The 288,358-nt window shown below is 34.8% G+C and overlaps 2 long non-coding RNA genes across 5 annotated transcripts; one reads left to right on the plus strand and one right to left on the minus strand.

Annotated features, from left to right (window-relative positions):
- The first annotated feature begins 111,429 nt into the window (after positions 1-111,429).
- Positions 111,430-224,973, plus strand: LOC129059363 (uncharacterized). 4 transcript variants are annotated; one of them, XR_010139931.1, is made up of 11 exons: positions 111,430-113,952; positions 159,766-159,974; positions 163,964-164,088; positions 166,317-166,369; positions 167,495-167,648; positions 176,773-176,897; positions 184,708-184,749; positions 186,505-186,608; positions 214,853-214,971; positions 221,436-221,558; positions 224,743-224,973. It is a non-coding gene; the product is annotated as an uncharacterized LOC129059363 (long non-coding RNA). The 4 variants fall into 4 exon arrangements; XR_008525195.2 differs by lacking the exons at positions 167,495-167,648; positions 214,853-214,971; positions 221,436-221,558; positions 224,743-224,973 and adding an exon at positions 191,525-193,212; XR_008525193.2 differs by lacking the exons at positions 186,505-186,608; positions 214,853-214,971; positions 221,436-221,558; positions 224,743-224,973 and adding an exon at positions 186,656-187,075.
- On the minus strand, positions 198,620-227,026 carry LOC129059364 (uncharacterized). The gene is made up of 4 exons (XR_008525196.2): positions 226,656-227,026; positions 208,996-209,028; positions 208,087-208,214; positions 198,620-206,199 (listed from the first exon to the last, which is right to left on the minus strand). It is a non-coding gene; the product is annotated as an uncharacterized LOC129059364 (long non-coding RNA).
- Positions 227,027-288,358: the final 61,332 nt, after the last annotated feature.

The following is a 288,358-nucleotide window of genomic DNA, read 5'->3' on the forward strand; positions in this document are numbered from 1 at the left end:
TTTTTTTCTCATAGTTAGTCTGGACAAAGGTTTGTCAATTTTGTTTCTTTTCAAGAAACCAACTTAATATTTTATTGATCTTTTGTATTGTTTTCCTCATTTCAGTTTCATTCCTTTCTGCTCTGATCTTTATTATTTCTTTCATTCTACTAATTTTGGTTTGGTTTGAGCTAGCTTTTATAGTTCCTTAAAGTGCATTGTTAGATTGCTAATTTGAATTTTTTCTTTTTTTATGATGTAGGCACTCATAGCTATAACTTCCCTCTAAATACTGCATTTGTTGTATCCAACAGGTTTTGGTGTTTTGTATTATCATTTGTTTCAAGACATTTTTCAATTTTCTTCTTAATTTCTTCATTGACCACTGGTAATTCAGGAGCATATTGTTTAATTTCCATGGTCTGATTTATCATTTCAACAAATTCAGAAAAAATTGACAAAATTTAAAAAAAGTTTATGATAAAAATCAGCAAATTTAAAATAGAAGGAAAGCATCCTTAGTCCATTAAAATGCACACAGATATCCAAAATTTTTCAGTGAATCATTTTCAAAACCAGTATCACATGTTATGTTGTTAAATAATGAATTGCTAAGTTGAATCAATACCATCATTCCGTTATATTGCTATATTTTTCAAAGTTGTGAAACTGATATCATTTAATTACCATTTTAATAAAATTTATTTAAGAGACCATTTATAATTTCTTAATACTATTTAAAGAGTATATTATTTTTGTAGGGCTACTATAACAAATTACTATAAACTGTGTGGTTTACAGCAACAGAAATTTAGAAGTCTGTAATCAAGATATTAGTATGTCCATGCTTTCTCTGAAGACTCTAGGGAAGGTTTCTTTATTGCTTCTCTCTAGCTTTTGGTGTTTTTTTTTTTAATTTTTTTTTTCTTTTTGGCAAATCTCGTCATCTCCTGGCTTGTAGATACATCACTCCAATTCTGATTCTGCTTACATGTGTTCCCCTTGTGTATTTCTCTGTGTCTTCACATGGCCTTCTTCTAAGGACACCACTCATACGCTAATGCAGTCTGACCTCATTTTAACTAATTATATCTGCCAAGACCCCATATCCCGCTACGTTCATTTTGAGGTTCCAAATGGACATGAATTTTGGAAGGATGATTTGCTACTTAGTACAAAGTCCTTTCATTGAAATTCAGGACTATGTTTTTCTATGGCATTGTTTTTCTTCAAAAATATAGACAGAATTTATTTGTAATGAAATGAACATAACAGTGAATGGTTTTATAAAAGAAGATTCAACAGTAATGTCATATGTTACTTTAAAATATTCACTTTTAAATATTCCCAACTATAGCTAAAATTTGTGATATGCTAATAGTAGGTAGCATACTATTAACTTTTAGTATTACAGAAAAAGTATTTATTTCCGTAATTGTAGCATAATTATTTCTCTGTTTTATTACAGGTTTATGAAGTATTTTCAAGTTCTATGTATTCCTATGGTCCTTGATCCTAAAGTCCCCTATACAATAATTCATGAATTTTAATTAAAATCCAATATTACTAGGTAACTGTATTGTAGAATTACTCTTAATCTGGTTGTCTTTAGCCAAGGTCATAAGTGGTCATATTTAAAATTATATTGAATCCTATTTTTTATCTAAGTTTCTGCAAGCTCCTTTGTACATGAAAATATGCAGTATTTTAACCTAAACTTTGTCATTAATTTTTACACTTAATGTCCTTTGTCCAACTCATTGTTTTAGAAACTTCATTTTTCCTAATACAATTCTTCGACATACTCATCTTGAAATAAGCCTTATATTCATTTTCGTTTTCAAAAAATAGTTACTCTGTATTATATATGAATTATGTTGCCTGTTATGCATCTATTTATTAAGGCAGAATGCATTTAGGAAATGTATAAAAATAAAAAAATATATTCTTTAAAGCAAAATGATGTTGCCCTTGGATAAGTTACAGTTCATTATGTAGTTCACAGCACCTATGTTCCCCAAGAGATACCATCAAAGGTCAGAACTTCTCAGTGGAAACAAAAGTAAACCACTTAGATGCTTATTTTATTTTTGTTGTTGATATTTAAAAAATGATAGTGTAGGTGGAAAGCAGTGGCTTACCTCTGTAACCCTAGCACTTTGGGAGGCTGAGGTGGATGAATGGCTTTAGCTCATGAGTTAGAGACCAGCTTGGGCAACATGGTGAAACCCCATCTCTACAAAAGCAAAACAAAACAACAACAACAACAACAACAAATAGAAGAACATGATGGCTTGCACCTGAAGTCTCAGCTACATGGGAGGCTGAGGTGAGAGGATCGCTTGAGCCTAGGAGACAGCGATTACAATGAGCCATGATCACTCCACTGCACTCCAGCCTGGCAGCCTGGGCTACAGAGTGAGACCCTGTCTCAAGAAAAGAAAAAAAAAAAAAAAGTAAAGAAAAGAAAAAAGAGATGACATAATAAATGAGACACCAAATGTGTTTATTTTTCATTGGAATTTAATCAAATGAGTGGTAATTATATGCTCAAATTCACTGGTAAATAATGAAAAAAAGGCTGAACAGTGAAAGCTCTATTTCGCAAGAAGCTAACTGACATAATGGAGACATGGTCAAGTACACAACAGCAATTATGAAAACTTTGACAACAATGTAGCATGCAACAGTAATTGGAGGCATTTTGCTATCTATTATTTGCTATTCATTAATGAGAAATGTATATTTGATTTATAAATTTATCATTGGATTATGCATACATGCATTCCTCTATCTCATTAAAAATTACTTTTATAATTGTATTATTTTGTTTATTGAATTGACTTCCAAGAAATATTTGGTAACCCTGAATGCACTTTACATATTTTATTTTTATAATGAACAATTTTGCAAAAAACACAATTAATTGGGAATATATTCTAAAGAACATTTTTGGTATGGTTATTAATTTTTTATTCCTAAAACTCTAGGCAAATTTATGTTTCATAGCACAACTTACACTAAAATTTTTATTTCCATAAAACTAGAAGATATTGGATAGTCGTGTGCTCCTTGATATTGCTTCTGTGATTCAAAAATGATTCTGCTCTCTTTCTCATCTATCTATCTATCTATCTATCTATCTATCTATCTACCTATGCTTTTACTAAATAAGTATCCAGAAGTCTTCAGAAACATATGATAAACCCCAAGTTTATAAAATTTGAAGTTTATGAGAAGATTATCTATTGTTTTTAGCTGAAAACTTACAATTGAAACTCTTGGAATGTGAATACATTCCAAAGAGGTTTTTTTTTTCTTTTTTTTTTTTTTTAATTTTATGTAGGACTTTCTGTACTATGTTAAGTAGCAGTTGGGAACATGGGCACCCTTATCTTGTTCTAGTTCTTAGAGAGAAAGATTTTAATTTTTCCCTGTTCAGTATAATGTTGGCTGTGGGCTTGCAATATTTGACCTTCTTTTTATGCCAAATTTGTGAGTTTTAATTATGAAGGGGTGCTGAATTTTATCAAATGCTTTCTCTGCATCTATTGAGATAATCATATGGTTTTGGTCTTTTATTCTCTTTATGTGATGTATTACATTTGTTAATATGCATATGTTGAACTATCCTCACATCTCTGGTATAGAGCCCACTTGATTATGGTATATTATCTCTTTGACGTGCTGTTGGATTCAGTTTGTTATGTTCATCAGGGATATTGGCCTGTAGTTTTCTTTTTTGTTGTGTCCTTGACCAGTTTTGGTACCTGGGGTGATACTAGACATGTATAATTAATTAGGGAGTATCCATCTTCCTTGAATTTTTGGAAGAGTTTCAGGAGGACTGGTATTAGTTATTAGTTTTTCTATTTTTTTTTCTTTTTTGTACTAAAATAACTAGTACAAAGTGGAATTCATCTGTGAATCCATCTGGTCCTTGGCTTTTTTATTGTTGGGAGATTTATTATTACTGATTCCATCTCAGTATTCATTATTGGCCTGTGCAGGTTTTCTATTTTTTCCAGGTTCAGGCTTGGTAGATTGTATGTTTCCAGGAATTCACCAGTTTCCTCCAGGCTTTCCACTGTGTAAGCATAGAGTTGTTCATAATAGTCTCTGATGATCTTTTATATTTCTGTGGCATCAGTTTCAACGTCTCCTTTTTCAATTCCCATTTTGTTTATTGAATCTTTTCTCTTTTGTTCTTGGTTAGTCTAGCTAGTGTGTAATCATTTTTTTTCATCTTTTTGAAGAATCAATTTATAGTTTTATCAAACCTTTGCATTGTTTATTTTGGTCTCCTACATTTCTTACATTTAATTCTGCCTTGATCTTTTTTTTAAATTTTTTTCTGATAACTTTGGGTTTAGTTTGTTCTTGTTTTTCTAGTTCCTTGAAGTATGAAGTTGTTAATTTATGATCTTTCTACTTTTCTGATATAGATATTTAGTGCTATAAATTACTTCTTAGCATTACTTTTCCTGTATCCCAAAGGTTTTGGAATGGTGTTTCAATATTATTCATTTTAAAAGTTTTTTAAATTTTTATTTTAAATCCTTTGTTGACACAAAGATTGTCAAGGAGTGTTATTTAATTTCCATGTATTTGTACACTTTCAGAACTGTACTGATACTTTCATGAGTTATTTCTTTAAAGAGGTTTTCTAAACTTTTTGAGTTTTCTTCCTGCTCTGCAGTATTTATAATTTATAAGTTTCAGAACTGTACAAATAGTTTGCCTTGGTATTGACTTCTAGTTTTCATCCATGGTGGCCTGTGAAGATACTGGATATGATTTTGATTTTTAAAAAATGTATTTATATGTGTTTTGTGGCCTAACATATTGTTTATCTTGAAGAATGTTTCATGTGCTGATGAGAAAATGTATATTTTGCAGTTGTTGGGCAGAACATTCTGTGAAGATTTGTTAGGTGTATTTGGTCTAAAGTATAATTTAAGTCAAACGTTTATTGATTTTATGTCTTGGTCATCTGTCTAGTGCTATGAGTGGGGTGTTGAAGTCTCTTACTATTATCGTACTGCTATCTCTTTCTTTAGGTATGGTAATATTTGTATTATGAATCTAGGTGCTTCAATGTTGCATTTCTATATATTTACAATTGTTATGTTCTCTGATTTAATTGATTTCTTCATCAATTAATATATGTATAATGTCTTATATGCACAATAATCTTTCTTCTTTTTAATTTTTTTTTTTTTTTACTTACAGTCTATCTGATAAATGGATAGCTTCTCCTATTTGGGTTATTATTTTTATTCATTCTGCTAGTCTGTCTTTTAAGTAGAGGATTTAATCAATTTATATTCAAGGTTAATGTTGATATTTGAAGTTTTATTCCTGTCATAATAAAAAGTACTTTCTAGTTGTTTTATCAATTCTTTATTTTTTTTCTCTTTCTGTTTGTATGTGGAACTTGGTGGAATTCTGTCTTGTTGCCTTTTGATTCCTTTTTCTTCTGCATTTGTGTGATTTTTTTTAAGACTTGAGAGTTTTATACTTGCATGTGTTTTTATTTTGGTAAATATCAGCCTTTCATTTCCACATTTAGAAGTCCTTTAAGCATTTCTTATAGTTTTGGTCTCGAGGTGATGAATTCCCTCAGTGTTTCCTTGTCTAAGAAAGACTTTATTTCTCTTTCATTTAAGAAATAATAAAATATAGCTGAAAATAAAATTTTAGGTTGAAAGGTTTTTTTTTTATTTCAGCATTTTGAAAATCTCATCCCATTCTTTTCTTGCATATAAGGTTTCTACTAAGAGGTCCACAATAGTTTGATGGGGCATCCTTTATAGATGACTAGATGCTTTTCTCTTTTTGATTTTAAAATTCTCTCCTTAACTTCGACTTCGAATAGTATGATGACAATATGTTGTGGTGAATCTCTGTTTTCAATGCGGTTTTTTGGGAGATCAATGGGCCTTCTGTAGCTGGATGTCTAAATCTGCTGCTAGACATGACTAGAGGAATACTTTCATCAGTTATTTCTTTAAGGAGGTTTTCTAAACTTTTTGAGTTTTCTTCCCACTCAGCAATATTTATGATTTATAAGACTGATTGCTTTATGTAGTCCCATACATCTTGAAGGCCTTTTTTATTCTTTTTCATTATTTTTTCTTCATTTTTTTTTTTGCCTGACTATATTGCTTCAAAATATCTGTCTTCAAGTTCTGAGATTTTTTTTCTTTTACTTGGTATAGTCTAATGCTGAAGTTTTCAAACGTATTTTGTCATTCCTTCAATGAATTTGTCACTTCCAGGATTTCTGCTTGTTTTGTTTTTTGTTTTTAAGTTATCTATCTCCTTAATAAATATCTCATTCATATCTTAAATTGACTTTCCGATTTCTTTGTACTTGTTGTCAGATTTCTTTTGCATCTTATTAAGCTTCTTTAAAATCAATATTTTGAATTCTTTATCTGGGATTTTGAAGATTTCTTTTTTATTAGGATGTATTGCTGGATAATGATTGTGATCTTTTGAAGATGTCATAATAACTTGTTTTTAATGCTTTCTGTATCTTCACACTGATTTCTGTGCATCTAAAGTAACAGTCACTTCTTACTTTTGAATTACTTTTTCATGTGGGGAACTTTTTTTGAAGATGTGAATATGATGTATGTTGGGTATAGTCATTTGGCTTTTCTGCTCTGTGTGTGCAGTGGAAAAGATTCTGCACGATTTCTTTGGCTATAAATACCATTGGTGTGATCTCTCTCTGTAATGCTGGTTATAGTATCAATGAATGAGGCAGGTGAACAGGCTCATGGTATCTTGAGAAGTTGGGGTGGTGTGGCCAATGGGGTTAGCCGTGGTTGTGAGAAGCTTTTCTTGTTCCCAAGCAGTATGCTTTTGTGTCATTAATTGTTGTAATAGACTGCAGGCAAAATTCTAGGCCAGTAGGTTGTGCTTACAGGTAAGATCCAGTGTAGTGGTAGCAATAAGTTTAATGTCCAACATCTGTTAATCAGGAGAAGCGCTCCAGTGTCCCTGGTGGTGGATTGGGCTACGAAATCCCACAGGCCTGGGTCTTGCTCTCCATCTTTGAAGGTAGGTGAAGCTGAGCAGAGGAAGACCAAGGAAGCCTGCATTCAGGCCTCCCAATGGTGAGTTCAAGCAGCAATTCTCATAAAGGGGGCAGGGAAGTCCTCAGACCTCTAAACAAGCTGCCCAGATGAAGGGTGACTGCTTCTGCACTGAGGTCTCAGAGCAAGAAGAGATTGCCTGAGCACCATGCCTTGGCCAGAATGAGTGAAAACTGCCTTCTGTGCATAATCCAGATCCACCAGAGCTCACTCTCTCACCCTAATTATGATAGGCAGTGAAGGTTATTCAGTTAGTCAGTGCAATTTGCCTCTAATCTGAAAAGGTCAATGCTAAACCTCCCTGTCAACTCTTCTCCTGCTCCAGTCCCTGAGGATAGAGGGAAAGTGCCTGATTCCAGCGTCAGCAGCTTGAACCCACACTACACTCATATCTCAGTTCTGGCTGCGGGAATCCCACCCTTTCTTAAGCCCCATTTTTTCACCCCCTGACCCCAGTCTCTCTAGCACCCAAAACTGCTGCTGCTGCTAGCTCCCAGGACTCCATACACCTTGAGAAGAGCTTTGATTATGAATGGAATTCTACTTTAAGCACCTAGTTATGGGGGAGTGCATGGGACACTTCCTGGAGCAGTTCCTTTTCACTCTCTGCTGGCCATTCTCCAAGTTAGAGCCATGCCTTGGGAGGGTTAAGGTACTCTCTCATGCCTTGGATTGCACACTTCTCCAGTGAGGAGTGAATGTCAGAGTGACACTCATTCAACTTTTCTCATTCATATTGCAGATTCACACCCAGTTTTCAGTCAGTTCTGGATACATGGGCAGCCCACCTTTTTTCTCCCAGATTCTAAAATTCCTTTTTATTTTTTTCTTTTGGACTTCCTTGTTTTTTCTTTTTCTTTGGTAAGTATTTAAAGTGTGATTGTCGACAGCTCTAATTTGGTTGTAAGTTAATGAGAAGCCCTGGAAAAGTCTTTAGTCTGACATCTTGGAAACAAAGGCATTTCTTAACACAGTACTCTATGTAAACTACAGATTAATTTCAATTGTCAAGAAGAGAAGCATATTGATAAAATGTCAAAATAATATTTGAATTCTATGCCAAATTATTTAAGGAGAAAAACAAATCTTAAATTTTAATTAAATTAAAATGTCTTTATGTTTTAAAAAATCTTCAATACACAACAGAAAAACTCAATAATTGGGAACTTCCATTCAGGGAAGATGGAATAGATGTTCTTTGTCCTATTCCTCTGGCTGGGTACAAGTAAAAACCATGACTATAGATATAAATCCAACATAAAATGGCTTTGGAATGCCAAGTAAGAAGGCAGACTGGCTAGGAACTGCAGGACACTGAGAAAGACATGGTAGTGAATTAGTTGAGGTTATCTTTTGTCTCATATATCCCAGACTTGGAGCTGAAGAGGCCAACAATCTGGACATGCCAACGAATGTATACAATAAAAGATCTAACAAAAGCATTTACTCTCTAGATAAAGAACAAGAAAATGCTCATGAAGCAGAACAGAGAACACTGGCACTGACTGCTCTACTTCAAATACCACAGAAAACCTGTGTTTGCACCCACAGCCACTGCATCAAACTCCATGTGGGGAGCCTTGACTACTGTCTTGGCCAGCTCTAAAGAGATGCTCCAACCCTCCAACCTCAACCTCTTCCCTGGTCATGTCAGAGAAGGCCAGTCAGGAAGTGAAGCTTTTTATCCCTGTGTTGCATAAGAAGGTTACCTTGACACAATACGCCAGGAGAGATTGCATGGGGAACTGGACTTCCCCTCCACCTTGCAGTAAACAGACACCTGACCCTTGTTAGAAGGGTAGTTTCAGAGGCAGCTGAAGATTAAGGATTTAACCAATACTCACTGTTAATGAGAAGTGCCCCTCTCCAGGTGTGTCCCATGGGGAGCAGAAATAGTGCACTACTACCCTACCCTGCCTAGGAGTTATTAGTGAAGGCATCTTGGGGATCCAGAATTGCTACCTCTGCCTAGCAGTAATAAGGACTCAGTGAGTGTCAATGAAGGCTTTCTGAGGAACTTAGGCTTTTGCCTGCACTTGGCCAATTGCCTGTCTGTGATAGTGTACTTTAGTTTTGTAAGATGTTATCTTTGGGGAAAACTAAGAAAAGGATCTGCAGGATCTGTATTATTTCTATAACTATATGTGAATCCGAATTTATCTCAAAATAAAATTTATTTTTAAAAAGTTAATTTTTAGAACTATTTGCTTTTTTAACAATTTTGTCTTTTTGTGTCATTTTGCAGGAAAACAGAACTACATTATTTTATTAATGTATCTCGTAAACAAGAGGCCAATTGCCAGAGTGTACAATGCCTAATCCCTTTTCCAAATCCCTAGGAAAAAAAGGGGATTGTCACAATCTGCATTAAGGTTTAGTTTGGGCTTTGACACATCCTGATGGTGGTGGTTGTGATTGATTATAGAGATTGTGTCTACATAGAGATAAAATTCAACACTAGGCCACAGGACCCCAAATATTTGAGTTGAAGGCCCTAGAATGAAAAAGAGAATCCTAGCACAAAATTTCAGAACTAAAAATAAGGAAATCAAGTGAAGAATTACAAAAGAAAAAAACTGAAGTGGGAAGTTGGGGAAAAACATCCTGACAAACAGGGTCGTAATAGTGGCTTTTGAAGAGATACCTCTGACCTCTAAAGTGAATGAGTGGTGGTCTACTACAGGACTCTGACTGGATTGAGAAGTAATAAAAATTTGTAATATGATCTCATAGGAAATTATTCATTGATAATCATGGATTATTCTGAAAGAGGACTAGTAACTATAATATTGGTACCTATCTCATAAGATTTTTTGAGAATTAAATTAAACAATTTGCTAAGATTTCATTTGCTTGGTATTGATCCAGTAACATTAACTATTTTTATTGATAGCCAAATATTTTTCACTTACACACATAAATTTTTTTTTTATTTCTCTTTTTTTTTTTTTAATTTTTGAGACGGAGTTATGCTCTGTCTCCCAGGCTGGAGTGCGGTTGCACAATCTCAGCTCACTGCAACCTCCACCTCCCAGGCTCAAGCAATTCTCCTGTCTCAGCCTCCCTGAGTAGCTAGGACTACAGGCACATGCCACCATGCCCAGATAATTTTTGTATTTTTAGCAGAGATGGGGTTTTGCCATATTAGTCAGGTTGGTCTCGAACTCCTGACCTCAGGTGATCCACCTGCCTCAGCCTCCCAAAGGGCTGGATTTACAGGCTTGAGCCACCACACTCGGCCCTGATTTCACTTAATAGTTTCCACAAGGTCCTCTATAATTTTGGCATCACACTTGAGAGAGTCAAGAAATTTTTTTCTATTCTCTAAAAACAGACAGCTTTTATTGCCATACCACCAAGAGTAGTTGTAATTTTTGGTTATCATTGTTGCTATAGAACATAGCTTACTCAACTCACTATTCTCTGTTTTTCTCTTCTTAAAATATTGTTTTTATTTTTTCTACATAAATCTCCAATTTTCCCAGAAAAAAATATTAAAAACACAAGCCTTTGTCATAAGGCAAGTGACTTATCTGTGCTATATACTAGGATTTTTTTTCTTTAAATTACTTCTGTATTGTTTCTTGTTTTGCTCCAAAAGTACCTTGCCTTATGCCTATTGCTTGTATCTTTATGCTAAGTCTTGAAATCTAGTAACGTAAATTTCCCAATGTTCTTTTCAAAGACTTCCTTTGTTTTTATGAGTTTTTTAAATCCTTCCAGATAACTTTTACAATCAGCTTGCCAATTTTTCACATGCAGACAAACTTCTGGAATTTAATCTGTATTGCATTTAATACAATAATCAATTTGGGAATAGTGTCATCTTAAAAATGAATTAACCTAAACATGAATGTGAACATATCTTCATTATTTAGGTAATCATAAATTTTTTAGTAACATTTTCAAATTTTTAGTGTAAAAATTTTACGTATCTTTTCTATATTTTTCTAGATATTTGAAGTTTTAATACCACTTAAAATGTGTTATAAATCTAATTTTATTGTACATTTTTATACTGTCTGGAAGTTTAAATGATTTGTTATATTGCCCTGGCATCCAGAGGCACTGGTAAATTCACTTATTACTTTTAATAATATATTTATAGTTTAACTTCAATTTGTTGCACAATGATGGCTTAAAACTAGGCTAAATTCAAATTTTTTAAACATTTTTAAAATATCAAAATATGAGATATAACTTTTCCTATGTAAATGTGATCAGTCTCTTAGTTGCCTTTCTTGCTGAAGTCTTACTTCAGAATCTGGTCTTTTGATGGCTTTAGAAACATTTTTTTTTAAAAACTAATTTTCTCCAGACCTCTGGAACTTAGTGTTTTTAGCTGCAGGGCAAATTTTCACCTTTAGTCTATAATTTTTATGGGAAATTATGTCTTAGTTTTCTCTTAAGAACTTGAAAAGTAAACTAAAACTTTTCCATTGATTGGTGCTACACTTGTATAAGAGATGGGAATTATCTGGAATGTTATGAAGAGCACTTTGGATATCTGGGGGCATTCCTAAAATGTTGAAAACTAAAAAACTTGAAATGGTGACTTTCAAAAATTTTACCATTTTTTCTAAATATTTGTTTCAGAAGATAATTTTTTTAAAAATTTTGTTGAGTTTATTGATTGATGCTTTTAAAATAATTTAGGCTCTCCAAATCTTAAGATGATTTATTTATAAAGTGATTCAGAAACCAGTAACAATCTTAAGATTACATGATATTCAAATCATTCCACAAGCTTCACTTTTCAAATAAGGCTTAGTTATAGGGAAAAGAAAGGTTTGTAATCATGAACTGAATATTTTTCTCACCACTGAGTTTGGGAAGAGAGTAGGAAATTTAGGCAAAGTCATCCATACATTTATTTCTCAATATTTATAGCGTGATTTTAATATGCCAATTGCTATGCTAAGTCGTGCACAATGATGAAAAAGAGAATCTGAGCAAACGCAAAGACTAAAGCCCAAGCTGTAAATAGGCTAATATGGAATTTCTTCTGAGTAACATAAGATATTGAGCACTAAGCTCTGATTTTTTTTACCTTGCTCAAATTCCTATCTAAGGGTAGCCCCTTAGATCTAGGGAGTCATGCTCTACAAACCATAAGTTCTCATCAGCTGGGTTTTATTTGACCCTATATATTGTGATTTACTTTCCAATCTCACTCTGGCATGACATTATAAGAAGAAAAAATCAAAATATTTAAACCCAATATACATTTCCTTGCCATACCTTGAATTTGCCCTGCAAAATCTCTTGTGGGAAAAATCCACATTCTATAGAGAATGCCCTTTCATCTTTGTTTTCCTTCCTTCCTTTCCAGATTCAGAAGATAATCAACTAAGAGCCAGGCACCCTTTTAGGTCCAATAAGAAACATTTTACAACCTGCTCTCTCTCTGAAGTCTGCTTTCTGAGAGCTTCCTCTGCACAATAAAACTTGGTCTCCACAAACCTTTATCCTAACCTAAACATTCCTTTCCATTAATCCCGCATCTTCAGATAAGCTCAACCAATTGTCAACCAGAAAATATTTAAATTTACCTATAGCCCAGAAGCCCCCCACTTTGAGTTGTCCCACCTTTCTGAGCCAAACCAATGTATTTCTTTAATGTATTTGATTTTTGTTTCATGCCTCCCTAAAATATATAAAACCAAGCTGTATCCCCACCACCTTGGGCACATGTTCTCAGAACCTTCTGAGGGCTGTGTTACGGGCCATGGTCAGTCATATTTGGCTCAAAATAAATCTCTTCAAATATTTTACAGAGTTTGACTCTTTTCGTAGACAGTGTAGAATGGTAGGCATGAGTGAAATGTTGGGAAGCGGGACTGGAGTCCAGGCTTCCACAGGTCATGCTGTGAGCATATGGATGGGTTTTTCCTAAAAGGCCACTTCTTCTAAAGAGAACTATGATATTTTCCCTGAATGGTGAATTCAGGGTAGAGGATCATACATTCCTGTTGATAGCAGAAAAAAAGAAAGCCTCTTATTACCCACTAGTTTTGAAATCATTGCAAAAGCTTTAAGATTTGGAAGTATAATGGTTGGTGTAACATTGAAAGAAACCCTGGCTCTGCATAATGGTGCTACGTTTCTCCCCCAACCCCTGTTCACATGAGCATCCTCTTTTCAAGGTGTTGTTGGGGGAAGAGAGTGCCACAAATTGCCATTCCCAGACTAAGTTACAGAAGGAGTAATCTTCCAAGATCTTGAAAAACATAATCAGTTTTCTCAAGGAACTTTGGAGAATACACTGCATTGAAAAATGATGGTATAATGCACAGTACATTTTAAATATTCAGTGGAGGGTATCACTGACAATAACCTTCAAGTTTTTATCATTAATTTTAAATTGTCTATTAGAAAAGAAATGCATCCTCAGCATATGAAGGACATTGCTATTTTATTTACATATATTTCAAGGTAATTTGAAAAAGTCCACTCTCGCTCTCTTGCTCTCTGTGTGTCCAGTTAAGAGAAATGGCATGGTGGATAGAATTGTATGGAGAGAGAATACAAATTAAAAGTGGTGAAATATCTTATACTAATCACAACAAGAATTCCTATTAATTTTGCATGTCAACTATTAGAAATTGTAAACCACTCTTGGAATAGAGGTTAAGATAAAGCTTTCGGAGACCTTTCTATTTAGAAAACTTGGTAAAGTTAACTTAATTCTAGTAAGTTTTAAGCTAACCTAGACTGCATTAAAGAGGTCTTAATAATGAAGCGTAAGATTATTTCTTTTTTTGACATGATACAGTTTTTGTAATTTGCAAATAAGAGTAAAATTGATAAATATAGAAATTGGTTTAGTAGGAGAGCTGTCTAAACTTGATATTTTCCCATTAAGATAATGTTTTTAGAGTACATCTATGTTTATGCCTTTAGTTTAGCTTTAGTTTAGGGGTTGGCGAACTAAAGCCCACACACCATATCTGACCTTCACAAGTTTTTGTACAGCCTGATTTTCACACTTTTAAATGGATGAAAAAATTTAAAAAAAAGAATGATGTCTTATGAAATATGAAAATTATAAGAAGTTCAAAAGTCAATGTCCATAATTAAGTTTTATTGAAATCAGCCAGGCTCATTTATTTATGCATTGTCTGTGGCTACTTTCATGCTATAATGGCAGAGTTTAGTAGTTGTAGGAGTAGAGGACGGGGCATATTTTCATGTGCCTTAAACCCAGCCTCTTAATATAGATGTTTTAATTCTTTACTAGACTCTCCTTACTACACACCTACTTACTGCAAATATTCTAGAATGAAAATTCCCTAGGAAATGGAGTCCTCATTGAAGCTGCTCTCTGTTTTCTTCTCTTTGCTTTGTCTCATCTCCCAAACAGTCATCTCTGCTTCAAGATTCTACTGGCCGTATCTCTGCTGCCTGCCCTCTGCTTCCTCCCCACTCCAGCCCAGCAGTATTACCAAATTGCATATAATTATTATTATTAGTCCATTTTGAATTGTGTTAATAAAAATTGTAGAACTTTGTTCTATCTGTTTTAAATAAGGACCTGCATAACATACTTGATTTTACTGCTTGAATCACAAAACATAAAATATTTTTTACCTGATCATTTACTCTCCCCCCAACAAAAAATTGCCAATACTGGCTTTATTTCATGGTACTTTAATTACTGGTTTTATTGTATGACTATGTTATCAGTTATTTATTCATTTCTCTATTGATGGACAGTTTTTATTTTCCAAATGCTTTGCTTTTTAAAATAAGACAGTAACAAATACCTTTATTAGGTTTCTTTGTATGCAGGCACATACCATTTACATTTTACATGTGAAATAAAAATAAAAAGTGTTATGGAAGACATTAGAGTAGGAGCACTCAACAATATTTTTTTTGCCAGATGATGTCTAAATTATTTTTTCCATCGTATGTGATATCTTACTGAAAAAGTAAGTCACATCTTAAATTCTGTTAGGTCCACGGTGCTTCTTTCACCTTTGGAATGCTTTTTCTGACTTGCACAAGTCTTTAAATTTAAAAATGTGTGTGTGTGTACATATATGGAAAAGATATATATACACTTATATATGTAGAATATATATACTTTTATGTGCATTATATGTAGAGAGAAAATATATATACATATATTTAGTTTATATATATTTATTAAAAACCAATTTTTTAACTTTTTCTAGTAGTCTCATTATTATTCAGAAAATGTACAATTTTAATGTGATTATACTACTTAATTCTACTTACAAAATGTATCAGAAAACAATTTTCAAAATATTTTCTTTTCTTGTTTGTCTTCGAAATGTATACAGTAGATAAACTGAAATGTGTATAGTTGTTAACTATATGTATGCAGTTATTAAAATTAAACTTTGGAAGAAAAGCGTATTAAATATTATAAATTAAGATATTATATTTAAAACACAGCATTTGTCATTTATATGTCTAAATATAGTATTGATGTAAGAAACTTTATTTTTTACATTATCTTGATTTTTACTTGAGCTTAAGAAAAAATGTGTAAGTATATAAGCGCAGGCCACTTAAAAAAATGATAGGCATAAATTACTTTGGAAATGGGAAAGTATAGTCAGAAAACCACTCCCCACAAAAACAAAGAAACCAAAAAATGTTCAGAAGGAAATTCAGGCTCAAAGAAACTGAAACACACACACACACACACACACACACACACACACACACTCATAATCTTTATTGAGGTAATTTTGAATTCCTGAGATTAATATCCCTACTCATTGTCATTCCAAATTTAGAAGTGAATGCCTGGCATAAATGTTGAAATAAAATGTTGTGATTTGTTTTTAAATTCTGAATGGTAAGTGTGACAGCAATTTTAAAAACTGACGTAAGATAGCCAGAATTTTTCCAAAGAAAGCATCAGAACTTTTCTATTAAGTCAAAAGTTGTAACCTCACTATCTATAATATCTTGATATTTTAAATACGATGATTCTATTTTATTAATTATAGTGAAATGCAAATGAATGAATTAAAACTAATTTTACAATTTTACAGTCTGCCACAGAATAATGTTAATAATTCAGTATCTAGGATATAAATCAGCCAATGTTTTTAGCAAACAAAAGGCCAGATACTAAATGTTTTAGGCTTTGCAGCCCAAGTGGCGAAGCTGAAGATGTACAGATCTCTGAGCTGAGCATGGTGGCACATGACTGTAGTCCCAGCTACTCAGGAAGCCCAGGCAGGAGGACTGCTTCAGTACAGGAGTTTGAAAGCCTAGGCAACATAGCAAAAACATGTCTATACTGAAATATAGAATAAACTTTTAGAAAAGATCCTATTGCCACTATATAGCTCTTCCATTATCACTTGAAAGTAGCCAGATAGAAAACACAAGAAAGAATATTTGGCAGTATTTGAATAAAACTTTCTTTGTGGCCATGATCTTTGGATTGTTTTCTTCTTTTGATTATTTTTAACCATTAAAAATGTGAAAATATCCTTTGTTCATGTGTTGTATACACAAAAAACAGGTGGCAGGTTGGATTTGGGCTGTAAGTTGTGTTTTGCTAACCTGTGATTGGTGACTCCAACCAGTGAATAATCTCAAAATGGGGATAAAATTTAGAGATATAAGAATAAGTATTGATTATTTCAAAATCTGTTGATGATCCAGCTGAGGCTATTGCTTTCTTCCATGTTCACCCAAGTCACTTGGCTCTTTTTGAAAGTTTCCTAAATAGGGGCACTGAGTACTGACTTTCTGACAACTATTTGGAAATGGTCTTCCTCTCATCACCATAAGGGAAGAGAATGCACAGCAATCTCCATCAAATTTCTATCCCGAAGAAACAAGCTGTTAGGATTTTCAGAAAGAGCAGTCATGTTTCAAAAGTTATTCAATCTGAAATCTCTAGCTTCCCATAGGAAACTATAACTGAACAAGATTATCCTCTTCTTCTTTACCTCGTTGATGGGTTGAACAGTGTCCCCAAAAAAGATATGTTGACAATCTAATTCCTGGAACCTGTGAATGTTAAATTATTTTGAAAAAGGGTCTTTGCAGATGAATTGAGTTAAAGATCTTCAGATAGAGAGCTCATCCTGGATTATACATTGAGCCCTAAATTCAATGACAAGTGTTCTTACAAGAGAATACACAGTTTCTGACAGACAAAAGAGGAGAAGAATGTGGGAAGATAGTGTCCGAGATTGGAGACAGGCAGCCACAAGTCAAAGAACGCTAACAACCACCAGAGGCTTGAAGCGCTAAGAACAAATCTTTCTTGAATTTGTTGAGATGATCATCTATTTCCCCTTTATGTTATTTATGTGTTGAATTGCATTGATTGACATTTAAAATTGAAAAATCTCCTAAAAATTATTATAAGTGAAATAAACCAGGCTCAGTAGACTATAAAATGTATCATTACATTTATATATGTTTCAAAAACAGGCAAAACTAATGTAAGCTACTAAAAGTTCAAGTGTGATAACTAGCTTTGGAGAGAAAGAGATAGGTAGTGATTTAGATTTACAGAATTAAGAAGAGGCTTTTAATTATCAGTCATAATTTGTATTCTCATGATCTGTTTCTTCCTGTATGCTATACTTCCAAAAAAGAAAAATAATTAACATATTTCAGTAAATATGGATTAATCAGTATCATCTAAAGAAGAGTCAATTAATACTCACAGAAAATCCATATGTGTTACACTTTATGATAATTCATATATGCTATTATTTCCCTTATTCATTCTCAAACTGAACATTAATGATAGGGAATAAATGATCTAAAATTATTTAACTTTGGGTGTTTAGAACTTGTTCAATATTAATAAAATTATTTCCAACAATGAAAATGGACGATTTTCAAGGATTTCTCTAGTTCTACTTTTAAAGATATGTGGAGAATTTTGAATAAACTAATCAAATTAATCAGTAAAGTGTTTATCCGTTCAATTAGTAAAGGCTATTAAACATTAAAAAAGTGATAAAATTAATTACAGTTGTTAAACTAATATGTTGTTATGTAAAGTTTATCATGGCTTCTTCACTTTCTAGCTGTGTGACTTTCAGAATGTTGTATAATCTATCCGAACCTGTTTCTTCATTTTTAAAACTAGCAAAAATTGTAATAAATATCTCATTCTGTCATTGCAGCAACTCAATAAAATAATCCATTAAAAAACAAAAACAAAGCACAGCAGACAGCCAGCATCACTGTGTGTGTCAAATAGATGAGAAATAAATGGAGCATTTATTTTTAGTTGTGCATTCTCCATCCAGATGTCAATATTATGAATATAACTATGTTAATTTTATAAGGAAAAGTCTATAAACAGATATCTCAAATCAAAATTTCTCTCAAACAGTAGCTTGATTGGCTTCATCTCACAGAATTTGAGGACATGAAGACAATGTGGATGCAGAAAAACCAAAATAATTGTCACTGATTTTTGGTCTTATTTTTATACGATTCTAATTCTTTTTAATTTCTGAAAGTCTTTTCTTTCTGTTAATAAAATAACACCATCAACAAATACATAAGATGCAATTTTAATAATCATGACTACTTTTGTAAATAGGCATTAACCTAATACAGTACAAGACTGGCTTAAAATCTCGATTTGAACATTAGGTGAAATTAATATTTCTCATTGTAACATGTTAAAACCTATCCTTCTGAATGCACATGAGGAAAATAAAACACTAGAGCTTTGCAGTACTGGTCAATATAATAAAAAAACTACAAAGACATTTCTCTCAAAGAACTAGAATCCTCATTTAATATTTTTAAGTGTTTCATAAGCAAGGTGTCCAAAATATTTGTCTTAATTTGTCAAAGTAAACTCTTGGTAGATGTGAATTAATTAGATGCATACAGCATAATTAGTTCAGTAGCTGGAACCAAACAACTCTTGTCAATTTCCAGGAATGGACATGATCCCATTATAACCACAATCAGGATTTCTGGTACTTTTTCTAATAAATTTGTTTCACTTATTTAAAATCATGATTTTTTTTACTTCATTTCTAAGCCAAGCTCTATAAACAATAATTTATCAGTTTGGGAGATTATATAATTATTATCACATTTTAATTAATAATTTATAAAATATTTTTAACTTTGTTGGTACAATTAGTCTAATTAAGAGTAGCTGGACGTAATTTTGAAGTTACTGAATTGCCCTAATTAATCTAAGAACAATATATTAAAATAAATTTTCCTCTGATTAATTGCGGTAACAAAGGCAGTAAGAAAAGAACACAGATCAGAAGTTTTATTTTTAAAGCTGAAAAAAAATACAATCCAGTTGCAACTGAAATACAGAGATTTTCCCAGTGAATTTCTTATTGACTGATATTCCCCAACTTTTAACATTTCATGACATTTCACATACACACACATACACATGCATGCACACCCACTATATCATAGATTGGCCTTTTTGGAAATATTTGAGAGCAAGTTGTTAATACTTCTCTGTTTTTCCTCAAGACAAAAGACATTCTCCTGTATAACCTCCATATAACCTTCCAATTGAGGAAATAAATAATGATATATACTACCAGCCAATCCTCAGACTCCCTCATTGGTTACTTTTCACTGCTCCCAACAAGGCACTTTTTCTTCTGATTCAAGATTTCATCCACAAGCACAGCTCGCATTTAGTTGTCTTATTTTATCCTCCTCAGTTTTCCCCCATTTTACTGTTTTTCATTATTTTATAGTTTTACATTACGTATTAACTCTATCAGCCTGACTCTATTCAATGTTTCCTCATGACCAGAGTCCTGGCTAGGCCATGCTTTCTGTGCAATACACCACCAAAGTGATGCTATGTTCTCAGTCTATCTCATCTGTGGGTGCTGTTGACCTGTTACATCAGAGGTGTTATTAAACTTGAATACCTGGACACGTTGGTATCCTACAGGTTTTTTCACAAAAAGATCACCATTTCCCCTTTTGAAATTGAAAATAATTATTTTGGAGCTATTTTACAATTAAACCAATATTCTGCTCCTCCCTTTCGCATCAAACCTCTACCCATTGACATCAGCCAGAAGCCTCCACTGATGACTCCCATCTAAATCAATTACTATGATAGTTGACAAACAGAGGCATTCTATTTCTATCATTGTTTCTACATTATAAATTGGCACCCTGAGATATTAAAGGACCTCTCTTCTGATTTGTTACGGGCCAAATTGTGTTTTTCAAAAATGCATATGTTGAAGACTAAACCCTTAGTACCTCTGAAGGTGACTATATTTGAAAATAAGATTTTTAAAGAGGTAATTAATTTAACATGAAGTCACTATAGTAGGCCCTTATCCCCCTTATCCAGTATGATTTATGGTTTTATTAGAAGAGGAAATTGATGCACAATTATTATGCAGAGAAAAGACAATGTGAAGACAGGAGAAAGACTTCCATCTGGAAGCCAAGATGGGAGGCCTCAGAAGGAACCAAGTGGCTAACACTTTGATTTGAACTTCTAGGTTCCAGAGTGCTGAGAAAATAAATTTCTGTTGTTTAAGCCATACAGCTCAACAACAGTGGTACTTTATTATAGCAGCCCTAGCTAGGGCTATTTATTTAAGTCTGGAATCATAGATTTTTATTTTATTCATGGAATTTTATCCATTACTATAATTATTTACACTGATGCTTAAATCGTATCAGATTTAGCCATGGAGACACCCTTTAAAGGGGCTTCACTGCACTTTCACAAGTCTTGATTGTTCTTTGAACACTTCCTTATTTTCTGGCATAATAAGATGTTCCTGATTCATCGCTATTCCAATCCCAGAATTAGACATTTCTGCAATAATTCATTGTTGATTTTAATGAAGGATGGTGAGTAGAAATTAAGATTTGGATATTCAGTATACTCTTTGTATCTAGGCCTCTTAGCTGACATAGCCATGAAATATATATATGTTACACATTTTCACACATGCAATCATAATTATTTCCAAATCTATGAACGTAGGCTATAAAAAGTGAGTTTGTATCAATACCCCTATTGCCTCCAAAATATTTACTTATTTGCTCAATGTTCTTATTTGTTGCATATAACCAATCTCCCAACATCTTTGTTTCCTTTATCCTATACTTCCATTTCACTTCTTCAATCCCCAAGCTTCTTGCAACTTTGAATGTAAGCAGGCTGCCTCCATCTTCTTGACTATAATGAAAGCAAAAAGTAGGACATATAAAAGGAAGGATAGGAAAGAAAGACAGAGAAAGAAGAGAAGAAATAGAGGCAACAATTGCTTGAAGTTTATATTGTTTAAAAGAAATGAACTTCATTGAGATGACAGCAACATGTATGAGTAGAATATTTACTATTCTTGCTGTAGAAAATAGAAAAAGTGGCCTGGCTAATGCCAGGTTGAAATCCCTCCATGACCATGCAAGTGAAGTGCTGGATTCCTCCTGCTACCACTACCAGCAGCAGTACCCTGACCTCAACCAATTATTACCACTTTATAAATTTTATTGAGGAATAATTAAAGGACAATAAACTGCACTCATTTAAATTGTTCAATTCATTGGGTTTGACAGATATATTCATCCTTGAAATCACTGCCACAATTATTGGAAATCCTATTCAGCAGTGAATCAACTCTACTCTCTGTAGGTCACATCTCATTTAACATCTTCTATGGTTATTCTCCAAAGGCCAATAAACATGACAAACTCAGAATCCTCACTGCAAACTCTATGCCTTTCCTTTTCCTTCCATTTCCTGTATGCAATAACTACCTCAAATTTCTGTTATTACAACTTTGCCTAGATCCCACTGTCTTTTGTACTTTCAGGGTTTCTGTCTGCCCCTGATATTAAAAGGCTTCTTTGAAACCCTTCCTCGGTATATTTCCTAGTTGGAACCAGCAGTTGGGGTGCCTTCAACAATCTTGCTGAAGAACATAGTATATGTTTATTGTAACTATTTTATTTCTAACCTTCAGAAATTAGAATGGGTAAGCCTTCACAGAATTCTGGGATATATTATTTCTCTGGAGAAGAGAAATAGTTTGGGAATGTGCACACTAACACACACACACAGATGTATATTATTAGGATATACTGTAAAAATATATGAAGCCATTTCATCAGTCATTATTTTTATTTCATCCACTAGAAATTACATTTTTTAAAAAAATCATACTTCATTTTCTTTGCAAAAATTTTACTCCCCTCCAAGAAAGATTAAATCTTATCTGTAATACCTAATGAGGGAAGTTGCCTGCAGGATTTGGGTATATTAGAAAAAAATAAATGACCTATCTATATTCCTGAAAACAAAAATACAACAAACTTTCTTTTTATCTGCTATCCAGAACCTACTTTAAAACCTAAATCAATCTGTTTAGCCACAAGCCTACAAAATCATTTTAATTCATTCTTTGAAGAATGAGCAGTATTGATGCTAAAGAGGCTTGAATGGAATGATTTTGCCTCTGCTGATTTCTACATAATCAGCAAGAGCTGTCCTTCTTAAGCCCAATGTCTTGGACACTTACCTACTCTAACAGTTATTAAACAAATATTTATTCAGTGCATTCTATGTTAATGATAAGACAAGAATAAAATTGTAATGTTGATCTCAAGCCGATTGTAGTTTAATGGGTGAATTTAAAATATAGTCCCAGTATTCATGGGAAATAAACAATGGAAAATAACCAATGCTAAATGCTGCAGGAGAAACAACTAATATTAAAGAGTTAGTCATGTTCTTAGAGGCAATTTGCATTGCCCTTCTTTGTTTTTTACTTACCACGCTTTCTCTTTTACCCCATCCCTGGCTTCCAGTCTCCCACTGGATTAAATATTTTCTCTATTCTATTGATTCCTTATCTTCTTTGGCATTTACATTGTGGGGAGAGCTGTTAGTTCTCCAATAACCATTCTTTTTCTCTTAGAGGGTATAGTGATATACCCTCTAATTTTTAGAATGATAAATAGTCACCTGTACCACAGTGTAAGTCAATGTCGCTGAGCCATGTGACTAAAATCTTGAGAGATAGATTTAAGACAAAGTATCCTGTGTCCAATTTATTGTAAGACAAATGGCTAGTGGCCTATGCTCCTCAACTCCATTTTTTTTTCTTTCCTAGTTGTAATGGATGTGCTATAAGTAGATATTTGGAACTGGAGTCAATGCTTTAAATCATGAGAGGAATTTGGAATGCTACACACGGGGTAGGACAAAAGAGAGGAAGGTTAGATCCCTAGGGAAGAAAAGAGAAGAATCATTATGCGATGGTTAATCTTATGTGTCAACTTGACTGAACTAAGGGTTGCCCAGGTAGCTGCCAAACTTTTATTCCTGAGTGTGGCTGTGAGGATGCTTTGGAAAGATTAGTATTCAAAGTGATAGACTGAGTAATGATATTAATAATTACCCTCACCAAGGCCAGTGGGCATCATCCAATCCGTTGTGGGCCTAAACAGAACCAAAGCTCAGAGAAAGAGACTTTTCTTTCTTTGCTGTTGATGAGATATTTATCTTCTCTTACTGTCAAACATTCATGCCCCTGCTTCTCAGGGCTCAGACTTGGACTGGGATTTACATCATTGGAACTCCTGGTTCTTAGGCTTATAGCTTTGGACTGGAGCTGCACCCTCAGCACCCAGCTTGCAGATGGCAGCTCATGGGACTTCTCAGTTTCCATAATTAAGTGGGCCATTTTCTTTTAATTCATCTTTTTACATATCTATTTATGTATCCTATTTCTCTGTTTAGGTTCTGTTTCTTGGAGAACCCTGACTAAGACACATCACAATAGTTCTGTGGACTTTCATGCGAGATAAATATATATTTTCCCTATTTAAACCATTGACATTTTGATTTGGTCATCCCCTGTCAAATCTAATCATTGTGACACACTTCTGAGAACATACAAACCTTAACCTCAGAAGATAGGAACCTCATCACAAATTTACTTCTTTCTACATGTTCTATTTTTTTTTAATTTTTGTTTTAGATGAGTACAAAAATGTGTATTATTTTACATTCTTACCTGTAGAGAAAGAAGTTCATTATTCTATTTGCTTACCATTGTTTTTGGTTTCTACTTTCTTTCTTCTGAATTTATCCATTCATCCTCCATCCAGGACATTATCCAGAGTCCTTCAGGGATAGTCTGTTAAAGATAAATTTACTAAACACCTTTTGACCATTTTATTCATTATTCAAATTGTGGGACGCAAAGTAATTTGTCTGAAGATAAATTCATTAAATCAAAGTTTATTTTTCTTTATTTCTTTGTAGAAGATGCTCATTGTTTTCTTGATCCAAGTACTGATGACAGTAATTCTGAAGTCAGTATGAATTTTATTGCTGTGTAGGTATTTTATGTCTTGACTCTGCCAGCTTTGGGGATTTTCCTTCTCTCTTGAAAAACAATCGTAATATTTTATAATTTGTAGGGTTTTTTTCAGCTTGGCTGGTGCTTATTGAAGTCTTTCAATCTGAGGATTGTGTCTTCCTTTCATTATGGAAAATTCTTAGCTTTCATGTCTTCAGTAATTGTAACACTATCTTATTCTTTATTCTCTACTGCTGAAACACTGCCAGAGAAAGGTTAGTGCCTCTCTATCTATTCTTCTTCTCTTTTTTTTTTCTATTTACTTTCAATTTTATTCTGATGTCTTGTGTGTTGGGAAAATTTCTCTCTCTAATTTTTCACATAATTAATATTTGTTTAGTTATATGCATTCTACTAACCAACCCACATATTATTTTTTAGTTTAGAATTATATATTTTATTTCCGAACCCTCCAATAAATTCTTCTTTTAATTGCCAATTATTTTCTTTGTAAATGTAACACCCTATTTTAATCTCTGAACAAATTTATTTTAAATATCTCTTTTTCCTTGAGCCTAACAATTTGTTGCCTTAGATGGTCCTAGCACACACCTCAGTGATTTGGTAGTTATTGACCGAAAGCTTATTTCTGCAGTTGAGAATACATGCTAGACTGTGGGCTATTAAGGCTTGTGATTTCCACCTGGTGAACAGGAATAAGTACTTCTGGGACTCGTATTCACCTCTGTGAGAGTAAGAGATGGGAAAGATATATGATAGGATTCAATCTCAAAAGCTATTGTTTGGTCTTAATTTCTCACAGCTTTTTCAGTCACCCAGGACACTGTTCTGGCCATGAAATTCCATGAAGAAAAGAAGAATATTTGTAATGTTTATCGACTTTTGGATTCCAAATTCAAACAGTCATTCTCCCAGTCAAATATATCTTTCATACATTTTTATAGGCGTACTGTTGGGAAGCTTTCAAAACACTTTCACTGAAACTTCACAGAGATTCATAGATTGTATTTTGTGGAAAGTTGATTCTATTTAGAAGACGGACTGGTTAACTTATGCCACAAATTGATTACTTTCCTTTTGATAATGCAGCTGTTGGACAAAATTTATTTTTGTCTCCAGAACATTCCATATTCAAAAGGTTAGGCAAACTTTAAAAAATGTGCTAACCACCTAACAAATAACTCAAAAATAATATCAAACTCTTACAACAATTGGTAAATTAATATTCCAAAAAATACATTCTCACATCACAAATATGAGTAAATTTCAAAACACAGATAACTAAATATCATCTTGTAGCATCAACAGTTATTCTTGGTTTGGAAAAAAACTATAAATCCAAGTTTTTTTAAAATCAACACAAACACTGGCCTTTACTTCTCTGAAATGTTTTCCTGATAAAGTATAATTAATGCCACATATTTCACAATAATATTACCATTTATAATAGTTGTTTCTTCTTTATGGTAACACATAGACTTGAACTTCCTCTATAATCATCCATGCTCCTTTTTTTTCTTCCCCCCAGATGGAGTCTTGCTCTGTCACCCAGGCTGGAGTGCAGTGGCACGATCTCGACTCAATGCAGTTTCCCCCTCCTGGGTTCAAGCAATTCTCCTGCCTTAGCCTCCCGAGTAGCTGGGATTACAGGTGCCTGCCACCATGCCCAGCTATTTTTGGTATTTTAGTAGAGACGGGGTTTCATCATGTTGGCCGGGCTGGTCTCATGCTGCTCCTTGCATGAATTTCCATCCTTTTCTGGTAAGATGGAAATAATTCTTTTTTAAATGTTAAATATAAATTCAAATACAGTAGAGTGTGCAGATTGTTAGTATATATAGTTTGATGAGATTTGACATGTATATATAAATCAATGCATCCAGGAACCCAGTAAAAAAATATTATATATCCTTTACCCTGAAAATTTCTCTCATACTCCTGTTTTTGTATTGGCCACACCTCAACACAGATAGTCACTATTCTTATTGCTACCAACATAAATAAATAATTTTTATTTGTCATAGAATTTCATATTACTGGAATCCTAAAGAGCGTGTACTTCTTTGTGTCTGATTTCTTTTGCTCAACATAATGACTTGAGATTAAGCTATACTTTGCACACAGCATTAGCTGATTCTGTTTCATTGCTGAGTGGAATACCACAATTTTCCACTCATTCACACACTGAACATTTTTTTCTCCCCGATATTGGCCATTACAGAGATAGCTGCTCTGAAATTCATACAGAAGCCTTTGTGTAGACATATTTTTCTTCCTTTTGGGTAAATATGTAGGAGGAGAATTTATGGATCAAATGGCAAGTGTATGTGATTTTATTAAAAGCTTCCAAATTGTTTCCCAAAACAATTGTATCACTTAGAACTCCCATCAACTTAATGACATTAAGCATCATTTTATGTGCTTATGACCCATTTGAACTCTGCTTTTGTGAAGATTTTATTTTTTGGTATTTGATATGGTTTGGATCTGTGTCCCTGCCCAAGTCTCATATCAAATTATAATCCCTAATGTTGGAGGTGGGGCTGATGGAAGGTAATTGAATCATGGAGGTGAATTTCTCCCTTTTGTGTTGTTCTCATGAAAGAATTCTCACAAGATCTGGTTGTTTTAAAGTGTGTGGCACCTCCCACTCCCCCCAGCTCTTGGTCCTGCTTTGGCCATGTAAGATGTGCCTGTTTTTCCTTCCCCTTCCGCCCATAATTGAAAGTTCCCTGGGGCTTCCCTAGAAGCTGAGAGGATTCCAGCATCATGTTTCCTGTATAGCCTGCGGAACTGTGAATGAATTAAACCTCTGTTCTTTATAAATTTCCCCGTATCAGTTATTTCTTTATAGCAATACAAGAACAGACTAATACAGAAAATTGGTGCTGAGTAGTAGAGCATTGTTATAAAGAAATCTGAAAAATGTGGAAGCAACTTTGGAGCTGGATAACAGACAGAGGGTGGAGGAGTTTAAAGGGTTCAGAAGAAGACAGGAAGATGAGAGGAAGTTTGGAACTTTACAGAGATTGGTTAAATGGTTGTGATCAAAATTCTGGTAATGATATAGACAGTGAAGGCCAGGCTGAGGAGGTCTCAGATGGGGATGAGGGACTTATTGAGAACTGGAGCAAAGGTCACTTTTTTAAAGCTTTAGCAAAGAGCTTTGTTGGATTGTGCCCCTGGCCTAGTGATCTGTGGAACTTTGAACTTGAGAGAGATGATTTCAGGTATCTAGTAGAAGAAATTTGTAAGTAAGAAAGCACTCAAGAAGTGACCTGACTCCTTCTAACAACCTATGTTAATATGTATGGAAATTTGTAGCTTGGCCATGTGGTAGAAAATAAAATTCCATTTTCAGGGGAGTAATTCAAGCCAGTTGCAGAAATTTGAATAACTAAAAGGAAGGCAAATGCTGATAGCAAAGACAATGGGGAAAAGTCCTCAAAGTCATTCCAGAAACCTCCATGGCAGTCCCTCCCTTCAGAGGCCCAGAGGCCTACAAGGGAAGAATGGTTTCATGGGCTGGGACCAGGGCCCCACCATCCTGAAGAGTCTCAGGACACTGCTCCTTACATTCCAGTCATGGCTAAAAGGGGGACAGATATAGCTTGGGGTGCTGCTTCAGAGTGTGCTAGCCATAAGCCTTGACAGTTTCTATGTGATATTAAGCTTATAGGTGCACAGAATGCAAGAATTGAGGTTTGGGAGCCTCCACCTAGATTTCAGATTATTTGTGGAAAAGCTTGAATGTCCAGGCAGAAGCCTGCTACAGAGGAGTAGCCCTCATGGACAAACTCTACTAGGATGGTGTGGAGGGGAAATGTGGGGTTGGAGCCCTCACACAGAGTTCCCACTGGAAAACTGCCTAGTGGAGCAGTGAGAAGAGGGCCACCAGACACTGGGATGGGTAGACCTACCAATAGTTTGCACCCTGTGCCTGGAAAAGCCACAGGCACTCAATGTCAGCCCATGAGAGAAGCTGTGGGGGCTGAACCCTGCAAAATCACGGGGTGTAGCTACCCAATGCTTTGGGAACCCACCCTTTGCATCAGTGCCCTTGATGTCAGACATGCAGTCAAAGGAGATTATTTTAGAGCTTTAAGATTTAATAACTGCCCTGCTGGGTTTCAGACTTGAATGGGACATGTAGTCCCTTTCTTTTGGTGGATTTCTCCCTTTTGTAAGGGGAACTTTTACCCAATGCCTATAACTCCATTTTTTCCTGGGAGTAATTAACTGGTGTTTCATTTTACAGACTCACAGGGAAAAGAGACTAAGACTAGTCTTGTGTTAGATGGGACTTTGGACTTTGGACTTTTGAGTTAATGTTGGAATGAGTTAAGATTTTGGGAGACTGTTGGGAAGGCATAATTTTATTTTGCACTGTGAGAAGAACATGAGATTTGGGAAGGGCCAAGGGTGGAATGATATAGTTTAGATCTGTGTCCATGCCTAAATCTCATGTCAAATTATAATCCCCAATTTTGGAGATGAAGCCTGGTGGGAGGAGATTGGATCCAATCATGGCAGCAACTTTTCCCCCTTGGTGCTGTTCTTATAATAGAATTCACAAGAAATACAGTTGTTAGAAAGCATGTGGCACCTTCCCCACTTGGTTCTGCTCCAGTCATGTACATGCCTGCATCCCCTTGGCCTTCCATCATGACTGAAAGTTTCCTGAGGCCTCCCCAGAAGCAAGGCAGATGCCAGGATCATGTTTCCTGTACAGCCTGCAGAACTGAGAGCCAATTAAACCTTTTTTCTTCATAAATTATCCAGTCTCAGATATTTCTTTATAGCAATGTGTGAACAGATTAATACAGTATTCTTATTAAGGTAAATGTTTTATAATTCTGGAAAAAAGAATTTTGGTCAGACATATGTATTGTGATATTTTCTCTCAATCTGTGGCTCTGTGGCTTATCTTTTTTATATTTATTTTGTTCCCTATCTTTTTAAGGTATTTTGTTTGTCCTTTCTTTGCCTACCCTAAAGTCTCAAAGATTACCTCCATTTTTATTCTTCTAAATTGTTTTACAACTTTAACTATTAAATGTAGATCTTATGATCTATTACCAATTAGTTTTTCTCTGTGGTATGTGGAAGAGTTCATAATATCTTTACTTTTGATATGGATTTCCAATGTTTCAGCATTATATGCTATAAAAAGGTGTCATTTAATCATTGAGTTACTTTGATTCCTCTATAAATGCAATCTCCACATGGCCTTGGTTATTATAGCTTTAGAGTAAGCTTTAAAATCAGATTAATATGAATTCCCAATATTATTATTTATTTCAGATTGTTTTGGTTCAAAATTCACTTGTTTCTTTTAGTAGCTTTTAAATTTTTTTTTTTTTAGTATTGGTTAATATAGTATTTTTAGTATTGGTTAATATCTTTCATAAATAAACAGTTTTACTTCCTGCTTTACGATCATTATGACTTGTTTTCTAGAAATAGTCATTGATTAGGGTCTCTAGCAGAATGTTCACTACAAATCATGAGTGGACATTTCTGCATTTAAACTGCTATTATTTTAGAGAGATGTTTGCATCAAGGTTAATGTGGAATATTAGTCTTTAATGTCCTTTTCTTGTAACATCTTTGTGAGATTTTTGTATTAGTGATATGTTTGCTTCATAAAATAATCTGAAAATTGTCTTTTTTTTAATATTCTAAAAGAGTTCCTGTTAAATTGGCATTTTTTAATTAAATGTTTGGTTGAATTAACCAATGAAATAAACTTTGCTTTGAGTATTTTTGCTTAATTTCCTAATACTTGATTATTTTGAGATATCATTTCTATTTTAATTCCACTGTTGACAGAAGGTTTTTGATAATACATTCAATTTCTTTAGTAATTATATGGCTATCTATATATCCTAATTAAATTAGCCCTAGCTTTTTAAAGCTGTATCTTTTAAGGAATTAGATTATATTATCTAAGTTGTTAAATTCATTGTCATTAACTTGTACATAATGTTCCCTGATTATGATGGCAATGACCTCAAGCTGCAAATTGATGTCCCTATATAATCCCTAATATTGATCACTTGTTATCTTTTTTATTGGTTAGCAAAACTAAAGATTTTCCGTTTTCTTGATCTTTTTAGGGCCTATATTTTTACTTTTTTTACCCTATCTTTTTAGAGACCTATATTTTTACTTCTTTGTTTATCCAAAATACTATTTGTGTTTTTCAATTTAACTGACTTGTGTTCTTTTTTATACAGTATTTTTTCTATATTTGTTGTGTTTACTTTCTTTTATTTTCTAACCTCTATATTTATTTTTAATTTGCAGATAATATTGTATGTATTTATCATGAAAAACCTGATATTTTAAGATACACAATGATAAAAGACAAACTTCAGCCAAATTAAATTTAAAGGAGTGTAATTGAGGAATGAAGGATTCAAGAATTGGGCAGTTTCCTGAGCCAGAATAAGCTCGGAGACTCCAGCGTAGCCACATGGTGGAAGAAGATTTACGGACAGAAAAAAGAAAGTGACGTACAGAAAATGGAAGTGAGGTACAGAAACAACTGGATTGGTTACAGCTCAGTGTTTGCCTTATTTGAACATGGTTCAAACAGTCAGCTACATTTAATGGCCAAAACTCAGTCATTGGCACAGGTGTGGGCTACAGTCTGTGTCTCCACTTGTTATATTTCATGATGTACAGAGAAACCTTTAGGTCGAACTTAAAATATTTAAAAAGGAAGCTTTACGTTAAACCTGATTTAACAACATACATTGTGAAATGTTTAGCTAATTAACAAATGCATTACTTCACAGTTATATTTGTGGGCTCCTCGTATGTTTTAAGAATACAATATATCATCATTAACTGTAGTCATCCTGCTGTACAATAAATCTCTAGAATTTACTCTACCTATCTAACTGTATTTATGGATCTTTTAACTAACTTCTCCCCATTTCTGCCTAGCCCACCATTCCTCCTAACTACCTCAGTCTCTGGTAACACTAACTTCCTTCAGTATACTCTGAGAAAACTAATTTTTAAAATCTCTCCTAATAAAGTATTTGAAGATATGGTCTCTAAGAACTGCTTTAGCTACATTCCACAAATTTAGATATGTTATGTGTTCGTTTGTATGCAGTCAATATATTTTCTTTTTATCTTTGTGGTTTCTTTTTATACTCGTGGTTTATTTAGAGATGTTTGTCTTCATTTTCTAATAATTATTTTGAAATATCTTTTCTATTTCTTTCTTTTTTTTTTTTTTTTGAGACAGATTATTGCTGTCACCTAGGCTGTAGTGCAGTGGCATGATCTCAGCTAACTTCAACCTCCACCTCCCAGGTTCAAGTGATTCTCCTGTCTCAGCCTCCTGAGCAGCTGGGATTACAGACGTGAGCCACCAAGCCCAGATAATTTTTTTTTTTTTTTTTGTATTTTTAGTAGAGATGAGGTTTCACCATGCTGGCCAGGCTGATCTCGAACTCCCAACCTCAAGCGATCTGCTCACCTTGGCCTTCCAAAGTGCTGGGGTTACAGGCTTGAGCCACCGTGCCTGGCCCCTATTTCTATTTTAATTCCACTGTTTACAGAAAACATATACTGTAAGTTTTTTTTTTTTCAAATTTATTAAGTCTGTTTTATGGCCCAGCACATGGTAAACACTGAGAATAAGGGATTGTCACATTTTCCTAAATTCTGCGGCACTTGAAACATACAATTCCAGCAATGGGCAGGAATGAAATTTCTGGGAAATTACTTCAGCCTTATAGTAGTCACTTTCCCCTTGACTCCTTGAAGAATTGCTCATGCATGCACAATTCTGTGATCTGCCATACATTTCAGGGGAATTTACATATACCTGATAGGGATTCTCTTTCTGGGGCTCCCTCATTTCTGGATTATCCATCTACAATTTATCTCTAAATTAGCACCCCAAAACTCCATCCTTTGACTTCTTATGCCAAAAAGACCAAATTTCTCTTTGATTTCTACCTACTTTGTACTACAAAATTGTAAAGTTCTCCCAGAGCAAAAATTTTATAAACATAAATCTCACCTGGTGTGATTCCTTTGTGTCAAGAATCCAGTTTCATTTTTTCTGCTTTTAATCTGCTATTCATTCTAATAAAAAGTCTCTGCAAGGCTTTCAATCCGTTATTCATTATAATTTGTCTGGAGTTTACAACAGTTATTTGCAGTAGGATTAATGTAATAAATGTTACTCTGCTATTATAAAAAGCAGAACTTCAACACTGAAAGTATCTTCTACCTGGCTAAAATAATAATAGATTACAAGTTTCGAGTGAGTATACAGCTTTCATTCTCATTACTTTACACATATAAACAAAATCCTTAGAAGAGCTCAAAAGTTAGCTTTAATATGATCTCTATTTTGTGGATGAAAAAACAGGGAACTTTTTTTAACCAAAACCACATAACTATGAAGTAAAGAAACTTGTTTTGCAACTTAGTAAAACTTCTTCATAGCCCACACTTGTGACCAGTTCTCCATAAGGCTGCTTATAAATTGAATATCTCTCTACCAACTTTTTTCCCAAATAATGTATCCCTAATGCTTTTTTTACACTTACTTGTCAGTAGAATGCATTCTTTTTTCTTACATGGAGAAAACTCCTATTTGTCCTGTAAGACATTGCCATAATGCTGCTGCCTCTGACATTCTCTCCTCTGCCATTGTGCCCTGATTGCTTCTATTTTTCCTTGTATGTTTGTTCTCAATGCTTTTATCAGAGCATCCACACACTCTACCGTAACAATTTGATGAATTTATTGCACATTTACTAAGTGGAACCAGGGCTCTGGAGACAAAGTAATGAGTAAAGTATTTCCTGCCTTCTTAGAGTTTGAAGTCTAAAGAGAGAATTTCAATTAATAGTAGAAATGGTTGGTCCTGCCAACACAATGATTTCAAACTTCTACACTCTAGAACTATAATACAATATGAAGTTTCTGTTGTTTTAACCCAGTTTGTAGCACTTTTTAAATGAGAGCCCTAGGAAACTAATACAGAGTTTAGAGGTAAGCAAGAGTCAAATTATATAGGACCAGTTGTCTTCCGTGTTTGTTTGTTTTTGCTCAAAACCATGAATTCATTGAATTCTCCAGGGTTGTTTTTTTCTTTTCGTTTCTTTCCTTTCTGCTCTCTTTTTCACTTTTATTCAGTCCAAGATGCACTTAAACCAAACTGAAGATGTTTTGACATTCCCAGTCCTTTCAGGTTTTCATTTATAGCACTACTAGAGTCCTAGACTAGGTTTTCTTTTTTTTTTTTCTTTTTTCTTCTTTTTACTTATTGGTATTTTCCCCTGGTCCTCAGCAAGATTAAAAAGTATGTAATAAACATATGGAAATGGTGGTAAAACTGGAAAAAATCTTGTCAACAAGATCATATGAATTGAATATCCCATGGATACTTATTGATAGAAAATCAATTCAAAGTCTCTAGGCAAAGTGAAATGGAGCAGCTCTTCTGACAGATGACTAAAACAAAGAACTTGCTAGTTAGAAGCAATGGTTTCATTGGGAAAATTCATAAATAACCCAACCTCATTCATGGGACATCAATGATAGTTTTTTAGGTAACATATGTCTAACACAACTTCTCCAAATTAGTTTTTTTGTTGTTGTTCTTTTTCTTTCCAAATCAGTTTTTAAAAAATTTTATTATTATAGCAGGATGGTTCCCAGAACCTAAAACTTATATGTATGGCAGGTATTAGTAATAAGTTACAATGTCTGATTAGAGATTTTAAAAGCTTGACTTATTTTTGTCAATGTGGGGTCCTATTGTAGAATAAGAAAATAATTTATTTCATGACACTCAAAGAAAGAAGTCTAGATTTTAGGGTTTAATTAGAAAATTCAAGCTCAAATGAATTCAGTTTCCACATGTTCACCTTCTCTTATCTTAAATATGAGGGTGAGTTATTTCCTGCATGAAGCTATAAAATATAGCATTCTGATGCATAATCTTTTAAAAGTATAATAAGATGTTTCACAGATGACTAGAATATCACAATGTAGGGTCAACCATCCCCTTTTAAAAGTGAAGCTTTTGCTTTTACTCAAAATCTCTGTCAATGGTGGGCCCCCTCATGCCCCAAAAGGAAGGTCTGTGTTAATTAAAATTGGATATTGTATATCTCTGAATGGTCTTAATCACTTCAATTAAACTATAATAAGCAAAGTCCCAGAATAATAATTTGGAAATGAGATTATATCATCTAGATCCTCAAGGGGATCATAGATGGAGTTAAAGATCAGTTTTCTGTAGGTCAACAACCAGTATGGGTCATAGAAAATTAAGAGTATTTTTTATATTATCAAGATGCTGTTATTAGCATCCTGAAATCTAGAGCATATACCACCTCCTGCTTTGTTATAAAAAGACATTCTGACAAATTTATATTTTAAAAGGTGAGAGGGAAAAAAAACAGAAAACCTGTTTTCATTGCAATATTTTACAATTCTTCCATAATTCAGGATCTTGTTAATACAGTGTAAGTTAAAGGTACATTTACCATGAAGCTAATAAGGAAAAACTTCAGCAACCATTACTTTTATAAATCCTTTGTAAGGTGTTGGATAGGCCCTTGCAATGTGTTCATATGTCCCTCTGCTTTTGCAAAATTTTCAAATATACACTATTTTCTTTGCTGTAGATTAAGACTACTATCTCTTTCTTGCTTTGACCTCCCAACTTTTCACACTTTGCCTTAGTTGGTGTTTGAGTGGCTTCAGGAGACTTCAGGGATCAGGCTTAAAGGGATGTTGGGTTAGAGGTATATTTAGTTTGGGATTAGAGTATACAGTCACTTACATGTATAGTTTATTGCTAACTGTCTTGTCACCAGAATTTCTGTCAGAACTCTTTATAGCATCACTGTGTCCATTTACAGAACTCTTTTACTGAAGGTGGCCTAGGCAGGCTCCACAGTCCTCAGTTCTTGTCCTCTTGGGAGAAAGAATTCAGCCAAGAGACAGAAGTAGATTTAAGACAGAAACAAGAGTTTATTGAAGAAAAGAAAAGCACACTTGGAAAGAACCTAGCAGCCAGCTCAAAAGATTTCATCCCACCTGATTATTGGCTCAGGGCTCTTATAGAGTTACTATTTCCTAGTTATTCCTGGTTTCCTTCCCCTGTCCTTTCCCTTGAGTGGGCTCTTGGCTAATCTCTGCATTAACAATGACTTGCCAGTATCTGGGAGGGGTCACATGTGCCATTTGGTGGCTGAAGTTATGCACATGCCCTATTGGGGCAATTTTCCCTTACTGGTCTAGCACCCCAGAGGAAAGTCATATATGAGTCAAACTCCACCATTTTGTCCCTTACTGTGCATGCCTGGACAAGACCCCGGAGGAAAGTCAAATTCTGCCATTTTGCCCCTTACTTTGCAAGCCTGGATATGTCCTCAGAGGATGGTCAAATTCCTCCATTTTAAGTTCTTATCAGGAAATTTTTGTCCACAAGCTCAAGATGTCTCCTGTTGTTAGGAAATTTCTCCCTTCCCATCACCAGCATCCTTACATTTGCTTAAGACTCACCTGACCATCACCAGACATTCTTTGAGGCCCTATCCTGCCCCTCTCAGATCTGCCTATCTACTTACTCTAACAGCACCACAACACAAGGGTGCTGGTGTGTATAGTCAAGGAGCTTGAATTCACAGAGCTAGCAGCTTGCCTGTGGAAAATAATTAGCGGGAGGTTCAGTTCTTATCAATACTTGGTCACAATGGAAGTTTTCTCTTGTTAGAAAAAAATGCCTGATAAATGAAAAATGCCAGTTATATAATTTGCTTTATATATTCTTTTTTAAATATTTGTTAGAAAGTGCCCCCTAATTGAATTTACTAACTACAGAAAGTATACGTGTAAAGCAACATGTTTTATAAATTCCAAATATTAAACAAAAATGCAATTTTCTTTCAGCCAGTTGTAAAGAGATATAATTACCTCTATATTATTTCTATAAAAAAAATAAAATCAAAATTATTGTTCTTTGCAGAAGCAAGCAGAGTAACTATCCAGAGATGTGAGAGGAAAATAAGTATTATAGACGTGTATTTAAAAATGAATGAAAACAAACACTATGTAATTTTTCTATATATTTTAATGTTAATGTTATATGGCTGCATTTAAAATTATTAATTTGCCCAGGCACGGTGGCTCATGCCTGTAATCCCAGCACTTTGGAAGGCCAAGGTGGGTGGATCACTTGAGGCCAGGAGTTTGAGACCAGCCTAGCCAACATGGTGAAACCCTGTTTCTACTAAAAATATAAAAAATTAGCTGGGTGTGGTGGCAGCCTCCTGTAATCCCAGCTACTCAGGAGGCAGAGGCAGGAGAATCGCTTGAACCTGGGAGGCAGAGATTGCAGTGAGCCGAGATCACGCCATTGCACTCCATGCTGGGCAAGAAGAGTAAAACACTGTCTCAGTAAATAAATAAATAAATAAATAAATAAATAAATAAATAAATAAAATTATTAATTTGTATTCACAAACTAACCTTTATTTTACAATTCTATACTACTTTCTTAAAGAAGGTCTCCAAATTTGTACAAGTTTCAGTCTTTACAATACCTAGAATATTAGACACTTCACATAGACTAATAACATTATAAAAGTATCAGGGCCAATAGGAGAGACTGGCTTCTAATTTTACCTTAGCCCCAATACATAGGTTTCTGTCCTAGAATGTTCCCCCTCTTTATTCACATTTTGATCAAACAGCGATTTTGTAATTTCTACCTGGACATTTTGGTGTTTGCTTTACTTTTCATCTCTAACACAACTACTTCTATAAAAAAACAAAAAGACTAGGAGAAAAATATTCAGATTTTACAGGGATCTATATTTATTAAGCGTCTCACACATCCCTATTCTATTACTTCACACTATTAGCCTCAGCTTTTGTACACTCTATTGGATTACGTCGGTCACTACTAACACATAACTAAAATAGATGCCAAATAGTTGAAAAAGTGCTGCCGAATACTAAAAACATTATTGAAAAAAAATTTGAAAAACCTAGAATATTTTTTCTCAAAATGAGCCAGTAAACAAATTCACCTTTCAGTAAAAATGAGTGTTGGAACTGTTCCCACTTGAGTGACATTAGCATTATCTTTGATTGTGGTGATAATTAGATCTGTGCTCTATCCTGAGGTCCTACATCTGGTAAATTATTTTCTTGACTGAGCTAGATTCCAGTCAGCAAGGACAACAGAAGGCACTCCGTGCCTGAGGGCGTCTCATCTGGCCACTTCTCTTTGACCTGTGAACTCCTACAGAGTAGTGTCTTGTACTTCCCCGACACTACATGACTGAATTTTGTATCCATTTGTGACCTTTACTCAGCCATCAAATATGAATAAGGGATAGACAAGGGCTCTCATATCCATAGTGGAACCAGTTCATCACACAGGTGGTTGAGTCATTTATAGAAGCGTTCTTTAAAGTGTCTTTGTGACTGTCTCTTTACTTGAGATGGAAAAGGGATACATCTAAATATGTTTATGAATAGTAAATAATATTGGAAGAAAAACATTTTCTATATCTATAGACATAAATTGTATCAAGAAATAGAGGGAATTTCTGTGGCTTCTCTATATTTCTAAAAGTTTGCCAATATTACAGTGAAATCCCAGAATAATTGGTTATTTGTCCTTTCTGAGGTTAGAATCTACTTATTTATTTACATTTATGTACATATCTACCTCCACTCATGATGTAATGCTGAAAGTGCTGCCTGAGTCAAGCTTTAGTTTCTAGAATTCTTCAACAATTGTATGACCAACAATAATTAGGTCATACACTATGGTTGACTCAGTGACATCTGATCAAGAGACCCACATAACAGAAAACGATGCCACTAAATGTGCCCACTACGGAGTAAGAAATAAAAAAAACTAATATATTTGATTAAACCTAATTCCTTGATATAATGAACACTAAAATGATTCTTTTCAGAAACTATTCAAGTCTTTGAAAATGCAGAGACTTTACCGTGGTAGCCGAAATTCCTTCTTCATGGTAAGCCCCTCTTCCATAGTCAATCTATGATTGGATTCAGGAATAAGTTGTGAATAAAAGAAACAGAAATCATATCTAACCAATAGGTTTCCTAAACCCTGAAGCATTTGGGAGCATTCCTATGATAAACAACCTGAGTGAAATGCTAACTAGAAAGAATTAAAATGCTCATTTTGCTAAAAACCCAAGTTCAAAGTTGAGATAAATAATTGAGACTCACTGAGAAAAAAAAATCGATTGGAAAAGATAAAAATGAAGCATAGGGTTTTAGAAGAGTAACTATCTATATAATTCTTCCATCCAAATTATTGGAAGCCCTTTGTTAGTAATACTTTGATTAATTCAATATGTATTTTTGAAAATCTACTATGGGCATGTACTGTATTAGGTAAAGTTGAACTACGGTTATAAAATAATTAGCATACATTGTATCAAATGTATTTATTTAGATCAAGAACCCCTTGCTCACATGAAGGATACAAATATAACTTCAGATTAGCCATCTGGAAGCCAAAGATTTAAAACATAAAATAAAAAGTCTAGCAAGGGTCTGAAAAAACAGATAATATATGTTATCTATTAGAATAGGAGGATAGACTAAAATTCAATATGTATTTCTTCTCTAGTCATCTAACTGATACCAAAGTGCTATCTGGTTGCTGGAAAACTTGTTCATTATTGTGCAAACAACTCTGAGAATGAATATTCAAACCTTGTGTGCATAGCTTCATTCTGTAAGGCAATAGCCCAATTTTTGACAATTAAGAAAGGTCATAATAATAATAATAATAATAATAAAAGAAAAAAAAAGAAAGGTCACAGTTTCGATAATCAGATATGTTGGGAAAACAAAAACAAAAGAATAAAAGAATCTAACACAATTAACAACACCTTCTGTACTTCATGGTCCCCAGACAACAGATTTCAAACAAGGAAGTATTACGTTTGTGTCTTTTGTGTGCATCATAGCAAGAAAAAAGTTTGGTTGATATGTGCTTTACTTGAAATCACCAGTTGACTGGTGGGGCAGGTTGCAAAGTAAGCAAGTACACAAAGAGTTTCAATCCATCTTCTGTTAAGTTCTTTGGTGTCATTATACTATTGATGTGAGAATCATAAGCAGTTTACACTTAAATGCCACCGTCCAAACTGATAATAATGTAAGTCTACTCCACCTGGAAATGGTCTTTTATTGTCTTAGAAAATATGAGCAAAAGAAGCACCATTTTGGCTAAAATCTGGGCCAAGATTCCCTAGACCAGGTATATCATTATATAATGCCTGTGATATCTCAGAGCCTAAGTTTGGTCTAGACATGTCCTAATAGTATGGAGGAAACTTAAGCCTTGCAAGCCAATTGAATGGAGAACTAGGCACCCCACAACCACCAACAATGCACATGTATATTTAAAAAAAAAGGTCTTTACCAAAGAGGGAGTCAAGAAGATAAATACCCTTTGATCAACTCAATCACGGCTCCACCAAATAGTGGTATCTCTACAGCTGCTGTAATTATGATAATCTTGTCTTTGTTGTTCAAAGCATGTCCCAAGATTCGAATAAATCTTTAATAAGAAGCTGCTTAACCAAGATGTCTGATGAGACCTACAAAATAAAGTTATGTATTCAACAACCTACTATGTTGAATACATAACTTACATGATTTCTATAGATCACCACTAGGGTAAGCAGTTGTCTTCTCTGGGCTATTTCTTTATAGAAGTATAAAAAGACCCTGCTCCATATATAGAAAGTTGGAAAAAGTCACCTAACCTAAGGCTTCAATGTTCTGGTGAATATACATCAATAACAACTAGGATCATGTCATTATTGTGTTACTCTCATCTCTTCAGCCAACATAATCAATTCATAGAGTCTTAAGTTCCTCATGCTCATTAATAGAAAGAAAATGCAGCCTCACTAACCACTCATTGTATATAAAAATGTACAGGTATCTATAACAATAATTGATAGCTCTCTGTGTATAATATAATGCAGGTCAGGAAAAATCACACAAAATTTGATGACACCGATAACATCATAGACCTAAGAGGAAAAAACAGATATATCCTGCCTGATTACCCTCCACAGAACCTCCCTACATGGACTATTTAACATGTTTGAATATCCAGCAGTTTACTTATTTTAATATAATGTGGTTTTCATTAACAGTATAAATCAGCATCCAATTTTCTTCTAAAAATTAAATATTCAAGGAGACATTCTGAAAGACAAATAAAATTTGCATAGCAAGATGCTAAAAATCTAAACCTAGGTAAGCAGCAAATTAAAAGACTTAAACATGCTTGCCAGAGTAGATTAGTTCAGTTAAACATAGCTTGTCACATATCCACCCTGGAATTATCAGGTTGTACTGCAGCAAAGCATGAGAAGCAGTATATCAAAAATAGGGGAACTAAAATAGCTATTCTGTGACCTCGGGAAAAGCCAGATAATCCGCTCCCATTTAAGAACCCCAAGAGACAAAGGGGTAAAGTGTTCTAAAATCAGACTGAAAAAGATTTAAATATCAGATCTGGTTATATTGGTTACAAAGTCCACTTTATCCCTTGTGATCTTCTTTGGGTAAAAGCAAGTAGAATAAAGTTATATTACTGGAGTTTTTATTAAAATTTTTAAAAGGTGAAAATTCCAAGACATATAGTAGAGTTTTTCAATCCAAGATGCTATTGATAAGATACATTTTAATCTCCAAATTGCTAGAAAGCAAAATCAGTGCGCCTCTTAGTGCACTCCCTTTTAACCACATCTATGCCAACATCTGTTGGGGTTTTGTTTTTTTTAACTTTTTAATAACAGCCATTCTTGCAGGGGTAGGGTGGTATTTCATTTTGGTTTTAATTTGCATTTCCCTGATCATCAGAGATGTTGAGCATTTTTTATATGCTGGTTGGTCATTTATATATCTTCTCTTCAGAAATATCTACTTGTGTTATTTGCCCACTTTTTGAAGAGCCTATTTAGTTTTTTCTTTCTGATTTGAGTTACTTGTAGATTCTTGATATTGCTCCTTTGTCAGACACATAGTTTGCAAATATTTTCTCCCAGTCTGTGGGCTGTCTGTTTACTCTGATGATTCTTTTGCTGAACAGAAGCTTTTTAGTTTAACTATGTCCCATTTATTTATTTTTGTTTTAGTTGCATTTGCTTTTGAGGTCTTAGTCATGAATTCTTTGCCAAGGCCAAGTCAATGTTCAGAACAGTAATTCCTAGGTTATCTTCTAGAATTTTCATGGTTTCAGGCTTTAGGCCTAAATCTTTGATCAATCTTAAGTTGATTTTTGTTTAAGGTGACCTATCTGTGGTTAGCCAGTTTTCCCAGGATCATTTATTAAGTAGGATGTCCTTCCCCAATTTATGTTTTTGTATACTTTGTTGAAAACCAGTTGGTTTTATGTATTTAGCTTTATTTCTGGGTTCTCTATGCTGTTTCATTTGTTCGTGTCTACTTTTATTTACACCACTTTTTTTTTTTGAGACAGCATCTCACACTGCTCACTGCTGCCCCAGGCTGGAGTGCAACGGTGCAATCTCAGCTCACTGCAGCCTGGACCTCTCAAGCTCAAGTGTTCCTCACACCCCAGCCTACTTCGTAGCTGAGACTACAAGTGCATGCGATGACACCTCGCAAATTCTGGAATATTTTATAGGACTGGGTTTTGCCATGCTGCCCAAGCTAGTCTTGAACTCCTAAGCACAAGAAATCCTCTCACTTCTGCCTCCCAAATTGCTAGAATTATAGGTGTGAGCCACCGTCTCTGGCCAGGATTGCTTTCCTAATTCTGTGAAAAATGATGTTGGTATTTTGACAGGAATTGGAGTTTGGGGTATGTAGGATACACACTTTTTAAAAAATATGTATGCTCATAAGTGGGATAGCTAGATTATATGATAGTTCTATTGTTAATATTTGGAGGAACTTCAATATTGACTTCCATAGAGGTTGCACCATGTTGCATTCCCACTAACAGTGTACAAGCATTCCAATTTCTTCATATCCTTACAACATTAGTTATCCTCTCTTTTATAATAGTCATCCTAACAGATGTGAAATGATATCTCATTGTGATTTTTTTACTTTGCATTTCCCGAATGATTAGTAATGTGAAACATTTTTTCATATTCCTGTTGGTCATTTGTATGTCTTTTCTAGAGAAATGTTAGTTCAAATACTTCACCCATTTTTAATCAGTTTATTATGTGTGTTTTGTTTCATTTTGTTTGCTTTTGTTTTTTGCTCTTGAGTTGTAGGAGTTACTCATATATTTTGTTTATTAACCCATTATCACATATATAATTTGCAAATATTTTCTCTCATCTTGTAGGTAACCTTTTCACTCTGTTCATTGTTTCTTTTGCTATGCAAAAGATTTTAGTTTTATATAGACCCACTTAACTATTTTTGCCTTTGTTGCTTGTGCTTTCAGTCCATATTCAAGAAATCATTGCCAAGACCAGTGTCATGAAGCTTTTCCTTTATGTTTTCTTCTAGGAGTTTTACAGTTTCCAGTATTTTGTATCTTTAAGTTTTTAATCCATTTTGAATTCATTTTTGTACATGCTGTAATGAAAGTTTTCACGTAAATATCAATTGATGATACATATGTAGGTGCTGGGTGTTCTATTCTGTTGCATTGGTCTGTATGTCTCTATGAATGCCAGTATCATACTATTTCAATTAGTGTAGGTTTACAGTACATTTTGAAGTCAGGAAGTGTGATGTGTCCAGCTTTGTTCTTCTTTCTCAAGATTACTTTGTTTATTCAGGATATTTTGTGGTTTCATAAAATTTTAACCAGGAACTGGAAAAGATATCTGCACTTATATGTGCTTTGCAACATTATTCACAACAGCCAAAATGTGGAAACAACTTAGATGCCCATTGCCAAATAAATGAATAAAGAACATGTGGTACACAGATACAATGGAATATTATTCAGCCTTAAGAAAGAGGAAAATACTGTCAAATATTACAACATGGATGAATCGGGAGAACATTATGCTAAGGAAATAAGCCAGTCACAGAAAGACAAATGCTGTGTTTTTCCACTTATATCGGGTATCAAAAGTAATCAAATATATAAAACCAGAATAGAATGGTGTTTGCCAGGGAGTGGGCAATGGGAAGTTGCTGTTTAATAGGTATTAAATTTCAGTTATGCAAAATAAATAAGTTATAGAGATCTTTTGCACAAGTTTTCCTCTAGTTAACAATACTGTGCACTTAAAATTTGATTAAGAGGGTATATAATATGTTTAATGTTCCACAAGGAATTTAAGGAAGGAAGGAAGGGAGGGAGGGAGGGAGGGAGGAGGCAGGGAAGAAGGAAGGAGGGAGGGAGGGAGGGAAGGAAGGAAGGAAGGAAAGAAGGAAGAAAGGAAGGAAGGAAGGAAGGGATACATTCACTTCTTACACCCTTCCAAGAAACCTATGTAATAAGGTAAGAAATAACGAACAATATTTATTATGTGAAAGAGAGAGATTATTTTTATTCATTTATGCTTTCACTCTAGAAATGTAAAGATCTAAATTTATCCAAAAATAATAACATTTATGTGTCAGATGGTTTATATGAATTATCATTTGGTTAAAAAAGTAATACTATAAAGCAGTTATGCTTTTTAGCTCAATTTTATAGATGAATAAATAGAGGCACAGTTTATCCAACATCACATAGCTAGAAAGTGAGAAATCAGGGGTTTGGACACAAATAGTGTATTTGCCTAGTCTATGCCTTTAACAACTATACCATATAAGTTAGAACATATACCACTTACTTCAGTAAGGTGGATAGGAATAAAATTAATTTAAATAATTAGAGCATTTCCATGCATCTACAAGAGCTAACTTAAAATTAAATAGAACTATCTCATTTGGATATCAAAATGTTGACTATATTATTTATTTGAATGTGCAAGACACGTATGGATAAAATATAAAATTTTGTTGAAGATCATAAGTGCTTAAATCAATAGGCAGTTACTATTTCCAGATTTAAAAATATTTAAAAATGGCGATTGTAATAAATGAAGTGCAACAAACTTCAAAATCTGAGGGCCTTAAAACAGAGTTTTTCTCCTAAATTAAAAAAAAAAAATTGATGAGATGAGCCCAAACAAAGGATGTAGCAAACAAGAATGAAGAGTAGAGCTGAACTTATGGATATGTGCGCATACCAAACTCAAGTAGTCCACAGAGTTAGATTCTGCCTCAAGAAGGAAATTGTGAAATAATGCCAAAACAGGTTCCTGAATAAATAACAACTGAGTTATATATAAACAGTATAACATTAAAAAGTAGGCAAAAAGGGACACAGCATTCAATAAAAAATATTAATTGCAAATATTCAGAGAACAAAAGTAGTTCATTTTATGTACAAATTAGGTTTTCACTAATAATCGAAATAGAAAACAAAATAATAAAACAAAAAAGTATATGACTATCTTTTACTATCTCTTACTTGATAAAATACAGTACTAATACATTTTTTAATTCCGACATTTTTCCTTTCTGTGTTGGGTAAAACAAAAGTTTGAAGGGGGTAGGAAAATTAGTAACCCTTCAGAATTTTGGAGACCCTGTACAAAATAATTCTTTTTTAATCAAATGAAAACAGTACAATAATATAAATGATTTTTTAAAAAAGTTTAGCTTTCTATCTCTGTGTAAAAGAAGATGCTTTATAGTATTTATTCATCGTCACGGGTGTCTCTAAGTGAATTCCTAAGCAAAAATTAATGAATGTTAATTTTTCTGTCAGAGAGAGATCATACTGATAATTTCACATAACCAAAAACTGACTAATGTTTTTAAAGCTGAAAATAATATAATTATATAGTTCTCTATTGAAGACTATTTAAAACTTATTTTGCATTTCAATCAATTACATAGTTGAAGGAAATTTTTCATTGTTCTTTCACAACAAATTTTTAACTCAAAAAGGAAATTTTACTGTTTGAAAAAATATCAAGAATGACTTACATGAATGGGCCTCTGTATTAGAGCCTGTCGCATCTTACCCTGCTCAGATCTCAATATATTTTCTGCTTAATTTTTCTAAAATATATTATTTAGTTATATACTGTGGTTGTCTCAATTCTTGAAAATTTCCATTCTGTTATAATCAAAGAAGAGTGCAATTGTCCCACTGATTCACTTTTAATTTAAATCAAATATAAAATATCCTAGGAAATTTAAAAAAAAGTATGTTCAACAGTATATTCATTCTTTACATTTTCCTCTCCTGTATATATTTCCTAAGATGAAGTGTTGTTTTAAGGTTTGTTTTACTTTTACTTCTCTTTTTTAGGACAAAAGAAGCTTAGTTAGAAGGATTTATCTTCTCCAAATTTAGACAGTAGTAGCCCACTTGCATTGATATCAAAACCATTATACATTTTAATGCCATGGTAACTCTGCTTAGAATCATAGAATCATGTGCTTGTATAGGTAGTAAGATAACTTGCAAATTTTTCAGTTGTAAGATGGGGAAAGCTCATTGTCTAAACTCCACATAGAAACTCTCAGAGATTCAACGTAAGTCTGGATCTCTATCTAGTAACAACACTCCATAAAGTTTAGATAAATTACATAATATTGGAAAGAGTTTCAATAATTAAGCTAAACTATGTTACAATAGGTTTTGAAAATTACAATTTATTTTACTATGTTTATAGATTGAAATGTTTCAATTTTTCACTTTTCACAAAATATAGATGTTTAAACCGATTTGGGTTTCTATTAAAAAATATCATAAACTGGATAGCAAAAATTTATTTCTCACAGTTCTGGATTCTGGAAATATGAGATCAGAGTGTCAGAGTGGTCAGTTTCTGGTAAGAACTTTTTTGGGGTCTCAGACTGCCAACTTCTCACTGTAACTTCACATGGCAGAAGGGAGTAGCCAGCTCTCTGTCTTTTATAAGGGCACTGACTCCCCTTCTCCACCCTCATGACCTAATCCAATCCTGAAGGCCCTTTTTCCTAGTATCCTCACATTGGGGAGTAGGATTTCAGCATATGAATTTAAGACAAGCACAAACATTCAATCTATAGCAATAGGCAAAATTACTGATGATATCTAATACCTCCTGGATGCTTAATTTGTATAAGATGTTTTTCAAAACTCATTTTCCTTCCTCTCCAAAGCCCTAACAAATTGAACCACTATTATGTCCATTTTATACAAGAGAAATCAAGAACTCCTCAGAGATGGTGCAGCTGGTTAGAAGAAAGAATTAGAAGAAAGACAAGGTGGTTGCAGTGTAGACACCATTCTCTTAGTGTGATACAGTGCTAAACCTCCTAGGATAACAGTGAAATGATTTATAGAAGGCCCAGGCAAATTGCACTTACATATTCTTTTTTTCTCTAATTTAATGATGTAAATTAAACAAGATTATCCAGCATTTGTTAATATAGTTGTATTCTGTTACTTAGCTCATGTCATGAAATCACATATTTATTAAAATATTAATTGAATCTAGCTAAATGCATTTTAAATATAAGTAGTTTCCAGAGAAACATTTCACTTTTTCTGTTCAGATGCTCCCTTCAGAATTAGACAATGTGTATTTCCTGAGATAAGGAAAGCTTTGTAATTCTCCACCGCAGTAATTTTCTCCTGGGCCGCAACTATGTCCAGTCTAAGAAGAGTAGTTAAAGCAAATTAGTCATTCTAAGTGTGACTTACTTTCCTTCCAGCATTTGAAAGGTATGTAGAATCACCTAGAAAGAGGGTAATTAGGAGAATTTCCAAATTCTCTATCTACCATATTCCTAAGTGACTCATATTTCTTCTTCTTCATTTTTCTATTAATATTTCATTTTATTTTTTCATGTATGAATATAGAAATTCTCTCTGCTTAAATGATTTCAGATGTTTGCTCAGAGCTAAATAATGTATATGTATTGTTGTCTATTTTCTTGAAAATTTGACACCTACAGCAAAAGTTATTCTTGCAATGCACATTATATCAAACAATTTAAAGAAAAATTGATATGATGAATCAATTATAATAAATGGCTTCACACTTTGTATAATTATTTCAGATTAATAAATTATAAGTTGGGTACATTGGTTTTCAGTTGAGCAAGAATATTCTTTTCTTTTTCAGTCAGGCAACTAATGTATCATAACTGAATAATATAATAACATAAACGTTTCAATTTCCAAACAGAGGAAAGGGGAATGTAAAATTTGCCTGAAAGTCAAATGGTCATTCAGATTCCAAGCAAATTTCGAATAATACACATTGTATCAGTGTTGGAAATAATGCCATATCTCTTTCTCTCTGAGGAATAGAGTGGATACAAACAGAGCTACCATAATTTTGCCACAATTTTTTTTATCCTTCCATTTTGATTCTTTAGCTCTTTCCTGTGGAAAACCAGTGATCAATGGGGTCATTCTATTACATCACATCAAGTGGAACAGTTGCTTTACTTCCAATAGTGATGGCTAATATATTTGACTTCATGGATCCCATGTTCAATAAAATAATGTATCTGAAATAACATTAAATGTAGGAAGTGATATTAACATAACTTTTTAAAAACAAATAACAATGTGTGCTGTTATTCATGCTTAGAAGCATGAATCACTTCCTTGGTAATAATACCAAGAATTACCATGGACTTTATCTCCTACCAATGTACTGTCTTCCTCCCAAGTCTCTTTCTGGATAAAATTTTTTATATTTTTAAAGGAGGCCTCATAGTGACTGAGAGGAAGGCAGGCTCCATAGCAATTAGAACAGTAATGCTGTCATTTCCTAGCAACTTGCTTAATAAACTAAGCAAGTTACTGGACTTTCTTAAGCTTCCATTTTTTACGTATTAAATGAAGAAAATATACCTATTACATAGGATTACAAATATTATTAAAATAAATAGCACTGGCAATATGACACATAATAAACATTCAGTAAATGCTAACAATCTTCATTGGTGTTTCTGTTTCTGTTGCCTAAGAGATTATTTTTCACTGATCACTGATGATGTTCAGCCCTGATCACTGATGATGTTCAGCCATTCTTCAAGTAGGCTTAATCTTTATAAACTAAACATGGTCTTTCACTGTCTTTAGTCATGCCTTCTAAGCAATGTTTTCTTTTCTGCCTAGACTTTTAGTTATGAATGATTCTTATTCAGATGCCCCACATTTTTTTAATTAAATGCCCCCTCACTAGGTCCATTTATTTAGATTCCATATTTCTTTTATACATGAATATCAAGAATGTACTGTATTCTGAAATAAACTCTGAAATATAATAATTGTAATAATGTATAATTTAATATTGTTACCCATTGAGTAATACAAGTGGAAATATACATGATTATGAAAGCTTTCTTATACTAAGTCTCCTTTGAGGAATCTGAAATGAATGAAAGAATGTTGGTTTCAATTAGAAACCCCTGCAGAAACGCTGGAAATCTTTCCTCAATTACAGTCATTTCTACATTCACATTGAACTGAACAATAAGAGTAGCTCCTTGTGGATTTCTAAGACTTGCTGGTCACATCATTTTTGCAAAAGTGTTGATGATGTGAAATATTAGTAACAACTACAGTCCCTAAAACTTAACCAAATATTTGGGGACCTTAGTTCATTTTTTTATTGCAAATAGTCTGAAATTTCCAACAAAAATTCTGTCTAAAATATCTGATGATCAGCTTCAATAAACTTCTTAAATGAAACTATGCACAATTGGATAGTAAAGCAAGTTGAATAAAACCTTATTGTGGGGGATTCTGAGGCAATGATATGTATCAAAAATATCTTCTTATATCAGGAAAAATATGATTTAATATTTGCATCAAAACTACTTTTCATCTAACTTATAGATGCCTTATTTTGTTAGATATGATTGGATCTTCTTTAATTTTTTTAATATTAAGAAAGGAATTAGTAATAAACACTTATTCTTATTTATATCTATCTATCTATCTATCACCTGCAGAGCATGTAAGGTTAATTGCAAAGTCCCTGTCTAATCAGAAGTTGATCTAGTGACTAATATGTTGCATCGAACTGGCAAGTAGAGCATAGAGGAAGTTAATATAGACAACCGATAGGAAGAATAGATTGTTTTACCTCTTGAATCTTCTAAAGATGAGAAAGATCTTTGCCCCCAATTTACAACCAAACCAAGTCAGAGCTTTCCACAACAAGGTCAGCCAATATTGAGAGAACATGGCTTGTCATCAACATATTGTGTATCTCTTCCAAACTGGTCTGTGCATTCACCTTCCTGCACCTCCATTACATTACATTGACATCTTCCTTTTCTATTTCATTTTCTTGCCCTCTCTACTTCCACTCACTTAGTTAATGTTTCCTTAATTATTGAAATTGTGAACACATATAGCCTAGCCACAGGAAGAGATAAAAACATACTTTATTCCAGTGAATGGAAATAAGTGGAATGGAAAATAGCAATATAGTATATCACAAAATATGCAGATTTTGCACTATTCACAGAAAAGAGATAATTATTTGTCCAGTTTAAATGAAGTTGTAGCTACTCAGGCTTTTTTATTACTGAATTTAATTTTTAACTAGTAAAGTATAAAAAGATATAAAATACTTCTTTTAGCTGAAATTCAATTAAGTCTCATTTCAATCAAAGAGAGCTCTACACATTTTTGAATGAATAACAGTTTAATGTTTTTAATCTGAAGTATCCTCTGTTATTTGAAAATTTTTATTGTTAGGAAACATGCAAGAATTCCTAAAGTAGTGTAAGACATTTTTAATTTAATTCAGCTTTTCTAATATAATGCAATATGTTCTTATCAAAATTGTCTCACAGTTCGGATCCCTGATTAGGAATATAATGAAAGCCAGAGAGCTTTAAACAAGAATTTGCTTTCTTTCAGAGGGCATAGGATACATAAAGAAATTGCCTCACATTCAAATTGAAAAAGAGGAAGTTAAATTATCTCTGTTCACTGATGACATAATCTTATACCTAGAAAACCCCAAGACTCCTCCAAAAGATTTTCAGATTTGCTAAACGACTTCAGTAAACTTTCAAGATACAAAATCAACATACAATAATCATAGCATTTCTATATAGCAATAACAATCAAGCGGAAAAAATCAAATCAAGAACTCAATCCCATTTGCAAAGGTCAACAATTTTTTTTTTTCAAGATGAAGTCTCACTCTGTCACCCAGTCTGCAGTGCAGTGGCGTGATCTCAGCTAACTGCTACCTCCACCTCCCTGGTTCAAGCAATTCCCCTGCCTCTGCCTCCAGAGTAGCTGGGATTACAGGCACATGACACCACGCCTGGCTAAATTTTGTATTTTTAGTAGAGATGGGGATTTCACCATGTTGGCAAGACTGGTCTCAAACTCCTGACCTCAGGCAATCCACCCACCTTGGCCTCCCAAAGTGCTGGGATTACAGGCGTGAGCCACCGCGCCCGGCAAAATTTTTTTTTTAATACCTAGGAATACATTTAACTCAGAAACTGCAATATCTCTACAAGGAGAACTGCAAAACACTGATTAAGGAAATCATAGGTGAAACAAACAAATGAAAAAACACCCAATGCTCATGGATCAGAACTACTATTGTTAAAATGACCATGCAACCCAAAGCAATCTACAAATTCAATGCAATTCCTATCAAAATAACAATGCTATGTTTTACAAAAACTGAAGAAACAATCCTAAAATTCATATGGAATAAAATAGAGCCCAAATAGCCAAAGCAATCCTGAGCAAAATAAACAAAGCTGGAGGTATCACATTACCTGACTTCAAATTATACTACAAAGCTACAATAACCAAAATGGAATGGTACTGGCTTAAAAATAAACACATAGAACAACAGAACAGAATAAAGAACCCAGAAATAAAGTTACATATGTAAATCAAATACATCTTTGACAAAGTTGACAAAAATATAGACTGAGAATGGACACTGTATTCAATAAATGGTGCTGGGAAGATTGGAGAGTCATGTGCAGAGGAATGAAATCAGATTCCTATCTCTCACCATACATGCGAATTAACTCAAGATGGATTAAACATTTAAATGTGAGAGCTGAAACTATAAAAACCTACAAGTAAATCTAGGAAAAACTCTCCTGGATGTTGGCCTAGCCAAAAAAAATTATTACTAAGTTTATGACTAAATTGACTAAGTCCTCAAAAGGAAATGCAACAAAAACAAAAATAAACAAATGAGACCTAATTAAATGAAAAAGATTCTATGCAGCAAAAGAATCAACAAACAGAAAACCTATGGAATGAGAGAAAATATTTTCAAATTATTCATCCAAGAGGGAATCAATATCCAGAATATGAAAGGAACTAAAATAACTAATCAGAAAACAAAACAAACAATTTCATTAAAAAAGTCAAAATACATGAATAAACATTTCCCGAAAGAAGATGTACAAATGGCCAACTGATACATGGAAAGAATGCTCAGCATCACTAATCATCAGAGAAATGCAAATTAAAACCACACTGAGATACTATCTCACATCAGTCAGAATGGCAATTATTAAAAAGCCAGAAAAAAAAGATGTCAGTGAGGATGAGGATAGAAGAGAATGTTTACACACTGTTGGCAGGAATGTAAATTAATATAACATCTATGGAAAAATGTATGGAGATTTCTCAAACAACTAAATAGAATTGCCCTGTGATTCAGCAATTCCACTACTGGGTATGTACACAAGGAAAAAACAAACATTTTTTCAAAAAGACATCTGTACTCATATATTCATCACAGCACTATTCACCATAGCAAAGTCATGAAATCAACTTAAGTGTCCATCGATGGATGATTGGTTCTAAAAAATATGATATATATAGACAATGGAATACTACTTAGCCATAAAAAAAGAAACATCATTTGCAGCAACACGGATAGAAATGGAGGCCATCATCCTAAATGAAATGACTCAGAAATGACAAAGTCAAAAATCACATGTTACGACTTATAAGTGGGAGCTAAACAATGGGTATACACAGAGTGGAATAATAGACATAGGAGACATGGGATACTCCAAAAGGTGAGAAGATAGGAGGGGGGTAAAGGATGAATACTACCTGTTGGGTGCAATGCACTCTATTTGGTTGATGAGTACACTAAAAGCCCAGACGTCAACACTATACAATATATCCATGTAACACAACTGCCCTTGTACCCTAAAATCTATAAAAATAAAAATTTTAAAAAAGAAACTGCCTGAAAGGCAAAACAAATATTCTTGTCATTCTTGTCAGAAATGGGAAAAGTAGCTGACTTGGAAATATTTCTATCATTAGAAAAAAATACAAGACTTTATGAAAATTATTTATCCTTCTTTTTGTGATGGCTCTTGAGATACAACACCATTCAAATTCCCTATATGACATTTACTACCTCTAGCATATTGCTATGTGATGTAATTACTATAAATTTGCTGACCGTAAAATGGATAAAATAAATAATGTATTGCTTTAAAAGTTGTAAAACTCAGTGAGATAGTAAGTCTTTAGTACAGAGGTTAGTACGTAATACACAATCAATGAAAAGTAGTCCATTATTATGAAGGATATAGAGTTTTTTTTTTTTATTTTTGAGATGGACATTAAGGAAGAAATGACCTTTTCCTATATAAATATGGCTTATGTTTTCCAAAATTTGAGCAGGGTCCCATACAAAAACTAACTTGCCAAACAATATTAATCAGCATAAATACAAGAAGAAAAGTGGGGGTGGGGGAGAAGGAGAGAGACATATATAGAGAGAAAGAGAGAACATGGAGACCAAAATAAAATTTAGTAAGCCAGTTATGAGCCAGTAATGATAAATGGCCAACAAAAGATCTTGGCTTAGAGATAAATTTATGGTTATTTTAGTGGAAAGACACTTTGTTTGCCAAATAATTATAAATTTATTTTCCCCTTGGATTACAAAATTTGTTAATTTTCTGCTTAAAAGAATCAGAATATTAATATGAAATGCATGCTTTGAGGATTAACTACCAAAGTCGCTACTCATTATTGAAATTAATCAACTGCTATGGGACTATGAAGATTTCTGTTATCAGAAAACATTAGCTTTAAAGGATAAACTGTTAAGTTTATGATGACTATTATTTATTAAAGAGTACTTACAGTATTGTGAAAGTTTGCTTTTAAGCAAAGCATTTTAACAAGATAGTTACTTCATTACCATAAATATCAAGTCTTTGGTCAATTTTTTAAAACTATTGACCTTCTGGTTAATATATATATTTGCAAATTCCATAAATATTCAAAACAACTCCCAGGCTTTCCATTTGCCAATATTCATTGACTGTATTAGTCATTATAAAACTTATTTCTTGTCTTAGCTTAGAAAATTTTATTCCGGGAACAACACCTGTTTGATGATAATTGTTTTTATGCATAAAGAAGTTACCCATTGAAATTTCATTTTTACTTAAGCAAAGATCATTCTATGACATTATGGATTCATGTAAGAAGAACTATTAGCTTTAACTAATGTGACACACTACCTCACAGGATGGATACTTACATATTATAGATACATTTAATTTTAAACATACTTAAAATTATTATTCTTGGCAATTAAATGTGTATCTTATAAACAAGTTAAACTATTGCATGTATTGTATACATATAAAAATTTATGAATGTCTCTAATGTTCTACATTAAGATTAAAATATAGTTTTATTTATTTAAAATTTGTGAGCAAAAGTGATGAAATATTTCTTGACATTTTTTGTTTACTTGTACCTTTGGATTTAAATGGCAAGACACTTAAAGTTTATGTTTTTATTTTGTTGGTTTTCATTGCATGTTTTCTCCAGTGGTTTTTGGAATAACCAATGGCAGAGTTGAAGGGAAATAAGAAATAGAAAAGGAAACAAAAATAAAACAAACAAAAGAAACCTTTCATCATATATGAAACAATATAAATGTTACAGTTTTCAAACACAAATTCTGTTAAGAGAATCTGGACCTAGGTGAGAATGCTATTTGAAGGCTAAACACGTTCCACTTTAGACCTGGAGCATGCTATATATTTCCTCCAAAGTAAGTTTTACTGAGAAAGACATAACCATCAATCTTTGAATAAAATAATACAATTTAGAGGCATTAATTGGGCACATGAAGGAGAATTAGTTTAAGAGGAGGAGACAAGTTAGAAACTCTAGAGCAGATGTAGAATTAGAGAGGAGGGAAATAGAGACACGCAGCACAATTCTAATGTTTATTATCTGTGGTTCTCAAATTTTAACATGCATCAAATTATGCTCATACCTGTAGAATTTATTGAAACACAGATTTCTGAGCCCCAAACACAACATTGCTGATTTAGCAGGTGCAAGGTGGGGCTCACAAATGTGCATTTTCTAGTTAATGAAGATATGGCTGGTTCAGGGCCACAACTGAAGAAATACAGGTCCCTATAACCTAACTTACCAGCACAGGAGTAACTGGACCATTAAAGAAACAGAGGAAAAGGAGACAGAAAATTTTGCTGTGAGCCATATAGACATGAAAGTGAAAGCTAGGGGGAAATCCAAGTGGGGAGGCAGGTTGACATAGCCCAGACTCTGAACCCTGTATTCCCTCACCAGGCAGAAACACACACACACACACGCACATGTGCGCGCACTACAACATACACACTAGGCAACACACACACACACACGCTACAATTATTTAGAAAATAAAGTGAAAAGTCATTTTCAAAGGAAGATTAGAAAGAATCCCACAGTGGTCCTAGTCAGAAAAACAGCCAAAAATATAAAAAGAAGCTTAAATAGAAAAAGAACCAAAAAATAAAAATCAAAATGCAGTTTAAGAAAAATATGACATTTGTAAACAGCTTTTCGTGTCCTGAAATATATTACAAACAATATAAACTCTTAATTTTGCAATGTCAAAGATATATGTACAAGAAGAAATGAGAAGTTTCAAAACAGAGAGGAAAATGTTATCAGGCCAAGATGATGAAAAAATAAGATGAAGGAATAATTGGAAAAGGAAGAAAATGTTATGAACATAGAGATAATTGAATATTTAAAATTAATAAGTAAAATAAATGATATGAAATTATAGTTAAGTAAGTGCTAATTAGGCCTAATGAAAATACATACAGAAGAAACAGAAAGTATAAGAATAACAGATATATATAGAAGAGAAACATATAAGACTCAAAGTAGACAACACTTGGTTACTAATAAACATAAAAATGAAAAAAAAAACCTCAAATATATTTAAAAACCTTTCTGACATTAAAGAAACAAAAACATGCTAAAAAATGATGCCATGCACAGATAATATTTTGAAAGGATTAAAGACCCAAATGTGAAAACAAAACCTTAAAATTATTGGAAAAAAATTTGAGAATATACTTAGAAACTTGGGTACAGAGAAAGATTTTTAAAGTAGGCCCCAAAGGTGTAAATCATAATGAAAAGAGTATATAGATTTAGCAATACAAAATTAAAACTTCTGAACATGGAAGAATGTTTGTGTTGTATGAGAGTTTGAATCAGGTTGAAGCCCTCTCAACAAGGAAAAGGCTAAGATATATACATATATTTGTTTTTGGTTTCTGAAGCAAAAAATATTTTCCCCTTGGTTTCAGTGTTGCTATAATATTTGAATAATATTTTAAAATACTTTACATATTATTTTTATATTGTTGAGAAACTTTTAAATAAAACCATCCCTGGATATTTACCAAAATTGTTATTCAGCTTTACTTGTATTAAGTTAAGATCAAGTAAAATTATATTCAATATTTTTACAATGACAAATAGTATGATTCATTTAATATAAAAATTATACTCATACACTGTATAAATATACAACATTGTGCTTCTATAAGGCTTGCATTATTACAGTATTATTCTGCCATTAAAATTATATTTTCTAGATGATTAAAATAAAATGTTTGAATGCACACTAAAGTCTCAACTATAATATAAAATCGATGATATACATATGAAAATATTAGAATAAATTAGCTAAAATATACATGGTCATTATCTGTTTGGTTGAGTTATAAGTAATAGTATTTTCTCTAATGTCTAAACTATTATAGGCCTAATGACGGTGTCATCTTATATTTTCTATGAATGTGTTATACCAAAAACTTTATAAAGGTGAGTTTTACAAATGGGAAACCATGCTGTGAATCATGTGAACCTGCTCTCCAGGAGACAAATGAATAGATTGTAGAAAGTGGTCTATAGGTCGCCACCAGTCAAGAATACTCTAGTGAGCCTAATGTATTTAACACCTAGCTGTGCTCTGAGTAGTGTTCAAACAGATTCTGTCCTTTGTATGCCAGATATTAAAAAATGTATATTTTGGTGGGAAACAGCTAGTTGAGGTTAAGAACCAAAACTGAAATCAACAACTTACCTTCAGTGTGGTGGTTAATATTGAGTGTCAACTTGATTGGATTGAAAGATACAAAGTATTGTTCCTGAGTGTGTCTGTGAAAGTGTTGCCAAAGGAGATTAAAATTTGAGTCAGTGGACTGGAAAAGGCAGACCCACCTTCAATCTGGGTGGCCACAATCTAATCAGCTGCCAGCATGGCCAGAATAAAATCTCCCAGAAGAACATGAAAAGATTAAACTCATTTAGTCTTCTTGCCTACATCTTTCTCCCAAGCTGAATACTTCCTGTTCTTGAACATCAGACTCCAGGTTTTCTTCAGCTTTGGTACTTGGACTGACTTCCTTGACCCTCAGCTTGCAGACGGCACATTGTGTGACCTCACTTTGTGATCGTGTCAGTCAATACTCCTTAATAAACTCCCCTTTATATAGACATCTATCCTATTAGTTCTGTCCTTCTAGAGAACCCTAATACATTCAGCAATACTACATTTTTAATTTGTAGTGTATTAGTTTATTGAAGTTCTTTTTTTCTAGTTATGAAATGGTAATGATGGGAATATTTGCTTCATGAGGTTGCTGTGATAATTAAATGAGATCACACAGGTAAATGTCTTTGGTATAAAATAAGCACTCAATATATGCTGTACATTTTTTTAATAAATCCGATAGTAATTGTAAAAAAAAAAAAGAAAGAAAGAAAATAAAAACTGAAGAGCAACATTTTGCCCCCCAGGAGCCATGAGCACAGCAAGACTTGGGTTAGAGGGCGTTATCTATAGAAGAAAAAACAGTGGAAAAGACATCATTTGGGTGGGCTCCACAACGGTGAACTTACAAAGAGAAGCTTATCCTTCTGGAAAAATAAAAGGCAATGTCACCATCTGCCTGATGTCTACCATGTACCGATCTAAATTCTATATCCATGATAATTTGCTGTGCATCTTTAGACAGGTTCCTATGTTTTCCAGCATGTTCCATGTACCCATATTAGCTCCTATAAATTAAGGTAATTAACCACATATCTGTGTTCAAAATATAGCCCACTGTGCCTTCTCACAGTTATTGAGATATCATTTACTGTCGAACATTTCTCTGTATTTTACTTCAATATTTTTCAGTCTTGTTCCTGGTACTTTTGCACTAAAGCACCTGGAATGGTTTTAAAAATTAAGATTCGTGGCTTGGGTAACCCTTCTGTAAACTACTGAAAACTTTCGAGGATAAACCTCAGAATCTGATGCCTCTAATTTTCTATTCACAGAAAACAAAATACTAAGTCATAATAGGCTTTATATTTTTTTCTTTAACCCTTAATCAGTAATTTTCAAACAGTCACTTGGGGTTATTTGATTCTGTTTATAAGAAATTTCAATTTTAATAATGATATTGGGTAAAACTGATGGAGAGCTATATGTATCATACTTGGAAGAAATGCCTTAATATTATGATTTTATACATTAAGCACCCGATAATACACCAACCTGAATGGTTATTTAAAAGCTTTGCATGCATACATCTTTTACGTTCTTTTAAACTAAAATATAAGCTTCTGGAATGCTGGGTTACAGTTTCAAGCAGTTTTTGTATTATTTGTAGAGATCAGTAAAATACAATTCATACAAAGAATTACATGTAAGTTGTAACTGATAAATGTTTTCAAAGTTGCTAGCTGGCCTAGAGAATAGGAAACTGCTCTGTTCCCAAGATTCTTATCTGATACATTTCTGAACATACAGTGGGTGTAATACAACTTCTCCAGGTTGAATATCCCAGTCTAAAACCTGCAGCAAACAATATATATAATAAATAAGGATTTATGCATGTACTCTACAGATGTGAAGTTAACATCGAGTATGTAAAAACAGACAAATAGAAAGCAAAAATTGTGTAGGTTGGAATTGTGTAGGTAGAAAAACACATGGCTACTAATAATTATTCTGTGGGTGACTTTGATGATATTATCTTGCATAATAAATAATACAGTTATTTGCTATTCTTAGATGGTTTCAAATGTTCTTCCACCTGCCTCAGAAGCTTGATACTGTGCATTTAGTGATTCATTAATGCACGTCTGTATATATCAAACAGAAAGTTGCACCTCATATGCATAAAACACAGTCTGAACACATTGAAGAGAATTTTAACAAATTGGAAGGGCTTTTTGTCACACATTTTAAGTTTTGCTAAAAGAAAAATGACTCATCTTACATTATTTCCCTGATATTTATTTTGTTTTACTTATTTAAAACAAAATCACTCAAAGCATGCTAGGACTGTTCATATGTAATACATTTTATGGATTTGTCTGAAATTAAAATACCACATTTTATTGGAATGACAACCGAGTGACAAGTGCTAAGTGTCTTTAGGGGGAAATTGTCTAATAAAAACATTTTGAAATTTCCTAGTGAATCGATCATTATTTCTAACACTAAAATTTTTATAGGAATGAAAGATGAATGAGATGGTGATAAAGGCAAATAGTTTTTATGATTTTACGGGATTTTGCCTTGTTTTGTACGATGTTTGACAAATAGCGACATCTGTCTAAAATCTGTCAATATGATGGATGGGAAGCATAAATCACATTATCTTATGTCAACATTCCTCTCAGAACAATATTTTAACACAAATTCACTATTATGTCATGAGTGTGACCCTTGGGAATAAAGAAAGAACAAATAACATTCAGCTGAATCTTATATACATAGTTATTTTTGACCTCTTCTGACTTAGGAAACCAAAACTTTCCAAATAAAAAATTCAGATATAAAATATATTCCATATGGTTTGGCAGCTGTTAATAGGATATTGGAATAAAATTGTTACACATATGTGCTATATCTGCAATGGCATTTCTAGTGAAATCATACTTTGAAGGTAATGCAGTTAAAACATTCGATGCCTGAATTTGGATTTGTTAACTAAAATTTACTTGTATGCATTTATAAAAACTTCATGCAATTGTAGTATTTTCTTGAACTTGGCTTTAAAACTGATTATTTCTACAACTTTCTAAAATATTTCCAGAAATTACAAGCTTCCTGACCACTATGAAGTATCACTTCAGATAATCAAATGTATATTTATTTACATTCTAAGACTGAGTCTTACCTATGGTTGTGAAGATACTAAATGTGTCCTATATATGTTTGGTTAAAACATTTCTGCAATCTTCATATGTAGTCTCTTCTGCATGAAATGGCAACCAGGATTTTTATTTGATTAATTGTTTTAAGGTTTTAACACTTATGATTGAACCTTGGTAAGTTATCCAGAATTTTTATTATTGTATCTGAACTTCTCTTCCTCATTCTCTGAACTTACTTACATTTGAACGTGTTTGCTTAATCCTAAATGATTCTGTTAGCTGAAGAAACATAGTTCCCTCATGCTCCTTCTGAACCAGGTCCACATGAGATCCTAACATGGTCCCCTCAGAATCTCCAATTGCTACATAGTTGATCCTGAAAGTCACTAAATGACCTACTAGAACATTTGTAGAGATTCAGAATATCTAAGATAAATCATTATGCCATTTTGCCATTACGCTGTTTTTTTAAATATTCACTTTTCTTTTTAAAAAAATATGTACAAATGTATGGGATATGTGTAAAATTGTGTTACATAAATATCATGTGTAGTGATCAAGTCAGATTATTTAGGCTGTCCATCACCTAAGTGCAATATATATTTTTAAACTATTGGTACTCTACTCTGCTATCAAACTTTTATTCCTTCCCTCTAACTGTATGTTTGTACCCTTTATCCCACTTCTTTTCATCCACCACCGTCCTGCAGTTTTCCTTCCCAGCCTGTTATCTATTTTTCTGCTCTCTATGTTCTTGTGATCAAATATTTTAGCTCCCACATAAAATTGAGATCATGCAATATTTGTCTTTCTGTTCCTGGCTTATTTCACTTAAGGTAATTACCTCCAGTTCCATTCATGTTACTGCAAATAATACTATTTTATTTTTTTATTGGCTGAGTAGCATTGCATTATGTATACATACCAAATTTTCCTTTGCCATTCATTAATTGATGAGCACTTATGTTAATTTCATATCTTTGCTATTGTGAATAGTGCAGCAATAAACATGCGAGTACAGGTAGCATTTCGATATATTGCTGTACATTCCTTTGAGTAAATACTCAGGAGTGGGATTGCTGGATTGAATGGCAATTCTATTTTTAACGTTTTGAGAACTTAATTAGTGGCTGGCTACTTTTAAGCCACCTATGACCATTTAATAACTTACACTTTATTAAAAATTATTTCTTGTTTCTAAAGAGGTGTCCCTTTTTAGATTAACATTTAAACTTACATTAAGATTAACATTTCTTTAGGTGAATTTAAAGTTGAACTGAAATTCTATTCTGAATAACCAGCTATCACCATATTTGGTTGACTTTTCACTTCTACTCCGGGATTTTCTTACTATTTTTGCTACATTCATGAGTTCTTACAGCCATCCATAAGTATCCTGTCTAATTTCAGCATTTTTAGCTAAAGTTCTCTTTATGAAGTTGTTCTAGTTAATTCATTATGCGAGAAGTATAAGCCATTAGCTTTGCTTTTTTAATTTTATCTTTCCCTTATGGTACTGTTTCTATAGTGTGTAAAGAAATTTCTGTCTCCTATACTTTTTGTTGTGAGTGAATGTTTTCTTCTAAATAAATATAATTATTAAAAAAAAAAAAAAAAGAGAAATCTCTATACTGTTTTCCATAGTGGCTGTACTAGTTTACATTCCAATCAAATGTGCCTAACAGTTCCCAATCCCAGCATCCTTGCCTACATTTGTTATTTTTATTTATTTATTTTTTGTCTTTTTAAGCCATTCTGACTGGGGTATAAGATGATATTTTATCGTGGTTTTCATTTGTATTTCTCTGATGCTTAGTGATGTTGAGCATTTTTTCTATGCTTGGCTTTTTGTCTTTTTTTTATGGATTTTTAAAATTTTTTATTTTTAATTTTTGTGGGTACATAGTGGGTGTATATATTTTTAAGGTACACTAAATACCTTTTTTCCTGTATTTCTAGTGTTTTGGACATTTTGTTTAATATACTTTGAGTTGACTGTTGTATATAGTCAATGATAGGGTCCAGGCATTCTTCTACATGTGACTATCTGATTTTCCTAGCACCATTTATTGAAGGTGTCCTTTCTCCAGTGCAAGCTCTTGTCAGTTTTGACAAAAATCAGTTGGCTGTAAATAAATGGGTTCATTTCTTGGTTCTCCATTCTGTTCCTTTCGTCTTGGTGTCTATCACTATACCAATACCATGCTCTTTTGTTTACTGTAGTCTTGTAGTAAAGACCACAAGTCAGGTAATGTGATGCCTCAAGCTTTGTTCTGTGAAGAATAATGTTGGTATTTTGTTTGTTTATTTTGTTTGTTTTTGAGAAGAGTCTCACTCTATCACCCAGGCTGGAGTAGACTGGTGTGATGTTGGCTCACTCCAACCTCCAGCTCCCAGGTTCAAGTGATTCTCTGGCCTCAGCCCCCTGAGTAACTGGTATTACAGGCATTCACCATCATGCCTGCTATTTTTTTGTATTTTTAGTAGAGATGGGGTTTCACCATGTTGGCCAGGCTGGTCTTGAACTCCTGAACTCAAATGATCCACCCACTTTGGCCTCCCAAAGTGCTGAGATTACAGGCCAGAGCCAGGGCACCTGGCTATGATGCTGGTATTTTTCATGGAATTCCATTGAATCTGTAATTCCTTTGGGCAGTATGATCATTTTAATAATATTAATTTTTCTGATCCATGAGCATGGGATTTTTTTTCATTTGTTCATGTTATATTTAATTTCTTTCATCAGTGTTTTGTAGCCTTCCTTGTAGATCTTTTGTTGTTGTTGTTGTTGTTTGTTCTTGAGATGCAGTCTTGCACTGTCATTCAAGCTGGAGTGCAGAGGCGAGATCTCAGCTCACTGCAACCTCAGCCTCCAGGGTTCAAGTGATTCTCCTGCTTCTGCCTCCTGAGTAGCTGGGATTACAGGCAGAAGCCACCACACCCCACCATAATTTTTTTATGTTTTTAGCAGAGATGGAGTTTCACTGTGTTGGCCAGGCTGGTCTCAAACTCCTGACTTCAGGAGATCTGCCCTTCTTGACCTCCCAAAGTGCTGGGATTACAGGCATGAGCCACAGCACCCAGCCAAGATTATTTACCTCTTTGGTTAAATTTATTCCTTGTTATTTTATTTATTTTTAGCTACTGTAAATGCAATTGCCTTCTTGATTTCTTTCTTGTCTAGATCATTAGTCATACATAGAAACACTATTAATTTTGTATGTTGCTTTTGTATCCTACAACTTAATTCATTAGAGATTTTTGGTGGAGTCCTTAGCTTTTTCTAGATATAAAACCATACCATCAGCAAAGTGAGACAATTTCACTTCCTCTTTTCCAATCTGAATGCCTTTTACTTCTTTTTCTTGACTGATTGCTCTGGCTAGGACTTCCAGTACTATGTTGAATAGGAGTGGTGAAAATGGGTATGCTTGAGTTGTTCCAGTTCTTAGAGAAAAGACTTTCCACTTTTCCCCATTTAGTATAACGTTAGCTGTGGGTTTATCATAAAAGGCCTTTATTATTTTGAGGCATGTTTCTTGTATTTCTAATTTGTTGAGTTTTTATCATGAAAGGATATTGAATTCTATCAAATTCTTTCTCTGAGTCTTTTTGGAGGATCATACGATTTTTGTTCTTCATTCAGTTGATGGTGGTATAAATCCCACTAGATTGTGGTGTATTATCTTTTTGATGTGCTGCTGGATTTGGTTTTCTAGGACTTTGTTGAAGATTTTTACGTCTATATTCGTCAGAGATATTGGCCAGAAGGTTTCTTCTTTTGTTGTGTCCTTATCCAGTTTTTGTATTGGAGTGATGCCGTATGCCATACTCTCTAATTGACAATTGCTTTAAATCATTTTGCATGATAAAGTGATTAAGTTCAGGCTTCCGAACAGTGAGAACAAGGGAATTATTTAATCTCTCTGCACTGCAAATTCCTTGTCTTCAAAGTAGGAGAATAAAAAGACCCACTTCGTAAAGTGTTCATAGGGACTAGATAAGAGTAGCCACATTAAAGTGTTGGTAGTAACCAGGCTGATGCCTTGAATGTTTGGAAGCTTAATAAATCTTTTTGAATAAGTGAACAAAGAGAAAAGTGGTGTATCTACACTGCTATTTTATGATGTCACCTTCATATTCATTACCAGTTTTTAGTTGATGAAAAGACTGAACTCAGTTTTTTCACTACTTTGAATATATTGCTTGAATTTTCTCCCTTTACAAAACAAATAAAAACTACTTAAACAACTAAGTTGAACTCAAACTATATTTTATTTTTTGTCTAATGGGGTTTCTTCCTATTGCTTCTAAGTCTCTTCCAGTTATCCTGAAGCAGAGATTAGACATGGCATGCTGCTCTAATTGCTGTTTTGTTTAAAGGAAATTAGCCTCAACTCTCAGGCACAAAATGAAGTGATATTCTGATAGATAGTTTTAACCACAATATGATAAATAGAACCACCACAAACACTAATTTAAGCACTGAAGTATTATTATTGTTAATTTCTTTGTCTTTTGCTTTTGTTTGTTCACTACTAAATCATCTGGTTTAAATTGCATTTGCCAAAAAGGAAACTAAAAGCTCGCTCCATTTAGCACTGTGCGGTTTTGATGGCATTCTGCCTAACCATTTATGCAAAGAAGATAACTTGGTAGTCAGTAGATATGGTCACACCAAATAATTTATAGACACTCGACACTGTTTTATGTCACAGCACTTTTCTATGTATTTAACCTTGATAATTATTCAAGCTGTATACTGAAGCTAGCTACTCATGTAAGTCCACTTCAAGAAAATGATAATTTGATTACATTTAGTGATCTGGTAACTAACCTAGAAATAAAGTATAGTTTAGGTTCAACTTAGTTGTTTAAACTTTATTTCACTTTTTTCTTTCAACCCTGATAGGTATTTCTATTCTCTGTCACAGTATTCAACTCTAAACTGTAACATAAGAAAGGTTATCAAAATTATGTAAAGATTAGTTTATGTAATGTAAATCTTGATTTGAGAATAGCTCCAATAGTTCTCATATCTTTGCCTAAGAATGACAAGTGACTCAGATTAACTACCAGGCCAATCTGGATTTCCCAAAACAAAATATATTTCAGGTCAGGTAGGACAAGCCTCTATGATGGATTGGCTATTACTCTGAGATGAATGCAGTTACGGTTTCAAGTGAGTCTAGATGTTCCCTTACTGTCCTCATTGCAATTCCCAATAAGGTGACAACCACTTACTGAACCATAAAGGTGACAATAACCTTAGATAAAAAAAGAAAAATTGTAAGATATTAGGAGGATGATAATAAAATGGAGAAAATTGAATAATCTTGTTTAACCAATTTATTCCAAAGATAAATAAGAGTTAGCAAAAATTTGAATTTAATTTATAGAAATATGAGATCAACATCTTCTTTCAAAATAGTCTTCTTAGGCTTTGCAAGTATATAACGAGTGATATACACGAATATGGAAATGCAATCCAGTAATAACTATGAGGAATATCAAAGGTGGATGGCCGCTTTTCACTATGTACAAAGCAATTCGAAAAGAAAACTGTATTTAAGTAAAGGAAATGTTAACATCATTATTTATGTCCTCATCCCAATTTCTTTTTGACCTCACCCCCTTCCTACGATTAGGAACATGCATTAAAGGAAAGTTATGATAAGAATTATATTATTTATGCAGGAATGAAATGAGGAAAAAGATAAACCTATCAACATGTTTTAAAAATAACTCAATTGTGAAGGGTAATATGACAAGCAGCCACATTGTGAGCTACTTGATATAGTGGATAGGTTTATCCAACGTCTCTATCCCCTCCCTGGGCATAATTTCCAAGACAGTGATTGTTATAAAGAACTACCTGTGTCAACAACCACTGAATAAACAGTATGGGAAGCTTACTCACTATTATGGGAACCATCACCTGAGCCAGAAGCTTGAACCAAGATATTGCAACATACTAAATACATATCAGTACGTTTTAATGCCAATTTTTACTATAGAACTACAATACATTCCTCAACCAGGTAGAGAGTTTAAAAAGATGTTGAGCTAACGTTGAGCTAACGCAACATTAAAATGCAAGTCCTTTTCTTTACTTGTTTCTTAGTGGCAAGAGAAAAATCAATTACCAGTGTGACATTATTGCCAATCTTCTGATGTTTAAAAAGCCATCATTAATTTTCTGGTGATAGTCATCTTATCCCATGGTGTGTCAGTGACAGTACCTCTGAGAGGTGACAGCGTGCTGGCAGTCCTCACAGCCATCGTTCGCTCTCCGCGCCTCCTCTGCCTGGGCTCCCACTTTGGTGGCACTTGAGGAGCCCTTCAGCCCACCACTGCACTGTGGGACCCCTTTCTGGGCTGGCCAAGGCCGAAGCCGGCTCCCTCAGCTTGCGGGGAGGTGTGGAGGGAGAGGCGCGGGCAGGAAGGGGTGCTGCGCGCGGTGCTTGCGGGCCAGCACGAGTTCCGGGTGGGTGTGGGCTTGGCGGGCCCTGCACTCGGAGCAGCCGGCCGGCCCTGCCGGCCCGGGCAATGAGGGGCTTAGCACCCGAGCCAGCGGCTGCAGAGGGCGTGCTGGGTCCCTCAGCAGTGCCGGCCCACCGGCGCTGCACTCGATATTTCCCCGGGCCTTAGCTGCCTCCGGGGCAGGGCTCAGGACCTGCAGCCCGCCATGCCTGAGCCTCATCCCCGCCCCCCAACGCCGCCCCCGCGCCGCGTGGGCTCCTGTGCGACCCGAGCCTCCCCTACGAGCGCCGCCCCCTGCTCCACTGCGCCCAGTCCCATCGACCACCCAAGGGCTGAGGAGTGCGGGCGCAGGGCGGGGACTGGGGACTGGCAGGCAGCTCCACCTGCAGCCCCGGTGCGGGATCCACTGGGTGAAGCCAGCTGGGCTCCTGAGTCTGGTGGGGACGTGGAGAACCTTTGTGTCTAGCTCAGGGATTGTAAACGCACCAATCAGCGCCCTGTCAAAACAGACCACTGGGCTCCACCAATCAGCAGGATGTGGGGGGGTGGGGGGAACGTAAGAGAATAAAAGCAGCCTGCCCCAGCCAGCCCTGGCAACCTGCTGGGGTCCCCTTCCACAGTGTGGAAGCTTTGTTCTTTCGGTATTTGCAATAAATCTTGCTGCTGCTCACTCTTTGGGTCCACACTGCCTTTATGAGCTGTAACACTCACCGTGAAGGTCTGCAGCTTCACTCCTGAAGCCAGCGAGACCACGAGCCCACCGGGAGGAAGGAACAACTCCAGACACACCGCTTTAAGAGTTGTAGCATTCACCGGGAAGGTCTGCAGCTTCACTCCCGAGTCAGGGAAACCACGAACCCACCAGAAGGAAGAAACTCCGAACACATCTGAACATCAGAAGGAACAAATTCCGGACAAGCCGCCTTTAAGAACTGTAACACTCATCGCGAGGGTCCGCGAGGGTCCGCGGCTTCCTTCTTGAAGTCAGTGAGACCAAGAACCCACCAATTCGGGACACGCCTCCAGCATAAAACCTTAGGCAGCAATGCATGATGGAATTCATTGCTGCAGGTTGCAGTACCCTGAGTGGCATTTTCATTGTCCTAAAATTCAAAGAACAAAAATCTCAGGATAATGCGTTATTTCCATTATTCATTTAAGATTGAGGTAAGGATAGAAAGATTTTGAAAGAAAAATCTGTCAGGTCTTTCCTTTAAACATGGGGGGTTTCTTGGATAAGAGCTAGTAACAATGTGAAGATAATTAATCAAGATCAGGTATATGTGGACGGCTCATTGCTGACTTTCATGGCATATCTGGATTTAGAATAAAGATAAGCCCTATTAGAGAGAGAGGCATTTAAGGAGATGGCATTTCTTATAATTATGTGTAAGAGTAAAAATAGGATGTCAGGCAAAGCATAAGTAAAGTATTCCTTTCAGCATAAAAGCTCGTTATAAGAAATTACAAATAAATCACATCAGGACAGAAAATTCCTCTGATCCGTATGACTTGAAGCCATTTTATCACCTTCTGAGTGGCAGGATCATGGTTACTCATCAATTTTTCCTTGTGGAGCTTACATTAACAATTTATTAAACATAGGCAAATTGATAGCCTTAAATTGTTGAGGGAAGAGTAACAACACTGTCATCCTTAAGGCACTGATGAAAACCAACTGCACCTAAAACAGGGAACGAAAAACACTCTGCTCCTGGGGATGGAGCAGGCAAAAGTACCTGACCCTGAACTCTACAAGAGGAAGAGCAAGGGCACTGAATAGCCCCCATCACCTCAGACAAGGCCATGACCAGTTATCCATGACTAAGGATAAATCAGAAGAGCAGGAACATTCTCCATCACCACTGCGAGGCTAGAGAACATTTCCAGTCACCCACCACTAGGCCAGGCTAGCAACTGATGGAGTAACAACTAAAATAAAAAAGCAGACTCTCAGAGGCACAGCACAAAGGGGAGCTTAAAATTGAGAGGATACAATAGAAATTGAAAGAAAATAAAAATAAATAAAGAAAAACACTCTGACAAACCAGCCTCTACCTTAAATACAGTGTTAATAAAGAACTTCAAAATTGTGGAGAATTTAGCTTAACCATATCAACCATAAATCTCAAACCCAGACCAACACTTAATTTGATTAACTCGCCTCATCTCCCATATTATAAGCCAAGCAGAGGGCACACCCATTCCTTGGCATGAAACTATTTACTTTAATTGCACCTGTAAAATTGCCCTCACTTTTGGCACATAAGGTACAGGCAAACACATCAGTGGGTTTCTATTCTCATTCATGGCAGAACAGAGAAACCCAGCAGCATTTCAGGCACCTCCCTACATACTAAAGGATTGTGAGCAAGCGATATTTTGAACTGGAACATTGATCTTTGGCTTTTGTATAAATCTCTGGAACTAACTCTAAACACAATTTCACGAAAGATAAGGAATTACTGTTATGTATCTTTTTCGCTAAGTTGAAAAATAAATCACTAGGTGATTCATATCATTCACAAAATAAGTTATTAAACATTGCTCAAAGGAAGACTAATCTGTTTGACTTATATTCATGTTTTTCATTTTACTTGAAGTGATTTTATTGTACATGCAGGATTTGAAGCCACAGTTCCTGCATGTGGCATTTGCAAGCTATTTCTTTGTCTATATAACTGCAAATATTTAAGTTATTTTTAGATGTAAAGGGTAATCCAGAGACAATATTCCACAACAGTAATCTTTAAATTTTTCTTAATAACAGTATTGAGCATGCTAAAGAGAAAGTACAGTAGCATCAGCTAATGAAAGGTAGATAATAATAATCAAGTATAAAGTCAGGCTTGAGGACACTGAAACTCTAGCAAATATCATAAGATGTAGATTACATAAATTCTAAACTGTAAAAAATCATAAGTGAAAACCAAAAATATTCAAACCATGTTCAGAAAGTAAAGAGGTATTTTTCAACTAGAAGTATCATAGAAATCTTCATGGAAGAAATGGTATTAGTCAGGAATATTAAGATGGATACAATTTGTATAATTAGGGAAGAAGAACTTCTCACTTGAAGGGAATGACATGGATAATCTAGTAAAGAAGGAAGGAAAAGCATAATTGTAAAATGTCAGTTTGGTTGGGAATAATAATAGGGAATAATCGCTGTGGTTTTTGTGGAAGACAGTGTAACCACTATTTTTCCAAGGAGCAATCTAATGAGACAGACAAAAGTTGGAAGTTCTAGAATTGGTAAGGTAGGTACTAAAATTATGTGTTTGAGAGAACTTCACCGAATTGACTCATTATTCTCTGGAAAACAAGACGCAATAATTTTTTTTACATAGAATTATAAAGGCTGATAGATTTTTACATTTGAAGACAGTGCAAGAGTTATGAAGCAACTGTTTTGGGGGATGCCAGCCATCATTTTGAGTTTAAGAAAGGGTTTTTTGAGAGCTAACAAGGGCCCAAATATTGCCAAAATACACTTGTCATTGAATCTTGGGAAACTTTGCTTTTTCTTCCCTCAATGTCTAGTTTCCTAATACATGAATGAAATACATCAGTAGGATTTTACCCAAAACAAATAATTAACTCCACAGAAGTAAAAGTCCTCTGAAAGACAGTTAAGATGAAACAGATGCTGAGAATCTACGAAATGTGATAAGGGTAAACAAAGAAGAGTGGATGAGAGAGAGGAGAGTTTTAAGCTGGAGGATTGTAGTTATAATTTCAGAGTTAAAACCCTTAGAGCTAGAGTAATTTTACACAATGCTGAGATCCAAAGATAAGTCTAACTATAAGGATTGTATTTTCAGTACCGTAAAGATTAAAGATACTATAATTCAGGTGTACAAGGGCCTGGGGTTAAAGAATTGAGAAAATCATCAACATAGTAATTAAAATATTTAAATAACATCAAAGATAGGAATTAAAATCCCTAAAATATTGGCAGAGTGAAATGGGAACTTTTCATCCAAGTGGCAGTAATAATTGAATACAATGGAAGGAGATGAGTAGATAACATCAGTCTAGTTCTAAACATTGCTATAGAAGTGGTTGGTGTCAACTTCAAACAAAAAGGTGGTGAAATATTGAAAGGGCCAATCATGATTTTTTGGAATCAGTAGAGAGCATTGAATTTGTCAACTCCTAACCTTCATCTTAAGAAACAGTGATAGGGCAGGAAAAATGCCTTAACTATAGACTATAGAATCAGTAAGACAGAAATTAAATGATGAGACAATCATTAAAGCATGCTTGTTACTATCTAGTAGTTAAAGACACAGTGAAGAATTCTGCCAAGTATAGAGTGTCTACATTGAAAGGTTTTGGCTCGCTTATGACAAATACTTTGAAGGAAAGTTTAAGTGAAAAGGTACAGAATATTATAATAAAAAATTTCATAAAACAGTGAAAGAGGCTTCTTGAGCAAGATAAAGGAATAATTTGGGAGAAAATGAGCAAATCCCATTTTCATTATGATCAGATTACTGTATTTGCAGATAATAACAGCTTGGACATCATATCTCATATATTTACCTTTGTAGTGCTGGCTTCATTGAATAATATCTGCATATGAATTTTGCAGTACTTTTGCCACCAACTATCACCTAGCCCTAGTGGATTCAACAAACTCTTTGAGGAGGTTCAAATAATTACATAACAAGATTCAGAGAGTAGATAACTGACTTTTTTTCTACTTTGAGCATAAAGTGAGGCATCCAACATTCTCATTTTATAATCATGGCTGTTTTCTGGGAATGGTGATTTCTTAAATGGAATTACCAGGTAGAGCGTTGAAAGATTATACTGTACTACATAAAGAAAGAATATTTTTGGGGGGGAAAAGGTGAATTGCATTATTTTTAAAAATTGATTGAAAAGAACTTTGTTAAAAGAAATAATAGTAATAATATTTATTGTTTATAGTACATGTAGAAGTTGAATAAGATCACAATGGGCAGAAAAAGGGGAATTATAAGTATTCTGTTATAAGAAATCTTAATTTCTTGTGGAATTTACCTTTAAAGTCTTTGTAAATACATTTGTATAGACTGCAGTCCATATAAAGTATAGAAAGATAGTGTTAATAGAAAACTTGTAGTTAAAAATTGTAAACCAGCAAATTTTACCTTTCCATTGCATGACAAGTGCAATAGAAGAGCTCCTGACTTCAGAAAATTCAAATGAATCTAAATTCTAATGTGCAATTACCTTTCAAAACATATCTATAGTAACATTTTATATGATTAAATATTACTATACATAAAATGGTTGAACCTCTAGTATAAATATGTTTTATACGATTGTTATGGTTATTTCTTACATTGAATTTATAGAGGTTTATTTTTCTACTATTCATGAAGTTTTATTAACATACAGCTATGTCAAGGTAGTGGGAATAAATAATCTAAAAGTTCTTATCTGAAAGAAATTTTTCATCAAATTGTAGCCTTTTAACCTAGAGATAGCTGTTTAAGATCATGTTTTATAAGATACTAACAATAAAAGTCATCTATCTGTAGTATTAATTAATCAGTGCTATTTGTTATAATAAATTGTACATAAAGTATGAGGAAAAATCTGGAAAATTAAATGCTAATGTGTTCCTAGATAAAATTTATGACATATATAATTATAGAAAAGTAAACATCAAATATAAAGTGTCATCACTGTTTTAATTACTATAAATATGTTTGTAATCACATGAATTTCTGAAATATTACGGAGAGGGAAAGGTTTATAAAAATGCACTTGAAGAAACACATAAAATGTCATAATTTTTTGAAATTACTTAAAATTCAATAAAACATTTTTATTCCCTTAAAGACATACATAAAGTTATAATGCAGTATGTGTCAGTATAAAATAGTAGAACATAACAAAACAATACAGTTTATAGCCTTAAAATGAAAAATTTGTATTGATTCCCTGGCATAATCATAATTGCCTTTATAAATTGACTGAATCTTAGGGAGAACAGAGATGTTGCTTATGAAAAGCCAATTAATGTTTATATGCACATTATATGTAGACACAATATATACACATATGGATTGAACTGTAGAAGTTGTTCTATTATTAAATGCAAATCTATTGGTTATACAGATTATGTTGCAGTGTAAAATCTACTGGAGCATTGCAACGATTGAATCAGGTGAAGACCTGGCCTTAGAACTAATCTTTGAAGTCAAAGATTTTCTTGACTACTGGGAAAGCTAGAAACTTCCCAAATCATAAGCAATGAGTTATTCTTTTTCATAATTCTTGAAGAAAATTAACAGCACTCCAAACTTTATGTAAAGTGTTCTATTATCACTAACAGAGCATAACACATAGCTATATTTAGCATATAGAGTTGAACAAATTTCTTCCTTCAACTGTATATTTACAATCACTGATAAATAAGTAACTACAATTTTTTAAAAAATGAATGCCCATTATCACATTTGTTTTTAACCAAGAAAACATTTTTCCCCTCAAGATTCAGTTATCTATACCAGAATTTGTAGCTTTTATTTTAAATACCGCTCTTCATAAACAGGAAATATTTCACAGAGAAATTAAAAATCACATTTTTTTTTCTTTTTTTCACCACTTTTTTTTGTGTTAGAGAACAGATTGGAAAACAATTGTTCTTTTAAGCAGTATATGTAATAGAAAGCTGAGAGAACCGATGGAGGTGAAGTAGGCATTTTAACATGATACTTGTGCTAAATTATTGTAGTAATAAGAAGAAATAAAAATAAATAAATGCATTACTAAATAAAATAAAGGCCACTAGTCAGATGTGGTAAATATTAATTTGATTGACTGTGATACTGAGATAGGAAAAGATAGAACTGTCAAGTAAAACTCAGAAGAATCAGAGATCTCACCCAGTGTAAATTTGCCTCAAAATTTTAGAAGCAGTTCATTGTGCTAGTTCAGCCATAACTCTGTTGTATTTAGCATACTGAAATTCTTTATATATTGAAATACATGTAGGGCAAGGACATATGAAGCAGAAGGTGTAACATCGTTTTTGTTGGTTACATCATTATTTTTCTTAGAAAATAATACACTTTTAGAATAATTAATAATTGTATAACATAATCATTAATAATATGGTTTTTAGCATCACACTTTAGTGATTTCAGTTATCTGCTAAGTGCTCTTTAAACAGCAAATATACTTTAATTATATTTTGCATAGGTTTGTACACCCTTTTTAAAAAATTATTTTATTACAAATGTGATATGTTAGTTTCTTTGATTTGAGATGTAGATCTTGTACAAACATCTACCAGTTAAGTTCCTTTGCACTGTGTCTGATATTTTGTATTTTCTAGAGACATATAATAAAATTTTTGTTCCTGGTTTCTTGTGAAGCTTTAGATGTACATCTAATTGTATTTGGCCTTCTATTGCTTACACTTCTCTTTGTTCTTCATTCTCACTTCTGAAATTCACTATATATATATATACACACACATATATATATACACACATATATATATATAGGGAGAGAGAGGGAAAGACCCAAATTAGTTTTATATATATATATATATGTATAAACTTTTTATATCCTGATTCAAAGTTGGCCTTATTTTACTAATTTGGGTCACTGCTTCCATTTCTGTCAGTTTGAAATCACCTTTTCTTTTCCAGGTAAAGTTTCACTAAGCAGACACTGGCTTATTATGTCAACACTTTTTCATGTCAGTCTTTGCTCATGGACCCACCCTATTAAATGTCCTCAAAATTTATTTTATACTTTAAAGAAATATATTGGCTGTATTCTACCAAGAATATAGTTCACTTTTATATCTGTGTTACTTTATCCAAAATTAAATAAATATGAAGTTGATTTATAAAATAAAATACATAAAACAAGTAATATATTAGAGGTAATATTATAAACTGAAACAACCATTTTTTCTCTTCATTTGTTTATTCAACAAGTATTTAATATTTGATTGCTTCTTAACATTGTGCTAGTTATGGGAAAAAATGAATCAGAAATGAAATGTGCCCCCTAGGATTTTGGTCTAATAGTTGAGATTAAATATGTTCAAAAATATAAAATATAAAAGGCCCACATGATATGGGAGAATAATATATATTACCTATCAGAACAGATTAACAAAAAAACAGAGATAAGTATAGTTTTTCATACCTAGTAGTTTGAGTGCATTGCTGAATTCCCTAGGTAGATTTTCAACAGGCAGTCAAATGTCTCCCCCTTAAAAAACTTCTTTTACACAAATTGTCAAAATATGCAGGTTTTTCAAGGTCTAAAGAGGTTGAAGTTATTATTTGGTACGACAATAGTCTTCGGGGTTTAAAAAGTTAACTTATAATTTGTAACCAGTCAAATTACTATTTTGTAAAAATATCATATATTAGTCATGATTTAGTGACAAGACCAGGGGTATTTTAAGGAACTTGTAAAAGAAGGCAAGAAGTCATGGCAGTAACAGTAAGTGATGAATAGAGTTAAGAATGTAGGGACAGTGGGTCTAATCATATATCTGACTTTGTCATATTGCTTTCTCTGTTGACAATTTTTTTGCAGACTCTTTTTCCTGTCAAGCTTCCTTACGTGTTATTCTTCTCAGATTTTTCCCTTAACATTGCCCTTTATTGATGATGCTTTCCGCCTTTAAGGGTACTAGCCTACACCCATACTATAGAGTCAGAATCTAAAATAACCCCTAAGATTCCAGTTTCCTGGTGTACCCTTTCCCTTGAGTGGGGCCAGAGCTTTGAAATAATGAAATATCATTCTCTCATGATTATATTATGTAGACAAAGTGATTTTGAAGATATATTTAAGATTCCTCATTAGTTGACTTTGAGTTTATCAAAATAAAAAAGTCTCTACTGCTGGCTTTGAAGAAACAAACTTTTCTGATGTAGAGCGAGTCATGTACTACAAAACGGTGAATGATCTCTGGCAACAGAGAACAGGCCCAGTTGACAACTAGCAAGATAATGGGTATCTCAATCCTACAACTTCAATGAACTAAATTCTACCAAAAAGTGAAATTGGAAGAGATCTCTGAGACTCAAATGAAATTGTAATCCTGGCCAGCACCTTAATGTTAGCCTGGTGAAACCCAGACAGAAAACTCAGTTAGGCCCTGCACAGACTTCTGATCTGTAGAACCATGAGATAATAAATGAGTGTTCTCTTAAGCTGCCAAATTTTTGTTAATTTGTTATTCCACATAAAAATGTAATGCATGTGTCTTTAACTACAACAAAACCTGATGAATACAAGCATACAAACTAGATATGTCTTCAGAGCTCCAGACCATATTCAATGTTTTCATATCATCTTTACATAGTTGGCCCAACGATGGCTGCAAACCAACAGATCCCAAACTGGACACATTATCTCATCCCCAGCCGGACTCTGCTCCTTGTTCCTCTATTCAAGCCAGAAATATGAAAGACATGGGAGTCATTCGTAATTCCAGTCTGTCTCCCTCATTATCTCTACCTAATCAGGCACTGAACTCTGTGCAGTTCCCTGCTTTAATATGTCTTAAATTCAACCACATAGTTCCATCCTACCACCATATCTTGTTTAGGCCGATATCTGATTTCAACGATAGCTACACAGACTCCTATATGCTTTTCCTCACCCCTTATTGGCCCCCGTCTGATACATTCTGCAAACTGCAGCTAGTGTAATCTTTGTATGATATAAGAATGAGTTCCTATTTGCTCTGTGATGCATCCCTTGTTCCCTCAGGAAAAAAATACAAATACAGTCATACACCACAAACAGCATTTTGGTCAACAGTGAACATCATATACAAAAGTGGTCCTGTAAGATTATAATGGAGCTGCCCCATATTCCATTCTTTCTGACTCCTTTAAACATGTAACATTTTGTTTTCTCTCTAACATACTTGTCTTATTTCGTAACAAAGCAAAGTATTTCTTGAATGGCATTGTCATTAACTCATTTTATTATAAGAGTTTCTATTTTATTATAAGAATAACTCTATTTTATTAAAAGCATTTCCATAAAATAACATTGCACTGAACAATGTCTAAAAACACTAACCATGCTGATTCCAATTTGCAGGGCTACATTTGGTCTTTCATTTTCTTTGAGTTTTTCTGTTTCCTGAGTACTAACTGAGGACCCCATTTTCCCTTTGAATATAGACTACTATCTCAGCCTGACTCTTTAAGGCAGAACCTAAAGATCCAAACTGCTCAACACTCGGTACTAACCACACCTTCCAGAATCAAGCTAATCTCCTAAAAAAAGCTTGCTCTCAGGTGGTTGTATTCTGGAAAACTACCTGCTAGGCTATTTCATCATAGTGCATCAATTATAATATAGTACCACTATGATCTTCTATATTTCTCAACGATGTTGGGTTTATGAATGTAAATGCCAGCTAATTTTATTTAATTAATGGAAAAATGTGTAAATAAATGAATAGAGTGGTCTAAAACAAATCTAAGAAGTTATCAAAATTGGTAGACAGTGGCCTTAACAGGGACTGTGGGAATTCGGCTTCAGTTCAAATTCTGCTAGCTACTAAAACTCTAATACGTAAAATTTCTTAATCTGTAACATGACAGCACTGGGGTCAATAATTTATATGTATAATTAAGTTTTATTATTTACCCTTAATACGCTAGGCCTAACAGTAAGTATGAGAGTAAAGAATTTTGACAATGGAGCTCTCCTGACAATCCACAATTCAAAGTATTTAATGAGCCACCTACTCCTCTGGTTACCCAAGTTTACAGGCATACATTAGTTACTCCATGTTAAAGATGACATCTGTTGAAAAGTACCAAATCCTCATAACAGGAAAAATTTGTTCAATCTAATAGCTTTAGTTATTAGATTCATTACATTAGCTAGAAATTGCAGAATGCTTATGTGTTCTAGGACATAATTCCTTCCCTTTGGACTGGAAAAAATAATTCAAAGGATTATTCCACCACAGACAATTGTCCCTCAGAATAGAAAGTAGCATAACATGATACGCACCAGTGATCAGGAAGAGATAGTATATTTCCCCCCATAATATTAACTCCAGTCAGTTTTTTCACAATCACAGTCAACAGTCATTGATTGTTTGCCATTTCTATGGCCAATGCTGTGAAAGGTGCTTAAGCCAGGAGGCACCTGCACACAGTGGTGAGCAACGGATAGCAATGAGAGGTTGCCTTGGGGTAGTATGAAAAAAAAGGAGGATATATTTTCATACCAAAAAACTCCTACCAAAAATGATTAATTCTCACTTCTAAGAAATTTTATTTGGTGCTAAGCTCTGTAAATCATGGATTCCTCCCAAGAAAAGTTTTCATCATTCAGTTAAATCACAGTTGAGAAATTTGCTTGGAATTTATCATTTAGATCACAGCTGAAAAAGTGAATAGATTTAAATCCTTTGAATCTGAGTGGAACTGCATATGCAAGAGTTCTTTTCTTGGCATCTCGCTTGCATTGAGTGTGCAGAAATGATTTGTTATCATTGTGCTCACCGTCAGATATCTGCAGACACTGGTCCCTAACCAGAGGCTGCAGTAAATACACACCAAATGGGTACTTACATAAAAAGTAATCACTAGGATGAAGCTGGCATCAACAGATATTTTTAACTGTAAATGTTAACTGTATACAAACAATATTGCTCTAGCTTACGATTAACATTTTTATAATATGTGTTTTCAGTTATATAAATTAAAAATTCCCAAGACTGCTTTCTTTTCTACCGTGTGATATTAAATTGTTACATTTTGAATAATTTACATCCTTATGACTCTAATGGTCTTTTAACCAAACGGCACATATTCACGAAATAACTTATGTCTCCCTTGTACCAGAGTGTGTCCAGTCTCATACTATCCATATAAATACTGTTAAATAAAACCATTCTTTCTAAAAAAGTCATGAAGTATTCTGCATTTAATCAACAAGAATGTCTTTAAAATGAAAAAAGTGTTACTTCATTGCTGCTTATTATTGCCACAGTGTGAATGAACATTGTTGGAAACAGGTATTTTGGCTTTTCTGCATGTATGACTTAGAATTATCATCTTTGTGATAGAATTTATGTTTAGTTAAAAATCATTTCAATACACATCAACAGCTGTCTAAACAATTAATCTATTACTGCATAAATGATAAAGCTGACTGTATAATTATCATAGCATTAAAATACAGGATAGTGTTTTTGTAATCTTCAACAGGGAAGGATAAAGCCACAAATGAAGATTGATATATTTAACTATATGAAAATGAGTAACTAGGCCAGATGCGGTGACTCACACTTGTAATTCCAGGACTTTGGGAGGTTGAGGTGGGCCAATCTCCCGAGGTCAGGAGTTCAAGACCAGCCTGGCCAACATGGTGAAACCCTGTCTCTACAAAAAATACAAAAATGAGCTGGGCATGGTGGTGGGCACCTCTAGTCACAGCTATTTGGGACTGAGGCAGGAGAATCTCTTGAACTTGGGAGGCAGAGGTTGCAGTGAGCTAGGATCATGGCACTGCACTCCAGCCTGGGCGACAGAGCAAGACTCTGTAAGAAAGAAAGAAAGAAAGAAAGAAAGAAAGAAAGAAAGAAAGAAAGAAAGAAAGAAAGAAAGAAAGAAAGAAAGAAAGAAAGAAAGAAAGAAAGAAAGAAAGAAAGAAAGAAAGAAAGAAAGAAAGAAAGAAAGGGAAAGAAAGAAAGGAAGGAAGGAAGGAAGGAAGGAAGAAAGAAAGAAGGGAAGAAAGGAAGAAAGGAAGAAAGGAAGAAAGGAAGAAGGAAGGAAGGAAGGAAAGAAGGAAAGACAGAAAGAGAGAAAGAGAAAAAGAAAAAAGAGAAAGAAAGAAGGAAGGAAGGAAGGAGGGAAGGGAGGGAAGGAAAAGAAAATGAGAAACTAGATTCTCAAAATAAAACAATATTATGACATAAAAGAAAAGGTCTATTTAACTTTTTTTGAGTCTTTTATTAGTTTATCAGAGATGTACATATGTAGGGAAGTACAAGTGATATTTTTATACATGTATACAATGAGTAATGATTAAATCAGGGTAATTGGGATATCCATCATCTCAAACGTTGGTCTTTTCTTTGTATTGTGAACATTACGATTCTCTTCTATTTTGAAATATACAATAAATAATTGTTTATTATTTTTATTATTATACTTTAAGTTCCAGTGTACATGTGCACAACGTGCAGGTTTGTTACATATGTATACATGTGCCATGTTGGTGTGCTGCACCCATTAACTCATCATTTACATTAGGTATATCTCCTAATGCTATCCCTCCCCCAACTCCCCATCCCACGACAGGCCCCAGTGTGTGGTGTTCACCACCTTGTGTCCAAGTGTTCTCATTGTTCAATTCCCACTTATGAGTGAGAAAATGTGGTGTTTGGTTTTCCATCCTTGTGATAGTTTGCTCAGAATGATGGTTTCCAGCTTCATCCATGTCCCTACAAAGGACATGAACTCATCCTTTTTTACAGCTGCATAGTATTCCATGGTGTATATATGCCACATTTTCTTAATCCAGTCTATCACTCATTGACATTTGGGTTGGTTCCAAGTCTTTGCTATTGTGAATAGTGCCACAATAAACATATGTGTGCAAATGTCTTTATAGCAGCATGATTTATAATGCTTTGGGTATATATCCAGCAATGGGATGGCTGGGTCAAATGGTGTTTCTAGTTCTAGATCCTTGAGGAATCGCCACACTGTCTTCCACAATGGTTGAACTAATTTACAGTCCCACCAACAGTGTAAAAGTGTTCCTATTTCTCCACATCCTCTCCAGCACCTGTTGTTTCCTGACTTTTTAATGATCACCATTCTAACTGGTGTGAGATGGTATCTCATTGTGGTTTTGATTTGCATTTCTCTGATGGCCAGTGATGATGAGCATTTTTTCATGTGTCTATTGGCTGCATAAATGTCTTCTTTTGAGAAGCGTCTGTTCATATCCTTCGCCCACTTTTTGATGGGGTTGTTTGATTTTTTCTTGTAAATTTGTTTAAGTTCTTTGTAGATTCTGGATATTAGCCCTTTGTCAGATGGGGAGATTGCAAAAATTTTCTCCCATTCTGTAGGCTGCCTGTTCACTCTGATGGTAGTTTCTTTTGCTCTGCAGAAGCTCCTTAGTTTAATTAGATCCCATTTCTCAATCTTGGCTTTTGTTGCCACTGCTTTTGGTGTTTTAGACATGGAAGTCCTTGCCCATGCCTGTATCCTGAATGGTATTGCCTAGGTTTTCTTCTAGGGTTTTTATGGTTTTAGGTCTGACATTTAAGTCTTTAACGCATCTTGAATTAATTTTTATATAAGGTATAAGGAAGGGATCCAGTTTCAGCTTTCTACTATGGCTAGCCAGTTTTCCCAGCACCATTTATTAAATAGGGAATCCTTTCCCCATTTCTTGTTTTTGTCAGGTTTGGCAAAGATCAGATGGTTGTAGATGTATGGTATTATTTCTGAGGGCTCTGTTCTGTACCATTGGTCTATATCTCTGGTTTGGTACCAAAACCATGCTGTTTTGGTTACTGTAGCTTTGTAGTATAGTTTGAAGTCACGTAGTGTTATGCCTCCAACTTTGTTCTTTTGGCTTAGGATTGACTTGGCAATACAGGCTCTTTTTTGGTTCCATGTGAAATTTAAAGTAGTTTTTTCCAATTCTGTGAAGAAAGTCACTGGTAGCTTGATGGGGATGGCATTGAATCTATAAATTACCTTGATCAGTATGGCCATTTTTATGATATTGATTCTTCCTATCCATGGGCATGGAATGTTCTCACATTTGTTTGCATCCTCTTTTATTTTGGTGAGCAGTGGTTTTTAACTCTCCTTGAAGAGGTCCTTCACATCCCTTGTAAGTTGGATTCCTAGGTATTTTATTCTCTTTGAAGCAATTGTGAATGGGAGTTTTACTCATGATTTGGCTCTCTGTTTTTCTGTTGTTGGTGTATAAGAATGCTTGTGATTTTTGTACATTGATTTTGTATCCTGAGATTTGCTGAAGTTGCTTAACAGCTTAAGGAGATTTGGGGCTGAGATGATGGGGTTTTCTAAATATGCAGTCATGTCATCTGCAAACAGGGACAATTTGAGTTCCTCTTTTCCTAATTGAATACCCTTTATTTCTTTCTCCTGCCTGATTGCCCTGGCCAGAACTTCCAACACTATGTTGAATATGAGTGGTGAGAGATGGCATCCCTGTCGTCTTGTGCCAGTTTTCAAAGGGAATGCTTCCAGTTTTTGCCCATTCAATATGATATTGGCTGTGGGTTTGTCACAAATAGCTCTTATTATTTTGAGATATGTCCCGTCAATACCTGATTTATTGAGAGTTTTTAGCATGAAGAGATGTTGAATTTTGTCTAAGGCCTTTTCTGCATTGCTTGAGATAATCATGTGGTTTTTGTCTTTGATTCTGTTTATATGCTAGATTACGTTTATTGATTTGCATATGTTGAACCAGCCTTGCATCCCAGGGATGGAGCCACTTGATCATGTTGGATAAGCTTTTTGATGTGCTGCTGGATTCAGTTTGCCAGTATTTTATTGAGGATTTTTGCATCAATGTTCATCAGGCATATTGGTCTAAAATTCTCTTTTTTTGTTATGTCTCTGCCAGGCTTTGGTATCAGGATGATGCTGGCCTCATAAAATGAGTTAGGGAGGATTCCTTCTTTTTCTATTGATTGGAATAGTTTCAGAAGAAATGGTACCAGCTCCTCTTTGTACCTCTGGTAGAATTCAGCTGTGAATCCATCTGGTCCTGGACTTTTTTTGGTTAGTAGGCTCTTAATTATTGCCTCAATTTCAGAGCCTGTTATTGGTCTATTTAGGGATTCAACTTCTTCCTGGTTTAGTCTTTGGAGTGTGTATGTGTCCAGGAATTTATCCATTTCTTCTAGATTTTCTAGTTTATTTGTGTAGAGTTGTTTATAGTATTCTCTAACGGTAGTTTGTATTTCTGTGGGATCGGTGGTGATAACCACTTTATCATTTTTTATTGCATCTATTTGATTCTTCTCTATTTTCTTCTTCATTAGTCTTGCTAGCAGTCTATCAATTTTGTTGATCTTTTCAGAAAACAAGCTCCTGGATTCATTGACTTTGTGAAGGGATTTTTGTGTCTCTATCTCCTTCAGTTCTGCTCTGACCTTAGTTATTTCTTGCCTTCTGCTAACTTTTAAGTGTGTTTGCTCTTGCTTCTCTAGTTCTTTTAATTGTGATGTTAGGGTATCAATTTTAGATCTTTCCTGCTTTCACTTGTGGGCATTTAGTGCTATAAATTTCCCTCTACACACTGCTTTGAATGTGTCCCAGAGATTCTGGTATGTTGTGGTTTTGTTCTCATTGGTTTCAAAGAACATCTTTATTTCTGCCTTCATTTCATTATGTACCCAGTAATCATTCAGGAGCAGGTTGTTCAGTTTCCATGTAGTTGAGAGGTTTTGGGTTTCTTAATCCTGAGTTCTAGTTTGATTGCACTGTGGTCTGAGAGACAGTTTGTTATAATTTCTGTCCTTTTAGATTTGCTGAGGAGTGCTTTATTTTCAACTATGTGGTCAGTTTTGCAATAAGCGCGATGTGGTGCTGAGAAGAATGTATATTCTGTTGATTTGGGGTGGAGAGTTCTATAGATGTCTATTAGGTCCACCTGGTGCAGAGCTGAGTTCAATTCCTGGATATCCTTGTTAACTTTCTTTCTCGTGGATCTGCCTAATGTTGACAGTGGGGTGTTAAAGTCTCTCAGTATTATTGTGTGGGAGTCTAAGTCTCTTTGCAGATCTCTAAGGACTTGCTTTATGAATATAGGTGCTCCTGTATTGGGTGCATATATATTTAGGGTAGTCAGCTCTTCTTGTTGAATTGATCCCTTTACCGTTATATAATGGCCTTCTTTATCTCTTCTGATCTTTGTTGGTTTAAAGTCTGTTTTATCAGAGACTAGGATTGCAACCCCTGCTTTTTTTGTTTTCCATTTGCTTGGTAGATCTTCTTTCATCCCTGTATTTTGAGCCTATGTGTGTCTCTGTATGTGAGATGGGTTTCCTGAATACAGCACACTGATGGGTCTTGATTCTTCATCCAATTTGCCAGTCTGTGCCTTTTAATTGGAGCATTTAGCCCATTTACATTTAAAGTTAATATTGTTATGTGTGAATTTGATCCTGTCATTATGAAGTTAGCTGGTTATTTTGCTCATTAGTTGAGGCAGTTTCTTCCTAGTAGCGATGGTCTTTACAATGTGGGATGTTTTTGCAGTGGCTGGTACTGGTTGTTCCTTTCCATGTTTAGTGCTTCCTTCAGGAGCTCTTGTAAGGCAGGCCTAGGGGTGACAAAATCTGTCAGCATCTGCTTGTTTGTAAAGGATTTCATTTCTCCTTCACTTATGAAGCTTAGTTTTGCTGGATATGAAATTCTGGGTTGAAAATTCTTTTCTTTAAGAATGTTGAATATTGGCCCCCACTCTCTTCTGGCTTGTAGAGTTTCTGCTGAGAGATCTGTTGTTAGTGTGATGGGCTTCCCTTTGTGGGTAACCCAACCTTTATCTCTGGCTGCCCTTAACATTTTTTCCTTCATTTCAACTTTGGTGAATCTGACAATTATGTGTCTTGGAGTTGCTCTTCTCCAGGAGTATCTTTGTGACGTTCTCTATATTTCCTGAATTTGAATGTTAGCCTGCCTTGGTAGGTTGGGGAAGTTCTCCTGGATTATATCCTGAAGAGTGTTTTCCAACTTGGTTCCATTCTCCCCATCATTTTCAGGTACACCAATCAGATGTAGAGTTGGTCTTTTCACATAGTCTCATATTTCTTAGAGGCTTTGTTCATTTCTTTTTACTCTTTTTCTCTAAACTTCTCTTCTCACTTCATTTCATTCATTTGATCTTCAATCACTAATACCCTTTCTTCCAGTTGATCGAATCAGCTACTGAAGCTTCTGCATGCATTAAGTAGTTCTTGTGCCATGGTTTTCAGCTCCATCAGGTCATTTAAGGTCTTCTCTATGCCGTTTATTCTAGTTAACCATTCATCCAATCTTTTTTCAAAGTTTTTAGCTTCTTTGTGATTGGTTCGAAGATCCTCCTTTATCTTGGAGAAGTTTGTTATTACTGATCTTCTGAAGCTTTCTTCTCTCAACTCGTCAAAGTCCTTCTCCGTCCAGCTTTGTTCCATTGTTGGCAAGGAGCTGCATTCCTTTGAAGGAGAAGAGGCACTCTGATTTTTAGAATTTTCAGTTTTTCTGGTCTGGTTTCTCCCCATCTTTGTGGTTTTATCTACCTTTGGTCTTTGATGATGGTGACTTACAGATGGGGTTTTCGTGTGGATGTCCTTTCTGCTTGTTAGTTTACCTTCTAACAGTCAGGACCCTCAGCTGCAGGTCTGTTGGAGTTTGCTGGAGGTCCACTCTAGACCCTGTTTGCCTGGGTATCACCAGCGGAGGCTGCAGAACTGCAAATATTGCAGAACAGCATATGTTGCTCCCTGATCATTCCTCTGGAAGCTTCGTCTCAGAGGGGCACCTGGCCTTATGAGGTGTCAGTCGGCCCCTACTGGAAGGTGCCTCCCAGTTAGGCTACTCAGAATTCAGGGACCCACTTGAGGAGGCAGTCTCTTGGTTCTCAGATCTCAAACTCCGTGCTGGGAGAATCACTACTCTCTTCAAAGCTGTCAGACAGGGACGTTTAAGTCTGCAGAAGTTTCTGCCGCCTTTTGTTCAGCTATGTCCTGCCCCCAGAGGTGGAGTCTACAGAGGCAGGCAGGCCACCTTGAGCTGTGGTGGGCTCCACCCAGTTCGAGCTTCTAGGCTGCTTTGTTTACCTACTCAAGCCTCGCAATGGTGAGCGTCCCTCCCTCAGCCTCGCTGCCACCTTGCAATTTGATCTCAGACTGCTGTGCTAGCAGTGAGCAAGGCTCCATGAGCATAGGACCCTCTGAGCCAGGTGTGGGATATAATCTCCTGGTGTGCCATTTGCGAAGACCATTGGAAAAGCAGAGTATTAGGGTGGGAGTAGCCCGATTTTCCAGGCACTGTCTCTCATGGCTTTCCTTGGCTAGGAAAGGGAATTCCCCGACCCCTTGCACTTCTCAGGTGAGGCCATGCCTCGCTCTGCTTCAGCTCACGGTCCGTGGGCTGTACCCACTGTCCTGCACCCACTGTCTGACAAGTCCCAGTGAGATGAACCCAGTACCTCAGTTGGAAATGCAGAAATCACCCGTCTTCTGTGTGGCTCCCGCTGGGAGCTGTAGACTGGAGCTGTTCCTATTCGGCCATCTTGGAATCTCCCTGAACTTGATGTTTGTGCAAACTATTAGTACTGGAATGCCCAAGTTATGTGTAAGTGTATCCGCACCCAGAGGTAAAACTACACTGTCATCTTTGTCTTCTTGTGATGCAGTATTTCTTCTCAGGGGAGAAGCCAGAAGTCTTCTCCTGGCTCTACATATTCTTGGAAGTCTCTAATCACCAGCAGTAGCACGTTCTTCCCCGCAGGGAGCTTGGAGCATGAGAGGCTGGAGACCTCACTGAGGATGCAGGACAAAGGTTCTGCCCATCCTCGTCATCTCCTGCCGTGGCCACGATAAATAATTGTTAACTGTAACTTCCTCACTGTGCTGTTGAATGCTAGAACTGATTAGTTCTACCTACCAATATTTTTATACCCATTTTATCAGTCTGTTCTCACACTGCTATAAAGGCATACCTGAGGTTGGGTAATTTTTAAAGAAAACAGGTTTAATTGGCCCACAGTTCTGAAGGATATACAGGTTCTGCTGCTGAGGAGGCCTCAGGAAAGTTATAATCTTGGAGGAAGGGGAACTGTGTACATCTTCAGATGGCTGCCGGAGAGAGAAAGAGAAGAGGAAAGTGCTACACATTTTAAAAAAACCAGATCTCAGGAGAACTCACTCACTATTGCAAGAACAGCAAGGGTGAAGTCTGCCTCCATAATTATCTCACCGTCCAGCAGACCCCTCCACAAACACTGAGGATCACAACTCAACATGACATCTGTGTGGGCACACAGAGCCAAACTATATCACTCATTAACTCACTTCCCTTTATCTCTGACACCCTCTTTCCTTCTCTGCCTCTAGTAACCACCATTCTACTGTCTACTTCCATGACATCCACTTTTTTTAACTCCCATATGTGAGTGAGAACATATGAAGTTTGCCTTTCTGTGCCTGGTTTATTTCATTTAAGATTATGAACTTCAGTTCCATTCATGTTGCTGCAAATCACAAGATTTCACTCCTTTTTATGGCTGAAAAAAATTTCATTGTTTACATATGACACATTTTCTTTATCCATTCATATTGTTGATGGACACTTAGGTTGATTCCGTATCTTGGCTATTGTGAATAGTGCTGCAAAAAATATAGTCATTTAGACATTTCTTTGATATAATGTGTCTTTCTTTTGGATATATACCCAACAGTGGGATTGTTGGATTATATAGTAATTCTGTATTTAGCTTTCTGAGGAATTTCTATACTGTTTTACATAATGGCTATACTACTTAATATTCCCACCAACAACGTATGAGCATTCCCCTGTCTCTGCATCCTTGCTAGCATTTGTTAGGTTTTGCCTTTTTGATAATAGCAATCCTAAATGGAGTAAGATAATATCTCATTGTGGTTTTGATTTGCATTTCCCTGATGACTAGTAATGTGGAGCGTCTTTTTATATATTTGCTGGTCATTTTTTTTTTTTACTTGCTGGTCATTTTTATGTCTTCTTTTAAGAAATATTTATTCAGGTCTTTTCCTCATTTTAAAATCAGAATACTTGTAAAAGTTGTTACTATGTGTTTAGTAACACATTATAAATTAAAAATGTGAAACTGTTCTAATATTGCTTGTTCTACATGAACTACAACCCTTTAAACATTTTTATAGATCAAATTTGAAGTTCCATATCTATCTATCTATCTATCTATCTATCTATATATATATATATATTTTTTTTTTTTTAGACAGAGTCTTGCTCTGTCACCCAGACTGGAGTGCAGTGGCACGATCTCAGCTCACTGCAACCTCTGCCTCCCTGGTACAAGCAATTCTCCTGCCTCAGCCTCCCGAGTAGCTGGGACTACAGGCATGTGCCGCCACATCTGGCTAATTTTTTGTATTTTTAGTAGAGACGGGGTTTCACCGTGTTAGCCAGGTTGGTCTTGATCTCCTGACCTCGTGATCCACCCACCTAGGCCTCCCAAAGTGCTGGGATTACAGGCGTGAGCCACTGAGCCCAGCCTGAAGTTCCATATATCTTTATGCTCAAATTTGTTCCTTTTGTCTTGTCAGTAAAAGGAAAGTATATGTAATCATTTTGCAAATTTTCTTAATTCTATTGTTCATGGTACAAAGCACTTACTGGAACAGACAAGGTCCTCATTGCTCTCAACTTCTTCGACAAGGTCTTCCAGGGGTCTTATCCTATTCTGGAACGTGCATGTTTCCATGTGCTATGAAACCAGCACTACAAATACTAAGGGAAAGATTTATAATTGATATTCCAATAAAGTGGAAATCAGGCTTATAAGTATGGTAATATATCAAGCTATTTTTACATGATGTATTTATTTCATAGCAAATTAGTTTTTATATACTGATATAACCTATGAAAAACTTAAAGATCAAGATAGTTTATATTTGTTATTGCTTTTCACAAAAATAAAATTCACAAAACAATGATTTAATTCTACATGTAATGTCACCCATGCATCCACACAGAGAATTATAAAAATATAAGTAATGTCAGCAGGTCAGTTATGTGAAAATTAGTGACCAAAACCTGTTTACCAATTTAGTTCACATTTTTGAAATATTGTAGGTCATATTGTTCATTTTAAGAGTAGGTTCTATTTCTATTTTCTTTCTAAGAATGTGATATGATGTTCCCAAAACTACTAGAAGCATTTAATGTGTGTGGTCTCACATCTTCAGTAGTGAATATTTGTCTATGGTAATATTAGGGAACGTTAGCATATGTAAAAATCAATTGTTCATTCTCAAAATGGTGGACTAGATGGCTTAAGGTCATCTCTTCCACTGAGAACAACTAAAATAGTTGGCATTAAACATAAAAAGTGTATGCGTTCAATGGCATGAGAAAGTTGCCACAGTCTGTAAGAGTGATGGGGAGAACCAGGTAGAGAATGTGGTGCTGTTTACTCCATGGGTATCTTCTAAATTCCATGGCATGACTCAAAGGCAGAAATGAGCAAACTTTTCCGGACACTCACCAGGCCATTAGGACAAATATTAAGGTTCATGCCCCTACAACAAGGGAAGATTCTCAGCAATTACCAAGGGTTTGGGTAAAACTTGAAGTCAGGAACTGAATCCCAACTTCCAATTATGTAAATATTTGATTAGTTGATGGTGACAAAGGGCTGTTTGCACCTCTAACCAAGCTGTCAGCAAGAAAACAAGTAAATGCTTTCTAGAGGAAAATACCATCAAAGCCACAAGTTTTTAGGTAAATTTTCAGGTAATATGATAAACACACACAGAAATCAGCATTCAAAGAATGCCACTAAAAATTAAGACAATAGAATAAAAAACTTCTTTAAGAATAACTTTCTGGGTCTCCGGATAATGGCAATACTTGGACAGATGTTAAAAGATCACCCTTATGAAATTGGAAGAAAAGGTAAAAACCTGGAAAATATAAAGTAAAAAACCATAAAATACATAAAGATGAAAGCATACATTAAATATTTAAGAACTGGCATCAACACTACTGACAAAAGTAAGAATTTAATAATCTGGAGTGTAGACTAGAGGAAAAGATCCAGATTTAAACATGAAGAGAAAAAAGAATGAAGAACAAAGCAGATTTCATAGACAAATAATATTGGAAAGGAGATTATTTGTAACATTTGTATGCAATTGTAATCTGAGAAAAGGAAGAGAAAGAAAATGAGGACATGCAATATACTAAGATAATGGCTATCAGTTTTCTAAAAATGATATGAAACAGCAATCTTTGACTTTAATAAATTCTACCAACTCCAAGGTCCGTAAACAAAAATAAAGCCACACCAAAGAACAATATTACAAAACTGCTGATCACTAAAGATAAACAGAAAAGAAAAAAATCAGTATTAATTGTACAAAAGGATATCATCCTGCAAATATAACAAAAAAGAAATAAAACAAGATGGACCCCGATCGCAACAGTATAACATATCCCACTCCATCCTAAGTGCTACTTATGTCATATTTATTCTTATCTTTATTTGTGTCATCGATATTCTTCATAATCTTCAAACACAACTTATCACTTTGATTTAAACAGTAGGTTATTATTTTAAAAAGTTAAAAGCTTAAGAAAATCGTTTTCTATATTTCCCACATATTTCCCATTTCCAGAGCTCTTTAATTCTGTAAATTCAGCTTCACATCAGATATGATTCCAACTTGAAGAACTATATTAAGTATTCCCCATAATGCACTTCTGCTTGAGATCGTATTCATTTTGAATTGTGCCACTATAAAAATATTGCCACCAACTTAGCAGCTTCAAACAACACTCATTAATTATCTCATATTTTGAGAGCTCAGACAGCCAAGTTCTTTCGTCTGGCTCTCTGTTAGGGTCTCACACAGCTAAAATCGAGGTGTCAGCTAGTCTGGCAAAAATTTTAAAAGTTGGTAACATCAACGGTTGGTGAGAATGCAGAACAACTGAAACTCATGCATTGCTGGTGAAAAATTAAATTTGTTTACCAACTTTGAAAAACTGTTTGTCAGTTTCTAATAACTTGAACATATTCCTACTCTCTGACCCAGGAATTCTGCTTCTAGATATATAGTTAAAGAAAATGAGCACATGTGTTTACAAAGTATATCCCTTAGTTTATGTTTGATTAGTTGTTGTATTTCCTTTATGATATTTTGTCATTTGTGAAATTTATAATTGGTGTGCTTTTTGCACATTTTATGCTTCAATGAAATATTTAAATAAAACATATGTAATTTGTAGTTTAAACTCTTTTATAACATTTCCATGATGTTAATTGTTCATTCTCTATTCTCTGAACATTAGTTTATATATATATAGTTTTTATATTTGTGAAAGTGAAACAATCTAAGAAATGTCTTAGAACCATATAGCAAATTCGTGGTAGTTATTTGCATGTTGATAGTATTAAATGGGTATTTGTGGAATGAATGAACAATTAGAAGCAAATATCAGTGTTCCAGGAAAGCTTTCTGGAATCTCCTAGCTTAATATTTTCATTTTAAGTTGACGACATTGGATTTAGACTCTGAGTATTTCATTTTCTAACTTTGTCATAGATTGGTGACACAACCATTAGCAAATTTTTGTACTTCCCAAGATTCTTTTCTAGATTTTATTCTATATCATTTTAATTCACAAACTCAGGAGTATAAATTCTAGCAAATTAGATATCTCAAAGGTTTGCCTTTAATTTGAAGTACAAAACTTATGCATATGGGATAACTTATCTACCAATTATGTATTTATTTTCTTAACTAATTGTTGGTATTTTAAAACCAGTAAAAAACAACTTTTGCTGACAATCAAATGAAAGGGATATTTTACAGAGATTCAACTCAACAAAATAATTGTTTAACAAAATTTTAATATGATTTTTCAAGTCTCTCTAGGCCACCCAAAAATATTTTTTCCAAATATAAACCATAGCCAAATACAAACCACAGCCAAACTTCTTAGAGTATTCTGCACCATACTGCCTAGTAATAGTCTTCCCCTTTGCAATTCCCAAAATACTCCAATCAACTCAGCCAAACTACAATTTGAATTCTCTTTTTTTTTTTCTCTCTCTCTCTCTCACTTCCCTCCAGTATTCTCTTCATGTATGATTTAAATCCTCCCAGCCTGTGGGCCTTCACATTTTCATTTCCCATGCCCCTTCACTTAATAAAGGGTGGAGTGGTAGCCATGGAAATTGTCACAATATCCACTCACTTTCAATGATTGATTTCACAGTAGCCATTTCACCTCCAGTGACTGAATATACAGTATCTATTTCATCTCCAATTATTGAGTCACATTATACGTTTTATCTCCAGTGGATCAGTTTGATAATTCAAATCTGGCTGACAAAAATTAGGTGGACATGGATTTGTAAAGCAAGTCTTGACACTGATAGTAAGAGTTTACTGGGTGCCTTAGAAAAAGTTTTCATCTTCTCAAGAAAGAGAAAGACATTGTACGTTTACATATACCTGCAAATGCTATAGCCATTTTTCATCAATGTGGAGAAAAAGTAAGCAAGTGATGATAGCAGGCAGAAGCTCTCCTCAATCAGCCCTAATATCTGCCTGCCTATGAACCACTGATGCCTATGCTAATTAAAAAACAAAAGTATTGTTCAAACCAGAGTTGAAGATGATTGTTTTTAAGAGAAGACTTCCCGGCCGGGGGCGGTGGCTCACGCCTGTAATCCCAGCACTTTGGGAGGCCAAGGCGGGCAGATCACGAGGTCAGGAGATCGAAACCATCCTGGCTAAAATGGTGAAACCCCGTCTCTACTAAAAATACAAAAAATTAGCCGGGCATGGTGGCGGGCGCCTGTAGTCCCAGCTACTCGGGAGGCTGAGGCAGGAGAATGGCGTGAACCCAGGAGGCGGAGGTTGCAATGAGCCGAGATCACGCCACTGCACTCCAGCCTGTAGTCCCAGCTACTCGAGAGGCTGAGGCAGGAGAACGGCGTGAACCCAGGAGGCGGAGGTTGCAGTGAGCCGAGATCACACCACTGCACTCCAGCCTGGGTGACAGAGCAAGACTCTGTCTCAAAAAAAAAAAAATAAAATAATAATAATAATAATAAATTAAAAATTTTTAAAAAGGAAAATGCTTCCTAATTGAAATAACTGAAATCTGCACAATAAGGCTCAAGTATGATTGAACAATAGGTTGTGTTTCTTAGAAGAATGGGCAGGGCACAAGGAAGCAAGACCAATGGTTGAAGGAATGAGTGGTGTGTGAGGAATGACAGATTCCTCGGAAGAAGTCTGGAGGAATGAAAAGGGAAGGACAAGGAAAAGTCCTATACTCATAATTTGTTTCTGAAACAATAAAAATTATTACATGGTTTAATAAAGTAGTACTAAAAGTGTGTTTTTTCTCAATGATCATATGTATATCAGAATTACGTATTAAGTTCAATTCACATCAGAAAAGTCCTCACAAAACATTTGGCAGTTCTTTGACAAAGTGTAGCTTCACTTTATGTAATTCAAAGATCATTCACGTGTAAGATTTTAGCTTTTTCTCCTGTTTAATTGTTACAATTATGTATTAATGAAGAAAAATTAACCTATCTAAATTAACCTATCTTTATTATCCACTGGCAAGGCTGCAATTTAGATGGGTAAGAAATGTGCTGTCATAGAACAGAGATAAAAGTAATTACACTTGTGTATTAATTGGCAAATTAACTTTATGTGGTCAATATCGTTTTAAACTTCATGCTTAATTTTTTTATAGGTACATGAGTTTCCTAAAGAGTATGACATGCTATATCTTATTTGACAGATGAAATTTTGGAGTTGTTGAATTCTCTATTAAAGCTTTCAAGGAAATACATTTTGTTTACCTTTGCTGCATTTTTATTCTAATTGAATTGTCTACACAATAAAAAAGATTACCAGTTAATGTATGTAATTCTCTAAAATAATTTGAGTGAAATTTTTTTTTTGTCTAAATAGCCTGAGGTTGGCTTGCATATTTAGAAAACAAAATAAGCCATGGTTTCCACAAGCATATGTTTGCATTGATGTGTTTGCATGTGTCTAGTAGATAAAAAACCCAGATGCAGAAATCTCATAATTTTAAAATGGGTGATTGATCTCAAGAACACACAGCATTAATTTATTTTCTGAAATTTATCATGAGCACAGATTATAGGCATGGATTTTACCTCTTGAAATTAAAAAAGGAATTTAGTATTTCCAAATTATGTTAGTAAACTGAAAATGTTTGTTTACTTCTTTTTTTCACAATTTAATTAAAATTATTTAAGAAACATATTTAATCAATTTTTTTTATCTTGGCAATAATGGACTAAAAGGGATAGGATTCGACTTCACGTCTTAAACTTCTAGGAAACAGGACAAAACATATTTAACAATTATTTTCAAGTGTTTAACAACAGAGGACACATGTCTGTGACTCCTGAGAGAAGGAAAAGTATGAAGTGAATCCTAAGATTGTCCAGGCTTCATGCCACAAGGCATATTCTATTCTGAGCCATAGGGCAGGGGGAAAATAAGATCAATAGACTATGACAGTCTTACTCAGCTGAGAAGACAAAGATCAGAGTTCATGGATACAGCTGGAGGTTGTAGGATAGAGTTCTGAAGAAAGAGAAATAGTTAAGAAAAAGATTCAAAATCTGCATTTCTTTGAAATTTATTGAATACTAAGATATTGTGTATAGGATAAATCTCCACAAGGTCATGAAAACGACAAGCTAGGAGCTGATTGGTTTCCAGGGTTCACAAAAGGCTGGGAATTATTTCTGTTTCTACCAGATCAGACAGTCCTCAGTAATCAAATGTAACATGCACTAGAAATCCCAGAAGGGTCATGCCTATGTAATGATGATAAATTACCAAGAGAGTAAATGCTGTTTTAGATAATCCTAAAAAAAAAAAAAACACTAAAATAAACCTTATAATGATAATATAGAACTGAAAGTAAATGAACGTTTACCAAAAAGAAAAAAAAAAAGCCCTTTTTTTAAAGTATACAAAACTCAGTATTCAGCAACAATAATAAAAAAGTATTAGACTTACTAAGACCTAGCAAATTATGAAAAATAACCAAGAGAGTGAAATAATAGAAAGAAACCTGGAAATAATAGAGAAGGTAGAATAAGCAAATACAATAAAACAGATACTAAAAGTTTATCAAAAAAATACATGAAACTAGCGAAGATAAAAATGAAAAATGTTTTAAAAATTGTTAGTATATAAAATTAAAATCCACTGGATAGATTAATTACATTTTTAGACCTTGAATAATAAATTATTAGTAAACTTGAAGACAACGCAATGGGAATTATTCAAAATTCAGCATAAACAGAAAAAAATACAGAAAAAAGAATGAAAACTTTGGTAATCTGAGAGATGATAGCATGTGGTTGATGTGTAATTAAAGTCCAAGAAGGACAGCGTAAGAAGATCAAACATTTTCTAAATTTGATGAATAATCAAAACTTCAAAATCCATATATGGAAGAAATTCAATCTGCAAGCAAAAAGGAAGGACAAAGATAAAATTTAACACATGCTTCTGGTGAGAAACTACCCACTCAGGAAGGCATGAAAATACTATCTTTACTGTTAAAGAAAAGAATATTGTCAAGTAACTATACATTTTTATTGTATAGACATAACATTTGTTCTTTATCCATTGAAAGGATATGTTAAAATAAAGATTTAAAAAAGCTTTTCAAATAATAAGCTGAAATATAATTAGCTAACATCAGACTTTTACTACAAGAAATGTTAAAGTACAAGAGAAAGAAAAGAATAACAGAAGAAAACGTGGATGTGCAAAAAGAAATAGAGTGCCCAAAATGGTAAATATGTAGAGAAATAAATTTAAAAATTATGCCAATTTTCAATTTGTGAAAGAGAATAAATTGTAAATAAACTTAAAAATAATGTATTATAGGAGACAAGACAGATATAGTACTAAAATATTAAATAGCACAAAGGAAGGAAAAAATTGAAATATAATCATTAAAATTATCAAGTTAGACATAAAATGGTACAATGTTAGTTGAAGAAATATATTGACAAGTTTAAAAAGTATATATTAAAGTTCCAAGTAATCACTAAAAAAAAAAAAAAAAGTGACTAAAATACTATAGCTACAAAGCCTTTAGTGGAGATAAAATATTTGAAATACTCATTGATCAAAACATACTCAGATAATCCAAAATATTTAATCTAATATAAGGCAGAAAAATAAGAAACAGAAAAAGAGAGAAAGGTGGTAAATAGGAAAAAAATGACTAGAATAATAGATTTCAAACAAAACGTTGTTAATTTTATTAAATACAAATGGCCTGAAAACCCTCATTAAATAGTATTCATTGCCTTATTGCATTAAAAAGAACTAATTATATGCTGTTTATAAGAAAGCAATGTTTAATATGAAAATAAAGATAGGTTAAAAATAAGTAATGAAACAACCACAGAAACACTAATTATAAAAAATCTAAAGTGGCTGTGTAATATAATTCGAAGTAGACTTCACAAGAAAAAATGTTACCAGAACAAAGAGAGGCATTTTATATTGATAAAAGCATCAATTCAACAAGCAACTACACTAATTTTACATATGGGTACCTCCAATAACTGAGCTTCTAAATATATAGAAGCAATAACACAGAAAAATAAAAGGAAGGAGAAATGGGCACATCTCCATTTGTAGTTGAAGATGTCAACATTCCTGTCTCATTAATTGATATAGAAATTACCCAACAAATCAATACGGATATAAAAAACTTGAAAAGCACTATCAAGCAGCTTCACACTATGGATAAATCACTCCTCCTAAACTAAGAGAATATACAGTCTGTCTAGGATACATAGGAAATTCATCAAGCTAAACAACATGCTAAGTGCCATAAAAAAATAATGTTTAAAAGTTGGTACAGTACAGAATTAAACCCTGACCAAAGTGGAAAAATAAATAAATCATTATCTGATAATGCTTAGCAACTAAACAAAACAGTTATAAAATAATTCTCAGGCAAGATATCCCCATTTGAAGCGAACAGTTGCAGACAAAAATGGATAGAAAAATATTGAAGTGGAAATTAAATGCACCAACTAAAGTCACATCTAGCCAAGATGGATTTGAAATCATGTTTATTAAATCTTTCAGAAAAAAATAATTAATATTTATTTGAACCTTTGTAAAGAGATATTTTTTCAGAAAAAAAATGGAAATCATTTAATTCAGTTTTGAATCTGCCATCTGTTCTGTAACATTCCAATTAGTTACACACATACTCAGGTAAAATGAAAAGCTTTCCCCACTTATAAATATTAATGAAAATTCCCCAATAGATTGCTAACAGCTTTAACCTAACACTGTATATTTCTAAATGTACCATATAAAATTTATGTTAGAAATGCAAGTATAGTCAAAGAGGGCAAATACAACAAAGTGATTTTGATTTAATAAACCTATTAAGACTTGATAAAATAAAATGGATGTGATATACACATAAGATACACTGGAACATACATATATCTCTTTATTTTTGAAATACTCTAAAATAGAAACTTGACAAATTAGTGAGCATGTTTCAAAACCTATTCCTATCAATTGTTCCCCTTCTGACAATGACATAGATGCTTCTATGAGACCAAGCCTCGTGCATGCACTACGGCTGTAAATTCTGGATAAAATGAGAAACCAAAACAATCACCTGAAGCTACTAGAAAATGAACAAAGCACAGAATCTAGTGGCGATTCTGCACTTGAAAGAAAGGAATGACACTTCATGAGTCCTGGCCTTTGGCCTGAAAGCAGGCCACAATTGGCACCATGGAGAACAATACAAACCTACAGTTTTAGTGGCTTGAGAAACCAGAGGGCAGAATTTGGCGTAAACAGAGCAGCTGGAGTGTAAGAGGAAAAACACAGAAAGAACGAAGCCAGTGAGGTATTAAGGTTATCATTGTTAAATAAAAAATACAGCCAAAACTTATTTTAAAAGAACAACAATCATATTTCTTCCTTCACAATTCTGGGAGTTGCCTGGGCATTACTAGGCAACTCTCTCAAGGTTATCTCATGGGGTTGGCATTATATGGTGGCTTGAGCTGCTGTCATCTCAAAGACTGTCACTCATGGAACCTGATGTTAACTGTTGATTGAGATCTCAACTGGGGCTTCTTTCCAGAAGACACAGTCTCAGAGCATGTGGTTTGCTCCAATAAGAAGCTTTCTAAGAAATAGTACATGGAAACTGTATTACTTTTTACCAGCTACTTTCAAAAGTTATATAGCATCACTTCCATATGAGTCACAGGCCTGTCCAGATTTAAGGGGAAGGAATATAGACCACTGCCTGTTGATGAGCGAGTTTCTGCATCACCTTGTAAAAAGCATATGTAGGGTGGTGGTGTGGTAGGTAGAAAAATATACCCGTGTGAAATGTGATAATCCCGGGAGCCCTGGAACCTGTGAATATGTAACCTTCCATAGCAAAAGGACTTTGCAGATGTGATTAAGGCTAAGTTCCTTAAGATGGGAGATTATCCTGAATTATCCAAGTAAACCCAAACTAATCACATGTGTCATTAAAGGTGAAATGCCCTTCCTAACTAAGATCAGAGACAGATGTAACTGTAGAAGTATAGGACAGGGTCAGGAAGGTGCAGCAGCGATGGCTTTGAAGATGGAGAAAGGAAACCACAGTGAAGGAATGTTGGCAGCCTCTATAAACAAACAAACTAACTAAAACTAACTAACTAACTAAAACACATAGGATATTTTATTTTGCCACAGAGGTATAGCCTCTGGATATAGATTCTGTGTAAATTATAGCTAACCTCTAAACTATGCATGCATTGAGCAGACAATGAACAGCCTAGCTAAGAATAAAATAATTGAAGAGAGGTTCCACCTCCTGCCCATCTGAGGGATACAGAGTTTACAGTTCAAGTCCAGTCAAAGTAACTTTCTACGAAAGAAAATAGATACTTTTCAGAGGAACAAAGGAAAATCAAGGATCTCTGCTTAATGTCATTTACAAAATTGGGAATGCAAGTCAAATTTAATAGACATGTAAACAAAAGAGAATTTGGCCCCTATCAACAGAAAATGTTCTTAATGTAAATTAATTTTGAGATGATTCAGATGTAGAATTAGCAAACAAGTATTTTAAAGAAGCTATTATACACATTGTCATAATTAATGACTGTAAAGAAAGCCTCAGCAGAGAAATAAAAACAGAAAAATAATCAAATGAAAATTATAGAACACAATATATTCTGTAAACTAAATCTATGGAGTTATATACAGATTGAACCTAACAGAAAACATGTCATTAAATTTGGAAGTGGGCCAACAAACATCATCATATATGTAGAACAGCAACAAAATGAAAAAAGTTAACAGTGTCAATAACTTTTAAATCAATATCAAAAGGTTTAATAAGAGTATAATTGGAGTAAATCACCAGAACTAAAAGATAAGGTGATAAAAAAAATAATTGAAGACAGATGGACAAAAGTCTTCTAAACTTAGGGGAATACTTTAAAGATTCAAGAAACTCATCAAAGTCTAAGCAGATAAATACAGAGAAAATGTCATCTAGCAAAATCATAGTCAAACTGATGGAAACCAAAAATAAAGAGAAAATCTCGAAACACAGAGAAAGCAGCCTATCACATTCAGCAGGTCCAGAATGCAGGTTACATTTGTCGTATCTGTAGAAACAGTGAGAAACAGTATCACTGAGAATTCTCTGTAGAGCGAAAACATCCAGCAATAATGAAAGTCAAATGAAAATATTTTTTGATAAAATAAAACTAACAAAGTTTGTTGCCATAAGAGATACACTAACAGAAACAACCAAAAAAGACTGTTTAGACTGAAAAGAAATGACACCAGATGAAAACTCAAATCTTTAGAAACAAAAATGATCACCATATATGATAAATCTATGAATAAATACAAAAATAAACTATTTTCTTTATAGTTTCTAACTGTTTAATACAAAAGGAATAACAATAACAACTCATAAAATAGTTTTGTGCAGTTGTGTATGTAAATGTAATGCATATGACAACTACAGGCTAAAGTAAGGAAAGGGGGATAAATGAACCTTTTAGTTGCAAGGTTCTTAAATTTTCTGTGAACTGTTTTAATAGTAACTGCATGTAAATTGTGGAAGTTAAATTGTAGATTGCAATCTTTAGAGCAATCCCTAAAGAAATAATGCAGAGTTATAGTGCAAACACTATACATTAAAATGCAGTTTTAAAAATGTGTATTTAACCCAAAAGAAAGTAGTAGAAGAGTAAAAAGGAATTAAAATAGAAAAGACACTGGGTACAATTGTAGATATCTTTTATATGTTTTACATTCTAAGATTCATATTTATATCTCTTATTTCTGAATCTTATGTAATTGCACTTATGAACTTTTAGAACAATTCAGCTAATAAAAATCAGCCTTTATTGTTTCACAGTTTTAATGGGAATATCTATAATATTTCATGAATATCATATATCCATTTTTAATTCCAATCCTCCTTCAGAGTTATTATTAAGCACATCACATCCAAAATTCAGGTTGCCCTTATGAAAAATGTAAATATTTGTAAATTCATTTCATATAACTTTTTGGAATCTACATAAATTGTGTTAAAAATCAACACATGCATTATCTTTATGCATTTTTGGGGGAATACTGTTAAATAATGATTGGATATAAAAAGAAGCTGAGAAATAATAAAGGAAGACCACATCTTAGAATGTTTCTCCTTTGGTATCTGTGAGGAAGAAGCGAGATGAGACTACCGTTAAGAGAAGCTGACCATTCCAACTACAGGTGGATTGGAGCAATGAGTGTAGAAGAGAGAAAGGCAGGATTCAATATTTACAGAGATGCAAAAAGCTAAAACCTAACCATCCAAACAAGTAAAAGTCTGCCTAGTTTTTCTGTAGGAACAGAAACAAAATGGTAAATACTGGGTAAAAATGGAGTGGGAGATGTGGCAAAACGAGAAAGGACCACAGGTAAGCATCTGCATATCAAGATTGTAAATACAAAATAATGTAAGACCTAGTGTTTCTCATTGAAGACCTTTAGTGGGAATTCACTGATATTCCTTTTAGTGTGCTGCTTAGTGAATCAAATCTGAAGTCTGTTAAGGCTTTCATTGATTACTCTTGCTTTTTCTGGCTATTTTCTCTATGAGATCTCAATTACCTCCACTGTAAATTCTCCCACCCTGAGGTTAAATAGAAACATAACTTGAATTAGCATTGTGGCATTAAGTAAATGGCACACTAAGGTTGGTATTCTTTAAGGAAAAATTAATACACAAAATATTTCTAAAAGTACAAGCAAAATATAAGATACCACAAGAAAGAATGCTGTGCCCTGGGTCTGATGAAAGTTGCTGCAGTTACTGCTTTTGCTCTGAACAGGTAAGGCAAGGGGCCACGTGTTTACCAGAACCAAAGCAGAGAGGCGGTTGTGGGGAGAGAGACCCTTTTGGGAAGTGGGCACTCTGTGTGGAGAGGGTGACCTCGGTGGAGATGTCCCCTAGTATGGAAAAAGTCCCCTAAATCTAGAGAGGGTCGCCTTCATGCAAAGAACTAACCATGCAGGGAGAGAGGAGCAAGATTAAATACCTTGACTTTGCTTCCTTTCCTCTGTTTTCTGGCTAGTGCTTCCCTTAGCCAAACAAAGAAAAGACCTTGTGCATTTCATCCATGGAGATCCCGCTTTCATGAGTAGACCAGGGAGAAGAATGAAGAAGCCGATCTAGATTGACAAAGGGCAGAATCCTTCGTACTTCTCCACTGCTGGGGAGAAATCTTGATTCCTAGAAAAACTCTCTCTTCAAACTTAAACAGTGCATAATTTTTGTAATAAACTAGAAACAGTGTTTCTATACAGTATGCCAGTTTTTATGCATTTTGACAACTTTCAAATAATATTAACTTGATTACTGACTAAATGAATCAATTTATTTAGGAAAAATATCTTGTTCAAAATGTAATTCTCTATGCCATAATTTAGTTCTGTACTATATAGTTATAACTTGTCTATCTAGTATAAAAAACGACAGTTTTCATGATGATTTCTGAAATTTGTAATATAAATTTAATTAAAACCTTATATTAAATATAAACGAATTATGTCACACATTCCCTCACATATGCCAATGAATTTATGTGGATATAATGTGTATATATATGTATATATGTAGAAAAATTTCTGCATTTCTTTCTAAATCTGTTTTATGTTTTCATTTCTTCCCAAATCTCTTCTTACCCATTAAATTTTGTTTCTAGATTGCTTCCTCAGAACAGATCATATGTGTTTTTTAGTTGATGTTTTCATTTATGTTAAAAAATAATTTTTGGTACATAATCCTTTCAAGTCTGTCATATGCCTTTGAAAGCTTCATTAGATCTTCTTAGGCCACTAGTAAATTACTACTTCAGTGCACCAAATGGTGCCCTTGTCACCTAAAATAGTTTCTACAGCTTCTGAAATAGTTCAACTTGCTCTCAATCATTTCTCAGCGAGAGGCTGTCTGTGAGAAAAAAAAATAGCACAATTAATAGAACACTATTATTTGTCAGTGATTATGTTTTCTGCTCTAGGTGGCAGCTTGGTTCATCAGTGAATTCATGGAGATCTCAAAGTAAAAGGTGAATATACATCTCTGCCAAAGAAAGCAGACTGTCATTTATCTGGCCCTCTTCCATGAAAACAGGATGTGCAGGTGTAAACATAGAACTAGGGACAGAAATCATATGGAAGTTCCCGTAGGCTATGCGATGACCTGTATACCACTAGACATGGGTCAGCAGAGGGTTTCAGAAAAATGAAGAAAATGGAAAATTCTTAAATTCAGCACAGTCCTCAAAATTTGGGAAGAGGCCTCTGTAATGAGGGTAAAATGTATATAGGATAAATTTAGAAACTTTAAACATACGAGAAACACAATTTTAAATAGTTGAACAAAATGGATTTTGTGCATACTGATATCAGGGAAGTATTTCTAAAACACAAATTTGCAGCAGATTATTCTGAGGCTATTTGCCCTTTAATTGCACAGGGCATTGTTTTCAATAATCAAAATCTTTCTCCCAAATAGGGAGTCAATAGTGTTCACTTCTGCGTAAGAGCCTCAAAGGACCCAGAGACACATTCTGCCCTAGAGAATCTTCCTCTCTAGGGGAGAAGAGAAAGGACTTATAAATATATTTGAGAAAAACATGATAAATGTTATTGTTACATTGTTCTCTAGAGGTAGAGCATATCTGTTGGACTCACATGGGTTAGCCCACTCTTTTAGCCTACTCCTTCAAAATAACATAGATATCATTACAAAAAAAAATGACTATTTTGGTTTCTAATGAGGAAAGCTCTTTAGTTAAATAAAGGGAAAAAGCCTTGTGGAAGTTTTCGCCACTGGTTAAGATAAATTAAATGTGTTAAATTGGAATATGGCACGTACCTTATGATAAGGCTTGAAAGAGATCAAGACTAATTATACTTCCCAGTTCCTACAACTATGTCTGCATTAACGGGGAATAAGTCAAACAATTTGAATACTCTACATAGCTTAGGATTTCCCTCCTCAGCTATGTTAATATCCTTTATGATGTTTTATTTATTTTGTTTGTTCATTTACTTATGGATATAAAACAGACATTAAACCTAGCATGTTAAATTTTACTTCTTTCTGGTAAGCTACAACAGAAAGTTGAAATATATAAACTCAGATTTGGATAGTATCAAGAATTCCTAAAGTGGTGCCACATAATTACACACAAATGGCTAAACTCTTCACACTGAGTTGTGCCTGTGTTTTGCACTGAATAATATATCTTAGATGTTTTTCCCTAACAGCTGTTACAGATCTACTTCATTTATTCTGACAGCAGCAGAATAAAGATGTGCTATAATTTGCTTAACTAATACACACTTGATAGATAATTTCCTTGAAACCAATTAATTAGTTTTGTTTTATATTAAAGCAATATTAATGAGCATGTTTGCACATGTATTCAGCAAATATTAATGACTATATTTTGTAAGTAAATTCAATTAGACTATTTTATCAAGGAAAGGTACCTTTTCCAGTTTGGGTGGATATTGACAAATTGCCCTCAATAAACTCGACATCTTTTACACATCTTTTACCATTATGTAAGAATTCCTGCTTCCCACACCCTTGATAATATTGACAATCACAAAAATTAACATAGTTGGAATAGGAAACCTTACTGAATATATAATGATTTGATTCTTCCCTAAGAAAATTCTGGCATGATCAAAGTAACATACTACTAAATAAACACTTTTTAAAATCTTTTATATTTATTAATAAGTGATATGCACAGAAAATGTGGTAGAAGAAAAGAAGAGATAATTTCTAGAACCCAGTTGAAACCCACACAGACAACATATCCCACAAATATCAAAAGCCACCTGTGATCACAGCCAGATGACTATACTGGGAGATAGAGTTTGCAGAGTTGTGTTGTTAGCTCAATCGAGTACCAGCATGGCACATGTATACATATGTAACTTACCTGCACGTTGCGCACATGTACCATAGAGCCTAAAGTATAATAATAATAATAATAATAAATAAAATAAAATAAAAATAAAAAATAAAAAAAAAAACTCGAAAGAGATAAGTTAAACTTTTTAGAGTACAGATATTGTGAGGTCAGATTTTGGAATGGTCGTCAGTAATATGACAGTACCTGGTAGGCAAAGAATAAGAGTGCATTACTCTTTATGACTCCTCTGCCTTTCTTTATTCTAACATTCCTTTAATGTTCCTTTCTGCTTCACACACAAACATCCGTTTATTTATATATCATCTCTTTTTTCTTCTTGTTTTCATTCCAAGCTTATTTCATCTTTAATATTATTATCCATACTACCCACCATACCCACAGTCTTACAAAAAAAAATTATTGAAAGATTAGTCTCATGACAGTTCAACTGATTCTACCAATCTACTCCTTAAAAGAAAATAATGACAACAAATAATCATTTTCTTTTGCTCACTCTTGCCTCAAAATAGCTCTTTATGGTGAGGGTGAGTTATACATTCAATACACACTTAATTTGACAAGATCGGGACTAAATTGCTTTTCTGAGTAGTCCTCATTACAGCATATTGTGCTAAACTGTTATGTCTAACTGTGTAATCAAATACACTATAAACTGTCTTTTCTCTGAAGTATGCCAATGTCATACAAAAAGGAAATGGATAAGAAATATGCAAGTACAAATTCAAGCACTTTACTTAGGAAACACACAAATGATGTTATACAAGGCATTTCCTCCAGAATCTGATCAAATAAACCTTTAAACACAGAGCTGGGTAGACAAAGCAATGTATTACACTAGCAAAGCTTTATGAAACCCCACAAAGACAAATAAAGGTCATCTCAAAACCTGGCAATTTATGCAATGTGTGTGGAGTTAGATATGTAAAGTGCAATTTTCTAACAATAGATCTAATGGAGTAGTATTATAGACATCCACAGTGTATTCTAATGTGTCAATTTTCTAGAATTAACCAGGACCTCTTTTGAATGAAAATATTAGGGACTTCTTTATTCACTGACAACGATTCTAAGACTTCATTATTTTGGTTTAAATACATGTTCTGAGTCTTTTTATCTCATCAATTGCTCCCATGAATTAATTTAGTTTGAGCAAATGTAGAGAATGAATACAAGCCCTCCAGGTCAAGTTTAGTAGATGTCAGTGTTTTCACGAATTGTTGTCAGGTATGTTAAAAAGAGCAACCATTTTTGACCTCCAAAAGATACTAAGATGAAGAGTATATAATTACAATATCTGCTTACTACTTCTTTTAGATCAAATTTATATCCTTGTATATTTAAACAATATATTCAGCCATAAATCAAAACCTGTCTGGAATAAGGTCACTGAGGGATGGAAAAGGACCCCAAGAGTTAGGTAGAAAAATGTGGTGATTATTTACCAGGGACATCTTTGCCAGTGGCATAGAATGTTACTAAGTTATTTCCAAAGCATAGAGTCAAGATAGCGTGAAAGGTTTGAAGGTACTGTTGTGTAGTGAAAAAATAATTGATTTAGCCGTAAAGAGGAGGGATTTCCACTACATTCTTCAGAATAACTTTCTTTGTGATTGTCCAAAAATTACATCATATTTTTAGATTTCAGTTGTACTTACCTAAATACCAATCATTTTTAAGATTTTCTTTATCTCCATAATAATTTAGTTTTATATATGAATCTATCAATATAGACATTTTGGTAAACATATTATTTTCTCATCTCAAATAATGGCATAGATGACACTTCAGGTAAATTTTTATAAAAATATTTACAACTTCAGGCCAGGCATGGTGGCTCACCCCTGTAACCCCAGCACTTTGGGAGGCCAAGGCAGGCAGATCACCTGAGATCAAGAGTTACAGACCAGCCTGGCCAACATGGTGAAACCCCATCTCTACCAAAAATACAAAAATTAGGCCGAGGCGGGAGAATTGCTTGAACCCGGGTGGCGGAGGTTGCAGTGAGCCGAGATTGTGCCACTGCACTCCAGACCAAAAAAAAAAAAAAAGTTTGCAACTTCACCAAGATATAGTAATTTATTAAAGATTTTATCTTTAATATCCTATACTGTCCCAAGAACTGAGTTGTAGTGGATTTTGTGTATAAGCTTAAGCAGATATGGCTTTTCATGAAGAGATTATTGTAAATATAAGGATTTCAACAAATGCAGAATTGATAACAATGTGAGTTCAAAATATGAAAGGAAATATGCTAGTAAACACTCATTTTGAGTAAAGAAAACAAACAAGAAAACAAGAACATTTAAAAATCTTTAGACTACTATGACTAAATCTATGTATAGCTTATAAAGATGAAAGGGCTAGTACAAAGTATGTATATTTCCTTAGCACTATTAAAAAAAAGAACTACTTAGGCATAAATCTAACAAAATATGTGCCTGATACATGGCAGGAAAACTACAAGACTCACATTAAAGAAATCAAGGATCCTAATAAATGGAGAGATACCCTATGTTCATGAATAAAAAGAGTCAATATTGTTAAGATGTCATTTTTTTCCCAAGTTGACTACAGAGTCAACCAAATCCCAATCAAAATCCCAGCAAGTTATTGTGTAGATATTGACAAGCTATTTCAAAAGTTTATGTGAAGGGGCAAAAGACCCAGAAGAGCCAAAAGTATATTGGAGAAGAACAAGTTTGAAGGACTGACGCTGTCCAACTTCAAAACTTATTATAACGCTAAAATTATCAAGACATTTTTGCATTTGTAAAAGAATAGGCAAATAGTTGAATAGAACAAAATAAGGAGGCCAAAAGCAGACCCACACAAATATAATCAACTGATTTTTGGCAATAGAATAAAGGCAATTCAATAGAGAAAAGACAGTCTTTTCAACAAATGGCGCTGAAACAACTGCATATCTACATGCAAAATAATGAGCCTAGACTCAGCTGTTACACAAAATTTAACTCAAAATGGGTCATATACCTGATGCAAATACAAAACTATAAAACTCTTGGAAGATAAGAAAAAAATATAGGTAACTTGCATTTGGTTGTGATTTTTAAGAAACGTAAGAAAGGCATGATTCATGAAGAAAGATAAATTGGACTTTATTAGCATTAATTACTCTTTCTTGAAAATTGTACTATTAAGAAAATAAAAACCCAAATCACAGACTGGCAGAACAAATTCTGAAAATATATATTTGATAAAATCTAAAACAATTACAGGCCCAAATGCCAGCAAAAATGTGGATTAATATGAACTGTCTCTCATTGCTGCTTGGGATACAAAATGGTACAGCTATTTGGAAAAACAGATTGGCAATTTTTTACAAAGCTAACCATTATCTTACCATCTGATTTTGCAACTGTCCTCCTAGGTATTTGCACAAATTACTTGTAAATTTATGTCCACACAAAAATCTGCATACAGATGTGATTGCCTACACTTGGATGCTACCAAGATGTCCTTCAACAAGTGAGTGGATAAATAAACTGTGGCCCTTCCAGACAATGGAATATTATTCAGAGCTTAAAAGAAATGAGCTATGAAGCTATAAAAAGACATACAGTAATCTTAAATGCTCAACTTTTTACCTTAAATTAGTATGTGAAAGAAGCCAGTCTGAAAATGATACATACTATATGATTCCAATCATATGCCATTCTGGAAAAGACAAAACTGTAGAGACAGTAAAAACACCATTGGCTACCAAGAGTTTGAGTGGAGAAAGGGAGGAATGGATAGGTGAAACACAGATAATTTTTAGGACTGTGAAACTATTCTATATGGTATTGTAATGTTGAATACATGCCATTTTACATTTGACAAAGCTCATAAAACTGTATAACACAGCGTGAACCCTAATAAAAACTATGAACTTTAGTTAATAATAATGTGTCAGTATCAGCTCATCAATTGTAATAAATATATCATACCAATGCAAAATGTTAATAAGCATGAAAATTTTGTTTGTGGGGAGAGATGGATTATGGGAACTCTACTTTCTGCTTAATTTTTTTTACAAAGTTGAAACTGCTCTAAAAATCTATTTTAAAATATGTGCATTTTATTAACAATTTTTGGAGAAAAATTAGTTCAAAGTGTGACATACTAGAATCAGCAATGACCTCGGGAATATGTATCTAGTTTTAAAACAATCATCGAAAACAGAGAAATCAGAGAAACACTAGGTACGGTTACCATATTATTGGCAAGATGTGTAACTGGAGCTTTTCCATTTAGAGCATTTTCTGTTAATATAAAGAAGACTACAGCAAAAGGAAAAGAAGGGATTTATGCTGAGAGAACAAAGCCCTCTGAGTTCATCACCTCTGTGTACATCTTCTAACAGCCAAAGAAACTAAATATGTCATGGATTATTCAGATCAACACTTTGAAAATCAATGTAGTCCCAAAGCTTATGTCCTTCTTCTGAGTTTCCCCAGGGTCTACACCAAAAGTAGCATTTGATCTCTTGAATAAACAGATAGCCTTTGTTTGTGACTCCAGATCAAAGCTAGTACACAGATGGGGAATCTCATGGGAAAGGAAGTAGAAAGGATTCATGGCTTATACTAAGCTGGCTCTATATTTTCTGACTTCCTGAGTGTCTATAAAAATGTACTAAATCACCTGGCTATCGACATCACTGTACAAAAATACTTTAGATATTTCTCTTTATATTTAGGTCTTGGAAAAAAGTAAAAACCAGCATTGATGCTTTCATAAACTTCTCTCTTTGCTATCCTCAATAGATATAATCTTTATTATTTCATTACTTTGGTTATAGTGAAACTGCCTTTGCACAAAATTATATCAGTGAGAAAAATTATAACAGTGAACTGAACTATCCCACCCCCTTGCCCCCATCTTGCCTTCCTTTAATTATTCCTGGGCTACTGGGCCAATCTAACTTTGGAAGACATCTAGGCATTAATTTAAATGATAACAGACCTTGCCCAAAACTCAACCTCTTTTGCAAAGCTAATGGGAGGCCATCAGGCTAGTGGGGAAGAGGGGTGCCTGAGTCCTGCTAAGGTGCAGAAATAAAGGACTTTCAGCCATTATTCCAGAAGTTATGAGATATGCAACTTCCCCAATTACTCCTGCAAATAATACCACTATTGTACGTTGGCCTTTTGAGATATCTTTCCAGGTTTTTTGCATGTCTGATACCCATGGTTCCACTTGAAGCAGATGGTTCCACCTGGACTGCCAACCCCACTCTCATGGCCCCAACCAGAAGTGATTCAGCCTGCAGGAGGACAGCTTCCACCCCCAGTGATTTCATCTCCACCCAACCAATCAGCAGCAGACACCTGTTACCTGGCCATTCCCACACCTTCCCCTAAACTGCCTGTGAAAAACCCCTAACCTAGAAGCTTTAGAGAAGTTTTGACTAAGAATTCCACCTTCCATGTGGTGTGGCCAGCCTTCTGTCTTTTAAACACTTTCTCTACTACAATGCCATTGTCTTTCTTTATGCAGCTGACAGCAAGAACCCCTCAGGCAGTTACAATAGAAATGTTATGTTGGTACTATATTATGCTGATTAAAGGCACTTGGTAATGTCCCCAAGAGTGTGTCATTAAATCACTCATGAAATTCTGAGTCTCCTTTTATCTAAATTTGGTGAAAAACAGTGCATCCTGTGTGTGTATGAATGTATGTGTATGCACATACATGCCAATGGGTGTATATTGCTGAAGCTGATTACATTTTAGCTAGCTTGGCACCTGCTTGCCATTACCATACATAACACAATAAAAGACACTTCTAAAAACACATAAAATACAGTCAAGTGGCTACAAGAAAAGGCATACATCAGTAAGACACCGTGGGCTTCCCTAGGAAGAGTGTTGCTATGGGAAAATGTGTTTTTTGTGCTCTTGAAAGCATACTGACAAAATGAACTTTTGGACTACAGGTTATTCTGAGGATGGAGACAGCCTGGAGGTATAATTCTTACAGCAGTGTGAGAGTAAAAAACAATTCTTAAATCCCACAGCTAGTTACTGGTTATATCTGCTGTCTAGGTCACCTGCTCTTCAGTTCACTGCTCTTTCTACTAAATTTTGCTGCTTTTGTTCTTGCTTTCTCACCTACCAAATCATACTTGACAAGTACCGCTTAAGGTTACCATTGCAGATCATTAGAGTTCATTTCCCTAGCACCTCAAACCAAAGGGAAATAGGATAAAGAAAATGAAGAAAAAAAAAACCCTTGGGTTCAAAGGAAAGTGCAGAGGGCCATGCCTTTCTCAGGGATATAGACACCATTAATGTATATAGCTCCAGAATAAAATAAGCAGTCTGTGCTGCTGATATGACTATTTTTCTTCTAAAATTGTGTGCCTGGATCTGATATTGCTATCATGACTTTGTGTTCTGATCTTCTGTTTTATTTTTAGATTACTGAGCTCTTAGAGCACTTTGGTGTTATATGGAGAAACAACGTGGTGTGTGTGCTCTTCTCTTCTATATAGAAAAGTAAAGAAACTTGAGTCTCTAAGAAACTCAACTGCTGTGTCTGAACTTGTCTATATGAAGCTTTACTTTCTTTACTTTCTTTCCCCTTTCAATTTAGTACTACAGCTCCCTCTAATTTCTTTTGTAGCTTCCTTTAGCCAACTAAATATTTGTCAATTCTATCTCCGTTTTTTATTATCCTTAACTCACACAAAGGGAAGCAACTCTTTTAAAATGAAGAACTTCATAATTTGAGGCTTGAATACTTACAGAGGGTAATGTTGAAACTTTTAAACAAAGTAATCTAAATCTGACCTGTACATGAAATGGGGGTATTATCAGCCCATTTTATGAGATTGTTACTATTTGTAAATCAAGGTTAATAACAATGTTGATTATGGATCAGATAATGTATGCAAATGACCTTGAACAGCATGTGATATACAGTAACTGCAAACTAAATGCAGTCTATTGTTCTTCATTCTCCCATTGCTCCTCCAAATTCCTTTTCTACCCTTCTCTGTCCTGTTTCATGCCCTGGGAGGTTGCTGTCTGTGGAATGCAATGCTTGAGCAACCTTGTCCCTGGCTTTCTGTTGGCTGCCCTTGGGAGGCATTCCAGGACATCAGACAGCAGGAGAGAGTATTTGAAGTATTTATCACCCCTACACTTGAGTTGCCTCCATCAAGTAGCTAACATCAGTTATCTTGAGTCACAGGCCTGTTGGTGGCTCATCTATGATATTAACTCTCACTCACTCAGTTCACATTCCTCCCTAGGACCAGGCTCAAGACTGCTTTTAATGTTGCTAGTCTCTTGGTTGTCTCCTGTTGGTTCCATGTATTCGGTCCATGAAACTATAGATAATCCTTCATGAAACTGTCTTCAATCAAGCCTTTTAAGTGTATCATTTGATCCCTGCTATGAATTTGAATTCTATAAAAATAATAAAAATTACCACCTCTACCACCACCAGTACTAGAAAACCAGTACTAGAAAACCACTTGTGTTGTTATAAAAACTACTACTACTGTTACTACTACAATTACTGTTATTAATGCTAGTACTACTGCTGCTGCTACAATTACCATTACTGCAAGTGGAATAATGCCAGCAATAACAATAATGCCACTGTGCTAGTATGAGGATGAGGTGAAACGAGAAATTATATTTATTTTCTTCCACAAATAAAAGCATTCCAACACCACGCCTTTCAAATGTAGGGCACCAATCATTTAATTTATTTTATTTTCCTGTATTCCTGGCAACTATTTTCATTTTCTTTTTCCTTCACTCACTGTCTAGGCAGGATTTCCCTTCTATTCCCACAACCACAGCTCATTCCACAGAAGAGTCTTTCCTTTCTGTCCAAATAAGTAGAAATAAATCAGTAGGGTAGTTTCATACTTTTAGTTACTTGACAAACCGTTCAGTAAGTTAGGTGATATAATTGTAGACAGGAAATCATCACAAAGACATTTGTGACATGCTTCACCTTGATTTCATATTTTCTTTAACTTTTAATTCATTACTGTTTCAAAATAGATTCCATCAAAGAAATATCCAATTGATATGATAAATACAATGTTTTATTGGACACATCTGTCTTGAACTAGTCATGTTAAATCATCTTAACTATATTGTCACTTCTACGAATCTTTAAAATTCCTATATTGTTGTTCTCAGTGGCTTCAGGTGATATACCTTAACTGCAAAGTGCCCTATGTTCAAAACTCCAATTTTTCTATATCCTTATTAGAATTAGTATTTCAGCAAAAGTGCACCCAGCTTAATTTTAAAAATTTGTTCTGTCACATAGATTCCTGTTTTCTTTTTTTTATCAAGTGTCATTAATACAAGAAAAAAAATTCCATAATATAGTGAGTGTTTTGATTGACACTCCTGCCTCATTCCATTTGGCAAGTTTAAGTATTTTATTATGCCATAGACATGCATCTTTTTATATGGTTGTAATTGTGATAGGCATATAAATGACAGTATCAAAATTGTTCTTGTTTGGGAGTCTTGTTCGTTTGAAGCAGATGTCAAAATCTCCCTTCTCTAAAAATTATGAATTCCATCTTAACTCCTCTCCTGCACAAATTTTGGCAAATTGTGTTTTCCTCTACTTTTCATTTAGGAGTCCTGGAATTATATTTGCTCAATGATCAATTGATCTAACCCTAGCTCGATCTTCTCACACAAATTCTCACATAAATTGCAAACAAGTATTTACTTAAACAAGTATTTACTAAAAACAGATTTTAAGATTTAAGATTTTTTTCTCTATTTCATTTTTTCTCTTCTCTTTCTAGCATCTTAAGCCTTCCTTTTTTGAGCTGAAACAGGTCCTTTTAAAATGCCACTTCAGATTTTCTCTGGGTTACTATTTTTCAAAAACATCTGCAATAAGGAGTACTTATTGACCACATACTTTAGGTTAGGCAATGGGCTGGGTGCCTGGGATAAAATCATGACCAGAACCTGAAATAGTCCTTGCCCTCAAAGACTTAGAGCTTAATAAGAGAACAGCACTAGTCACATAATCTCACAAATGCATGTAAAATTATAATTAGTAAGAATAATGATTAAAAATATGTATTTTGTAAGAGTATATAGCAAAGTAGCCTCACCTGATCTGTATATACAGGATAAGCAAGTGTAGAAACCAGAGAAAGTTCTGTAAGCCACAATGAAGACTTGTCTCGGTTTTGCTTAGAGCATTGAAAGTCCAATTAAAGATGGTAAAAGGGTGAAATACAATCAGACTTGCCATTTTAAAATTTAACTCGGATTTCCATTTTATAAGTGATGTAATGGCAGAATGGATGCAGCAGATCATTTAAGTGGCTATGCTCTGATTCTAGGTGTTTTTTTTGTTTGTTTTTTTTGTTTTTGTTTTTGTTTTTGAGACAGAGTCTCGCTCTGTAGCTCAGGATGGAGTGCAGTGGCGCTATCTCGGCTCACTGCAAGCTCCGCCTCCTGGATTCATGCCATTCTCCTGTCTCAGCCTCCCGGGTAGCTGGGACTACAGGCGCCCACCACCACGCCGAGCTAATTTTTTGTATTTTTAGTAGAAACAGGGTTTCACCTGTTAGCCAGGATGGTCTCCATCTCCTGACTTCGTGATCCACCAGCCTCGGCCTCCCAAAGTGCTAAGTCTTTCAGTTATCCATTGCTTCATCACAAAACACCTCCAAACTTAGAGGGATAAAACAATAACCGTTTTGTTAAGCTCCTAAATTCACACAGAGACACAGGAAATAAAGCTTTTCTCTGCTTTAGAATATCTGGGCCTCAGCTGAGAAGACTAGAATAACTGCGGGTGACTCCCTGAGCTCAGAGCTGAAGTCGTGTGGAGGCTCTTTCATCAACACCTGGTCTAGGGTGACTTGAAGGTGAGCACAGCTGGCTTGTGGCCAGAGCAACTGAACACGTCCTTTGCACGGGGAGTTGGCTTCTAGTCAGACTGCTTACGTGGTGATTTCATATTCCTGGTGTAACGATTCCCAGTAAACAATAGGAAGCTGCTGGGCTCTTTATGACTTGCCCTTAGAAGTAACATGACATCACTCCTACCCTACTCTGTAGGTCAAAGTCTTCACAAGCTCAGTGAAATTCAAGGAGAAAGGACCAAAATTCCTACAGCTTAACGGAATAAGTGTCAAAAAAATTTGAAGCCCTGTTTTAACTTTCACGATAATCAACAGGTAACGCTAATTGGGATTACAGAAATTAATATAACCAGAATAGAGTATATTTGAAGAATATTGGCAGGCTTTTATGATGTAACAATGTCCCTGATTCATTCCTGATACCCATTTTTGTTTGTTTTCATTTTCTTAGAAGCATTCTTTCTACAGGTTTAGAATTGCGTTGATCTTTTCAACACATCAACTTTTGTATTTGTTAGCTGTTTCTATTATTAATTTGTTTTCTATTTCAGTAATTGTTATGTTTATTATTTCCTCCCTTCTCCTTACAGGGATCATTTGCAGATGCTTTGCTAACTCATTAAAACGGTTGCTTAGAACTTTGATTTCAGCCTTTATTTATCTATAAAATGTATATTTCAGCTCTACATTTATGCTTAAGGTCTGTCTTAGTGACATTTTTCCAATTTTGATATGTAGCATTTTATTATTCACTTATTAAAAATATTAAATCATTTCCATTGTGAGGTGTTTTTTTTGGCCACAGACTTCAAAAGTGTATCTGTTAATTTCCAAATATATAAAGATCTTCTGTTTACTTTTCTGTATTAGTTTTTACCTTAACTGTGGTCAGAGAGCATAATGTATGTTGTCAGTACTTTGAAATATGTTGAGACCTGCTTTATATCTCAGTACAAGTTATTTTCATCAGTGTTTCATGAATTCTTAAAAAGAATATGTATTTTGCAATTTTTGAGTTTAATTGTTCTGTATATGACCGTCAAACAATTTAGTTTATTATGCTTTCAAATCCTCTACATTTTTGCAGACTTTTCTACTGCTTTCTTTTTCACTGAGAGCTTAAAATATCTTACTGATTTCAGAATTGTTAAATCTTTTTTAGTCAATAGTTTTCTGCTGTATACATGTAATACTGTATAATTAGATATATAGAAAATTGTATCTTCCTGGTTAATTGACACTTTTGTTATTTCCAATGTCTCAACTTAAAATAATGCTTTTTGCTTTTTGTCTGATATTTAGTATAACTCACTCTTTCTTTTTGTTACTGTTTGGGTGGAATCTTTTATTTTATTAATTCTTTATTGTCTCCCTTTACATATTCCTATATTTTTTGTGTGACTATTGTAAGTGTATATAATTTAGCATTCCCCAGTATTACATACTGGATCTTTTAACTGTTTCTTTATTCTGTCATTACTGATGAATTAGTATTTAGGTCGAACTTTACCTTCTGCTTTGTTTGATTTAACACTTACTCTTTGTTCTTTTTTTCTTCTCCTTCTTCTTCTTCTTTTGATATATTTAAGCTTTATTAAGTGTTTTCATTTTCTTCTTTATTTGATTTTTTAGCTATTCATTTTATTAGTCTACTTTAATAACTACTCAGGTAATGATGGATCTTAGGGCACTATATAATTCCATTTAACTTCTTTTTGTATTTTGTACAACTACTATCATATATTTCGATTTTGTATGTTTAAAATGTCATAAATGTTATTGCTTTGTTTAATGCAAGTGGTATATATTTAGATTTACACATATGTGTATCATCTCATCATTCTCCATTTCTCTCTGATATGAAATCTCAGATTATGTTCTACCCACCTCCAAAATAAATATTCCCATGAATAAAGAATCTAATTTGGCAGTAATTTGCTTTCAAATACTTTACAACATCATTCCTTGTTTTTGTTAATAAATTGGTTGTTTATCTTAGTTTTGCTCCTTGGAAGACAATATGTCTTTACTCCTTGACTACTTGCATGAACTTTTTTGCCTTTAGTTTTCAGCACACTTGCTGTAATGTGCTTAGGATTTTGCATTTATTTCTAGTGGTTCAAGAAAATTCAGAACTCTCACCTAATTTTTTTTTATATGTACTTTTAACCCATCCTCACTCTCTTCTCCTTCTGGACTCTGATTGTATACATGTTAATACTTTTCTCCTTAATCCAAATTTATCTTACACTCTCTTATATATTTTTCTCATTTTGTCTTTCTTTACTTCAGTGAATGTATTTTCTGCTAACATACCTTCTGATGCACTAATACTCTATCATCTGAATAGGTTTTATAGTCAGTTAGTGTTGCTTTATTTCTAGATTTTCCATTAGCCATTTTCAATACTTTTGAATTATTTTCTGAAATACCTAGCAATGTCATTTAATTACTAGAAAATTTAATTACATTTATTTTACAGTTCTGCCCTATCTAAATATAGTACGGATTTTTTTCTCTTGTCAGTTATTAAACATGATTTGTGGTCAATTGTTGTCTTGTGGAATTTGGGGTTTTTTTTAGATAGCATCAATAAAGGAATTCCAGGATAGTCAAAGAGAACATATTTTTTTTTTCAATAAAGCATCTGGATATGGATATCCAATTATATTCCAAATAAAGATTGAGATCATTGGAACCTAACCTCAATGTCTTTTGGGACTGGTCAATTCTTCAATCACCTTTAGAACTTTATGGTTCCATCTGAAAGCCTGGCAGTGATTATTAAAGACCACCATTTTTTTAAAATACTTTTTTAAAGAGCAATTTTATAATCACAGGAAATTGAGAGGAAGATACAGAGATGCCCTGTATACTCATCCCCACACTTGCATAGCCTCTCCCATTATCAACATCCCCCCTCAGAGTGATACATTTGTTACACCTGATGAACCTACACTGACACATTGATATGCTTTGCCTTTGTGTCCCCAACTAAATCTCATGTTGAGTTGTAATCCCCAATGTTGGTGGAGGGACCTGGTGGGAGATGACTAGATTGCGGTGGCAGATTTCCCCCTTGCTATTCTCATGATAGTGAGTTCTCATGAGATCTGGTTGTTTGAAAGTATGTAGCATCTTCCCCCTTTCACTCTCTCTCTCTCTCTGTCTCTTGCTCCACCATGTGAGGATTGTGCTTGCTTCCCCTTCACCTTCCACCATGATTGTAAGTTTCCTGAGGCCTCTCCAACAGCAGGAGCCTGTACAGCCTGCAGAACCATGAGCCAATTAAACCTATTTTCTTTACAAATTACCCAGTCTCAGGTAGTTCTTTATAGCAGTGTGAGAATGGACTAATACACGTCATAATTATTTGAAGTCCCTAGTTCACATTAGGGCTCAATACTGACATTGTACATTCTGTGGGATTGGGCAAATGTATAATGAATGACATGTATCCACCTTTATGCTATCATACAAAGTATTTTGACTGCCTTAAAAATCCTCTGTGCTCTGCCTATTCATCCCTCTTTCCTGCACCTCAAACTCTGGAGACTCCTGATCTTCTTACTCTCTCCTTGGTTTTTTTTATTATTATTATTATTATTATTATTATTGTTATACTTTAGGCTCTATGGTACATGTGCGCAACGTGCAGGTAAGTTACATATGTATACATGTGCCATGCTGGTGCCCTGCACCCACCAACTCGTCATCTAGCATTAGGTATATCTCCCAATGCTATCCCTCCCCCCTCCCCCAACCCCACAACAGTCCCAGAAGTGTGATGTTCCCCTTCCTGTGTACATGTGTTCTCATTGTTCAATTCCCACCTATGAGTGAGAATATGCGGTGTTTGGTTTTTTGTTCTTGCGATAGTTTACTGAGAATGATTTCCAATTTCATCCATGTCCCTACAAAGGACGTGAACTCATCATTTTTTATGGCTGCATAGTATTCCATGGTGTATATGTGCCACATTTTCTTAATCCAGTCTATCATTGTTGGACATTTGGGTTGGTTCCAAGTCTTTGCTATTGTGAATAATGCCGCAATAAACATACGTGTGCATGTGTCTTTATAGCAGCATGATTTATGGTCCTTTGGGTATATACCCAGTAATGGGATGGCTGGGTGGTTTTTGCCTGTTCCAGAAAGTGATATAATTGGAAACCGACAGTATGGACCCCTTTTAGACCGGCTTCTTTCACTTAGTAATATCCATAAGGTCACCCCATATCTTTCTATAGCCAAATAGCTCATTTCTTTTTAGCTTTGAATAATATTCCATTGTATGGATATACCATAGTTTATTTAGCCATTTACCTGTTGAAGGGCATCTTGGTAACACCCAAGTTTTGGTCATTATGAGTAAAGCTGCTATAAATATCCATATCCAGGTTTTTGTGTAGACATAAATTTTTAATATTTTTGGTTAGATACCAGAGAATTTGATTGCTGAATCATATGGTAAGACTATGTTTTGTCAGAAACCACCGAACTGTCTTCTGAAGTGGCTGTGTCAATTTGCATTCCCACTGGCAGTGAGTGAGACTGTTTATTGTGCTACCTTCTCAATAGCATTTGTTGTTGTCAGTGTTCTGGATTTTTGCCATTCTAATAGATGTGTAGTGGTATCCCACAGTTGTTTTAATTTGCATTTCCCTAAAGACGTATGATGTGGAGCATCTTTTCATATGCTTGTTTACCATGTATATATTTTCTTTGAAGAGGTGTCTGTTGAGGTCTTCAGTAGGGCCCATCATCTTTAATGGATCGTGAACACCATTTTTTGTTTTCCATCACCATGAGTTAGCTGAAAGCTACAATCACTCCTTTGGATTTCTAGTCTCTGATTTTAAATCATCAAGTGCCTTGATGAGAAAAGTCATATTGAATTTTGGGATTACTTGACATCTATTCGCTCTGGAATTTTGGTATCACAATCCTTACTCCCTTGCTTTTTCACATAGATTTTTTTTGAAAGTATTTCCTCTGCTTTACTTGTTAACCTCAGTAGGAAGATGTTTTCTACCATTGCCAGAAGCAGATCTCTCTTCGTGCTTCAATATTCTTCATAGGTTTGCCCGTGGCTAAATATTAGAGATTTATGCAGTTGCTGGCTGGCCCTTTTCACAATAACACACAGCGATTTTATCTGCTTGTTGTGTATTTTTCCCTATTCTATGTTTTACTCATAAGTTTGAGAATAGTGGCAGTCACATAGGAAGTAGGCATTACTCATTCACGGGAATAGAATTCAGACAAGAGGTTAGAGTAGAAAACACCAATTCTGGAAAATGTTGATGAAGTTTTGTGTCTCAAGAAGCTTTATCACACATATGGACTGTTCAGTAGAATCCTGATTGATCAAGTGGACCGACCAATACGATGTTTACACTTGAAAAACCAAGATTAATACAAATGATGTGTGTGCTATTGAACATCTTAATGTTAGTGGGAAATCATAATGTGTACACATAAATATAAATCATACCAACAACTCTCATGTATGCAGAAAGTTCATATCTTTCAAAACATAGAAATAGTGATACGAGTTCTCATGGTCAGGGTAAAATGAGTATATCATTTTAAATCACATTGCATTATATTTTTAAATTTGTAATTAATATCACAAATAATCAGTTAATTTAAATTCCTTTTTAAATTATACTTAAATTTGTTTACAAATGCAGAAGTTAACTATGTGTTCTCTCAAAATGAACAATAAAGATGTTGATTTTTAAGATTCTAATAGACACAATTTTCATTTTTGACATTTTAGAAACCATCTTAAATTACAGAAAATTATAACAACTTGAAACCATGTTCATTTCAACAGGAATAAATAGCATTGTTTAAGGCTAAGACAATCGATGATAAAATGACAGTCAATAAAATCAAAGCGCTATCCAAACCATACCTAGTGAATGTGTCTTAAGCAACATCAATCAAATAATGAAATACAGATTTCAAAAATCCCTCAAAATGCATAAGGTACAAGGAGATATACATTGACATAAATCTTATTATTTACTTTTCTGGAAAAGCAAAGCAATAATTTTCTTAAAAAGTTGTTCAGCATGACTTAAAACTCATGCTTCATGATGCCAAATTAAGCAGTGGAATAAAATTTAAGCAGTTACATTTTTAGAAAAAAATCAGAATAAGCAAATTCAGCATTTAAATCAGTGCACCAGGCAAAACATGAAATAAGCCATAATATATAGGAAAAGGAAATGAATAAAGTTAAAAGCTAAAATATTTGAATTGACTCACTCATACACCAGATTTGATAAATCAACCTAAAGGATTATATTTTTAATTGACATAGTTGCTTATGAGATTTTAAGAAATAATTTTCTATTATACAATAAAATATAAGGATCACAGAAAAAGAATACATAATGATATATCACAACTTTTTAAAACCTAGGTGAAGTCAGTACTTTTTTATAAGCATGGATTCTTGAAATTCTCTGAAAAGAAATAAAAATATTGATGTAAAAACAAGAAGGATTTGTTTTTTGTTTTTTGTTTTTTGTTTTAAAAAAAAAAAAACTTACCCCCAAACAAGTACCAGATCTAGTTAAATTCATGGATTCATAGGTACAACGTTAGCTTTTTGACTAGGCTATGAATAGAAGCTAGAAAGATATCAAGAAGACTGTTAGTAGGAAAACGAAAGACACTAAGAAAATATTTATAAGAACCTGGAATAAAGATCACATACGTGACAGAAAGTTTATTTAGCAAAACCGTGCCCTGCGAAAACATGAAAAATAAAAAGCAATCTTAGATCTGGGAATCTAACTTGGGGTATTTCCAAACAGAATATCAAAAGTGTCAGCTGGTTTATTTCAACTGAATATGATAGGTGGGAATAGAGAGAGAGAAATGTAGAGTAAAACTTGAAATATTTTACTTTAAGCAGAATTTAGCCAAAATATAAAGAAGCCAGCATTTTCTGGGCTAGAAAATAAAAATGTTTTTCACTATAATCTTTCCATTTAGCAAAAATGTGTTCAAAGTAGGAAATAACATAATGGTAAAGTCAATATCCAGAATACTACTATGGAAACAAAACCTCAAGGTAAAGCTCATATCATGGGGGTGATTGTAAAGCCTTTGTTAAGACCTCAGAAAGACTTAAGACAGACTTTTGAAAACCATCTCGTCTAGACTAGAGGAGAGTACATTTTTTGTAAGCCCCAGACAGTAAATATTTTAGATATTTGTGGCCATATGATGTCTGCAGCAACCCTCAACTCTGTCACTTTAAGGAGACTGTGGGACTGGAGAGTATGGGAGAAGAAAGAAGTGAAGAAAGGAAGGAGAAGAGAAGAGAGTTGAGAATAAAACAAAACAGTATATAAATTATGTCTATTTCAGCATGCTATAACCTCCAAAAGTTATTAAAACATATATTGCTCCCTGGTCAGCTTTGGTGAGGCTGCTTTAAAAGCAGGGGGATTAGGACTGGCAACAACCTGAGACAGAAATTCCAAACTCATCTTTACTTTGCCTTTTATCTTATAGTGCCTGGTCAACAGCCCATATGAAAAGGTTTGTCCTGAGCTACTGCAATCTTCTCCAGAATTCTCCTCCAGTTCCTAGCCCCTGGCATTCGCCTCTCTCGAGTTGCATGGGTCTTCTTGGTATAACTTCCTAGTTCATTTTGGATACTGTCTCCTGCTTTCAATCTCAGGCTTTGGCTCACTAGTTTCCTTTACTGGACACTGCAGCTTCACTATAAGTCTTCTCTGGGATCAGAGGGACTTCACCGCCTGGTTATTTTTCTCTGCTCACCTTTCAATCCAGATATTTTTGCTACTTTCATATCCCTGACTTTCATCTCTCCCACGCTTAAAAATCTGGGTAAATTTTTGCTATACTTCTCCCAATTTGCTGCCATTGCCACCATTCTCTCCTACCTTAGAACCTTTGTTTTTTGTTTGTTTTTGTTTTTTTGAGACAGGGTCTCCTTTTTCCACCTAGGCTAGATGCAGTGGTGCAATTATGATTTACTATAGCCTCCGCTGCCCGGGCTCAAGGAATCCTCCTCCCTCAGCCTCCCAGGTAACTGAGACTACAGGCATGTGCCTGTATTTTACCATGCCTGGCAAAATTAAAAAAAAAAAAATTTAGAGACAGAGTCTCACTATGTTGCCCCAGCTACACTTGAACTCTCAGTCTAAAGCAGCCCTCCTGCCTCATCCTCCCAAAGTGCAGGGATTATAAGCATTGGCCAGTGCACCTGGCCTACTTTAGAACTTTGCATTCCTCATTGGGACAACTATGATTTGGTTGTTTTTTCTATTGTTTGTGAGTACCTGAAGATGGTCACTCTCGGGAGATTGGGATGAGTTATGAGATACATGTTACACTTCATTACTTTGTAGAAACTCTAAAAATTTTTTAATCCGATGCAAAATGTTTTGATGGAAACCATGAGATTTTATTAAAGTTAAAGCTGAAGAAATAAATACATTCTCAAGTGCTATTGCAAATAATATATTAAAGTTGAACATGGCTAAAGCTTTTGCAGCCCTTAGTAAAGTATTTAATTAAAAATAATGAAGAACTTGATGAAAACTAACTGGCTGCTTTTTGATGTTATAAACCAAAAGACAATTTTTTAAGCATAAACTACACAACCTCAAACATAACCATGAGGATCCACTAACAATTCAAACATAGCATAATGTGTTGTCTCCTGATCTTTATTTCAATGACATTTAAGATAGTAAGGTCTATGAGATCTGTAGCTATAAATATTTCTACATTTTAGTCTCTGAGGTTTCACTTTCTCAGAGGGAGTAAGTGGTTTTAGGAGATATTGCTACGTGATATGAAATATCTGAACCACAAATTTTAACACAGAATTCTGAAAGTTCTTCATTCTAACTGTTGCTGATGTCTCTGCAATTTCTCCACTTTTTCATATCACAAGAGAACACAGAGGTTGAGATTGTTTTCTGCCACTATGCTGGTGGTCGTCGTTTCAGTGTTACTGTTCACAAGACAAGAACTCTGCTCTGGTGTCACTTTGCCATGTTCATCACTTGTAAATATTTTCCTTGAAAGGACTATTGTAAAAAATAAATCTACCCTTTCAAGTCATTTTTGACAACTTAGCATGTGCTGATGTGAGACAGTTACGAAAATGTTCAAAAAGCACGGTATTCATTTCTTCTCCACGGATAAATCTCATCAGCTGTAGAGGAAGCATCAGTGTTACCAGCTGAGGGCGGCAGAGAGACATAAAACAGGTAAAAAGAAAGGTCATTTTGGGTTGTCAATAATCCTAATTCTTTTGGAATTCAGAAATTCTGTCCCTGGGATCAGACGTAAATTAGTTTCAGTTATTAGTGACAGTGTCTAGAGTTAGGTTGGGAAGGAAAGACTTTAGCCCTCCTTCCCCCTTTGTCCTGCATTTATTTAAATATAGGCAATTGTGTTTTTGAAGTCAATTTTATATACATTTATATGCAAACCCTTCTTAGATTACTTCTTACAAGAGTTGTGTCCTTCTGTAAAAATTCTGAAGTTTCCACCTCCATTGTTCCATTTAGGGATTACAATAATAGGGATTACATTAATTTACAGGTGCCATGGATTAAGGTGGCCCTTGGCCAAAAAATAAACTCAAAGATAGATGTTAAAAAAAACCTCTATGTAAATTATCTCATCCACAGATACATTTTTTTAATTGGAGGCCCATAGCCTTCACTTTTAGAAAAAGAACATGTTAGAAATAAAATACATTTTTTATTCAAATCTAATATTTACTTGATGAATATTAGTTTTTCTTTCCATTCACTCCAATTCTATTATGTTAACTTGATTTATTTCATTTGTCTATTCTGATTTTCTAATCCATGGTAAGAGCTGGTACTTGTTACATATATTTTTGGCATTTTATTTTCTATTGTTTCATATTTTATCCCAGATTCTTTTAGAACAATTTTGTTTTTAAATATTTTCTACTTCTTTCCCCCCAACAATAACAGAGCATTTGAATTTTAATCTCACTTGTATTTAACCAGAAGTTAATAAATTCTAAATGTACTCAAGTACGATTTTAGACATTTCTTTAAGAATGCTCTTTTTATGTTATAGTTTTATCCTCACATTATTCTATTTTTATTATTAAGAATAGAATTTTTATTATCTTTAGGATTCCTACAAGGTGTGCTAATATTTTTAAACTTAGTACATGTCTGAAAAGCTTATAAATAGCTTAAGTAATTATAATAAATTGTTAATTTTTTATGCTGCTATTTTCAGCAAAGTAATAATTTCATTTTAATGGTTTACCCCATAATAATTATGGTTTACATGGCATTACAAAACCATTACATGAAATTCTTGAAGTAATTATAATGAAACCGTTGGTTGCCACTTAACATTCATTCTCTGTTTTCCTTTATAAAAGACTAAAACTAGGCCGGGTGCGGTGGCTCACGCCTGTAATCCCAGCACTTTGGGAGGCCAAGTCAGGTGAGTTACTTGAGGCCAGGATTTCGAAAACAGCCTGGCCAACGTGGTGAAACCCCATCTCTACTAAAAATACAAAAATTAGCCAGGTGTGGTGATGCACACCTGTAATCCCACCTACTTGGGAGGCTGAGGCAGGGGAATTGCTTGAACCTGGGAGGCAGAGGTTGCAGTGAGCCGAAATGGTGCCACTGTACTCCAGCCTGGGCAACAGAGTGAGACCCTGTCTCAAAAAAAAGAAAAAAAAAAACCACTGAAACTAAAGTTACAACAAAATGTGTTTTTTGTAGTATTGTTAAAAATAATAAACGTCCTAGATTTTCTTGAAGCAAGAGTGGCCAAGTAACTCAACTCTAGGTCATAATATTTATTTAAGAATACTGATGGAGATTTCCAGAAAAAGTCTTTTACAATTAGTCATATTCGAGTGGCCTGGCTCTGCAGTCTTACACCCTGTATCTCTTCCTCCTGTCTGGATCATAGAAGCAGCATCCACAGCCAGAGCAATTGTTACATGAAGGGGTTTTCTCTTGTTTATAGGTAAACACACTCCTGACTGATGAAGATGTTATCCTTACATTTTGTGTTCAATCATTTATCTCTAGGACTTGAAAAAAAAAATATTGGGCCTGGAATATGGATTTTAGAATTCTTGGCATTTCTTTTTCTGTGTTATTGCTTTCAAATTATTGAAGATACTGAAAAAAGCAAAAAAAAAAAAAAAAAAGAATAAAGAATAACTTAGAATGTCAATATCTATGCTTCAGATTATGAAAGTGTAGAGAAGCAGATGAGTAGCAGTTCTTTGTATTGTTTGATGATTGTGGTGTATCTTTTGTTCTATTTTCTAACGTATTTTTTGTTATTGTTTATAAACTTTTTGTTTATAATATCCATAGGGCTGACTCCTATTCTAAAATCTTATTTTGGATACTTACTTCGTTTGTTTCCTTATTTTATATCATTATTTTTGGCAGGCATTTTCAATGAACATTTTAAAAATAATACCATTGCTAACAATTATAATTATTCCTCTAAGTATATTTGGCCAACTCCTTATAATTTTAATAAATTTTTTTCTTATCATTATCTAAATTTGTTATATTCTGTTGTCATATTACATTATATCATTTATGTATGCTATATACAGTATTTCTTTTTTTAGCTTATTAGATAAAATACAAATTTACTAAATTACTTCTTAAATACTAAGCCATAAAATCTTAAAATCTTGTATCATTTATTTCCGGTGTATTTGTTTAGGTAATGTGACAAGTCGCAAATAAAATGTTTTGAAATATATTAAAGTATTATTGCAATTAATTTTACAATCAATTTCTATTTAAAATTTTGGGTTGCTAGGTCCAAACACTTTTTTCACGTAAAATTTAGTCTTGTTAATTATATTGTTAAATTCCATCATGTTCTTTTTTACTCTGTCGTAGGATATAAGTGCTATGTTAAAAACCTCTCACAGAATGTTTTATCTATTTCCCTATTTTTTTTTTTTAAGACGGAGTCTCGCTCTGTCTCCCAGGCTGGAGTGCAGTGGCGCGATCTCCGCTCACTGCAGGCTCCGCCTCCCGGGTTCACACCATTCTCCTGCCTCAACCTCCCGAGTAGCTGGGACTACAGGCGTCCGCCACCACGCCTGGCTAATTTTTTGTATTTTTAGTAGGGACAGAGTTTCACCGTGTTAGCCAGGATGGTCTCGATCTCCTGACCTCGTGATCCGCCCGCCTCGGCCTCCCAAAGTTCTGGGATTACAGGCGTGAGCCACTGCGCCCGGCCCTATTTCCCTATATTTTAACAAATTCATGGGGGTTTTTTTGTTCTCGGCCCGGTGACATAATTTGGCCAATGAAATGCAAGGAGAGGCTTTCAAGCTAGTTGGCAGAAGATTGAACAGGCAGCGCTCATTTCTTCTTGCATAGTTTCCTCTGCCACAAGAACTGCAGTAGCCTACAGGCCGTTCCGTTGGCTTCCGTGTGGAGAAGATCATGTGAAGCATTGGCATAGCTGCTCCACAATGGACGTGCAGAAGGAATGAAAATAATTCGAATTACTTTTGGGGTTGTTTTCACTTGCAGCGTATTTTACCTTTTGATAATTGGTAAAACAATTAAGTGTCGATGAAACAGATAAATGAGATGAGATAAAGAATAAATGAGTCTGAATTTGAGGGGAGATAAACGGGTAGGAGGTATAATTTCAATGGTCAGTAACACAGATGGTGTCATCCAAGGGAATAAGTGTAGAGAACAAGACAAGAAATCGGAAGACGGAGGTCTGGGACCCGCAACGTCAAGAGATCTGAAAGAAAAAGAGGAGGCAGCAATAGAAATAAAAATGTTGCAAACAAAGAGGTAAATGGGAAACCAAAAAAGTATGGTAACCCGGGAGTTTAATCAAAAATAAGTGTCAAAGAGAAGGAAACCCTCGGTTATATCAAATGCTGCATATTGGTGGTGTGGAATTGACAATTGACCACAGCGTTTAGCAACCTGAAGATCACTGGTGAGCTTGACCAGTTGTGGAGGAAGACTGGAGACAAACGCATGTTTGGACAGGATTTAAGAGAAAATTGGAAAAGAAATGTTGGAGACATCAGATGCAAACAACAGTTCTGAGAGGCACTGAAAAAGGAAGAAAATAAACAGCAATAGCAGCTGGGGAAATGGGATAAGAAAAAAGAGTTTTTTAAAAGAGGAGAAACTGCAGAATGTTAATGAAAGTAACATACAGAGATAAACATGGTAATGCAAGAGAAACAGGTGAGAACTGAAAATGTGCCCCAAGTCTGTGCAATAGAATGGAATTCACTGCAAAAATTATTGGAAATATCTTCAGATAAGAATATGATTAGTTATTCTGTAGTAACAAGATAAAAACCAGAATATATGAGTACAGATGCTGGTACATGGTGGTAGTGATCTATGTGCTTGACTTCAAGTTCCCTAGAAGCGAGCCTAAAATGGGGATTCCCATGCAAGTGACTTATCTAGCAGTTGCTCTCGGAAGCTAAACCTACCAGGTTAGAAAAGCAACTCTGCATCCATTCTTTTGTATCAGTGAGTCATTGGCTAACAACCATTTGCCAGTGGTATGAGAGGGTTAGTATAACTTCCCAAGCACTTCCAGAAAAGATGATTTCTGTAGCAAAAGACAAGTCTCTGGGGAAGTGTATGAGTGATAAACAATTAGCAGCCAATACTTAGCAGCTTGAGATTGGAAGCATCAGTCCAGGAAGCAGCACCAACTGCTATGCTTTCAGAATTATCTGATTATTTCAGTTTTCTCTGCGAAGTATGAAGCAAGGTCATTAAATGAAAGAGGATGAAAAAGGAGGTGGTTGATATTTGAGAAGAAAAATACATACATATATGTATTTTATGTGTATATATAATACATTATACATATATATAAACACACACATACTATAGCCATATGTATGTATGTGTGTATATATGTGTATGTGTGTATATATGTGTGTATATATATGTGTGTGTATACATATATATACACACACACTCATATGTCTCATAGGGCTGTGTGTGTACATACACACACTCATACACATACATACATATGGCTATAGTATCCATACATATGGATATACATATACACACACAAATATACACATATACATACACACATATAGAAAGAGAGAGAGAGATAAATTTACTTCAAGAAATTGGCTTATGTGATTACTGCCTCTGGCAAGCCTGGAATCTGTAATCCTCAGGGCAGGCTAGCAGAATGGAAATTCTCTCAGGCAAGAACTGATGCTGAAGATTTAAGGCAAAATTTCTTCTTCCTTAGAAAAACCTCATTATTTCTCCTAAGACTTTTCAACTGATTCGATGAAGTCCACCCGTATTATCAAGGTACTATCCTTTACATAGAGTAAACTGATGATAGATATTAACTACATCTACAAAATACCTTTGTGGCAACACCTAGATTAGTGTTTGGTTAAATAACTGGGCACTAGAGTGTAGCCAAGTTGATGCAAAAACCTAACCATCACACACATGAACTTGGGATTATGGCAGGGTTGCATTTATTGGTGATGACAAACTTTATAGTATGGTGATGGTAGGTACTTGAGTTTGGTAGGTAGTGGTTGAATTGGGTTTGGGGATAATATCATTGAAGAAGAACAAATTAGGCACAAAGTACTGAAAGTATTAAATACCGAAATTTTCAAAAATTAATGCAAGAGTAGTATTGGAGGGTGTGATAGTGATTTAGAAGCCCCAAATCATCAAGAAATGAGAGGAACAACCCAGGAAGTATAAAATGTTCCAAGGAGAGAAAGTTTATGAAAATGCAATAATCTGATATTTAAGGCTGGGGGCTGGGTAAAATAATTTAACTTTACATCTTTCTGTAAATATTTTTGTAGATCTATTGTAAATCTACAATAACTACAAAATGTGATATACACTCAGTAACCTACTCTATTTTTATACTTCTGGTTCAGTTACTGAACTCCCCACATAGGCAAAAGCAAGGAATCAGTTTCAGAGCTGGGAGTCAAGGATGGAACTCTAGCAGTTCCTTTCAAAAGTGGTCAAAAATGACAAATCAGGGTCTCAATCCTGACAAAATCTGGGGAGCTAGTTTCCAATACTATCCAGTGATATTGCCCAAGATAAAGATAGAAACATTCTTACTAAAACCAGGAAAATGTTCAGAAATGGATTTTGTGTTCATGCCCTTCCAAATGTTCCCTGTCTTATTGTTTGGTGGTAACACACCAGGGAATGCTCAACCCAGAAATATAGATGTTATACAAAGAGTAACACTTATTTTCACACCCTACCTGACCACAGGCCCACTGTTTCCCAGCCCCAAATATGTCTCAGTTTGCAAGCCATGAAGCAAGCCCTCATCAGGAACCAACGGATTGATACCTTGATCTTGGAATTTATAGCCTTCAGAACTGTGCAAAAATAAATTTTCGTTTTTTAACAACCCAGTATAAGGTATCTTCTTATGGAAGCCTAAGCTAACTAAGATTTCTTAGTAAGTTTGGCTCCTGGGGTAATTCACTCTGAATTTTTCTTTTTGAGTAAAGTTTCACATTTGCCATTCATGGAAAATGGCTCTTTTCCTCGAATGTGTAAACATCTACAGGGACAGAGAATGTGCTTGTCTTGTTCATTGTTGAAACGTAACCCCCTACCACAAACCATTTGTCTCATAAAAAGCATCCAATAAATATTTACTCATTGAAAAAATAAGTAGATTAATAAATGAATGAATGAAGCCAATTTCACACATTTATCTTCCCCACAAGCTGCATTGAGCTAATAGATCAGGAGGACTGGATCTGTATACAAGATGAACAGTACTCAACTGTGGAGATTAGAGAATATCAGTGGAGACAGGTATACATTTTGTCTAATAGTGGAGGTTTAGGAATCATAGGACCATGGACAAAGACTTTGGGTAAATCATAATAAAATAATTAGTTCAGTGAATAGAAGAGGAACTATTGTGCAGAGTAATAAAAACAAGACTATAAAATTTCAATTATTAGAGAAGTTGTGATAATTTTCAAATACAATAGGAAATTCTTTAAATTTTGAAATGAACCAAATAAATGAAGTTAAGAGTGACATGTAAAATTAAATCCAGATTTACAGATTATTAAAATGTGATAGATGAAAAAAATGTTGCAGAAGCAAAAATGATCTGTTATCTGAAGAGTTTAGAAAAAAAGAAAAAAGACCTGCAAATCAGAAAGGCATTGCTAAAATAAAGATGGGCCTATGCATATTTGGAGTTGATAGGGAAGGAGTTGGAAATCAGAAAGCGATAGGCCAGGCACAGTGGCTCAAGCCTGTAATCCCAGCACTTTGGGAGGCAGAGGTGGGCGGATCACGAGGTCAGGAGATCGAGACCATCCTGGCTAACACGGTGAAACTCCCTCTCTACTAAAAATACAAAAAATTAGCCAGGCGTGGCGGCGGGAGCCTGTAGTCCCAGCTACTCGGGAGGCTGAGGCAGGAGAATGGCGTGAACCCGGGAGGCGGAGCTTGCAGTGAGCGGAGATCGCACCACTGCACTCCAGCCTGGGAGACAGAGCGAGACTCCGTCTCAAAAAAAAAAAAAAAAAAAAAAATCAGATAGAGATAGAAAAGAATGAACTCCTAGAAAAGGTGGGGCATGAATAACATGAAAGTATGAATGAGTTTATGCTAGAAGGATGTGGATTATATATATGGTAAATATGTGCCAATGTTAATTAAACTTATGCAGTTGATTACTTATAGAATTTTATTTCAATCATACCATTTTGAATATTTTACTTGTTTGCCATATAAAAATTAAACAAACAATAAAATCTGTTATATATATTATTAATGTGAGGATTTCACATTGAATAGAAGGTTATATGCAATAATTTCCTATTTTCATTCCAAATGATAAATATGATTATGCTAGAATATCTCAGAAAGTCAACACAAGATTCTGTAAATGCATCAGTGAGTACACAAACTATTTCTGTGTGTATTCTTGAGTTCTGTATTCGTATTAAGTTGACTTTCTGCAAATTACTCTGCACTGATCATCATTGTCTATGGTAAATTAAAGCATAATAGCACAGGTTTTAGATATTTAGGTCATTTAAGAAAAATGATCATTAGCAAACAATTGTCCCAAATATCTTTACATTATCTACAATGGATGTTGTGACCTAATTAGTATTTTAGAAGAAAAAAAAACATTTTTTGTTTAGGGATAATTTTTTCTTACCAAAATGTATGTTTCCACAGGTATGGCATTCAACGCAGTAAGTTTTGATTTCCTGATTTTGCACAAGTATTTTCTAGTAAAAAAAATGCATCACAGCGGTCAAAGGTGTTTATGGACATCTCTTCAGCGAATCTTCTCAAGAGTTTTGTTACTTCACCCAGTAAGATGGGATTATAACTTTACAACATCCTTTGATATTTAGATCTGAAGGAAGAAACAGAAAAATGTTAAAATGATTCAAAGGTCATTATGCATTCCCTATTAGAAGGAATGAGGATATAAAATGGATGTAGCCTTCTTGGCTATAGAATGTGTAAACATCCTTCTCTATTTTAGAGAAACTTAGAATAAAGTGCAGTAACAGGATTAGCAGCTGAAAACAGCCTCACTCTGGCCTTGCCAAAATGAGATGATGAATCTAAAATTCTAAGTACTGGGCCAGGTGCAGTGGCTCACACTTATCATCCCAGCCTTTCAGGAGGTTCAGACGGGAGATTGCTTGAGCTCAGGAGTTCCAAACCAGCCTGGGCAACATGGTAAGACTCCGCCTCTACAAAAATTAAAAAATTAACCTGGTGTGGTCATGCGCTCCTGAAGTCCCGTTTACTCAGGAGTCTGAGGCAAGAGAATCTCTTGAGCCTGGGAGGTCGAGGATGCAGTGAGCCATGTTCAGGCCACTGCACTCCAGCATGGGTGACAAAGTGGGACCCTGTCTCAAAACAATAAATAAATAAAATAAAATTCTAAGTATTACTCGATTTTCCTTGATTGGGTAATTAAATTAAAAAACAATAAAGGAAAATTGTGTAATACTTAGAATTCTAATTTATTATTTTTTTCAAGGCTAGATAATATCTCTATCTCATGCATGCATGCACACGCACATGTGCAAACACACATATAATCATGTCTTGGATTACTGATACATACACAAGTAACTCCATGAAATATCTAAAAGATCAACTTACATACTCTTTGTAAAGGACCTCTATATTATCCCATTCCAAAGTCTTAGAATAACCCAGTTGAAATGAGCTACAATTATTCTAGCATTCCTAGAAGGAAAACTATTTAAAATATGAGAAAACTTTATTTTATTACTGTAAATTTTCCCCAACTGACTATAAATGTTTTGTTGCTTATTACTACTATAATTTAGAAAACAAAAGTTTTTGTTTTCAAAAGTCAATACTGGGTCCAAGACTTTCATCCCTGACAATGCTACTGCAATATAAAATTAACGTATTACATGTAGAGAGATATATCTAACCCCTGGAGTCAGCTCAATTAAGTCTTAGTGTGAGTTAATTCCTATTTATTGTCATTTTTCTCTCCTACTGCTATGATTGATTTTGGCTGGCCCAGTTGTAGTTTGAATAGATAATTAGATTATTTTTATAATTCACTAAACACATGAAAATAATTGAATGAATATTTTCCAATGAAAATAATACTTGACATAAGCATTTACTATATTAATCTAGAAACTAAACCTAGCCTGATTGTCAATATCTGAGTTTTTCTTTTTAAAGAAATTACAATTTAATTAATTTTCCAATTTTTAAAATTGAACTCGTGAAAAATGATTTTTTCTATACTAGATTTGATGTGTTTCACTGAGAATGATATTATACTTTTCTGGCATTTTTTATTTAAAAAAGTTTAACTTCTTAACTTTGAGTTTTTCTTTAGAATGTTGTATTTTATGTTCATATCTGTATGTTATAAAAATATTACTACATCTCTAAGAAAATTTTATCTCAGGTTTTAAACACTAACATTATATTTGCTATATCAGACATAATATATTTAAAACATATGGACTTGGAAAATATTATTTTTCTTTACCTGATTTCTTCTTAGTGTCTATGCACACTTTTGTATTTGCTTTATTTTTTCATTTCAATACCAAATTTAGTGAAATCTACCAACAACTGAGATAATTAAGTGTCAAATATCAGAATATAAATATATCAAGTCTTAAAATAAAATATACTTTTTAAGTGTTCTCATTTTTAAAAACCATAGCTGAATATAAATTATTTGCATTTTGAGGGCTTTCTTGCAAAGATTTTAAAAGTAATTGCCTAGAACAATGTATCAGGTAATCTGAATATAATTTATCCCTTGTACTTTGTGATTAACCTTCTTACAGGTGATATACAAAGTAGAATAAGGATGTATGTTTTCTACTGCATTAGTTTGCAAATAGACTTTTTTCTTATTGAAATATCATTATATTGCAACATTTTCACTTAGTTTTAAAGTACTAGTAACCTGAAATGATACGCTTGTATTGTATATTTTTAAACATTTTTTTGAAAAGATTAATTAATTATTTCACTAATCCACATTTGGAACTTACCCAGAATCTCCACCAAACGAAATTAATTCACATATTCTCTATATGTTGCTTTCAGAGATAATATAGACTATGTACTGCCCCTTTCAGGCCACCACAGATTCAATGTAATCATTACTGCAGTAATGAAGTACTACCCAGAGGATTAAAAAAACGCATGTTTTACTCACTTACAAGCTTACTAACAAAGCACACTGCAGATACCATACAACACATGACAGGACAAGCCGGGAATCTTCTCTTCCTTCAGTATCTAAAGAATTTTAGCCCCATAAAAATGTGACACTTTTTCAAAGTTTTGCAACAATTCACTTTTATATCCATTGTCCCTTTCAAAAACATGCATAAATCTTATCAGAGCTTATGAATTTTCAAATGTCTCTTTTTCTATATTTTTTAATTAATGGAATAGAATATAAATATATGAGTGTGACCCAAAAGAAACAAAAGATCAGAACTTTATGTCTTTTAAAAATTACTTTGTGCTTATTTATAAGCATAACTTTGAAAATGTTAAGTTGAAGTATCAAAGAAGATTTCAAGAAAGGATTTGTGTTAGTAATTTTTCCATTCATGTGATTTATACACATGGAAATATGGTGATAAGGAATGAAAAGAAAGCAAGCATAAATAAGTAAATAAACCTAAACCTTATAATTAGAATATTTCAAGAAATTCACCTGAAGAAAGCCTAGAAATAATCAACAGAATTAATTTTACTCAAAGACCTGAGTTAAAATTTTCTATTTTAAATCAGTGCCCAGCTACCATATTATAGGCTGGAAGAAAGGACACTTGAATAGGGAAGTTGCCATGATGCAATTCAGAGATTTCCAACAGCAAAACAGGAGAAAGAAGGGAGTACAAATGTCAAATATAAAATAATACTAAAGCAATACTTTTAAAAATTCAAGTAACCATGTAAGAACTTTCACAAAGAAGATGAAGATAAAGCGTAAGTAGAGGGAAGAGGAAATAGTTATTTCCACTAGAAGCCACTATCAACTGAGCAATCTCATAGAAAAAGAAGAAAACAAAAAAGAATTTTAAAGCTAGTTGGAACTTCCCATTTTAGCTCCAACATGTAACAAGGTTAGACGTTCTCACTTTCATTCTTATGACATGAAAAAAAGCAAGCAAACTGAAAACCAATGGTTTTTTTTTGTTGGACACAGAGAAATGAGTTTGCAGGGCAAATTACCACCCTGAAATCTGGAAAGACAGATGAATCCAGAAAAGTCACACTCAAAATCTGATTATCTGAAAGAGAAGCTGCTGGAGACATAGACTGGTAATAATACATAAGTTGTAAATTTGCAAGATTTCTGGATGCTAAGTAGGAACTGCTGTATAAATGAAAAATCCTGAAAGGTGCAGGTGAAGCAGAGTCCCCACACTTTTATGAGTTTTATCTTCAGGAAATATACCAGGTTTTTGTAGGGAAGATCCAGGAAATAGTCCTTTGTGCTTGGAGCAGGAGGAAAGGAAGAGCAATCCTTGGGAAGTGCACCCAGAGACTTTTCCATTTAAAACGCCGACTCTCCAGGGGAAAAGGCTGCCAGAGACTTGCCCCAGTCAGATGAAGGAAGAGCATTCTCTCCCTCCACTAGTCCCTAAGCTTTCTGTCTCATCAAACTAGAAACACTGGTGAAAGTAACACACAACTGACAAATAAAAGACTGAGATTTAACTGAAATAAATATGTAAAACTTGCCCTCCACAACACCTAGCTCAATATTATCAAGGCTCCAGTATAATAATAATGGAAAACAGCTGAAAGAGTTGTAAGGCACAGATAAAAAGAACGACAAATACAAGGTCACTAGAGGTGGTTGAAGCCTTTAGATCTACCCACAGCAAACATTCAACAAAGCTCCTACCAATATGAACGTAAATTTTCAACTAAAGGCCTATTAACCTCAGATCCCATTGCCTGGATATCAAGAACAAGTTTCAAGGCAATCTAAAAGGCAAAACAAAACAGCCCGAAGAGACAGTGCAAGTATTAGAACTAGACTGGTAAGACTCACATTTTGGGATTATCAGACAGGAATTTAAAATATGACTAATATGTTAAAGGCCTTAATGGAAAAAGGAGACAACAGATTGGTAATATAAGCAAAGAGATGGAAAACCTAAGAAATAATCTAAAGGAAATGCTAGAAATCAAAACTACTATAACAGAAATGATGAATGCCTTCAATCAGCTCAGCAGTAGAATGGACATCACTGAGGAGTAGGTGAAGATACATCAATAGAAACTTCTCAAACTGAAATACAAAGAGAAAAAAAGAATGAAAAAAAAATAAGTAGAAGAAAACATCAAATAACTGTAGGACAATCTGAAAAAGTATAGCACAAACAAAGTTGGGATCCCAGAAGGAAATGTAAGAGAACACAGCAAAAGAAATATTTGAAGTACTAATGACAGAAAGCTTTCAAAATTTCATGACAGATTCCAAACCACAGATTCAAGAAGTGAAGAGAACATTAAGCAGGATAAATACCAAAAACAAATGGTTATATACAGAAATATTTATAGAAATCTGCATCTACACGGATTAGGATACACACATATGTCCCCTTGAGAGCATAATAACAAGCACACCCCAGAAGTTGCAAGCACACCTAGTCCCCAAATCTTGGTTTCTAATACCATTCCACAGTAAAAGTAACAAGGGCTCTTTGGAGAAACAGGTGATTCTAGGCCTGATGCAAGAAATTTACACAATGAGCCTGGAACAACATCTAGCTTCAAGAATTAGGAAAGTCTTCCCCTTCCCACCACAAAAAAAAAACTCCCTTCAATGATGAGGGTTTGCTAAAGATATACAGGAGCCAACTGAAAGCATACCCAATGGCCAAAGCTGTAACAAGTTGAGCAACAAAATAAATGACATTGTATAGGATTTTAATACAAAGTAGAAACTAAACATCTGTGATTGTATGTCAATAAAAATAAATGATGACTAAAGAAATCAATGGGTGGGAAATAGAAAATTTCCCTGTGCAGAAGAATTCTAACTTCTGTAGGTTTTTCTCTCTTAGAATGATGGAGTATAAATTCCCACTCCTTAAATATGGGCTTCACACAATGACTACTTCTTCTGCCTTTCCATACTCTACTCTTTGGAAGACTTCTACTTTTTGTTAGACTTGTGGATTTTTGGTAGAGCTCTTCCAAAGAGTAGAGTATGGAAAGGGAGAAGAAAATTAGTAACTTTCCAGTTGAGGGGCCTAACATCAACCTGAGTGATAAAGATTAGCATCCACAGTGATAAATCATATTTAAGATATAATGTAATGAGGGTAACACTTTATCTCGCCTGTGTATAACAAAACCACCAAATAAATGCCAGTTGAGGAATGTTTTACAAAATACCTGACCAGCACCCCTCAAAACTGTCAATATCATCAAAAAGAAGGAAAGACTGAGAAATTGTCATAGCCAACAGGAACCTAGGGAGAGGTGACAACTAAATGTAATGTGGCATCCTGGATTGGATTCTGGAACAGAAAAAGGCCATTAGGGGAAAAAAATGAGGAAATCTGGGGAAAGTGTGAACTTTAATCCCAATGAATCAGTATCTATTTATTAATGATGTCAGACGTACCATGCAAATGTAAATTATGAATAAGAAACAGGTGTGGAGTATATGGGATCTGTCAGCACTATCTTTGCAATAATTCCCTATATCTAAAGCTTTTCTAAGATAAAAAAGTTTGTGCTTAAAAATGATACAGGAGAAATGTAAAAATCAGTTTATTTGATTATGGTTTCCCACTCAAATAATTAAGTCCTAGTTTTAAGGGGGGAAAATTTCATTATCACTTTTGTATTTGTAGAAATCCTTCCTGCTTCCACACTGTTTTAACTTTCCTCATCTTGTCCTTCTTTTACTCACATATTCATTCCACAGATCAACAGGTCTATTCTATACAGTTCTATTTACAGGTGGCCTGATTTTCAATGTGCTTTCAAACAGCCAATGTAGAAATGTTAGCATTAGATTCTCAATCTGAAAGAGCTGCAGTGTGGTGTGGTGTTCCAAGATTGAATTAGAGGTAATCACCAAAGCTTTGGGTGAATAAGAGAAAAAAGGAAAGAAAAACAAAGCAAAAAACCACCAGTTTCTGAGGATGCAAGAAAGACAGGCATACGATTCAGATCTGGAGAAAAAAGTAATTTACCAGTCATAGAGTTTACTTGATTCAAATTTACGTGATTTGACAAAATAAGCAGTGTTACACCTCTTCAAGATCACTAATCAGAAAAAGTTTAAAAACAATATTTTATATTTGTCCTCTATAATTAAAGACACTACTAAATAGCTATAATTTATAAAATACTTTATAATAGTCTAAATCATTTCTGTGCATCCACTATTTACATAAAATCATGACAGGACACTTCTGAGCAAGTAGGCCAGCATTATTCTTTGAGCACCAATAGAAACTTGGATATAAGGCTCTGAGTAAGATAGAACTAGGATAGAACAGGGAGTTAGCCTGGGGAAGGAATAGCCAGTCACATCAACTCTAGTGTCTGTGGCTGAACAATAATTTGTAATGACGGATTCAGTGGCCAGAGTTTGGAAAGATACAAACTAGGCAACAAAGTTGGTACACAAGTGACTTCTTTGTGGATATTCTGTGCAAGAGACTTGTGGATTTGAAAATTATATTTAATAATATTTTTAATTGGTCACTAAATGAAATATTTATTCTCCATTTATATTATGACAATGTGAACACTGTAATATCCATTGTGTGTATACTTTTTTATTAATAAAAAAGCAACATAAGAGAAAGAAAAATTTAAATATATATTTTTTATATACAGGATATTGCTATGATATATTTCTTACACATCTGAGATTAAAAAGAGATGTGTATAAAAGCAAATTTAACATCATATGTAGTCAATTTACATGTTTTTTAATATGCATTTGTGCATTTTTAGTTACTGTCACTTTTGTTAACCTTTAGTTATTGTCACTAAATCAATTAACTTTTCCTGGTAGAAAGTGAACACTTAATTGTTTTTATTTAAACAAAAATATTAAAGCAAAATTTTTAATGCATAATTTTAAACAAACACTCAAAAAGTCTATCACTGCATGAAGGTCCAAATGGTTTTATTGTAATAAAGGGAATTCAAATTTTAGAAAGATATGTCATTGCTCTTTAAATAATTTACATTATTTATTAATGTTTTGAAAAATTCCTAGAAGTATTTTTTTATAATCTTATTTGGTGATGATCCTAATTAGCTAACAGTTATATGTATGGTCCTACACTTTTATTTTTTCTGCTATGCTTGCCTCAAGACCTACCTTCAAAAGAACACTGATTTTTCCTTCTGTTTCTTTCTTAATGTGGAATTACTGGAATGTTTCTATATATCAAATGAATGTTTTCCATTATTTATACAAAAATCCTACTTTTTACTCTCATACTCTTTTCTAACTTACTATTCATTACTTCAGTAATTTATTCTAATCAGTTTTTTAATTCTATAAAATTCTCAATATTCAGTTAGCTTATATTCCTTTTTTAAAATAGTATTCTCCATTATCACAATGAGATGATAATCTCTCTACTTTGAAATACTGCATCTATTTTTTGTATTCTTTCCTTTTTACTTATCATCTTCGTCTCTTTTTAAATTTGTTATATTTCATTTGTTCCTATAAGACTAGATTCAGTAAACTAGTGGTAACAAGAGATAAGTCTTCTGTCAATTTTTCCTTCTTTTTCTACTCCAGTTACACTCATCTTATGTGTCATCAGATTCCACCATCTTAGTAAAAAAAGTTGCAGCCAATTTTTATAGGACCTGTCTTCACAAGGTCACTCAAAGAGAAAGAGATCTTAAAGAATGTAGAAAAAAATAATGTTTGAATAATTTAATTGGATTTGTCATTTTAACTCATTTAGAGAAATATTTAAATTACTAAAAGTCAAGCAAATGTGAAGTCACATTTTTGCCTAAATAGGTCTGTTACTGTATTGTACGGCAGTAATTTTGTAAGCTTTATATAGACACTGCCAGAGAAAATTTTCCTATTGTTCAGAATAGAGATTGTTATTTTCTCACCCCATCGATATCAGAATCTTGCTTATTTTGTGCACATATATTTTGTACTGTATATTTTGTACACATATATTTTGTACACATATATTTTGGACTGTATATTTTGTACACATATGTAACCACAATCCTGGCTAGCTTTCTTGCTGTGAACACCACTAGAATTGAGAATGTTGGTAATCTCATCATAAATCATTCCAACTGTTAAACATCCAGAGACAGTAATAAAAAAATAAAATCTATTCATAAGAAAATTATGAGTTCTACCTCCTCACACCCAAAGTGTACATCCACTTAGAACCACAGTATATCAATCTATTCACAATAATTGTTTTCATAAAATTATAGAACTTAGATTTAAAGAAGATATTAAAGATATTTATTCATTAACACATTTTATGACAGCTGTAATATTATTTTTATGAAAGACGTCAAATGCAATATATGTCTTCCTGATGTATATGTCACTGTTTAAAAACAATATTAATCATCTTTTGGCCACAAATAGTTAATTCTAAACACTTCACATTATTTCAGTTATCTCAAATTGGTCGTTATGGCCCCCATGAAGCATATAGTCATACAATTAATCATTTATTACACATAATTTAAATCACAGAATAATTTGTATATTTTCACAGATTATATCTTTTGTCTACATGTAAAATAATGATTTCAAAAATACTTTCATAAGACAAAACTAATCAAAGACATTACTGTATCTATTTATGATTCTTTTATATATTTTACCAAAAGTAAATGGGGCACAATTATGAATCTTCTCAATTTCATTCTAGTGTAATACAAAGCATAAATTTAATTTATCAATCAGCGTCCTCCTAATTCAGTTACACATATCCAGAATTAATTCTGCTGCCCTTTAGTTTTCATTCTTTAATCTATTTAATTATTTTATTGGTTTTGTAGAGATATATTTGAAAGTTTTTTTTATTTCAAGGTTTGTTTTCAAAACAATTGTAATTCTCGAAAAGCTTCAAAACCCAAATCTTTGGGGCTATAGCATTTGACTTCCATGATTAAAAATTCTCAACTGATTTTGAGGAAATTATAACCAAATTTCAAGAGCTCACAGCAATATTTATACTTTGTAGGACCCTCAGATTCATTCGGAAAATAGGTTTCAAAATTGTAAAGATCTGATTAATAATGGAAAAAAACAAACTGCTTTCACAATTTTTTTGTGTGTTCTACATCAGCATTTTGACAAATGTTGCAGCTTATTAATATTCACATAGTCATTTATATATTTTCACAATGAAAGCTTCCATATTTTTATAATTTTAAAACATAATTGATATTTCCAGAGCAGTTTTAGATTTATAGAAATGTTAGAAACAAAATACAGAGAGGTCTCATATGGGCCTAACCTAATTTCCCCTATTACTATCATCTTACATTGGTATGGTAAATTTGGTACAAATAATAAACAAATATTGATACATTATAATTAACTAAATTCCATACTTTTTTTCTATTTCCTCAGTTTTTTCCTGCTGTTGTTTTTCTGTTCCAGGATCCTATTCAGGATGCCACATTGCATTTAGTTGTCATATTTCCTCAGGCTCCTTCTGGCTGTGACATTTTCTCAGACTGTCCTTCTTTTTTTGATTGATGACCTTGATAGTTTTGAGGAGTGCTGGTCAGGTATTTTGTAGAATGCTACTCAGTTTGGATTTGTCTGATGTTTTACTTATGATTACTCTGGAGTTATGTGTTTCTGGGGAGGAAGCTCACCGCTAAATTCAAGATCACTTAGTTTTGTGCTTATATGCTTTCTTCAAGAAGTTTTACAGTTTTGGGTTTTACACTTAGAACTATAATACATTTTTAGTTAATTTTTGAGAAGGGTTAGATAGATAGATAGATAGATAGATAGATAGATAGATAGATAGATAGATAGATAGATAGATCCCACCCTTTCCCCTCCCACATACGGATGTTCAATTGTTCCAGCACTATTTGTTCAAAAGATTTTGCTCCTCTGTCAAAAAATCAGTTACCTGCAATTATGGTAACCTATTTCTGTGCTCTCTATTCTGTTACTCTAATTGATATGTCTGTTATTTTGTGAATGCCTTGCTATCTTGATTAGTGTACCTTTATATTAAGTATAAATACTGTAGCTTTATGGTAAATATAGATAGGTAATATGAGCCCTCCAACTTCGTTCCTTTTTTACTATTGTCTAGGTTTTTCTAGGTTGTTTGTCTTCCCATATAACCCTTAGAAGAATAAGTTTGGCACTATCTACAAAACAGCATCCTGGGATTCTAACTAAGATTGCATCGAATCTATAGGTCAACTTGGTAGGAATTAACATCTTTACAAAATTGGGTCTTCCAATTCATGGTGTCCATTTATTTCAATCCCCTTTAATGTCTTTGACAAGGGTTTTCATAGCTTTCCACATCTGTGCTTTCTACATATTTTGTTAAATTTAATACTAGGTATTTTATTCTATTGAATGTTATGGTAAATAATATAATTTCTTAATTTTATATTTTAATTGTACATTGCTCCTAAAGAAGCAATTGGCTTTTCTATATCATCTTGTATCTTAAAGAAATGCTGATTTGGAATTTTTTGCCTAAATAATCATATCATTTGTGAAGAAAGTTTTATTTCTTTCTTCTTCATCTATTTATATATCATTTATTTGTTGTCTTATTGCACTAGTAAGGACTTCCAATATGATACTGAATAGGAGTGGTGAGACAAGACAATCTGCCTTATTCTCGATCATGGCATCCAGTTCCTCAGAATCAAGAATGGTACTAGCTGTAAGATTTTTTGTAGATATTCTTTATCAAATTTAGAAAGTTTTCTATTTCTGGTTTGCTGAGATTTTTAACGTGTACATGTTTTGGATTTTGTTCAATACTTCTTCTGTATTGATATGATAGATAAATTTTCTTCTTTAGCTTTTTGGTTTGGTGCAAAATACCAATTCATTTTCAAATATCAAATTAGTCTTGTGTATTCTGAACAAATTGTACTTTGTCTTGGTGTATAATTCTTTCCATATATTGTTGGATTCTATTCGTTAATATTTTGTTGAGTTTTTTTACACCTATATTCAAAAGAAATATTGACCCAAACTTTTCCTTTGGTAATTACTATACCTAATTTTGATATTCAGATAATGATGGTCTTCTATAATGAGTTTAGGAAGTGTTCCCCCTCATCCTATGTTCTGAAATAGATTGTGGAAAATTAGTGTCATTTCTTCTTTAAATGTTTCTTAGAATTCACCATTGGGCCTGGGGATTTGTTTTTGTTTTTGTTTTTGAAGATTATTAATTTTTAATTTAATTTAGTTAATACATATAGGGCAATTAAAATTATCTATTTCCCATTGTATGAGTTTGAGTTGCTTGTATCTTTCCAAGAATTGGTCCCTTTCATCTACATTATTAAATTTAGGGGCACAGAGTTATTCAAAGTCTTTCTTTATCATCCTTTTAATGTCTATGGAATCAGTTTTGATAGCCCCTCTTTTATTCATGGTATGGCATTTTTTGTCTTTTGTCTTGGTTATTCTTGATTGAAGTTTATCAGCTTTATTAATCTTTTCAAAAAACCAGCATTTAGCTTCATTTACTTCTGTGCTATTTTCTGTTTTCAATTTCATTGATTTCTCCTCTAATTTTCATTTCTTCCTTATGCTCAATTTAGGCTTACATTGTTCTTCTTACTCTAGGTTCATAAACTAAAAGCTTGGGGTGTTGATTTTAGATATTTTCTAATATGTTAATTAAACACTAGAAATGTCCCTCTCTACTGACTGTTTTTACTGCATACTACACGTTTTGATAAGTTGCCTTTTACTTTTATTTAGAACAAAATATTTTTTAACTTCTCTTGAGCACTCTTTTTGACCATTTTACTATTTACAATTATATTTTAAGTTATCAAATATTTGTAATATCCAGCTATGTTTCTGTTATTGATTTTTAGGTTAATTCCAATGTGGCCTGAGACTATACATTCTATGGTATCTATTCTTTAAAATTTGTTGAAGTGTTTTTATGAACCAAACTTTGGTTTTTCTTGATGAATGTTTTATGTGATATTAAGAAGAATATATATTTTGTGGTTGGAGGAATATTCTGTAAATGTCAGTTAAATCAAGTTGATTGATTGTGCTGTTCATGTCAACTATATATATCCTTATGGATTTTCTGCCTTGATCTATCAATTACTAAATCAGAGGTTTTGACATTTCCAGCTGTAACACTGGATTTGTCTATTTCTCTTTTCAGTTCCGTCAGTTTTTGTCTCACATTTGATGATCACTTGTTAGAAACATTTAAGCTGAGGATTGTTATATCTCCTTAAATAATTTATTCCTTTATCATTATATAATGCTCATCTTTATCACTGACAATCTTCCTGTTCCAAAGTCCGCTTTGTCTGAAATTAATGTAGCTTTTTCTTTAATACACTCTGATAACCTCTCTTTTAATTGGTACATTTAGATAATTCATATTTAAAGTGATTACTGATATAACTTCATTACATTTCTATTGCCAGAGAAAAGAACCAATAAGATACACACACACATACACACACAAACATACACAAAAATATTTATTATAAGGTTTTGTTTCAAGTGATTATGAAGACTGACAAGTATCAATAACCACAGAGTGAACTGGCAAGGCGAAGACCCGGGAGAGCTGATTGTGGTGTTCCAGTCAGAGTCCAAAGACCTGTGGACTAGGAAAGCTGATTCTGTAGCTTCCATCTGATGGCTGGCAGGCTTGAGATCTGTGAGCTTCTGAAGTTTCAGCTCTGGTTCAAAGTCAGGGGAAAAGCTGATATCTCAATTCAAAGGCAGTAAGGCACAAAATAATTCCCTCTTACTCAAGGGAGGGTTAGATTTTGGATCTATTCAGGCCTTCAATTGAAGGAATTAGGCCCACCCATAAGAGGAACGACAATCAGCTTTACTCAATCTACTGATTTCAATGCTAATTTTGTTCATTTTACCAAAATCATCATCACAGAAACACTGAGAATGTTTAATCTAATATCTAGAAACTCCATGGCACAGTCAAGTTGACATACAAAATTAACTATTGTAATATTTATAAAGTTTAGGACGTTTTCTATTTGTTGAACTTGTTCTTGTCCTTATTACCACTCTTTTTTTCTGTTTTTCATGGTTTTAATTGACCATTTTATATTTCCATTTTATCTCCTAACTTAAAAAAAAAAAAAACACTGGTTGCTCTAGAGTTTGCAATATTCATTCACAACTAATCTAAGTCCACCTTCCAATAACACCATGATGCTTCATATCCAGTGGAAGTACTTTATGACAGAGTAGTTCAAATCCTACTTCCTGTGCCTCATAAGTTTAGTTTGTCCATCTAATCAACTCATATGCTGTAATCCGTTAATGCATCATTACTCTTATTAAACAGTTGATTTTTAGGTCAATTAAGAATAAGAATAATAAAACATTTTATTTTGACTTCATTTATTTTTCTCCAAAGCTTTTTCTTTCTCTATAGGGATTTGACTATTTGACCTATATCATTTTCCTCCTCTATGAGAAGCGTATTTGGAAATTTCTTATAGGGCAGATCTGCTGGTAACGAATACTTTCAGTGTTTGTTATCTGAGAAAATCTAGTTCACATTTAAAAGATATTTCTGCTGGATATAGAATTCAAGTTTAGTGAGCTTCTTTTTTAACATGGTAAATATTTTACTTCATTCTTTTCTTGCTTGCATAGTTTCAGACAAAAATTATTATCTTGTTCCTCTATAAGGCGTCTTTCCTTCACCCTGGTTCCTTTCAACATGTTTTCTTTCTTTTTGGTTTTCTGTAGTGTAAACAATATTCCCGGTGTAGATTTTTTGGTATTTATCTTGCTTGATGCTGTTGTGTGTCCTTAATTTTTAAAATTAGTCTGCCATTATCACTTCAAATACATACATATATTTTTGGCTGTGTTCATTTCTACTTTTTTTTTCTTGGATCTCAATTATGCAATTGTACCTAGGCTACACCTTTTGAGTTTGTCCCATGGTTCTTGAATGTTTTCTCCTGTTTATCTCTTTAATTCTTTTCTTTTTCCTTTTCTTTTTGGGTTTTGGAAGTTTTCGTGGACATATCTTTAAGCTTACTGACTCTTTCCTCAGCCATATCCTATCTAATTGTGAGCTAATGAAAAGTATTCTTCATTTCTGTTGTCATTTTCATGTCTAGCATTTCTTTTTGGTTTTCTTAGGGTTTCCATCTTTTTGCTTATATTACCAATCTCTTTTGCATATTGTTTACTTTTTTCATTAGGCTTCTTAACATATCAATTATAGCTATATTAAATTCCTGCCTGATAATTCCAAAATGTAACTTATACCTGAATCTGGTTCTGATCTTAGCTTTGTTTTTTTCAGACTGTTTTGTCTTGTCTTTTAGCTTGCCTTGTAAATTGTTATTGATATTCAGGGATGTTTTATCAAGTAATAGAAACTGGAGTAAATAGGCCTTTAGTTAAAATTTTATGTTAACATGAGTAGGAGTTGGGCTTTGTTGAGGTTTGCTCTAAGTATAAATGCCTAAGGTTTCAACTACTTCCAATGTATTTGTATCTCTCCTCTTGACTTTGGCTTCACTAAGCATTCCTCTTATATAAATACTATACCTTGTAGCTGTGTTTACTATTATTCAGTGTTGTTATACTGTAGTTCTTTTGATGTGGTTGTAAGATGTTTGGAAGAAAATGTGCTCCATAATCATTTGATTTAGTCTCAGTCTTTTAGTCTGTGTCCCTGGGCTGTGATCTTCACGAGAGTTTCTTATTCTCATTCCCTTAGGAGAGACAAGAATTCTAGAGGGGTGTAGGAGGAGTGTTGTATCTACTCTTCCTGAAGGTGGAATAAGTCTGGCAAAATGTTTCCCCTTTAGAGTAGACTTGTTTTGTCTGGAATATTCTGACCTTATGTTAAAATTGTTACTCTCCCAGCCCTCTGGTAGAGCCATGAAGGATTTTTCTTGACTCCACAGCATAAGGACATGGTTAGGTTATTGAGCTTAAAACTCACAAAAGTGTGGAGACCATCTAAGAATACATTCTTCAGGGATTTCTCACTCTCATGCTAGTCCATAATTACCCTCCAGAAAATTGTTCAAAATTATTATTTAGATGTTCTTACCAGTTTATGGCTCCAGCATCTTCTACTCCAGGTAAGTAGATTCTGACTCTGACTTTATTAGCCAGATTATACAGACTGAATGTATTCATCCAAAATTCATATGTTGAAATTAAATTCCCAATGTGGTGTTATTTGATGGTGGTGTGTTAGGGGGGTGATTAGGTCATGAGACTGTAATTCTCATGAATGATATTCGTGTCCTAATGAAAGAGATCTCCCTTCTCCCTTATACTGTGTGAGGACACAGAGAGAAGACAGCCTTCTATGAACCAGGAAGTGGGCCCTCACTGGACACCAAATCTTCCTTTGCCTGGATCTTAGACTTTCCAGTCTCCAGAACTGTGAGAAATAATTTTGGTTCTTATAAGCCATCTACTTACAGTATTTTGTTACATTAGCTCAAATAGACCAAAACACCAGTTTCTCCAGTGTTCAGTGGAATAATTTGTCCTGTCACCTCAGTTATCTGATGAGTTTAAAGGAAGCTGATTTTCACTTTGCTTAACTATGTTCTTGTTGTAAGGATGGAGATAACAATTGCTAAGCTCTTTATGTGTTAGAGCTGAAATCAGAGTTTCTATTTCCAGAATATTGAAATTTCTGGATACAATTAGGAAATATGTGAGCATTCAACCAGCTTCAAATACATGCCTGTCTCAAAGTTTTGGGGTTTTAGTCTTCTTGGTTTTCTTTGTTTCTTCTAAGATCATAGTTTTAATCATAATAGTACTCCAAATTTTCTATTTTTATTATTGCCAGGAAAAAAATGTAGCTTCAATACTTAATATTTTAAATAAATTTATAATAGCATTCACAATAATACTGGATATTTTATCATTGACAGAATTAACTTATAAAATCTCTATTCAATGAATTGGATGATAAAAAGTCAAACCATTACTGGAATTAGTTTTGAAGAATCTGATGTCACTGGTGTCAACGAAGAATTTGTGAACTTCTTCTAACAGAGTCAACATACTAATTTTGTTTTCATTTCTTTTTACAAGTGCAAGACAATTTGGAATAAAAATGGAGCAAGACTAATTTGGAAAACCAGGCACTTGATCTAAATGGAAAGTCATGCTTTACAGTGTGATACGTAATGACAACATTTGCTGTTGCACATATCAAACCATAATGTTCAATACAATCTATGAAAAAACACATCAAAGACATTCAAACTTCTCTCCCTATATTCATTCCTCAATAGGGTTGCTCATCTTCTATTTCTCGTACACATCTTGGGTAACTGTAACCTGCAATTCATTTTGTTTTCAATTGATACTGCTGACTGCAACCTAATAACCGATATCTCAGACCTCAACTTCACTGCTGGCAGGATCAGTGCACATTGAGTTATTTCTCTGATCACAGTCTGAGTCCAAATGACTTAGCTTTTCTTAGGTACCTGTGTCTGAAAGCATTTAGTTTTGTTAGTGCAGTATGCTATGTTTTTGGAAGGAAGATATTGGTTATGTTCTATATAGAAAAGTTTGAGAAAATATCCAAGTGATTTCTGGTTACTGTTCAAATTAAACTGCAGTAGGGATTCTGTTTAATGCAGAGGTCTCATACTCTACCAAAAGAGGCCATGATAGAAACCAGAAGTACAAAGTGAGAAAAATAAGTTCATCCAGATTTATTTTAATGCAATGAAGAATTGATTCAATGATAAATAAGAGAGGCATTGAGGCAATAGACCTGGATAAAGTGGGGGATTCGTTTTTACCTTATCTGTGTTTGTTCTTTCTCCAAGCTAAACACCCTTGGTGGCTTGGCAATTCTTATACAAAATAGCTCATTTCACCATTCTTTTCTTTTCTTCTGGTGAAATCCAGTTTGTGAGTAAATTTGTTAAAGGAGAGTCGTCAAAATGAAGCACCACACTCTGAGTGTCGTGTCACCTGAAGTAAGAAGAATAGGAAACAGCTCCCCTCCCTGCCATCTTTGCTCTAAATGAGAACATAATTGTATCAATGTGGCCTAAGTCCAAATCAAGTTTTGGATCATTCCAATTATCTTTTTCTGTGTAGAAACTACTCCAATGTTGAGTGCCTAAATAGAACAATTTACAACAATATATTATGATGTGTCCTGGTTCTAGATATTGACAGACTCAACTGAACAGTTATTGCTTGGGGTATCACGTATGTTGTAACCAAGCGGCAGCTGAGGCTGGAGTCAACTGGAGGCTTCTCCATTTATGCCTCATGGCAGGCCTGTCTACTCATCTCTCTCTCAATGCGGCTAGTGTACACCCCTCACTGCATAGTGGTCCCAAGGCAGGCTGACTTGTATGGCAGGTTGCTTCTTCCGGAGTGAGCATTCCAAGAGACCAGTGAGAACCTGCAAGACTTTTTCTGACTAGCCCCAGTTATCATCTCAATGTTACATTGACTACATTTTATCAGTTGCAAATGAGTCATAGAGCCAGCCCAAATTCATATGGAAGAGATTTATATAAGTACTGGGAGTTATGGTTCATTGGGTATCTATCTTTGGGTAAATTTATTTTAAAAATAGTTTTGCTTTAGTTGGCATGTCTAGAGTATAGTTTTCGTTTATGCTAATCTTTCCCCTAACTAAAATTTTTATTTTTCCAGCATTATGTTATTAAAATTTGTTTTTCTCTTGGCCTTTAATATTCTCATTTCTTTCCTCCTCCTCCTTCTACTTTTATCTCTGCTGCTTTTGTCTGCCCGTCGCTACCCATTTTTTTATTTCAAACTTTTACATTTGACCTGTCTTTCTAGCTTGCTAAGAGCCTTCTGAATGCTTAATTTGTTATCCATAATATTTATTATTATTTCCAACTCCATGTCTGCACAAGTTTAGTAAGGATCTTATCAAAGTTTGCGTCCAATTCATAGAGATATGGCAAAGAAGAGAGTCAGGGAAAAATCACAGAACATGTCAAAATGAGTTGAACTTGAGCCCTGTTGATGGGTCTTTGGTTATATTCATTTGCTCAATTTGCCATACTGTGAACATTTCTCCATTTTACACAACAGGATATCATGTGAGGGTTTGTCAGTCAGCTTTCTGAAAGCCATTTTCATTTTCTCTGCAACACATCCCTGAGCTGATAGTCTCATAACCATATTAAAAAAGACAATTGAACTAGCTTAGTGTGACTTATTTAATGGCTTATATTAGTTCCTTATCATCACCACTCTCCTTTATAGGTGTTCTAACACTGTTCTTTTATTAATAGACTCTGGGAAATTATTCAAACTGGCATCAAGATCTCTGGTTTGCAGAATATGCCTTCTTTTTGGTCTCAAAGCTTGCAAATGCCTTTGACAGTCTAATTTCTCCTATGCTACTCGACTAATTTTTAGTAGTAAAAATTCCACATTTTAACTGCCATATCTTTTAGTGCCTCAAAATTTAATTCGTCCAGTGCAGAATATGAAAAACAATTTTGTCATTCTCACAATTTCTTTATTTTTGACTCAAATTCCTCTTACTTATAGCCACTGCTACATTTTCTATTCTAGTGTAAAATATTTTCTTTAACAACATAAAAAGAGGGCACAACATGAGTGAAATAATATTTCTTTCCCCAGTGTCATTATTAATACTTTCTCAAGGAGTGGGCTGACAGCTTTTTGGCTCCTCTTTCTCTTAGCATTGCTAAAATCATCTTTTTAAATTCTTGATTAGTTTCCATCATTTCCTATAAATGCCAGTTTATCATTTGGGATGTGACTAATTCTTGATTATATCTTTTTCAGGTTTTATACAAAAAAATTCAATCTGAGCTAAACCTAGTGGTGGTGGTGGTGGTGGTGGTGGTGTTTGTAAAATCAGATCAGTCTCTTTACATATTTATGATTTATGCCTTGCTTTTCCCCACCAAACATTTAAGGTGATTGTATTTCAATACATTCCAAAATTCTTCCTCAATGAGTCATTCATAATTATGCATTCAGAATTATTTATTTTCAAAACCTGCCAGTACTGCTCTAACACTTTCCCATTTAGAGACTTAGCAGCAATTGATCTTCCTTACCAAAATCTGGAAATACAGTCCAGTGTGCGTCTTTCTCCTATTTGCTGACAATTCTCTGATGACATGTAAATATTCCTCTAAGATCATTGATGTGGTTTGGCTCTGTGTACTGACCCAAATCTCACATCGAATTGTGATCCTGAGTGTTGGAGGTAGAGCCTGCTGGGAGGTGATTGGATCATGGGGGTGGCCAATTTCTCCCTCTTGGAATGGAAGAATTTACCCAATGCCTGTACTTCCATTGTGTCTTGGAGGTACCTAACTTGTTTTTTTTATTTTACAGGCTCATAGGTGAAAGGGACTTGCTTTGTCTCTGACGAGGCTTTGGACTTGGACTTTTGAGTTAATTCTAGAATGAGTTAATACTCTGGAGGACTGTTGGGAAGGCATGATCATGTTTTGAAATGTCAGAGGGACATGAGATTTGAGAGGGGCCAGGAGAAGAATTTTATGGTTTGGTTTCTGTCGCCACCCAAATCTCATGTTGAATCGCGATCCTGATCCTGAGTGTTGGAGCTGCAGCCCGGTAGGAAGTGATTGGATCATGAGATGGTTTCTAATGGTTTAGCACATCCTCCTACTGCTGTCTCATGATGGAGTTCTCACGAGATCTGGTTGTTTGAAACTGTGTAGCACTTCCCCTTTTGCTCTCTCTCTTTCCTGCTCTGCCATTTGAACATGTGGCAGCTTCACCTTTCCGTCTGCCATAACTGTAATTTCCCTGAGGCCTCCCCAGCCATGCCTCCTGTACAGCCTGCAGAACTGTGAGCCAATTAAACCTCTTTTCTCTATAAATTACTGAGTCTCAGCTTTAGTTGAGTTAAATCTATACACACTTTATATAACCAGTTTATATCTGATCTTTCATGTCTTTCGTCCCTTTGTTTTTATTTTTTAGACTTATAATATTTGGTTTGACATATTAATTATTATTTTATTCCTATTTATTCTTATTTTATTCCTACTTAGTATCTGAATATTATCAATATGCTAATATTGTATTGATGGTATCTAAATAGTATCAATAGACTAATATTGTTAACAAGCAATATTGTTGCCAAGCAATATTTGCACATAGAAGCGAATATCATGGCACTAGATTTTGAGAATGGAGAAGCTTTATTGCAAGTTGATTGGCATGTAGACAAGACGAAACTCTCAAATCTGTCTCCCCAAACTGAAGGATGAATTGGGATTTATAAGCAAGGTTATGAGGTGTGAGCTGATTGGATCTTGCAATGAGGTGATGCCAGGAGACATAATCTAACTGGAACATTCCCTAGGGCAACACAAGAAAGGACTTGATCTGATTGAATATTAGATCCTGCCATGCAGTATCCACCTCTTAATTCAGTCCCCACTCCTTGATTTGAGCACTTGGGTTTCACCTAAGTGGTTATGTGCTTGGCTTATCTGGACATGCTCAGTTCATGTGACCTTCAACCTGGGGGTTCATAGCTACTAAAAAATAACTCACAAGTTTCTTACATAAAAGTTGAGACAGATTGTTCTAGTGAAACTACAATATTAAATTTCTCTTTTTAATAGCATCTTTCCCTAGTTAAAAACAGATCGTAAGGTTTACTTTTTCAAATTATAGAATTTTTACAGATTGCTCTTTCATCTTCATTTCAATCTTTGTTATAATCATAGAATTAACATGTGTATGCCTGTGAAAAGAATTTCTCACCACCAATCCTTTAAAATTATTTTCCCAAATATCCTTTGGTTAAAAGAAATTCTCTTCTGTAATAAATCATCTATAATACATTTTACCTGAACAGCTCATGAGTATAATATCCACCAAATTATTGCATGTTGAAAATAGTTTTCTATATTCTTGATTCTTAAAATGTTTGTCTTGAATTTTTTAAAAATTGTTACTCCAAAGTTATAAATTATGAAGGATATCATTAAGACATTTTACACTAAACTTGTTTGGCGTTTTTATTTTCTGTTTCTTTTGACTTTTTCTTTTCTTTGATGTTTTGCATGAACACCCAAAAGGACGTTTTACTTCATGCCAAGTTAAATGATAGAAAAACTGTTTTTCAGAATTGATCTTTCTAGATAAATTTTCTAGTTAAGTACTACCTCCATTAATTCCAGCCTGGCCAACACAGTGAAACCGTGTCTCTACTAAAAATACAAAAATTAGCCAGGTGGGTGGTGCACACGTGTAATCCCAGCCGTTCAAGTGGCTGAGGCAGGAGAATCACTTGAACCCAGGAAGCAGAGGTTGTAGTAAGCCAAGGCCGTACCACTGTATCTAGCCTTGGCATCACAGTGAGACTGTCAAAAAAAAAAGGAAGAACTATCTCCATTCAAAATGAAGTTTCTTATTTTTTTATTTCTGAAACATAGAAATTCATTTAATATTAAATATTGGTACTATTGATAGGTGGAGCAAGATGGACAAACTGAACTCTCTAAACATCTCCTCTCCCTGCCGTAGGAACACAAAATTGAACAACTATCTACACAAGAAAGCACCTTGATAAGAACCAAAAATCAAATGAGTAATCACAGTACCTGGTTTTAACATCATTGCAAAGAAAGAGAAACTGAAGACGGAGGGGAAAGACTGTCTTGAATTCCCAATGCCATCCTTCACCATCCCTCCCCCAGCAGTGTATAGTGCAGGGAGATAATCTGTGTGTTTTGGGAGAGAGGGCTTGTGAGACTGCATTGAAACTCAGTACTGCCCTCTCACAGCAGAAAGAAATACAGAGAAGAACTCAGCTTGTGCCCACAGAGAAAGTCTTTAGACCAGACCTAGAGAGAGGTGACTGAAACTTAGGGCACCAGGCAGTGTGTTGAGGCCCGCATTCCAGCCTCTAGCTTCTTGATGACATTTCTAGACACACCCTGGGCCAGAAGGAAACCCACTGCCTTGAATGGAAGGATCCAGTTCTGGCAGAATTCATCACCTGCTAACTAAAGAGCCCTAGGACTGTGAATAATCTGCAATGGTAGCCAGGCAGCACTCGGTGCAGGCTTGGGTGAGACACAAGGCTGTGCTGGCTTCAGGTGTGACAGAGCATACTCCCAGCAGTGTGTGCATACAGGGAAAGACTCCTTGTTGAAGAAAGGAGAAGGAAGAATAAAGAGAACTTTGTCTTCCAGCTTGGGCACCAGCTTGCCCACAGTAGGGTAGAACATGAGTCAGGCTCCTGGGGTCCCTAATTGCAGGGCTTGTCTCCTGGGGTCCCTAATTCCAGGGCTTGGCTCCTGGGTGGCATTTCTAGATCTGCCCTGGGCCAGAAGGGAGCACTTCCCTGAAGGGATAACCCATGCCTAAAAGCATTCACCAAAAGCTGACTGAGGAGCCCTTGGACATTGAAGAACACTGGTGGTGGCCAGCCAGTGCTCACTACAGGTCTGGGGCAGTGGTGGCCACAGGGAGAGATTCCGTCTGCATGAAAAAGGAAGAGGGAAGAGTGACAAAGTCACTTGGTTGTCAGCTCAGCCACAATAGAATAGAGCACCAAATAGATTCCTAAGGTTCCCAACTGTGGGTCTGTGCTCCTGGACAGCATTTCTGGACCTGCCCTAGACCAGGGGGAGCTCGCCACCCCCAAGGGGAAGACACAAGTCTGGCTGGCTTTACCAACTGCTGACTGCATAGTCCTTGGGCCTTGAATGAACACTGACAGTAGCCAAGCAGTGGCCACCATGTTCCTTGGGTGAGACCCAGTGCTATGCTGTCTTTGAGTCTGACCCATTGCAGTTCCAGTGATGGTGACCAAAGGGGTGCCTGTGTCATCCCTAACCCACCTCCCGGTATCTCAGCATGGAAAGAGTAATCTGCTTAAGGGAACGGAAGAAAACAAGAGCCTCTGCCTGGTAATTCAGGTAATTCTTCTGGATCTTACCCAAGACCACCAAGGTGGTACCCCCATGAGGCTTCAAGAGCCACATCATTACTGGGCTTGGGGTGCTCATTGATGCAGATATGGCTCCAGTAACCAAAGATTTAGATCACAACACATAATACCCTTAAATACTTGGAAAGTCTTCCCAAGAAGGATAGGCACAAACAAGCACAGACTGCAAACACTGCAGTAAATACCAACTCTTCAATGCCCAGACATCTACAAATATCCACAAGCATCAAAAGCATCCATGAAAACATGACCTCACCAAACAAACTAAATAAGAAACCACTGACCAATCCCAGAGTGACAGAGGTGTCTGATCTTTTAGACAGATAATTCAAAATAGCTGTTTTGAGGATGCTCAACAAAATTCAAGATAACACAGAGAAGGAATTTAGAATCCTATCAGATAAACTTAACAAAGAGATCGAAGTAATTTTTAAAAATTAAGCAGAAATTCTGGAGCTGAAAAATTCAATTGACACTAAAGAATGCATCAGAGTCTCTACAGCGGAATTGGTCAAGCAGAAGAAAGAATTAGTAAGCTTGAAAACAGGCTATTTGAAAATACAGTTATAGCAGACAAAAGAAAGAAGAATAAAAAAGAATAAAGAATGCCTGCAAAATATAGAAAATAACCTTAAAAGGGTAAATGTAAGAGTTATTGGCCTTAAAGAGGAGGAAAAGAGATATTAGGGTAGAAACTTTATTCAAAGGGATGATAATAGAGAATAGAATGTACCAAACCTAGAAAAAGATATCAATACTCAACTATAAGAAGGTTGTAGGACACTAAGCAGATTTAACTAAAATTAAACATAGCACCAGAGAAAATTACTTTCATTTAAAGGAAGACAGGGCCAGGTGTGGTGGTTCATGCCTGTAATCCCAGCACTTGATGGGGAAAAGTGGGTGGATCACTTGAGGTCAGGAGTTCAAGACCAGCCTGGCCAACATGGTGAAACTCCATCTCCACTAAAAATTCAAAAATTAGCCATTCATGGTGACATGTGCCAGTAATCCCAGCTACTTGGGAGGCTGAGGTAGTAGAATTGCTTGAACCTGGGAGGCAGAGGTTGCAGTGAGCCGAGATCACACCACCGTACTCCAGCTTGGGCAACAGAGCAAGACTACATATATAAAAAAAAAAAAAAAAAAAAAACGAAGACAGGAAGGAAAGAATGGAGGAAGAGAAAAACACAAAACAACAACAACAAAATAACAAAATGGAAGGAGTAAGTCCTCACTTATGAGTAATAATATTGAACGTAAATGGGCTAAATTCTCCAGCCAAAAGACATAGTGACTGAATGAATTAAACACAAGACCCAACAGTCTGTTGCCTATGAGAAACACACTTCAACTATAAAGACATACATACACTGAAAATAAAGGGATGGAAAAAGGTATTCCATGCAAATGGAAACCAAAAAACAGCAAGAGTAGCTATACTTATATCACACAAAATAGATTTCAAGACAAAAACTATAAACAGAGAAAAATAGGTCATTATATAATGATAAAGGAGTCAATTCAGCAAAAGAATATAATATTTGTTATATAATATATAATTATATATAATATACAATAATTGTAAATATATACACATACAACATAGAAACACACAGACATATAAGCAAACAGTTTTAGAAATACACTATTAGCTGGAGACTTCTACACCCCACTTTCAGCACTGGACATACCATCCAAAGAGAAAATCAACAAAGAAACTTGATGGCTTCAGTGCTGAATTCCACCAAACACTTAGAGAAGATACCAACTCTGCTAAAACTACTCCAAAAAATAGAGGAGGAAGGAATACTTCCAGATTCCTTCTACAAGTCCAGTATTACCCTGATACCAAAATCAGACAAAGACACATTAAAAAAAAGAAATCGACAGGCCAATATACCTGATGTAACTGATGCAAAAATCTTCAAGAAAATACTAGCAAACTGAATTCAACAACACATTAAAAAGATCATTTCTCATGACCAAGTGGGATTTATCTCAGGAATGAAAGGATAGTTTTACACAAATCCATCAACATGATATATCGTATCAATGGAATGAAGGACAAAAATCATGCGATCCTTTCAGTTGATGCTAAAGAAGTATTTGATAAAAATTAAGTATCCCTTTATGATTAAAAAAACTTCACAAAACTGGGTACAGAAGAAACATACCTCAACACAATAAAAGCCATATACAACACATGCACACCTAGTATCATACTGAATTGGGTAAAAAGAAAGCCTTTCCTCTAAGCACTGAAACAATACAAGGATGCCCACTTTCATTGCTCAACATACTACTGGAAGTCTTAATTAGAACAATTTAACAAGAGAAAAAAATGAAGAACCACATTGGGAAAGATAAAGTTAAATTATCCTTATTTGCAGATGATATGATCTTATATTTGGAAAACCCTACAGACTCCACCAAAAACACTATTAGCACTGATAAACAAATTCAGTAAATTTGCAGAATATAAAATCAACGTACAAAAGTGTGTAGCATTTCTATATGCCAACAATGAGCAATCTGAAAAAGAAACTTAAAAAGTAATCAAATTTATAATGGCCACAAATAAAATAAAATACATGGGAATTAACATAACCAAAGAAGTGAAAGATCTCTATACTGACAACTATAAAACACAAATGAAAGAAATTGAAGAGGACACCAAAAAAAATGGAAATGACATTCTTATGGAAATAGAAAAATAATTCCATTACTTTCTTTTTTTTGACATGGAGTTTCACTCTTGTTGCCCAGGCTGGAGTGCAATGGCACAATCTCGGCTCACCGCAACCTCCGCCTCCCGGGTTCAAGTGATTCTCCTGCCTCAGCCTCCTGAGTAAATGGGATTACAGGCATGCACCACTACTCCCGGCTAATTTTTTTGTATTTTTTGGAGAAATAGGATTTCTCCATGTTGGCCAGGCTGGTCTCGAACTTCCAACCTCAGGTGATCCTCACCTCGGCCTCCCAAAGTGCTGGGATTACAGGTGTGAGCCACCACGTCCGGCCAAAAAAAAAAAAAATCAAATATTTATATGGAACTACAAAAGATTCAGAATAGCCAAAGTCATCCTGAGGAAAAAAAAAACAAAACTAGAGAAATCACATTACCTGACTTCTAATTATACTATATAGTTATAGGAAGCAAACAGCACAGCATAAAAACAGACACATAGACCAATGGAACAGAGTAGAGAACCCAAAAATAAATTGGCAAAGGTGCCAAGAACATACATTGGAAAAAGGACAATTTTTCCAGTAAATGGTTCTGGAAAACTGGATATCCATATGCAGAAGAATAAAACTAGACCCTTATCTCTCACCATATAGAAAAATCAAATCAAAATGAATTAAAGGCTTAAATCTAAGATCTCAACCTATGACTACTGAAAGACAACATTGAGGAAACTCTCCAGGACATCGGTTTGGGTAAAAATTTGCTGGGTAATACCCCACAAGCATGGGCAACCAAAGCAAACATGAACAAATGGGAACACATCAAGTTAAAAAGCTTCTGCATAATGAAGAATATAATAAAGTGAAGAAACAACCTACAGAATGGAAGAAAATATTTGCAAACTATTAATCTAACAATGTATTAATAACCAGAACATGTAAACAGCTCAAACAACTCAATAGGAAAAAATTAATAATCTGATTTAAAAATGGGCAAAAGATCTGAACAGATATATCTTAGATGAAAACATACTAATGGAAAACAGGTATATAAAAAAGATGCTCAACATCATTGATCATCAGAGAAATGCAAATCAAAACTAAAATGAAGTATCATCTTACCCCAGTAAAAATGGCTTTTATCCAAAAAGCATGCAATAATGAATTCTGACAAAAATGTGGAGAAAAGGGAATCCTTTTACACTGTTGGTGGGAGAGTAAATTAATAATGCCACTATCAAGAACAGTAGACAGGTCCCTCAAAACCTGAAACTAGAGCTGCCATATGATCCAGCAATCCCACTGCTAGATATCCACCCTAAAGAAGGTAAATCAGTATATTGAAGAAATTTCTGCATTCCCGTGTTTATTGCAGCACTATTCACAGTAGCCTATATGTGGAAGCAACCTAAGTGCCCATCAACAGACGAATGAATAAAGAAAATATGGTGCATATACACAATGGAGTACTATAAAGCCAAAAAAGGAGATCCTGTCATTTTCAGTATCCAAGATGGAACCAGAGATCTTTATGTTAAGTGAAATAAGCCAGGCACCGAAAGACAAATTTTCATGTTGTCACTCATTTGTGGGAGCTAAAAAATAAAATAATTGAATTCATGGAAATAAAGAGTAGAATAATGGGTACCAGAGGCTGGGAAGAGTCGTGGCTGGAAGGGGTTAAAGGGTACAAAAATATATTTAGATAGAATAAGTAAGATCTAGTATTTCGTAGCACAACAGGGTGACTATAGCCAAAAATAATTTGTTGTACATTTAAAAATAACTAAAAGAATATAATTAGAATGCTTGTAACACAAAGGAATTATAAATGCTTGGGATGATGGACACTGCATTTACCCTGTTGCAAACATTACACATTGTATGTCTGTATCAAAATATCTCATGTGCCCCATAAATATATACACCTACTGTGTATTCATAAAAATAAAAAGATGAAAATTAGTTCTTTTTACATTGTGATTATTTCTATTTTTCAGAATGTCCAATCATATTTATGTTGAATCATTTCTGCCTTCGACATCTATCACTTTATTTCTATTTTTAAATACTTCTTTTCCTGTGTCATTTTCTTGAATCTTTTTGTGCAATTCTTTGTTTTTATTATTGAATTCTCAGCATATGCATTCATACTTTGCAATTTGTTCTTATTTTCTGAAATGATTTTTTTTCTTATTCTTAAGTATCTTTCCTAAAATTTACTTGGCTTGGTTTAAATTACTCTGTATCTATATTTGCTTTCCTATGTAAATTTGCTTGTTTTGTTATTATAATTTGCTTCATGGTTTTATATTGTATGTATGTGCATATGTGCATGTTTGTGTATTTTCTGCTAATGATTTTTTATTCTTATTTTCATTTTTCTTATAACAACTGTGCTGTTAATGAATTTTCTGGTGGTGTTTATATTCATTTTTAAGATTTTTAAACTAGCAGTAGCCGGGGAGCTTATGAAAGCTTTTGTAGTTTAAGAGCAGACACTTCTGTTGCTACAACAAAGCACCATTTCTTCAATGTATGGTGCTTTTCTTTTTTGCATCTCACCTTCTGCTTCTTCAATCTTGTTTTATTATGGTCATTCAACATTGCCTTCTCTATTTTAGCACTAAGCCTACAAGAAAACATTTCTCCTCTCCAAAATGTGTTTGTCATCATGAAACGGCATCTTTCTAAGACTACCACCTGTGGTCTCGAAGACTCTCCAAATTTCTAATCACCAGTACCTAACACTTTGATTCATTAGAATTCAGACCGGCTTGAAGTATTTCCACTCATGGAAAAGTCTTCTTCTTCTGGGAATAAAACGGCATTGGTGAGATACTCATTTTCACCTCTAGGATCTTCTTAATATACTATGCTGTCTTCCCTGCTGCCTTTAGCATGCATGGGAGTGTAACGTGGGCTCTGTACACATTTTTGTAAGTCTCAGATACGGTTTTCCCACTTACATGTAAATAAAAGTTACATAAATAAAATGAAAGTCCCTGTCTCCTACTAACATGAAATCATGGTCTACAGGTGATTTTATTTTCTCTTGATTTGATTTTTGAGTTTCAGGAAGATGTATTGATAGATTATAATTGAGTCTGACGCTATTGTACTAGAAAATCTAGAACACTTGTTTAACTTTTAAAGTTGATAAACAATAAATTTTAAGTAAATGAAAAATGTATGTATAACCCACTCTACTAAAATCTGACCTTGGGATCTTTTCTTATACACATTATTGAATACTGAGCATGGGTCTCAATATCCTCAATGGAAATGTAAACACACAGGCCTAAGTAATCTGAATTTGAGGAGCTCACTCCATCAAATGAAAAAGAACAAACGACGCATGCCATCTGACACAGACATATTAGAATAGATGGATCAAGGATTCAGTATAATTTATCTAACGTACTAAAAACTGAGATGATTTTAGCAAAATGAAACAAAAAGAGAAATTTTAAAAAGATTTAGCTGAAAGGAATATAATAGTTGAAACAAAGAACGTAACAGATAGTGTGGAAAGACAAGCCACTCTATCTCTGAGTGATGTTTGTAACTCAGTCGCAACTGTTCTTGGAAGATGTTGACTCAGCAGTCAACTGAAACCAAGAAAAGAATGTTTTGCAGAACAGCAAGATGGTAACACAGATTGTAAATTTTAGACATTTCCAAATATCCTGCATGATCTCTCTCTACTCTTTCTACTAATGTGTCTTTCTGGAGTATAACAGTTCATAGAAAACAAACAAACAAAAAGCAGGTCCAAGGAGTCCTTTCAGTGTGATGGCAGGAGTTTAGAGAACTATACGCATTCTGTTGACCATTTTCCTCCAAACTCCTCAAATAAACTAGTTTTACTTGTGCACCTTATGTAGGTTGTAGTGCTTAGGGGTTAACAGCTGAAGTAAATAATAACATGAATACATCTGAGGAATAAATTAGTTCATTTTGAAAGAAGATTGAGAAAATCACTCCCAAAAGAAGAGAAGAATAAACATATAGTGAGTATAATAAAAAAGAGAAGAGAGTTGAAATACTAAACGTCAGGTAATATAAGTCCCAGAAAGAGTAAAAATACAAATGAAATGATAAATATTTGAAAAATAATAATAGAGATAAATTTTTCAGATGTATCAAATAAAACTAAGAGCGCCCATAAATAATAAACGGGAGCAATGAAAAAACCTCACTTGCAATTTTATTAAAATTTGAGAATATAAAAGAGAAAGAAAATTCTAGAAGCTCTCAGAGGAAAAAAAGATTGCACATAGAATGATAATGTGTGTGTGTATATATATATATATATTTTTTTGAGATGGAATTTCACTCTTGTTGCCCAGGCTGGAGTGCAACGGCACAATCCCAGCTAACTGCAACCTCCGTCTCCTGGGTTCAAGCGATTTTCCTGCCTCAGACTTCTGAGTAGCTGGGATTACAGGTATGTGCCACCACGCCCGGCTAATTTTGTATTTTTAGTAGAGACGGGATATCCCCATGTTGGTCAGGCTGGTCTGGAACTCCCGACCTCAGGTGATCTGCCCGCCTCAACCTCCCAAAGTGCTGGGATTAAAGGCGTGAGCCACCGCGCCCAGCCGATAATGTATTTTTACACAGCAACGTTTGGTACAAGAAGACAGTATTTTCAAAGTATGGGAGGAAAATATCTTTGAAACTAGAATTTTATAGCCAGCCAAACTGTTACTCAAATATGAAATCATGATGAAAATGTTCTCAGGAATAGAGAAATACAAGCCTCAGAAGTTGTGCATACATACAAAAGAATTTCAAACTTATTTAAAACTTACTCAGGAAAAATACCCTTAAAGATGATTGCTTTAGGAGCCCAGCTTTGGTTTTAAAATAATAATAATGAAAGGTAAAACAACATGACAGAATTAAAGTAGAGATAAAATATTTCTTTCATAACAGAGTTAGACACCAAAATGGTGTCAAGGAAAACATAAAGCTCAAGCACAGCTCTGACTTTTAACAAAATAAAAGAGATACTTTACATTTATATTTGTATCTTCTCAACAAGGACACACAAGATTCAGGTTGTTTTTTCCAAATACATTCCACCAAACTTTCAAGACATCATCTTCATTTTTTACAAAGTATTCCAGAAAACAGAAAAAGATAAAATATGCCTCAATTCATTATATAAAACTAGCCTAACAATAATAATACTGCTAACAACACCGCAATCACATGTTACATCTGCTGGAGAGGAGAGGTTGCCTATTATGAAATGGACCACTAAGAACGGCCATAGCATGAAGGGAAATGTAAGGAAATTAATTGAAATCTGTATCACCAATGACAGAAGGCTGAGAACCGGGCATTGCTGTGCTCCTGAGTGGCCGTGTAACTATGAACAAAGGCAATCTGTGATAGAGCTGATTGTATGCTTGGCACAAAATGGAGCATAACCTCCCATCCACACTAGCTAAGAAAGGAATATTAATAGAAATAGCATGCAAATTGATATTTGCCTCTTTTTCTCTGGTCCAAACCTTCCCCAGAAGAAGGCCTAAAAGATTATGGGCAGACACAAAGGAAAAAGCCAAAAGGTGACAAAACACAAGTTTATTCATCTTCTCAAGAGGAATTTTTGAGCCCGTCTGTACTGAAATTAGGAGAAAAATCTGTGTAGAATCAGATACAACATGCGTTTTCAATGAATATAATTAGGTTGTTAACAATTGTTAGGCAAAATTAGGTTTCCTCTTAATGATAAAATTAACCAAAAAATCATGGAAACTGCTTAAAATGTTTAGTGGCAAGAGAAAGAAACTCAAACGTGGCACGTTTGAAAACAGTAATGGGAGAAAAATTTTCTTCAGTTAGTTATGACTTTTATGGTAGAGAGAAGCTATGAATCTCCATCAATAATTCAGGATAAGCTTTGTCCGTTATTCATGTCAAAAAATTCCTTGTAAATATTTTCGTTTTTTAAACCAAAACATAACATTAATATTCAAGTTGATATATCTGTATTTTTATATTAGTTTAATCCCAGTGGTTACTGATCAAATTAAATTAGCAAATAAATTAATAAAAACTCATAGCATACTAATATAAGCAGGAGTTTACTTTATCTCTAGGAAATATTTTCTTTGGAATTAATTTACAGAAGGTTTTATTTAAGTGAATTTAATAGTGGAAACAAGTTTAATATCACCTAGACTGATCTAATTTTTTTTTACATAAATATGTTTTGGATGAATAAAAACATAGGAATAATAATTTGATGAGTGTGGTTAATTTGGTAAAAATGTTTCTAATCACTAATGCCAGTTTTATAGATTAAAGAAATGGACATCTGATTCATTAATTTATCTTAATGATGCTAATTGCCACATAAGCAATATTGTTAATGGGATCAGTATCTGTCTTGTAAAGACAGGTTACAAAACTGAATTGGCATTCCATGGTGTGGCATAGAATTCATCTAATTAACCCCAAATTATTAAGCATTTATTACGTACAAGGCCTAATTTAGAATATACAAAAGAAGAGGATATTCCTCGAAAGCAGTTATAGAGAAATAAATTGTCAAAACAATTGCTGTAAGCAATAATGCTTTAAGATTGCAGAGCGGATAGAAATTGCTGTGGAGTAAGGGTTGGGAAAAGTTCAGAGGACAGTGGAAGACATTTAGAATGGGGATACGACCAAGGGTACCAGATAATTAGGGCACGCTTTTAGATGAAATTATAAAATTTTAATTGTGCTTTATGTTAATATCTTTAGACATTTTTAAGCTTCAAATTGATGACATAAATTTTACTCTTCATTTGTTTATTTCAGGACAAATTCTAGGCATTATCTTGAGAGGAGAGAAACTTCTATACACCACTTATTTTCTAGCGGTCCTTCCCCTAAGGAAAATTTTCCCATGATCAGATTAAGGCTGGAATTAAAGGAGTTATAAGGTAGTAGAGATAAGAAAGTAGCATTTCAAGTAGAGGGACTGTGGGAAGCAAAAAGGTAGAGATTAATTTGGTGGAGAGCACAGCCTTAGGGAACATGACCAAAGATAAAGTGAGGATGGAAATTCAGATTTACATGTTGGAAAACCTTTCATAATAAAAAGTTTTAAGTTTTTCCTATCAAAACATCTGTTTGGAATAAAATAATGTAAAAAAAATCATATTTTAAGAAGATTAACCTGGAATTGGGGAGAATGGATTTGCCAGCAAGGACAATAACATGTATTTAATTTTGTTGTGTCAAGTTAAATGTTTAGTATGTGTTGCATATGTTTACTCTTTCATTCATTGAGTATTCATGGCCCCATTTTGTACCAGGCACTAGGCTAGGAGCTGGTAATGTAGTAAAAAGCAACACAGGCAAGTTACTCACTCTTGCAGAGTTTAGGGGCCCCGTGGAGAAATAAAGGATTAATAAATAAACTGCAAAGTAATTTCAGATTGTGCTAACTTCTCTGATAAGAAATTAAAATGGTAATATGATAGGGTGATGGTAAGTTGGAGTTTGGACTCAATGTTTAAGGGCTAGAAGAGTCTCCCTGGAACTTTGAGTTAGACACTAGGGGAGGAGGTTGTGGTAGCAATCTTTGAGAAAAGTATTTGAGAACAAAAAGCTGTGTAATTTTAGTGAGGGATGGAAGGGCAAGGGAGGAGGCAGCAGTGTAATAGTTGTTATCACCTAGATATTTTAAGGATAAAAAAACACAGTCAATTCAAATAACTGTCTGAGTTCACACACAAGTACATTTTGGTAAGTCCAAACCTAGTTATTTTGACAATTATAAATTATATTAATAAGTGCATGGAAAATAAGGGTGACATTTAGTTATGTATAATTTAGCATACAGTGATGTTAAGCAGACATAGGTAAGTAACTGAACACAGTATGCTGTAGGAGTTTGTTTGTTGTTTGTGGTTTTTTTCTAATTTGTAGTTCTTCCCAAATTAAAATATGGAGAACTTAGCTATCATGGCTCTGTTCTGGAAGAATCTGCATTTTCAATATTAGTTTGTACTATGAAATACATCATATATATTAAACAGTGTGTGTGTGTGTGTGCGATGTATATGGGTGGTTTAACAAATAATCGTAAAATCACCCATGTGCTCACTGCTGAGTTTAAGAGAGGACAAGAGAGGACAGGTAGGGCGTGGTGGCTCATGCCTGTAATCCTAGAGCTTTGGGAGGCCAAGGCTCAGGAGTTCAAGACCAGTCTGGGCAACAGGGTGAAACCCTGTCTCTCCAAAAAAGTACACAAATTAGCCAGGTGTGGTGGCTTACACCTGTAGTCCCAGCTACCTGGAAGGCTGACAGGGCAGGAGGATTGCTTGAGCCCAGGAGGTCAAGGCTGCAGTGAGCCAAGATTGTGTCACTGCCCTCCAGCATGGGCAAGAGAGTGAGACCCTGTCTCAAAAAAAAAAAAAAAAAAAAAAAAAAGGACAGTAAAATCAAGTTTATAATTAGCTATGCATGTGTGCTACCTCACTAGTCTGTGAGCTCATAAAAGGCAGAGAAAGTTCATTGTTCATCATTAGGATCCTGGCTTTTAAAGCAGGTGCAACTATAAGGTACACATTGATATAGCTGTATATAAGATATTGTTATAAAACTTCAGGTTTTTATCCTCATCTATTCTCTTTTGTTCAACTACGTAAAAATAACTTTCTGCTTCAATACAGCAATACAGTATTTGTGAAATTTTTATGAAGTTCCCTTTGCTTTAGAAGCAAAGTTAAAACCTATTTATATACTATAAGTTTTAGGATTTCATAACTATTATAGCTGCTATTCCTCTCTTTGTCATTTTGTGCCTAAAATAATGTCTTCCGGTTCTTTGTATAAAGATCACAATAAAATATCCTGAGGTTTTTATGTATGGTTTAAGAAGTCAATGTATGCACATGATCACACTGTAACATGAGCTAATGATATACTTGTGGAAAATAACCTGATTTAAGAACTAAGGTAGGTATTATATTTTTGGTTCAGCTCCCAAGATCTAATCTGCTGTTTCTAAAGTTACTAAAATATTAGTCTTTTTAAATTATTTTTCCTTTAATTGGACTTTGTTCCTTCATCATTTTATTTTCATCTATTATAATTATATTACTTTGCAATATGTATAATTTGTGAGTGTGTTCTCTTATGCATATGGGCCTAATTTCTTTAGCAGATACTTTCCAAATATCACAGAAGCAGCTGGAGAACTTCTAGGTAACTAAGGTAAGATTATGGGTCCATTTTAATGTTTGTATTCACTGATACAAGAAGAAAATCAACCATACAACAGGGGAGATAAGATGGCTGACAGCACTAAGCTGCCTTCACGAAGGAATGCTGATGGCTGCATTTTTGGCAACCTGGGGCAAGTTTCATGATTAAAAAGGAAAAAAAAAAAAGCAGTCTTAGATTTCCACTGGCAATTTTATAAATATACATTGGAATAAATTTAATGGTATATCATCAAAACATTTCACAATACATCTTAAGCACTGCCAGCATTTCTTTGTGTTCAAAATTCATCCTAGAGTTAATTCCTCATGCTTAATAGCTTACAGCTATTAGTAACTAAAAGGCTAGTAATGCAGAAAGAGTCCTTGTGTTATAAGGATAAATCCATCAATTCAGAAAATTATCTCAAAATCCATGGATATATGTATATGGACTTTGGCAGCAAAGCAATGCATAAATATTCAACGCATTCTGTTAGATATTTATGTTTATAAATATACTTTTAAAACCTAATAAAATGAGTAGAAATATCAAGGGCTCTATTAACATCTTCATTCCATCTAATGAAAAGCAAACTACAAATCTGCTAGAGTAATTAGGTGACTTACATTATCCTATTTTTTAGACTAAAACTAGAAAATGAGGCATATATTTAGATACAAATGCAGCATATTAAGAAAGCTGAACATTTGCTATATGAAACAAGGTTCCAGAGAGACAGCATAGAATTTTAAAAAATAGTCTATTGGCTAAAGCATAATAATCTTGTCAAGGAAACTACTAGAAGGAAGGTGTCAGCCATTTTCTGGCACAAACACCTTGTTGCTGGTTTCACTTCATTAGCATAAAGCATCAGTAGGGCCGGCAATTCTCTCTCCCTTCGCACTCACTCTTTCTTCATTTTCTCTGACACCTCAACTAGAAGCACATATGTTCAGCTCTACAAGGAAGAGGCAACAAGGCTGACATAGATGAAAACTTGCCCTCCCAGGCTTCTACCTCATGCTGTTTGCATTGCTGCTAGTGATGGTGGGGTTCCCAGCTTGTGTTCACTGGGTTCTAGCAGGCTCATGGCACTCCCTTCCTGACTAATGGACTGAGGGCTTTGTGCTCCAGCCTTACAGGTGGAGACAGCCCTGCAGAGATTGCTTCACTAGCCCTACCAATTGCTTTATCCAACTTCCTGTAATAAGTCTGTCATCTAGCATCTATCAGTCTACTATTATTGCTGCTTCTCTGGTTGAACCCTGACTGGCACACGTTAAGTCTGGTAAGTCTAGAAAGCCTAGTAAGTCTAGAAAAAAAAGTTCTATGAATATCTAATTATTTACCACTTTAGCTGAGACCCCATCAAAGTCATCAAATATAGAAGTTCCCTAATGTTAGTAGTTTCCTAATATTACCATCTTACAGAACCATGGTACCATTGTTAACAGTAAGAAATTAACACTATATGAGCAGTAACTAAATCGCAGACTTTATTTGCATATTACCAGTTTTCAGTTTTTCCAATAATGTCCTTGTTGTGTTCCAGAGGCCAATCCAGGAAGCCATATTAAATTTAATCGTTACAGTTTTTTTAGTCTCCTCCAATCTGCAACCATTCTTTGTATTTGTAATTTTTGTTTTCTTTTTTTCCCCCATGACATTAAGGGTCATCGAGTAGGGTGGTCAAGAGGACAATATTAAAGAGTCCTCATCACATATTTCTTCAGTGCAATTCTCAATTTGGGTTCCATTGATTTTGTGTGTGTGTGATTAGAATGGGAGTATGGGTTTTCAGGAAGAAGAATACAAACATGAAAGCCCTCATCATTGTACTCTATCGGGGCACATGATATTAACATGATATCAACATCAATCACCATGGGGTAAAGGAATTATCTGCCAGAGGTCTTCACCTGAAAGCTACTAGTTTTTTTCTCCACTCTATTCTTTAAAAAGTTGCTTTTAAAATTTAAGAGCTTTATTTTTTCCATCATGATTGAACAGTTACATGTTTTGTAAGTTTTTCAAAATTAGATGCAATTCTGCAATAAAATATCAAAAATGTAAGTTAAAATAAATTAAACTAAAAATCTGAACACAAAAAATTTCCATAATACAACCTTATGTCTGGCTTATTAAATGAGAGAGTGAGAAAGGAAACAAAGGTGTGTAGAGGGAAAGAATAAGGAAGAGAAAAAAATGTAAATGAAAGAAAGACTGAATGAAAAAAGAAAGGAAGGAAAAAGAAAAGAAAGAAGGAAAAAAATAAGAAAAAAGGCCCATAGCAATTTACAATAATGTGCCCAATGAAAAAACGTGCATTGCTATTTATTCAGAATATCAGAAAATGTTTTGCATATATACATATAATTTGACTTTAAGTTCAGGGATACATGTGCTAAACGTGCAGGTTTATTACATAGGTATAATGTGCCATGTGGTTTGCTGCACCTATCAACCCGTCATCTAGTTTTAAGCCCCACATGCATTAGGTATTTGTCCTAATGCTCTCCCTCCCCTTGCCCCCAATGCCCCGACAGGCCAAGGTTGTGATGTTCCTCTCCCTGTGTCCATGTGTTCTCATTGTTCAACTCCCACTTATGAGTGAGAACATGTGGTGTTTTGTTTTCTGTTCCTGTGTTAGTTTGCTGAGAATGATGGTTTCCAGTTTCATCCATGTCCCTGCAAAGTTCATGAACTCATTCTTTTTATGGCTGCATAGTATTCCATGGTGTATATGTATCACAATTTGTTTATCCAGTCTATCACTGATGGGCGTTTGGGTTGATTCCAAGTCTTTGCTATCATAAATAGTGCTGCAATAAATATACATGTGCATGTGTAGAATGATTTATCCAGTAATGGGATTGCTGGGTAAAATGGTATTTCTGATTTTAGATCCTTGAGGAATTGCCACACTGTCTTCCACAATGGTTGAACTAATTTACACTCCCAGCAACAGTGTAAAAGCATTCCTATTTCTCGACATTCACGCCAGCATCTATTGTTTCCTGACTTTTTAATGATCATGAGATGGTATCTCATTGTGGTTTTGATTTGCATTTCTCTAATGACCAGTGATGATGAACTGTTTTTCATGTTTCTTGGCCTCATAAATGCCTTCTTTTGAGAAGTGTCTCTTCATATCCTTTGCACATTTTTTGATGGGGTGGTTTGTTTATTTTTTTCTTGTAAATTTGTTTAAGTTCCTTGTAGCTTCTGGATATACCTTTGTCAGATGGATGGATTGCAAAAACTTTCTCCCATTCTGTAAGTTGCTTGGTCACTCTAATGATAGTTTCTTCTAATGATAGAAGCTCTTTAGTTTAATTAGATCCCGTTTGTCAATTTTGGCTTTTGTTGCAATTGCTTTTGGAGTTTTAGTCGTGAAGTCCTTGCCCATGCCTACGTCCTGAATGGTATTGCCTAGGTTTTCTTCCAGGGTTTCTATGGTTTTAGGTCTAACATTTAAGTCTTTAATCCATCTTTAGTTAATTTTTGTATAAGGTGTAAGGAAGGGGTCCAGTTTCTGTTTTCTGCACGTAGAGTTATTGCCTATTCTTTAACAAATCTCTAGGTAGCTAAAAAAAACTCACAAATATTATATGGTAAATTATGTCTCCCCAAGAAACTTATATCATGAGAAATTATCTGTGAATGCCATCAAAACCATCCTGGTAATTGGTCAACAGCAGAAATGACCCTCACATTTTCCCTCTCCAGTGTACACAAACACAAATACACACAGATGTTGCATCATATACACAGTGCACATATTCACATATGATGGATGATGTGGTAATAGCAGATGTACCTGAAGAAGTGAGTTCAGGATTCATGTTGCTCACACTATGGTCTTTCACCCAAAGCCCACTTTTGGGTACTAAGTACTCATTACCCCAGCTGCAGGCTAGAAATGTTGTTTGTTGACATCTCACACCTGTGTCCCTCCCTGGATATTGCTATTTCCCCAGGTTGTCACCCTCCTTGAGTGCAGTCTATAGCCAGTGACTGTATGTGGCCAAAACAATCACTAGCTATGTTCCTTGAGGGGAGTCAGAGGAATCCTTTATTTCCAATGTGATAAAGAATGAGCTGATAAGGGGGACAGAAACACTGTTGAGAAGCTCAGTGGTGGCTTTTCTTTGTTGGCCAGGGTTTTGCATGGATGATATATACTCTTACAGGTGGTGTTTTTTGACAGTGCTTCCCTAATAACTACCTGCTTGTAAGTCTCCATCTCAGCGTCTGTCTTAAGAAGACTGACCTATGACTTCTGACTTTTCATCTGTGTCTAGGGATAATAAATTGTCAGGGAATGGGTTATGCTTGGAATGGTCATGACTGTTCAACTTCTTATACAACATATGCACATATACCCTACAATTAACTTCACATTTTAAGCACGTTGTGACTGAGATCAGCTACCTTGATTCTATCTATCTTCTTGTTTAATTAATATGTTGTGTGACATAAATTTAAAAGGAAGAGGCAAAAAAATTAATTAATTCAGGTTTCCTCATTGAGTTTTGGATAAGAACAAAACCATGGAACAAAGAAATTATAGAATGATTATTCATAGAAAAAATATTTTACTTGTGTTTTCTTCTATATTTTTGTTTTCAAAAATTTCTCCATTAATGGTAGCTTCAAGACGGCAAAAGGATGGACAAAAAGGTTTGGCTCACAGTTTAAACAAAAATCAACTCATTGTATCAGAAGATTGAAAAAGACTTTTTAAACACTTGTTTATAATTTAATTATTTAAAACTTTTCCTGACCTACTACATAAAGATTTCAAAATTAATTCCCTTTGGAGAATGCACTTTACAGAGGAACAAAACATTATTTGACCTCTTTTAACTCATGCTGCAACCTAAGAGTGAGTTATTGTTTTAAAACATCATTTCTTTTTTTTTTTTTCGAGACAGAGTCTTGCTCTGTCGCCCAAGCTGGAGTGCAGTGGCACGATCTCTCTGCTCACTGCAAGCTCCGCCTCCCGGGTTCACACCATTCTCCTGCCTCAGCCTCCCGAGTAGCTGGGACTACAGGTGCCCGCCACCACACCGGGCTAATTTTTTTTTTTTTTTTGTATTTTTAGTAGAGACGGGGTTTTGCCGTGTTAGCCAGGATGGTCTCGATCTCCTGACCTCGTGATCCGCCTGCCTCGGCCTCCCAAAGTGCTGGGATTACAGGTGTGAGCCACCGCGCCCGGCCTTTTAAAACATCATTTCTATAGTTCTGCTTGAGTCCGCATACACTCCACTTTTCTATTTGGATGGTCATCTGTCTACAGCCTTTTTAGTAGCATTTTATTTGTATTAACTTTCTAACTTTATGTCTTTCCAGTAATGTTCTTCTTATATTTCATTCCATGTGTACTTTCTGATTCTTTTGATGTTAGAAAAATAAATACTGTGCAGGAGGATCACTGAAGTTTTATAATGCAGACTCCAGCAGAACAGAAACTGAAATTAGGAAAGGTAGGCACACATATACACAGAGTCACTTGAGGCTGATAAATTATGACCACAACTGCAGCCAGTATCATTTAAGTACTCTTTAGTTTCCGATGATAAAGCTCTAGCTTATCACCATGCTGACAACTGCAAACCCCTGTGGCCCTTAGCTTCTGTCTTTGCTATTTGTTACCTAGTCAGCCCACATGGAGTTTAACAGCTTAGTAAAGTATCTTTCTAAGTAGACTTCCAGAAAAGACAGAACAAAGCTAGTAGGGGCTTATGTCTTGGTTAAAGACATCATTTCTTCCATTTAAGTTCCACTTCCCCATTGCACAGAGAAAAAACAGGTATGAAATCACTGTTTTGTCTGTAAATATATCTACCCTGTTATCTATTGTTTTGAAGGAGAAAGAAAAAATTATTTGGGCTTGAATATTGAAAAGTAAAAGATTCCATGTTTAGTTCATAATTTCAGAATGATTATATATTTTTGATTTGTGCTTGCTACTTCTACTTGGGAGAAAAGAATCTTCATGTCTACATGCTAAACAAAACATTACACTGCTAGAATTTCTTTCAAGTAGGACTTAAAATTAAATATATGTATATTATTTTTCAATTATGGGCTCTTGATATTCAAATTAAGAATTATAGGAGAACTAGGATAGCAACAAAGTAAAAAGTTTCAATGGCAAATTAGCCTGCTTCATTTTGCCAGTTTTAGGATCATTATCTGCTACTTCTACACATCAATAAAGCAGGTAAGCCGAGAATACATTTATCCTTCTGATCAGGTAGATGTGAATGCGAATGTTCAAACAGTTTAGAATATTCTAAACTGAAGCAGTTCAGTTTAGAATATAGATAAGTATAAAAGGGGCAGAGTATTTTTAAAATAGCCACGCAATATTTTTCTTTTTAGGGTTATGTAAGTGTCCATCATATGCCAGCAATCAACATGATGATATATTACATGTTATATAACAATTTTAAGTAAATACTATATCTATTTCCATTAAATGAGCATTTGAATATTGCAGCAACTTTAAATTACATAATTTATAAAAATAAATATTGTATGATGAAAGTTTTCCTTTAGTATTTTTCATCATTCTCTTTTATACTTCTGTTCTATCATTATCTAAAAAACATACATAACTAGATAAGAAATCCTATTTTTCACCAGGCGCAGTGGCTCACGCCTGTAATCCCAGCACTTTGGGAGGCCGAGGTGAGTGGATTACGAGGTCAGGAGATCGAGACCATCCTGGCTAACATGGTGAAACCCCATCTCTACTAAAAAGTACAATATATTTCTACACATGGCTAGCCAGTTTTCCCAGCACCATTTATTAAATAGGGAATCCTTTCCCCATTGCTTGTTTTTCTCAGGTTTGTCAAAGATCAGATAGTTGTAGATATGCAGCATTATTTCTGAGGGCTCTGTTCTGTTCCATTGATCTATATCTCTGTTTTGGTACCAGTACCATGCTGTTTTGGTTACTGTAGCCTTGTAGTATAGTTTGAAGTCAGGTAGCATGATGTCTCCAGCTTTGTTCTTTTGGCTTATGATTGACTTGGCGATGCGGGCTCTTTTTTGGTTCCATATGAACTTTAAAGTAGTTTAAGCTGAAACTGGATCCCTTCCTTACATCTTATACAAAAATTAATTCAAGATGGATTAAAGACTTAAACGTTAGACCGAAAACCATAAAAACCCTAGAAGAAAACCTAGGCATTACCATTCAGGACATAGGCATGGGCAAGGACTTCATGTCTAAAACACCAAAAGCAATGGCAACAAAAGCCAAAATTGACAAATGGGATCTAATTAAACTAAAGAGCTTCTGCACAGCAAAGGAAACTACCATCAGAGTGAACAGGCAACCTACAAAATGGGAGAAAATTTTTGCAACCTACTCATCTGACAAAGGGCTAATATCCAGAATCTACAATGAACTCCAACAAATTTACAAGAAAAAACAAACAACCCCATTAAAAAGTGGGCGAAGGACATGAACAGACACTTCTCAAAAGAGGACATTTATGCAGCCAAAAAACACATGAAAAAATGCTCACCATCACTGGCCATCAGAGAAATGCAAATCAAAACCACAGTGAGATACCATCTCACACCAGTTGGAATGGCAATCATCAAAAAGTCAGGAAACAACAGGTGCTGGAGAGGATGTGGAGCGATAGGAACACTTTTACACTGTTGGTGGGACTGTAAACTAGTTCAACCCTTGTGAAAGTCAGTGTGGTGATTCCTCAGGGATCTAGAACTAGAAATACCATTTGACCCAGCCATCTCATTACTGGGTATATACCCAAAGGACTATAAATCATGCTGCTATAAAGACACATGCACACATATGTTTATTGCAGCACTATTCACAATAGCAAAGACTTGGAACCAACCCAGATGTTCAACAATGATAGACTGGGTTAAGAAAATGTGGCACATATACACCATGGAATACTATGCAGCCATAAAAAATGATGAGTTCATGTCCTTTGTAGGGACATGGATGAAATTGGAAATCATCATTCTCAGTAAACTATCACAAGAACAAAAAACCAAACACCACATGTTCTCACTCATAGGTGGGAATTGAACAATGAGAACACATGGACACAGGAAGGGGAACATCACACTCTGGGGACTGTTGTGGGGTGGGGGGAGGGGGGAGGGATAGCTTTAGGAGATATACCTAATGCTAAATGACGAGTTAATGGGTGCAGCACGCCAGCATGGCACATGTATACATATGTAACTAACCTGCACATTGTGCACATGTACCCTAAAACTTAAAGTATTATAATAATAAAATAAAAAATACAAAAAAATACAAAAAAATTAGCTGGGTGTGGTGGTGGGCGCCTGTAGTCCCAGCTACTTGGGAGGCTGAGGCAGGAGAATGGCGTGAGTCCAGGAGGTGGAGCTTGCAGTGAGCCGAGATCGTGCCACTGCACTGCAGCCTGGGCGACAGAGGCAGACTCCATCTCAAAAAAAAGAAAAAAAGAAAGAAAGAAAAAGAGAAAAAAAAGAAATCCTATTTTTTACTGGCTTTATGTTGGTGTTTTTATTTTACAGTTTTGCCATTGGCATCAGGCAAAGAAAATGGAGACTAAAAGTGATTTTGATGTGTTATCATCAAGCTAGATTCCAGTAACTTCAATAATTTGAGTATTTTCTTTAGTAAGGTGATAGAATATTAATCAAAAAAACTTTTTAAAATAAATCAGAATATTTTCTAGTGCTTGAAGGAGAAAATAATAAAGGGTGAAAACATGTAGTCAAATAATATTATAATGACTTGAGAAGATTTCTTAGACAAAACCAAGCAATATTATTAATACTTTCCTCAGTTTTCCTTCTTTTTACTTGATTATTTTCTCAGATCATGTAATTTATTCTAACTTGAGCATTAATTCATTCTCTTTTTTTTCTTTCCTATGGAAAAGGCTCTAAGAATCAGCATATACGCCAGTTATACGTAATAGCAAGTAAATTGCATTTTTTTAGAGATAGCTGCAGAAAATAACCAATTTTTATTATCTTCATTACATATTCAAGTCTGGTTGGAAAATTTCATTCTAAACTTAGGTAATCAACCTACCTAAAGATTGTTCTTAAAGCTTTTTCATTAATGAACCTTTAGTACAACCAGTGAAAGTTAAACTTTTCTCCAAGGGCCCATGTACTTAAAAGCAAACACAGATGAAATAATTTGCTCATAATTCCAGTAGGTTAATAGAACTTATGGACCTATCCATAGATTCAAATTAATCAAGACCAAGCAAATCCTAGTTAAATAATTTAAAACAACTTTAGAATCTTAATACATATTGATTTAACTTTAGCTTCTTCTTTCTTGAGAGAATATCCAATCTAATCACACCATCCAGAACATTATATTTGTTCTCTAGTTTTCTTAAATAATGTCCAGCTTTTAATCAAAACCACTCAGAGTACAGAAAGATGAGACTTAACATAACATTCAATCAAAACAAACAATAAAATCTGACCTAGGGGAAGAAGCAGTTTTTGGAGTTATTAGCCAAAGACTTTAAAAAAAATGATTTATAGTCGTGAAATCAAGAGAAAAGATGAGAAAAGTTGGCAGAGGACAGTAAAACAAATACATGAATAATTTTATTCTGGGCTGGATGCAGTGGCTCACACCTGTAATTCTAGCACTTTGGGAGACCAAGGCAGGCAGATTGCTTGAGCTCAGGAGTTTGAGACCAGCCTGGGCAATATGGTGAAACTTCATCTATACAAAAAATACAAAAATAAGCCAGGCATGGTGACACACACCTGTAGTGCCAGCTAGGGAGTTTGGCACATCATTAAAAATTGCTGAAATCCAAACACAAAAAGAAAACTAAAAGAACCCAAATGGTGCTGGGTGGGATTATTACCATCCAAAGTAAATTATTTTACTGAGAACTAACTTCACAAAAAAAGAAACAAACAAAAGAAAACAAAATATGAAAGACAAAGGAATGACATCATCAAAACAATTTTTGAAAAATAATGGCCAATCTAGAGTGCAAGACATCTTTTAAGAGATTCAAAATAATAATGAAAAATGTTGAATGCTATATCCATTGTGAACACCTTTGGACAATAAAGAAAAAAAATATTTCAAGCAACCAAAGAAAGTGACAGCATGTTACCACCAACAGAAAGAAATTAATACAATTTAATTATGTGGAAATATAAAATAAAAAAGGAGTTTAAAAAAAGAAAGAAATGAAAGAAATAAAAATTCAAATATTTGACCAAACATAATAACAAGCCAGTACCATTAATAACAATGTATTGTGAGGTTACAAATTCAATAAAGTTTTAACTGAACAAGAGAACTCAAGGCAGAAGAGGTTAAATGGAGCAAAATACATAATAAAATACTAATTTATAATATTCTTTCATAGGGATGGATCCTGTAACCTCAAAGAAAATAATACTAATAATGTAATTGTCCAGTCGTATTCATGCTTTTTACATCTATGGATTCAACCAATGGAGATCAAATGTATTTCCACAAACAAACAAAAATGTAAGTACAGTGATACTGACCATTTACAGACTTGTTCTTGTAATTATTCCCTAACAATGCTGTATAACAACAATTTACATAACATTTACATTAAAGTAAGTATTGCAAGTAATCTAGAAATGATTTAAAGTACGTAGAAGGATGTGTGTAAGTTACATGCAAATACTATATCCCAAATTTTGGTATCCAAGGGGGATCCTGGAACAAATCCCTTACAGATACTGAGGGATGATTGTATTAAAAGAATACAGAAACAAAAAACTAAGAGCAAAATAAATAAATTCTAAAACTATAACTTAAAATGTGAAGAAAGGAAAGAAAAAAGGGACATTAAATACATCTGAGGAATACATAATAAGAATGTGATTGTATACATAAATAAAAATATCTTCATCACATTAAATGCTAATGGTTAAAATATTCTAATTGAAATATAAATAAGTGCCATTTGCCACTTAAAAGAGATACAACTTTTTAAAAAGAATATAAAAATGTTAAATATAAAAGGACAGATGCAATATACTGCCTACATTTTAGCTCAAAGAAAGCTACAGTAATATTATACAAATTGTTAGACTTTATGGTAAGAAGCACTATTAGAGTATAAGAGGAATATGTCTAATAATAAAAGTGACAATGCCCAAAGGGGTTAAATTCTAATTTAGGTAATATTAATCAAAGAAAATTTGATGGAAATAAAAGTGGAACTGGACAAATTCATAAACACAACAAAAAGGCTTTAAAACATATTTTTCACATTATAGAATAAGAATATCAAAACTCAGTAAATAGTTATAAAAATTTAACAGCCTCAATAGCAAGCTTGAACTAATTAGTCTATGTATAATATCACATTCTGACATAGAATACTTTGATTTTTAAATCAGAATGGAAAAATTAGCAAAATTAATCATATGTTGGGTCAGAAGACAAGTCTTAGGAGTTACAAAGGATTTAAATAATAAAATATGATTTCCAAAATGACAAAAAATTAGTCTTCTGTACATGTATGTTATGAAGGAAGAACACTAAATTGAACCAAGCAATCAAAAAAAAATCAATATAGGTGTAAAAATAATAAAATATAAAATAAATATACTATGAAGATCAACAAATGAAAAATTATTATTTTATAAATGAGTTAAATAGTAAAAATTATTTGACAAAATTAAAAAGACAAAAGATAGGTATATATAACTAATATCAAGAATGATAAAGGAAATATTAACAAAACTCCTGTAAAAATAAGATTATTTGAAAAATTATGTATCAATTAACTTCAGTATTTAGATAAAGTTCCCAGCAAAGGACACATTATTAAAACTGACAGAAATCTAAATAGAAATTTTGAAAAATAATAATTTTCAGTTATATTTTCATTTAAAACTATCAAAATAACACCGACCCAATGGGTTTTGCTTGTAAATTCTATGAAACTCTTAGAGAAGAAAATACATCCATCTTACAAACACTTTACCAGAGCACAAAAAATAAAAACACTTATATGAAAAAGGTTTTATGAGATGAGCTTAACCGTGATAACTAACCTGATAAGACACTACAAGAAAGAAAAGTTAAAGAATTATGTTATCAAGATGATGGAATGGAAGTCCAAATCCTCATCCCCACACAGTAACAGTGATCAATTTAACAAAGATATACAGAGCAAAATATATTTATAAGAATTCCAGAATCCAATTAAAAAGTTGCTGTACGCCAGAGAAACACAAAGCCAAAAACAGCCACATTAAAAAGAGTTAAAAAAGCAATTTCGTTTTGTCCACATCAGCTCCTACCCCAAGGAGGAAGGGCTCAAAGCTGAGGGAAATCACCTCATCCCCTCATTAGGGAGAAAGAGAGATTGGAGTGTACTTCCAACATCCCTGGCATTTTGCACCACAACCTGAGGAGATCTTTATTTATTCTACTTCATCTGCAGCACTGAGGAAACTGGCATGATTTAAACCCTTGGAGACAGCTAAGAAAAAAGAAGAAAAGTGAGTGGCTTGCTACAGCTGGTACAGCTCTGCAATATGGGGAGAAGATACATAACTTAAGACTTCTCCTTTAAACGAGAGGGAGAGTACAGCATGAATATTCATAGGAAAATTTTGAGAGGCTCCCAGAACCTCTAGCTGGGCTGTCTGGTAAAGATCTTTCCCTGTTACAGACAATATGTAAAAACTGGAAGAGGTGGCTGTTTCTTCAAATGTGTATATACATACCACTGCAAAGCTACAAGGAACATGAAGAATAAGGGAACATGTCCAAAGGAACAAATAAATCTCCAGTAATTGACCCTAAAGAAATGGAGTTTTATAAATTTTTCTGACAATGTATTCAAAATATTTGTCTTAAGGAAGTTTAATGAGTTACAAGAGAATATAGATAGGCAACTACACAAAATCAGGAAAACAATACATGAAGAAAATTGGTATTTCAACAAAGATAAACCATAACAAAGAACGAAAAAAACTATGAAGCTGAATAATACAATAACTGAAATGAAAAATTTAATAGAGAGCTTCAATAGTATACTTGATCATGCAGAAGAAAGAAATCAATAAATTTAAAGATAGGTCAGCCAGAGAAACAAAAAGAAAAAGGAATGAAAAAGAATGAAGAATACCTAAAGGACTTATAGGACCCACATACACATTAAGGTTTCAAGAAGAACAGCGAGAGACAAGTAGAAACCTTATTTAAAGGGAGAAAATATGACTTAACGCTCGCCAAGCTGAGAAAGGATATGCAGATCCATATTTTTGAGGGCAAAATATCAAAGAGAATGAAACCAAAGAAATTAACACCAAGACATATTAAAATAAGTTTGTCAAAAGTAAAAGACAAAAGGAGAATTTTGAAAGTACAAGAGAAGAGCAACTTGTCACATGGGAGGGTTTCATAAGACTATCAGTTAATTTATCAGCAGAAACTTTGTGGCCAGGAGAAAGCAGGACAATATATGGAAAGGGCTGAAATAAAAACTCTGCCAAAGAAGAATACTATAACCAAAAATATTATCCTTCAAAAATGAAGAAGAAATATTTTGCCAGACAAACAAAAGCTGAGGACCTGATTTATAAGAGATGCCATAGGGTGTTTTTCACATTGAAATAAAAAGATGATAAACAGCAACACAAAATCATAGGAAAGCACAAACTCACTGGTAAATGCAAATATGTAGAAAAACACAGAATATGGTAATAGTATGATGTTTACTATTAATTTATTACAGAAGTTAAAAGACAATAATATTAAGAATATTAAAGCTAACAAAAATTTTAATAGATATACAATATTCAAATGTAAATGGTGGCATCAATAACAAAGTATGGAGGGTGGGGAAGTAAAAGTGTTGGGTATTTATATGTGATCAAAATTTGATTGTTATCATCTTAAAATAGACTGTAATAACTATATTTTAGGTAAGCTTCATGGTAATCACAAAGATAACACCTATAGAAGATGTCCAAAGAAAAAGAGAAGAAATCAAAACATCACTACAAAAAGTATCGATGAAACACAAAGGAAAACAACAAGACAGAAAAAGAAAAAGAAAAACAACTATAAGACAGAACACAATTAACAAAATAGCAATAGTAATTCTTCTCTACCACAAATTATTTTAAGTGGATTAAACTCTCCAATCAAGACATATATAGTGATTTAATTGTTCTTAAAAATAAAACAAAACCCAACTGTATGCTTTTTGCAAGACACTCACTTTATATTTAGGGATACACTTAAGCTGTAAGGTGAAGGCATGGAAAAGATAGTTTGTGCAAATGGGAAGCAAAAGAAAGAAGGGGTGGCTATAATTGTATTAGACAAAATGGACTTTGAGTTGAAAACTGTAGCAAAAGACAAAGAAGAACATTTTATATTAATAAACTTCCAATTAATCAGGAAGATATGACACTTATAAATATGTATGCACCCAACATAAGTGCATTTAAATCTACAAAGCAAATACCGACATCTCTGAAGGGAAGTGTAGACAGCAACAATAGTAGGAGATTTTAACATCTCATTTTCAGTAATGGATGGAACATGCAGACAGAAAATAAGTAAATTTTGTAAATGTAAACAAAACTTTAGAAAAAGTCAAACTAACAGATGTATACAGAACATTCTACTCAATAACAATGAAGTATACAACTGTTCCCAAATGCACATAGAACATCCTCCAAAACAGATCATGTCTTAGATCACAAAATAAGTTGGAACACATTTGAGAAGACTGAAATTACACTGAGTATCTTTTTTGACCACATGGTATGAAACTAGAAGTCAACAGCAAAAGAAAAATTGGAAAATTTATAAATACATGGAAATTAAACAACATACTCCTAAATAACCAATGGATTAAATGAGAATTCAAAAGAGAATAATAAAAAATATTTAATCAAATGAAGATGAAAATAAAATACACCGAAACATATGGCATGCAGCAAAATCAGTACTAAAAAGGAAGTTTTTACTCACAAATGTCTTCATTTAAGAAGACAAAATATCACGCAGTATTTGCCCTTCTGTGACTAGCTTATTTTACTAAGTTGTCACAAATGACAGGATTTGCATCTTTTTTAAGGTGGAATAATATTTCATTGTACTTATATGCCAATTTTTTAAATCTATTTACACATTGATAGACATTTAGTTTGTTCCCTTCTCTTGTTTATTATGAGTAATACTGCAATGGACAAATATTGCATGATTTTTCTTATATGAATTATCTCAAATAGTTAAAGTCACAGAAGCGGAGAGTAGAATGGTGGTTATCAGGGCCTGGAGAGAAGAACAAATGAGACATTTTGGTTCAAGAGACATAAGATTTCAGTTATGCAAGATGAATGAGTTTTAAAGATCTGCTACACAGCATAGTGCCTATAGTTAAAAATTATGTGTTGTACAATTAAAAATTTGTTAAGAGGGTAGATTTTATGTTGTGTTCTTACCACAGAAAAACAAAACAACGAGCTCCACGAAGGAGCAGGAGGAAGCTGTTGGAGGTGATGAATATGTTTATTACGTTGATTATGGTGTTGGTTTCACAGGTGTATGCATATGTCCAAATTCATCATATTGTATACATGAAATATATGCAGTTTTTGGTATCTCCATTATACCTCAAAAAAGATGTAAAAGAAAGAAAATTTAAACTAGTCATTCTCGTAAAAGACAAAAATCTGAAACAAAATATGTTAGCAAGGAAATTAATAGATTAGGAACAAATGTCTTTTATAGGGAGATTTGGTAGGATGCTCACACCCTAATGCTCCAGAACCTGTGCATATGTTACATTCCGTGACAAAAGGGACTTTGCAGATATGATTATGGTAAGGGTTTTTGAGATGAGGAGATTATTCTGGATTATGTGTGCTTCCTAGTCTAATCACATGGATCTTTAAAAACAGAGAACCTTCCCTGGATGGGTCAGAGACATGTGATTTGAGCAGGACATGACTTATCATCAGTGATTTTGCAAATGGAGGAAAGGGCCAGGATCCAAGGAATGTCTGTGGCTTTTAGAAGCTGGAAACAGGCATGAATTTATAGCCTCCAAAAAAAGAGGAATCTCAGTCCTATTACAGCAAATAATTGAGTTTTGCCAACAACCTGAATGAGAAGGAAACAGACCCTCCTTTAGAGGGTCTTTAGAGATTTCAGAATGAAATGCGACCCTGCCAGCACCTTAATTTTAACCCCTGAGACCTATATACTAAACTTCTGACCTATAGGTCAGAGTTTCTAAAATAATAAGTTTGTGTTTTTTAAGCTGCTAAATTGTAGCAGCAATAGAAAACTAATGCAAAAGATAAAAGTGATTTAGCCTTCAAAAATTTTGTGTGATTTTTAACAAAAAAGAATAAAATATATGAACTTTGATGTAGAAAAAATCATTTATTTGATAAAATTCAATAATTGTTCATGAAAAAACCCTTAGCAAATGAGAAATAATATAGAAACCTGCTAAACATGATAAAGATTGTTTCACATAAGCTACATCAGAAATTTTCCAGTACAATGTTATGTTAAAATCTTTTTCTTAGAGAATTAAAATAAGGCCAGGATGACCACTATTACCACTTTTGAATAAAGATAACTTTGGCAAAATAAGAAAAAAGGGAGTCAACATGATAGATTGATTGCAAAATTTACCCCAATTCTTTATTTCTCATTAAATCTACGTTTTTGCAAGTGGTAGAGTTTATCTTATACTGCTCCCTTGAATCTGGGTAGGTTTTGTGAATTGTTTTGGCCAATGGAATGTGGTGGAAGTGACAGTGTGACCTCGAAAAGTTTTCAACCCTCTGTCTCTTTTAGATCCTTGCTTTCACCATGTCAAAAAGCCTGAACTAGTTTCCTAGATAATAGAGGCTGTGACTAACAAAGCTGAGGAAACACATGGCCAGCTGACATCCACCCCAAGCCAGTGAGAGAGCCAAATCCAGGTTAGCATAGCCCCTTATCTGACTCCCAGCTGACTGCCAACATATGAGTGAGCTCAAATGAGACCAGAACAAAAGTCCTAGTTATCCATCATCTCGTGAGCAACCATTTTAATAAGTTGTTTTAAGCCACTTCATTTGAAGCACTTTGATATTCAACTTTATTGTTATACTGGATAACTAATAGGATTAAGTGATCATTATAGAGAAAATATGACACATATATATTTACTAGCAGGTAGTGACTTATATTCATCAATTACATTACATACCTGTAAGTAATTTACACGTGCATGTCTAATTCAACAGCTTAGCTAATATAGTTATAAATGTATTAATATTTACTGATATGTTCTCAAACTTATCTTAAATTTGGATAGAAGTTACTGACTACTGAATTTGTGCCCAAGTAACAATTGACTATTTCCAATAAAGTCCACCAATAATTTTTACTAACTGGTTATGGCAGAAGAGATACTCAACCAAATAGTAAAGTAAATAATAGTAGAGAAATTATGATGTTCAAAAAATAGATAAAATGTTTACAGGAAAAAAGCAACAATATAGTTAGCATCGACTGCATTGTCAGATGTAGAGAAAAAGGAGTTTCAGAAGTTTGCCCTTATGTTCTATTGGCTAAGATCTGTCAAATTCAACTTCCTTCAACTGCTCAACGCCCATTGTTCTTTGCCTCTCTACTACTACATTTATCTTGAAGAAAGTAGAACCAAGGAAAATAGTACTCCGCGCCTATCCATCTTGATAACTTAATGCTTCTCCATGCCTGCGGCATTGCACATTAACGTTTTGAGTAAAATCTATAGGTCGATAAATCTCCTGCTTGAAGCACAGTGCCAATCTCTCATGCACTGTAAAGTACCGTCTCTCTTCTAACCAAATTTTTAGACCCTAAATTGATTTTTTCCAGATGATCCTGTCACAATGTTGGATGATAGAAAACAAGCCATATGTTAGCTATGCTTACGCACATCCTGATAAGCATTAACATGAACTACTACTTGATCGATGACCACATTAATGTAAATATATCTTCGTTTTAAATCTATGGGCCATGGGATTGCTGAAAAAATAATTCTAACATTACATTATCCCCAAAAGGAAAATAAATTACAAAGCAAAAATTTTCAGATTCTATAACACAGATAATAATATTTCTTGCCATTATTTTACATAAACATTACATAAAGTGCCTATCTAATTAGAGATGTGTACAGTATGACTACTTAAAATTACAAATATTTGCAGGAATGTGTGTTCACATAAACAGTTGCATTAGCAATACAACCTAGGGGCAACTACTTAAACTCTCTGAGTTTCTATATCTTCTTTTACAGAATATACTAATGACACTTCCTAAGACCAAAAGAAGGTAATAGGTAAGTATTTGCTGTTTTCTTGCATCAGATATTATGTTCAGCACTTGAGAAATACTGTCTTCATTAATTTAAATTAAACATAATATTAACTAAATGAAGTAACAAAATGTGTGGGAAGTTCTTAGAATACTGATTCAAAAAAGTGCATGATAAATGCCAGTCTCCATTGTACTCCATCTTACTGAAAATATGACAAAAGTGTTGTATTTACGCACTTGTATTGGTGTCCACTTCAACACTTTAAGCTCAAAGGGCCCTAAACCATCCCAGTCACTGCTAGATAAAATGTGTTGGATTAGATTACCTTTACCTCCAATCAAGCTAATTGGCACCCATTTGTAATTACTGAGGAAAGAAATCATATCACACAAATCAAAAGTCTGTGCCACATGACCTAATAGAGAAGATTTTAATATAAAAACTCCTAGTAATTTATCTTTGTTTCCCCATAATGGTTTGCTCCAATAAGAAGGAAATATCACCACCAAAGTTGGTATGATTTTTGGGTCCCTTACATCTTTTAGAGGAATACTTAGATCTCATGGTCCAATATATTGAATCTATCAAAAAACACTAAGTGAAGTTGACCAAATTGACATGCTCCTTTAGTTCATGCTATGCAGTGCAACAGTGAACTATATTACTTCTTTTTTTTACAGTACTGTAAACCCCTTACTCCTCATCCTGTATTTAATATGTTTCTTTATTTCCCTTTTTAAATAAAAAAAAATAGTGGCCATATAAAAGCAACTTTTGGCAGTTTTCTATTTTAAGAGACATCAAGATATATAAGCAAATTCCAGAATTAGTAATATTTACAAAATTTCCCTGGGATAAACTGTCCAAAAATGTGTTGACTTGCTGTGAAAGTTGCTATTAAAACACACAGCAGGACCTGTCCACTTTAACAGCCCCAAATGCAGTCTTGGAGCTCTGAGTGTACCTCACCATGGCCTGTAATATCTGCCCTAAGAGAAATAAAAGGAGTCAGAATGAATATCACCTTGTGGTAAATATCCTCTACACATATTGTGAAAAAAAGCAGGGTTGAGATATGCTTACCCATATAAAACCTCGAGACAAAACATCACAAGCAGACAAATAAAACAATGTGGTTAATATATAAATATTATCAAATAATCCTAGAGTAGTCTCTAGACAGATTATAAATGTTCTGAAAGTTTTCCCTTAATTGCTAGCCATAAAAATGAGTGGTAGCCTACCAAAAGGTATAAATTCTAATTCTATCAGATCCTTAATAATATCTAGCTTCTAAAGATGTCTATGCTGAGCTGCAGATTCCTTAAAGAGACATTCCCGTGCTTATAAAGCATTGTAACAGTTCTTAGTAGGTAAGGTGTCTCCACCTTATTAGTACTAGAGTCAGCCAATAAAAAATTAAAATGATCCAATCATATTTTTCCTTGAGAGAAGGAATAACTTATACACAAACACAAGGTGTGTACCATGCCGTGTACATATCATGCTTGCCGTGTATATCTTTAGCTTATTAGATATTTTCACATTCGTGGGAAAATCAATATTTCTGTATATCCCTCTTCTATGAAAAAAAGACCAACATTTTCCATTTTTCTTCTATGTGCCATTTAAATAGAGAGAAAAGGAAAGCTTTGGTTTAAAAATCATTGGGGAATAAGTAAATGTGATATTATCTACCTCCAAAGAAACATTGTAATGATTTGAAAGAGGCATGGGAACAAACGGGATATTTTAGTCTTTATTTCCACACTGCAGGTATCGACATGGACTCTTTTGTCTGTCCACACTGACACTAAGCTCTCAAGATTGCATCATTAAGCATTATGATCTATGGGTCTTGTAAATGCTCAGCACTGTGGGTAAGTGCAAGCACTTTGAATTTCAACCTCATGTGTTTTCTTTATAGGTCTGTGGATATTGCCTCTGAGATCCAGTTATATTTCCCAGTATGTCAGCATTCGGTGTAAATTCACTCAGTAGTCAGCGGGTTGCAATTGTTGGGAGTGGGGTTCTAAGAACTCACATAGAGAAAAATGAAGCTTCTTGTTCAGAGGTCCATGTGAGCAATAAGAAAGTCTTCTGGCTCCAGCTCAGGGTTCAGGGTTATTGTCTGTGACCATCAGGCAGTGGGCTGTAGCAACTTCAAGCATACAACAGTAACAAAGCAACAAAACAGCTCAAAGGAGGTTTGCCTGGAGAGGGGTAGAACATGACCAGACAATGCGAAAACAGCATAGATTCTCTTCCAGCAACACTGACAATGCTCCTTTTCAACTAGAACAGAAGTAAAATGAGCACATGTTCTCTCTTGCAATGTAGCTTGATTAAAAAAAAATCCAATTAGACAATAACTGTAGCTACTTGTTACTTTTATTGATATTTATTTTATTTATAACTCAAAAAAGTTAACATCAATGATAATATCATCCTTATCCCTTCCCCTAACTCAAATTTCACCGTATATTGACCTCCATATATAAACAAATAAATTTTTACATAGCTGTAATAATAACAACTAAAAGAAAAAGCCAATAGTTGCTTTTATCTGTCAGGCAATACGAACAATAAGTATCTATGTATGCTCCGGGTTTTATATATTGCCAATATAATTTCAAACTATTAGTCTGCTAATTTTTATAACTGTTAGGAATTCCAAAGCATAAAATGTATCTTTAATGTCTGATATGAATATATGTCGCATTATGACCACCATGAAAATATACAAGTTTTAACCCTGAAGAGGAAGTAGTTGGATTTAAAGGCCGGCCCAAATACTCTCCAAAGGAATTAAACTGGGAAAGTGATTTAGCCTCTCAAAGCCTCAATTTCTTTCCTTTCAAAATGGGGATAAAATTGGTTTTATTTACAGCATTATTTATTTACTCCATAATTAATATTTACTTCATGGAAAATGCTGAGGAAATATTATCTGTACAGTACTTAAGAAATAAATACAATTTAAAAGAGCTGATGTGCTATTACCACTACAAAATGGTGCTGTGGGAAAATAAGCTGTTTCTTTTTCGTGAATATAGCACTATTGAAATTTATAAGGACTAACAGAAGTAAGCTCAGCTATGTAAGATTACTTTCATTAATGTGTACTATTTTAAAGCATAACTCTATAAGAATGTGTTTTCAGTTCTTTGAATAAGCAACTTCAGAATAATTCATTTATTTTGAAAATAATTAAATGTGAAAGAAAAATATGCCTTTTCAATTAATTTCAATTTTTCTACATTTCTCCCTATAGACTTCTTTCCAATTGCTATGTCAAATAAATATATCCATTGATTTGACTGTTTCCTAACATAATGTGCTTCTCCTCGATAGCACCTTCTCTCTTTCTCTCTTACTCCTGAATTGTTGGAGCTGCCAAAAGATGAGTTCTTGGCATCACCCTTCCCAACACTTAGAATTTCATAAACTCTGGCTGGGCGGGGTGGTTCATGCCTGTAATCCCAGCAGTTTTGGAGGCCGAGGCAGGTGATCATCTAAGGTCAGGAGTTCAAAAACAGCCTGGTCGACATGGCGAAATGCCATCTCTACTAAAAATACAAAAAATTAGCTGGGCGTATTGGCGGACGCCTGTAATCCCAGCTACTTGGGAGGCTGAGGGAGGAGATTTGCTTAAACCCAGGAGGTGGAGGTTGCAGTGAGCCGAGATCGTGCCATTGCAATCCAGCCTGGGCAACAGAGTGAGAATCGGTTTCTCAAAAAAAAAAAAAGAGACAGAATTTTCTAGGCCTTACCTATAATTGCAAACTGCAATTCAGGGTGCTATTGGAAAGTGTAATATAAAACAAAATATTGTTGAATATATAATAAGTAAATACATCAAAACAAATAATGTCTATAAATATTAGATTTAAGACAAAATTAGGACATACCTCCTTTATTTATACTGAACAAAATTTGAAAAATTAAAATCCTTTGGAAACCTCTTTTTCTGTTTTTAAGTTCATCTCGTGAATTTATTGCAATACTATCTGGGGGACTTGTTATGACTTCTACATTATTTCACTAAATAAAATATCTTTCCAAAGAACTCTATACATTAATCACAAATACAGCGTTTAAATTTTTAAAGTTTTAAACCTCTATTTGTGACTTTCAAGTCGAAGAATTCTATTTTATTTTATGCAAACAAAAATGAAAAAGCATGTGGAGGACAAGCATACACTATAACAGTTAATGATACATTTGTTATAATATCAATTTTATTTATTTTATTTGGCAGTATTAAGGAGAAATGGTGGAGTGTTAATATCAAGTAGCAGAACACATTGTTTTTCAATTTTCTTGCTTCTTTGGAGCAGTCTACATAAATATAAATAACATGATCTTAAGTAAGAATAAAGAATGATTCAAATATTTTATATGCCTACAGACTTTTAAGCTGTAAGCAAGAGTATAATCTTCAAAAGCTCTCTTACAGAAAGGAACACTGTTTTAACAATCAAATAATAAATTTGAATCTAATGTATATATTTAATTTGGCTTAAAATAAGTAATTACTAGGTAAAAAATTAAGATAGCTATCATGGGAATATATACATATGCCTATTCAAAGTCACTGTCTTATCCAAAGCCAATAATGAACATGAATGTAAGAATTATGTGTTTATAGACTTGATTCTATTTTTTTTACTATAATAGAAATATAGTGTTAGTGCTGTGCTACAAACTTTTTCTACCAAGAAACATCCTTTGTAGAAAACATACTTCACTCCGTCTACGAATTTTGACAAAATAGAGTCTCTTTAAAGAAACAGATTGTGAATAAATGGCATTATAGTTGCACTAAAAATTATATACTTTTATATCAACACAGACTATAGCAAAAAAATTACTGGCTAATAGTATGAGAGTATTACTTAGGATGATAGACTTTAGGGCAAAGCCAGAACTGAACAGTATGTCATTTCACAAAAATATTTGGTAATCTATTGAAAATTCAACATTTTTTCTGGTTAATAAAACAAAAATATATTGTCATTGAAAAAAATTATTTTAGGAGGATTCAAAGATAATCACAATGAAGTTCTTGATGTGATATTGTCCTACATATGGTGATACTGATCCTAGAGCTTAGCTTTTCTTCCTTCCCTGTCTTTCTTCTTCTTTTCTACCTTTCTTCCTGCCTGACTTTTCTCTGGCTTTCTTTTTCTCTCCTTCCATCTCTCCTCCCACCTTATAGTCGCCTGCTGTCTGTCTGCCTATCTCTCCTGGTTATTTACCTGTCCTGTAGTTCACACTTGCCTGTCTATTCTCTCTATTTCTAGAATTGGGAATCTGCACAGTGTATTTCATTGCCAGATGATTGATGGCTTGTGTATTACTGCATTTTCACACTGATATAAAGAACTGCCCAAGACTGGTTAATTTTTGAAGGAAAGAGGTTTGATTGATTCACATAGTTCAGCCTGGCTGGGGAGGCCTCAGGAAACTTACAATCATGGTGGAAAGCAAAGGGGAAGCAAGACGCCTTCTTCACAATGCGACAGGAAGGAGAATGAAAGCAGGAGGAACTGTCAAACACAAAAAACCATTAGATCTCATGAGAACTCATTCACTGTCACAAGAACAGCATGCGGGGAAACTGCCTCAATGATTCAGTTACATCCACCTGGTCTCCCCGTTGACACATGGGGATTATGAGGATTATGGGAATAACAATTGTATTAGTCTATTTTCATACTGTAAAGACATACCCAAGACTGGGAAGAAAAAGAGGTTTAATTGGACTTATAGTTCCACATGGCTGGGAAGGCCTCAGAAACACGGTGGGAGGTGAAAGGCACTTCTTTCATGGCAGCAGCAAGAGAAAATGAGGAAGAAGCAAAAGCAGAAACCTTGATAAACCTATCAGATCTCGTAAGACTTATTCACTGTCATGAGAATAGCATGGGAAAGGCTGGCCCCTATGATTTAATTACCTACCCCTAAGTCTCTCCCACAATATATGGGAATTCTGGAAGATACAATTCAAGTGAAGATTTGGGTGGGGACACAGCAAACCATATCATTCCACCCCTGGCCCCTCCAAATCTCATGTCCTCACATTTCAAAATCAATCAACCTTCCCAACAGTCCCCAAAAATCTTCACTCATTTCAGCATTAACCCAGAAGTTCACAGTCCAAAGTCTCATCCAAGACCAGGAAAGTCCCTTCCACCTGTGCGCTGGTAAAATCAAAAGCAAGTGAGTTACTTCCTAGATACAATGGGAGTACAGGTATTGGGTAAATGCAGCCTTTCCAAATCGGAGAAACTGATAAAAACAAAGGGGTTACGGGGCCCATGAAAGTGTGAAATCCAGCAGGGCAGTCAAATTTTAAAGCTCCAGAATGATCTGCCTTGACTCCATGTCTCACATCTACGTCACGCTATGCAAGAGGTGGGTTCCTATGGTCTTGGGCAGCTCCACCCCTGTGGTTTCACAGGGTACAGCCTCCGTCCCAGCTGCTTTCATGGGCTGGCATTTAGTGTCTGTGGTTTTTCCAGGTGATGGTGCAAGCTGTTGGTGGATCTACCATTCTGGGGTCTGGAGGATGGTGGCCGTCTTCTCATAGCTCCACTAGACAGTGCCCCAGTAGGGACTCTGTGTGGGGGCTCTGACCCCACATTTCCCTTCCACACTGCCCTCACAGTTCTCCATGAGGACCCCACCCCTGCAGCAAACTTTTGCCTGGACATCCAGGCATTTCCATACATCTTCTGACATCTAGGTGGAGATTCCTAAACCTCAATTCTTGACTTCTGTGTACCCACAGGCTTAACATCACATGAAAGCTGCCAGGGCTTGAGACTTCTACCCTCTGAAGCCACAGCTTGAGCCGTACTTTGGCCTCTGTCAGCCAAGGCTGGAGCAGCTGGGACACAAGGCACCAAGTTCCTAAGCTGCACACAACATGAGGATCCTGGGTTTGGCCCATGAAACCGCTTTTTCCTCCTGGGCCTCTGGGCATGTGATGAGGGTGGCTGCTGTGAAGGTCTCTGAAATGGCTGGGAGACATTTTCTCTGTGGTCCTGGAGATTAACATTAGGCTCCTTGCTACTTGTGCAAATTTCTGCAGCTGGCTTGAATTTCTCCCCGGAAAATGTTTTTTTTTTTTTTTTTTTCTATTGCATGGTCAGGATGCAAATTTTCCAAACTTTGTCCTCTGTTTCCCTTATAAAACTGAATGCCTTTAATAGCACCCAAGTTGCCTCTTGAACACTTTGCTGCTTAGAAATTTCTTCTGCCAGGTACCTAAATCATCTCTCTCAAGTTCAAAGTTCCACAAATCTCTAGGGCAGGGGCAAAATGCCACCAGTCTGTTTGCTAAAACATAACAAGAGTCACCTTTGCTCCAGTTCCCAACAAGTTTCTTATCTCCATATGAAACCACCTGAATTTCAACCTGGATTTCATTGTCCATATCACAGAATTTTGTTCAAAGCCATTCTACAAGTCTCTAGGAAGTTCCAAACATTCCCACATTTTCCTGTCTTATTCTGAGCCCCTCAAACTGTTCCAGCCTCTACCTGTTACCCAGTTCCAATATCGTTTCCACATTTTCGGGTATGTTTTCAGCAGTACCCAACTCTACTGGTAACAATTTACTGTGTTAGTTCATTTTTATGCTGCCAATAAAGACATGCCTGAGACTGGAAAGAAAAAGAGGTTTAATTAGACTTATACTTACACATGGCTGGGGAGGCCTCAGAATCATGGCAGGAGGTGAAAGGCACTCCTTACATGGCAATTGCAAGAGAAAATGAGGAAGAAGCAAAAGCAGAAACTTCTGATAAACCTATCAGATTTTGTGAGACTTATTCACTATCACAAAATTAGCATGGGAAGACCGGCCCCGATGATTCAATTATCTCCTCCTGGGTCCTTACCACAACATGTGGGGATTCTGGGAGATACAATTCAAGTTGAGATTTGGGTGGGGACACAGCCAAACCATATCAACAATTCAAGATGAAATTTTGCATGGGAACACAGCCAAACCATAGTAGCTTCCTACTAACTCCTGACAACAAGAAGCACTGGCAAGAGACCAAATGGCAAAAGGAAGAGAGGAGATACCATCTTCTGGTTCTGATATGTGACCTTTGCCACCAATACCAGGAATCTGCTAACATTATAACTTGAGGGGCTGGGGATGGGGTGGGGAGAGAAGAGGGGAGACATCTGGCCTTTGGGTGGTTCAAGTTTTGGCTGAAGTTGCACCACTTCAGGGGATCCAAAACCAACCACAATAACATCTCCAACATTACAGCCATAGATGTAGCTTTGTAGCCCTCATCACAGGAGCATCTGCAGTTTCTCACCACTGGCCTCACCATTTTCTCCTGTCTGATATTCCAGGCCCCCCACCTGATCTACCCCATCCCTCTCCCTTCATCTTTTCTATCCTTATACCACTTTGTAAACAGTTACCTATAATAAACTGGTTTTCTTTGAAATGTCTAGACTTGTTTCTGTTTCGCTCATGTTGCCTATTTGTCTATCTGTGTCTATCTTTCTGTCTATCTATCCATTTATTCATCCATCTATCCATCTATTCACCTCTTTGTCATCACTCCATCCATCACATCTGTCTTCCTTTTATCTGTATATTATTTCATGTGTCATAGAAATACATAAATATGGCGTGTACAATGTTTTATAAATGTTTATGTTCATATGACAACATATTGTGGATATCTTTACATGTCAACCTCTATAAAATACATTTATGATATGCATTTTAAGTAATTTATGTGACCAATCTTTTAGCTGTTTCCAAGGTTTCTCTTATTATAGACAATATCGCAGTTGTATAGGTAATTTTTGCACACATAGTTATTTATTGCTAATATCCTAGAGCAGAAATTGTTGTGTCAACATTGACATATTTTTCTACAAAGGATTACATCATAGTTACACTTCTCCCTGTAGTAAATTATAATGGCTGTTTCTCTCAAACTCTGGTCTCAAATATTTTTTATATTGTATTCTGAGAGTTGTATTGGTAAAAATTTTATTGTTTTGATCTCCAATGAGGCAGACTCTATCCAGCATTTATATTTCTTCTTTTTTTAATTGCCTAGGATGATTATTGCTCACTATTTTACTAGAATGTTTATTTTTCTTATTTAAAATTTTAAATTTGTCTCTAAATAAGGCTAGTGCACACTACAAGAGTTGTTTTAGGTATAAATTTTAAACTATTATGTATTTACATTCACCTTTCTTTTTCTAATGATTTTGCCTCTTCTTATCAGACTCAAAAGATCTTTTCTAATACACGTCTGCAAAGACCTACAAACATATTTTCTTCTCATTAATACCACCGTTAATCTATTCTACTAAAGTCAGAAGTAATGAGTTCATATTTGAAAAATTCCCTCTCCTTATATATCAAGTTGTGTTGATTCTACTTCCAAAATATTTCCCAAACCCACTTGTATATCAAGTCAATGGCCATCACCCTCCTCCACACTATATTCTAGCCCTAGAAATTATGCAATTGCCTTCAAGCTGGTCTTTCCAGTTTCACTCTTACTTTCAAAATCCATTATCCACAATCTGAGTAATTATTTTACAAATATAAATGGGATGAATGTCTCCTGGCTGAAACCCTGTAAGGGTTCACCTTTTCTTAGAATTAAACCCAAACCCTTCCTATGTTTGGCCTGGGCTCCCAACATCTCCAATCTCATTGGATAACACAGGCATCAGTCATTAACTTCATATCACAATGGCTGTATTAGTTTGGTCTCATGCTGCTATGAAGAAATACCTGAGACTGAGTAATTTATAAAGAAAAGAGATTCGATTGACTCACAATTCCACATGACTGGGGATGCCTCAGAAAACCTATAATCATGGGGGAAGGCACCTCTTCACAGGGTGGCAGGAAAGAAGTGCAAAGTGAAGCAGGGAAAAGCCTCTTATAAAACCATCAGATGTAGTGAGAACTCACTCACTATCATGAGAACAGCATGGGGGATCTGCCTCTCACATATGTCCTCACATTTCAAAACACAATCATGTCCTTCCAACAGTCCCCCAAAGTCTTATCTCATTCCAGGATTAACCCAAAAGTCCAAGTTCAAAGTTTCATTTGACACACGGCAAGTCCCTTCTGCCTATGAGCCTGTAAGATCACAAGCAAGTTAGTTCCTTCTTAGATACAATGGGAATATAGGCATTGGTTATACATCCATTCTAAATGGGAGAACTTGGCCAAAACAAAGGGGCTAAAAGCCCCATGCAAGTCCAAATTCCAATAGGGTATTTATTAAACTTTAAAGTCACGAAATGATCTCCTTTGACTCCATGTCTCACTCCAGGTCATGCTGATGTAAGAGGTGGACTCCAATGGCCTTGGGTAGCTCTGTCCATATGGCTATGCAGGGTACAGTCCCCCTCCCAGGTTCTTCCATGGCTGGCATTGAGTGTCTGTGACTTTTCCAGACACATGTTGCAAGTTGTCTGTGGATCTACCATTGTGGGGTCTGTCTGGAGGATAGTGGACCTATTCTTACATCTCCACTAGGCAGTGCCCCAGTGGGGACTCTGTGTGGGGGCTCAGACCCCACATTTCCTCTTCTGTACTGCCTTAGCAAAGGTTCTTCATGAGGGCTCTTTTCCTGTAGCAGACATCTGCATGGACATCCAGGCATTTTTCCAGATCCTCTGAAATCTAGATGGAGGTTCCCAAACCTCAATTCTTGACTTCTGTGCACACACAGGCTCAAAACCAGATGGAAGCCACCATGGCCTGGGGCTTGCACACTCTGAAGCAATGGCCTGAACTATGTCTTGGACCCTTTTAGCCATGGCTGGAATGACTGGGATGCAGGGCACCATGTCCCAAGGCTGGACACTGAAGAGGGGACCTGGACCAGCCCAGAAAACCAATATTTCTTCTAGGCCTCTGGGCCTGTGATGGGAAGGGCTGCTGCAAAGGTCTTTGATGTGCCTTGGGGACATTTTCCCCATTTTCTTGGGGATTAACATTCAGCTCCTTGTTATTTATGCAAATTTCTGCAGAAGGCTTGAATTTCTCCCCAGAAAATGTGTTTTTCTTTTCTATTACATCATCAGGCTGCATATTTTCCAAACTTTTGTACTCTACTTCCTCTTGAATGCTTTGCTGCTTATAAATTTCTTCTACCAGATACCCTAAATCACGTCTCTTAAGTTCAAATTTCCACAGATCTCTAGGGCAGGGGCAAAATACTGCCAGTCCCTTCACTAAAGCATAGCAAGAGTCACCTTTGCTCCAGTTCCCAACAAGTTCCTCATCTCCATCTAAGACCATCTCAGCCTGGACTTCATTGTCTAGATCACTATCAGTACTTTGGTAAAGTTATTCAATGAGTCTCTAGGAAGTTCCAAACATTCCCGTATCTTCTTCTCTTCTGAACCCTTCAAGTCTCTAAGACGTTCCTAACTTTCCCACATTTTCCTGTCTTCTTCTTAGTCCTCCAAACTGTTCCAATCTCTGCCTGTGACCTAGTTCCAAACTTGCTTCTACCTTTTTGGGTATCCTTATGGCAGTGTCCCTCTCTCTCATTACTAGTTTGCTGTATTAGTCCATTATCAGACTGCTATGAAGAAATACCTGACACTGGGTAATTTATAAATAAAATAAGTTTAATTGAATCCCAGTTCTGCATGGCTTGGGAGCCCTCAGGAAACGTACAATCATGGCAGAAGGCACCTCTTCACAGGGCAGTAGGAGAAAGAAGTGCATAGCAAAGTGGGGGAAAGCCCCTTATAAAACCATCAGATCTCTTGAGAACTCACAATTTTGAGAACATCATGGGGGAACTGCCCCCATGACCTAATCACCTCCCACGAGGTCCGTCCCTCAACACCTGGAGTTACAATTTAGATTACAATTCAACATGAGATCTGGATAGGGGCACAGAGCCAGACCGTATCACTGGCTCACTTCTGTTACTTCCCAGAAAACACTAGTCTCTTTGCCACATTTAGACTCCTCTTTAGTTGTTCCTTTTCCTGTTAATATTCTTCTCCAGCTTCTCACAATCTAAACTTCTCCTTTTCAGCTTAACCTGTAAGACCTGCCAGCTTTTCTCTATTACATAGGCCCTTTAATTTCCTTAATAAAAACTTGATTCATTTACTCTTTCTTTTATGTGTGTATTATTTATCTTCCTCACAATACTGTAAGTAGATTGTATGATCTTTGAGAGTAGAAATTCAAACTATGTTGTTCACTATGGTATTGTAATCTTATCATAGTGCCTATCATAAAGTAGATGATAAGTAAATGAGTATTTGCCTAAAGAAGGAGAAAAAAATGAATGAATCTAAATTTTTCAAATGAAGAAATTGAAGCTTAGAGAATTAAATTTTTTTCTTCGTAATGTTAAGCCATTGTTTTCTCATTAACATAATATATATGTGTGTTTTAAACATGTCTGTTATTATTGCAAAGAAAGTGTATGTTCCCCATAGCTTCAGAAGGCATTTTTTTTTAAATCTACATATCTTATAAGGGCCCTGTCGATTGTGTTCAGATGTAGTAAGTTAGAATCCCTTCTCATATATGGTCTTATAAGTCACATTGATAACTTTAAGCTTCATACTAAGGACGACAAGTTATCAAGTTGTTTTGTTGGAAAACAATGTGATTGGATATGCACAAATGAAAATATACTTTTATCTTGTGGGACATTGGACTAGATGACCTCTGAGATTTATGCCAAAACTATGGTCCATGATTATGTGACTTTAAATTTTAAATGTTCAGTTAATATTATTTTAATATTCAACTTGGGGAAATTAACAACAATGATTCGTGTGTCTGTTTTCTGATAGAATACTATGTTTGCAGGCAAATAGCATAAGTCTCAAATGGGGTCTTTGAAATTGTGTCATGTTTTTAAAACTTCTATTAGTATATCTAAAATACAGCAAGGTTCTCACAGAGACTTTGACAGACTCATTTGAAATTCTAATCCATGAAACATATTGCACCATGTGATAGGGAAGTGTACAATATATTTTTGCCCATTTTTTAGAACATGTGTGTAAAAATATATCATGTATAAAATTTAATATGTCTATTGCATATTAGATTGTATACAAAGAAAAGCAATAAAATATGCAAAAGTATGCAGAAGATTTTACTTAAATAATGAACTGAACTCTTTCCTCTTCTAGATCTTGGTGTAGATGGCTTTTGTGTGTTTATCACCAACAGCTTCTCATCTCAGAGGTCTTTGGCACTCTCTCATCCAAGAATGATCCTACTCTCCATAGGTCACCCTCTATCATATTATTCATTTTTATTATGTTTATGAAACTATTTTCTACTTGAAGATATTTGTTTATCTTTCCCCACTTGTTAGCATGTAAATTCAATGAGAGCATTGACCTCATCTGTTTTGTTTCCATTATATAATCCTAATACTTAAAGTTGTTCTTCCTGATTCACAAGAATATATTGGTGAACAAATGAAAGACCAAATCAACAGTTATGTTGTTATAAAATCTCACTTCAAATCTTAGTTTTGCCACTTATTAGTTATAAGGTTTTGATCAAACCACTTAACCACCCTAGGCCTGGGGATTCCCACTTAAAGCAAAATTCCTTCACAGTATTGTTTCAGTGCTAAAATAAAATAATACATATAAAAATACATGTCAAACAGTAACAAATAAATTAAAATGTAAGAAATCATGACTAATATCTTACTGAACAAAAATCATTTACTATTAAGAAAATTTCTGAATTAATTTGAAACAAGTAAACAATTATTAAAATCACACACAAACAAAGTGTATAGGAAAAATTAATTCAAATGTATTCTACCAATCACATTTCACTGTTTCACAATGGGGCTGAGCATCTCCACTGACAAAATAAACATAAACTAGCATATTCAAGCCTAAAATTGAAATTGGCAACTGGAGACAATGATATCACTGATATATGTCATTTTTCCATTCTTTATTTATTTTATTATTATTATTTTTTAAATTATGCTTTAAACTCTAGGGTACATGTGCAAAACGTGCAGGTTTGTTACATGGGTATACATGTGCCATGTTGGTTTGCTGCACCCATCAACCCACCATTTACATTAGATATTTCTCCTAATGCTATTCCTCTCCCAGTCCCCCACCCCCCAACAGGCCCCAGTGTGTGATGTTCCCCGCCCTGTGTCCAAGTGTTCTCATTGTTCAATTCCCACCTAAGAGTGAGAAAATGCAGTGTTTGGTTTTCTGTCCTTGTGATAGTTTGCTGAGAATTATGGTTTCCAGCTTTATCCATGTCCTTGCAAAGGACATTAATTTATTTTTTTTATGGCTGCATAGTAATCCATGGTGTATATGTGCCACATTTTCTTAATCCAGTCTATCACTGATGGACATTTGAGTTGGTTCCAAGTCTTTGCTATTGTGTATAGTGCCGCAATAAACATAAGTGTGCATGTGCCTTTATAGTAGCATGATTTATAATCCTTTGGGTATACACCCAGTAATGGTATTGCTGGGTAAAATGGTATTTCTGGTTCTAGATGCTTGAAGAATCACCACACTGTCTTCCACAATGGCTGAAATAATTTACACACCCACCAACAGTCTAAAAGTGTTCCTAGTTGTCCAATTCCTCTCCAGCATGTGTTGTCTCCTGTCTTTTTAATGATCGCCATTCTAACTGGTATGAGATGGTATCTCATTGTGGTTTTGATTTGCATTTCTCTGATGACCAGTGATGATGAGCATTTTATCATGTGTCTGTTGGCTGCATGCATGTCTTCTTTTGAGAAGTGTCTGTTCATATCCTTTGCCCACTTTTTGATGGGGTTGTTTTTTTCTTATAAAATTGTTAAAATTTTTGTACATTCTGGATATTAGCCTTTGTCAGAGGGGTAAATTACAAAAATTTTCTCCCATTCTGTAGGTTGCCTGTTCACTCAGATGGTAGTTTCTTTTACTGTGCAGAAGCTCTTCAGTGTAATTAGATACCATTTGTCTATTTTGGCTTTTGTTGCCATTGCTTTTGGCCTGTTCACTCAGATGGTAGTTTCTTTTGCTGTGCAGAAGCTCTTCAGTGTAATTAGATACCATTTGTCTATTTTGGCTTTTGTTGCCATTGCTTTTGGTGTTTTAGTCATGAAGTCTTTGCCCATGCCTATGTCCCGAACGGTATTGCCTAGGATTTCTTCTAGGGTTTTAGGTATAATATTTAAGTCTTTAATCCATCTTGAATTAATTTTTGTATAAGGTTAAGGAAGGAATCCAGTTTCAGCTTTCTACTTACAGCTAGCCAGTTTTGCCAGCACCATTTATTAAATAGGGAATCCTTTCCCCATTTCCTGTTTTTGTCAGGTATGTTAAAGATCAGATGGTTGTAGATGTGTGGCATTATTTCTGAGGCCTCTGTTCTGTTCCATTGGTCTATATATCTGTTTTGGTACCAGTACCATGCTGTTTTGGTTACTGTAGCCTTGTAGTATAGCTTAAAGTCAGGTAGCATGATGCCTTCAGCTTTGTTCTTTTTGCTTAGGATTGTCTTGGCTATGCGGGGTCTTTTTTGGTTCCATATGGACTTTAAAGTAGTTTTTCCAATTCTGTGAAGAAAGTCATTGGTAGCTTGATGGGGATGGCATTGAATCTATAAATTACCTTGAGCAGTATAGCCATTTTCACGATACTGATTCTTCCTATCCATGAGCATGGAATGTTCTTCCATTTGTTTTTGTCCTCTTTTATTTTGTTGAGCACTGGTTTGTAGTTCTCCTTGGAGAGGTCCTTCACATCCCTTGTAAGTTGGATTCATAGGTATTTTATTCACTTTGTAGCAATTGTGAATGGGAGTTCGCTCATGATTTGACTCTCTGTTTGTCTGTTATTGATGTATAGGAATGGTTGTGATTTTTGCACATTGACTTTGTATCCTGAGACTGCTGAAGTTGCTTATCAGGTTAAGGAGATTTTGGGCTGAGACAATGGTGTTTTCTAAATATACAATCATGTCATCTGCAAACAGGGACAATTTGACTTTCTCTTTTCCTAATTAAATACCTTCATTTCTTTCTCTTGCCTTATTGCCCTTGCCAGAACTTCCAGCATTATGTTGAATAGGAGTGGTGAGAGAGGGCATACTTGTCTTGTGTTTTCAAAGGGAATGCTTCCAGTTTTTGATATTCAGTATGATATTGGCTGTGGGTTTGTCATAAATAACTCTTATTATTTTGAGATACTTTCCATCAATACCTAGTTCATTGAGTTTTTAGCATGAAGGGCTGTTGAATTTTGTCAAAGGCCTTTTCTGCATCTATTGAGATAATCATGTGATTTTTGTTGTTGGTTCTGTTTATATGCTGGATTACGTTTATTGATTTGTGTATGTTGAACCAGACTTGCATCCCAGGGATGAAGCCGATTTGATCGTGGTGGATAACCTTTCTGATGTGCTGCTGGATTCAGTTTGCCAGTATTTTATTGAGGATATTTGCATTGATGTTCATCAGGGATATTTGTCTAAAATTCTCTTTTTTTGTTGTTGTGTCTCTGCCAGGCATTGGTATCAGGATGATGCTGGCCTCACAAAATGAGTTAGGGAGGATTCCCTCTTTTTCTATTGATTGGAATAGCTTCAGAAGGAATGGTACCAGCTCCTCTTTGTACCTCTGGTAGAATTCGTCTGTGAATCCATCTAGTCCTGGACGTTGGTTGGTAGGCTATTAATTATTGCCTCAATTTCAGAGCCTGTTTTTGGTCTATTCAGAGATTCAACTTCTTCCTGGTTCAGTCTTGGGAGGGTGTATGTGTCCAGGAATTTATCCATTTCTTCTAGATTTTCTAGTTTATTTGTGTAGAGGTGTTTATAGTATTCTCTGATGGTAGTTTGTATTTCTGTGGGATTGGTGGTGATATCCCCTTTATCCTTTTGTATTGTGTCTATTTGATTCTTCTCTCTTTTCTTCTTTATTAGTCTTACTAGAAATCTATCAATTTTGTTCAACTTTTCAAAAAACCAGCTTCTGGATTCATTGATTTTTTGAAGGGTTTTATGTGTCTCTATCTCTGTAAGTTCTGCTCTGATCTTAGTTATTTCTTGCCTTCTGCTAGCTTTTGAATTTGTTTGCTTTTGTTTCACTAGTTCTTTTAATTGTGCTGTTAGGGTGCCAATTTTAGATCTTTCCTGTTTTCTCTTGTGGGCATTTAGTGCTACAAATTTTCCTCTACACACTGCTTTAAATGTGTTCCAGAGATTCTGGTACATTGTGTCTTTGTTCTCATTGATTTCAAAGAAAATGTTTATTTCTGCCTTCATTTCGTTATTTACCCTGTAGTCATTCAGTTTCAGTTTTTTCAGTTTCTAGGTAGTTGTGCAGTTTTGAGTGAATTTCTTAATCCTGAGTCCTAATTTGTTTGCGCTGTGTTCTGGGAGACAGTGTGTTGTGATTTCTGTTCTATTACATTTGCTGAGGAGTGCTTTACTTCCAATTATGTGGTCAATTTTGGAATAAGTGTGTTGTGGTGCTGAGAAGAATGTATATTCTGTTGATTTGAGGTAGAGAGTTCTGTAGATGTCTATTAGGTCTGCTTGGTGCAGTGCTGACTTCCAGTCCTGGATATCCTTATTAATCTTCTGTTTTGCTGATCTGTCTTATATTGAGAGTGGGGTGTTAAAGTCTCCCATTATTATGATGTGGGAATCTAAGTCTCTTTGTAGGTCTCTAAGGACTTGCTTTATGAATCTGTGTGCCCCTGTATTGGGTGCATATATATTTAGGATAGTTAGCTCTTCTTGTTGAATTGATCCCTTTACCATTATGTAATGGCCTTCTTTGTCTCTTTTGATCTTGTTGGTTTAAAGTCTGTTTTATCAGACACTAGGATTGCAACCCCTGCTTTTTTTTTTTTTTTTTTTTGCTTTCCATTTGCTTGGTAGATCTTCCTCCATCCCTTTATTTTAAGCCTATATGTGTTTGTGAACATGAGATGGGTCTCCTGAATACAGTACACTGATGGGTCTTGGCTCTTTAGCCAAATGGCTAGTCTGTGTCTTTTAATTGGGGCATTTAGCCCATTTACACTTAAGGTTAATATTGTTAAGTGTGAATTTGATCCTGTCCTTATGATGTTAGCTAGTTATTTTGCCCATTAATTGATGCAGTTTCTTCATAGCATTGCTGGTCTTTACAATTTGGCATGTTTTTGCAGTGGCTGTTACTGGTTGTTCCTTTCCATGTTTAGTGCTTCCTTCAGGAGCTCTTGTAAAGCAGGCCTGGTGGTGACAAAATCTCCCTGCATTTGCTTGTCTGTAAAGGGTTTTATTTCTCCTTCACTTATAAAGCTTAGTTTGGCTGGATATAAAATTCTGGGCTGAAAATTCTTTTCTTTAAGAATGTTGAATATTGGTCCCCACTCTTCTGCCACTTTTCTTTCTGCCGAGAGATCTGCTGTTAGTCTGATGGGCTTCCCTTTGTGGGTAACCCAACCTTTCTCTCTGGCTGCCCTTAACATTTTTTCCTTCTTTTCAACCTTGATGAATCTGACAATTATGTGTCTTGGGGTTGCTGTTCTCGAGGAGTATCTTTGTGGTGTTCTCTGTATTTCCTGAATTTGAATGTTGGCCTGCCTTGCTAGGTTGGGGAAGTTCTTCTGGATAATATCCTGAAGAGTGTTTTCCAATTTGGTTGCATTCTCCCCGTCACTTTCAGGTACACCAATCAAACGTATATTTGGTCTTTTCACATAGTCCCATGTTTCTTGGAGGCTTTGTTCATTTCTTTTTCTCTTTTTTCTCTAATCTTGTCTTATCACTTTATTTCATTAATTTAATCTTCAATCACTGATATCCTTTCTTCCATTTGATTGAATTGGCTATTGAAGCTTTTGCATGTGCCATGAAGTTCTTGTGCCATGGTTTTCAGCTCCATCAGGTCACTTAAGGTCTTCTCTACACTGTTTATTTTAGTTAGCCATTCATCTAACCTTTTCTTCAAGGTTTTTAGCTTCCTTGCAATGGGTTAGAACATGCTCGTTTAACTCAGAGAAGTTTGTTATTACTGACCTTCTGAAGCTTACTTCTGTCAACTCGTCAAAGTCATTCTCCATCCAGGTTTGTTCTGTTGCTGGTGAGGAGCTGTGATCCTTTGGAGGAGAAGAGGCGCTCTGGTTTTTAGAATTTTCAGATTTTTTTTGCTCTGGTTTCTCCCCATCTTTGTGGTTTTATCTACCTTTGGTCTTTGATGTTGGTGACCTATAGATGAGGTTTTGATGTGGTTGTCCTTTTTGTTGATGTTGATGCTATTCCTTTCTGTTTGTTAGTTTTACTTCTAACAGGTCTCTCAGCTGCAGGTCTGTTGGAGTTTGCTGGAGGTACACTCTAGACCCTGTTTGCCTGGCTATCACCAACAGAGGCTACAGAACAGCAAATATTTCTGCCTGATCTTTCCTCTGGAAGCTTCATTCCAGAGGGGCCCCCACCCATATGAGGTGTCTGTCGGCCCCTACTGGGAGGCGTCTCCCAGTTAGGCTACATGGGGGTCAGGAACCCACTTGAGGAGGGAGTCTGTCTGTTCTCAGAGCTCAAATGCTATGCTGGAAGAACCACTGCTCATCTGAACTGTCAGACAGGGACATTTAAGTCTGTAGAAGTTGTCTGCTGCCTTTTTTTTCAGCTATGCCCTGCCCACAGAGGTGGAGTCTATAGAGGCAGTAGTCCTTGCTGAGGTGCAGTGGGCTCTGCCCAGTTAGAGCTTCCTGGCTACTTTGTTTACCTACCCAAATCTCAGCAATGGCAGATGCCCCTCACCCTGCTAGACTGCAGCCTTGCAGGTCAATCTCAGACTTCTGTGCTAGCAGTGGGCAAGGCTCTGTGGGCATCAGACCAGCCGAGCCAGGCATGGGAGAGAATCTCTTAGTCTGCCAGTTGCTAAGACCATGGGAAAAGTGCAGTATTTGGGCAGAAGAGTACTGATTTTCTGGGTACAGTCTGTCACAGCTTTCCTCAGCTAAGAAAGGGAAATCCCCCAACTCCTTGCACTTCCTGGGTGAGACAATGCCCCACTCTGTTTCGGCTCACCCTCTGTGGGCTGCACCCACTGTCCAACCAGTCCCAATGAGATGAACCAGGTACCTCAGTTGGAAATGCAGACATCACCCATCTGCTGTGTTGATCACGCTGGGCGCTTCAGACCAGAGCTGTTCCTATTCGTCCATCTTGGAATGGAATCCCATTTTTTTTCCATTCTTTAAAAGCCAGATGTTGAGTAAATCCATCTTGCTAAATATGAAGTTAATCTATACAGATCTCTAATAATTCGTTCAGCAAATATGTTGCTTTCCCATGCATCTCTTATTTGCAACTCAAAGCATTTTTACTGAGGAACAATTTTTCTTGAAAATTTGACCTTTTATATTTGAAAACTTGCAATACATATATTCAAGTTGAAGAGACTATATGTGACAAAACCTACACAATGTAATTTTTGTAAATTATCTATCACATTTTAGGCAAAATAAATGTTGAAGATCTAAAAAGTGGGATTTCTGTCTACATCTCAGAGATATTTTCTAAAAACCCAATTTCATTAAATAAAAGCATAAGGATATGAATTCCAAGACAAAATGCTACTTTCATATATTTAAATGCATATTATATATGCATCAAAGTTAGGTATATATACTTGAATAAGCACTATCCACCTCCTGAACTGTCAATAATTGTTAATTCTAGCAAAAACAATCTTATGTACTCAAATTAATACATTTAGAGACTTTAATTTTTTATATTTGTGTTTAAAGCATTAGTCTATTTGGATTTAACTAGCAGAATTCAATATTTTTATCTTCATTCAGTTAACAAATCTAAGAAAAGTGTTGCCTAACAACCACAAATCAAGAGACTGTGCCAATAGCCCCTTGTTCTGTGGTCAACTTGATTTTGCTTCCTCTAATATCTAGCACCAGAGGCTGTGAGGTAGAAGAGAAAGCGTTCTGACTGCATAGGCTGAGAGCCTTATCCTGTGTTGTGGCCCTTCTCTTAAAACAGCTACAGGTCTCTGAGCCACCCAGCATTAATTATTTCAGTATTTATTGGCAGCCTACTGGGTACAGGATGAGATATTAGGTGTTGAAGAAGATTCAAATTTAAATGAAATTTTCTCCCTGGATTTAAGTCACTGATGATAAAACAGGTGTGAGACATATACTCTGCCAAATAAAATCTACAAAAGTATGTTAATACGTTAGACAAAATGTATTAGGAGTAAGAAAACGAATTCAAAATAGGGCAAGAGGTCCTGTATACTCATGTACAGGACCTCTTGATAACAGGATAATATACAATATCTTCTTTGTCCTCTATTCTTCCTCTTCTTTTTTCCCTCGTAGTACCAATTCTTTTCCTAGTAAAAATGGCAAAGCTAGGTTTGTACATGCTTCATCTTGGTTAATCTTCACACTGCTCTGGAAAAGTAAATAGCAGTAATGTCATTTACCGCTAGTTAAAAGCTCAGTCAGCATTGTTACAGTACTTGTTTAACATCACTATATTGGTGTCAGGGTCAGAATTCAAACCCAGAACTCTGTTCTGAAAACAGTTTCTAGATAAACTGGAAAAAGCATGATATTTTATCCACGTTGCTATAATAGTATCCACACTTCACTTTAATGAAAGGATGTAAACTATTTTGCCAAATTGGAAGATGCGCATTAGACCCTGAGGAGCATATGATCTCATTAAAGAGCATATTTTTATGAGGTTGTTGTGTAGAGCCCCTGAGAACAATAGTAGCAAATTAAACAGAAAACAAGACTTGGGACCAGGTCATAGATCATCTCTCTAAGGAATTTAGGCTATATTCAAAAAGCTGTGGAGTCATTATTTTTGTTTAACAAGTAGAAATATTATGAGATAAGCAGTGTAGTAAGAATATATTAATTAGGACATTTAAGAGGTATCAAATAAATGTTTGATACACCAAACAAAGAGGGAGGACAAAAGGATCTATTAGATGATCTCTAGGAAGATAAGAATAAAGTAATAAACTATGACAGTAGAAAAAACAATAGATTTATCAGATTGGGAGAAAGCGAAACTTGGTTTAAACCTTATTTAGTCACTAACTAACGCAGAGACATGTTTTTCCCCCCCTCCAGAAGCCACAGTGTTCTCAACTAAACAATGAGGACATTAATGATCAAACCTCTTAGCTTAAAAATTATGTGACTTGATCTAATCGTTTTTTTTTAATAAAACAATTTTGAGTGTGAGCATACCAGATCTTTGTTGTATATGAATTGTGTTTGCTCCAAGGGGCAAATGATTTCTACTAGATATGTTGGAATAATACCATTAATGCAGCACTGAATATGGGTGAAGGATATTTCTGTGAAAATAATGAGCTCAAGTTGGAGCAGGAGCTCAGTGACTGGTAGATTAAGGCAGACTCTTTGGAAATGCCCTATGAAAAGCCACACTGCAAATCACAAACACTGGGATATAATCCAAATTGGGAAGATAGTCCAAGGAAACATATATAAAGCCTCTAATTAAAGCCTCATGAGGACATTGATAAAATCTGGAGAAAACACTTAGAATGAGAGGAAGGAATCAGTGACACAGACAAGTGCCCTAGAAAAAAATATGCCAGTGGAAGAGATTGTGCAATAAGAAAACCATAGAAAAACGGAGAGGGAATGGTCAGTGCAATAATAGCAGATTCAAGAATGTGCACCTGGCCAGGCATCTGTGACTCAAACCTGTAATCCTAGCAGTTTGGGAGGCTGAGGTGGGAGAATTGTTTGAGTCTAGGAGTTCAAGATCAGCCGACACAACAAGCAAGACCCCATCTCTACAATAAATGAAAAAATTAGCTGGGTAAAGTGATATGCACCTATAGCCCCAGATAAAGGAAAAGCTGAGATGGGAGGATCACTTGAGCCCAGGAAGTCTAGGTTGCAGTGAACTATGATCATGCCACTGCACTCCAGCCTGGGCACAGAGTGAGACCCTGTGTCAAAAAAAAAACCAAAAAAAGGTAAGAATGTGTACCCTTTCAGAAAAAAAAATACAACAACAATTGACCCTTGAGCAACGTGGGGGATAGAGGGTTAGGCGGTTACGAGTACCACTCCCTACACAGTAAAAAAAATCCACATATAACAGTTGACCCCCTAAAAACTTATCTAGTAATATTTCACTTTTCACCAGAAGCCTTACCTATAACATAAATAGTTGATTAACACACATTTTCTATGCTATGTGTATTATATACTGTATTCTTGCAATAGAGCAAACTAGAGAGAGAAAATGTTTTTATGAAAATGATAAGGAAAGAAAAATATATTTACCATGAATTAAGTGGAAATGGATCATCATAAACGTCTTCAGCCTCATCATCTTCCTGTTGAATAGGCTCAGGAGGAAGAAGAGGAGGGATTGTCCTGTTGTCTCAGGGGTGGCAGTGGCAGAAGAAAATCTGTGTATAAGTGAATCCACACAGTTCAAACCCAGGTTGTTCAAGGGTCAACTGTAGTGCTAAATATAACCTTTGTCCTGTAGTGTCACATGCAGTAGAGAGATAATTTAAAACAATATGATTCAAAGAGAGAGCTTAAAATGTTGTACAAGGAAGGTCATTATTGACCTTCAGTATAGTTCCACTTTGTGATAGGGCCTAAAGCCAAAGAATAATAAGTGTTTTAGGAGAAATACAAAATATACTGTTAGTATTTCAAGATATTCAGAGATGTAGAAAGGAAGTAAGTCCTGTTTAATGTGTAAGCCAGATCCACAAAAGACTTTTTAATACTCTGAGTTACTTGTATATCCTATGATATATAGGAAATTTATTTTCTTGCACTGGGTGTTGAAAAATACACATTGACTTGAACTAAATAACATCAATTTGGGCAAAATGTAAGCAGAGACAATTATTTTTAAAAATGTAAAAGTATAAAAGAAGCCAAGAATACTTAATGCAGAAAGGCAACAGAAGTTGGGGATGAAGAGGGCATCACAAATAATATTAGAGAAAATAAATTGGGGTTATAATAATAGTGAAAAAGGAGAAATAACATAAATATAGTAAGAAACTTTAGGTATGCAAGGATGGTGTGGCTGCAAGGATAAGGTATGGCAAGAAAGCAAATGTGTAGAAATTCCTGAGAAAGTGCTGGCAGTTTGCACACACCATGGAAAGCTGAGCCAAGGTTGGATAACATGAAATTCTAATGCATTGTAACAAAAGGAGTCTTCACCTATTTTGCTTCTCTTCGATTAGGCTTGGAAACCTAGGGAGAGAAGAATACAAAAGAAGTGACTGTAGTCAAGATTAATTTCAAGCTTTTTTTCCCTTGCTTCTGCAAGGATCATATGCATTCACAGCACAGGGTGCTGAAATAAATCACAGATAAAAACTATGGTTTTGTCATCTGCATGATAGTGAAGTTACCTAGACTGAAGACAGAGGTGGGATTTTTGACTTTATTGTAAGTGGAGTTTTTGAAAATACTATAAAAAAATCTGAACTTTAAGCATTGTGTCCATTGTAAGATTAAAGGGGAGTCACCAGGCCATTCCAGGGAATGAGGCCGCTAGGTCCTGCCAGTGTTTTGGAGACAGCATTTACTCCTTGGCACTAATGAAGGGATTGAGGAGAACATCCTGAGGTGTTATGGGAAGTGTCCCTGGGAGAGCAGACCAGACAACAGGGTAGCTTGCAAGGACAAAGATTATAAAATCTCAGCTTGACCAAGCCATAAATTTGCCTGACTTCAAGGACCACATGAGGTTAGATCCTGAATCTTTCAACAGTGATTAGGAGGGGCTGAAACAGGTGTACTACCTGCAGTTTTCAGGTACCATAAAAGTAAATATCCCATACACTTCTCTTTACCTGAAAAAAGTCAAACTCATTACTTTGAAGTTATACCTTGTATTGAAATTTCCTAAAAAGAGTAGTTTTCATGTCTCCCCTGGAGGTTATGTATAAGTTAAATCTAATATATTATAATATGTGATAATGTAATTGAGGAACAGAAAGTAATTGAAATTCATTAATGAATTAATCCTTGGAAGACTACTATAAGATACAGAAGGGATAGATATTATTTTATCTCAGGAAAAACTGAGGCTTTGAATAGCTACCTATCTAAAGCCATTTTAAAAAGAAGCTGAAAGCTATAAATTGTAGATGATTTTATATTGTACCTGACCTAGCTCTGAAAAAAAAAAAATCAAAAGAGGCAGATTCGTGCTTTCCAGGCATGCCCCGGGAATGATGGAGGATTCTCTTTTTATGTTAATCCATTCTCTTTGAGTCAAAAGCTGACAGTGCACAGACAACAAACGGACTGCTAAGTCTGCTGTCCAAAAATACTCACCACAATTTGTCAGGCTTCACATTATACATGGCTTTTTACACATCGCTGGCCTCTAAACATAAAAGATCCTGTTGGTTTCCCTAATTAAATAGAGTGAGATCAAAGGTTCACCAATGTCTATCTGACTGTCTCACGGTATTCCAGAACTGAAAGCAAATAAGAAATGTATGAAAAATGTGTCAGAAGTTCCAGAGATTGAGCTCTCTTTTTGGTTTCTTTACCTTTAGAAAAATAAAAATAAAGGCAAGGCAGCCTCTGAATGTTGCTCATATTTCTTTTGTTGGTGTTTTTCCTTAACTAGATAATTGTTTTGTTCTCACAGTTGGGGAAGACTGAAGTTCAGAATATAGAGATACCAGACATTTCATCTGTGTAGAAAAGATGACATTGCATTAGGGTCCAGAAATGCTATAATGAATATTTTCTAGGTACAGAAAAGACCCTGACACATGCTTTTTCATAAGCCAATAATATATAATAGAAGAAGATGCATTAAAATAAAATATAGCTAGTCTTCAGTGACTAAACTCCTACTTTAGAATTGTGAATCCATCCATAGATTGTTCACAATGGAGTTACTGTTTACAGGAAATTCCAATGTCAAAGAGATGATCTAATCCTGATTCCTTTGGGGTGAGTCAATATTGATTATTCTCATTAGGGGAACAATAAGTAATGGATTTGGAAAAGGCCTTCTCTTTTAGGACTATTAAGCTTTGGCTGAAAAAAACTTTGAAAAAAATTCTTAAATATCTAAGGAAAATATGCTAGGATGTACTCACTACATCTTTCTCCCTCCAAACATATTTAATTATTCCAAGATTCATAAAGATAAAAATAAAATAAATTTGAAATATTAAATAAATAACTTTTATCTAATAGATGTTTTGTATCTGATATGGTCTCTTATATGACTCTAAACATACATCAAAGACCTTCACATGGGTTTTCTATGTAACATAAAATAGGCTAACCAAAAGTTTAAATGACAAATAATTATCAATGAAAAGTTACCAGGAAAAAAAAAAGTAAATGCTTGCATACTTTACTAAGCAACAAAAATTACTTTCTTCAATATGCTCTTTATTAAAATGTAATAAAAATCTCTCCTGAGAACCAGATGGTAGGTGACATGATAAATTAAAGCCCTACATAAGTGCAAATAGAAAAAAAATAACTTGCTGCTGACATAAATGACATTTACAATATCGCATATGTTTTTTCTAATGAATATGAGATGATCTTGATATTGCAAAAGACCTTTATTCCAGAAATGAAACAGCTAGAGGAGAAAAAAGTGAGGCAGCAACTTGCAGTTCTATAGAAATAGAAAATGCTATCTATGACCTATATTACAATTTGAAAAAGAATATTTGAATAGTAATGAAAAATTGACACAGCTAGAAAGAATACTGATTATCTTTCAATTAGGATGTTCTCTTATTCTTTTATTTCTATTTGTCTGACATGGAATAAAAATAAATTATGTGTCTAATATATTTAATACCTACCTAAGTACCTTGATTCTGGTCAAATGTGCTCCAAATTATTATGTTAATATTTATATGATTATGTCACAACTTAACTTACCAGCATATGGAAAGGTCTCAGTAAGTGCTTATGAGAACCTATGATATTCTGGGTTATCACAGGCTTAATTTGAAATATTTCTCCACCATTTACCAGCTGTATGATTTTGGGCATGTTTCTGAACTACTGAACTACTCTAATCTTTTGATTTCTTTTCCTGAAATTGAGGATTTCATTAATATATATGCTAAAATAGTAGATTTAAACAGGGTGATGTAAACAACACTTAATAAACATCTGACACAGGTTAGACTTCAATAAAGGATCAGTCATTATTATTATAGTTCACAGGTTATAATGAATACCGACAAAAATGTAAATTAAATACTTCAACATTAATTGAAGGCCATTTGCTGTCTCAGTTATAAGTCTCATTTCTTAAGCTGCAACATAACCTGTTTTGGCAGACTCTTTTCAACAGTTGTTATTCATGCCTGGCTATGAAAACATTAATGGTTGTGCATACCAAACAGATTTCAGCTAACGCCATAAACCAAATATATAAACATTTTAGGAATTGTTTCTTGTTAGAAATTGTCAATAAAGTGCTTATTGCTTTGCAAATATTGGACCTGGGAAAATAATGCTACATCTGCTAAAACCTTACAGGGAGTACCTGATGGCCCATTAATTACATAAATATGGAAGAAACAAACAAGAATTGTAGGACCTTAAGAAATCTGGTCATTAAGTATGCTCATACCAAGCTGAGAAAGAGGTAACATTTTGAAAAAGAAAAATAAATAAATAAATAATATTCTTAGATAAATTTTAGATTGATCATAGCAAAATGTAATAGATAGAGAGCTATGAAAATGAAAATATTTAAACTGAAAGCCCATATTCAGTTAACCTTATCTCAGTAGAAGCACCTTTTCTCACCTAAGTATATGGCAGTAACTAACTTTACAGGTAGTCTGTCTCAGTGTTAAAAATAAAATTGATTGCCAGCCCACTTCAACAAAGTCATATATATTGATATAAATTAATAATGGGAGAGATTTTCATCTTACCTAAGAATTTGAACTCAACATTTTTGCAAAGATTACATTTTCTTGGCATTTGTAGAGTCAGGATATGAGGGTTTAGTCTGGGAACTAATCTCACATACTGTATTTAGTAAACAGTTCATGTTCATTTGTTTCCCAGTTGATCGTCATTCATATCACATATTGTATATTAAAGATACATAAAAGAAACTGATTTGTAAATTCACATGGATGATATACGAGTTAAAGTCCCAGCATGAAACAAATGATCTTCAAAGTGTTTAACTGAAACAAATTTCATAGATGGTGTCTATACATGGAGGTGAGGATGAAGTTAAGGACACCAAGAAAAGCTAGAGAAACAGCAAGGAAATAGCAACAGCAGAAAGCCAATAGCTCCCTGAGCTGAAAGGGCTAAAAGAAAGTGCAGTGTTTATGATTGTCCAGCCAGAGAGAGATCTATGGGAGCGGACAGCCAACAGGAGCTGAAGGCACGGAGGAAGAGAACCACTCACAGAACAAGAGAACAGTTAGGTATTAACACCCAGACCAGTCTTTCCTCCTAGCTGTCATCTCCATCACATACCTCCCATTGGCTGAACACGACAGAAAATCAGAGGACAAGAGGCTGACAGAATCTCTAAGGTTCAAACTCCCAGGCCACAGAACAGCACAGAGAAGATCTGGGATTGAATAAGGAGTTCTGGGGCGAGAGAGAGGATAAACAAAATGAAAAGCACAGATGAATAAAATGTGATTGGATTGCAAACTTAACTTTTAAAGTGCATGATAGTGATACTATAAAAAACAATGATAAAACTTTTCTTTATGGTAACTGTTTCACGATATGCATGAAATTGTTTCATCCACCACATTTCAGCTTTAAGTACTTTTTAATTCATACAAATGCGTGCAATAAAGTGCAATTACAGCTCGATTAAAGTTCCGGTGCAATTAAAGCACATTGAAAATATATGATACAAAACAAATCTTTGGTGTTGTTTTTGTTTGCTTTTACTGGGATTTTGGTTCTTTAAAGTACCAATCTGTTATAGAGATATAGTGGAAATGTACGGACTTTCTATGTAGTTTAATCAATAAACAAGTTATAATAAGTCATTTATCAAAATACCCCATTTAAATTGTATATAAAAATCTTGGATTTGAAATGGCAAAGAGAAGGTTAAAATAAGCATTTTTGCATTCAAATTGAAGGATATATGCATTAAAGGTTTGGTGGCATTTTAATGGAAGAAATTGGGAGAGCTGAGAAGCTCTCAAAATGTTCAAAGATGACACAGGGATCAAAATCAGCAAATGAATTTAAAAATACTAATGCTGAATAAAACATCTGTTTTCATTTGCAACCCAATGAATGCTACATGTACACTTATCTTCTAGGTTCTAACAGAGTAGAATGTTATGGGAGGTTAGAATCAGGGCTAAAGAATAAACAAATATTCCCTTGACTCATATTATATTAAGAAATTCAAAATATCAGACTAAGTGATGCTGGTAATACAAGGAAGTCTACAATATTGCTTCCCATTTCTAATGTTTACAATTGAAATGAAGAGGTGAGACTTCAACACATCAATATTCTGTTTGCATACACACACACACACACACACACAATAGTACTATAGAACAGTTTGATAAAATCCTTACATCAAGTGATACGTAAATAGGAAATAATTAAAAAGAAAGTGACATTTGGATTGAACTTGACAGATGTGTGATAATGAGCTCGGAAGAGAAGGACACGCAAAGAATGGAAAATGGGGCAAAAATAAAATTAGTTGAGAAAACGATATATACACATGCACATACATATCATTTAAACGGCATTATCTAAATGGAATTCTTGAGGGAAATACTTTGCAGTATTTATAGATAATTTTGCAAAAGCAGGCAAAATCTAATTATGAGTGACCCTATGATGGAGATTATCCCAAAGGCATAATCTGACGTTCATCCCATAGACAATAGGAAACCACCAAAGCTATTTTTGATGAGGAATGGTCTGATGAAAGAGATTTAGAATGAACTGCAACAGTTAGAGAAAAGAAGAAGAAATAAGACATTTCCAGAGGGATATGAGACTGAAATTGTAAGAATAAGTGGTAAAGATTTTTCTTTGTTTTTTGAGACAGAGTTTCACTCTTGTTGCCCAGGCTGGAGTGCAATGGCGCGACCTCGGCTCACTGCAACCTCCACCTCCCAGGTTCAAGTGATTCTCCTGCCTAAGTCTCCCAAGTAGCTGGGATTACAGGTATGTGACACCAAGCCTGGCTAATTTTTTGTATTTTTAGTTGAGATGGGGTTTCACCATGTTGGCCAGACTGGTCTCAAACTCCTGATCTCAGGTAATCCATCCACCTCGGCCTCCCAAAGTGCTGGGATTACAGGCATGAGCCACAGTGCCCTGCCTGGTAAAGATTTTTTAAAAGTATGTGTGTGGGGAGGGAAAGATATCGGAAATATTTGGGAAATAAATAAGTTAAACTTGCTTTTTGTTTAGAACAGGACACCTGTGGAGAATAGAGAGTTAACGATGAGTTAAAGATGACTCCAAGATCTCAGTCATGGTGATCAGAACAATGCCAGCCATGGAAACCACAGTAGACAGCTGGCCGTAGAGAGAGCTCAGGCCCTCTGGCATAAAGCAGCCTCAGAGGGCAGTTCTCAGAGCAGCTTTGGAGAGGAAACTTCAGTGCCTGTACTAAAAAATCTTCAGACTGTGTGATAACCCCCAGGAAATTTTGTTATTGCTGGTCTTTTAAATTGTATTTATTTTTATTTTTAGGTTCTATTTTATTCCTAATTGACAAATAATAATTGCATATATTTATAGGGCAGAACGTGATGTTTCAGTACATGTATACATTGTGGAATGATCCAATTAGGCTAATTAGAATATCCATCACTTCAAATACAATATTTGTCATTACTTTATGATGAGAACATTTAAAATCTCCTCAGCTACTTCATAATATCAGTACATTATTATGAACTGTAGTCACCATGCTGTGAAATAGAACACCAGAGCTTATTTCTTTTGTCTAACTGAATCTTTGTACCTGTCTGTCTCTTCTCATCCACCACATCCGTTTTACATCCTCTGGTAACAATCATTCTACTCTCTACTTCTATGAGTTGGAGTTTTTGAGATTTCACATATTACTCAGATTACATGGTATTTGTCTCTCTGTACCTGACTTATTCCACTTAACATATGTCCTCTAGCTTCATGTATGATGTTGCAAATGACAGAATTTTCTGTATATAGAAAACTATAAAACACTGAGGAAAGATGATATAAATAAATTGAAAGATATCCCATATTAATATATTAGAAGAATTAATAATATTAAAATGTCGATAGCACTCAAAGCAATCTACAGATTTAATAAAATTCTTATCAAAATGTTAATGTCATTCTTCACAGAAATAGAAAATTCAAAAATGTCTATGGAACCATGAAAGACCCCAAATAGCCAAGGAAATCTTGACCAAAAAGAACAAAGATGGAGGCATCACAGTACTGAATTTTAAAATATATTACAAAGCTATAGTAACCTAAACAGCAGCATACTGGCATAAAGATAGCAACATCGACCAATGGAATAGGACAGGGAACACAGAAATAAACCTACACATCTAGGATCAGTTGATTTTTGACAATGGTGCCAAGAACACTCAATGGGGAAAAATGATCTCTCTAATAAATGGTATTGGGAATACAGGACATCTATACACAGAGAATGAAAATAGATCCTTATCTCACCCTCTATAAGAATCAAATAAAAATGGATTAAAGACTTAAATGTAAGAATCAAGAAATTTTATGCTTTCTAGATTTCATAGTTCCAACCAAATGCTTTAGGGCAATCTTGAAGACGTTTTACCCCCAGGTTATGAAAGTGTTACTTATAGTCATGTTTAAGTTTATATGCTATTATAAATATGTTGAGTGTGTTGTGATTCCTAGGATTCTGTGAGGCAGAATAGAAATGGTGGTGATGAGAGTGGTGTGAGTAATAGAGGAAGATGGCCATCACTCCTTGTTCCCAGGAACTTATAATCTAAATCTGAGTTGAAGATTCAAATTTTCCCTTTATATTTTACCAGAAAGTTTTTTGAACTTCTAAATTCTGGTAAGAAATATTTTGATCACACTAAGCTGATTTGTAACCAAATAGTCTATTAAAAATCTTTCAACATTGGCATCAATTATGTGAACCACAAAAGATAAAATATATTAAATTTCACTTTTGTCTCTGACTTCAGAGGAAAAGTGTCTCTTAGAAATTGCAAGGCAATATATACAGCATAGTGAGAAGGAGTCAAGGACATGAATCCACAAAGAAAAGGCACTAGAGTGTAATTTCAGATGCTGAATCAGAAACTTTTTTGTCTTATAGTTGTTCTTATGGTGTTAATATTTTTTATCATAAACTTTTGAAAGGTATCACATATCTCTGTATTCCTACCTCTCCTCTCAGATTGTTTTTAAGGATAAAATAGGGAGAAAGTATGAAGGCATGTGAACTGCTTTGAAGAATGTAAGATTCTATACATTCATGATCTCTCTACACAGAGAATATTGATAGCCCTTCCAGTCACTGAATACTGATAATACTTTTAATAAAATTCAATGAGTGCTTCAGGAAAACAGAGCTCAGGCTTAATAGTTCAGAAGAGATCACTTATTATGGGGAACTAGTTGCTGAAGTCTTGGATGATCTGAAAGGCCAAAATGGAGACTGTGGGGCAAACCAAAGTTTACCAGGCAGTCCCCACGATATATCCAACTCTACAGGAATCAAAGTTCATGGACAGGAGTTGGTGTTAAAGCCTAAGACCTGCGAGGACAAGGTGACTGCTTTGCAAAAAAAAAAAAAAAAAAAAAAATGACGAACTAAGGGGAAAAAGAGTTTTGACTGGCAGTTGGAACGCCTGAGAAGATGTAGCCACTGCTGGGGATGTGCCTGAAGCAGAGAAGTTGGAAAGAAAAACTCTGACTTTTTAATTCTTTCTACCAGTGCCTTCCTATTGGGGGAGATTAGATAGAACCTTGTTGACAAGAAAAAGTTGGAAAAGGAGACTGCAGGGATTAGATCACTACAAAATAGCAAACAGGGAAGGATGAAGAGTGGATCTGAGGGTAAATTATCAGCATAGACAGAAAAGAAGACAAAATAAATGACTTGAATGAAAACAAAAATTACCATCTAATCAAGAAACAAAAGCATAAAAATCAGTGAAATTATACTAACCTTTCTTATTTATGTAGATGAAGGGCTTCAAATCTGACCAAGACCTGTCAATACAACTTTTACATGTAAGTTGAACTCTTCTTAATTCAGGCAATTGTCTCCTAACTGGAAAAGTTTAATAATCTAAAATCCTTGCAATACATCACTCATACTACCCTTAAGTGAAAATTTAAAGATAAATCATGCCAAATATCTAATTAAAAGCTTTAAATTTACTGGTCATTATGTTGTCAACAGGATTATGACCAAAGTACTTTCAAAGCATTCCAAAGTATCTAAAATCTAAGCCTTGCCTGTCACTATGCCCTGTCTTACACTGGTCTCCACTCAATTTAAAGTGCCAGCCACACATACTATTTACAGTTGTCAGAAAGTACTGCTGTATTTGTCAACCTCTAAGCCTATTCCCATAGGACCCACTTTGAAATATCCTTGACTTCCATGTCCAACCCTACCTAACCCATAATAATACTTCAATATTTCTTTTGTGTATCAGCTTCTCTATGAAATCTTTTCTAAAACCATCTTGCTAAGTAAAATTGATTATACTCTTCCGTTCTACTACTTGTCCCTGTACATCCACAATAGCAATTACAATACTAGTAGGCTGCCCCACCAGAGATTAAAATTAGATTTTTAATTTTCCCTAATATAGAAAGATGGATGCTAAATAATCTTTAAAGGCAACTGTTCTAGAAGACTGCCAAAATCACCTTAGAGTTTCTAGAAGTAGTTTTCATTAAAAAAAAATGTAGAACAGTAGAATTAAGAATAATTGTCCTTGGAAGATGGAGGAGTAGTTTAGATTTGAAGGAAAGAAAAATGTCAGGAAGAAAATAAAGACATGGCTGCTGAGATAAACAAATGTTGGAACATTACTAAATTTGAAAGCAGCATCCTTGGGAAAAGAAAGCATTCTAACTGAGACCTTTGAATGGAAGTTCATAGATCTGGACTACAGTCTTAGAAGACTAACCATGGTTATGACAGAAGGTTACAATGAATGAACAACAATTTCACTGAAGAAGCACTGCAGCATTGGCTAGAATGATGACCAGAAGTCACCATGACACTGACACAGTATCTTTGGCCTCTGTGTAGAAGACTTCAACAGCAGTGGCTGTGGGAGTCAATGGCAGAAGTGGGCAATTGATCTTCTTGGTTATAGTGGCTGACTGCTTCCCTGCTTAGACTCTGTAAGCCAATTTCAAGAGGAATTAGAGTAAATGCAAGTGGGGCTACCAAGATAAAGTGTCAGGCCATTATGGGTTTGAGCAAGTAAATGGAAAATTAAATACATATGCTCAGGGTCTTGCTCTGTCACCCAGGCTGGAGTGCAGTGGCACTATCATGGCTCACTGCATGCATCCTTGGTCTCCTGGGCTCAAGTGACCCTCTCATCTCAGCCTCCCAAGTAGCTGGGACTGCAGGCTTGCACCGCCACAACTGGCTACTTTTTTATTTTTTGGGGAGAGATGAGGTCTGACTATGTTGCCCAGACTAGTCTCTAACTCCTGGCCTCGAGTGATCTTCCCATCTCAGCCTCCTAAATTGTTGGGATTACAGGTGCTTGCCACTATGCCCAGCTTGTTCATAGTTTTTATACTAAAGTTTATACTGTCAAGATTTATATTACTTTATCCTACTTAAATATTACTTAATTATAATTCACTGTTTACGTGTTTACCCCTTCTCTACTCTAATTGTTTGGAGGATAGGAAATAGATTTTATTTACTTAGTGTCTCAAGTGTCGTCCACAGTTTTTGGAATTGATTAATCAGTGAGATTTCATTATAAAAAGTCATTAATATATAAACAAATCATTTCACTAATCTCACTTCTTTTAAATAAAGGCAAATTCAAGGAGGAAAATAACACTAAAATCATCTTTCCATACATTGCCAAAAAAGAAAAAAAAATCAAAATATAACAATTATCTGATCAAAGTCTATAATATCTTCCAAGTAGGTTTAGTGAAGAATATGAACGTTAGGGAGTGGATTATATAATCAAAAGCAGAAATCTATAATTTTAGCTACTTTTATCGATACTATACAGATAAGTAGTTGATAACAGATAATTACGTTCTCTGGGCTATAGAGTCAAGGTACATGCCCCATTATCTGAGTCATTCATTTTCTAATACCATTGAAAGATAAAATTATTAAACTTATGTGTGACAAATGTTATAAGCTTATTGTGACCTGTACATATTTACGGATTTGCAACATCACCTTAGTTTTACATGGCTAAAGTCAAAGACACACTTTTATAATAAATAACAGATGTTATAAAAGGAGACAAGGGATATTAAGAAGTTCCCTTAAAATATCCTTGATGTTGTTGGTATCTATAGGCAAGGCTTTTCTGCACATTTTCCAGAGAACAAATTGCAAACAGAGAAATTGTATTAAAAACCAGGAAGATAGAAGTGGACATGTGCTGATGAAGAGGGAAGCTTGAAGAAAATAGTCTACTTAAGAGTGTGATATGTTCTGAAGCCAGAGGACGATACTTGTTTTCAGTAAAGCAAAGGGTTAATTAATGAGATGAGCTAGGAAAAGTAATGCAACTGAGGAATTACTTAGGTGAGAAGCTTAAGTCCTCTAGTCTGCAAGGATAGCTCATCTTTAGGCTTTAAATAAATCACTCATGTGAATGTCAAAAAAAAAAAAAAAAACTCGTTATTTTCCTATGCTTTTCTCCAAGGATTCTAAAAGAACTGAGGTTTTTCGTCCTCACTTCTGACTCTAATTTTCTACTTCTACTTACTTCTTATTTCTGCAAGTTTTATTCTTTTCCAAATAGCCCTTTTTTTGGAAACATGCCAATCACTTAAATAAGAATGGAAATGTGGGAGGTTTTTATTGAAGTGTTGAAGTAACGGGAAGAATAAACTGCAGTAAGCCATTAAGAAAGGACTTACAATTAGAATTAGTAATCCTTGCTAATTATAGATTAAGTTGCAGAAAAAAAATGAATCCAGAATTCAGTGGCTCAAGCAAAATAGAACTTTATTTCAATTTCGTGTAAAAGTACAGAGTTGAGGAGAATCAGGCTAGAATGATAGTTTTTATGCCCAAAGGATGGCTTCTTGTACCCACCATTTCCAAACCGATGGAAATGGTGAATGAGGAAGCCCAGGGAAACTGGGGTCTTCTTTATACATATGACTCACAGCTATATGTATCTCTTCTGGGCAAAACCCACTGGACCCCATCAGTGTCCTGGAGAGATCTAGCTGCAAGAGAGGCTGGGGATTAGAGTTATGACTCTGACAACCAGATGCAATAGGAAGAATGCATTGGTCTCTTCTACACCCTGGTATGGGTGTAGAATATATATATATCTCTCTCCAAGATCTTATTGTTCCTACTTGCCTTAATAAGCTAAAATATCTTCTTACTATGTTGTGCAAAGAAATTTACTTAATTTTATCTAACTTTTGCCTTCTAGACAATGCCTTGATGATTTACTATCTTCTAGCAAATAAAGCCCACCTTGGTATTTTTCTTAACTAAGAGCATATGCCCAAGTGAATAATTTTGTTTCTTCCCATAGGAAACAGAAATTCAGATGGTAAGTTTTACAGAGTAATCTCTTTTTCACCACTGGCACAGGCAAAGACCCAAGTGTGGAAGACTGAATGCAATCATAATATATTTACACACTAAGAAGTAGGTTATATGGAGTCTTTGAAGATTTTCATAAATTGGAAGACCTTTCTTCTTTAGAAGGCACAAGAGGCTGATCTTGTATGCAGGATGAATTATAATAGGAGGGATAAAAGCTGGACCCATTCAGAAAGGAAGATTTGTTCATAATGCTATGCAACATGAAATATAGCTTTAACATGGTTTTTAGATTATGTCCCCACAAATATCTTGTTAATAAGTTGGCCTTTGTTCTAGTTGTAGCCTTCTGTGCCCCTATTAATAAGTGCTATATAAACAGAACCCCACAAAATCAAATTGAATGAAGAAATTTGAAGATAGAAAGATATAATCTCTGACCCCTTGAAGGTTACAACCTAGAGAGAACAAAGACAGGAAGATAGACAATTGTGACACAATATAGTAGATACCTTATTAGAGGTTGGCAGTGGAAGCCTAGGCTGAAAAACATCCTAGGAAAAATAGGGAGATTTTCTCAGAGGAGTTGACATCAAATAATTAATGGAGGAAACATAAATATTAACAAGAGGACAGAGGACAGGGTGTAGAAAAAAATATCCTAGCAAAATGATGAATGCCTAGGCTAGAAAGATCTCAGACATAGGAGACAGCAAGGAGAGTGTGTTGATTTAAATATGGTGTCGAAAAGACAATAAGAAGATAAGAGACTGATGGCTTTTATGTTTCACTAAAATTCATGAGTTTTCACATGATTGCATTAGAGCACCATTAAAGGATATTAAAATCTTCCTTTATAAAGATCAACTTGGTGGATTTGAATTGCACCAAAAGTATAGTGACAAATTAAACACTGTTAGTATTAGGCATGTGGTCGCCTCTCCAGCATCCAAATGTAGCCACAGAGATTGGCTACATTGGTCCCATCACTAGAGGCAACCATGTGAAAATTCTGATATAGGATAGAGTATAACTTTACATAATTCAGTGTACTATTTAAAGGTAGAAATTTTAAAATATGTAATTTGAATATATATATATGGGTATAAAACTTTTGGAAAATTAATCAGTAACAGAACTCAACCCTGAAAATCAAACAGCAGCCAAGGGAAACATTTCAGAATGACACCAGGCTATTTAAATCTCTTCACAAAATCTCCCCATGGCTTTCCATCACATATAGAATAGAAACTGGTTTACCATCTCCAACAAAGCCCTCATGATTTGACCAGACTTTTTTATCTCATTTCTTGCCACTTTCCACTCACTTCTTGGATCATCCACTCTGGCGATCATGAAAGTGCAGACTTTTTGCAGGTAAATCCTAACTACCTAGAATAGCACCTAGTACCTATCAAGCACTCAACACATTTTGGCAAATACATTTTGAATGCATATGGGCAATACAAAACAGCTGTCTAATTATAGTGTTTTTCTAATGTCACATTTTCTGTGGGAAGTTGGCCAAATTGCCCCACAATGCAGCACAAACTGTGGATTTTCTCCCACACTCTAAGCTATTAACATTCTTTGAACATCCCAGAGGGTGATATTGGTGTCATCCATCTTAACATTGTTTTAAAGTGGCAAGATGAGAAACCAAGAAAAATTGGGAACAAACGTTGATGAAACTGGAATGGTCTAAGTGTTCACTGTTTAAAAAGAGACACCTTACCAGTTAATGGTAATAATTGCAAGGAATTCAGTTCAGTGAAACAGTGAAAACTGATACTCACAGTATTTCTAGCCTTAAACTCACTTAAAACATCATATTTTATTGCTAGTCCCTGTAAGGTAAGAAGAAAAAATGTTACCCAAGCTATACCCCCAGGGAGGTACAATCAAGTTGGTCAGATTAAGCTTAGTGTTCAATGTATCCAAGTGTTCAATTCAGATGTCACAGGTCAATGATGTAGCACAGACAGTAAATAGTGTGGCTGTCTAAGGGGGCAGAATGAACAAGGCACTGTGATGTTAAATGTTATTGACGTAAACTTCTTAAACAGGTTGGGTTAAATGGAAAATGAAAGAGAGAAGAGGGAGGAAAGTAATGTTCAAGGCATAAAGGCCAGCATGCATAAAACAAGTTCTCAAAAAAAAAGGAGTTGGCCTGCTAGGCTTAAAATTTGAAAATGCTGGATTAGTAAAGAAGTATGCTTGAAATGTAAGAGAATCAGATTATGAAGGAACTTCAACATTAGGATAAGTGGGTAAATATTTCTGATTAATTTATTTATGCAAATTGAGAACTGCAGGGATTTCTGTCATTGTCTCATCTGTCTTAGTCTTTGCACTAACCTACAACTCAAATTATGTTTGATGACCCCCAAGTCTCTGTAGTAATGTGTAAATAGTACATAAAAGTCAGAATTATGGGTAGAATGAGAAGCTGTATATACTATCTCAGAAAAAAAGAGCAACAAAGGCCACTAATTAAAAAATTCATCATTTAACATGAAGTGGTTCACAATGTTTATACTTTATAAATAAAATTTAATTTCTACAAGAATGTGGTAAATTTATTTCAAAAAATATACTTTCTGAGTTAAATGTTTCTGCTGCTGTAGAGAAATGTATTCATTGTTTATTAACTAGAAGAATTAAAAGTTTATGATCAAAGTGGAGTGTTAAAGCTCTCTGAATTTTAAAAATTACTGGTTCTGGTGATGGCTTTATAGTATAATCCATACAGCAATATTGCTAACTAATACCACTACTTCCTACTTAGAAGCTAGCTTAGTGAAGTCATAGCTTAGGTACGTGTCAGTTGCTCAAATGACATTTCTAAATGAAAAAACAATTATAAAATTTGCATATTGTGAAATTACCCTTGAAAAAATAGCCACAAACTAACCATAAATTACAGTATAGGTTATTGGCGTAACAACTTGATATGTTAATTTTCACATGCACTATAGTTTGTGAACCACAGAATTTAAATAAATCAGGAGTCTAAGTGTATATGCTCGGAAATTGAAGACATTTTGGCTCCTGGTAACTGTTGTACTCTAAGGATTAAAAGATAGAGAGGAGGTCTAAACTTTTCTTTCAAGTGCATTAAATTTACTTCATTTTGCTAGCATTAAGTTTTTATAACATTAAAACATATATTCATATATATTTCTTTTTAGAGATGGGGTCTCACTCTGTTGGCCAAGGCTGGGGTATAGTGGTGCAATCATAGCTCACTGAAGCCTGGAACCCCTGGACTCACGCGATCCTCCTGCCTTGGCCTCATCTGGGGCTACAGGCACATACCACCATTAGGTTATAACATTAAAACATATTAATAGATCTGTTATTCTTCCCTTTCCTTCTTTGTTTCCTTTTTTTAGAACTGAATAAAAAATGCAGAGCTTCCCAACCACTGTGCCACGGTGTTCCACAGTGCATTACAAATTTGTTGGGAGATTTAGATAGCTTTTTACATCCATTGAAAAATTTACATTTAGAATTATATTTGAATACTGTATGTATAGCATTCTCTGCAAACTCTTGTATTTAAAAATTATTATCTTGCTCTTTAAGACTTTATTTTTAGCATCCACCACCAAAGAAATCTCTACAGCATTTAAAACGAACATCTCCCCTGAGTAACACATTTAATATCCCAGGTAGTCTTATTACTTCAATTTTCATCTGTAATCATCAGTGAAGTTCTTTTTATGTGAACATTTAAAATATTTAGCTTTGCTTTTGATTTCATGTACTCTTATTTTTTACATTTTTATTATGCTTGTAGGACTTTTTAGATAACACCCACCAACATAAACAGCTCTGTGGCCGCTATGCCATGTTGCACATTTCTCTGACCTTACCATTGGTTCATTTCAGTTAGTGAGATTATTACTTAAGTAATATCGTATTTATCATGAGTAAAATTCTGTATTTGCTATGGACATTTTTATTGTACTATATTAATCTACTCAGGTTAGTACATAGCTGACAGCACTAGTTAAAATCCTTGAAGAAAAATGATAGAAAAAGATTATTTCTTGGACAAAGATATATAAAAATAAAGCAATTGAAAATAAAATCCTAAAATATTCAGCAAGACGAATGAATATTATGAAGCACATAAGATGTTACAGACAGTAACACTACCTTAGAGTAGTCCAAGAACAACAATTTGATATTCAAGTAATAACTTGTTTTGTTCACTGAAATGCTATCTATGTATAAAATTTGACCACAACTTCAATTTTATTAAGCAATGCGAAAATAACACTATGCATACACTGCAGTGCAGTCTGCTTAAATTCTGACAATACCAGTGCCAGCAAAGATGTAGAGCAACAGGAATTCAAAAATGGGGCTAGAAGGAGTGAAAATTTGTATAACCTTTGGAAAATTGTCAGTATTTTCTAATGCTAAGAATATACATACCCAAAGACCAAGAATTTCACATAGGAATGCAGAAATTCATATGTATGTGAATCAAAAGACAGGTACCAACATGTTTATAGAAGCATTATTAATAAGTGGCAAAAATAGAAATACCCCAAATATGTGCTAACAGCAAAATGGATAAATCAATATATTCATATAATGGAATACTCGGTAACAAAAATGATAAAAGTACTGACACATAAAACAACATGGATGCATTTTCCAAATGTCTTATTGGGTGAAAGAAATGTTAAAAACTCATACATACAATAGATACACATTGAGATTGTTACCATTATTTTAATACCTTCTAATTTTATTAGTTCACAAATGTCTTATTGAACGTTCTTAGTAGAAATTCACTGATCATGTGAATTAAGCTTGAATCCAATTATATTTTGCATGCCAAATTATTTTAAGTGATGATAACGATTTCTCTCAAATATACACAGATGTTGCTCCCCTGGGCTTATCAATTATTCACTAGCATATGAATCAGAAAATTGTCTAAATTTTATTAATGAATGAGTACTTAATAAACTTTTTAGCAAAGTAAAACAGCATTTATTGAAAATCATCTTCTCATAAACAAATTAAGAGTCTACAACTTGAAGAATTATCACAAACTAAACCCATCTAAGAAATTGTCACCTACCACAAACAAGGTAAAGCACTCCAGACATTCCGTTTATGCTCTGCTCAATCACTACCCAACTCTTCAATACAAAGGGAACAATCACCCTGACTTTTAACATTAAGTTTCATGTTGGCTCTTCTGGTTTGCAACCAATCCTGCTGCACGTTAAATGAAGGCACTTTCTTCTTCCTAAGTACGTCTAGGAGGGCATTAACAGGTTTCCATGAACCTCTTTTGTATTTTATTCCCTTGCTTTCTCTCTTATGCTTTAGACATTGACATTATTATTTTGTACCTGATTCCTTTTAAGTGGTTTTTAACACTTCCTTTCATAGGCCCTTTCGGGTCGAGAGTTACTTGAATCCTCTAGACTAAAGCATTTGTGTGAGGGTTCAAAATGGTTACATATCCTTTATAGACATGAAGCAGAGAAAATGCCTGAATGCAACACAGTACTCTAAACAGAATGAAAGTAGATTCTTTGCTTTTCTTTCTCTAGTTGTTTCAGCAGACAAAATATCTGATAGCACCAAGATTTATATACCCTTTCCAGGAAGCTGATAGAATTAGTCATTGCTTTTCAAAAGTAATTATCAAGGACAGTTAAAATCCAGTCTCTGGAAGCATCTTCGATCATGCCCAAAGCCTACATCTCATGAAAGCTCTTTAAGTTAGAATGGGAAGCTTATGAGAATTTTCCTAGTCAAAAGAAAAAAAATGTCTCAGCCTGGCGATGATAAACAAAATGATATTTTGCAGACAGTCTGAAAAATATGCTTTATGCAATTATGATATGTAAAGATATAACAAAAATTCAATTTACAGGCTTCTAACTTAACTTTAAGAAGTTCTCGTAATTCATTATCAATTTAAATTAAATTAATTTAAACTACCAGCCTTAGAAAGAATTATTTTCCTGTCCTTTACACACATCCAGCCCATTCTGCCCTCAATGACCTCAGACCAAAAGATAGTCTCTTTCTATTGAATGAAATTTAATAAAAAGGAGCCATTTTATAACAATGAATAATGGTAAACTTCATCCTGTCATTTTCACTATTGAAACTTATGGCTGCAGAAGACTGCTCAGGGATATCCTGTTTTTAGAAAGTTTAATCAAAGTTGGCAGCCTATGTGGGGGTAGACATCATAGAATAGTGTAAAGAATTTTCTTCCTGATGGGTGGTTGCACATGAAAGATCTTTGAGAAAGTAAGTTTTGTTTTCTTCCTAAGTGAGAATAGCACATGAGAATGTCTCTGAGTTTCTTAGAAGAAACCATGAATTTTGTACAAACGTGTAGCAGATACGGGTTGTTCTTTTAGGTCACAAATGCTTTTACCATCTGTAATCTATTTATAAGTAAAAAAAAAAAAAAATCACCTTTGTAGAAGAACGAATTTTTTAAAACGTCAATTGGTAGAAGAATATTTACTATTTTTGGAAAAACCAAAAACTCACTGGTATAAGTATATAATATTGATTCTCAAAGGGTTATTAATATATTTAATTACTGTAAAACATATTAAATAACATTGTCTTTTAGTTTTTATGTTTGTTTTTGTCTCTTCTTAGCTCTGTTAATGTTCTAAATTTTAAATGATGTACTTAGGATCATACTACAGCAAATAGAATCATAGCATAATTCCTGTCATTTTACTGTCAATTTTCTTCTATAAAAAGATAATTTTTACATTAGAGGAGGGGTTTTGATAATGATATTTCACACAAAATCATGTTTTTATAATGAGATTTTATGTGTGAAGATGGATAATATAACCCGTTTTTCATTCATTACTCAGGCAATGCATAAAGAATCACAGAAAAGTAAGAATCCATTCTTGTTAAAAGGACCTTGGAAAGAGACTCACCGTAACTTTCTCACTGTCAAAAAAGACTTTACTACTTGCTGATTCAAATTTGTCATGCTTAATTTTAAGCCTAGTTTCCTATGCCCTGTCTTTAATATAAGAAAGTTATTTATTACTATAGTTGTGCAAAGCCCTTCACATATGTGAGGATTTATTAAACCTTTGAATTCTGTCTTCAATAGTTAGATTCCTAGTTCTTTATTTTTCTAATTTTATTCAACTCATCTCTTTCCTTTAAATGCTTTCCTACTTTACATTTCTTACTCTGGAATATCACTCTTAACTGATAAAAATTCAAAGTACTATGACAATGAGAAGATTTTTGGTTTAGAACTAATATTAACTATTCTAGTAATTAGCAAAAAGTGTATAAAATATATTTGATTTTATATTAATTAAGAAGATAACACCTCCTTAAGCCCTTTTTTTTTTTTGGCAGCTGTTTCTTTTTCTACCTTGCCATATTTTCTAATTACAATTTAAATTCACAATTGTTATAGTATACTCCTACTTAAAAGTGGCTAAACTTACACATACTAAACAGCAATGAAGTACTGTTTTTTGTTGTTGTTGTTGTTGTTTTGAGATGGAGACTTGCTCTTGTTGCCCAGGCTGGAGTGCAATGTCGCAATCTCAGCTCACTGCAATCTCTGCCTCTCGGGTTCACGCAAGTCTCCTGCCTCAGCCTCCAGAGTAGCTGGGATTACAGGAACCCACCACCACGCCCAGCTAATGTTTTGTATTTTTAGTAGAAATGGGTTTTCACCATGTTGGCCAGTCTGGTCTCGAACTCCTGACCTCAGGTGATCCACCCACCTCAGCCTCGCAAAATGCTGGGATTAAAGGCATGAGCCACTGCACCTGGCCTGAAGTATTGTTACATAAATGAATATATGTTATCAAAACTATTTTTGATTCTTTTTTCTGTCTTTTCTTTAGTAATACCTTTTTGTTTTGTGCTTTTTGTCTATGTCACGTTTATATTTTATCATCAAGTAATTTTTAAACAAGGATGCTTAGCTCCTTAACTCACCATAGTCAGAATCGTTCTTAATACTTAATTATTTTCAGCATTTTGTACATTTGATTTAAAAACTTATCACATATGTGGCCATTGTCATTCTTTTTTGGATAAGTCTTCTGCAATTAGAATGGCCTATATGGGGGGGCTTAAAAAGAAAAGGTTTCTCCCTAAATATAGAGGTTTCAAATATTGTATTTAAATAAGTGAAATAGAATATCATAGTTTACACTATTTCTCATCAGTGTCATAAAATTATAATGACTATAACATTTAAGTTATTCAATTATCACATAATTTGAAGCAATATCTTAAATCAATTCAGATATTTATCTAATTGTTTGCTAAAACTAGAAAACATTATATGTAAATATAACAAATATACATTATAAATATATATAAAATAGTATATTAGACGAACATATTTCAGAGAATGCTGGTTCCCTGTTTTCAATGTCCCTTTCTTCTTCAGTAACAAAATCCAATGTTATTTTAATGTTGCAATATATTCAACTTAAAGATGACATTTTTGATCTTCCTTGATGCTGGATGAGCTATGTGGTTATGTAAAGAGCCAGCTGGAAGATACCATTTGGCCCTTTCTTTCTGCTTCCTGGAATGGAATGAAATGAAGTTTCAACATTTATCTTAGGCATGAAGTAACCTGGAACTCAGAAACCGGTGCTAGGGAAGAAACAGCTGGAAGACTGAAGGTCTCTATGTTCCTGATTACTGTAGAGTCACTATATCGTATCCAGGACCTATTAATACTCTCTTTGTTTATGTGAAAGAAAATAAAATCATTGTATGCAGAAGCCATTTGTTAAGAGCCAAGAGATGCAATCAAAGATGGAGGGACAAAAATGGAATTTTATTCCTTAGTTAAAATGATAGAGTCATGTGTAGTGGACACTGTGGGCCACCGCTGTGCTTCTGCCTTAGCACTGAAGAATGTAAACCTTTCACTGCTGGGACGGTAAGCAGCTGGTAGCCTTTGGCTCCTGCCAACTCCAACAGTTGCCCTTGACTGAAAGAATCACTCTATGCCAAATCACACTCCTTTTCTGGGAGCAACCACCATCCAATGACTTGTTCATGTGAGAGTATAAATCCCAGGCCTTGATACACCATTTAGGGACAACTCTGAAAGGCCATTCCAGCTTCGGAAGTCTACACAGAGCCTGTGGAGGTGTTAGTCAAGTTTTCATGGCACCTTAACTTTGCCTCTGCTTATTCCTTCTTCTTTCCCTTTGATTGTCAGAGCACTTCCTAATAAACTTCCCACACACTAATCTCCATCTCAGAGGCTGCTTCTGGGAAAACCAATCTGCAATGGTATTCATAGAAGGATTAAACATTAACATTTAATTTAAAGAACTTGCTTGGAATGGTGAGATCAGCCTTAGTGTCAAGTAAATAAATTCCTCATCTCTTATATATGTGCGTGTTATTTTAAATTTGGTAAAGTTTGGACCACAAAAAGCAAAAGACTTAAAAGCTTTTTGGGATGAAAAAAGTAATGTTTCACTTCCCATGTATTACCTTAGAACTTCTTGGAATATCTTTCATTATGTGCATATAAAACTTTTATTTAAAAATCAACAGAAGTCAATTGAATTCAATGTATTTTTGAACATTTGTTAAAATTAATGCATATTGCCATATATTCAGGAAATAAAATTATGTTTAAAAAAGTCTTGGCCAGATGTGGGGTGGCTCACACCTGTAATCCCAGCACTTTGGGAGGCTGAGGCCGCCAGATCACCTGAGGTCAGGAGTTCGAGACCTGCCTGGCCAACATGGTGAAATCCTGTCTCTACTAAAAATACAAAAATTATCTGGGAGTCGTGGTGCAGGCCTGTAATCCCAGCTACTCAGGAGGCTAAGGCAGGAGAATCACTTGAACCTGGGAGGCGGAGGTGGCAGTGAGCCGTGATCGTGCCACTGCACTCCAGCCCGGGTGATAGAGTGAGACTCCATCTCAAAAAAAAAAGTAAAAATAAAATAAAAAAGTTTCAACCCTGGAGAAACTCATAATTGCAAAAGAGAAAATGGTAAGCAAATAATATTTAAAATAACTATTTTAAGATCTCCATCACCAATGAAGCATCAAACTAGCCCTGAACTCACTGCAGTTTTTAATGCATGAACCGAGTTCAAACAGACATAAAAGAAAAGGAACACAACACATTCTTAAGTATAACGTATTTTCTTCACAAGCACATAAAAATTTTCTCAAATATGAGAAGGTACATTTAATTCTTTTTTTAACTTAGTTAAAAAAAGGCCCATTTCACTTTATTTCAGAGTTATATTAAATGTAACATCCATATATCTAGTCACATTATAAGATCTGTCTATACTGAACAAGGTACCCCAAAATTATAGAGTTTGCTACTCTAGTCAACTAGAATAGTAACACTCCCATACTTGTCTCAAACTACCTCTTCTTCAGTAACATTCTGAACACAAATATTACAATAAGTGCAATTTGCCACAGGACACCCTACAACAGTACTCACTAAAGAAAATTTATTGTCAAAAAACATAACAATTAGAAGATACATGTTGCATTCATTCGAATGATGCCAATGAATTAAGGCAAATATACATAAATGAATAAAAATCAAAAGCTTTACTTTTGAAAATTGTCCATATATTCATTAATTTACTCAACGGATAGGTCTTCAGTGTCTATGATGTGAAAGGGACTCATTTGGGCAGCCTATGTTTCATTAAACTGCTCAACTTCTTGACCATAAATACAGTGTTGAGATAACTAAAAACAGGGGAGAGTAGATTTGACAAGGGGTGTTCACACTTCTTAAGGACGCAAATAGTATTTTTTCCCTCAAAAGGAAAAGTGTTTGCAAATAAAAACAGGTTTTCTGACTATGATTAGAAAATGATTTTTACTCATGCAGACAATCGCAATTCAAGAATTGACAGAGTTTAATGTTGTGGTCCTTTTGTGCATTTCCACGCAAATACAAGTGCAAATTGCACTGCAATATTAAAGGGCTTGTCTGCCCTGGATGTCAAAGGACATTTCTCTGGTTGGCACCGTAGTTATGATTTGATATACATCTATGTCTGGTGCCACTTAATCAAGTAAAGTTTTCCCTTGCAATAAAAGGTATTGTGAATTTTACAGAAAAGCCATAATCATGTGTTTTTTAATGCAAAATGACATTTCCATTCTTCTTGAGCAGGTAGTGACATTTCCCCTTGAGCTCTTCTAAAGCTCTTTTCCCCGTAAATATCCTACCCTTCCTTAAATGGAGTTAGAAGTCATTTATTTTTTATTAAAAAATCACTGCCATGAAGTCCAGGTTTTTCTATCTGAGGATGAAAATTATGCTAACCAAAATGTGTACATTTCATTTTAAAAAAGTGTTTTCTGGCAAGAGGCCTAAGGTATTATCTAATTTTTCAGTATCCTTTCACAATGTTAATATCTACTCTGAGAAAGCCCTGTGTTGTTGGAATAACTAACTCCCATGTTTTCAGTTATAGTTTTTTAATCACACTAGAAATTAGACAAAGTTGAAATGTCAGATCATCCAGTCATCTTATAATCACTTAAAGTGTAAGTCAATCCCATTTACATGACATGATTCTTAAAAGTGAAATATTCTGTTGTCAACAATTGTTACACTAAATTAAATTTGCTTTATTCAAACTATTTTGTTTGTGTTCATGGAGCACTTTTCAATTCATTGAAATTTTAGACAAAAATAAAAGCCAAATTCAAATACAGAACATAATCTTTTTAAAGAAAGCATATCATACAAAACAAACACATGCACGAGAGAGAGAGAGAGGGAGAGAGAATAATAGAGAGTCTTATTTTAAGGAATTAGCTCAAATGGTTGTGGAGGCTGTCAAATTCAACATCTCCAGGGTAGACTGTCAGGCTGGAGGCCCAAAAAGAATTGATGTTGCAGATTGAGTCTGATGACAGTTTTGAAAAGCTATTTCTTTTCCCTGACACCTCTGTTTATTTTATCTCAAAGTCTTCGACTGACTAGATAAGACCCACCTGCATTATGCAGGGTGATTTTCTTTACTCAAAATCTACTGATTTGATTGCTAATCTTATCTTAAAAATACTTTCACAGCAACATCCAGAGTGCTTTTTGACCAAATCCTGGGACATTTTGTCCTAGCCAAGCTGACACATAAAATTAACAATCACAGACATTAAATAGATCCAGTTGCTGGTACAAGATTACTAATATGTTTTGGACATTTTGTCCCCTTCAAATCTCATGTCGAAAGGTGACCTCCATGCAGCCATAAAAAATGATGAGTTCATGTCCTTTGTAGGGACATGGATGTAATTGGAAATCATCATTCTCAGTAAACTATTGCAAGAACAAAAAACCAAACACCGCATATTCTCACTTATAGGTGGGAACTGAACAATGAGAACACACGGACACAGGAAGGGGAACATCACACTCTGGGGACTGTTGTGGGGTGGGGGGAGGGGGGAGGGATAGCTTTAGGAGATATACCTAATGCTAAATGACTAGTTAATGGGTGCAGCACACCAACATGGCACATGTATACATATGTAACTAACCTGCACATTGTGCACATGTACCCTAAAACTTAAAGTATAATACTAATAAAATAAAATAAAAAAAGAAAGGTGACCTCCAATGTTGGAGGTGGGCCTAGTGGGAGATGTTTGGACCATGGGGAAGAATTCCTCATGAATGGCTTAGTGCTGTCCTCACAGTAATGAGTGAGTTATCACTCTGAATTCATGCAAGATCTGGTTGTTAAAAAGAGACTCACATGTCCTCCCTCTCTTTTTCTCCCTGTCTTGCTGTATGACACACTGGCTCCCCTTCATCTTCCACCATGATTGTAAGCTTCCTAAGGCCTGACCTGAAGCAGATGCTGGCACCGTGTTGCTTGTACAGCCAGCAGAACTGTGAGCCAAATAAACCTCTTTTCTTTATAAATTTTACAATTTCATGTATTTCTTTATAGAAATGCAAATGGTTTAACACAATCATTATCCAGTTCATTTTGTGTGTATATGTAGAAATGTACATGCTGTTAATCTCTTCCCATTGCTATACTGAATAGAATACACAAATCTTAAAACAATATGGGAAGTTTGGTTATATTGATAAAATAATTGATTGGATCATTCTGGAATTTGAATGATTTAGCAATCTTTTCCCACAGCACTAATGACCATGAGTATTGAAAGCAGTAGCTTTTCCAGCTCAGCACCTTCAAATTGATGGGCTATAAGCATATAACTAAAAGCAAAATCATTTGTTAATTTAACACCTCACAGTTTCATATAACAACTATTATACTTGAATGTCAAAGATCATGGCAAATTCAAAAAAATAGATATTTTTATTTTGTATTTCGTTGTAATGTTTTAATAATAAATATACTCCAGAGACAATATTTATGTTTCAAAGAAAAATTGGATTAAATAGAAAAGAAATTGCTCAGACAAGAAATCTGAAAACAAATATAAGAGATATTCAGTTTTACTAACCATCTTTAATACAGGCATCAAGTACAGACATAATGGTCTTTCTTTCTCAACACACATATGCGTAGCTCCTCTTCTTTTATATGCCTTTAATGACACTATGTTTTTGTTATTTTACTGTATTTTTAATCACCATGCTTTACTAAATTTTACTTTGGAGCAGGCAATGCATTCATATGGTTCAAAAATCAGTAAAAGTATCCACGTAAATTCCTCCCCATACTTGTCCCTCATTTCCCTAGTTTTTCCCTCATCTATTCATCCCCCCAGTGTTATTACTTTCCTATACATCCCTCCATGTACATGTTTAATGCATTTTGATGGAGATAATGAGTGTACCCTCAGTAGCTACCCTATATTTCTTTCTTAGTAAAATGTGTTTTAGTTAGACCTAGGACTACCTTGCTAAAATCTAAAAGCTACATTCACAACTGCAGCATTATGTCTAAGTTAAAGTAACCGATGTGAATAGAAGAGATATGAACAATTAAAAAGAAGAGTGTTCTCTTGCTTACACACCTTTATCTAATCCCATTGCCCTGCGTTCAGGTACACTGTTGGAAGAGAATCAGTTATCCTTGCTCATGAAAACATCACATGTCAAAGACTTTATAAGAACAAAATAGGAGTCTGAAACTTCAACCGCATGGAGTACTTTCTTTAGAAAACTTCCAAAAGGCCTTAAAATTATCTTCAAATGATTATTTTTTGTCATTTTAATTTTATTTGGGGGACACTGTATATTCACCATCTCTTATCATCTTCTATGTCTAGCTTTAGCTCTGTATCTAAAGAGAGACAGTTTTTTATTCTTTCAATTGTGTCTTTTTTGTGTTAGTGGATCTCCTTATTTCCATTTTTCATTACCTTACTATCTTTTCCATGTGTATATATTCCTTCTTATGCTTTTATTTTTGGTGGGATGGGGCAGATTTTGTTTTACTTTCTTCTTTACTTGCCTTAGCTTACCTTTCATCTCTTGCTTTTGTTTCATGATCTCCTACTTATTACTGAAATTTTCTTTCAAAGATCTTTTTCAAAGATATAATTTCTCTTCCTATTCCTCCTCCTTCTCTCTCTTACTATTATTTACAGAAGAACATTTGGCCCCAATTTTCATTTTTTATAAAATATTCTTCTGGTCAATATCAATTGATTTTGATAAATGTTGTGAAATGTCTTCTACTTTTTCTCTTATGGTACCAGTTCTTTATTTTTTCCTATTTTAAAACATGAATTAGTAAATGAGTTGGATTATCTTAGACCATATATTTGCAGAAAGTTTCTGTGGAAATGAAATAGTGAAGTGATGCATAACCAAAGCTTTCCTCTTTCTCTGCTAATTCAGAGACAGGCAGCATCTTTCCAGTATGGCTCATTTGTGTGAATCACTGTAAAACCTGTTCTTTTCTGCTTCTCACACCAAACTTATTTTCTTCATTTCCTACAACCTTTGTTAAATATTAAGCACACGGATTTCGCATTTTAAAGTGGATCGCTCACCTAAGAATTTGTCATATCTGCCGTCACTTTCTCACTCTCACATTTTTGGATTCTCTTTACCTTTATTGATCAAAGTTCACATTCTCATGAAATAAATAGTAATGGGATATGGAAAAATGGGTGATCTATTTAGACAAACTTCTTGAAAGGACAGGGCCAGGATTTGTGACTAATTATTCAAGGTAGAGATGTTGGAGGACTCAAGGGAATAGTCTTGATTTATCAATAAGACATCACACTGAGATAGTAAGTTCAATATTTAAGGGGGTATGGTACAATTTTTAACATTTTCTACTGACTAGGTCATAGACAATGTAAATAACTGAGGTGTTCATGCATTCAAATAGCCTTATCGTTCCTACCCAGAGGTCATAGCTGCAGAATTGAAAGCTCCAGTAATAGTGGACAAGTATATTTTGCTTAATAATTGGATTGAACTGTCTCGGGCTGCTGTCACCATTTGGAGAGCTTGGGAGCTTCTTGTTCTCCCTAGCCCTGGTTAAAATCAAGACAACAAACATTGTTCAAAATTCTCTTTCAAATATATTTGAAAAAGTGTTGAGTATATTTCTTCCTTTGAACCATGAGAATAAATATGCAATGATAACCAGAAAATATGTGAAGAGATGCAGGTAAAATAAAATATCTTCCAAATGTTTAAATGAATTTGGGAAATACGTAAAACTTACATATTTGCGAATAATCAGATAACTTTATTTAGAAGCATTCTTCATTTTCAGATGCCTAAAGTTTTGCTAACTGCATCAAAACTTAGAGGAATATGGTATTTTCAATCCTTTATTAAAATCTAATCTTGAGACAGTCTTGGCCTACTTTTAAAATTAAAAGTTTTCATAGTTTAGTGAAATTCAGCTAAATTTTCAAAGATTGCTATCTTTACAGAAATCTTCCCTTATTTACTATTGAGCCATTATATCCTAGTTCATGTAGGTTAAAGAATTTTAATAATACAACTATTAAATCCTGCTGCTTTTATTTCAAGAAAATGAAAGTGGACTAGAGCAGCATAGATAATATAAAGTAACTCACAGGTACACTAACAAAAGAATCCATTCTCATCAAAATACACTCAGCATTAATGAACCTATTCCTATCTTAGAAAACAGTACCTTCTTTTTCCTCTCTTATGTTCCTCCCCACCACCATTACCACACAAAAGCATTCGATGGCTGGATTTCAGTTGGTGATGATTTGAACAATACATATTTGGAATTAGGAACGATCACAGCACAGAACTGTAGAAAGAATTCTTAAATGAATCTATATAAGCCTATCACTAACTAGTTGGTCCTGATACTAACTAGTTGATTGACTTTAGAAACAGAATTTTATAAAATCCTTAAGACCTCTCCATTTCATTTTATTTATAATAAAATTGATTTTCTTAAAATGGAAACATCAGGGTAGTCCAGGTACATTATTATATAGTAAAGCCTGTTTAACAATGTTAAAATATTACCATTAAATTACAGATTACTTGCATCTATTATAATGATATAATTAAGCATTTTAAATCTCTTTGAAACCAGTATTCTCCACACATTTGATGAGCGAGACAAAAATACTAATAAGATAGAGTTAAATATTTGCATTTCGAACTATCCATAAAGAGCAAACTCTTTGATATCTAAGATTAGGTGTGGATGTACAGGCAATTCTTGTCATTTACAACAATGTGGATGAACCTGGAGGACATATGGTAAGTGAAATACACCAGACACAGAAATACAAAAAGCATGTTCTCACTCACATGTGGAAACCAAAAAAGTTGACCTCATAGAAGTAAGTGGATAGAACTGTGGTCATCAGAGAATGAGGGGGATGGAGGGAGTGGGGAGAGATTTGTCAACAGGTACAAAGTTACCATGAGTAAGGAAGAAAAAGTTCTAGTATCCTTTTTCATAGTAGAGGGACTACAGTCAACCAAAAGATACTGTATACCTCAAAATAGCAAGAAGAGAGGATTTTGAGTATTCCTACCACAAATAAATGATAAATTTTTGTTATAGTTACATTAATTATCCTCACTTGATTATTACACAGTGTATATATGAAGTGAAATATTACGTTGTACAGCATAAATATGTACAATTGTTATTGGCCAATAAAAAAATAACAATTTTAAAAGATTAATATAGCAGAAACTATCAGTTCCAGGTGTGGGTTCCCTCATATCCCTGAGACTTTTTCTGTGATGTCTAGCTTTATCATGTGTCTGATTGCATAAGCAAGCCCTCATCTCAGACTGTCTTTGCGATATTGCACTCTAGGTACTAGAGCAGATTTGCTTAAGTAAGCAGCAAAAGCAGAGGAAATCTTTACGCAATAAACGATGAATACAGGTGTAAGCTCAGCCGCCATAGCCGGAGCAAAAAAAAAAAAAAATTCTGTTGCAATTTATGGCTGAGTCTGAAACATCTTTGGCTTAATCCCCTTCTATGTTCTCCTTCCTCTATTTATTCACTGATTTTGTCTGAAAATGGTCCCTAAATTAATTACTGACAAGTGAATTCTCACCTAAAACTGTGCTGCCGTAAAACCAAATTTAAGACAGATACCTTTTGAAAATAGAGAAATGAGACATAGAAAAGTTTGAATGAAAACAGCCACTTAAGTACTAGCTAACTTTTTTTTAGAAAACCATCTGGATTTTTCAGTTTTATCTTCATTAAAACTACCCAAGATCTAAAAACAGGTTAATATTCTAGAAATACGGAACTCAAAGCCCTTCAGAGTATGGTCTTAAACTGCCTTTCAATTCTTATCCACTACAAAAATTTTAAGCATAATTTATATTTAAACCATTGTAAGCATCATTCCTCCAATACCCCAAATTATACTATAATAGTATGCCTCAGTTCTTTTTTTTCACTTTTTCCTTCACCAGTTGAAATATGACAGATATTTTTGAGCCTCAAACCAAAGTGATATTGATATGTAATTGTTCATTTCTAATAGAGATTACTTGGAAGGAAAATAACACTTCAAATTAAATTGTGGAGAAAAATGAAAGATTTGTTGAAGAAAAGAAAGATTACTAGATAATGTCAACATTAATGAGAGTGAGGAAATAGTAAATAATAAGAATAAGACCAAGAGCATTTTATAAAGTTTTGTATTTAAATTTAGTCATTAGAAAAAAGACAACCTTATAAAAAACGAATGGTACATTTAAAATTATGAAATAAAAAAACAAAAAATAAAGTCAGATAGATGTCAGGTGATAAAAAGCAGAGAAATTATAGGTTAGAAATATCAGAAATTAAAAGAAAACTCCACTACAGATCTTTTAGTCATTAAAAAGATAAATTCTTTTCTGAGAGTGATGGACTGTCTTTTGGATAGCTCACCAGAATAAAACATCTATCACACATGGCTAAAATTAAAAAGCAACTACCTAAAAGTGCTGAGTAGTGGGCAGAAGCAGACAACCTCTTGTAAAATGTATATTCTTGAAGGGCAGTTAGAACGACCTGTATTGGAGAAGATACATTTTTGAGGTATGTAACCTGTAACGACATGCAGTCCCAATGTGGCATATACAAGTTAGCAGGGATATGAGTGGAAAAAATATGATTTTTCTTAATGAGACTGTTAGTATAACAAAGCCGGAGAAATCATGGCTACCATAAATGACTAAAGAATGCCATAAGGAAAGAGTCAAAAAAGTAGTATCTAAATCCTGTCTACCTATAAGTCTGACTGACCCCCAAATCACTCATGCAATATGTCCACTAAAAAAAAGGAAAAATGTTAAGAAGATCTCAACTGAAGCCAGAAATGCTACCCAAGATACAGAGTTTGTAGTTCAACTCCAACTAAGGAAATGTCAAGAGAAGAAAAGTAATAATAATAAAAACACCAGAATCCACAATCTCACATATTAACATGAATAATGAGCAGTATATAATTCACAAAGCCCCAAAAGAACAAGAGCAATGATTGAATGCATACTCTAGAGAAAAATAAATTCACCAAATCTGACACATGGACCAGAAATATTCCTTTGTTTTATGTTTTGTGTAATATCTACCGTATCTATTCTAAATTAAGTGAAGCAAATTAGTCTGACAATGAATGAAATGATAGAGAAAAGTAGGAGACAATTCAAGCAGAAAAATTGAAATAGACAAAACCAAAAAAAAAATTTCAAATAAAGACTACCTAAAATTAAAATAAACAAAAAGTTACTAGATGGAAGGAAGAGCAGAATGAAGTGACAGAGGACAGATCTGGTGAGCTTGAAACAGAAAACGTATCTCCAATGTGAGGAATCAGAAAGAGAAAAAAAAATGGAAAAAAAATAAACAAAGCCTCAGAGTCTGTAAGATAGTATCAAACTATTTAATATGTGTGGCATTTGAGTCCAGGAGGAAGAGAACAACAGTGGACTTTGAAGAGGTCACTTAATTGTTTTCTGGCTTGCATAGTTTTTGTTGAGAAGTCTGCATAATTCATATGTTTCTTCTTTTGCATGTAATGCATCTTTTTTTGTTGTTTTATTTCTATCTTCAAGATTTTCTCCTTACCTTTAATCATCAGAAGTTTAAATCTTATGTGTTTAGGTGTGTTTTATTGCTGTTGTTTTGTTTTTATTCTGAGTGAGATTATCTGAAGTTTATCTATCTGTGCTTTTGTGTTGTTTATATTTGTAGGTAATTCTCAACCATTACATCTTCAAATATTTATTCTTCCTGGTGCTTTCTCTGTATTCCTTTTGGGAATCCAGTCACACATAAATGGATATTTGCTTGTTTTATTTTATATTTTTATGTTTTTATTTTTGTGAGACAGAGTCTTGCTCTGTCGCCCAGGCTGGAATGCAGTGGTGCGATCTCAGCTCAATGTAGCGTCTGCCTCCCGTGTTCCAGCGATTCTCCTGCCTCAACCTCCTGGGTAGCTGGGATTACAGGTGCACGCCACCATGCCCAGCTAATTTTTGTATTTTCAGTAGAGACAGGGTTTCACTATGTTAGCCAGGCTGGTCTCGAACACCTGACCTCAGGTGATCCACCTGCTTCAGCCCCCCAAATTGCTGGGATTACAGGCGTGAGCCATGGTGCCCAGCAGTTTTATTATAATTTCTTTTTTCCTTTTTCAAGTTTTGCTTTGGGTAATGTCTAGTGATCTGTCTTCATGTTCAGTGAACCTTGCCTCCGCTATGTTAAATCTATTAAGGAGCCCATCAAAGGAATTTTTCACCTCTGATGCATGTTTATTTGTTTGTTTTATTCTTAGCCATTCCAATTGACTCATTATTATATATTCCCTCTTTCTGTTAATAATTCTGTCTACTTAATGATGTTGTCCACCTATTTCACTATATTCTTTAACCTATGATTTATATTATTTAAATTCCCTCTTCACACCCACAGCAGGCACTGTATTGATGGAAGGCTTCTCTCATTATTCCTATCCCACATTCGGATTTCAGCTATCCCTGCTTACCTGTACCACACATGGAGACTACCTCTGGATTCTTTTCTCTCTCCCAGTGCTAGGCTTCTATTTCTTGTTACATAATGCCTGCCAGGTTTGTGGTGAAAAGTGCCTTGTCCCTTATATTCATTGTCCAACCTCAGTCTCAGGAAGAACCTGTGAACTTGAGTGTCAGAAATAGTACCTTCACAGAATTCCTCTTCCTCCTGCTTGTGGCATCCAAACTTGTATCTATGTCAGGTCTTGTGTGGTAGAGTTTCCTTTATCAGAAAAAGGAGACTTTTACTGGTAGTGGCATAAGGTAATAGGCCTAAGACAACTTTTGTCCTCTCCTACAGAATTATAAGCATATTTTCTTCCAGCAGTAATTGGGCAGAGTTTGTGTCCTATGTTTGCGTGGAATTACGACGACTATCCTAGTGGTTTAAGGTTTCTGCCTCAAATGAGGGAAGTTTCCAGAAAAAGGTGCATAGTTTCATGGCTCTCGAGCAGCACTTGCACACCCATCCCCCTAAAGGCAGCTCTCTCTGGTCCCCAATCCTCTCTCAATCTTTTTTGTGAATATCTGGTGGAGGTTTCTGGAAAAAAAGACTGAGCAAGTACAAACTACTTTTGTGTTTAAAGCTACCAGGGGTTATATAAGTTAAGCTAAACTGTAAGCAATTTGTTACAATTGTATCTAACTTGTTTTTCCCCATATGTGTGGTAATCACTGACTCTTTCTCCTGAGTGCTGTAGCAAGTAAGCCAATCCTTATTGTCTCTCACTGGAGTGTCCCTATGCAGGGTTCAAGCTGTCTATCAACTCCCCTTAGCTGTCTGTTGGGATCAAAAAATTGTTATTTTGTAGTTCATTCATATTTGTCTTATTGTTAAGACAGTCACAATGTAATAGGCAAAAATTGAATTAATCTAACAATATAAGAAGGACACAACAAAATGGCTACTAAATCACATTAACAAATCACAGATTATCACATTAACAGATTATAAGGAGAAAAAACATACAACCATCTCAATAGATACAGTAAAAACACTTGCTTTAATTCAAGACCCATTCATAATCACACATAACAAAAGAGTAACGGAAGGCAACTTTCCTAATCTGCTTAAGAGTGTGTACAAATAAGCAAGTGTACAGCAAGCATTACATTTAATTGTGAATGATTGAAGTCTTCTATTCTGAGATTGGGAAATACACAAGGATGCCTAATGTCACTATTTCTATGCAGCATTGTACCTAAGGTCTCAATCAAAGCAATAGTGATAAAGAAAGTGGACTAAAATATTTACTCATTGGGAAAAAATAAAACTATTCTTATACTGAGATAAAATTATAGCATATGAGAAAAATTAAAAACTCTAAAGATAATTATTGGAAATAATACTTGATATTAGCAATGCTATTTAGACACAAAATCAATGTTTGAAAATAGGATATATTTTATTTTAAAACATCACATTTGTAAAAGCAACAAAACTAACCAAATACATAGCAAACACATCTAATTCCTAATTTCTCAATGAAAAATTTGAAATATTATTAAGAGAATATTTTTAAAACTTAAAGGAATATAGTTTCCAGTATTTAAAGAATTAATAATTATACTATATCTATTCCCTTCAAACGTATGTATAGGTTAAATCTATTATCAAAGTATCACCAGTGCTCTTCTGAAATTGAAAAGTTGATTGCAATTCATACATAAATAAAAATGTACACAAATTGCCAAGAGGATCTTTCTAAAAAAAGCTGGATCAGATGGAGGGGAGCAAGATAGCTGAATAGAAGCCTCCAACAATCATCCCCACTACAGGAACGCCAAACTAAACAACTATTCAAACAAAACAGCACCTTCATAAGAATCAAAAATCAGTTGATCACAGTACCTAGTTTTAAAATCATATTAACGAAAAAATACACTGAACGAGGTAGGAAAGACTGTCCTGAATCACCTACACTACCCTTTCCCCATCCCCCAGCAGCAGCTGTATGGCACAGAGAGAGATTCTCTGCACTTGAGAGAAGAGTACAGTGATTGCAGGACTTTGCACTGGATCTCAATACTGCCTGGCACATGGGGCAGAACTCAGCCAGCACTCATGGAGGGAGCATCTAGACCAGATCTAGGAAGAGGCAAATTGTCCATCCCAACAGTAGAAACCTGGGCTCCAGCAAGCCCTGCCACAACAGGCTAAAGCTCTCTGGGGTTCTAAATAAACTTGAAAGGCAGCCTAGGCCACAAGGACTGGAATTCCTGGGCAAGCCCTAGAGTTGTGCTGGGCCCAGAGCCAGAGGAATTGGGGTGCACATGAACTAGTGAGATACTAGCTGGGAGAGCTGAGGGAGTGCTTGCATCACCCCACCACCCCTACCCCAACCCAAGGCAGCCAGCTCGCAGCTCTGAGAGACCCTCCTTCAATCTGCATGAGGAGAAGAGAGGGAAGAGTACAGAAGATTTTACTTTGAAACTTGGATACCAGCTCAGCCACAGTAGAATAGGGCATCAGGCAGACTGCTAAGGCCACCATTCCAGGCCCTAGCTCCCAGATGACATTTCCAGATACACCCTGGAGCAGGAGAGAAGCCACTGCCCTGAAGAGAAGGACCCAGTCCCGGAAGAATTTATGATCTGTTGACTAGCGCCATGAATATACAGCAATGGTAGCCAGGTAGTACTCACCATGGGCCTTAGGGGAGGTTCAGAATTGTGCTGACTTCAGGTGTGACCCAAAACATTCCCAGGCATGGTGGCTAGAGTGAAAAGTCTCCTCTGCTTGAGTAAAAGAAAGTAGTAAGGGGAACTTTGTCTTACACCTTGGTTACCAGCCAGGACACAGTGGGGTAGAGCACCAACAAGTTCCTGGCATTATGGATTTCAGGCTTTGCCCCTTGGACAGCATTTCTAGACCTGCCCTTGGCCAGAGGGCAGCTTTCTGCCCTGAAGGAGAGATTCAGGACTGGCAGCATTCACCACAAGCTGACTGAAGAGCCCTTGAGCCTAGAGTAAACACTGGGGTAGCCAGGCATTACTTGCCATGGGCCTGGGGCACGGGTAGCCCCTTTCACTTGAGGAAAGGGGAGGAAAGAGTGGGAAAAACTTTGTCTTGTGACATAAGTGCCAGCTCAGTTGCAGTAGAACAGAGCACCAGGTAGGTTCCCAGCATTCCTGATGCCAGGACCTGGATCCGAAATGGAATTCCTGGACCTGCCTGGGGCCGGCTGGCAGGGTGGGGAGCTCACCATCCTAAAGAGAAGGACACAAGCCTGACTGGACTTGCCACCTGCTGACTGTAGAGCCCTTGGGCCTGAGTGAACATAGGTAGTAGCCAGGGAATTGTCACGGAAGCCCATCTACAAAACCCAGTGCTCTACTAGCTTCAAATCTGACACAGCACAGTCCTAGTGGTGTTGGCTACAGGGTGCCTGTGTCATCCTTTTCAGAGCTCCAGGCAGCTCAGCATCAAGAGAAAGAGATACCATTTGTTTGGGGAAAAGTAAGAGAAGACAAGAATAGTCTCTGCCTTCTAATCCAGAAAATTCTTCTGAATCTTATCCAAGACCACCAAGGCAGTACTTCTACATGTCTGCAAGAGCCACAGCGTTACTGCACTTGGGGTGCCCCCTAAAGCAGATACAGCTGCAGTGACCAAAGAAATAGGTCGCAACACGCAAGTCCCTTCAAATACCTGGAAGGCCTTTCCAACATGAATGGGTACAAACAAGCGCAGGCTGTGAAGACCACAATAAATACCTAATTCTTTAATGCCCAGAGCCCAGACACTGACAAACATTCATGAGCACCAAGACCATTCAGAAAAATGAACTCACCAAACAAACTAAATAAGTCACTGATCAACCCAAGAAAGACAGAAATAGAGTTATGTGACATTTCAGACAAAGAATTCAAAATAGTAATTTTGAGGAATCTCAATGAAATCTAACACAGAGAAGAAATTAAGAATTCTATCAGATACATTTAGCTAAGTGATTGAAATAATTAAAAAGAACTATGTAGACATTCTGGAGTTCAAAAATGCAATTGACATACTGAAAAATGCATCAGAGTGTTTGAGTAGAAAGACAGAAACATGCATCCATAAAAAATAAAACCTTCAACAAATTTTCAAGAAATAAAATACTTATTAACAGAAACTACAAAAAGTTAAAAAGTGGAGGATGAAGTTAAAGTGTAGAGTTTTTATTAGTTTTCTCTTTGCTTGTTTGCTAGTTTATTTGTTTTGCAATCAGTGTTAAATTGTCATCAGTTTAAAATAATGATGTTATTTGCAAGCCTCATGGTAACTTCAAATAAAAAAGGGGTATAACAGATATACAAAAAATAAAAAGCAAGAAATTAAAACACACCACCAGAAAAAAATTACCTTAATTAAAAGCAGGACAGAAATAAAAGAAGGGAGGAAAACAAGACCACAAAACAAAACAAAAAATCAAATAATAAAATAGCAGGAGTAGGTCCTAACTCATTAATAATAATAATGAATGTAATTGAACTAATCAAAGACATAGAGTGGCTGAATAAATTAAATACCAGACTGAACTATCTGTTGCCCATGAGAAACACACTTCACCTATAAAGACACAAATAGAGTGAAAATAAAGGGGTGGAAAAGGATATTTTATGCAATGGAAACTAAAAATAGCAGGAGTAGCTATACTTATATGAGACAAAATAGGTTTCAGGACAACTATAAAACACAGAAAAAAATTATTATTTTATAATGATAAAGGGGTCAATTCAGCAAGAGAATATAACAATTGTAAATATATATGCCCACAACACTGAAAACCACAGATATATAAAGCAAATATTGTTAGAGCTAAAGAGAGAGAAAGAACACAATGCAGTAATAGCAAGCGACTTTCACACCCCTACTTGTAGCATTGGATATATCTTTCACACAGAAAATCAAAAACAGCAACAACCAAAAAAAAAAAAAAAGGACATAATCTGTTCTATAGACCCAATAACCCTAACAAATATTTACAGAACATTTCATCCAACAGCTGAAGAACATACATTCTTCTCAGCACGTAAGTCATTCTCAAGGATAGACCATATGCTATGTCACAAAATAAATCATTAAAAAGTAAAAAAAAAAAAAATGAAATTGTATCAAGTTTCTTCTCTGACCACAATGGAATATAACTAAAAATCAATAACAAGAGGAGCTTTGGAAACTACAAAAATACATGGAAATTAAACAATATGCTCCTGAATTAGCAGCAGGTCAATGGAGAAATTAAGAAGGAAATTTTAAAATTTCTTGAAATACATAAAAATGAAATGGGACATGCCAAAACCTATGGGATACAGTGAAAGAAGCAACACGAACAAAGTTTATAGCAATAAGCAAGCACCTACATCAAAAAAGGAGAAAAACTTCAAATAAACAACCTAATAATGATGCATCTTAAAGAACTAGAAAAGCAAGAACCAACCAAACCCCAAGTTAGTAAAAAAATGAAATAAAAAATATCAGAGCAGAAATGAATGAATTTGACAAGAAAACCATACAAAAACCAGTGAAACAAAAAGTTATGAGTTATGTGTTTCTTTAAAGATAAAAAAAATTGACAAATATTTAGCCAGACTAAATAAGAAAAAAAGAGGGAAGTCCAAAATAAACAAAATCGGAGATGAAAAAGAAGACATTACAGCTGATAATGCAGAAAAGCAAATGATCAATAGAGGCTACTATGACAAACTATATGCCAATAAATAGGAAAACCTAGAAGAAATGGAGAAAACTAAACACATAAAACTTACTAATAAGTGGATCATGAAGAAGTGGACCATGGACCATGAAGAAGTCCAAAACCTCAACCACCAAATAAGAAGTCTTTAGATCAAAACCATAATAAAAAGCCTCCAAGCAAGTAAATGCCCAGGACCCAATGGTTTCACTGGTTAATTTTACCAAACATTTAAAGAACAAATAGTACCAATCCTACTCAAACTATTCCAAAAAATAGAGGACAAAGGAATACTTCCAAACTCATTCTATGAGGCCAGAATTACCATGATACTGAAACCAGACAAAGACACATAAAAAAAAGAAAACTACAGGCCAATATCCCTGATGAACATTGATGCAAAATTTTTGAACAAAATACTAGCAAACTGAATTCAACAACACATTAAGAAGGCCATTCATTACATCCAAATGTGATTTATCCCAACAATGCAAGAATGTTTCAACATAGGCAAATCATTCAATGTGATACATCATATCAACCAAATGAAGGACAAAAAACATATAATCATTACAATTTATGTTGAAACAGCATTTGCTAAAATTCAATATTCCTTCATGATAAAAATATTTTAAAAACTGGGTACAGAAGGAACATACATCAACACATAAAAGCCACATATGGCAGACCCACAACTAGTATCATACTGAAGGCGGAAAAACTGAAAGCCTTTCATCAAAGAACTGGAAGAAGACAAGAATGCCTGCTTTCAGCACTGTTATTCAACATAGTACTGGAAGTCCTAGCTACAGTTATAAGACAAGAGTAAGAAAGAAAGGGCATTCAAATTGGAAAGGAAAAAAAATCAAATTATCCTTGTTTGCAGATGATATAATCTTAAATTTGGAAAAGCCTAAAGATTCTACCAAAAAAAAATTAGAATTGATAAGTTACAGGAAACAAAATCAACATACAAACATAGGTAGCATTTTAATATGTCAACAGTGAATAATTTGAAAAAGAAATCAAGAAAGTTATCCCATTTAAAATAGCTATAAATGAAATAAAATAAAAGACTTAGGAATAAACTTAACCAAAGAAGTGGAAGAGCTCCACAATGAAAACCATGGAACACTGATGAAAGAAATTGAAGAGGATACAAAAAATGAAAAGATATTCTGTGTTTGTGTATTGGGAGTATCAATATTGTTTAAATGTCAATACTATTTAAAGCAGTCTACAGATTCAATGCAATCCCTATAAAAATACCAATGGTATTCATCCCAGAAATTAAAAAAAAATTCTAAAAATATATATGAAACCACAAAAGACCTGGAATAGCTAAAGCTAAGCAGAAAGAACAAAACTGGAGGAATCACATTACCTGACTTCAAATTACTGCACACAGCAATAGTAACAAAAACAGAATGTTACTGGCATGAAAATAGACACATAGACCAATGGACCATAATACAGAACCCAGAAGTAAATCCATACATCTATAGCGAATTCATTTTCAACAAACGTGCCAAGAACATGCACTGGGGAAAGACAGTCTCTTCAATAAATGGTGCTGGAAAAACTGGACATCCATATACAGAGAATGAAACTAGACCCTCATATTTCACCATTTACAAAAATCAAATCAAAATGAATTAAAAAGTTAAACATAAGATTTCAAACCATGAACCTACTAAAAGAAAACATTGGGGAACCTCTGCAGGACATTGAACTGTGCAAAGATTTCATGAGTATGAAGCACAGGAAACCAAAGCAAAAATAGACAAATGGGATCACATCAAGTTAAAAAGCTTTTGCTCAGCAAAAGAAACATTCAACAAAGAGACAACCCACATTATGGGAGAAAACATTTGCAAACTATCTAATTGACAAAGAATTAATAACTAAAATATATAAGCAGTTCAAACAAGTTGATAGGAAAAGAAATCTAATAATCCAACTAGAAAATTGTCATAAAATGTTGACAGCTATTTCTCAAAAGAAGACATTCAAATGGCAAGGAGTATATAAAAAGGTGATCAATGTTACTGATCATCCAAGAAATGCAAATCAAAGCTCCAATGAGATAACCATCTTATTCTGGTTAAAATGGCTTTTATCCAAAAGATGTGCAATAACAAATGCTGGCCAGGATGTGGAGAAAAGGTAACCCTTCATAAACTCTTGGCAGGAATGTAAGTTAGTATAATCATTATGAAAAACCGTTTGAAAATTTCTCAAAAAACTAAAAATAGGACTACCAGATGAACCAGCAATCCCAATGCTGGGTATATAACCAAAAGAAAGGAAATCAGTATATTGAAGAGTTGTCTGCACTCCCATATTTATTGCAACATTATCCACAATAGCCAAGATTTGGAAGCAACCTAAGTGTCCATTAACAGACAAACGGATGAAGAAAATATGGTAGGTATACCTTATGGAGCACTATTTAGACATAAAAAAGAATACAATTCTGTCATTTGCAGTAACATGGGTGAAACTGGTGGTGTTTTGAGATTCTGTCATTTGCAGTAATATGGATGAAACTGGAGGTTAAGTGAAATAAGCCAGGCACAGAAAGATAATCTTTGAATGTTCTCACTAATTTGTAGTAGCTGAAAAACATTAAAACACTTGGACTAATGGAGATGGAGAGTAGAATGTTGATTACCAGAGGCTAGGAAGTGTAGTGGGTAGAGGTAAGTGGAAATGGTTAATGGGTACAAAAATATAGTTAGATAGAATGAATAAGTTCTAGTATTTAACAGCATAACCAGGTGACTACAGTCAACAATAATTTATCACACATTTTATAATAACAAAAAGAGTGTAATTGGATTTTTTTAACACAAGGAAATATAAATGCATGATGTGATGGAAATCCCATTCACTCTGCTGTGATTATTAGGCATTGCATACCGGTATCAAATATCTCATGTAACCTATAAATATATACACCTACTATGTACCCACAAATGTTAAAAATAAAAATTTTAAAAGCTGGAGCACTAGCATAATTGGATATTAACATATAAAGCTACAGCAGAAGTATTAGACAATAAGCCATGTTACAAAGAGACACAGACATGAGGAATTTCTTCATGATGAATTTCTCCATGACAAATTTGTTACCCCCATTTGAACAGTGGGTAACAAATGGGATTTTCACCAAGAGATGCTGGATCAAATGGACTTCTATGCAGGAAAATAATAGTATTTGAAAAGTGCCTCACAGTATGTAGAAGGCTAAACAATAACACTTTTAGTAGAAAACAGAACAATGTTATCACTGCCTTGAATAAGAAACATTTGTTAAATCAAACACAGAAACCATTAGCTTAAACAGCAAAATGATAATTGGATGACATTAAAATTAAGAACTTCTGTTAATCAAAATTACCATTCTGTGAATGTAAAATAAATCACATATTAAAAGAAGGTATTTACAATATGTATATTTGAAAAGAGAACTACATTCAGAAAAATGAAAGACTCCAAAATCAATAAGAAAAAGACAGACAGCTCAATTAAAACTAGCAAAAGATTTCAAGCAGCCACTTCATGCAAAAAAAGATATATGAATGTCCAAATATCCAACAAACTTTTGAAATTTTGCTGAATTACATTAGTCATCAGAGAAATGTTGATTAAAACCACAGCAAGATACCACTACACACTCACCAACAAAGCTAAAATATAGCACACTAAAATACAAAGGTTTTTATCTTTTTTCCCTATGCTCTCTCTGTCTCAACCAACTAAGATTGAATGAAGTGTTGTGTAACTAAATTTTTTGTACATTGGTAGTAAATTGGTATAGCCTTTTATAAAAATGTGTTTACTAAACTTAAGCAAACAAATGCTGTTATCCAACAATCCTTCCCCTAAATATATATCCCAAAGAAATTTACTAGAATGTTTGCAGAAGCTCTACTGAAAAAAGCCAATAATTGAGGACAGCCCAGATGCCCTTCTACAGTAGAGTGGATAAACATCTTCTATAATGGTTTCACAGGTTGAGTTCTCTGGAGGAAGATTCTGAGATGGAGTTTAGAGTGCAAGATCATCATTAGGGACCAATACCTGTGAGAAGAAGGAAAAAGAAGTACTCATTGAACAGAGAGGCAAGTCAAACTGATGCAGGAACATCAAAGCCTTAGTCTGAAACAGGCCAGGATCTCAGGCATGCAAACTGCCCATCAGAGTTGTCTAGATTGGGTTAAATTCGTGGGGATTTTGTAACACTCATCATATTCAGTAACCAGATGTAGAGTGTCCCAGGAAGTACATAACGTAAGTGAGGGAGTTCTCTGCAGCTAAAACAGAACATGAAGGAGATGACAGCTGGAGGATGTTTGCTGACATTGGTCCCTTCAGCTGGACAGCTCTGAGCACCCATCGCCAGGTCAGCAACTACTATTATGGAATATCATATATTCAATGACAATGGATAAATTATTGTTAAATGAAATAGGAATAAATCTTACAAATATCATTTTAGGTAAACAAATAGATGTCGTAATTTCATTCATATAAAGTTCAAAAACAGGAAAAGTTGAACCCGATGTTCAAAACCAGTATATTTTTACTTAGGGAGAGGGGTCAGCGACTGGGAGGACGCCAGAGGCTTCTTGGGTGATGGCAATGTTCTATTTATTGGCTAACTGCATCATACATGGGTGTGCTCGTTTTGTTAAAATTCATTCAACACTACTCTTATGTTTACATTTCCTTAAACATGTTATATGCTAGGAGAAGGCAAATGAAAAGTGGTTGATGGTTATGCTCCTTAAAACACAGCCAACAGCTCTCCTAGAACAGAAATAAAACATACACAAGGAAAGGTAGAAAGAATCTCACTGGTCACAGGAAATTTTAAGACATCTCTTACAATTAAGTAGACAAAATGTAGATAAATATAGAAAATCCAAAAAAACATAATCAAAAGTATGTGTGTTTATCACATATACTTATATACATGAGCCATGATAAAAATAAATACACTTTTTAAAATACTCATGGAACATTCATCAAGAACTTCTCATATATTAGACCACAAAAGACAAGCAACAAAAACAACCCCCCCACTAATAGTTTCCAAAGATTCAAATAACACAAACAGCATTTTCTGACTACAATGAAATAAAACCTACATTGAAAACATATCAAAAATAAAAAAGGTCCTTCCACTGGTGAATAAAAATTACATTTTTTTTATGGTTTATTTACCCATTAATCTATTTTTTTTCTTTTATTATTATTATTATTATACTTTAGGTTTTATGGTACATGTGCGCAATGTGCAGGTAAGTTACATAAGTATACATGTGCCATGCTGGTGCGCTGCACCCACCAACTCATCATCTAGCATTAGGTATATCTCCCAATGCTATCCCTCACCCCTCCCCCCACCCCACAACAGTCCCCGAAGTGTGATGTTCCCCTTCCTGTGTCCATGTGTTCTCATTGTTCAATTCCCACCTATGAGTGAGAATATGCGGTGTTTGGTTTTTTGTTCTTGCGATAGTTTACTGAGAATGATGATTTCCAATTTCATCCATGTCCCTACAAAGGACGTGAACTCATCATTTTTTATGGCTGCATAGTATTCCATGGTGTATATGTGCCACATTTTCTTAATCCAGTCTATCATTGTTGGACATTTGGGTTGGTTCCAAGTCTTTGCTATTGTGAATAATGCGGCAATAAACATACGTGTGCATGTGTCTTTATAGCAGCATGATTTATAGTCCTTTGGGTATATATCCAGTAATGGGATGGCTGAGTCGAATGGAATTTCTAGTTCTAGATCCCTGAGGAATCGCCACACTGACTTCCACAAGGGTTGAACTAGTTTACAATCCCACCAACAGTGTAAAAGTGTTCCTATTTCTCCACATCCTCTCCAGCACCTGTTGTTTCCTGACTTTTTAATGATTGCCATTCTAACTGGTGTGAGATGGTATCTCATTGTGGTTTTGATTTGCATTTCTCTGATGGCCAGTGACGGTGAGCATTTTTTCATGTGTTTTTTGGCTGCATAAATGTCTTCTTTTAAGAAGTGTCTGTTCATGTCCTTCGCCCACTTTTTGATGGGGTTGTTTGTTTTTTTCTTGTAAATTTGTTGGAGTTCATTGTAGATTCTGGATATTAGCCCTTTGTCAGATGAGTAGGTTGCAAAAATTTTCTCCCATTTTGTAGGTTGCCTGTTCACTCTGATGATAGTTTCTTTTGCTGTGCAGAAGCTCTTGAGTTTAATTAGATCCCATTTGTCAATTTTGGCTTTTGTTGCCATTGCTTTTGGTGTTTTAGACATGAAGCCCTTGCCCATGCCTATGTCCTGAATGGTAATGCCTAGGTTTTCTTCTAGGGTTTTTATGGTTTTAGGTCTAACATTTAAGTCTTTAATCCATCTTGAATTGATTTTTGTATACGGTGTAAGGAAGGGATCCAGTTTCAGCTTTCTACATATGGCTAGCCAGTTTTCCCAGCACCATTTATTAAATAGGGAATCCTTTCCCCATTTCTTGTTTTTGTCAGGTTTGTCAAAGATCAGATACTTGTAGATATGTGGCATTATTTCTGACGGCTCTGTTCTGTTCCATTGATCTATATCTCTGTTTTGGTACCAGTACCATGCTGTTTTGGGGAATCCTCCCTAACTCATTTTATGAGGCCAGCATCATCCTGATACCAAAGCCTGGCAGAGACACAACAAAAAAAGAGAATTTTAGACCAATATCCTTGATGAACATTGATGCAAAAATCCTCAATAAAATACTGGCAAACAGAATCCAGCAGCACATCAAAAAGCTTATCCACCATGATCAAGTGGGCTTCATCCCTGGGATGCAAGGCTGGTTCAATATACACAAATCAATAAATGTAATCCAGCATATAAACAGAACCAAAGACAAAAACCACATGATTATCTCAATAGATGCAGAAAAGGCCTTTGACAAAATTCAACAACCCTTCATGCTAAAAACTCTCAATAAATTAGGTATTGATGGGACGTATCTCAAAATAATAAGAGCTATTTATGACAAACCCACAGCCAATATCATACTGAATGGGCAAAAACTGGAAGCATTCCCTTTGAAAACTGGCACAAGACAGGGATGCCCTCTCTCACCACTTCTATTCAACATAGTGTTGGAAGTTCTGGCCAGGGCAATTAGGCAGGAGAAGGAAATCAAGGGTATTCAATTAGGAAAAGAGGAAGTCAAATTGTCCCTGTTTGCAGATGACATGATAGTATATCTAGAAAACCCCATTGTCTCAGCCCAAAATCTCCTTAAGCTGATAAGCAACTTCAGCAAAGTCTCAGGATACAAAATCAATGTGCAAAAATCACAAGCATTCTTATACATCAATAACAGACAAACAGAGAGCCAAATCATGAGTGAACTCCCATTCACAATTGCTTCAAAGAGAATAAAATACCTAGGAATCCAACTTACAAGGGATGTGAAAGACCTCTTCAAGGAGAACTACAAACCACTGCTCAAGGAAATAAAAGAGGATACAAACAAATGGAAGAACATTCCATGCTCATGGGTAGGAAGAATCAATATCATGAAAATGGCCATCCTTCCCAAGGTAATTTACAGATTCAATGCCATCCCCATCAAGCTACCAATGACTTTCTTCACAGAATTGGAAAAAACTACTTTAAAGTTCATATGGAACCAAAAAAGAGCCCGCATCGCCAAGTCAATCCTAAGCCAAAAGAACAAAGGTGGAGGCATCACACTACCTGACTTCAAACTATACTACAAGGCTACAGTAACCAAAAATTACATTTTAAATCAAAGAAGAAGTACAAAGCAAATTTCATGAATTTCTGGAAAATAAAGTGAAAATAAAATTTATCAAAATTATGGGCTATAAAATGCAGGTGAAATCTTTCCACCTCCCTTATACACACAGCATGGTTCAAGGGAACTTGATAAATTGAGGCTTGTCAATATTTTTTCCTAGAATATTATTTTTTCTATTTTTTCTATTTCAATCTCACCGTTTTTTCGGATCCATCGTTGAACACCTCTTCATTTTCTCCAAAACCAAATATAAACTTGTCTTGTTTAATATTCATAGAAGATATAAATAAGTTGATTTAAATTCTGTTTGATTCAGAGATGTGAGTAGACAACAGGATGTCTTTGTACATCTTTATTGATACTTTTATTTCCTATTATGCTCTTCTATTATTTGTCAACTTTTCTTAATCTCCAATTTAAAACAGAAGCTAGGCCAAATTTTGTGTGTCTTTAGACACAGTGTACACTCAGTAAAGTGCATTGCTAATAGATGGTAAATAATAAATATTTCTAACTAAATAAAAACTATCTAAATGGTCATTGTGCATTTTATTCCTCTTCATTTTCTTCATCAGGTATGTTTCTTAAAAAAATTAATTAAAAAATTAGAATTATGATTTTGTCATTTGTATTTTACACAAACCTCTGTAAACCCAAGAATTCAATGGCCCACAACTATATACATTTTAAACCAAGTGAAAATTTTATTTCTGAATCAGCAGTTCTTAATTAGTCATTTTGGAAATGCTTAATATTTTGGACGGAAATAACTGACATATCTTTTTCTCAGTGTCTCTATATGAACAGTAATCACTGGTAGCGATTAAGACTGCTTAATTTTTGACGAGCATATTTTAGTTCACTTATGAGTTTCTCTCTTGCTTCTTTTGTGTTTAATGATAGACTGATGACTTTTAATGTTATATTGATTTTTTTAACAGTAGAATCTCAAGTCAGATCAGGTTAAATTTTCCCCAGTGCCTTAATATTTAGAAGAATGTTTCTGGTGTGTACGTGAAAACTACAGGCATAACATTTAATATAAGTCAGCATGCCAAAAATAAATTGTGGCAGCATTCCAGAAAGGATTAAATTCATTGAATAGTTGTTAATAAGGTTTTTACTCAGGAGTAATTCTTCTCTCTCATTTCCTCTCTCTGTGTTAGCAACTCCAAAAACAGCCCTTCCTAATGAATTATTGAATCAACCAAGATAAAATAATATAAATGAACATACACAATTTTCCATTAAATGATACAATCCTAAAGACTTTTACAAACTCATTTATTATGTAAAATAAGCTTAGATAGCAAAAGAACATAGAAACAATGAGATTAATAAACACCTCCCTGCGACAAAAGACTTATGGAGATATATTAGTTATATATAAATGTGTCCTTAGTGAAGGTGCAGTTTGAATATGCAGTTTAGACTCTAAGTTTAGAAGAAGGCAGAAAAAAAGTATAATTTTTTTATGTTGCCAAGTATAAGAAGTCATTTATACAATAAAGGAAACTGATTTTTTTATTTCATGCAAATTAGTCACATGATTCATAAGTTAGACATTTATAAGGAACAAATTCACATTGAGATACTAGTTTTGATAGTTAGGTCCTTCCCACAGCCAGATGAGAGTATTATATTATTGTGCTTTCTTCTTTAAAAATTCACACATCCCCTCTGTGCTCCCACTGCTAAAATACACGAGACAAAATATACTAAATTTTCAGGTAAGAAAAATGTCAGTTGGAGAAAACTATGATGTTAAGGTCATTAAGTTAGAGAAAATACTTTTAGAGACTACCTTTGTCTTGTCTATTACCAATATGAATAAAAAATATCTCCTTCATAAAGTCCTGTGTTATTCAAATGTCAGCTACAGGGTTTTTTTTAACCACTTACTAAAAAATATGCTAATGTGTTGCTTATACATTTAATAAATCCTTTTATTTTAACCTCATAGTGAGCACCAGTGTCTCATACTACTAAGGAGTATAGGCTTTATGGTTAGATGCACCTGTGTTTTAATTACTTTTCTAACCTGCTGTGTAATCCTGGAAAATTTAGTTCACTGCTTTGAGCTTCAGTTTTCTAACATACAAAATGGTCAAAATAACAGTTGTCTCACAGTGTTATTCTGAAAATTAAATAAGATAACACATATAAAGGGCCTTGCAGATTGTCTGGTTCATACAGCTGTAAAATAAACAGAAATGGTTATTGTTAACATAAATATCATTAACACTATCATTATTATGAAATATTGCATCTGTCCCAATATAATCTTTAGTCCTTTCTGAAATTGTCTTTCATTATATCCTACAGTTCTCTCTCAACTTCTGTAAACCCCAGTGTGCTGAGGTTATAACATCAAACAACAATAATCTAAAAGAGATACAGCTTCCACTTCACACACAGAAAGGATACACTTACCTTCTTCTTTGCAGTGGTAAAATACGTGATCTTTGAAGTTTCTAAAATTGGTACTGATTTCAAAGTTTACTTGGTAGAAGGAAATAAAACCTGAATTTTAAAATCTTCAAATTATATACCAGAGTGATAATATAGCAAAGTGCAAATGGTATATTTAGCAAATATTTGATAAATGAATGAGTCAATGAAGTGAAAACCTGAGAAATACTTCTTCAATATGCCTTCCTTCATGCTGCACTGGACCATAAAGTCTTCCACATTTTAGTGGTGAGTTTGGGACTAATATAACTAATATACAAGCTATTCTTAGAGATTTCTTCCCTTGCAAATTCTAAGAGACAGGATCTACTTTATGCCTTCTTGATATTTTCTGTTTTCCTTTTTTCTTAAAGAGATTCTGCACCTTTGGTGACACAAACAATTAATGAGACTATTATAGTATATGTTCATTCATCAAAACATGCATTACTTTTGATTGTATTAAAACACGAAGGTGCTCATGTCAGAAAAGTATTAAACACAAGATTAAGACACACAATCATTTGCTCAGTGTTACAACTCTGTATAAATCACTGGATCTTGCAATCCATTTTCTTATACTTTTCTATATTCTTCTCCACACTGACTCTGACCACCTTCAGTAGTGCCTGTTCCCCTGAAACTAAATCCCAAGATAATGATTCCAGTGCAATGGCTTTATTTGGAAGACAGAGACCATAATCACAGGGGAATGAAGAAGTGAGATGAAAAAGGGGCAGGAAACTAAAAACCACAGTGATCATCCGTAATTTAACCACATGGAGAATTGTGAGAAGTATGTAAACACATATCTTAGGATTTTTCCATCTTAGGAAAATTCCTAGGCAAGGGGAGAAGATACTGGAGCATTTGTATACCAGCTCCTGTTCTTCATGGGATTAAGGTTGTGCTTCAGGAGTCTAATTCCTTAGCATTCGGTGTGACCTTAGAGGGAAAGAGGGTTTCAAAGTTTTCAGACCCCAACATGCACAGCTTTGCAGTTGGAAGTCTACCACAGGCTGCTTTACACTAACTCTGCAACTGTTACATGAGTGGCTATAAGAGGCTGAGAGAAACAGAAACAGCCAGCCAGAGAGAGAAAAAGGAATGGGGAGAGAGAGACGGAGGAGAGAGGAGATAAACAATTCAGTTGCCTTTTTTTCTCTGCTAAATGTCATCTTGCCATTTTATAAGGATGACAAAATACAATTTAAAGAAATTAGTGTCTTTCGATTTCCTCATTCGCTGTAAGTGGATATACAAGTAGATACTCACTTCCATACTGCAGAGCTCAGCAAAATTGTTAAAAAAAAATTGAGGGCTGGTTTACAGAGAAGGAAAGTGGGATTCTTGCTAATTTCAAAGTGATTTGAACACAGTTTTCTTTTTGTTTTCAATGAAAGTAGGCAAAAGTGAGAAAAAATTCATGAATAAGCAATTTAAACAGGACAAATTTTATTTCTGTATAACATAGTTGCAGAGAAAGGTTGGCATTTCTCTCTGTGAAAACATTGATAATACACTCCACAAAACTATTTTGTTTTCTGTTTATATAGTCACATGATACTTAATGATAGCAGATTCTTTCTAAAAATGATTTTATGTCTTTCTATTCTTTGTCTCCTTGGAATTTTTAATAAGTACATCTGTTTTATGACCCACAAAATTAGAAAGCAAATACAAGGACAAATGTGTTTAAAGTTTCCAACAATCTCAGGAGCCATAACAATGACAAGTTCACGAGGTATCCAAGTTCATGAATGTCTGATGTGTGGCATTTGACACCCAACAATTAATTTTTTTTTTTTGAGACAAAGTCTCACTCTGTCACCCAGACTGGAGTGCAGTTGCATGATCTCGGCTCACTGTGACCTCCACCTCCTGGGTTCAAGTGATTCTCCTGCCTCAGCCTCCCAAGTAGCTGGGATTACAGGCACCCACCAACATGCCCGGCTAATTTTTGTAGTTTTAGTAGAGACAGGGTTTCCTTATACTGGCCAGGCTGGTCTTGAATTCCTGTCCTCAGGTGATCCGCCTGCCTCTGCCTCCCAAAGTGTTGGGATTACAGGCATGAGCAACTTAATTCTTAGATTCATCAGATTTGCTAAGAGATTAAACTATGGCTAACATAAAAGTATGTGTAGATTCCAAAATGTGTTGTGATATTGGGGAAAGAAAGCAGATTTCAGATGATCAACCTAAAAATTACACAACTATTTTCTATACTTATATTTAATTTGAAATACACAAGCAAGGTTCAATACAAACCCTAATGTTACATTTTTAAAGAAATGACCTCATCATTTTATGCTGTTCATAAGCATTCCAATTTCTAGTCATTTATATCCTGATACCCATATCTACCATGAAGTGGATTGCCCTGTTCATTGATGTTTAGAAAGTGATGATCCCCAAGCAGAACTGTACCTTCATTTTGTAAATAAACTTTTGATTTTAGAATAGCTTGAGGTTTACAGAAAATTTGCAAAGGCATAATGAGTTCCCGTTTACCCCCAACCCAGCTTGCCCTACTATTAACTTCTTACATTATTATGGTATCTTTGTCACAAATAATGAACCAACATTGATACATTCTTATTAACTGAACACCATATTTATTTGCCACCCATTTGTTTTTCTGTAATGTCCCTTTTCTGTTCCATGATTCAATTCAGGTTACTACACTATATTCAGTCTTCATGTGTCCTTAGCCTCCTCTGGATGAGTGAGTTTCTTAGACTTACCTTGCTTTCAATGACTTTCAATTAGTTTTAAGGAGTGCTGCTCAGCTAATTTGTAGAATGCTTTCAATGTTTGTCTCATGGTTGGAAAAAAAAAAATAGTATGATTTTGGGAGAAAAGGTCACAGAGGTGAAGTGCCATTCTCATGATATCAGATCAAGGGTACACACTTCAGTTTGATTTAACACAGATGATGTTAACCTGGTCACCTTGCTAAAATAATGTTTGCAGTTTTCTCCACTGTAAAGTGTTTGTTTTTATTTTTGTTTTCAATGCTCTATTCTTCTGAAACAAAGCACTAAGCTCAGCTCATTTTTAAAGTTCCACCTCTGATATGATTTGGCTCTATGTCCCCAACCAATCTCAGCTCGAATTGTAATCCTCATAATCCCCACATGTGGAGGGCAGGACCTGGTGGCAGGTGATTGGATCATGGGGGCGGTTTCCTTCATGCTGTTCTCGTGACAGTGAGTTCTTTCAGGAGATCTGATGGTTTTGTAAGAGGCTCTTCCCTCTTCACTGGTTCACTCTCTCTTGCCTGCTGCCATGTAAGACGTGCCTTTGCTTCTCTCTCACCTTTTGCCATGATTCTGTATCCTAAGGCTTCCCTAAACATGCAGAATTGTGAGTCAAATAACTCTTTCCTATATAGATTACCCAGTCTTGGGTCTGTCTTTATAGCAGTGTGAGAATGGACTAAGACAACCTCCTTGAGGTTGAGTTATGGGTATGTATATAAGTTATTTGATATTCTGTATTGAGATTATCTCATCTCCCCCATGTATTTAATTATTCAATCATTATTTATATCAATAGACACTCATGGATATTTATTTGATATTTTGGCTCATAATCCAATAGCATATTATATAACTATTTGGAGCTCTTTCAGGTTGGATCTTGTATCCCTTTGACATATCTTTATTACTTTGTACTTCTGAGTACTTTCTCAACTATTTAAAAATATTCAATAATTCTCACAATGTAGGGAAAAATGGACTAGTCAACATAAATAATGACACCAGAAAAGCTTAATTAGGAAGAAAATGCAATTCTCTAGGCAATACACTAAACCTAAATTTATGCTTCATTTCTCTTTGTGCAAAATACATGCAGATTTTGATATCTGAATGTACCAAGACATTTGTGTTGAGCTATGTTTACTCTGCCTTTTGGCATTTACATAATTTCAAAAATAATTCAGTTTTATTCACACCAACCATGCATTTTAGTTGATTTGTAAATGTATATTATACATATTTATGATATTTACTATGTGTTTTTTTCAATGTTAAGTAATAATAAATTTTTTGAAATCCATGGTCCAACAATAAGATATATATGATAACTAATTAGGAGTATTTTCCAGGTAAATAAAGTTTATATTTTCAAGATAAAATTTAGTAAACTGCATTTCATAGATCTAAATCCATTACATTATGTCCATTAAATATTTGATTAATTGAATAGATGAATTTGGTTAAACAAAAAAGTTAAATCAGCATATGTAATTTCCCTCGAATACCATGCCCAAATTCAGACCCACTCTTGGAAAGATAATCATCAGGATAAATTTGATGTCTTCTTTACAGGTTGTTCACTAAAATTGCATACTTTTCTAAGAATCTAAGAAAAAAGATAATATGCATATAATTTTCATTTTAAAAAACTTCTCTGTGAAATGGGTATAACCATAGTTTTGCCTCAAAAGTTTTTGGGAGGATTTTGTTAATATGACTGGAGCTTAGATCAATGTCTGGTATATAGAAGCACTCTGTGAGTATCATCTATTGTTTTCATTACTGGAATATACTGAGAATAGTTTTATAAATATACATACATAAATTCTAATATTTTTAACCATTTCATTGTATTTCTTCCACAGAATGTGTGTCTATGTAGTTTATTCAAAAAATTGTATATCGATGAGTTTTTATATTTGTTTCAATATTTTTAATTATTTCAAACTTTGCTGTCACTGTCATTTTTGTGACAGTTGCCTTGAATATATATGTAACGGAAGACACGTAAATATGTGAAACCTTAATAAGCCTCGTTAAATAGCCCTCTGGCATGCCTATAACTATTTATGCCCCAACATTTACATCAAATGAGACCTACTTTTGATATATCTAAGCTTCCTTTTTTATTGTTGGATTTATTGGTAAACAATGGCATTTTGTATTGTTATTTTCTTGTCAACAAAATTAAACATGTTTTCATATATTACTAACAATTAGAATGTCCTTTCAATAAATTGTCTGGTTTTCTTACTTCATTTTTATTCACATATATTTTTGACATCTTCTAATTATTTGAAATATTTTACTGTCAGTGCTGTGTTTCTTTTTAACTTTTTAGATGCTGTTCCTTTTGGGATCAGAAGTTTATAATTTATCAATGTGATCTAGCTTTTTCTTTTGCTTTGCATTTCATATTGTATTTAAGATGACATTTGCTGTTGATATGCCATAAACTTCTTTTTCTGTATTTTCTGCTAATATTTAAGTATTTTTTTCCATTTTTTCTTGAATATGTCAGAAATTTAATTTATTTTGGCAAATAGTACATTACAGGTTTACATTTGTTATTTTATAAATAGCCAATGATCCCAAATTGATTCATTGATTTGCTTATTCTTTCTCTAACATCTCAAAAAGCCACTATTATAGTAAATTCTCAGATTTGACTTTTCCTAAGCCCACTGTCTTGTTCCATAATTTTTACAAAGTTACTTTTGCAATTTTCTATTTGTTATATGAGTTTTAGAATCAGTTCATCAGGTTGCATGACAACACTGTACTAATTTCTTAATAACATTGTACTGCATTTATGTATAAATTAAAGAAGAAATGACAAAATACAATACCAGAAATTTCTATATGGAAACATGGTATGTTTCTCTATTCATACAGAAATTCGGCTCATTAGTGCAGTTTTATATTTCTATTTATATTGGTCTTATACATTCTGATCAGTTCTATTCCAATTTATTTTATAATTTTAGTGCTATTTTGATGAAAACATATTTCATTTTAAATTGCTTATTTCTGAAGCATAATAAACAATAATTTTATGTTAATAACATAACTGGTCGTATTGTTAAACTATTTTAGTTTAATGTTTCTCAGTTAATCCTGAGATTATCACATTCTTAGGTTGATTATCATATTTCCTACAAAATGCAAAAGAGTTTTCTAGTAAGTAATAAAAGCATAAATCTTTTATTTTTTCCATAATTTTTAATAAAAACAAGTGGCCTTTTATTATTCAATAGTATTAGTGAGAACAATTATCTTGCTTTATTTTTACTTAATTTGAACTGCTTTTAATATTACTTCCCAAATATATTTGGATATATTTGGAAATAAAATTGTCACAAATACATTCAGAGCATTGATTGAGATGAATAAATTTTCTCTTTAATATATTGATAAGTATTTTGACTTCAATATTATTTGTAATATTTAATAATTTTGTTATTGCAAGGCAAATAACAAATGGAACTCACTTAACTATATTATTATTTTAATAACCAATAAACTTATTTTAATAATGTCTTATTTAAAATTTGCACATCCCAATGGATATATAAGATTAATTTTTGAGTGCTGGATTTACTTTATTGCTTGTTTTTTTGCGTGATTTAAGGTTAGCTTTCTTCCCCCCACCATTTTTTTGTATTTTCTACCCTGATCTTATCTCTTTTTATATTAGAAATATTAGTCTTATAAAGTAAATTGAATATCTTTTTGTCCTGTTCTGTGATCTGGAATACTTTATGCAATTGAAATGATCTGCTCTCAGTATTTAGAAACTAAGAACTTGTCAGATCATCTGGGTCTGGTGTCCAGTTTAGACACAAATCTATGACTTCCTTTCTTCTTATATTATTATGGATTAAATTTTGGAACGCAAATATTTAGAATTTCTATACACATCAAACATTATTCACTGAGTCTAAAATAAAAGTATACTATAATTAAGATTTGAACACTAATAGCTTGCTTTTTTTAATCTAAAAAACTCTCATTATTAATCTCAGTATGTGGTATTTCAAACATGAATCCAGCTAAAGCTGGGTGTAGAAAAGAAGTAGCGAGGACAGATGAAAGAAAAAAAACTTTAATTTGGTGAAACTAGAATTTTTACCACTACTAAACCATGACTATTTGTTAATTTTTGTCATATGTGCACGCTTTTATCTCACCTGCGGGTAGGAAGGAGTAACCCAGTAAGGCAAATTTGAAGGAACTGTAGAGGAGAATAAATAAGGTTGCTTTCTCCTCACTCCTGACAGACTCCAGCTTGTCCCATAAACCACTTCCACTAGCTAGTAGTATTACTTAAATTTGCAGGATATAGCTCTTACCTCATTGAAGAAAATTTTTATAAATTAGTATAAATGGTGAGTCATGGTGGCTCACACCTGTGATCCCACCACTTTGGGAGGCCAAGGTGGGTGGATGGCTTGAGCCCAGGATTTCAAGACCAACTTGGGCAACATCATGAAACCTCATCTCTACAAAAAATACAAATATTAGCCAGGCATTGTGGCAAATGTCTGTGGTCCCAGAGGTTGAGCTGGGAGGATCCCTTGAGCCAGAGAGCTGAAGGTTTCAGTGAGCAGTGATTGCGCCACTGCACTCCAGCCTCGATGATAGAATGCGACCCTGTCTCAAAAATAAATAAATAAATTTAAATAAAAAAAAATCTAGTATGAAGCAGATTTTATCTCCTGATGCATAGTCTTTTCCTATTTTATAATCATATCACTTCTTCACTATCACATTATCAAAATAATTTTTCTGAAACAAAGGAAACTTCCAAAAATTAATTCAAATCTCATCTCTAATGAAATATTTATTTTTTATTGAGATTTGATGTCTACAAATGGCTTCTATTCTCACTCTGAGCTCGATTCCATTCATCAATAACCAGAAGATACAACCCTTCTATAGTTATATCACCAGTACCTAAGACTACGACTTGCTATAAAGTAGATAATAGTATTTGACATATATATATTTCACACACATGGATGCACACACACATGCACAGAAGACAGTGACCCATGTTCATGTTAACTTTTTCAGGTCTGACGTGCTGTTGCATTCCAAGTCTTCTAAGTTGAGATAAAGCCGTCTTGGTCTCTCTCTCCTTCACTAATTCAACCAATCTGGAATACAGTACTTCCCAGTGTGTTATCTTGATTTTATTATCCATTCTCTCAGAGGAACACAGATGCTGAAGATCTCCTTTCTACTTACTCTCTTGGTTATACAGAGGTGAAAGTAATAAGTGTGGCTAACTCTCCCTGCCACTCCCGCCAAAAAAAAAAAAAAAAAAAATTCTAGTTTGTGCAGAGGTATTGACACATGATTCTGACCAATAGGGATGGGACAGTAAAGCATCATTATTTTTTCCCTTTTGGGATTCCAGCACCTATTTGCCAATGAGAACAGGAGCCAATCAGGGCAACCCAGCAACTTGGAAAGAAATTGTGTGTTGTTTCTTAGGACCCTACTACTTTTCTACTACCTGAAACAGAAAAGCAGTGTGCTACAATTGACTTTAATTTTACTTTTTTTGCATTGGTTCTTCAGACTTTACACAATATGTGACACCTGAATGAGCCTAAGGTAAGGGACAAGGGTGACTGCTTCAGCATTTCAATATGTTAAATTTGCTATATTGTTATGTTACTGGAGAATAAAAAGTAGAGGCATCCTTAGTTTTTTTAACCTTGCTGCCAGGCTTTGATTACATTGTGAACGAAGTGAAATTTGATGCAAGCCATTCTGATGGAAGCCACAATCTGTAAAAGAATTTTTGGTATCATGTAAGAACCATGATATAGATCAAAATTCTGATGCCCAGTCATTCCACAGAAAGATTTGCGAACATTGAGCAACACCGTGCTTATTCCACTCCCCACCCCACCCACCCCCAGTGCAGGGAGAATACATTTTCCTGAATTTACAGAGAAATACTTTTAGTATCTCTCTCTATCCATTTACTTTCCACCATCTAGCTCAAAGCAGAACATAAATGATATTAACAAAAAATGTCTTAAAAGCTTGACTCTCAGTTGTCTTGAGTTTTGAAGAGAAACATGACTCTGAATGGAAGCAAGCAGGTGCTCTGAAGATGTCAAGTATGTAGTAGAAGTGTTTTTTTCCAAAAATCTTTGTTTTCTTTTGAGTTTTGCAAGGCAAAGTATAAAACATGTCTAGGAAGGATGGATTTCAAAATTAACATTAAATTTGTAAAAAATGAAAATAAGGAAATGTATTTTGGAGTATAATTTGGAAGATTTCTTCCTCACCTAAAAAATTTCAATCAAGAAATCGCCACACTATTCTCCATAGTGGTTGCAGTAGTTTACATTCCCATCAACAGTGTGAAAGTGTTCCCTTTCCACCACATTCACACCAACATTTATTATTTTTAGGTTTTTGGTTATGGCCACTCTTGCAGGTGTAAGGTGGTATCACATTGTGGTTTTAATTTTCATTTTCCTGATAATTAGTGATGTTGAGCATTTTTCCATATGCTTCTTGGCCATTTGTATGTCTTCTTTTGAGAATTGTCTAGTCCTGTCTTTAGCCCACTTTTTGACAGGATTGTTTGTTTTCTTTCTTGCTGATTTGTTTGAGTTCTTTGTAGATTCTGAATATTAGTCCTTTGTCAGATGTACAGATTGTAGGTTTTCTCCCATTCTGAGGGTTGTCTGCTAACTCTGCTGATTATTTCTTTTGCTGTGCAGAAGCTTTTTAAGTCCTATCTGTTTATATTTGTTTTCGTTGCATTTGCTTTTGGGTTCTTGGTCATGAAGTCTGCCTAAGTCAATGTCTAGAAGGGTTTTTCCAATGTTATCTTCTATAATCTTTATGGTTTCAGGTCTTAGATTTAAGGCTTTAATCTATCTTGGTTGGTTTTTGTATAAAATCAGAGATGAGGATCCAGTTTTATTCTTCTACATGGGTCTTGCCAATTATCCCAGCACCATTTGTTGAATAGAGTATCCTTCCCCCACTTAATGTTTTTGTTTGCTTTGTTGAAGATCAGTTGGCTGTAAATATTTGACCTTATTTCTGGGTTCTATATTCTGTTCCATTGGTCTACGTGCCTATTTTATACTAATACCATACTGTTTTGGTGACTATGGCCTTATAGTGTAGTTTGAAGTCAGGTAATGTGATGCCTCTAGATTTCTTCTTTTTGTTTAGTCTTGTTTGGTTATGCAGGCTGTTTTTTGGTTCCATATGAATTTTAGGATTGTTTTTTCTAGTTCTGTGAAGAAGGTTGGTGGTATTTTGATGGGAACTGCATTGAATTTGTAGATTGCTTTTGGCAGTATGGTTTTTTTCATAATATTTATTCAACCCATCCATAACCATGGGATATGTTTTCATTTGTTTATGTTGTCTATGATTTCTTTCAGCAGTGCTTTGTAGTTTTCCTTGCAGAGGTCTTTCACCTCCTTGGTTAGGTATGTTCCTAAGTATTTGATTTTATTTTTTTATTTTTTGCAGTTATTGTGAAAGGGTTTGAGTTCTTGATTTGATTCTCAGCTTGGTCACTGTTGGCCGTTTGATCCAGCAATCCCACTACTAGGTATCTACCCAGAAGAAAAAAAGTCATTATATGAAAAAATACTTGCACACACATGCTTATATCAGCACAATTTGCAATTACAAAAATATGGAACCAGCTCAAAGGTCCATCAGTCAATAAGTGGATAAAGAAAATTATTTGTACAATGGAATACTATTCAGCCATTAAAAGGAACAAAATAATAGCATTTGCAGCAACCTGGATGGAATTGGAGACTGTTCTTCTAAGTGAAGTACCTCAGAAATAGAAAACCAAACATCGTATGTTCTCACTGATATATGGGAGCTAAGCTAGGAGGAAGCAAAGGAGTAAGAATGATACATTGGACCTTGTGAACTCAGGGGAAAGGGTGAGGAGTGGCAAGGGATAAAAGACTACATATTGGGTACAGAGGTATAAAAGGAAAAATTACTCCCTTTGAATTGCTTCAGTGATATCAAAAAATGACATCTAGTCATTTTTCTGAATCATAAAGCAGCTTTTGAAAATTTGCTAAAATATAGCTAACACTAATATAACATTTAACATAAAGACATTCTAATATTTTGAATCTTGTTGACCTGAGCCTCTCTCATTTCATCTCTCTCCCTCTCTCTTTCTGTCTCTCTCTCTCATATATATATGAGATATACTTATGAGATATATGTAAGGATTGTATAGATATAGATATATATATTACATTATATATATATACACATACACACACATATATACACACACACACAATCCTTAAAGCACTGAATGAATAGAGTATAAACAAAGTTCTCCCAATACAGTAAGAGATGGGCTTAAAATTTGTGTTTCTTCATTAGTTTGTTAGTTGGTTGTGTTTTTTTTATTTTCCTAGACTTCTAAAAGGCAATGTATTTTAAGAGATATGCAATCTTTCCCAATGCAATCATAATTCAACTTCTAAAAGTTCTTCATCGGACCTCTAGATTCAGGGGATGTGGATTGATGAATAGAGTCTAAGTTCAGTGAATGCTAATCCCAGCCCCACTGGTGATTTGTGGTGTGAAACTGGGCAAACTGCCTAACATCTCAGGAACATTTCCTTTTCTCATCTACTAAAAGGAAACAATAAAAACACTTCTCTTGAAGAAATTGGGTGTGGTTCAACTAATCAAATGTGTTAAAGCATTAGAAAAACACATTTCCATAAATCACGTTCATGTGGCACATTCTGGTTCAGATACAGTTGTATTTAAATAAATTGTTTAAAGCTTGCCCTTGATAAATCAACATTTTTGCTCATTCAGGATGGATTTATCAAAGATGTGTGCTCAGGGAGGCCCTAAAACATCAGCCACACACCTGTCCCCTGGCGATAGATCCATACACATATGCTTATTTGTTGAATGCCAAACAGAAAATAGTTATTGACCCAGGAGGATTAAACTTTAGTGAAGAATGCCAAGTAATTAGAGAAGTGACATTGGACCATCACGTAGAGCTCCATGTAATCGTGAATGACAATGTCAACTGAAACAAGAGCAAATGAATGAAAGCCAGGAGCTCACAGAAGCCCCTGAAAAGCATAGCACCTGCAAAACGTTAGCACACAAACACCAGCCCAACACAGGATTCCAGCAAAATTTTGAAGCAATTATTGCCTGCTTTTCCTAGCAGAAGTCATTACTAATAATACAATTCTTGAGCTAAGTCAATAAAATCAAGTAAATGTTATTTTCCCATATGTCCTCTTTCTGGGTGGAAAATTACAGTAATAGCCATCCTTATCAGAGTAGGGTAAACATGTTGTATTACAGAGAATATACCACCATTTAGCAGGGGCTTAAAATGTTCACCTTTTACTCAAGTAACAAGTATAATTTTCTAATTCATTGTTGAGGACCCATTATTTTTACCTACTTTTATTTTCAATAAATGGTATAAATAACTAAATCTTTGAAAACCTAATTTTAAAAAATAAAGAAATTCTGAAACACACTGAAATTTGGAAAATTAGTTTGGTTTCCTTAACTTGTGTTCACTTCATATTTCAAAGACAAATGTCTATATACTAACAACACACCAAATTTGGTTTTCTAAAATTTTTCAAAGACAATGTTTCAATGGATTTTCTACTTTAAAATAGTTTTATAACAGTAATATTTTTTCAAGCACAATTTAGGTAACAGATCAATGCTTTGAAGGACATGAAGAATAATTTTGAATAAGTGTTCTCATTTAGTATGGCTAATTTTTTTAAAATTAGTAAGAATTGAGATTCAGATAAACTGAAAATTTATCATATGTATGAAATAATGTATACAATTTGTTTACTTAGAAAATGTAATACAATGTAAATTATAAAATGATTTGTGACAATACACTATATTATGTAAAATAATATTGATCAAGCATGTACTTTTTAATACATATATATAAATATATATTTTATACACATATACACACAGAGCCATTTAATCCTCACAACAGTACATGAGGTATAAAATTTGTGCTATTATAATTATTTCATATAACACAGCTCATCCTTGCTGCCTAAAAAAACACTCCAAAATAGTGGCTTGAACAAAAAGATTTATTATTGCCCATGAGACTCCAGGTGCGTTGGGTGGTTCTGCTTACCTGTGTGGGGCAAGGCAGATCTCACCTAGGTTTGCTCACCCATCTGCAAATAGCTGGCAAGTCAGATGGAGGCTGGCAGGTAGAGCTTGGCCTCATAATGGTGATTCAATGGCTCTGGTCCTGTGGTCTCTCCTCCAGTGGGCTTGGCCAGATTAGTTCTCACATAAAGGCAGGAGTCCAAGAGAATGAGCAAAACATATGGCTCTAGGCCTAATCTCAGACCTGGCACCCCATCATTTCACCCACATTCTGCTGGCCAAAATAAATCACAGGCTAGTTCAAGTTCAGAGTAGGAAAATAAACTCTACTTCTTGATGGAAGAAGCTATAAAGTCACACTGCAAGACTACATATAGGGGAAGGGGAAGAACTGGGGCCACTTTTATAATCAATTGATCACAGCGTCTAAATTTCAAATATGAAAATAGAGAGAAATTTAGACATTTGAAAAATGCCATTTGAAAATATATTAAAATAATGTAAATGTTATCATTTAAAATCTAGAAATATTTCTGTCTCCATATCTGTAAAGTTGCCAAATATGTCCTTGAAAAAGCTTTAAACAATACTCAGTAGCAATAGCCAAACTAAAATAAAATAAAATCATACATAAAATTATTCTTAGCACTGCAATGTGAGATGAGATATAAAAACAAAAGTCTCCATTAGAACACTTACCATTCAGGTTGCTAGGATAGAGTGGAAAGTTTATACAACACAAATATTTCAGTACAAACAATCCCAGCATCTAAAGTGTCCTACTGTTAGAATACAATTATAATAATTTTTACTTCATTAATCTGCAAACCCAATTACTTTCATAAAATATCCCAACAGTTTCAACTTGCTTCTTACAAATATCTTAAAGTAATAGGCTGTTTTTTCTTGTAACTTCATGACTTTCATAAAACATACATTAATTTAAACAATTGTGAAATAAATTAAACCTGAATTATCTCTAATCAAGTAAAATACATTATATCTTAGAGAGTAAATCTAGCTAGTTATGAGTCAAAAATCCATGACGTGATGGTCTCTACTATAGATTGAAAATTCAACATCTAATGGATAACGCAGGTGTATTCCAACTGGAAATGTCTGTGAGCAAATCTGGAGAGAAGAGTAAGCTATAAGACACAAAACTTCATTTCGCAGAGATTTGACATTAGCACACACTTTCAAGAAGCAATCAAGTTAAGCATTGTCATGAAATATATCAGTTACCTATTGCCATGTAACAAAGCATCCCAATATTTAGTAGCTTCAAGTAACTATTGATTTGGCTTGCTATTCTGTGGTTTAGGAACTTGGCTAGACTCAACAGGGATGCCTTTCTGCTCATGAGTAGAATTCCTCACGCAATTGTGGTTAGCTGTGGGTTTCCTGTGAGTCATCTTTTGTTAATCATGGCTCAGGTGTCTCACATGTATGGAGTCTCAGCCAGGACATCTCACTAATTCAACTATGATCCATGTTGTCTTTATTCCTCCAGCCCCCTAGCTTCTGTTTATTGCGATAAGAGGGACAAAGATGCAAAAAAGCAAGAGGAAGTGTACACAGCTTCATGAGATCTAGGCTTAGAACTGGGACCCATAACCACCAGCTCATTGTATTGGCCAAAAAAAAGTCACTAAGCTAGTCTGCGTTAAAAAGGAAGGAAACCCTTGAGAAAAGCTTTAAAGTCCACTTGAGAAAAGCTTTAAAGTCATATTCTAAACATATTGTACAGGCAGAGGAATGTCTGTGGCCAGTTTTCCAAGTCATCTTCTGCAGGAAAATAGCTCATTCTCTTTCGGTTGTCACAATGGGTGATGAGGGTTACTTAATGGGATACAATGGATAGAGGTGAGGATGCTGCTAAATATCCTACAATGCACAGGAAGGTCTCCCACACAAAAATTATCTGGCTGAAAATATCAATAGTACAGAAATTGAGAAACCCTGATGACAAAGGGGGCAGGAGTATACATTATTCTGTTCCGGATAGATGGTGAATTCTAGAATATAGCCTAGAAACTCATTACTTTAACTCATTTTTTGGTACAGAAGGAAATGAAAATATTTCCCTCTAAAATACCAGGAATTGTTGGGCTAAGAGAAAGGATAAAAGGCAGAGGCAAACTCTGCCCTCCCCTCTGCCTTTCTCACAGAAAGATGGGCCCATTTGCAGCACTTACCTATAATCTCAGAAAGAGAACTCAGAGACAGTGGTGCCAGAAGATCTAGGAACAGGCTCTACTCTTCCCATAAATTTACTTTCCCACATATTTCCACCTTTTGGAAGCCAGAAGTTACTCACTCATTTGTCTTGTCAGCATACAGGATTTATGGCTCTTTGGTAAAATACTATCTAAGCAAGTCTCCTAAGCCGCCAACTTGAGAGAGATGCGTTTGAACTAAGGTTTGTTCCATTTGATGGGTGCAGCACATGTTAATAAACTTGTATTTATTTTTCTTTTGTTACTCTGACTTTTGTTTTCAGAAGAGTATCTCAGCTAAGAACCTAAAAATGAAAAAAAGATACGTTTCCTTCTGTATTAGTCACCTCTCACACTACTAATAAAGACATAACCAAGACTGGGTAATTTATAAAGGAAAGAGGTTTAACTGACCCACAGTTCCACATGGCTGGGGAGGCCCTCGCAGTCACGGTAGAAGACAAAGAAGGGATGTCTTCCATGGTGGCAGGCAAGAGAGCTTGCACAGCAGAACTCTCACTTATAAAACCATTAGATCTCGTGAGACTTATTCACTACCGCAAGAACAGTATGGGGGAAACTGCCCCCATGATCCAACTATCTCCACCTGGCCCTCCCCTTGACACATGGGGATTAATACAAATCAAGGTGAGTTTCAGGTGAGGACACAGCCAAACCATATCACCTTCCCTACAGGACTCATGGACATGAAAAGCACATATTTACTGTATTAGTTCTGTTTCCATCCATTTAATCACACCGTTGCTATATTACAGACCTATTTTACTTCTTAAATATTCTTTCCTAAATTTTCTCATAGGCAGGCATATTTTGATAAACTGTCAGTTTACTTTGCACCTCTCTTTCTAAGTTGTTTCTAAATTGTTTCTAAGTTGCTATGTAATCTTCAAATTAAAATAGGCCCTAATAACATTTATAATATTTCATCAATTGGCATGGGAGGCTTTAGCCCAAACTGTGGAATTAGGAGAATGTTTTTGGAGAAAACTGTGTTCAAGTTGAGGCTTGAAAAAGTAGTTTAGTTTAACTAGATGTGTCATACAGACAGGAGTATTCTAGAAAGATGAAATAACATATATGACAGTCCCAAAAGGGTGAGAGTATGAGAGCCTTGAGGACCTCAGAAAAACACAAGTGGTTCAAATAAAGTGATGGAAATGAAGAGTGTGGCAAGATGAGCTTGAGATTATGTTGGAAATTTTGAAAGTATGTTAGGATTTCAGATTATAAAACAAGAGTCATGAAATGATTTTAAGGAGGGAAGAGACATAATATGTTCATATACAAATAATGGCCCTGACAGCCACATTCTGTAAAGGGAAGGCTCTATGGGTGGAAAATACAAGGGAACCAATTCCAAGTTGTCTTCTAAATCCCATTTTTACTGTAACTTTGTATTGATTGACGTGATCAATATATTAAAGCCAAAATTGTCATAGGAATCATTCACTGGTTAAGTAAGTTGTTTTGAAAATAGTCTATTTTAAGAAGTCATTGTTTCTTTATCAATGAAATTTGTTCTGATTTCTAAAATCCTCAGTCCTTGTTTTTCTGTATAATAATGAATAACCTTGTAAGAAGTGATGTCAGCATTGACCTCTATTCATAGTGTTGGAATTTTTTATTCAGTACAAAAAGGACATCTGATGACATTTACTGTAAATTTCTTTCTTTTTTTTTTTTTTTTTTTTTGAGATGGAGTCTTGCTCTGTCACCCAGGCTGGAGTGCAGTGGTGCGATCTCGGCTCACCGCAACCTCTGCCTCCCAGGTTTAAGCTATTCTCCTGCCTTAGCGTCCTGAGTAGATGGGATTACAGGCACGCGCCACCATGCCTGGCTAATTTTTTTGTGTTTTTAGTAGAGACGAGGTTTCACCATGTTGGTCAAGCTGGTCTCGAACTCCTGACCGCGTCATCAGCCCGCCTCGGCCTCCCAAAGTGCTGGGATTACAGGTATGAGCCACCGCACCCAGCCAAATTTCTCTTTCTTAAATAATTCTTATGCACACATCAAAATGGATTTTGGTTTTGAATCTATGAAAATTTATTTGTACATAATTGGTGGTTGATTATGCTTTTGTCAATGTACATTTGAGAACAAATAAATAAACACTCAACATTAGTAAGTGCCCCTGGGATTTCTCTCTCTGCTACTATGAATTGAATTAAATAGTAAACTTTTATACATATATAACAAATATATACACACATACATATATACATATGTGCATGTGTATATACATGTAGTAAATTTCACATGCATCATGTGAAAATATATATTATTTCTATATTATATTTCTACATAAAAGTAACTTCACTAAAGTATCTCAGACAGTTATACATTACATAGTCCTTTTGAGCAAACATTTCTAATTTTCTTTTGATTCAGAATATATAACTCCCTTTCCCTCAACTCTCCTACTCCAGTCCCAGATCAAATCCTGTTGTTTTTCTCTCACATATCTTGAATCTGTTTTCTGTTCTCTATAACATCTACCATGACTGAATGTCCAAACTCTTGAACTTGTCTTCAGTCTCTTCTTGACTTCCTCCTCTTCACGTTCCCACTGCAGCCAGAGTTCATCATGTCAGCTTAATGATGTCCCATTCAAAGGTATTCATGAGCCCCTCAGCCAGGTACATAAGTACTTACATGATCCAAACTCTGCCCCCCTCTTCAGCCTCACCTTTCATCACATAATGTTTAAAATGTATGCGCTCACAAGTCTTCACAAACATAAGGCATTCACCACATGATTTCACAGCACTACACCTATTGTTCTGAATCCAGAATATCCTAGATTGTTTCTCTGATTGATCTTCAGTATGCTATTTGTGTACAAGTATCTCTCAAAACATTTCTTTGATCACAATCTTAAAATTAATCCTTTATTACTTGGAGTTATTTCTTTAAACATAATTACATTTTTGTATTACTTTGTTTACATGTCTAAAATCTAATATCTTTTTGAGGGAAAGAGCATTATCTTACTTGGAGCAGAACATTCTGATAGTCATATTTAATGTGGACATAATGTTGATGGGGCCATTTGGAGCAGTCATGAATTGAAATATCTCTGTCAAAGTGCAACTTGACTTTCATTACTAAGTTTCTCATCCCCGTTGTTATATGGGATTTAAATTTCCATTTAATAAAATATTACTTTCTCACAATATTTTATAAAGAAAGTAATACCTGTACAGCAATAAATGTATAAAGATATCATTTTAAGTCTCTTAGAATTGGAAACTGTTCCTCCCCTCACATACTACTTACTTCTCATGGGGGACTTTGTTCAAATAACACCATCTTTGTGAGGGATTATCTGCCAACCCTGTTATACATTTTGATAACAACCACAAAGGTTCTCTCTATCCTCTTTCTCCATCTTCCTTTATTTTAAGTTTTGTTCATTTGTTTGTTTGTTTGTTTGTTTTGAAACAGAGTCTTGTTCTTTCACACAGACTGGAGTGCAGTCGGGAAATCATGGTTCACTGAAGCCTTGACCTCCCTGGCTCAATCCTCCCACCTCAGCCTCCAGAGTAGCTGGGACTGCAGGTGTGTACCCCCATGGCTGGCTAATTTTCTAAATTTTTTGTAGAGATGAGGTCTCACTATGTTGTCTGGGCTGGTCTTTTCCCATCTTAATATTATCTTCAGTGCTTCCCAATCATATAATATAATCGTGTGTGTGTGTGTGTGTGGTGTGTGTGTGTGTGATATGTTTGTGTATGTATACTTATTTTTGTTGCCCTCTGTCTGCTAGAATATAAGCCCCATAAGGAAGAGATTTTTTTCTGTTTTACTCATATACTAAGTTATCCACAAATATTTATTGAATAAAATTTATGTTAATTTTGTTTACCCCCAACACATAACTAGAAACACAGATTAAACACAAGTAGTTTATCTGAGAGATCATTCCAGGAAACACAGGTAGTGGGGTGAGTAAGGAAAGTAGAAAAAGACAAAAGACAACAGTAATCAAAAGGTATGTAATCCAGCAAGTTGCCACCGTGGGTAATGTCAGGTTCATCTTGAGAAAAAGTATAGGACATGTGCTTCAGCATTATGCCACTTAATTGTTGAGAGAACTGAGGTGTTAATAGACCCACTCAGTCTTTGGTTGGTGGTCATTGGTTGGTGGCTACTCCTAGAGGGCATGATTTTTCCTGTATTTCCAATTTACCACATGGAAGGAAAGAAGGTTTTGGCTACTAAAGAAAATCCTAGGAAAAAAAATGCAGATAGAAATTAAGTTAATGCATTGAGAAAGTAAAAGCTACAGGATCTGGGCAAGGTGCCATCAGCATCTGCTAAAGGATTATAAAGAAGTCTCATGATATATGATATATAATGAATATTGGGTTGTCTATATATGTGCACAGTATATACTATAGTATATATAGTAGTATATACACCAAAGCTTCGCATGTCTTTACAAAGAAAATGAAACAGATTCACTCTATAGATAAAAGATAAAATAAGAATGAATTCAGAATTTCGCCCAATCTATTTTCTTTAATGAATTTTCTATGCATGTTCTATTTGGTCCTATCCCATATTTAGCTCTAATAACACAAAAATAGGTATCTTAAGTTAATTAGAATTACTAATCTGACCCAGAAGATGCTAAAGAAACTTAGGTTATGCAAATATTCTCACTACTGGTAGAGTTTAGGCCAGACGCTTTAATGAGCTCTCACTTCATGAACTGCCTCAAAAGCTCCAGGCCAAGAAGACAATTTTCACAGAAATTGTGGGAAGAAGTTAATGAGGCAAAACAGGTAACTGCTTTAATGAAGACAGGAAACAGGGCTTCTAAACGTCTTGATATGACTGAACACACAATTGCATGTGATGTTATTTCATTAATATTTACTTTGGATGGAGATAAAATTGATGAACAGACTTCATAAAATAGGTTTATAATATTTAAATTTTCTTTAAGCCCTAACACATTATAATGTAATTAAGGAATTGAGTAATAGTAATTCTTAACCATTTAAAAAATATATTGAGTAAACCATTATTAAATCAATAATGAATACTAGAAATATATTTACTGAATTTGGAAAATGAATTACATCTAAGTACTTTGAAAGTATTTTCTAGAAAGCCAGCAAAATAATCTTTTTAAACTTACTTTAGTTGCATGCAAAACTGCTTAAGTTTTTGTATCAACATTTAATGTAATAACTTATTCTTGGGTGTTTTTATAGCAGCAACAATGCAGGATGTCAATTTTCTTGTGGCACTGTGAGGATCTAATTTTATTAACCTGGATTTTTATACAAATATTTTCTAAGTTAGGCATTACATTTACCATTACTGATAAGTTTACAAATCAATTACAAACACAATAATATGTAGAATTCACAAACAATATGTTCTCACTCCACTTTTTTTAGACTTTTTTAGATATTAAGTTATTAGGTATTAAGTTATGAAGATCAGTTCACATTCTTTGTTAGATATAAGATGTAACAAGATACATTTATTTTCACTGACTTTTTTAAAATAGGTATTACAATTTTTAGGAGACTGAACATAATCCCTTTTCTTTCTCTTTTTTGAAAAGATTGCATTGTCATCATCATAATGACCTTTACAATATTTTTAAGTTCACAAAGCTTACTTCAAACATGACAGTTACATTTGTACATATAAGAATTTATATTATACATTCATATACAATTTCAGAATGCCTGGCATAGAATTAAATTTAGGCTGACTGATAAACATATTACAAATAACATAGAGCAATAATCAAACTACATTTTATAAACCCAGTCCATGTTACAGTGATTCAGAGGTATTATAAAGTACACAGGAAAAAATAAAAAAGAACAAAACTATTTTTTTTTGCAAAATAAATAAAATTGATAAATATTTAGCAAGCCTTATAAGAAAAACATTCCTTCCACAAATTGAAAACAAAATGAGTCATATGAATTAGTTTAAGCCAACAATTTTGAAAAATTGCTATTAAAATAACTTACCACAATTGTCATAGGAAGCAATGGAAATTCTGTATTTTCAAACTTTCAGTCTTTTCTCTTGTAGTTTTGAACTCATAAAGTAAACAATTATTTACTGCATACAGTAACGTTAGTATTCTTTACAAGTCTGGTTTTATTGTTCATGAGTGGGCCAAGTATTGAGAAGGTTAGAAGACACTTTCAGAAATAGTTTAATTAGTGTTGACTTTATATGGTCCATGTCTAACAGAAAAAACATTTTTCTTTTGATAGAAGAAATCTCAGGAAAGTAAAATAACACTCTTGAAAAGATTACTATCACTTTCTTTTCATGTCCCAATCTGAAAGAAAAGAACATCTTCAAAGAAAAATTAATTAAATATTCAATGCATCATAGGTAGTAAAATGTATTGCTAAAAGCCTTCCATTGATTATTCTCTAAATGTCAGACACTATTTGAATAATTCTGAATAAATGCTGCCTGTCAGTTTGCAGGGCTTTATCTCACTCTCCAAAACAAAGGAAACAGTTGTAGATAAATTGAATAAATGATGATATGCAAAATATGTAGTGTAACTTTTTAAAATATCTTCATGGGCTTGTAGGGGGCTTTGCAGATGTAGCGGCCTCCCATGAGCTCTGAGGGTGAAATAGTGAAGACAGTCAGGTGGGCAACAAGCTGAAGCATGAGCTGGCCAAATGCCAAGAAGTTGGTGGTGAGGAAGCTGTGTGGACGTAGCCGCATTCCTGGTGGCCAAGGAAAGTGTGATGATGTGAATGCCCAGCAGAGAGGAGCCTACTTATATCTCACATCTTAAGCAGGCAGCAGTGAGTGGGTATCTGAGCAGGGGTGATGGAGTACCACCCAATAGCCAAAGTGGTGGGAGAGGGACTGAGCAAATACATAAATACATTGAGGGTTATGACCAGGTTCGTCAACGTTAGAGAAGAATCTACAAATACAGCATGTAGGCAAACTGGAAAATAACTGAGATGTTGCATTAAAATTGGAGGTATTATTGTAAAAGAGTTTTTATTTTAAATATAAAGAAATAGATATAGATGTATGTGTATGCATATATGTATACATATATTTCATAGCTCTCTCTGCTGAGAGGATCTAGAAGCAACGACAACTCACTAACAATGAGCATAAGTACTTTTAATTTTTATTTTTTTAACAGTCTTGGTCTAACTGTATCCCCTAAGCTAAAGTGCAATAGTGTAGTCCTATCTCACCACAAACTCAAACTCCTGGGTTGAAGCACTCTTCCCACTTCAGCTTCCTGAGTAGCTGGGACTACAGGCATGTGCTACCACATCTGGTTGTTATTTTACTTTTATTTTTGTAGCTGTGCGGTTTTCCTATCTTGCCCAGGCTGGTCTCAAACTCTTGGCCTCAAGCTATCCTCCTGTATCAGCCTCCACAGTGCTGGGATTACAGGCATGAGCCACCATCTCCAGCCTTAGACTTTGGCTTCTATATGTCATTTTTCACTAAAAGAAACTAGAGTTTGTGAGAGAAATAGCTGACTCCAGGACAGACTAGGAAAAGTACAAGGTGAGCCTGAAATATCTTGCGTAAGAAAAAGTGAATGCCAAAAAAAGATGGAAATTTGTCAAAAGACACAGGTCTTACAAACCCTAGGACAATTTTAGTGCCAAAATAAATAACGATAGTAACAGAATAAAAACTCATTGATTAAAACAGGAATCCATGGCCAGGAGCAGTGGCTCACACCTGTAATCCCAGTACTTTGGAAGGCCAAGGTGGGTGGATCACTTAAGGCCAGGAGTTCAAGACCAGCATGGCCAGCATGGCAAAACTCTGTCTCTACTAAAAAAATTAGCCAGGTATAGTGGCATGTGCCTGTAATCTGAGCTACTCTAAAGGCTGAGGCAGGAGAAATGCTTGAGCCTGGGAGGCAGAGGTTGCAGTGAGTCAAAATCATGCCACTGCACTCCAGCCTAGGTGACAGAATGAGACTCCATCTCAAAAAAATAAAAAAAAACCCCAAAGACAAAACAACAACAACAAAAAAGAATCCATGAGTCCATACTGATATAAATAAAAAGCCTACATCTGCAAGAGAAGAAAAAGTATATCCTTATAGTAAAGAGAAAACTAAAAGCTACCGGGAAAATAATGAAAATAATAATTCACCATTTGACAAGTATACTGGTGCTTGATTCACATATAAATCTATGGATGCTTAGGTGGTGAGTAAAGGATTGAGGAGAAGCAGAATATTGGCCTAGATTTGGAATATCCTCCTGATATAGTTTGGCTCTGTGTCCCCCTCTAAATCTCATCTCAGGCCACGGCATCAGAGGGTGCAAGTCCCAAGCCTTGGAAGTTTACACATGATATTGAGCCTGTGGGTGCCCAGAAGGCAAGAACTGAGGTTTGGGAACCTCCACCTAGATTTCAGAGGATGTGTGGAAATGCCTAGATGTCCAGGCAGTGGTCTGCTGCAGACATGGAGCCCTCATGGAGCACCTTTACTAGGGCACTGCAGAGGAGAAATGGAGAATTGTGGGGTTGGAGCCCCCACACAGAGTCCCCACTGGGGCACTGCCTAGTGCAGTTGTGAGAAGAGAGCCACAATCCTCCAGACTCCAGAATGGTAAATCCACAAATGAGCTTGCACAGTCCACCTGGAAAAGCCACAGGTGCTCAATACCAGCCCATGAAAACAGCTGCGGGGGCTGTATCCTGCAGAGTCATAGGAGTGGAGCCACCCAAGGCCTAGGGAACCCACCTTTAGCATCAGGGAGCCCTGCATGTGAGACATAAGAGTCAAAGGAGATTATTTTGGAGCTTTAAAATATAATGGCATGATATTGGCTGTGGGTTTGTCATAGATAGCTCTTATTATTTTGAGATACGTCCCATCAGTACCTAATTTATTGAGAGTTTTTAGCATGAAGAGTTGTTGAATTTTGTCAAAGGCCTTTTCTGCATCTGTTGAGATAATCATGTGGTTTTCGTCTTTGGTTCTGTTTATATGCTGGATTACATTTATTGATTTGCATATATTGAACCAGCCTTGCATACCAGGGATGAAGCCCACTTGATCATGCTGGATAAGCTTTTTGATGTGCTGCTGGGTTCGGTTTGCCAGTATTTTATTGAGGATTTTTGCATCAATATCATACTGAATGGGCAAAAACTGGAAGCATTCCCTTTGAAAACTGGCACAAGACAGGGATGCCCTCTCTCACCACTCCTATTCAACATAGTGTTGGAAGTTCTGGCCAGGGCAATTAGGCAGGAGAAGGAAATAAAGGGTATTCAATTAGGAAAAGAGGAAGTCAAATTGTCCCTGTTTGCAGATGACATGATAGTATATCTAGAAAACCCCATTGTCTCAGCCCGAAATCTCCTTAAGCTGATAAGCAACTCCAGCAAAGTCTCAGGATACAAAATCAATGTACAAAAATCACAAGCTTTCTTATACACCAATAACAGACAAACAGAGAGCCAAATCATGAGTGAACTCCCATTCACAATTGATTCAAAGAGAATAAAATACTTAGGAATCCAACTTACAACGGACGTGAAGGACCTCTTCAAGGAGAACTACAAACCACTGCTCAATGAAATAAAAGAGGATACAAACAAATAGAAGAACATTCCATGCTCATGGGTAGGAAGAATCAATATCGTGAAAATGGCCATACTGCCCAAGGTAATTTATAGATTCAATGCCATCCCCGTCAAGCTACCAATGACTTTCTTCACAGAATTGGAAAAAACTACTTTAAAGTTCATATGGAACCAAAAAAGAGCCTGCATCACCAAGTCAATCCTAAGCCAAAAGAACAAAGCTGGAGGCATCACACTACCTGACTTCAAACTATACTACAAGGCTACAGTAACCAAAACAGCATGGTACTGGTACCAAAACAGAGATATAGATCAATGGAACAGAACAGAGCCGTCAGAAATAATGCCACATATCTACAACTATCTGATCTTTGACAAACCTGACAAAAACAAGAAATGGGGAAAGGATTCCCTATTTAATAAATGGTGCTGGGAAAACTGGCTAGCCATATGTAGAAAGCTGAAACTGGATCTCTTCCTTACACCTTGTACAAAAATTAATTCAAGATAGATTAAAGACTTAAACGTTAGACCGAAAACCATAAAAACCCTAGAAGAAAACCTAGGCATTACCATTCAGGACATAGGCATGGGCAAGGACTTCATGTCTAAAACACCAAAAGCAATGGCAACAAAAGCCAAAATTGACAAATGGGATCTAATTAAACTCAAGAGCTTCTGCACAGCAAAAGAAACTACCTTCAGAGTGAACAGACAACCTACAAAATGGGAGAAAATTTTCGCAACCTACTCATCTGACAAAGGGCTAATATCCAGAATCTACAATGAACTCCAACAAATTTACAAGAAAAAAACAAACAACCCCATTAAAAAGTGGGCAAAGGACATGAACAGACACTTCTCAAAAGAAGACATTTATGCAGCCAAAAAACACATGAAAAAATGCTCACCATCACTGGCCATCAGAGAAATGCAAATCAAAACCACAATGAGATACGATCTCACACCAGTTGGAATGGCAATCATCAAAGAGTCAGAAAACAACAGGTGCTGGAGAGGATGTGGAGAGATAGGAACACTTTTACACTGTTGGTGGGACTGTAAACTAGTTCAACCATTGTGGAAGTCAGTGTGGCTATTCCTCAAGGATCTAGTACTAGAAATACCATTTGACCCAGCCATTCCATTACAGGGTATATACCCAAAGGACTATAAATCATGCTGCTATAAAGACACATGCACATGTATGTTTATTGTGGCACTATTCACAATAGCAAAGACTTGGAATTGGAACCAACCCAAATGTTCAACAATGATAGACTGGATTAAGAAAATGTGGCACATAAACACCATGGAATACTGTGCAGCCATAAAAAATGATGAGTTCATGTCCTTTGTAGGGACACGGATGAAATTGGAAATCATCATTCTCAGTAAACTATCGCAAGGACAAAAAACCAAACACCACAGGTTCTCACTCATAGGTGAGAACTGAACAACGAGAACACATGGACACAGGAAGGGGAACATCACACTCCAGGGACTGTCGTGGGGTGGGGGGAGGGGGGAGGGATAGCATTAGGAAATATATCTAATGCTAAAAGACGAGTTAATGGGTGCAGCACACCAGCATGGCACATGTCTACATATGTAACTAACTTGCACATTGTGCACATGTACCCTAAAACTTAAAGTATAATAATAATAAAATAAAAAATATATAATGGCTGCCTTGCTGGGTTTCAGACTCGTATGGGACCTGTAGCCCCTTTGTTTTGGCCAATTTCTCCCATTTGGAATGCCTGTACCCTCTTGGTATCTAGGAAGTAATAAACTTGCTTTTGATTTTACAGGCTCGTAGGTGGAAAAGACTTGCCTTGTGCCAGCTGATACTTTAGACTTTTACTTTTCAGTTAAATGCTGGAGTGAGTTAAGACTTTGGAGGACTATTCGAAATGCATGATTGTGTTTTGAAATGTGAGCTGGACATGAGATTTGTGAGGAACCAGGAGTGAAATAATATGGTTTGGCTCTGTCCTTACTCAAATCTCCTCTCGAATTGTAATCCCTATGTGCCAAGGGAGGGACCTGGTGGGAGGTGATTGGATCACAATAGCAGTTTCCCCCATGCTGTTCTCATGATAGTGAATGAGTTCTCATGAGGTGTGTGGCAGTTCTCCCCTCCCTCTTGCCACCATGTAAGACATGTCTTGTTTCCCCTTCCACCATCACTGTAAGTTTTCTGAGGCCTCCCAAGACATGCGGAACTGTGAGTAAATTAAACCTCTTTTGTATATAAATTACTCAGTCTCAGGTAGTCCTTTACAGCAGTGTGAAAATGGTCTAATACTCTTTCCATCAATCACAAATCAGAAAATGCTGTCTTTCTGGTGGAGAAATCTGATCGACACCAAATTTACCACATGATTGAGGTTGCCAGCACCATTGGCAGAATGTTTTCTCCTGATGTAATTTCCTGAGACCAGTATTGCATCACTTCCACGGAATTCCTACACACAACGTAAGGCTCCAGTTTGATTATGAGGAAAAAATCACATAAGCACAGCTTATACTTAAAAAAAATCTGTCAACATTTTGAAAGAATGGGGCAACTGAGAAACTGTTCCACATGAAAAAAGATTGAAATGACATGGCAAATAAATATCACACATGATCCTGGATTAGATCCAGGATCAAAAAGGCAAAAGAAACATTGTCCATTAGAATATAAGTGAAAATAAGTGGAGAAATGTGAATGAGGTCTGGGAATTGAATGGTGGGGTGTATCAATGTTGTTCTCCTAATTTAGAAGTAGGGTGACTCCCTGTCCTGGTATGCCCAGGACTATCCAGATTTTATTAATGAAGATCCAGTGTCCTGAGAAACCTCTTTTCAGACCCAAAATATTCTAGTTTTGATTATAGGTACAGAAGCTCAGAGGAAGGCTGGGCACGGTGGCTCGTGCCTATAATCCCAGCACTTTGGGAGGCCGAGGTGGGCAGATCACTTGAGGTCAGGAGTTAGAGACCAACCTGGCCAACATGGTGAAACCCCATTTCTACTAAAAATACAAATAATTAGCTGGGCATGGTGGCATGCACCTGTAATCCCAGCTACTCAGGAGGATGAGTCAGGGGAATTGTTTGAACCCAGGAGGCGGAGGTTGCAGTGTGCTGAGATGGAGATCACGCCACTACACTCCAGCCTGGGCGACAAAAATAAAAAATAAAAACAAACAAATAAATAAAAAAGATTAGGGGAAGATTGCTAAACCCCTATCATGAGTCCCCCAACATGGAAAACAAAAGTAACACTGTTTTTAGTGTCAAATGAATATAGCGCTGATTATTTGTCTTTCATAGTCACTGCTGCTGCTTTACCCCTGGCCACTAATATTGATAACAGGATTTATGAATCTCAGTTATGGACCGCTCATGGTTGCATCACGCTCAACAACGTGACCTAAGTGTGCAACATATGTGGGTTATAATCATGAGGTTAACAACTCATTCTTTGATGCCACTTGTGGATTAACTGTTGTGCTTTGTATCCAACTAGTACTGGTTCGATGTTTAACTTCGCAAATATTAGAAGCATATTTTGTAAGTGTTTATATAAGAAAAATGGAAATAAACACAATAGCAATGCCATCATGAAACATACCACAGAATACGAAGATTTAATCCTACTTTTTTTTAAGACAGAGGAACACATACAAATGGTTCAGGTAGGTAGTATGCAAAAGAGCACACTCTACAATATGTAGAAAAAAATTGGGACTGGGAACACTAGAAAAGGGTGGTGGAAGCACATATGGAGACTAAATGTAACAATACTGGGAAGAGACAGGCAAGTTCTTCTAAATCAATAAAAATGTTTCATCTGGCAAAAGGACACAAATGCTCAGTTAGAAATAGCAGCAATGAATTAACTTGGGCATACCACATTGGGCATCATTGTATCATTCCCTTATTGATCTGAAACAGAATCAGAGGTTGCAGCTAAATTATTTGAGGGTAAACAAAAGGAAAGATTTTGATAACGCATGCATTAGGCTTTAACAGTGAAGAATTGATTCTGTCAGATCTTACCAAGTATCATGCTTTCTACAGTATACCAAGTGATACGTCAGATCACAGCAATAACAAAAATGTTTCCCTTAGCTTTTAGATACTCTGATTTGAAAAATGGATTTCAAATTATATTCTTGGATTATATGAAAATTGTAATACAACTTCAGAAAACATAACATAAAAAATTGCTAATACCTAGCCCAAATAAAAATTAGATTTTCTGCACCTATTGCATATTCTGTAGGTGGTGCAAATGTAAATGTTTGCAATTTCTATTCAATATATAACCTTCTTACCAAATGAAATTATATTTTCTTCTAAATATCTTACATACCTTGCACACAGCCCTGCTAAAACAGAGTTTGGTTTGTCTACCTGTGATGTTGAGGCTTTCATCATCTTTTTGGTAATTTTTAGTTTTCTCAATATGTGTGGAAGCACTTAATGAGATATTTGACTTTATAGAAATTGAAGGTGATAGCCTCCTTAGGCATGTCCCAACAAGATGACTATCATCATTGCCATCAATAACAAAAAATAAGTAATTTATTGTTCTGTTATAGCACCATATTTTTCAAAATGTGGGACAAGAGCAATGTCTTCCAATCTGAAAATGCATTGAAAATAAGAATCATTAAGAAGATGGTAGAAAAACAAAAATTTATGTTTTGTTTCTTCAAGATTGTTTGGTGATTTTTGCTTTTTTTTTTTTTTTTTTTTTTTTTTTTTTTTAAGACAGAGTCTCACTCTGTCGCCCAGGCTGGAGTGCAGTGGCGCGATCTCAGCTCGCTGCAAGCTCCGCCTCCCGGGCTCACGCCATTCTCCTGCCTCAGCCTCCGGAGTAGCTGGGACTACAGGCGCCCGCCACCACGCCCGGATAATTTTTTGTATTTTTAGTGGAGACGGGGTTTCACCGTGTTAGCCAGGATGGTCTCTATCTCCTGAGTTTGTGATCCACCCGCCTCGGCCTCCCAAAGTGCTGGGATTACAGGCGTAAGCCACCGCGCCCGGCCTGTTTGGTGATTTTTGAAGAGGCCATAAGGAACCTAGAAAAGGCAGAACTGACTGCATCTCCCTTTTTCAATAGTATATGCAGGTTATAACAAAACCTGTGTAGAAAGAAATCATTTTTTGGAAGTAAGATGGGTTCAGTATTCAAAAAAGTCACCAGAATATTGCAGACAATTAAAAAAAAGAAAACAGAAAAGTGTAGCCAATTAAAAAAAAAAGTTCTCCATTTCTTTACAAAAATAAAATGTATTTGGAATCCACCTTATATGTCATAGGTTACAATTACCACTGTGCTTTAAAATCAGTTTCCCTAAAAAAGAGAGGTTTATCCTACGTAGTTCATAGTGTAGACAAGGAAAGCATATATGATTATGATGAATTTGTAGATGGGAAACAAATGATTGAAAAATAGCTGGTCTACCAGAACAAGCTTGTAGATACAGAGGTTGAACATGTTTGAAGAGGTGAAAACCAATAATTCCTACAAGTCTACCATCTGTAATAATTGTAAGTAAAATCCTAAATATTGTCTCT

This window comes from Pongo abelii, chromosome 4 (genome assembly GCF_028885655.2).
Source record: "Pongo abelii isolate AG06213 chromosome 4, NHGRI_mPonAbe1-v2.0_pri, whole genome shotgun sequence".
NCBI lineage: Eukaryota > Metazoa > Chordata > Mammalia > Primates > Hominidae > Pongo > Pongo abelii.